General features: G+C 35.4%; 4 protein-coding genes across 6 annotated transcripts; 2 read left to right on the forward strand and 2 right to left on the reverse strand.

Moving 5' to 3' along the window:
* Positions 1-9,839: 9,839 nt before the first annotated feature.
* On the forward strand, positions 9,840-26,923 carry RpL39 (ribosomal protein L39). Of its 3 annotated transcripts, none has more exons than XM_089104891.1 (3): positions 9,840-9,888; positions 19,330-19,433; positions 26,820-26,923. In XM_089104891.1, exons 1-3 carry the CDS (start codon positions 9,886-9,888, stop codon positions 26,866-26,868), a joined length of 156 nt encoding a protein of 51 aa, XP_088961017.1. In that variant the 5' UTR covers positions 9,840-9,885; the 3' UTR covers positions 26,869-26,923. The 3 variants fall into 3 exon arrangements, 2 of the variants coding, with proteins under 2 accessions (XP_088961017.1, XP_088961016.1); XR_016143342.1 differs by lacking the exon at positions 9,840-9,888 and adding an exon at positions 9,975-10,161; XM_089104890.1 differs by lacking the exon at positions 9,840-9,888 and adding an exon at positions 10,867-10,920.
* Positions 26,924-37,003: 10,080 nt separating this feature from the next.
* LOC148941080 (RING-box protein 1A-like) lies at positions 37,004-66,330 on the forward strand. Its single transcript, XM_089104743.1, has 5 exons — positions 37,004-37,162; positions 45,142-45,169; positions 52,800-52,921; positions 59,222-59,307; positions 66,222-66,330. The coding sequence occupies exons 1-5, from the start codon at positions 37,061-37,063 to the stop codon at positions 66,232-66,234; spliced, it is 351 nt and encodes a 116-aa protein (XP_088960869.1). The 5' UTR covers positions 37,004-37,060; the 3' UTR covers positions 66,235-66,330.
* Positions 66,315-68,345, reverse strand: LOC148941081 (uncharacterized). Its single transcript, XM_089104742.1, has one exon. The coding sequence runs from the start codon at positions 68,343-68,345 to the stop codon at positions 66,315-66,317; it is 2,031 nt and encodes a 676-aa protein (XP_088960868.1).
* Positions 68,346-80,073: 11,728 nt separating this feature from the next.
* On the reverse strand, positions 80,074-243,328 carry GLS (glutaminase). Its single transcript, XM_089105393.1, has 15 exons — positions 243,254-243,328; positions 221,902-222,014; positions 200,287-200,408; positions 179,102-179,186; positions 154,183-154,328; positions 146,044-146,173; positions 130,597-130,724; positions 123,554-123,669; positions 118,525-118,646; positions 97,855-98,013; positions 92,351-92,527; positions 88,909-89,040; positions 86,000-86,154; positions 82,446-82,586; positions 80,074-80,333 (listed from the first exon to the last, which is right to left on the reverse strand). The coding sequence occupies exons 2-15, from the start codon at positions 222,010-222,012 to the stop codon at positions 80,186-80,188; spliced, it is 1,872 nt and encodes a 623-aa protein (XP_088961519.1). The 5' UTR covers positions 222,013-222,014; positions 243,254-243,328; the 3' UTR covers positions 80,074-80,185.
* Between the last annotated feature and the right edge of the window lie 5,620 nt (positions 243,329-248,948).

Consider the following 248,948-nt stretch of genomic DNA (forward strand, 5'->3'; position numbering starts at 1 on the left):
GTTTTTCAAAGAAAAGTAAAGAACTCCATTAAACAAAAAATGAGCAAAAATAAAATCAAATAATCTACCAAGCGTGAAACTACCACAAATCAGCATCGATAAATAAATGAAACCCAAAACGAACAGAAATTACAATAAATAACCGAGTTAAACTCAAAACGAGCAGACATTAACATAAGTTGGGCTCAAAACCCCTATGCCTTTCCAAGGCCATAACATGATTTGCTCTTTACTGAAAAAATATAAATGTCTTTACTTTTATAACTTTAATAAAGCCAATAATATTAACATTTTGATTACTAAATTTCAGTATATGTATATTAAACTGACAATGCACATTCATTTGTATTTTTTCAGTAAAGTGCAAATTATGTTCTGGCCTTGGGAAGTCATAGGGGTTATGAGCCCTACTTATGGTAATTTCTGCTTGTTTTGAGTTTGACTCGGTTATTTATTGTTATTTCTGTTCGTTTTGGGTTTCATTTATTTATCAATGCTGATTTGTGGTAGTTTCACGCTTGGTAGATTATTTGATTTTATTTTTGCTCATTTTTTGTTTAATGGAGTTCTTTACTTTTCTTTGAAAAACTTATTTTGTGGAAAAAGTTTTTTTTAATTAATAAGTGACATAGAGGGTTTAAACAAGTTCTTTAAAGCCAGTAAATGCCGTCCCGTAGTGACAGAAGATTTTTCAAAAGAATATACGTTAACTGTGTTAACACAAATCCTCTCAGAGGTAATATCATACCCTAATATCAGATTTGTATAAAACTTAAAGGGGGTGGTGGAAACTAATACAAATACAACAAAGAAAAACAAAGAATTGTTACAAGTTTTAAGAGAGCAGGCTGATTCAAAGAGACTTATAGAGGTGTTTCAAAAAAGCAAAGATCACACTCTCAAATCACTCCTCCGAAGTGATACACAGTCTAGTCCCTTTAATGAAAACAGTATACAAAGATAACGGGATAATAGTGACTAACGAATTATCAGGGTTACGAACTTATTTTCCAAATTATTGTTTAAAACTATTAATATACAGGAGAGCCCTATAACACACAAAAAAGAGAAGGAAGCATATTGCGGGGGGGGGGACAATACCTGACGGGAAAGGGGTGGACCCCAGTCATAATATCTATTTTGTTTTTTAGACAATGTGGAAGTTATACTGGTGGGCTGTTATATGGCTATGTTTTGGGGAAAGAGTGTTAAGATGACAAAAGCAAAATTAGAGGGTGCGAAGGTACAAGTGGGTGACGGAGGAATTATAAAGCACATACGTCAGTTGAGAATTGTAGAAAATTACTGGCAACTCTTATTTGAAATATACTTAGAGCACTTGCAAATGATTCTAGATACCATAAAGTTAAAAAAAAGGGTGAGTAGTTATACTACAGCTGTGACCACTATTACAACTATACCAAAGGGTATGAAAGAGAAATTTTCAGAGAATATTTCTGAAAAGTCCTGTTGTACTGATAACAACTTGCCATCCTTATACAAGTTGTCAAAAGAGCATATCAGCAATATCTTAGGAACGGTTTTATGTGTGAAATTAAAACTTACAACGCTTGTTTTGGGGGATGGTGAATTAACCAAAAGACAATATGTGCATCGAAATAATACTGCTTCTACTCCTACAACTACTGCTACTGCTATTATTATTATTACTGCAATTACTACTGTTACTAAGGCTAAGACTACTACTCCTAACTCTACTCCTACTGCTATTACTATAACAAATAGTGTTACTACTAATAATGATAAACTTCAGGGTATTAAGGCGAAAATTTTTGGAAATATTGAAACTATACTGAAATAAATCAAAACACACTATGCCCACAGAGGTTGTCAAGAGGAAGGATCAACAATGCTTCAGGACCAGTTGATGGTATTAAATTTCAAATTTTTTCGTAGGTTGGGGTTATCGACAAATAGGGTGCTATGTGCATACTGCTCTTAAAACTATTGCTACTGCACAAGCTAAGGGTATTAAGGTGGAGCTTTCAAGGAATATTTAGCCGAATGCTGAGCTAAATCAGAACAAACTGTGACAATGTAGATTGTCAATAGGGTGACAAAGCAATATCCTAATAACGGCTTACATTACTGAGTTAGACCTTTCAGGGCAAGTTGTGACAGATTTTGAACTAGCCTTAAGACACTATTATACTTATGCTACTGCTTCTACAGTTACTGTAATTAATGACACTAAGGGCATTAAGATGATTTATTTAGGGGGATTTTCAATTCAACGAGAAAAACTATACGCATGCCAGCACTGAAAGGGCATACAAAGAATTTCACAGGCAGCGCTGCTCTATCACGGCAAGTAATATAATTGACATTTTAACGGAGCTTATCTGATTAGAAATTAAAAATTCTAGTACCCTTTTCAAGAGTCATAAGTGATAGGAGGATAATCGGCCCTCCTCTTTAGCTCATAATTTTCTAAACACTTCCAATCAAAATTTAAGATAGCCATTTTGTTCAGCATAGCTGGCGGTCTTGTGACTTTATCTCTAGGGCTATTATGCAGGTCAAGCCCCCACAGTCATGCAATTTACGCATTATGTTTAAAATTAAATGCTGCCTTAAGATTTAATTAAAAAGTACTGTGTGTATGGTTCTTGCCGCTGATACATCTCAGTAGTATCCCAAAAACGACTAAGGGTACTATGTTCAAACTTTCGGGGCTATTTCTATTGCTAGTTCTGCTCTTAACATTTAACTAAATCAAAAGAGTGTAAGTGCATGCAAGCTGTCAAGGAGTATAAATAGATTTTTATTTGCGAAAAGTATCAAGTTTTATTTTTCAGGTCAACTAGAGAAGGTATAAAACTAAATTTAACACTACTATTTGTATCCAAATTTTTAAAACGGTGTGTGTTTTCAAAAATTGTTGGAAAATTTTCTCCAGCATACAATTACCAGGCCAAACTATAAATTCCAACAGAGAAACCAAGAAGATTTAAATTGTTATATTCTTTTTCCCTGAAAAGTTTGTGGCAAAACAAAGCAAACAGAAATTAAGTAAAAACAAATTCCACAAAATAAGTTTTTAAAGAAAAGTATAGATCTCCATTAAACCAAAAAAAGAGAAAAAATATCTACCAAGCGTAAACCTACCACAAATCAGCATCGATAAAGAAAGAAACCCAAAACGAACAGAAATTACAATAAATAACCAAGTAAAACTCAAAATGAGCAGAAACTAACTTGAGTGGGCTCAAAACCTTGATGCCCTCTCAAGGCCAGAGCATAACTGGCACTTTACTGAAAAAAATGAATTTTAAATATTATCACTTTTAGTAAACCAAATATTACTAACATTTTAAAGGAAAAAATCAGCATATGTATATAAAACTGACAATGCACATGTTTTTTTATTTTTCAGGAAAGTGCAAATTATACTTTGTCCTTAGAAAAGCATAAGGGTTTTGAGCCCACTTAATTTAATTTCTGCTCGTTTTGAGTGTGACTCGGTAATTTATTGTAAGTTCTGTTCCTTTTGAGTTTCATTTATTTATCGATGCTGATTTATGGCAGTACGCCAGGTAGATTATTTGATTTTATTTTTGTTTTAATCGAGTTCTTTACTATTTTTAGAAAAACTTATTTTGTGGAAAAATTTTTGTCAATTAATTAAAAGGAAGAATTCATTGGAAACGAACAACAGTGATGACAATGCCTATATACACAATTCAAATTCTGACATCCGAATTCTAAGCGTGCTTCACCAGCCACAACTAAAGAAATCGAAAAAACAGGGAAGGGCGAAACATACGTTTTGAAGAAAATACATACGCTTAAGACAGGCTTACCATTGACACAATCATAATCCCTGAGTGCGGATATATTTACAACGCTATTTAATTAAGAGATGATTTGAGATTCTTCACTGACACCATTCGTGCTCTGAAGACAAAAGAGAAATAAAAGCCTAAACAAAAGGTCACATTAAATTACGAGCTTGTAATTTGTTATCAAGTCTGTTAAGCCAAAATCCACACTTCAAAGGAAAATAGAGCATGCGAATAATTTACTAATAAGAATCAAATTCATAAGGTTTAGTTTGAATTCATAGCTATGTGAGTGATTGCATTTAATCATGTTCGAGAAGTATCTAAGGAATTTTCCCCGGATTTGGCGTATTTTCCAAAACGACAAGTGTAAACATTGCGTTCAGCAACTCTAGTTGCAAGATATTCGTTGAAGAACTAGCCTAATATATTTCGTAGAAAAAACAAATATGGTAGGTCAAATTATTATCCACTGTAATCTGCCTCAGTCTGTAATCTTCTGGATAGTTTGGGAACATCAGACCTTTCTCTAAAATTACTATATTCGAAATATTAACTTTCTTAATGGAAATCTGGATTTTCAAAAATCTGCCTCTACCTGTTACCAAAGGCCTAGGAGCCCCAAAGCCAAGTGTGGTGATTCTGCGATCTTGTTTGCCTCTTAAACTAGTTACAATAACAGCTCAAGGCACCGTTTGTCTTGTTCACATTAGTCGTCACAGAAGGTGACGACTAAGTACAAGCATCCTTGTTTGGGTAAGTAAAGCCCCCAATTAGCTATGGTTTCTTCCAGAGGAAGCACTAGTAAAATAAAGACAGTAGGTCTAGTGTACATTTATATTTCTTACTTTATGCTTATTCTAAATGTCATGATTGATTGTCCAAAAATTCACAACACAACCTCCCTTATTGTTCAATATGTATTGGTAAATAATGGGTAAAATTCTAGATCTTGTAAATAGCTATTATTTACTAGATCTTGTAAAAAGCATACCCGCCTTGTAAATTTAGTAAAATGGGGGTCAGATCTAGAAAAATCGAACAAATCTAGTAAATTAGTGCCAAAATCTAGTAAATTTTTTTGCCCTCTCGTCTGAAAGCATTTTGTTGGCAAAACGTACCGGAAGCGGTTGACTGTTGTCTCACTCTTCCTATGACATTTATTCTGTGGTCAAAACGTGACAAACTGCTCAAGTCCTTTGGCGGTAAATTCAACACTTTTGAAATCTGTTTTTTGAATCAAGATCTTGGCTTATCGGATCTGAATTTTTTATCTTATAACTACGGTAGTTAGGCGATAAGTCATAAAAGGTATGTTGAGCAAAGGCTTCATGTTTGCTGGCTGAATGCCTATTAAATGTTTTTGGAGTGATACCTTTGTGCTTATCCTTCTCTTAAGTCTCCTCTGGTTGTGTTTCCTTGTAATGCTCACTACTGCTGCATCTCACTTAGAGCTTGAACCTATGAGTTTTTGCCACTGCTAACACTGATGGGTATAGGTGCAGGTTAGCTTCCCCTGATAAAAATTGTAAGTTTGAAATGTAGGACCATAATGAGATAGCAAGGAAACAAACATACCATTCCATTTAGAATTCAATCCTCTGTCCAAATATAATAATCATTTCTGGTGGGAATTAATTCCAAAAATTTCAAAAAGTCTGGAATTTCCAGATGCTCGGATGGGAAACCCCTATTTTCGGTTTAGTTTTTGGCTTACTTGGAGTTAAGGGTCTAGGTCACCTCACCTACCACCCTGCAGCCCACCCTTGATTCCCTCTGTATCCCCAAAAAGCTTGATTTATAGAATCTAGATGATGTGTTTCCACTGGATATTATTGCTATATTTGGATACAGCATTAAACTCTGAGTCAAATGGTATGTTTATTCCTAAATATCTCATTATCATCCTATATTCGAAATTAACCAAAAACAACTCATTTCTCAATCTATGTTATTCAGTAGATTGTACTCAGGTATGTGACAAAGATTCTGCCCAGTAGATGCAGGATATGAACAACTCATTTTTTACTGTCTATTCTGTTCTATTAGGCACCCTATACTATAGGGGTAGCTAACCCTACTAATCTGCACCATGTACAAAACAACTGTATGTTATTCAGTCTATCATGCTGGGTAAACATGCAGAACTGCTACCCATGCAGTTAAGGTGAAGCGCTGCTGTGCAATGGACTAATTAATGCATAAGGTGTCTTACATCCTGCTTCTATTGAGCTGCACCACTGCATTTTTACTGCATGGGGAGCACCTCTGCACCTTTACCGTCATATCACAATACTGTTTCAAAGACTGGATATAACTGAGAATGCTCCGCCAAGACAAGGATTTTCCTGAAAAATGCTCTGATATCCTTCTGTTGGCTGATTCATGACCCCCATATCTCTTCTACTTTGAACTCGTTTTCTTATTTCTTTTTCTTATAATTTCTAATTTTTGACAATGATTCTTTCTATAGTTAATCTGTATTCTAATATTAAATACTAACCACTTCAACAGTATGTTGGCAAATAATAGTTATTTGCCTTTTTTCTTTTTTTTTGAGGTGAAAATGTCAAAATACCTCTACTACTCAAGGGAAATGCTAAGTTTCTATAATGATCACCATCTTCGTACTTTTGTTTCTTGGTGAAAGTATGTCTGTTTGCTATTTCATCTAACTTTTGTCATAAATATAGTCATTGTTTAGCTGATGAATGAGGAAAAACATTTTAATATTCTGGGCTTTCCATTCCAAGTCCAATACTAACATAGTTAAATACTATAGTTCAATACTAAATACTTTTTGGAGTCAAAGTTTGTAAATTCTGTGAAATTTGTTTATATACCCTATCAAATAAAGGAGTGTGTGGCTCCCTAAGGATGAAGTTATCAACAGGAAAATATAAATAGAAAAGAGAAACACAAGCACTAGACCAAAACAGAAGCCTTGACCCCTGATCTCAAGCAAGCCAAAAACTAAACCAAAACTAGGTTTTCTAAATTCTGAAACCTGGGAATTCCTAAATTTCCCATATTTAGGAAAGGAACTTCCAGTAGACATGTTTGCTACATTCAGATAATGGATTGAACTCTGAATCCAATGGTATGTTTATTTCTTAGCTACCTTGGTAAAGGTGCAGATTAGCAGGTCAATGTTTTGTCTGTCAAAAAATCAGAAAAAATTCAACTATTAAACTTGTCCACTTAGTCCATTTATTTTAATGCTAGAGTTTACCTTTAATCTAGTATGTCTAATTTGCGTCGTTACTTCGCTTGGAAACCCTGATTGACTGTTCACCGGGAACTAGTTCTGGAAGTGATAGATATTCGGTGATTAATTTTTGTTTCGGTTTTTCAGAATGTCTGGGAAGAGGAAAGCTCCACTAGTCAACCAGCAGCGAACATTAGACAGCTTCTTATCCACATTGAACAAACAGAAAACGCATGCACATCAGCAAACTTCGTACCATATAGCTTCTGCTAAAAAGACCGGTCCTGAAGACAGAATATAGATTGCTAACGGTGAGACGGACAATGCTGCCCCAAAAGATAGTGGGCTGGACTGTGTTCAAGAATCAATAAAAATTTTGGAAAGCAGCGTTTTACAGAAATCCGATGAAAGTGCATCTACATATGCCACAATCGATCTGGCTGAGGACTCAAAGACTCATGTGAAGTCTGTTGGTCACATCTCTAAGAGGACGCACTATGCACAGAAGTTTCGAGCAGAGTAGTTGACTGATACTGTGCTGAAACCTTTCCTTATTCAATCGCCAGACGGAAGCAAAAAGGCCTATTGCAGATACTGTCAGCGAAAGCTGACGGGAAGTTTGACTGTCATGAAGATTCACGCGACTAGTGAGCTTCATAAAAAGAATGTAAAAGCAGTATTGGGACAACTGACAGTTGAGGGAGCAGTCGGAAATCAGCAAGGGCAGGAAAAACAGAAGTGATAGGATGGTATCAGCTGCTCAATTACGCCTTGCAGCATGTGTTGCAACTTCTTTGAAAAAAACTGATACTCTCGTTCCCGTTTTGAAAAAGTCTTTTGGGGATTCAGCTACAGCACAGCATGTTGAAATGAAGCGAACTAAATTAACTGGCATTGTTAAAAATTTTATAGGATCTCTTAGCGAGGACACTTTAGTATCTGTTTTCAATAATTGTCAACGATAGCACGGACAGATCAAATACAAAGTCCTTAGTTGTTATTCTGAAGTATGTAGACAGTGAGAATACCGTGAGGGAAGAATTCCTGGCATTACTAGAGGTGGACGACGCAACTACAAGTGGGCAAAATAATCTTCTGACGAAGTACTTTAAGAAAGTTAATGTTCCATTAGAAAATATGACTGGACTCGGTCTTGATAATGCGTCGGTCAATATGGGGAGTGAAAACGGCCTCGCATCCCAGCTGCTGCGTGAAAATCCGCAGCTGTTTGTCCTTGGTTGCACTTGCCATACTGCTGCATTGTGTGCTTCGTCTGCAGCGACGTACTTACCTGTTTAAATCGAAACTCTCGTGAGGGAACTCATCAACTTCATAAGCGCAAACCCTAAGAAACACCTGGAACTGAAGGTTTTCCAGGAGTTTTGTCAAATTGCCAACCACAGACTTCTGCAGATTAGCGGCACACACTGGTTGTCTCTTGAAGCCAGAATTAACAGATTACTTGAACAGTAGCCAGCCTTGCATTTTGTCTGACGGACTTGTCCCTAGCATCATCGGACAGCTCTACGAGGGGTGAGGTCAAAAAGCCGCTAAGTGCGATGGATGTAGGCGTGAATAAGGCCTACTTGTACTTCCTCTCATATATACTGGCAAAGATTAACAAGTTCAAACTAGAGTTCCAGTCAGATGGAACAAGGATTCATTGCCTTCTGAGACGTTTCCACGAGCTTTACTTGTATACTCTGCAGTGTTTCCTTCGCTCTGAGAAGCTCAAAGGTAACTTTACTTTCCTGAACGTGAACAGTCCTGAAAACTTTTTGAAGCTTGAAAATGCTAAACTTGAGATGAATTCCGAGTTACACCTTGAAAGCCTGTCAGTGGAAGACCGACGTCACTGGTTGCAAGCCATTCGAAAAGCCTGCCTTGCTTATATTATTGAACTTGCTAAAAAGATCCGTTCTAGGATAAGACTGAATGACCATGTTCTTACATCTTTAGAACTCCTCGATCCGCTGAAAGCTATGAGCAACGAAACTATGTCGCTTTTCCCTCTTCTACAGAGGTTTAAACATGTTGCTGTTAGAGACTGCAGAACGGAAGGGGAGAGGATGAAGATGCTGGAGGACCTTAATACTGAGTATGAGGAAATTCAAATCCGAAGCGAATTTATTTCAGAAATAGTATGAGAATCAGATTTAGAGTATCCTCCTACATTCTGGAAGAGGCTTACCAAACTGAAAGATGGTAGCGGGAAAGCCATTTTCCGAGTGCTCCCCAAGTTTATGTTGACCCTCTGGGCTTTGCCCCATGTTTCAGCCGGTGCATAGGGGCAGTTTTCCAGTTTAAATATTATCAAGACGACTGTGCAAAACCAATTAAATATTGACACAGTTGGAGCTCTCATGCACTCCAAACAACGCTGCCTCAGAGACACAAGATGCGTTTCGGAGTTTGAGATTCCGCCCGCTCTGATTGCTAGATGCAGAAAATGGAAGACGAAGGCGAACAAACCTGGTTCCTGGGAAACAGAAGAGGGTGAAGGATCGGCGGTTAAGCTTTGAAAAAGTCAAATTTGGTCTGTCAGATCTGATTTGATTATTATTATTTTTTATTTTGAATTTCATTTTTCGTGGTCGTTTGTTTGGATTTTATGTGTACCTGAAATTTTTGTGAAGCCTAGTTGTAAGTATTAGCTTTCTCACCTCAATATGCGTGTTGCGCCGATAGCCGCGACACGCGCACTTTTTTGGCAACATCTAGTAAAACGGAAACCAATCTAGTAAATTTTTTCGCCCAAAACTAGCAAATGCTAAATCGCCAAAATGGCAGTGCTGCTTTCAGCTACTCTAGACACTCTAGTTCCAAAAATTTCGTTGAAGAACTAGCCTAATATATTTCGTAGAAAAAACAAATATGGTAGGTCAAATTATTATCCATTGTAATCTGCCTCAGTCTATAATCTTCTGGATAGTTTGGGAACATCAGACCTTTCTCTAAAATTACTATATTTGAAACATTAACTTCCTTAATGGAAATCAGGATTTCTAATAATCTGCCTCTACCTGTTACCGAAGGCCTAGGAGCCCAAAAGCCAAATGTGGTGATCCTGCGATCTTGTTTGCCTCTTAAACTATTTACAATAATAGCTCAAGGAACCGTTTGTCTTGTTCACATTAGTCGTCACAGAAGGTAACATGCTGCTAGAATAAAACTTGCCTTTTTCATTATTACAAACATCCTTGTTTGGGTAAGGAAAGCTGGTATAAATTTAGAGTTTGTACTGTTGACAAGGAGACATGTTAAGAAAGCAATTCTTACTTTAAAATATGCATAATGATCCTAGTTAACATATTATCCAAGGGGAGAACCTTTATCATCAAGTCATTCCTCTAGAAATACTTCTTTTTTCAGCTTAAAAGAAAAAAACCTCCATGCTGACAAAATGTATAAAACTTTTGAAATTGTTGCTATGAATTGCCAAATAAGTTGTATTATAGACAGCATTCATTCATTCTGGCCATAATTCCATTTTTTTAATGAGCAGTGGCAAAAATACAAAATATTATTACAACCTATACTAACTTCAACTCAAAATCAATGGACTTGACTGGAAACTTGTCCATTGAACTCAGCAGGAATGAACACTATCTATAAAAAAAATTTATTATAGTGGCAATTTCAAAAGATTTACACATTGCATTTTAGCATGGAGGTTTATTGTAAACTTTTTCTTTTAAGTTGAAAAAAGAAGGATTTTTAGAGGAAAGACTTGATGATAAAGGTTCTCCCCTTGGATAATATGTTAAATAGGATCATTACACATATTTTAAAGTAAAAACTGTTTTCTTAACATGTCTCCTTGTCAACAGTACAAACTCTAAATTTATACTGGAAAGCCCCCAATTAGTTATGGTTTCTTCCAGAGGAAGCACTAGTAAAATAAGGACAGTAGGTCTAGTCTACATTTATATTTCTTATTTTATGCTTATTCTAAATGTCATGATTGATTGTCCAAAAATTCAAAACACAACCACCCTTATTGTTCAATATGTATTGGTAAATAATGTGTAAAATCCTACTTTAGCTACTTTTGGTTATCTTGGAAAGGGGTTAGGTTAGCAAAATGAAAATATTAGGGATGTGTCTACAGGCTAAAGTAAGTCCAGGGATGGTATTTTGAAGTACATACCTCCACTATTTCTCCCTGTAGAGGGTCATGGTTTAAAAATCTGTATGTTTTAAAAGTGAAACATTGCAAAATAAATCTTCTGCTTATATGAAGCACAACAAAATTGTTTTCAGCTCCACAACTTTGCTCAATCCCAATTTATAAGGTTTTAAAGATATACAAATACATTTCCTAAGTTTTGAAAAAAAAAAACATTGATCTTGCTTAAAATTCTATTCAAATAACAGGAACTGTTGGTAAATTTTTCATTATTCATATTATTGACTTACAAATAAAGTAAACATACCACATAGTTCCTTTTTATGCTCTTTCCAAATATAATAATCATTTTTGTTGGAAATGAATTTTACCCCCCCCCCCATCCCTATATAGACCAGCTCAGGGTTCATATTTGGGATATTCCACTCTGACTATTAGAAAAAATTAGTTTACAAGCTTATATAAAATGGTACTATCCAATCTTCTTATAATTAAAAATATTTTGGCTATCTAGTTGGAAAATTTGGCCATCCCTATAGGAGAAATCTATATTTTCCAACCACTTGACTAACAAATTCTCCCCCCAGCAACACTTGATTTTGCCAACTAGCTGGAAACAAACATTGCCCCAGAAAACAATCCATTTTCCAACTAGTTGACTTTTAACTTCCCTCCAACAAAACTTTATTTTTTCAATAGGCTTTCACTCTGGCCTATTTATTATAGGCTGGGCCACTTGAAACTGTGAGTGCACACATCTCCAAGAATAGAAGGGTAAATCAGTCAAATTTTCAAATAATGGTAAAATTACAGTTTAGCAGCATTCTCAGAAAACATGGTAGGCTAATAAAATGAGAATAGCAATGTTCTTATTTCATGCTCTTTTTCAATAAAGTAGTTGTTATCCTACACCAAAGCAACCCTCCCTCCTTGATGATCCCATCAATATATGCAAAACTAAAAGAAAATTCCAAAAAGTGGATGACAATTTGCTAGATGTTTTCCATAGAAATTGCTCTAGGTACCCAGATGATTGACCATATTTCAAACAGTAGAGTGTACAAGAAATGTGGTTCAATCCTGCTTTCTAGGGCTATAATGAAAGAAAGGTTGAGATGGCTAGAGCACATTCTGTAGATTTTCCTTTTTGGCCAACTGTCTAGGGCTAAAAAGAAAGCAAGTTTTCCTTATCTGAGGTGAGAGGATGTCATAAAGAAAGATTTAAAGGAAATGGGAACTTCCTGGGAGGGGAGAAGTAAGTTTTGCTGGGGAGAAATTATTAGTCAACTAGTTGGAAAAGGAAAGTTTTGCTGGGGCAACATTTATTGTCAACTAGTTGACAAATTTAAGTGTTGCTGGGGAGAAGTTATTAGTCAACTAGTTGGAAAAGGAAAGTTTTGCTGGGGCAACATTTATTGTCAACTAGTTGGCAAATTTGTCCTATACAGATGGGCCAAATTTTCCAACTAGATGACTAAAATGTTTTAAGTATAAGGAGATTGGATAGTACCATTCTATATAAGCTTTTAAAGTATTTTTTTCCAATAGTCAAAGGGTGGAGTCCCATATATTTGCATGTTAGGGGGTGGGGGAAAGTTTAAACTTACCTCTTATTTACATCAGATATAAAATATACCCCCACTCCCCTAATGTGCAAATATCTACCCTGATATTGGTATATATAGATTGGGGGTAAAATTCATTTCTGACAAAAATGATTAATATATTTGGGAAGAGCATAAAAGGGGCATTGAGTGGTATGTTTACTTTATTTGTAAGTCAATAATATGAATAAAAAAAAATTGCCAAATTGCATTTTTAGAACCAAAGCCACAGAAAAGGAAACTGATAACTGAAAATTAAGGTAAAATGTTGTTTTGGCAAAATTTAATAGTTCATGTAGGCAAATTTCAGGACCCTCCAGAGAGAGAATGAGTGGAGGTAGGTATTTAAAAATACCTTCCTAGGACATGATTTAGCCAGTAGACCTATCCCAGAAAGTTTTATTTTAACTTAACCTCTTTCCAAGATAGCCAAAAGTAGCTAAGGTAGAATTTTACTGAGAAAAATAGTGAAAGCAAGAATCACAACAGCAAAAGAAAAAGGCATAGAACCAACAACAGCAAGAATCACATTGAATTGTAAACAAGATTTTTGAATAGTGGTCTGTGGCTGGAAACTGGAAGAGGTATTTGTAATTTATAACATCATCAGAAATTAAATGAGAGGATGCATGAATTTAAACTGCTAAATTGAAATATGTGAGAAAACTTTCTGAGGTAAAGATGAACAAAAATGGACAATGAAATCTAGAGTTGGAAAACAAGTAGCAATAATTATGTATTTATTTTGGTAAATATCTAGGTGGAACAATAACTTAGCTAGGATGAAAGTGAAAACATCATTTTAGACCTTTTTTATGCTCTATCATAATTCAAGAATTGCTTCTGGGTCTAATTTTATCTTGAGTCCTTAAAGGGGCCCCAACAATATTTTAAATGAATAATGAAAGAGCATAAAAAAAGCATCAAATGATGTTTTCACTTTCATCCTAGCTAAATTATATGGCCAACTCTAAATTTACAATGAAGTTTACCTACCCCCACTCCCCTATTGTGCAAATATATACCCTGAATTGGCAACAGTAAAGTTTTGAATCAAAAATTCAGTGCTATTTTTGTTGATGGTATTGAAAAAGCTTGAAACAATAGGAAAACAGTTTATATTTGAGTTGCCTAATAAATGAGGTTAGAATTGTTTTAAATAAGTAATTTTGGAATAAATTACTATTGAACAACTTATTTTTAAACTAGTGATATGTTTTTACACTTTTCAATAACTTAACTAGTGTGGATAACTTCTTTATGTGGTTACAAAAATAAAATACCTTTGGGGCCCCTTTTAGAGCTTGAGAGGTAACTAGCCACAGAAGTGATTCTTGAATTATGAAAGAGCATAAAAAGGCATCAAATGATGTTTTCACTTTCATCCTAACTAAGTTATTGTGCCACCCAGATATTTACCTTTATTTTTTTTGAAAACAGCTCTATATTTCTTGGATGAAATTTGTATCCTGAGATATTGTGGTCTAAAAAAGCAATCTAGATAGGTCAGAAGTTTGAGGAAACTTGTTAAGAGTTTTAACTTTTGGAAAAAATATTTATGCAAGTCATGTCCTTTTTTTTACTCAGTTTTGATACATTCCGATACTTGCTTTTGCATGTCTGCTAACCCAAAAAAATGTTGTTCTTCACTTTCATTTTTGAGATGTTCTGATTCCTGCTGTTGCTTGTGATTCTTGCTGCAGCTTATCTTCTAACTGCATTTTCTTTTTTTCTCGTTGTTGTATATCTTCTAACAACATATTTCTTTCTTTTTTTTTTCATTTCTTAATTTATTTTTTTTATGATACTAATTGTTACATGGCTTGTAACTCCACATTTGTCTGTTCTCTGCTTTTGTTTTTGAGATGTAATTCTTGCTGCTACTTATCTTTTAACCATTTTTTGTTCTACAATTTCATTTATGCCTTGTTGTAATTGTCATTTTCATAACTATTCTATATAAATATTTATTTGTTCTTCATTTTCATTTACCATTGCTTCAGACATTTCATCAATGCCCTTTGACTTAGCCACTTGGATGGGTCTTATCCTATTTGATGGTCTAGTTTGTTCATTTTGAGCTTATGTTTGGGTCCTTTTTTTATCTTCATTTTGAGCATATGCTAATTTACATTATTATCTCTCAAGTATTATGAAACTGCTGAAATGCCTTTTGAAATATACATCACTGAATATGAATACATGAATTTATATATTTCCAAGTTTTGGTTCTGTAAATTCTTCCAAAACTGTTTGAAAACCTAATTTCCTTGGGTCTTGACTTTCAATCAACATAATTGCTATTGAAAAAAAAACACTTTAATTTATATTATTCATTGTTGATATCAGATGTTTTTTTATTGGTTCTAGCCTAGAAAATGATCTCTCTCCAGTAGCAACGCTTACTGGAATTGTTAAGAATATTTCATAATTTCTAAAAAAAAAATTCATTTTGATGACAGCATGGGCCTGATTGGGCCCAATCATTCCAATTGCCCTTTTTCCAGCCCTGCCTACCCAATTACATAAGTTTAAATTACCATCTTTCACATATAGATGTAGCCAAGAAGTTGTAATAATGACATATAAGTTTGTATGGGACCAGAGTGTTGTCTCCAACCTGTTCCAGATAGTAAGTTTGCAGACTAATAGAGGCCACCCCTTGAAGCTTTACTAAAAAGATGCTAACACCAGGCTGCAAAATAAATTCTTTTCTAATTGCATAGTCAACCAATGAAGCTCCCTTAGCCAGAATGTTGTTATGTCTCCCAGTGTTGAAGCCTTCAAGTCTGCAGTTGACAAAGACTGGTAGAGGAAACTTTGGCTCGCCAATTGGGATGCACCTAATGAGTTAAGTCACTATCATCATTGACATGTGTTCACAGGACTTAACCTTATTGCTGGCAAGTGCAATTTGAGGTAAAATTAAGGCTCTAGCTTATGGTCAGCCAAAGGGTATATATCCTTTACATGACCCACCAAAATATTGTCATTCCCTACTGGTGGGGCCTGTGTCTAATTTTGAGAATCATGAGTTTAGATAGTCCAGATTGGTAGATAGCTGAGACTCTGCTAGTTAGGATTGGCTGTCAGTATTCTTGAAAGACTTGGTTTTTTACAAACTTTTTTTTACAAACTTGAAAGACTTGGTTTTTTGCTTCACAAAACTTGTCTTAGGTTAAATATGTCCAAGATTGTCTGTTTGTGATTAAAATTCTTTGTTCTAACTTTAAGGTCTTGTGTCTAGGATTTTGTAATTTTACAGATTAGCAGCTCTCCAGAATAAGACAAGCTAGAAAAAAGAGAGACATTTCTAGAGTGTCAATGTTATGCTCTTCTATGGTTAAAGTTACATTTGTGACAATTCACCTCCATCCAAATAATGGTTCCAAATATAGCCCTTGTCTATATGTTAAATGGAAATGGTATCATTGGATTTCTTTTTTTTTTACACTCCAGCATAAAAGTTCTTATCCTGACACTGCACACACACACACCCTTAATAAACACATACAAAGCCCTAATGATATATTTGTTGTTCTTTTGATTGACTGATGATTTTTAAAATTAGTCATGCTGTGTAGGCTTGAGATATCCAGTCTAGCCTTAATCATTTATCAAATTTTAATAGAGAGCCAAATGTTCAACAATTCAGATTGCTTAGTTTGTTATTTTCTGAAACTAAAGGCTTTTGACTTTAGATGAGTAACTATTAGTTGCCAAAAGTCTTTTTTTTATTATCAAAAATAGACTATAATATTGAAAAGATACAAAATAATTTTCTAATGCATATCTTAAATTCTTCTTCTTTTCTTCTTTTATCCAGTAGTATTTGGTCCTCCTTTCTGCGTTTCCTCTTCTTTTTCGTTTTCTCAATAATAAGTAGTGATACATCACGTAATGGATAGAATTAAACTGGTTATTGTTTCCTTTTTGTACTCCTGAAAGAAAAAAAAAATCCTGTTTTTTTCTTCTTCTTTTTTTATTTAAGACTCTGCTTATTTGCAATCTAATTGTCCCTATTTCTCTATTATTCCTTCTCTTTACTACCTATCTATCTTACCTCCTACTCAACATTTCATAGCTTTCCACTTTTATAATTCCTCACATACATAATTTTTTCCCTCCTAGTACATTTTATCTACCTTTTTTCTAAAACCTTTTTTTTCATTCATAGAATTATTCATCCATTAATTTACCATACAACAATTTCAAAATTCTCATTCTAGCTACCGACTGTGGCAAGGGGCTGCTCTCATTCATTTTGCCTATAACATATAACATTAAAATACAAATTTACAATGCATAGACGTTTTTGTACTTTAAAATGTATTCACCTTTCTTATAACACTTTAAAACACTTTTCACTATATTTACATAAATAAAAGAAAAAATTAAAAATATAACACCATTTTTTTTAATACATCACATTTCAACACTCTGTACTCTTGCTGGGCCTTGCATTGTTAGGTAGCTATAATAATCCTCAAAACAATTCACAAAAATTAAATACTTCACAATCCAGGTGAATTGTATCCCCCTCAACATATAAAATAAGTCAATTAGTTTAGAATAAATTCCAAACAAACATTAAAAAAAATGACCAAATCTAAAATCTAAAAATTCATAAAATCCTATGCTATAACTACTCAATTAGATTTAAATCTTACCTAATAAATAAACTTAAGAATACTGAACAAATCCTGAAGATAACTATTATAATCTAAAAATTCTAATTAAACTTTAAAATCTGCTCTTATTCCATATACCAAAATTAAAAACTCCATTTTCTAATCTTCTAGCTAGATCCTTACCACAAAATGAAAAAACAAAATCATACAAATGTAAAACCTTAAGTCTTTTTAAATAGAACAGAACAAATTGAAACAAAGTAAATGTGATCCTTCATGTTTATATAAAGCTTGTACCCTAAAAGCTGATGGTTAAGTGGCTGTGTATTGCTATGGTAGCTTGACTGCAAGAGTTTGCTTAACCAAAATTATCCACAGCAAATTTCCATTTGGATTCCCAAATTATTGTGTAGAACCCCAAAGCTTATTGATAAGAAAAAAAGTGTTGACTTGAAATAAAAAATTTATAATATCTATGCTTGAGATAAATTCTCTAATAGATAAAATGTTCTAAAATTTGACTGTCATTGACACATGCCATGAAAATTAATTAACACTTTCAATATTATTGCTCTTAGACAGATACTATTGCCCACTGAGGGCTTCAGTGCCTTGATTTTAAATAATACCTGAAACTGTAGCTTGGAGCAATCTAAGGATTTCTCCTTGTTGATGATTGAAGTTGTTTTTTTTATGTTATTTAGTGACTATGTGCAGTTGGATCATCAGTGGCTTCCTAGTCAAGTTTACACTCCCTCAAGGACTACTTAGCATCCAGCCTATATTTGAAAGTTGCAACAGGTTCAGCAGTAATTGTGTCTTCCAATTGTTGACAGTTCTTGAGGAAAAGAATTTATAGTACAGGCTCTGGTTAGGATAGACTGCCTAATGAGTTTCAGGTGATGGTGCATGGCTCTTGGATGAAGACCAGCAATTAGAAATAATGTTGGGAAAGTGTTTGCCTTCATTAACTTGTAGGTTAGAATGGCATCACCTCTATTTCTTCTGCATACAAGTGTTGGGAGTTTCAGCTTACAGTCTTGCAGGGTAAGAAAGCTCCTGTATGCCAGATATCACTTTGGAGGCATGTATCTGCATGTCTTTCAAGACTTATAAAAAAAAAAATTTAAATACAGGGATTTTAGAGACTTTCCAGCCTCAAGCTTGGTTTCAACTAGCCTCTTACACAGAAGACTAATGGTTTTTGGTGGATGAATGGAAAGGGTACAGTATGCTTAATCAGCCCCAGAGTTGAACTAGCACTAGCACCACACTTCTTGGCATGGATACTGAATTTTAATTCATTGTCAATGGTGACTTATAGGTCCTGCTCATCATTTAACAAGGAGATTGGTTGGCATGTAAAAAAATAAGAGTAGCAAGGATTCATTTTGCCAAAGTGAATAATATGGCACTTTGAAACATTGAATTCAATAAACCAAGCCTCAGCACATTCACCAAACAGCCCAAGATTGTTTTGTAGAAGGGGGTGGTCTTCACAAGACAAGGCTGGTCCAGGAAGCTTTGATTGTCAGCATAAAGTCTTAATGTTGAAGTTGATCTTTGAAAGTTAACTGCTTTTGGTCCATTGGTGACTGGTCTTTATATTTCCTTTGATATTTCTGTCAACTCTATCAAGCAACTGTTACTTCACCTTCTTTGCCATGTCTGTGGAGACCCTGATTTGAGTTAATTAACTGGGGTAAATGGCACAGGGCTGCTCATGTCTTTTCTTGGTTTGATCAATTGTTTATTTTTCTTCTTTCCCTTTTACAGCCATGGAACACTTTGGGGGAGGGGGTCTATTTTTATTTCAGTTTTTTGGCTTTATGTACATTGTTAATAAATTAACTTATACAATCACCATGTTCTTAATTGGAATTTATTGAATTTTTTCTAAATTTTCTTGAAAGTGTTTATGTATCTTATTTAACAATAATCACATGTATTTCAGGCTGCCCACAAGACCCTTAGAATAAAAAGGAAATTGGCCAAGAAGATGAAACAGAATCGTCCTATTCCTCAATGGATCAGAATGAAGACTGATAACACCATAAGGTTATAATTTTGTCTTACTAGCTTTTTTAATACCCCTCCCCCCTCAATAATACCAAAAACATTTAGGGGACTTATATGAAGAAAAGAAAGATGCTAGCAGTAATCTGATGGTCATCATAAAAGTAGGTGGATTTAGGGCCATTCCCTTGTTGGGGGAAGGATCAGAGTCTTTTGGGGAATGATTGACCACCAAAACCTGAAAAAAAAATAATTTTATTGCCAAAATAGGTTCTTTTGACTGATATTGGAGGAAATCCTCTTTCATTCAAAGTATTAAGAATGTCAAAATAAAACCATTGCTTGCCCCCCATGACCCACCTTATGCCTAGTATCTAAGGTTTTCTAAAAATGTTCCATTAGTTGATTCAAAATCATGAAGTTTTTGTGGCAGTGGCACATTTTTGTCAGTGTTGTCAGGAGAAACCATGGAAATAAATTAGAAAAAATAGTTACATTTGACAATGCCTTTTTCCATTGAAATTCAACAATTGACTATCCATTGATTTCCAAAGACAACTACATTTTCAAAGGAAAGTTATACTATCTAAAGTTGTTTGGTATTATATAGTTTTGGAGATTTTGTAAAAGATTCTGTTTGAGACATTCACTAAGGAAGCTCTAACCTGTTATTGATAGTTACACCATAGTTGGTTATCAAGATTGCTTGAATTGACAAAAATAGGCAGGCTTTATGAAGTTATGCAAGCCAAATAGAAACTGGCAGTGCTGGTTCTGGTGTATAACAATATAACAAAATACATTTCAAGGAGCTATTTATTTATTTTTTCTTAGTTGAAAAAAGTTTGGAAGAATAGGAAGATAGGTCTGCACACCAAGATTAGAATATTAGAAGATACAGTGAAGAGAGTGGTCATGGTCAGGTATGGTTCTGAAGCATAGACACTCCAAAAAACAGAGGAGGATATGCTGGATCTTTTCCAGAGAAATTGTCTACAGATTGTTCTGGGTACCCAACTAACTGAACATATCTCAAAAAGCAAGCTATACAAAAATGTGGGTCAATCCTACTTTCTAGGGCTATAATGAGAGAAAGGGTGAGATGGCTAGGACACATTCTAGGATGACAGATTGCTCAATTGCATCCTCGTCAGGCAACTGTCTAGGACCAAACAAAAAGCAGGTTGCCTCTGAATGGGTTGGGAGGATGTCACAAGGCAAGATTTAAGGGAAGCAGGAACTTTTGTGTGGCTGTCAAGAGGGATGATTTAAATGGATTTAGTTGGAGGAAGGGTGTGCATAGCTGTGTTGGCGTCAGGCAGCTTGGTACTGCAGTGAGTTGTTAGTAGGATTTATTTGGAAGAGGAAAGAATTTACTATCATTTGAGAATAACACTACTCCTCCAGTTTTTTTAGTCATTAATCTTCATGCGTCTGCACTTCTACAAATTTCACAAAAATTCCTGGTCTGACATGTTGTTGAGAACAAAAATAATTGAACAATATCAACATGGTAGCTCCCAAAAAAGTGTGGGACAACACACTGCAATGCAACTGTGGCCATGGCTGGAGGCTCATACAGAACTGATTTTAGACTGATTGGAAACTTCTCATCTGGATTGCCTCGTGGGCTGACCCCCACTGTACTTCAAGGCCATGGCCACAAAACAGGCATGCACAATTGGTTATCAATTCTAGTCTCAAAACAGTTGCCCTATGGACGCTGGACCTAATATGTTGTACTTTTTTTTTAACCTGATAAATTTATTTCAGCATCTAGAAACCATAGGCCTAATTTAGCCCTGCTGTAGCTCATAAGTTCTCCTAAAGTAATGAATTACCTTTTTATTTGTCAAAAGCCCAAGAAAAAAAAATGTTAATTGGATTTTTATTGTATTGTGTTATGTAGGCATAGATTTTGTAAACAACTTTGATGTTGCTAGTAATATGTTCAACAATCTGAATTTTCATCTGAATTTTCATCTGTTGCTTTTTGTTTAACGTGAGGCAGTTTAGAGACCTCTGTTTGTTCCATCATTGCATATAGACATGGGGGCCAATCTGGAGATCAAGATCAGAAGAATTATTTTTACCAATATTAAAATGGGTCTGGAAGTTATAGTTTACTAGAAGCTGTTCTATATTTTTTTTTCCAGCTTTATTTTCATGAGTTGTTGTTCACATAACATGCTGTCTGCATTGAAATCACATAGAAAGAGAGTATTGTCTGCAATTGTTTCTTTCTTAAGAATGTAAAAGATACTGGTTTCATCTTGTAGATTGTAAAAGGACTTAATATTGATCTGTTTTCTAGAACTTAATTTCACTGATACTTGAATCACATCTAGTTTTCAATCATAACTAGTCACAGGCAAAGGGAAATCAGTAATAGTGCTCTTACAAAATACCACACAAACACCTCACACACCTACCTCCCACCCTTCCTGTTAGTGTCCCAGACAAAAACATTTATAACCAAGGAGGTTATAACTTTTAATGGTTTTTAACCCAATCATTACTGCTATCATTTTCAATTTTGACACGTTTTGATTCTTGCTGTCCATGTTGATTTTCACTGACTCTCAAATGTTTGGTGTCGCATGTCTTCTAACCACATGTGCCTTTGCTCGTCATTTTCATCTTTGACACCCCACTGCTGTTCCTCAAACCACGTGTGAATTTGCTCTTGATTTTAATTTTTGACTCGCTCACATGCTTGGTATCGCATGTCTTCTAACTGTGTGTGTCTTTGCTCTTGATTTTCATTTCTGACATGGTTTTGGATTTTGATTACTTCAGACAATTTAACAATAACCTTTGCTTTAGCTGCCCGTATTAGTGTTGACGCGATTGATGGTCCAGGTTGTTAATTTTCCCCATCTTATCACGTTTGATTGTTCAGGTGTGGGTTCCAAAGAATCATCATTTATATTAACTGCAAATTTTCGTTTTTTTGTCTTCCACCAGACATTATATTATATAAATAACTGATAAGTTGGAAACTCAACAATCTTATTTATACTATGCATGACATCATATAAGCAAATTCTTATATGATGTCATAAGAAATGCTTATATGATGTACTTACATGGTGGGCAGCTTCACTTACCTTGGTAGTATTATTAGTAAAGATAGTGGGAGCAGTGAAGATGTTAAAAGTAGAATAGCCAAGGCTCAGGGTGTTTCTTCACAGTTAAAAACAGTATGGAAGAATAGGAAGATAAGTCTGAAAACCAAGATTAGAATATTAGAAGCTACTGTGATGACAGTGGTCAAATATGGCTCTGAAGCATTGACGCTCCGAAAAGCGGATGAAGATTTGCTAGATGTTTTCCAGAGAAATTGCTTAAGGATTGTTCTGGGTACCCGGCTGACTGACCGTATTTCAAACAATAGGCTATACGAAAAATGTGGTTCAATACCGCTTTCTAGGTCTATAATGAAAGAAAGGTTGAGGTGGTTAGGGCATGTTGTGCGGATTAAGGATGACAGATTGCCCAAGATTGTTCTTTTTGGCCAACCGTCTAGGGCTAAAACGAAAGCAGGCCGTCCCTGTCTGGGGTGGGAGGACGTCATAGAGAAAGATTTAAAGAAAATGGGAGCTTCGTGGGAGGGTGTAAAAAGGGAGGCTTTGAACAGATTGGGGTGGAGGAGGAGCGTGCGTAGCTGTGTTGGCCTCAGGCGGCTTGGTGCTGCGATGAGTTGTTAGTAGTAGTAGTAGTACATAGTGCTCGAAGTCATTTGCAAAAACCAAAATTAAGGCTCTTAGCGACTTTTCTCAGACCTCTGATCTGTCTAGATCGTTTTTTTTTTATGCGAAAATATCCAAAGATACCAATTTTCTCGAAAAAATATGGAGCCGTGTTTGAGAAAAATTGCATAAATAAATAAATAAAACATATATACAAATATTTATTGCTCATTTACAAAGATAATATGCATATGTATATATATATATATATTATGGTACCAGGAGCCTGGCGGCTTTACTGCTGGGCCCCAGCACTTGACAGGCTTCTATATAGAGATTCTTGCTGTCGCTTGTCTTCTAAACGCAGACAATTTGAGCCTTTTCTTGGTGTCATGACATCCAAATAGACCTTAAATTTAAAAGTGGTGCCTTTGTAAAATTACATTTAAAAAAAAAAAATTTTTACCTTTAACCTTTGCCTTGGCTTGTCTTTGGTGTTACAAAAAACTTCTTTTGTCTTGGCTTGTCTTTTGTCATTATGAAAGATATATTATCGAACCTTTGTTTCTTTTAATTGTTCTGGTGATGGGGCAAAAACTTTTTTTTTCAACAATTTATCTTGTCCATATTTTTGATTTTCAAATGTATGATAGGGATTGATTACCTTATCCATATCAAAATCCAATCATCATCGTTTGGTTCGTTTTACCTCGGCTTATCTTTCATCATTATGAAATACATATCGCCGAACCTTTGTTTTTTTAACAAAGGTAAGGTAGGCATTGGCGATTGGTGATCCATGTCAAAATCCCAAGCCTAATCATCATCGCTATCATTTTCAATTTTCATACGTTTTGATTCTCGCTGTCCAGGTTGATTTTCATTGACTCGCTCACATGTTCGGTTTTGCATGCTTAGTCTAACCGCATGTGTCTTTGCTCTTCATTTTCACATTTGACATTACCGGTGTTCTTCTAAGCGCGTGTGTATTTGCTCTTAATTTTTTACTTGCTCACATGCTTAGTGTTGCATGCCTTCTAAACATGTGTGTCTGCCCTGTATTGGTGTTGTCGCAATTGATGGTCCAGGATGTCGAATTTTACATCTTATCACGCTTGATAGTTCAGGTGTTGGTTCCAAAGAATCATCATTTATTATATAAATAGGGTAAAGGTACTGATGATTTGACAGTGCAATTTTGGAACCACTGTCAAAATTTTCCTTCGAAACCGGATAAATCTGCTTAGTCTTGAGTTGGAACACCATCTCTTAAAGAGGTCGTTATATTTTGACAATGTGAAATGTGGACACTATATCCAATACACCCAGATAAAAGAATATTCAATTCAATCAGTTTCCTGTTTTCAACACAAAATGAGCTCCCTACAATTTTTTAGCCATGTAATGTTCAAACTGTCATTACTTGGTTATTTTTATGTTTTTGCAAAAAAAAAGTTGGGATCAGCACCAATGCATCAAGATACATCAGATTTTCTCAAAATGTTGCCACATTTGCTTTTTCTTTATAAAATTAAGTTAAAATAGCAGCCAATATTAGGCCCGTTTTTTAGCACTAAGATCTTATATCTTTCTGCAAAGATTATCGTTTTTTAACTCATCTTTTTTCTAAGGTCTTACAGCTCAGTCAGCTCACTGATGTTAGCAAAAAGTGTGAAGACCGCCACTGTTTTGCCATATAGAACAATGATGAGAGAACTTTGATGCTCTACTCATCATTGTTCTCAGACCGCTGATCAGAGCAGAATGATGAAAGACGTTTGCACAAAAACTACCAAAGATTTAAGATCTTTGTTCAAAGATTTCACTTTTAAGCGTTTTCTGACAAAAGATGTAAGATCTTAGCACATTGATGAGTTAAAAAACGGCCCTATTATATTGACGAAACTATGTTCCAAGTGTCGAAAATTCTTGTCTGATGTAGTGGAATACTAGACCGACTAAAGATGTTCCTTCAGCTGAATTCAAATGTAGATATTGGCTTCTATTATGAGACTCATTTCTATTAAGAATATCTTGTAGCAACCTTGTTGAAATTTTCGACAGACAGCAACAGGCCCTGTTAAAGTATAGGTGACTGTCAAAACTTCACTGAAAATGTAAAACAGATAAGAAACAATTGGTTGCGAAATTCAAGGGTCCTCTGACGAAGACATAGTTGTCGAATTTACGGGTACTTTCTCAACAACGAGAGATATTGATGATGATTATTTGTAATAATATTTCACATGAAAAAAAAACTTTGAAAGTTGTTTTTTTTAATCGTAGTTTTACTGATGCAGCCAGGTGCTAGATTTTTCCATCATCTGTTGAACTCCGCTTGGCCTCATACTATGTTCGTATTTTTAAGCATTTGACTTGGTTGATCACAATGCCCTAATTCATTTATCATTGAATAAATTAGAAGTAGGCCCTCTCTTAGTAAATCTTATATGTTTTCTTTCATATAGATCTCAAGCTGTAAAATACAAAATATACTCTGTGAACCCCTCCCTAATTAGTGTGGAATTCCTCAAGGAACATTGTTAGGACCACTCTTATGTGTAGTATTGATTAAGGAAATTGGTAAAATTCCCTCAAATGTGTTAATGTTTAGATGACCTGGTGATCCTATTTAATATAATATATATATATATATATACTAAACCGAATGAATAAGGCAAGAAAAATACTTGACCAAAAAGGATATTAGTCAACTTCCTCCTCTATGAAACAGGATATCTCTTGTAAATTCGTATAATTCACATATGAGGCACTTTGCATAGTTAGGGGTTTAAAAGTATTTAAGAATTTACTTTCTCATAGAAAGGGTTCCAAAATCAGAAGTGCCTGCCATGTCTTCATCAAATTGCCGGAATATTTCCGTTCAGTAGATCATTTAGTTACAATTACAAAAGACAATGTCAAATTTGTTGTTGTTTTTTAATCCTTCTTTCTTGAGTTGTTTTGTTACTGGCATATTTTTGGGGGTTAATAATTGTCGAAAAAACAATCTCAGTGAATAGGATCTAGAGAATAGGTGTGGATTCTTTTTCTGACAAATTTAGAATTTTAGGTGAAATCCCGATTAAATGATTTGATGTGGATTGACCCAGGGATGGCTCTTTTCTGCTCCTCTCCATTTATGGGAATGTGACATTTCTGCGAGATTGGATTTTTTGCTCATAAATGTCCGGATGAGGGGGTAGTACTGATTGGACGGAAAAGGCCACATAAATAGGCTAATTTATATGAAAGTAGTAGGAAAAATAGTAAACTATTCTGGACAGGAGGTGTGGGTGAACAATGATACTGATATAATAGGTTACCCCTTACACATATGCCTGCCTCACTAAAATTGAGTTCCTCCACATAAGAAGGGAGTCTTATTTTAAATGCATGGTAAGCTCAGTTGGACTCCTGGAGCCCTTCCTAGTCATTAGAACTGCTATTCTTTAGCTACGATCCTTTTTGGTGCATTGTTTTATATTCATTACAGCTTAAGTTCGAGACTTCACATCTTTATTTTTTGGCTTGTGTGAAGGGTAATCACTAGATCAGTTAACCCTTGGGTAGCTACAGGTCCAAACTATAAAAGGGGAGGGGAATTGGTTCCCTCCCCTCTGGACAGGCTAGTAAAAAAGTATAGGACATCAATTTAGATTCTAATTAACTTGTACGTTTTATGTTCTAATCAATAGTGCTTGTATCTTTTATTGATTTTGTTTTTTTCTCTTAGGTACAATGCCAAGAGGCGCCACTGGAGAAGGAAGAAGCTCAGGTTGTAAACTGATGAACCAGTTGGTGTTTTATGATGTTTATGAATAAAGCACCTGCCTTGTATCTTTCAGTGTTGAACTCTTAGATTTATGCTTGGTGTTGGCTATTGGTATAAAAACGAGTATAAACAGCAATGTCATGGACATATATATATATATATATATTATTTTCCAATAAAATGGACAAAAAAGAATATCGTAGAGGAATAATATGTATTTTTGAATTTATAATTTTCGTTTTATGGATTCGCTCCCTAATTCAAAAAAAACATCGCCCAAACAAAAAAATCGAACAGTTCATGGTAATAAACTGTAAGTAAGGAGTAATGCGGTTCAATAGTAACCAAAACTAAAAAACAGAGTCTTAATAACCATGGATAGGTCAAAAGAATCAACTTTTGGTCCTTATTCAAAATGCAAGAAATTTATCAAGTTTAATGTTACCCACCAAAAGTTACGAGCATGTGAAAATTTGTATAATTTTTGAAAAAGGGGGAAACACCCCGAAAAATCAAGTGATCAAAGCGCAAATCACACCATCAGATTTAGCATATCAGAGAACCTTACTGTAGAGGTTTCAAGCTGCCACATGCAAAAATGTGGAATTCTCCCCTTTTTTACCAGAACCAAGATGACGTATCGAACCAGTGATCCTAGAAAAGTTGGGAGCGGAAATAAAAAGTTCTAGTGCCCTTTTTAAGCGACCAAAAATATTGAAGGTGAGCTAGCCCCCCTCACACGCCCATTTTTTTTCCCAAAGCCGCCCGATCAAAATTTTGGGATAGTGGTTTTGTTTAGTATAGTCTAAAGATCGAATAACTATGTCTTTGAAGACGACTTGAACCCCCACAGCCCCCGAGGGAAGGGCTGCAAGCTCTGAACTTGGCCCATTGGTTACATATAGTATTGGCTATTGAAAAGTTTACATATATTTTTTTTTGGGGGGGGGACTTACGTTAGAGGTTATTTTCACGGAGAAATTGTTTTGTGCGGCGAAAGGAATTTTCCATGGAGGGGGAGCTGTATTTTACGGGAGTACTTAAAGAACAATGAGAAATAGAATTTAAAAAAACATGGTTTTTCAACTGAAAGTTTGGAGCAACATTAAACTTGAAACGAACAGAAATTATTACGTATACAAGGGGGTTACCCTTCCTCAATACCTCACTCTTTAAGCCAAAGGTTTTTAGAACTTTTTAAGTATATTATTCTTATTAAACAGTCCTCGTTTTTTAGGAGTCATTTTTAAATAATTGGAGCAAAATGTCAAACTAGCGTAAAGAGCAAGGTATTGAGGAGGGGGTAACCCCCTCATATACACAATAATTTCATTTCCTTTCAAGTATAATGCTGCTTGTTACTTTCTAATGAGCGCTTATCTTGAATAATGGGTTGGTTGAAAAGGCTGGTCAAACTTGCTCTTTCTCTAAATAGGTTTACGCTTTTGCTGTGGCTAGGTAATGTCAATGAATCCTTGGTCTGAGATTAGGCTACTCTGTTGTGAGACTCTGGTCCAGGGCTTGGCTCTTTTTTTGTCAAATGAGAGACGCAAGCCCGGATCGCTTCCAACGTCATTGAAATGCTCGTAATGTCCTTTATTAGAAACTCACCCTCTACTATCAGATAATCTTGCCAATTGAAGAAAATTATAGCCAAGAAAAGAAATAAAATAAGTGAGGAGCGGGAGAAGATATAAAAAGTGATTGACAGTAGGAGAGAGAAAAGAAAAATATCAACAATTTGATTGGCAGTAACTTGTTTCGCATTTCAGCAAAAGCACACTTTTAGACCAAGGGTTGTATTGTTTGCATCTCTATTCCCAGAAAAATGGAAACGTAAAACACTAGCCTCCATAAAATATAACTTAGTCTTCATTACGTCCTCATTTGAAAACGAGAAAATTTCAAAAAAACCAGAGGTCCTATTATTACTTTGAGCTGGTTTGATTTTTACCTATAGACAATTCTGTATCATAGTAAATATCAGGTTAGTCTAGAAACACTAGTTAATCGAGAACAGTAAAGACAAACACTAACCTGGTGTTTCCATTTTGTAGTCTTCAGGAAACCATAATTTTCAAAAATCAAGCAAAAAATTAATGTCTGCAATGAGTCTTGATTTCTATAGACAGTAGAGGGGGACGTTTTACGGAACCCTATTCAGACAAATGAAGCTAAGGGCTAATGAAGATGCATAAATATATGTTTAAAAATTTTAGGGTGGGGGGGGGCAGTTGTTTTCTGTAGATTTATTTAATGAGAATGTAAAAGGTGTTTTTCAATAGGTAGAGGGGGTGATCGTCGCCCGCCCTCAATTGGCACGTCTGATAAGTTTAAGGTATGTTCCACCTGCAAAGAATGGATACCTATTGATTAGTATAGTTTTATTTGATGTCTATAGCTTCCAAGTAATAGGTTAAATTGCATCGTGATGCAGAACATCATCGTGATTGGATCCTCTGTCAGGGTTGCCACCGCAAGTAGGATTTTACTAGATATAGTAAAAAAAAATCTAGTAAATTTAGAGGATCTAGTAAATTTCCCGAAATCTAGTAAAAAGTCATGATTTATAGTAAACAAAACATTTTTTTATTTTCCATGAATTCAGGGAAAAAATTATCGTAAACATATGACAATCTACAATTTTTGCTTGACAGACACTTCACTTCCGGCGTCTAAAGGTCGACAAAATCATCTTTCTGTGTATCAAATCCTACCAACTAAAAATGAATCTATAATGACACTTGGATTTGTGACTATTGGGAATCTATTGGAATCAAAACAAAAGCCAACCACCCAAGGTGATTAGGTGAATCTCCTCAGTTTGAGAATTTTTATTGAGGAAAAAGGAGCCTGCTGAGAGAAATTAAAAGTAAGGAGAAATGTAACATCATATATATATAAATATATATATATATATCTATATATATATATATATATATATATATATATATATATATATATATATATATATATATATATATATATATATATATATCCAAAAAAAGGATTTTTGAACTTGTAGGTTTCCTGAATTAGTCATACTATGAAAACGAAAGAAAAGAGAAAAAAAGAAAAAAGATTGTGAAAATCGTATTGATTATCCTCCTATAGTAAAAATCGATGCTTGATGGTGCAAAAAAATTTTTTGAGCATTTAGTAAAAACTGATTCGATCTAGTAAATTTTTCCTCTCCGATTTAGTAAATTCTTCCAGGTCAGGGTGGCAACCCTGTCCTCTGTAAGAGGACTGTTGTAGCTGGGTGATCCAGATCTATGGACAAAAGTCTGTATCGACCCTGTTGGGGTACCCGCAATACTGGGGGCTTTGCGGTAAACTCTATTCCAGCTTGAGGAATAGCGCCGCTCGAAGAAATTATAGCCTTGTAAACGACACACCATTTTCGCGGGATTCTGGTTAATTGATACTTCTTCTGGGCTTGGTCTCTTTTGGTGGGCGTTTTCGGGCTGAAGAACCTCTTCCTAGTTAATTTTTCTACTATGGGTTGCCTTCCTGTAGAAGCATAATATTTGTAGGGATGAATTTATTTATGCTGATGATTTAAGTATCTTTAATGAAAGTGTGAGCAAAATGATAAGAAGACAAAGCCCTTAAGGCTAGGAATAAGTGAAGATTGAAAGATGGCGTTGGGTAACGAACAGATCAATCAAGTGGACGGTCTAAACGGAAACCGGGTTTAGTGGGAGGTTGCCGTAAGGAAAGATTTTAGAGAAATGGGAACTTTCTGGGAGGGTGTAACGAGGGAGGCTTTGCATAGATTTGGGATAGAGAAGCGTCCGTATCTGTGTTGGCTTCAGTTGGCTTGATGCTGTGGTGAGTTTTTAGACGTAGTTATATAGCTTTTGCCGTCCAAATATGTCTCGTTTTCTTTGGTTCTGCCGTGCTTCAAAATTAGCCCTTTCACATTGCCACTCCCTAATATGAGCTAATTGATTTTAAATGGGCAAAGGCTTATAACTACTTCTACCGCAAACAACTCACTATAGCACTAAGCCGCCTGGGGCAAACATGGCTGGGCATGCTGCTCCTCCATAATGATTGATCAGTTGAAAATAATCCACCAATTAAAATCAATATTACATTGGGACAAAAGCATAGATTTATTATTTGACTAGTTAGCCGATAATGTAAAAAAAAGCTTTGTAATACGTGAGCGTGCATACAACCACCGCAGATGTTACAAAAATAGTTGCAGCAATGGTAATAAGACAATTAGTTAAGCGAAGTTACCTAAACAGCCGGATTTTTTCAGTTTAAGCACCTTTGCTGCTATTATTGATAAAATTCACCAAGATGATACTAGAAGACATGCGGTCTGCATCCTATTTTAAATAAACCTTGTTAATTTCTGTAGCTTAAAGCTTATCACTTTTATTTCAAAACTGTTTCAACATGGAGTAGTGAACTAAATATGACTTATCGCAACTGGTGTAACTCGCAACTTAGAATGTTACAACGTTGAGAAACAACTATCGTATCGGCATATTGACTGACGAGTCCAGACGCTTCGGACTGGAATAAAGAGTTTCAGAAACTTCCCAAATGTAGGAAACATGAAATTAGGTGATATAGAATTTATTTACTCAGGCAGGAAGGATGGGATACATAGACAGGGAGTAGGGCTCATGATGAATAACGAAGCTTCTAAGTCCTTTAGGCTTGGAAGGAATTAATAATAGAATGTCAATCTCTCATTTTATGACTAGAAAGTGCAGGGTATCAGTAATAGTAATACGAGCATATACTAGTAGTTGGGGCATATACCCGTATATGCTCCTTTTGAAGCGAGTGACGGTGATAGTAGTTGCTATTCAGATGAATTTCACTTATAGTTACAGGAACGAATAGACAGGGTCCCAGGTACAAATTTGATGATTTATTAAGAAATTTTAACGCCCAGGTCAGTAAAAATGGGCATGGATGGTATCCTAGCCAACGTAAATTTGGTATAGGAAAAGAAAATAGTAATGGCTACAGACTGCTGCAATTTTTAGTTATAACCAATACAGTATTTGGTTATAAAATGGTCTATAAGTTAACATGGTATTCAAAAGATGGTAAGACAGCTACCCTTATTGATTATATTTTTGTAAAGTGAAGACTGGCTTGATCAATACAAGATACTAGGGCATATAGAAGTGGTGTTATTGATGTTAAAAGTAAAGATCACCATCTAGTAGTGTCTACGGTTAATTTAAAGACGAAATTTTGGAAGGGTAACCAACGTACCTTCCGGGAAGCTATGACGTTGGTAGGCTCCAGGATAAGAATTTGAGAGAAACTTTCTAAGAACAGTTGAATACTAAACTGGAAAGTTTAAAATTTGACAATGTAGAAGACGGATGGAAAAACTTTAGGAAAATAATTTATGAAGTTCCAGATGGTGTCTTAGGGAAGAAAGTTAGGAACCCAACTACAAATATTAGTAAAAATGCTTTATGTTTAATAGAGAGGAGAAGGGGCTTTTACAAGAAGTATCCGAGTGATAAATCATATGAAATAAGAGGAATGTAAAGAAAGTGGAGAAAGCATTTAAAATTTGAACAAAGGCTGAATGAAGTGAAGGCCATGGACAAGACTGTCGAGGATCTGGAAGATGCAGCTTGACGGTATAATATTAAAATATTGTATTGGCATGCTAATAAATTGAGAGGGTGTTATGAATATGGACTTGTCCCAGTTAAAGGTAGGAACGGGGCCACTATTTGTTATGAGGAAATAATTAAAGGGAGATAGGCAGAACATTTTGAGGATGTTCTAAAAAAGGATAGAGTTTCAGCCAACCTTTTAGGACTATGCGAAAAGCAGGTCATCCTCGGTTGGGGTGGGGGGGATCTCTTAAGGAAAGATCCAAAGGAAATTGGAATTTAATGGGAGGGTGTAAAGAGGAACGTTTTGAATAGATTCGGACAAAGGAGCAGTGTGCGTAGCTGTTTTAATCTCAGGCGGGTTAGTGCTGCAGTGAATTATTGTTAGTAGTAGTAGATCAAACATAAAAAAAAAATTGGATTATTATTCTGCCATTAGGCACGTATACTGGAGTAGATTCCATGGAGTGGTTGTTTGTTGAAACCCCCTTGATCAGGAAAATTATAGGGGAACATGGGTAAACTCGCACGGGCACCAGTTGGGGGTAGACTATGACCCTTTCCAGAAATTCTGAACTGCTTTTAGAATTTTGTGACAGCTATTCTTTACAAAATAAGTAATTTCTTTCAATAGCATTGCATTTAATCAAAATCCAGCATAAGTTGAATTGTCATAGTATTTTTTTAGCTCAATTTTATAGTGATTTACGATTTTCCTGGACTGCAGTCAAATTTTTAAGTTAGTTTGAGAAAACTAACATAAAGTTGAAATCATCTCGGGATTATGCTCCTTAGCGTTTGATTTTTCCTTTTCGTGCCAACATAGAATTTTATATTGTAGATTTTTTCCGTCGATTTGGTTTCAAGTCGTGAACATTGCTAAGCATAAATAAAAGATGTGTTGGTGGGGGAAGGGGTCTTGTAGCAGAAATATTTCATTTTCTACCTAATAAGTAAAAAATAATGACTATTTGCATTTTTTTTTTTTTTTTTTTTTTTTTTATTGTCTTCCAAAGAAAAACTGAGGAACTCAGACTTATAATGAAATCACTTACCCGTTATACTCTCTTCTAGGAAATACAAATACGGTTTGAAACCATGAAGAAGGCATTTAAATAAATTAAAGATACGTTTATTCCTATCCAGGCGCTTTTTTTTTTAAAATTATTAGAAATATCTTTAATTATTAGAAAATGTTTTTTTTAATTATTATAAATAATTTTAGACTCTTATGATTTATTTTTACTAACTGTTTTAATTGCTAATATTAGAATGGTTATAACTGAAATGGTTAGGGTGTAAATGTTTCTACAACGTTTTTTTTTTAGCTTGGATTTAATCATTTTGTTTTTCCAATTTTCAAACAGTTCATGATTACCAAGACCTTGTGATAGCAAAAATGTCGTATTTTAAAAATTTTGAGAAGAACGCAATTGGAAAAATTAATTTTTGTGCAGATGAATGTATGGTAGATAGAAAAACGAATGGAACGCCGGTTTAAAGCTGCTAGTAAGGAAGACATGTTGATAGAATTTTGGTCCTGGTGTATGATATTTACTAGATCAAACCAAAAACTAATACGATATTTTTGCCCGTCCTTTCTGTTGCTAAGATAGTTACGGCAAAAGTACAGGACAACGCTTGGGTTCCTTTTCTACTTGGTTACAATAATTTTTTTGCAAGTTTTTCTCAGGAATAGCCAAGGCTTATCTTAGAGCTCAAAGATTACGTTTCTACTTTTTTACACTACTTTGGCCATTTTAACTGAATTTTATTATTATAAACCAACTTCAGAATTTTCGACTATTTGGTAAAAACATTAAAAAAGCAAAGTAAATGATTAGGTGTTTACTGATTGCCTTTCCCTCTTCTCAGATTTTACGGTGGAGGAGGGGGGTTGCAGATTATTATTCTGGGTGTGCTGTACAGTGGGAGGATGGTTGCTGTCTCGACCCATTCTAGAAAAAACGCGCTTGTAGTACTCCACATTTAGAGGAGAAATAAACCTGTAGATTGACTGTCCAAGTTTGATTTGTTCAACAGGAATAACCGGTTTGAAATCCAATAGCTTTGGGACTACAAGAAACTCGACCACTTTTGTGGAAGAAGTGTCTTGCCTTGCCTTAAGTTTACCCTTCACAGCAATGTTTATTCCAGGTATTGATTCAATTGATTCATCAGAAAAATGACGGTTTCTAACCAATTCTTTTCGAGTAGCCTTGTGTAAATTAAAGTTGTTAAACTTTGGAAAATGGAACATTAGCGTACTTATAGATCTTGTAGGCCTGCTAAAAATCTAGCACTTCGCTCTTTGAATAAGGGTTCTTTCTGTTAACTTTTTTGAAATGCTTCACGAAGTCCAGCTTTGAGTGTAATTTGGAATGCTTCACGCTTCTTTCAGCACAATTATGACTGTGTCTGCTTCCTGTATCCTCAAGTGACCTGACCCATAGTATTTCATTGCTAATTTCAACAGTCTAGGGAGTTTACAAAGTATATCCTGCATAGCGAAGCTAATAATTGAATTTTGATACTGTGACACTCATAATTCCAACCAAGTGATAATCTCAGAAACATTAGGGTAGGTAGACAAAATTCTCTCAACCATCAGGACGGCACCATTTGCTATTTCGTTTACTCCACGACCTGCAACTGTTTCAGGCGACACTGTGCAGTACACTTCTTCTATGCGTTCCCCGAAAGCCTATCGATATGAAAATACACCCGTCAAGTTATAAGTTTTAATTTTTTCTTCTGTAGAAAAATTATGACGCATTATCACGAGGAAGTGCAAAAACATTTTCAAAATTGAAGCAAAGAACTGGTGCGGAACTATTAGTCAAATTCGATTTCTCTCCTCTTATGAACATGCACTTATGATAAAGTGTAATTGTTGATTTTATCAGCTGGGAAGCATCGTACACAAACAAACCACACCACTAGAAAGCTCGTTAAAAATAACGCTGATAAGCGCTAGTATCTCAATTTTGACAAAGGGTGTCAGTTATGACATTTTTGCTTTCACAGGGAAAATGTAACTTGACAGAAATTTCACCATCAAATTCAGCACCTACTAGAAACCTGTTTTAGAGTTTCCAAGCTCCCTTCTAGAAAATTTTTTTTTACATGGAACAGGAATGTGACTCTGTTTCTTGATGCTTTTTTTTTCAGGAGGTCATTGAATCGAACCAATGGTCGTCGAAAATCGGGAGACTCCTCATTTGAACAGAAATCGAATTTCTTAGTGTTTTCCAAGCAATTATAAAATTTTACTTTCTTCCATTTGTGGCACCAAAGTGTAATTTTGACCCAAAGAGGGCAATGTTATTATCGATTGGAATCTCTAAGATAGACAACCAATTTAAAACTATCGTAAATTACATATTGAGCTTCCGATATTCAGAAGCAGGAATGCCCCAGGTTGGTTCATTCATTTCTGAAGAGTCACGTGATCCATAAGAAAACAAACGATTATAGACACTTTTGCTAAATCATCATGAAACAAGTTGATTTATATGATGCTTGATAAAATTATGGGGAAATTGGTAATTGGTAATATTGAGGATAAAAACTGGAGGGTCATTGCGTATGTGTGGGTAATAGATGCCTCATGCCTCAAAACTGCGTTTTTATATGGAAATTTTCTAACTAATGGTGGCTATTCAGATAGATTTAGGAGAGTTTTCAGACTGGGCGAGCAATAACTTAATCTCTAATATCCCTTCAGTTAGATTAAGCTTGAATATAAACGATAGCCCCCTTAGTATTGTAGAAAAATGTTTTCGTTGTCATAAAAGATTGCCACCACACTAGGTTGAATGGTATCTTGAGTGTTGTCAAGGATTTTCTAGGAGAGAGCAGGCAAGCTAAGTCTTTCTTGTTTAATTTGAATTATTAGGTTGTGTTTATTTTCTAGACATTAAACTGTAATGTGGCAACGAGCCATAAACAGATTGCCACTCGTGCTTGTGGTAACCAGAATAAAAAAAGTTTTGATAACAGTATACGAAATATAAATTGACAGATTTGATTGTCATTGTAATTCCAAAATAAACATTTTTTAAGTTTAAAGTCAACAAAAGTTACAAACCCCAAAGAAATTCGCTATATTTATGGAAAAAAGGGGACCACTATCCCAACTGTGTTTTTTATTCGTATAATAATCTCATTTTCAATTTTATCCTAGCTAATCTTCCGCCATGCAATTTCAAGTTCAATCAGTCCCTTTAGTCACTTTTTCCTATACAAAAAGAAATTAAGCGCAAGAGTGTTCATTCCTGAGCAAATTTTACGCTACCAAATCAATACTGATCAATTTACATGACTAATCGGAACTACTAATTAATTTACAAGCCTAAGTGAATTGGAGTAGTTTTGACTTATAGAGGTAAAATGCTTGGAGTCAGTTGTAGGTCTACAGTAGACAACTAAAGCCTAAGGTCCATACACACTCTTGAGATATTCAATCCCGGCTCTACTATTGCTTCTATGATCTCAAGTTAGTACGCCATCTAATTATGAGTATCCAGCAAGCTTCAATGAATTCCTTTAATCAAGAAACAATTTAGCAAATAATTTAGAATATATTTAGAAATGGCAGAGGATGGAGCACATATGGAAGTTGACGAGGCTGAGGCTGAAGAACATCAAGGGACAGTAGCAAATAAAGAAAAGAAACGATTCGAAGTCAAGAAAGTAGGCTAAACATTGATTTGCCAACCGAGTTTTAAATTTTCGACAAGTGCCTATATATGGCCAATCATATTGACTGTAATGGGGTTATGATTCTATAGGGGGGGATCTGAAAGAAGGGCATTATCACGTTGAATACAGATATAAACAGACAGTAAATTTCTAGGAGGCACTATTATTTAGCTAGGATGAAAGTGAAAACATCATTTGATGCCTTTTTTTTCTTACACAATTCAATAATTGCTTCTGTTGCAAATTGCATCTTGAGCCCTTAAAGGAGCCCTGAAGGTATTTTAAATGAATTATAAAAGAGCATAAAAAAACATCAAATGATGTTTTCACTTTCATCCTAGCTAAATTATATGACCCACTGCAAATTTATCATGAACTTTACACCCCACCCCCCTAATGTGGAAATATGTACCCTGAATTGGGATATACAGTAAAATTCTACTTTAACTACTTTTGGCTATATTAGAAAGGGATTTGGTTAGGAAAGTGAAACTTTCAGGGATGGGTCTACAGGCTAAACCATGGGTACCCATAGGCTGAATTTTAGGGGGGGGCTTACCTGGTCTAACTGGCAGTTTGTTTTGAGTTTATAGGTATATCAAACTGACAATCCACAGTCATTTGTTTTTTTTTTTCAGTAAAACCTAAATTATATTCTGGTCTTCAGAGGACATTGGGTTTTCACCACTAGTCATTTTAATTTTTGCTCTTTTTGAGTTTGAATTGTCTATTTATTACAATTTCTGTTTGTTTTGAGTTTCATTTATTTGTTGATAGTGATTTTTGATAGTTTGATATTTGGAAGATTATTTGACTTTTTTTCTGCCCATTTTTGACTTAATAGACTTCTACTTTTCTTTGAAAACTTATTCTGTGAAAAAGTTTTTTTAATTAATTCAAATATATGACACCATCATTCAGCCAGAGGGGGGGGGGCTGCCCCCCCTCTTATGGGCAGCTATGGGCTAAACTATATCCCAGGAAGGTATTTTCAAGTACCTACCTCCACTCCTTCTCCCTCTAGAGGGTCCTGACCTTGAATGACCATTAAAAATCTGTGTGTTATAAAAGTGAAACCTTACAAAATAGATCTTCTGATTAAATAAAATACAACAAAATTATTTTCAGCTTCCCAACTTTGCTCAATCCCAATTTATAAGGTTTTAAAGATATGTAAATACATTTCCAAAATTAAAACAACAAGCAAAAAAACATTGATATGGGGCTTAAAATTCTATTTAAATAACAGGAATTGCATTCAGAACTAAAGCCACAGTAAAAGAAACTGATAACAGAAAACCTGACATGTCAGCAAATTTCAAGACCCTCTAGAGAGAGAGGGGTGGAGGTAGGTACTCCAAAATACCTTCCTGGGGCATAATTTAGCCTATAGACCCATCCCTGATAGTTAAATTTTCCTAACCTAACCCCTTTCCAAGATAGCCAAAAGTAGCTAAAGTAGAATTTTAATTGCATCCTGAATCCAAATTTAACATACATTTAGCCTACATCAGAAATGAACTTTACCCCCCCCCCCAGGTGCAGATCCAGGACTTTTTTTATAGGGGGGAGGGCATGGCACAAAATAGGTTGATCTGATAAACTTGCAATAGGAACAAGTTTAATTAATGCAATATAGTGTTAATTAAGTGAATTATACTACTTTAGACTACATTAGGAGGGCGCCCCCTCTCATCCCCCCTGGATCCACCATTGACTCCTCCCTAACACACACATATATACCCTGAATTGGTATATTTAGGGGTAGAGGTAAAGTTTATTTCCAATGCAAATGAATGTTTAATTTGGATTCAGGATGCAATTCTGACTGTATAGGTGAGTTTATTTCTTAGCTATCTAAATAACATGTTAATATAAACATTACTCTTGACTTGCTTGCTGCTGCTATAGTCTCCTCATGCCATTAGAAATAAATTTCTGACTTGATTTCCTGCAATTGTATATTTTGTGTGGTGATCTTTATTATGTGTATTCTGCTTATATGGTCTCCTATACCTTTTTCTTTTTAATTATTTGGTCATAAATGGTAGTTTTTTTTGTTTTTTCAAGTCCAACTTACTACAGTATCTGTCTGAGACCTGAAACTTTTATCTAGGCTATGTATATTCTATGAATTCAAACTTCTGTGTATCTTCTTCATCATGCTCTGTAATTTGTCAATGTCATTCTTGGTGATAAAGGGCCAATCATGTACTGCTAACTCTTACTTCATCACAGAGTAATCTCTATACACATGTTTGGTAAAAGTTGATTTTTCAGGGTATAGTCTAACTGAGCATTGTATGGCAACTGCCCTATAATCCCCCCCCCCAGCTGAAATTTACCATCTATAAAAATCTTGTCAGAACTAAAATAGGCATAATTCTAGCATCCACAGTAACAGATCAGTTTTCTTTAGTATACCTTTGCTTTATTGGTACTATAAGGCTCATTTTCACCAGTAAAATAATGGTACTATAATGCTCATCATCATTCTCATTTGACCTGAGAAATTCTCTCCAATCTTGCACCCCCCCCCAGATTTTGAAAAAAAAATCATGCCTCTAAAAAGCAAAGATAAGTGACATTGTGTGTCAATAAAAAAATCAGTCATATCCCTAATGGAAAAAAATATGAAGTTAGCCTGAGAATAGATAAGGGCAGTAATACTTAAAAGTGGCACACCTTTGATTAAAATTGTTTCTAAAATATTTTGTCTATCTGTAGTCATTACTGATTTTAATTGGTTCAAGTTTAAACAACCTTTTTTGGCTAATTACAGTAATTGACAATACAAGCAAAATTCTTAATGTAATTAGAGTATTTATGTTAGTAATGGGATGATGCTAGAATTTTTCTTGGTTTTGATTCTAATCCAGATTCCACCTCAATGACTTGATTCTAACACAATTCCTAATTCCAAATTTCTAACTCTTTTCATTGATAACAACTGTAAGAGTTTGGGTAACCACATTATGTAATTAAGTTTGGTAAATAGGAAAATGTCTGATGTAACAGTTGATTGCCATTAATTTGCTGTTTCCAAATTTAAGGCTTTAAAATAAAATCCCCAAAACCAAATCAGATGCCAGGAAGTTGAAGTTCGTTTTCATCAGTAGAACAGGGCCATTCCTAGGGTTAGCAGTGCCCAAAGGGAAAATTAATAAGTGCCCCTCCCCCCTCCTGACCCAAATATAAGAATTTGATCAAAGTGGCCAACCCCCCAGTCATGATGCCTGGGAGAGCATCCCTGGTCCCCTTTCAATAGCTCTAGCTTGGAAGACCACAAACAAAAAGCAATTCATTTTTTCTTTCAGGGAATTTACTTGCTTTAGGTGTAATAAATTCATTGTATTCCAAATGTAGTTAAAATGCCAGATGAGGAAGGTGACTCACCCCTTAATGATGAATAATTTGTAGAATGGTTCCTGATGTTGAATTACCTTTATGCCAGTTATGGCTAATCCCCAGCAACCTCCCATCAGGTTGATATGACTATGTAGATGTGATTTATGGTACATCTGCAACATTTGTACAAATTCTGAGAGTTCAGAAAGGTTTGTCCCAAGCCCCTCTCTTCCTTCTTCTTGTTCATGGTGAGTGTCACTTAGTGCTTTCCTTTTTAACAATTTAATAGACATTTTTTTTTGCTTTAGAAAAGCATAGTATCTGATTCATTTGATTTGATGAGTTGAAAATTTGTGCTCCAACAAGGGCCCTCTCAAGCAAGAAACTAAAAACATATTAAGTTCTAGTTGACAAGCACAGGGCTACAAAGATAGTTTCTGTGCTTCAGTATCTTTTTTGAAACTTTAAGGGAATGTCAAGGGAGATACTGAACTAAATCAAAAGACACACCATACAAATCTATGTTGTCAGAAGGGCATATTAGTGGTATCTAAAGAATGGTGTAGGGTTTTTAAATGGAACTTTCAGGGAATGTATAGGGAGATAAACCAAAAGGCACTATGTGCATCCAGCTTGTTGAAAGGGCACGTCAGCAACATGTTACAAACAGCTAAGGGTATTAAGTTGAAAATTTTGGGAATATTTTGAGTGGGGGGGGAAGTTAATCTAAAGACACTATGTGTATCCATGTTTTGAAAGGTATATTTACAATATCTTAGGAATAGACAAGGATATTAAGTTGAAACTTTCTAGGAATGTTGAGGGGGATTTTGACCTTTATCAAAAGACAGTATATGCTTCCAGGTTGTCAAAAGGACTTATCTGCAATATATCACAAACAGCTAATGGTATTAAGTCAAAACTCTTAGGGAATGTTTTAAGGGGGGGGTGAAGTAAATCTAAAGACATTATGTGTATCCAGGTTTTAAAAAGCATATCTGCAATATTTCAGGAATAGCTAAGGGCTTCAAGTTGGAAGTTCCTAAAAATATTGGGGGGGGGGGTTAATTAGATCAAAAGACACTATATGCATCTACAGGGTTAAAAGGGCATGTCTGCTATAATTTTGGAACAGCAAAGGGCATAAAATTGAAATTTTCATGGAAGGTTGAGGGGGATGTTGAACTAAATCAAAACTTATTATTTGTGTACAGGTTGTCAAAAGGGCATATCTGCAATGCCACAGGGACAGCTAAGGGTATTAAATGTAAACTTTCAAAGATTCTAAAAGGGAATGTGCATCTAGATTGTCAAAAGGGTAGATCTGCAGTATCTCAGGCACAAATGAGAGTATAAATTAACAGTTTAAGGGACCCAGCTGAAACTCCAAGGGAGTGTTGGACAGAAATAAACGTAGGTTTTAATTTTGACTTGAGAAAGAAATTATTATTAAAATTTGTTGCAAATTTTGTATGAAATATAAATTATATGCCAATGTATTGGTTCATATGGCAAAGCCAAAAACATTAAAAATATTCCTGTTAGTAACCAATGACAAAACAACAATGTGAATTAAAACAAAAAGAAAACATTTAAAAAACTTCTTCCAAAAAAATAAGTTTTTCAAAGAAATATAAAGAGCTTTATTTTTCCAAAATGACCAGGAATAACTCAAATCATAATTGAAACTTAAAACAAACAGAAATCACTAAATAAATAAAACCCAAAATATACAGAAATTACAGTGAATAGTCAAATCAAACAGAAATTACTATAAATATTAGTAGGGTGCTTGCCTCATAAACCTTCTAAAGGTCAAAGTATCATATGTGGTCTACTGAAAGCAAATATCTTTTAAAAGTTTATTTTTTCATTTAAAGTGTTTGTTAATCCAAAATGGCTGTCCATGAATAAGATCAGTATATATTAAACAGTCAGTCTAGTATAAAGAATTATTTTAAGTAATCTTGGCGGATTGAAAGATTTTCTTTCTCTTCTTTTATTGACATTATGACAAATAAAAAAAAAAAAAAATCATATGCAGATCAATGAAGTCCATGAAGCACAGGCGCCAATCTCCTGATGCTCTGCTTTTGTTGGGATTGCCTTTCATAGTTGGGGGAATATTCATGCAACAAAATAAAATACACTGCCTGGAATGTTAAAAGTTTTCAGTAAAGCTCAAATGATGCTTTGGTGTTTTGCTGGCTTATGGGACATTAACCCTGCTCCTGTTTATGATAGTTGGAGTTTGACTTAATTATTTGTTCTAATTTGTATTTGTTTTGGGTTTCATTTATTTCCTGATAGTGTTTCCTGTTTGTTTTTAAGTTTAAATTATGAATTGACTTTATTTCTGGCCATCTTTTGAAAAATATAACTCATTATTTTTTTTTATTGTTATTATTATTTTTTTTAATCAAATGTAATATAAATTAAGAAGGGTATTGATCATGAGCCTCTAAGAAATAGTTGTTTGAGAAATAAGGTGAGGAAAGTGTACTTTTATAAGCATCCTTTAAGACAGGTATAAGCTTTCTCCAAGGAGTGGGAGTTGTATTTTTATCTTGCAGAAGGTTCAACAAGATGAATACATACTCATGACTTTGCAAACAATATTCAGGTTCAAATCCATGCTTGCCAGTTTTAAGAATCAGATAAAAGAAGAAATTTATTTTGTAGTCAGTAAAAAATTTAAAGCCTCAGTTACTATTTGGAAACTTTCTAATCAGTCAATCAAAGTACTTATAGTAATGTTTGATATTTCATCAAAAAATTCCATTTTGTGCTTATGGATTGGGCTAAGATATTGTAATGGTACAATAGAATTGGGTAACTTTGAATGTTAGGGGTAACTTTAAATAAAATCAGTAACAAAAAATAAGGACTCACTTTTAGACAACAAAAGATTTACTCAATTGTACTTGTTACTAGATTATTGATAGATGACATCTTAATGTTGGTAATTCTTGCAGTCAGGTTAAGACAAAATCTTAGCTTTTTATTCACAAGAGAATTTGAGCTGTCCAAATGTGCCAAAGTAAGTTACTCTTTTTTATTTAGATAAACTAAACTTCACCTTTCAATCTGACATTTTTCTATAGCTGAAAAGCCAAATGGTTAGGTTTTCAGGTTAAACCATTTCCTTATTCCATAGATTTGAGATGGCAGCAGTGTTAGTAAGTCTGGGCTTGTGACAGTTAGAGGTAGGAACAGGGCCTCAATTAGCAGTAAGAAAAGTTTTGAAGAGAGATGAGCAGAACAATTTTGAGAATGTGGCACCCCATGATAAAAGTGTAGAAAATACTTAAAAAATTCTTTGGAAGTAAAGGGAGATCTGCTTTGTGAGGAGGAGTTAGAGACAGTACTAAAAGGATTGAAAAATAATAAAGCCTCAGGTGCTGATAGCATGGTAAATGAGTTTTGAAATATAGTGGATGCAAAATTAAAGGTAAATTACTTAAGCTCATGTATATAAATTTATGAAACCCATTTTTGCATCCTGAACTCTCAAAACCCGTAAATGCTTGTCCATTTTGCTAAAGTGTTTATCTAGGACACTCAAATTATCTGCACAACCTAAGTCTAGAGAGTTTTACCTTCCTATTTAATTCCGTACTCTCTTATAGCTTTTGCCGTGTTCATAAGGATGGAGTCATAGAAATTATCCACATAAATTGGAATAGGACATAACCCTAATCAACTCCTGATTCCATACTAAACCAACCGCACACCTCACTTCTTATCTCAACTCAGTGATATGATTTCTGTACATATCACTTTAATGAAATTATATGGTATATTAAACAGGATAGGACCTTCACTAAAGCTTTTCTATCAGCTGCATCAAATGCCTATTTGTAATCTATAAAACTGAGGACTAAAGAGGGCCAATGACTCAAACACTTTCCACCCAAGAGTGAAAGTTCAGTCAGTATATGCTCTTCCCTTTTTAAAGCAACATTGTTCTTCTCTAAAAACTTTAACTGTAGCCTCCCTTACTCTTATGAGTATCATTGTGTTAAGTATGATGTCCTTCCTGTACAGATCAAGGTAATGCATTATAACTTTTAGTGGCCATAACAAGCCAATTCTTATGACAGTGGTTAATCAAAGTTTTCTTAAAAACATTGTTTCTAGTATGTAGTCAAATATAGTTCTGAAATGTGGGCACTTTGTAAGGCTGAGAAGTTTTTCAAGGGGAATTGTTTGGAGATCTCAGCTCTTTTGACTGACATGATATCAACCATTAAGCTGTACAAGAATGCAGTTCAATCCCTCTTTTAAAGCTATAATGAAAAAAAAGGTTGAGATGGCTTGACTGCAGTTTAGGGATGAAGGCTGGCAGATTGTCAAAGGTTATATTTTTTGACCATCCATATGTTGCCAAACAAAAAGCAGGGTGTCTGTATTTGAGGTAGGAAGAGGTTATAAGAGAGGATTAGGAAGGAATTAGAACTTCATGGAAGGGGAAAAGGGTCAGGCTTTGAATGTATTGAACCCAGATAGCTTGGTGCTATAGTATTTATATATATATAATGTATATGTATTTTTCCCTCCTTGAAAGTGTTTATCATTCAGTTGTCTTGTATATATACATACATTTTTATTTAATTTTTCAGTGGAGTGCTGTTGCATTATGGGCTTGGGGTAAGTGATCTGTTTTTTTTTTTTTTTTTTTTTTTTTTTCAATTGAGAAATAAAAGGGCCAGATAGATATTTAAGAGCCTAGATGGGTAAACAGTAAGCTGAATTTTTCACAGAAATGATAATGTACATATTCTTGGCAAGTTATTTTAAATTAGTAAAACATGGTTAATCAATGAAAAAAATTTGCTTGACTGAGCCAGAGATTATATGAGCTTAAACCTCTATAGGAAGCAAGTCCATAAATTCTAGACTGAAACCTTTACAGCATACTAAGACAATCCCTCAAATTTCAATAAGTCAGCATAAAAACGCCAAAAATGAGCATTACTAAAAAAAAAGAAATCCTAGCTTGACAGCTGGTCTAAAATATGCCTGCATTGAATAAAAACGGCCTGTCTTACTTGAAAACTATATCTCCCCAGCCTTTTACAGCAAAATGTGTTTACTTCCCTTAAATAGGATAAATTATTTCTAATTGATAGAAAGATCACCTTTTTTCTATGTCGTCTAGTTTATTAGTTGTGAGACCAAATCTATCTGTTTTTACCAAGCAATAAATTGTTTCTATGAAATTCACTATTGGTCAATTGATTCACCATGAATCATTTTGTAGCTCATGAAAGGCTGCTTTATTATCAAATAGGCTAGTATTGACTGTAGTTATGGTGTCAAGCTCAAAGACGCTACTCTGTCTTTTACTATTAAACAATTTTTAACAGGAATTAAGTAAAATTCTCAGACATTTTTGCTCTACCCATAGCCAGTTTACCGTATCTGCATTGCTACTAATAAATAACTGTTACCTAGTTAGTTCACTCATTGGCGGGCTGACAGAATTATTAGCCTAAAAAACACTGATAAAGCTAAGATACAACATGGATTTGGGAAGGAGATTTTGTTGAGTTGTTTGATATTTCTTAGCAAAATGTGATGGATATGTCATTTAAAATAAAACAAACAAAATGCCTCCCCATGAATTTGGAAAATTGCCAAGGAAGAAATTCCCTCTACCTAAAGAAAAGCCTACAAAATAAGATAAAATGACTACAGCAGAAAAAGGTAGTGCAAATAGCTGGACTTTGCTACAAATAATAAAAAATGGAAGATAATATGAATTGGGTATGAAATATAAAAATGGGAATTTCAAGTGTAAAAAACAAAAAAAATCAAATTGTATTTCAACTTCAAAATCAGTATAAAGATGCAATAGAAACGAAACTTCTCTTTCAACAATAAAATTTCCCTTGGTCAATTCCTAAGCCAAGGAATTGGCAAGTTTTTTTTCAGAGAAAACTCCTATATTATTTGATTTGTTTTCATCTGTGATGTATTTTCATAAAGCAATCACATGATTCAATTGCTTTGTAACACAACTCTTTTTAACTCAATCTTCTAACCTGCCCATGAACTTGCAAAAGCAAAGGCAGTGGTGCAACTGTGATGGGTGCCGCCTGGAGTGGACTTAAAACTGCTGCCCCCTTCTTGAGTCTAATGAATACCCCCTCCATGCCTAAAAACAGACTACTTAAGAAAATTATTTGATGATATTAACTCTTTTCAACTGTATAGATTTATTTTTGTGAATATGATACTTATATTTTGTTCTCTGCATGGCACCCCCTGGAAAGTTCTGCCTGGTGTGGTCTGGACCCCTACTTACGTCACTGGTCTTGGTTGCATATCAGGTTAATAAAAATGTCCTCATTGCTGGATATTTGCATAAAATAATTATGTGCACAGTACAAAATGGATCCCATAGTCAAATGTCAGAAAGGGAGACTTCTGGAGAGACAAATAGCATTGCCTTTTTGAAACCTGATCATTTTCAAAATGACACAATCAAAAAGTTCCATTTGATTGGCTCTCTTAGGGGTGCAGCTTGGGTTTCAAGTTCTGGGAAGGGATATAAAGAATGTGCTGACAAATGTCTTGATCTAGAGCTTGTGGTGTAAAGAACTCTTTTTTGGATATTACCCTGTTTTACATTGTGAGTAATTTCTCAGTAGAATCCTAGTTGAAGACTTTCTATAATCAGCTTATAAATGACTTATTTATTTTGACCTCTGGGATTTGCCCTGGCAACAATTATTTTAGGTCAGTATTGCCGATTGTAAGTTGTCAATAGAACATTTTGTTACGCAAATCTTATTAACAATGTTCAACCTTTTCCTAAGGTTTGTCAACAGCACCACATTGTTTTCGTGATGTCGACGGATATGGAGGAAAAATTATTCTTGAATGCTGTGTTGACCTTCGTGAGCCGTAGTATAGAAAAAAAACAAAAACTAAAGGGAACAGTTGATGCAGGTGTCCAATTTTTCACACCAGAGAAAATTCTTAAAGCCAAAGAATCGTTCCATTAGCTAATTCAGTTAACTACACGCTGTAAAATTCGCGCAAAAGATGAAGGGAATCGTATGGAAATTTGCTAATTGATACACAAAGCTCAGGCCAAAAAAACCGAATTACCGATCTTAGTAACTAATTCTCCCTGCTCAGTCCCGGCTCCTATTGAAGATACTTCAGCAACTGTTGCCATTAAGATAAAGGAATTGTCTCAGATTATTAAGAACCATTTTGCTATTAATGCCAACAAACCCATCGAATGGCCAAGCGCGTCAAACCAGCCTGAAAAGCCTTCCTATGAAATCGTACTGAAAAATATGCCCCCTTCGCTTGATACCCCGAGTGCTAGAAAGAGATTCATAGATTCAGTATGTGCGGATACTAGTGACATATCTGAATTACGGAGAGTCAAATCAGACTAGAAACTAGTGGTTCGCTCGAAAAACACAGCTGAAACCATTGTTCAGTCAATCAAGACCAAGCAGCCGCAGATATCTGCTGCGTTAAAGAGCCCTAACTATATTGGTGTAGTGAAACGAGTCCCCTCTGACGTATCGGCGGATGAGCTAACTGCGCTGATGCCCAGAGCTACGAAGTCTGAACAGCTTGGCAGTTCCCGTACGTTCAAAGTATTTTTCAGCTGTCGATCGGATTTGGATAAATTTCTTAAGGACTCTGTGAAGATCTATTACGAAAAACTGCCCATTGAAGAATTCCTTTTCTTACCACGTCATTGCTATTCAAGCCGCAGACCAGGTTACTAAACTTCCGAGTGTCCCAATAGCCCTGTCAGCTCCAGATGTGGTGTGTCGGATCCTGTCTCCATAAGGAACGATGCAGAAAAGTGTACTTGTACTACGTTTTGTGTTCCCTGCAAGAAAGCGGGTCATACCTGCTATAGTGTAAAGTGTCCATAAAACCAGCAAAAGGCAACTCATTAATATGAGGATTAACGAAATCTCTAAAATTTCACAACTTTCTTGGAATATAAACGGAAACTTTTCCAAGCAGTCAGTTGTGGTTGACCAGTTTTTGAATAATTATAATGTAATATGCCTGTAGTAACATTTCACCACAGAAGCTGGCATAAGCCTGCTAAATTTCTTTCCGTCTTAATCTGTGTTCTCCGTGCCTGCAAAACGTTCATCTCCGCGGGACAGTCTGTTTGGCGGTATTGCCACGTTGTCAAGCAATCGTCTTACGTGACAAACAAACGACAACAGTGACAATTGTTTTGCAAATAGACTAGATAACCTGCTAGTTAGAAATTTTTACCTTCCCACTGATTACCATGACGACGAATCTGACAATGCTTTGGCCATAAGTGAGGCCAAACTAACCTGCTGCCTTAAGAAACCCGAGAGAGGGTCCCATTAGTGTATAATAGTGGGTGACTTCAACTATAATTCAGAATTTAATATTAGTGCCTAAAATAGTCATTGTCACATTCTCATAGGTATACAAGATAACCGTTTTACTATTCACCGAAGAACCAAAACTTTTCGTATATCCACCAATCTGGCTCTACGTCCAATCTAGACCATATTGTTAGCTCTAGTTCTTTGCCAGTACGTAATGCTTTTGTCCTTCCGAACAGTTTCACTTCGGATCATTTCCCAATTCTGTGTAGTATCAGTAGGCCTGCCTCGTATCCTACTGTGAATAATTCGTCAATATCACCTCAGAGATGGCATAACTTTCTAGTTTATCGTAAAATTGATAAAGAAAAGTTTCAAGATTCTTGTGATCTTGTTCTGTGTAAAATCCACTTACCGTTTGATCTACTTATGAAATTCTCTCACCGTGATGAAAGAGATGCGCGGCTACGTCTTAATATTTATTACGCCGAACTGACCCATGCTCTTCTGTTTGCCGAATCTCAAGGAATTCCCAAGTCTCGTGCCAGACAAAAAACTCAAGAAAAAGGATGTTCTTCTAACCCTTTCTTACAATTAGCATGGGACTCAGCTACCTTCTGGTACGGGATATGGAAAGAATGTGGTAGACCACACTCAGGAGTAGTTAAAGAGATTAGAATTGCATCTAAGCGTAGGTTTGGAAAGGAACTTGCTCGTCACCGTGTGCAGTTGAAATCTGAGCTTTCTGAAAAAGTAATTAAAAATCCTAATCTGTTATAGAAAAAGTTTGATAAGACAGAGTCACCGGATCTCAAGCCAGATATCCCATCTTTAGTATGGATAAACTATTACCTCGGTGAGTTTTCAGCCACAAAACATAATATTAAAATTTCTGTTCAAGAAAAGCTTTCATCCCTCCTCTCATCAATTCCAGATACAGATTTCATAGTTACCCAATCACAGGTTGCGTCCGCGGTCCGACGGTTGAAAAAGGAGAAGTCGGCTGACATTGACCGTGTATCCGCCCTTCACCTTAGCCATTGCAGCCCAACTTTCATGGGGCACCTAACTCTTCTCTTTCAGATGATCTTCACTACTGGACTCGTACCATCGGCATTCAGTACTGGGTCGCTTAGGCCAGTCCTGAAGAAAGGAAAAAGTACTTCGGAGTGTGCTCCGTTCAGACCGATCACAGTAGCACCAACGCTTTGCAAAATCTTTAAACTTTTGTTCATTGATGAATTCAAGGAAAAATGTTAAGCCCCCCCGTCCCAGTTTAGGTTTCAGAAGGGTCTAGGTTGTGGTCAAGACTTTTTTGCTTTGGTCTCAGTCTGGATTGACGCTAATGAATCAAAAGAGTCCATTGTTATAGGTATGAATGATATCGGTCATGCCTACGAATCACTTTTCTATGACCAACTCATTCTGGATATGGGAAAGAGAGGTGTAAAGAAGGTCATCCCACTACCCATTAAAGATATTTACGACCACCTACAGGCTGAACTCCTACTTCCTGGTCATGGTTGATCCCTCATTAAATATACACCAGACGAGATGCTGTCCTACCGTGGGAATCCTGTGGTCCCAGTAAAAAAGGGTTATTGACAAGGATCAGTCACATCTCCTTGTGCCTTTAATAGTTGTATAATTGAACCACAGTCTACTATCGAGACAACATGCATAGCTCATGGCACAGACGTTACAATGATAGCTTACGCCGATGAAATTCTGAACCCCATCCGCACAGTTGCAGGTACAGAAACCACCTTCTCCCCACTACAATCAAATTAAAATTATAATGGCCTTGAATTCAACTAGGATAAGTCGAATATTCGTCAGTTCAACTGATATAAAAGCAAGGCTGCATCTGTAAGGATGAAAAACCTATTTGTAACGCCAGCCTTGAAAAATATAGATCTTGGCTTACCCGCTGGACAGGATATAAAAACTAACTACTCCCTTCTTGTTCATCATCTTCGTAAACGCCTGGCTTTTGCTTACAGTAGAGTAGTCTCATCTAAAATCCGTTTCAACCGTTTAATTCTGGCTCGACTTTATAACGCAGTATCTCCTCCCCATTTCCTGTATATAAGCCCGTTTTGGAGAATTTTTCCCGAGCCAGAGAAAAGAAAGCTCAGATCCGCGTTTTTTAAGTATGGGAAGTTCTTGTTACGGCTCCCGCCGTGGACAAGAAATTCGCGCCTTGTTAAAAATTTTTAAATTGCGGACCCAACGGTAGCTATAATTGAACAAATTAAACGGTACAACAAGAAAGTCTCTTCCCACCCTTGGTGCCGTTTGCTAAGGCGGTAAATCCCTGTTCATTTAATTTTATTAGCACATCTCTTATCATATTTAGTCTTTTTACTGTCTCGTATCATATTTACACTAGTTGATTGAGTCTATTGATCATGAATTGAAGTTATAAATTATTTTGCTGTAAGTTAGGTTAGTTGAATTGAAGTTATCAATCATGTTGCTTATGTGTCTTCAGTACTCGGGAGTTTAAAATGTAAAATTTCTTGAGTACCTTCAGTGAAGTGTATAATTGAGTTTGGGTTTCTTGTTTTTGTAATTTGTTCGATTATGTGTAATGTCTTATAATTTATTTTTTGTGTGTGTTTTTTTTCTCTTTTGGTGATACTCCGTCTTTTGTACCATTTTTTTGACGGGTAATAAATAAATAAATAAATAAGATAAATTTCAACGTGTAGGCGCTCTGCACTGACACCTTGGAACTTTAGGAGGGGTGTTTCCCCCTTAACAGCGCCCCTGGAGAGGAGGAACCTCAATTTGAGGTCCTTCGTTTTGCTTTTGTAGATATTTAGATTAAAATATGCTCTATCTATTGCAGGCACTTGCACAGGAATGGTCTGTAATAATAAACAATAGTACAGTTTCTTTGATAATTTGAATAAGAAGTGTAAAGAAATCCAAGACAATTTAGGACTTTTGGAGGATGTGACACAGCCCCCCTCGATATCTCCTGCCCACATGCCTCATCTAATGGGGTTTCCTAAATTCCAGTAGCCTAGGAATTATGAAAGGTTTTAATCTGGTCATATGCTGTGAGGTTAGATGGGCTGAACTACTATATGGAAGATTTTTGATTGGAAAAAGATAGAGAATTTAAATTTTATCGAAAGCATGTTTTGCTGTGATAAAAACGTTTAAATTGACTGAAAAAATTCAATGGTGAATATTTGAATCATTGTCAGCATTCGTAAGAACGTTCTAACATTGTCAACATCCTAAGAACATTTTGAAAATATAACTGTAAAACTCTTCTCTTTGTGAAATGTTCTTTTTTTGCTGTACAAAGTATCTACAAAGTTTTGCCAAAACATGTATGTGTCTTTTGTGTAGAATTTTTATTAATACAGCTGAGGTTTTTATTAATCTTATTGGACATATAAAATATGCCCAATTTGTCAAGCATAATCTGATTTGTCAAGCATCTGTTAGGAATCTGGTTTTAAATCATCAAATATTTTAATGTAAAACTCAATATGAATATCGAAGTCTGTATTTTAACTGCACTTAAATTAAGGCCCCTTCCCCCATGAACATGTATAATCTATCATTAACTAGTATAATCCAAGAAAACTTATTTACCAACTTATTAAACTTGTTAGACTAATTAGAAAACTTATTAACCAAGAGGATCCACTTAAATTAAGGCCCCTTCCCCCATGAACAATAAGTCAAGTTACCTGAACAAAAAAATTCTCTAAGTATAGAAGTTGTTACAATGAATTTAGCCCCGGGATGAAGTAATGTTGAACCCTCTAGAAAGAGAACCTCCTCCCTGTCAATCAACAATGAGATTCCTGAGGGCATGTATTTCAGAATCAAGAGGATGCTAGGACTAAAGCTCTTTTAATGCCACGTGTTAATTTAGTCTTCATTGTTAACTGTTCTTGTAGATATTGTTGTTGACAACTGCGCCATCTGTCGAAACCACATCATGGATCTTTGTATAGAATGCCAGGCTAATCAAGCTTCAGCCACTAGTGAAGAATGCACTGTAGCTTGGGGTGTCTGCAATGTGAGTTTTTGAGGGCTATTTCCCCTTCTCTCTCTATCTTCTTTCTCTTTCTATCTCTCTCTTTAGCTGCAGCATTTCCCACAGATGATGAAGCCTCAGTATTAACATGGCTAATGGCTAATCTTCCGCATAATGGCTCAGCATTTGTATGACAAATGGTTTTATGGCTAATCCTCATTTATAGGATGAGCTTGGGTAAACCATGGAATATAAAATATCAGTATAAGTCTAGATAGCTACCAAGTAACAATGTTCAGAAAGCAATTCTTACTTAGAGAAAAAAAAACGAGCAAAAATGGGGTTTTTAAAGGCCAAATGAAAATACTAAAAAACACAAAAAAGTAGATATTTCGAGGGGACAAACGCCTCTCTTCTTCAGCAAAAAATGTAATCAATGCGAGTACCGAGAACAAACCAACAAATAAAACACGGAAAGTCAATGTGAATGTGAAAAACAAAAAAATGAAAAAAAACAAAAAATTAGAAGATGCATAAAAATCAATAAAATCCAAAAAAATTTAAGAATGAAAACCAAATACCTAACAACAATAAAAGTGAGTCATTCACCAATACTTACCAGTCTTACTTCAATATATTCAGAATAATCATAACAAATTTTGCATGAAGCTGACCTTTATCTACACCTATTTCATTGTCTTACACTATTTTCTTTACCAAATTTCTGAAAAAAAGCCTTTATTCCATAATTATTTTTTAGTTTTGAAAGTCGTGATGAAACAAATGCTATCTACAAAATTTGTTTATAGACTGCACCGTTTCTGGCCGTTTTTGTTAAACGAAACGCCATCTAAATTATTTCTAATAGCACGTGTTAAAAGAAAAACAGTGAGAAATTAGGTTAGGTTATGTAGATGGCGATGGGGCGTTTGTTTCAACACGTTTTTAAAAACTAAGCAAAGGCTTATTGAGTATATGCAAAAAATTCAGAAATTTGGTAGAAAAAATAAAACAATGAAAGAAGTGAAGATAAGGTTAGCTTCTTACAAATTGTGTTAACTATGATTATCCTGCATATTATGAAGTAAGAATTGTTTTCTTAACTTGTTTCCTTTTGCCCAGGTAGCTATCTAGACAAATACCAAATATTTATCATGAAACAATTTAGTGGCTTTTACTCTCTAGTTATTGATATCAATTCAGTAATTTATTTTTCACCTATCTTGAATTAATTAGTCAATTAATCTTTGAAATGTTAGGCTAATCTGCTGTTAATCTAGACTTAACCTATAAATTAGGATTATCCAATAAAAGGTATTAATGAGGAGGAAGGCATTATTTACGGTAACATTTAAACAACAGGGAGTAAGGAGCCGAAAAGAGAGTTCCTCAAATGTTTTTTCGTCACTTGGGGTAGTATAATCCAAGAAAACTTATTTACCAACTTATTAAACTTATTTGAAAACTTATTAACCAAGAAATTATTTTGTTCAGTTAAACCTGGATGCAACTCGTAATTTAGGAATCGAAGATTTAAATTGCCTGTTATTTTTTTAACAGAATGTTTTCTTGAAATACGCTACTAGTCTACCAACTTTTGCCCAGGCAATATAACTGTAGCCTATAAAAAATATCTCTTTTCTTAGACAATCAAAAATAAATTACAAGAGTCTTAATTTGAAAAAGAAAAAACATACTCACGACTTTTAGCAGCTTTCATGAAATCAACCTTTTAGCCAAAACCCAAAAAAAATTATTAAGGGGTCCAAATTTAGTTTTCAGGACCAACAGGGACTATTTGCTAATTTTTGGGTGGTTTGGGGACTTTGTTGCAGTCCTGCCACCCCCTTTGCCAAAAATATAAATATTAGTATCACTTAAGGAATTATTTTCAAAAAATCCTGTTTAACGAAATAGATAGATAGATAGATAATCTATTCAGCCGCTTGGCCATACACAAACAATACAATTATTATATAAGACAATAGCCAGCATACACCCAAATAACTGGTATAACTACTAACAACAAACAAAAACCTTAAGCCCATTATTTACATCTTTTCAAACCCTATTTTAAAAATGCAATCACTGCTAGAATCGTCTCCCGTGATAAAGACTTAAGGATCCCAAGAAAAAAACACTTCCCCATCTCCTAAATACTTCAATCTCAAATCTGAAAGCCCCTGGCACACCATCAAAAAATGGAACCAATTTTCTTCCTCCATATATCATAAAAAACAGGCATAATATAATCTTAAGCCCCGAGCATTTCTTTCGAAAATTTCAATTTACTTTCGAAAGATAAATCATTTTCTTAGGTTTGGAGTCATAGACACATGTTTTCCGAAGATAAACTCAGCTTAAGATAATATTCTAGTCCAAAAGACTTTTTTATCTTAGAATGATGGCATAAGGTTTCAGATTTTCGAATCTGTTCATGCCAGAGTTGGATCTCTTGATCCTCCTTAACATGCTTTAGCTTCTGATAAATTTCCTCTGGATCACCTGTTGAACCAAAACCTTCATTCCAAGCGTGTGAAAGTCCGGCTATATCAGGAAGGGCTTTAACATGGAACGGCCACGATATTATTCTACCTTGCTGCAATAATTCAAAACATGCGGCTTTCATAAGCCTCTCATCTGGTAGTTGGATAATTTTCAGCCAAAATTTTACTACTTGTAGTATCCTTTCTTTATGCAGCGAAAACAAACCTAGATCTCCCTTAAGAGCCTGTGTATGAGTTGTAGCATGTACCCTAGCCAATCTTTTATAATATTGCAATTGGACCATTTGTAATTGCGAGATCACCTCATATCCCCAAAGCTCCGCACCATAATGAATAGTAGGGCGAACTTTCGATTGAAATAAATACTTATGCATTTTAATATTTTTAATTTCATTTAAAGCTGAATTCCTTAAAACTGCTGAAGAAACCGCTTGACCTCTACCCACCGTTTCTTCCACATGATCCTTCCAATTTCCTTTAATATTTAATACAAACCCTAAATACTTAAAAGTTGTACTTTTTTTCAACTAAATACCCTTAAATAAAAATTTATCATTATTTTTATTTGTCCCAAAAACTACAATTTCAGTCTTTTGGACATTTAATCTCATTTGTTTTTTTTTCAAATAAACATCTAATATGTTCAACAATATTTGCAAATCTTCGGTGCTTCTAGCTATCAGCGCCGCATCATCCGCAAATAATAACAGAGACAAAGCTAAGTTTCCTAAACTCACTGTTGGCGCCCATTTTTCCTAAAAAAATTCAACAATATCATTAATATATAAACAAAATAGCCTCGGTGGCAAGGTGCTACCCTGTTTAACTCCTACCTCGCAACCAAATAAATTTGAAAACTCTTTCCCTGATCCCTTAACCATTCCTCTTGTTAGCCTATACATATCACACACTAGTCGAACAAAATACGGGGCAATCCTTTCCTCAACAATTCTACGCACAACAAAATCCTATCAACACTATCGAATACTCTCTCAAAATCTACGAAAGCTACCAATAAATTACTATTATCTCTACTATACTTTTCTATCAACGATTCCCTTTTTTAAATAATGGTAATATTAAAGACGTCTTCCATCCTGAAACCCAAATTCCTGATGAAAGCACACTATTGAACAGCAGCATAAAAATTTGCATAAATAAACTTGAAAACTTTTTATATAAACGAGTTGGAATTCCACCAATTCCAGGAGCTGTTCCTCCATCCAATTTCCTTGACACATGTAGAACCTCCTCAATATCTACCTCCTCTGTTAACGAATAATCTTCCTCCTTCATAGGGTAATTATATTCCTCCCAAGTATTCCCAAATTCTTCATCACACCACTTACTAAGATCTCCTTCTTCTTTACTTGCGAAATGTTCCGGCCAGCTATTTGGATCCAGGACTCCCTCTGGCGCTTTTCCTTGTCTTTGGTTTACTCTTCTCCAAAATTCCTTCACATTACTCTCCAAATAAAAACGGCTCATTTGCTCGATTTGACGTGTATTAAAATCTCTTTTCTTTACTTTTATTAATCTCTTCTGGCATCTCCTAACCTCGCGAAACCTTACCAATAGTGTTGCTTTCTCAACCTCATTTCTAGCTTGCTTTACCCGATTTAGGGTAACTTTCACTAACTGGTTTTGATGAACTCAATACTGGCGCTGATAGCTCCAGCAATAACGTATTAAAATTATCTTCTAATTCATCACTAGAATCACTACTTAACCTCAGCTGCTCTAGTCTCCGACAAACCTGCTCTTTATTAAATATAGCGCTTAATGCATTCTGTTCGCTCTCACTCCACTCTCTCTTTAGCTGTCTACTTGGTGAAGTATACTTAAACTGCAAAGAACTATATTCATGAACTCTACACTCAAGGCCTAAGCTTAACTTAATCGGTAGGTCAGACAACTGAATATTCAAAACTTCAACATTCAGTGATTCCACATCCAAACGAAGGTCAACCAAAACATAATCAATAATACTAGGCCTCAGCCGCGAAATGCAAGTATAATCACCCCTTGACATATCCACCCCAAACCACCCATTTCCAATTTAAACTCCAACCTCCGAATAAAGTGCCAGGAGTTTTCTACCCCAAAAATTAACTTTTATTTTATCATCCATGCTCTTTCTTGGGATTCTATACATATGAGGAACAACATCATAAACGGCCGGTATATCAACAGGCAGCTCAACCAAATCAGCTTTATAAGCATTAAAGTCTCCTACTAGCTATATTTTATGGGACATAAATTTACTACGAAAAACTGTAGCTTCTTTTCCTAATATAGACCATGTATCCTCTGCAGTATATGAGCTAAATTGCGGTGGGACATAAACTGCACAAACCAACAATTTTAGCCCTGAGTGACATACCAATCTAATCCAAACAAGGTTTTCTGATTCACTTTTCAGCTTATTAAAAGACAAAGTCTTTACGTGTGTTATATTTCGATCTTCCTATATTAACACGGTACGGACTACCACCACTAATATCACCTCTTCCCCTGCCACCACGAACATTTTTTGGAGGATTCCTCAGTAGATCATCAAATATGTATAAACGTGTCTTGTATGTCGTAAGCTAGCCTCTGAAAACGTGACAGATGAAAAAAAGAATGTCAAAAGAGGTTTCTAATGCCAGATGGAGTGCTTGACAATGAGGCAAAATGTTGATCCTGACTTCTCAGAGAACAGTGAATTGAAAAAATCAATCATTAACAACATGTACTTTTTAACTGTAGAAGTTTGTCATTGGCAAGATGGAATGTGGTTCGAGGCGTTTACCCCCCCCCCCTCCCTCCCCCCAGAAAATATCCAAAATTCCTTCCCCCTACGGAAAATAAAACTCAAATAAAATTCTCAAATTTGGAAAGTCTTATTTTCCATCGGGGGGTATTTTCCAGGGTTTTTTTCCGGGGGGTAACCGCCGGCAGTCATGGAATGTATCCCCTTCCGTATATAAGATGGAATACTAAATATTGATGTGGGATGTAAATCCTGACTTCTGAATGATGATGCCAAAAGAAGAATACCAAATTAGAAACACAGTCATTAAAGTCATATACTTGGTATTAACAGTGACATTGGTCACTGTTAGTGGTTTGCAAAATGCTAGTTATGGAATCAGTTGAAGCCTTAGCCATATACGATATAGGGCAAGCTAGCATCCAATGCTAGATCTAATGAAAACCAGATCTAATAAAGTTGAATTTATCGATATTTTCTAAGGCTGAACCTTAACAATATTCTACAGGAAGCTATGATTGCCAAATATAGGGCCTTTTCTACTGACACACTGCATTATGAATATGCTATGCCGCTGAAAATCTAGATCATGAAAATGCTGCTCTACCCACAATCTTGGGTTCAGGGTCTTGAAATTAAACTCGACAGTACCTCAGCACAGCCTTGTTGGAAATCTGGAAAGCAGGATTTTCGATTGAAGAATTTTTTGGTTCTTAGGTCTTGGATTGTGGACAAAGCCGTATCCAAGGGGAAGGTTATCGGGCTTGACCCCCCCCCCCACTAAAATTTTAAAGGTTGTAAGGTTTTTTGTAAACTCTCCCCCCTCAAACAAAAATCCTGTATATGTTTTTGATTGTAATCTGTAAATTTTCCTGTTTCAAGAATATGGGCGGTCAGATGAAAAGGCTTATAATTAATATTAGTACAACAAATTGTGCTATTTTTGGATTTGAAAGATTCAATAACCAATCCAACTTGATCTCTAGGATCTGCTAAGACTGAAGAAAATGTATGTGTTTATATAATCTTATTGTGAATTGACGTTTGTGGTATATATTGAATTATATTAATGTTTTTCAGCATGCTTTTCACTTTCATTGTATATCAAGATGGTTGAAAACACGTCAAGTTTGTCCTTTAGATAATCGTGAGTGGGAGTTCCAAAAGTAAGTTATTTTGTTATAACTCCCCCTCCCCCTCACTCTCAGAAAATTATAAAGGAGGTAATCATGTATATGACAGCTTTGACGAGCAAAGTTCATAGCTATGACTCAATATCAATGTAAAGATAACAAAATGTCTCAGAGTTGGGAGTTATATATATATATATATATATATATATATATATATATATATATATATATATATATATATATATATTATATATATATATATATATATATATATATATATATATATATATATATATATATATATATATATATATATATATATATATATATATATATATAGTGATAAGAAGCAAGTAGATTTCATTACCTGGGCAGGGTTATAGTTAAGGATGAAGGTAATAGAGCCATGGAAGGTAGAGGCAAAATCACTCAATTTACGAACTCAACTCAACTTTCCTTCAACTTAAGAAACTGAAGCAGAGCAGGAGGATCCGGCTAAGTTGAAAAGGGGTGAAACCTAATTGCCATTGGTCAAATGATTATTGCTATTGGGTCACTTGTGTAGGCCAGACGTAGAAAATAGGTAAAAAGCCTATAGGTGTTTGCTCAACTTTGGAACGTATGGGATTACAAAATTATCTGCTTTTCCAGTACAACGTAGAACTTTTCAAACTATGATCACTTAAGACCTTGTGCTATGTTATGTATTCTTACGGGGTAGATTTGTCCTGCCAATTAGACCTGAGCTTTACATAGATTTTTACGCTAGGTAAGTTTATGTTCTGTTATGATAAAGTAGGCAGAGTAGTAACAAAATAGAATTTATGTATGAGAAATTAATAAATTTTAAAAATATATTAATAAGCTTTTACTAGACAGCCTTTTATATACTAGAACCTGAATCTCCATCTCCATTGTACACTTTTAATTGCGGATAGTTTTCTTATGACTATTTAGACCAGTGGTTCCCAACCTTTTTCAAATCCCGTACCTCTTAAAAAATATTTTCATTGCAGAGTACCCCCCTGCAGAAATTAAAAGGACATGGAAAACAATACTAAACCTTACTTGGATATATTTTTCAACATAATTCCAAAGTAACAGAATATTTTGCATTTTTTTTAAGGCGAATTAACCGTTTCAAAACGAACGAGGCACTCAGATATTGAGTGCAAAATCTGTTTGATTTCTCAGCTTTGCAAATGATAATTCCATGAATGAAATTTTACCTTTACTTACTATGCAAGTGAGCAAAACGGGTGCTTTCTCATCCTAATAATTGAAAGATTGTGTGTTAATATTACCCAATTGCAGTGTGAAAGAATGCCCATGCTCATGACAGTGTAACTAAACCGGGAACAGTTGAATTTTTTCATGAGGAAAAATAGATTGCTCCTAAATTGAACAATCTATTTATTATTCAAAAACCTAACATATATTACATTTTTAGGGCCATAACATAGAAAGTAACTTTATATTTAAAATGGAACAAAAATGTTGCGAAAGTAACTTCTGTGGCAACCCAGCCAAGATATTGATTCCGCCATTGCTGTTTTTTTGCGTGCCTTCCCTCATAGGCTTCTATGTACCCCTGCGGGTATGCGTACCACAGGTTGGGAACCACTATTATAGACAATGACTATTATGGTTTTGTGAATTTTTACGTCAGCCTAGACCTAGAAAGAAAGGACTTGTTTAAGTCCAAAAAGCTATACTTAACGTGATGCAGCTTAAACACTTAGCATAGAAAATTAGGTATGTAGTGTGAAAGCCGCTTAAGGTCGAAGCTTAGTGTATTGGTATGTCTGCTGACCACGTGCCTCTGGATATAAGGTTTACCCTAACTAAACGCTCCATATTAATGGGCAGCCTCAACATGATGAGGTGGGTAAAGCCCACCCCAGGGACTCTCAGTATCTAGACAATCTAGGCAAGTCCTAGCTCTAATTAGATCCCAGGCCTAAGGTCGGTTGGACCTGCAACCCTCCACCCGAAAATTTTACCGCGACGAAAAACGCTGATACCCTGGACTGACTTTGATAGCAACCAGACCCTTCTGTCACGTACGACACAAACTCCTTTCTCGATGCAGCTCGCCCAGCGTACTGTTCGGTGGTACGGCCACTTCCTTCGAATGTCAAGCGACGCCCCAGCACGGATCATATTCGACTTCGACCCCACCTTAAACGGATTAAAGTGACCCAGAGGACGCCCCCCACTAGGTGGAAAAAAAGCCGATGAATTCCTCGCCCAAGCCCACATCCCGGTGGAAGAAGCTTCGAGCCTGGCAAGCGATAGGTCAGCCTGGAGGCGCCTGGTCTCATCGTTCTCTACGTCGAACCCTCGGTAGGAGCCTTAAGTCAAAGTAAGTAAGTCAAGTCAAGATTGGTATTGCTATAGTTTTTGGGCCAAGCGGGATGTGGAACGTAAGTTTGCAATAGCACAATGTATTTTTGTTCAGCTTTGGAACATTTGTCTGAACATAGAGATGCAAGTAAGATCAAATATTATGGTGTTTTAGGCATTTTGAATGTGGCAGAATCAAATTGTTATTAGCCTTATTATTTTTGCTAGGTTACTTGAGTAAAGAGGACGTAGAAATTAGGTGAGCAAACGCAGTATTTTTTGGTTTATTTTTTGCTTAGGACCGTATGAATATTCTCAGTCATGGAGAAAAGCTGACAAAAATAGCTTTTAACTAGAGTTTTCACTGTTTTTTTGCAACGGAATTGTAGAAAGTGTGATGAAAATATGTTTCTATAACTAAGAGAGAAAAAGGATCCGAGCAAAGTTGAACCTTAGGTTAATTTAGGCAACTGTGACGAGTAGCCAAGAATGAAGAGGAAGGTTTGATTGTCATTTTCTTAAGTGTCAACGCTGCCTGCAATTCTTACAATTTCTTCTTCAGAAATTGTTTTAAATTTGTAATTTCATAAATTATAAATTTATTTTGTATATCTCTGTTGATAAATCTTACAAAAACTTAAAGTATATTATCTTTGTTTTTATCTGCATTTATTTTTGTCTTTTTCTTTGATATATATAATTTTTTTTTTCGTTGTTCGTTTTTTGTCATGTGCCATGATTTTGTAAGATTTTTGTAAATCTTACAAAAACTTAAAGTATATTATCTTTGTTTTTATCTGCATTTGGTTTTGTCTTTTTCTTTGATATATATATATATATATATATATATATATATATATATATATATATATATATATATATATATATATATACACATATATATATATACACACACACACAAAAAAAAAAAAATATATATATATATATATATATAAAAATATATATATATATATATATATATATATATATATATATATATATATATATATATATATATATATATATATATATATATATATATATATATATATATATATATATATATATATATATATATATATATATATATATTGTTGTTCTTGTTTTGTCATGTGCCATGATGTTTCAGGTTTTCTATTGGAAACCAATAAATAAAATTTTCAAGCCCAAATTTTTCTAAGTTGAGGGGAATTATTTTCATTCCTTTTCTAGGGAGGGTTGCCAGCCACTCCAACAGAATTAATGGTAATCAAAAAAATCTTCAGAAAATACTACTTTGCAAAAAAGTACTACCTTTGAGTTTTTCAGCACGCTACTTTTATTGTAGTACTTTTTTGTCATAAAACTGCGCTTTAAAAAAATCACATTACTTTAAAGTATTTTGTGTTGTCGATTTTTTGCTTCATTTTGGATCATTTATGATCCTAATGGAAGATGTACCAGGCATGTATGAGGGTTGGGCGGGGTGATGTGAGGATGCAGTTTTATGATTGGCGACCAATGATGCCAATATTTGTTTATATTTTAGTTTATTCGATTTTCAAGGGGTTTTTGTTCCTCTCGCAGAGTTCAAGGCCGTAGTTCCTCGGAAGTCTTATTATTTTTTTTTCTTTATCATGCCTTATAAATTTTCAAACGAACCGGCTATTTTATATTATATTATTACTGATTCCTGTAAGTCTAAAATACTTAAAATGAAAAGTAAATAAAGGAAAATAAAAAATACTATTTTAGGACAAAATAGCACTGCTTTCGCAGAAAGTACTAAAAAAATACTAGAAACAACTAAAAGTAGTTCTTTCGTACAACCCTTGGCAACCCTGTTTACCAGTGAGATTAGGGGATGTTTGTACATGATATTGTACCAAATTTTCTAAATAGTGCGTTGATTATTATGATTCATGTACATCTAAGCGTGTTTTTTTCTAAAAATCACCTTTGAGAGTGGGTCCTCAAACGACCCTTAAGGGCATGCCTAGAGTAAACAACAGCGGTATCTATTCCTAACCCCCTCTTTCCCCCCTCAACTAATATTCGCGCAAATAACTTCTAGAAAACTGGATAATTTTATTCTTTTGGTGTTTGAGATCCCCTCTCCCCCTCCCAAAAACAAATCCATAAAAATACGTAGATCCGTAAAAATGCGAGAGGGTGCAATTATCTGTAAGCTATTCTTATGTCTGAGCCTTGCTGTTCACAAGAGTCTCACTTTAAATTAAGACTATGAATTTTTTTTCAAAGTAATTTGCACTTTATTATATGGTTGAGGGGGGAGGAAGATATATCTATACCACGGGAGTATAATTACAGGTGCCACCCCTCAACATATATTAAGAACTTGCCTGAAACCCTCTACCTTTTCCCTAACCGGGCTAGGAGATAACCAAACGCAGCTATAACGCAGGGATAACCAAAAGGAGATAACGCAGCTAAGAAGGTATAACTTAATTTTATTGACGGAAGTGTCAGACCAAAACAAACTTTGAACTCTTAACTAACTAACTTGAACTCAAACTTACATTTATTTTTGTATAAATCATATATAGAGGCACAAAGTAAAGTGGCCTCTTTAGCGGGCCAGTGGAGACACCAACCAACCAGAAGAATGGCCGTTTCAAACTCAATTTGAGACAGTTTAACACGCTTTTCCCAAAGTCTCACGCCAGGAACTGAAATTCCAGGATCTTGGGAAAAATCCCGAAGAGCGGGATCCTTGGTCTGGGTATAAAGTCCAACTCGATATATGTGTAAGTACTACTTTGGAGAATAGGACGCGAACTAGATTATGATGGTATACAAGTAGATGTATTTGTAATTGCTTATTCTGACAATTGCAAAAGCATTTGTTTTGTGGAATTAGAGCATGCTCACCCCTATAGACGGGCCAAAAGACACTAAAATACTGTTTGAGCTTTTCGACTGTTATTGACAGACAGCCGTTTTTACAAGGGAGGTTTTCGTTTTGCTTTCAAGACGAATACTATTTCGGTATTAGAAGAACCAAGCTCTTAACTATTTATGTATTTTAGAAATGATTATAACATATTTTAGAAATAACAGAAGTTTTTTGATTAATTTGAGAACGAATTAAGATTTAAAGGAACAAATTGGACATGTTGTAGACTTTTGAAAAGTGTCACCTAACTCGTTTTGAACTGGTGCAGCCCGATTGATTTACACTGTGATATTTAATATTGTTGATTAAACATATCATCAGCCAGTAGCATAATTTCTGTATAAACCCTGGCTTAAGCTTAGCCTAAATTAAATCAAAGATCAGCGCCACCCTCCAATCCAGTGCTTATAACCAAATAAGGAGAAGGTTCGTAGCAGTGTATGGAATTTAATACCCCCTTGATCAAGTTGTTACTTCTCGGTATGGGTTTTAATATAAAGTTTTTAATTTGTTACAGCAGTGATTATTCTCGTCGGAATTTCTTTATTTACCCACTAACGTTTCCAATGTCAAAGAATTTCACCTCGAGTAGAAGACACTAGTTGATTTGGAAACTGGTGAATAAATAAAGGATTTCTTAGAAAACCTATTTAAGCAGTAGGTTAGTCTATATAATGATATATAGTATTATACTTTATAATAATGGTCAAAAACTGTCGGACGTCAGGCATGAAAAAAGGAAAAAAAACGTTGTGTACACTCTTCTGTGAGGATTGAGGGAACATTGTCCCCCGATACAAATTCGAAGTCGCCTTATCCATCCCCGGTCCCGTCAAACACTGCTTTGAAAGTTTGAAATCGGTCCCCAAGCCATGAGACAAAGCAGAATCGACTTACCAAAATTGTAACTTTATAAATTCGCATCTGCGAATATTCTGAACGAGTTGTCGAATTCTTTATCCGATTGTGAACGTAAAATATTCTAAAATAAATGTTATGGTCCATAAATGTATTTTTCGTCCTGAGAAGAATATATGGTACTTGTTAATAATTCAGAACACACTCAAGCTCTTGATTTGAATGCAAGATCTGAGAAAACAGGTTTGATAGCCACAAAGGCAAGTAATGGGTGACAGAAAGCACTAGACTTATATAATTTGGGCTATATATTTGTCACATTAGGGGGGGGGGGCAAAGTATAGCAGATCTGCATGCAAAATGCATAAGCTACATTTATTCTGCATATTATGAAGTAAGAATTGTTTTCTAACTTCTTACGGTCCAAATACCCCCCCCCCCCCAACCCCCTAATGAGCAAATGTATAGCCACATTATATAAGTCTAGTGATTTCTGTCTCTTGTCTTTGTGGCTATGAAACCGGTTTTATCGGATCTTTCTGAATTATTAACAGCTACCAAGTATATTATAAAAAAAAACTAATGTTGGGATTGAAACCCTAATCCCGATAAGGAGATTTGAATGCTTTACCATCAGAACTTGTCATTCTTGATATTTTGTTTTACATTAAATATATTCTTATTAATAACTCAAATTATCTTTTGAAATATTTTTACTGAAAGAATTACATTATGCTAGATAGTTGCTAATAGTTGTAGGTCCTTGAAAGTTGATGACACTTTTATCTGGATGAAATGTGCTTAACTAAAAGAAGCAACGTTTTAATTTCCTGTATTTTACTTTTAGGTATGGTCACTAAGACATTAGAAGAAGAATAATGCTTGCTGTTCCTTGCGCCGATTCTTTTTTTTATTGTAAGTCTTCTAAAAATAAAATATATCAAGTGTCATACAAGTCCGCAATTTCAATTTTCTTTAGGGAGAATTTTTCTGAAGAGTTTCCACCTTGAAGCGCATCTAATTGCATTGCCTCTAACCATTCTTGGAAAATTTCCAGATCTGGCTCTGCACTGTTATATTTAATCCCTGGAAAATCGTTCACTGTAATTTTCTTATATTTCTTCTCAAAGTTGGACTGAGGTTCATATGTTTTCTTAACAGGTTGAAACCTTGTGTTCTCTAGAACATCGGGGTACTGATATTTGATTTTTTCGAAATTATCGGATGAATCGTCATCTTTAAATTGTATGCCACGAGCGCGGTCTGGCAAGTAAATGTCTGCACTACCGCGGCGGGTCACTAATCGATATCGGTCGACACCTCGTTTACGATACTCCTCGGTAATTAAAGAGTCTATACTTGTCTTTGAGAGGACGGATGCTTCACTAAACTCCGACGCGTTGCTTATGCGTCTTTTTAAAACACCGAGTTTTAAGGGTATACTTCTGTGATCACTCTCAGTCAATGATGACCGCATTTCTCTCAGGGTTGATTCAAAAGCTGTCTGCTTCTCCTCTGACTTAGTTTTGACATCGTCACTGTCTTTGTTTTCGGATGAATTCTGAGATGGACTTAATATAGAGGTGGTCACTTTTTCACTTTCATCAATAAAAATGAATTGTTTAGCCGCAGGTTGGGGCGCTTCAGCCTCCTCTTTCTGCTCATCATTTAATTTTTTACTTTCTCTCACTGAACAGATTCCACAGGATATTAAAGAAAGTAGTAATAAAATAGCTATGCAAATTAATATAAGACCACTCGTACCTCTAAAGGCAGAATAATTCAAAATGCTATCACGTGAGTCTATTGTAATCGTAACATTTGCTGAGGCTTTCCCCCCTCGATTAACTGCATAGCACGAATAAGTCCCAAGATCTTGAAATGTCACTTTTTTTATGAATAGTTCACTTGTTTTTTCATTAGTGCCAGCCTCAAAAATGGATATATGACTCATGTTAGTAATTTCTCTCTTATTCTTTCCACCTTTTTTCATCTTCTTTACTTCTTTTTTGTAAATAATTGGTGGTTCTGTTTCTCCTTCAACTGAGAACACCCTCCTCCGGGGGTTGATTAATATCTCCACCCCATTATGCATCCACATAATAGAAGCTGGTGGATTAGCCTCCGCTTGGCATTCTAACTTAATATCTTCACCTATAAACACTTCTGTCGAAGGAGATATTAATGACACAACAGGCTCGCATGCTAGCTCTTCTATGGGTGTTCTTTGCCAATAGCGTCCTTTAAGCCTAGATGGTGTAAAGCACTGGCTAGGGACTGGTGTAAAGATTTTATTTATTTCCACAAAAGTTTTTATAGCTCGTATTGCGCATGTGCACTGCCAAGGGTTGTGGTGCAGCTCCATTCTGCGTATGCTTCGTAGACTAGATAGTGCACTGGCGTGAATACCTTCTAATAAATTCCCATCTAATTTTAGCCATTCAAGTAATTCAAGTCCATAAAGTCCTCTCGGGCCAATGTATTTGATCTGTGCATCACTTAATTCCAATCTAATTAGTTGTGATACAGCCGCGAAAGCGTTATTTTCTACTATTAACATCGGATTTCCTGACAAAATTAATTCACGTAACTGCGGGGTTGTATCAAATACATTTGAGGGTATTGAGGCTAATAAATTGTGACTTAAATTTATTTCGTACAACCGGGGTAGTCCACTAAAAGCATGTGTGTCAATACTTCTAATACTACATCTTCTTAAAGTAATTGTCTCAACATTTGATAGGTTTCGGAGGCGAAATGTGTATGGCTCCAAATTTGCTAAAGGGTTGCCGCTTAAATCTAATGTCATTGTTAAGCTAGGTAATTCATCGGGGAATGAAATAAATCCAGCGTTAATGCACTGAACGTTGGCTCCACCCTTTAAGCCCTTTGTACATGAGCAACCCCAGTTGCAACTAACACCACTTCTTAGAAATATAAAAAACTTCGTTATTAATAAAATGTACTTCATTGTATCACTCCGCATAAGAAACTAAATTTCTGAAATGTATTTAAGAAGCCTTATATTTGTCTGCCAAAATCCAATTAAGTGTGTAAGGGTAAAATAATTGCAAGTTTATCCCAGAAAAAAGATAAGAGCTTTTTTCTTCTAATTTAATTATATAAAAATTACTCGTTTGTAGACTTTAATGTGCGAAAAAATCATTGAATTTGAATTATTGAGTGTTATTGTTACGTGGATAAAATAAACTGTAAGTTCATAAATGAAAATTAGTAAAAAAAAAGTCTAATCTAATTTTATTCAATTCACCAACAACATTTTAATTTAGCTTACGGTTGTAGGAATTGAATTATTCAGCGTTGTAAAATTAGGTCTAATTATTCTTAAATCCGCGGTTTTCTAGCAGAGGCGCCAATTTATAGAAATATTGGGGAACAAGAAGAGGACAAAATATGTTTTTAAAATATACGGGAGAGGAGATTCTTTTCTTTCCAATGAAAATACCAAAAAGAGTATTTTTTTGAAAATGTCAAAAAATGTTATTTTTTTAAATCTGAGGGGCTAATGCCCACTCTAAATTGTAGTCACTATTTTCTGATGTTTCTCCTTTAGTTGTTCAAAATTACGAATTTTCTAGCGCACGTTTATCCCATGAAAATAAGTAAGCAAAACTAATCCAAAATTTGAGAACATTTTTCGTCTGTAAAAACTCAAATTTTAACTATCTGTTAATTTCCACAGAGAACTACACCTTCGTAGGAAAGCTACAACTTCTTAAGTCATTTAGTGCCATATGTTTTTAGCCCTTTTTTGTTACTTTTTCATCCACGTTTCTTTTTATTTAAGTTTTGACACCCGCTAGAGGTTAAATAAAACTCCTTAACTGCATATAAAGGTCGTTTTTATTGAAAATTGAAGTCCCGATTACTTATCTGTAGGACATATAGTAGTTTGTGTTTTCACGAAATCAACTAAAAAAAGAAAACAATCAAACTTCACTTTCACTGTCCTTGGTAAGTCAAGGGTTTAGCGGCAATTAATAAAGAAGTTAATACGGCCGCATGTTTTGCCATAAGAAAAGTTGGTGTGAATATTGGAATTGTATGATGAAGGAACTAAAGTATCTGTCATTAACTATTTAAGAAAATATCTTCGTGTAGTCACGAGACTTTTCACGCTTAACAGAGACTGTTGACTGCCGAAATGAGATAATTTCGTCTTATTAAATATTTTCTTCATTCCCTAATGATAATAAGTTGCCGTGTGTTGTATTCAAATTAGTTAAGCCCCGTTCTGATTGACATCATTCACACTGTCAGCAGTAGGGCCAGCTTTGATTGGACAGCCATCATAGCCTTCGAAATATGAAAGCTGTCCAATCATAGCTGACTGTCCAAAAATGATCCATCTCCGAAAAATGCTGCTGGCTGGATGAATGATGTCAATCAAGACGATGCTTTAATAGAGTATATATCATTCGTACCGTAACCGCTAATATCGTAGGTACCTCGGCTAAAGGTTGTTTTTGATATTTACACTCTTCTGAGATAATTAAAAGAAAAGAAAACATTGGCGAATCTGTTCTCAAAGGGAAAATCATTACGGAAATGAGGAAGATCAAAGTGTGATAGAGTATACATTCTCTTGTCGATGTTGCCTTTGATAATAGATTAGCAAACAGCATTTAGCAATAAGCAATTTTGTAATTATTACAGTCCACTTTCAAGCATGTCACTTTTAAATAACTTACCTTGAGCCGCTGAAATTTAACCGAATTCACGCTGCAAGGGCCGCTGTCAAAATTTCTCTAGTTTGGCCCACATAAGAGGCTTTAAATAGATTGTGGCATAGGAGGAGTGTGCATAACAGATTTGGCCTCAGGCGACTCGGTGCTGCATTGACTTGTTGGTAATAGTAGGAGTAGCAAAGTGAAGCTAAGCTAGTGTGTCTTTCTGAGCCACATATATAAGCATAAAAAAACAAAAACTGCGAAAGGCTTACCAGATTACTTAGGCTCCATGGCAGAAATTGTTTTTCAAATAACTTGAAATAACAACTAAACAGAAGATATTTTTGTACGGCAAAATATTATATTAATAATGTGTTTCACGTATAATTTTATACGTACTGTATATTATTTAAATAATGTAGAGAGAGGTGTGCAACAACAAGCTAGAACATGATCACCTAGTGTGGAAGGAGTAAAGGTTAAGTGTCCATTACCAGCGCGCTGCCCATCACCCGAGCACAAATTCGTTTTCAGTGTTTCTTGGCGAACTTTTAAAACTTTTCGCGTTTCTTTTTGTGGGTGGCTTTAGATGGTTTACTGATGATATTTACTTTGGGAGAATTAGAAATCAGGTGGTAAGATTCTTCACATGAGATTGTACGTTTTCCGAATATCTTGTGTGTACTTTAGAATGATATTTAGTTCTTCAATATATGAAGATTGCAAGTCGAACTGCGTTAATTTTAAGTTAAGGTCGTGATAGTACCAGCCTGTCCTAGCATGTGTAATATTTCAGGCTTTCAAGCAGATCACAGGGCAGTGATGTTTTTATTTTTCGGGACAGGAGAGATAGATAAAGATGCACAATTTCGTCAATACGTTTCTCGAAGCTTTTTTCATCTCCATCTTTTGCCGTCTGTTTTCTGCTGGATGTAAATACAAGGTTTTGCAGTTCTAGAATGTCCGTGCTAGTTTTGAGCTGTGGAAAACCAGCGAAATCGCTTTTTACTCCCTGTAGTAACTAGGTTGTATTGTTGAAAGAAGGTTGTGCAGCAGAGGTGCCCGTATGGCTACTACTGCTAAAAACTTACTGCAGCACCAAGTCACCTGAAGCCAAGACAGCTGCACACATTCCTTTTATTAAGAGTCTCATTATTTCCCACCTCTCGTGTAGTTCTAAGTTCCTGTAAATCCTTCCTTCTTTTCACCCTATGATCCTTTTCTTCCCCCATTTGATTACGGCCAGCATTTTGTTTGGCCTCAGATAGATGGGCAAATGAAGGGCTGTTCTTATTTCAAATCATATTCGTATGTAGATTCTAGATTTTGGTAGGGAACGGCTAAGCTGCTGTATTATCTTGGTGTTTTTAATACTTGTACTAGTCGATAATGGCACTATTAGCTTACTATCAAAAATAAAAATGGAATATATTTACTGTAAACATTGAATGTTTCCTGTATTTTGATATGTCAGAATTTAAGCTGTCAATGTCGCATACATTTTCTCTAATAGTTTCTATTAAAACAGGCCATAAAAAAAAATGTAAAAGAAAATTTTATTGTTGAGACTTATCACGAAGCTTTTAAATACATCACCGAGCATACAGACATTATGAATTAATAAGATCTGTTCTAAAATAGCTAAAACTTAGAACAACTGTTCTAAAATAGCTAAAACTAAGAAAAAGATACCTCTAAAAGGAAGTGGAAGTACTTGGGACAGGGGGTCTAGAGCAGGAATTTTCTACCATGATCATTGACAACGTTCTGCAAAAGTGCGTGAGGATTTGAGTCAATACTTTGATTGCGATTCACGTAATTATTATTCTTTCTATAGTGCACGAGCACTGCAGGTAGAGGGAGGTGCAGGTAGAGGGATGCTTCACAAACAAATTAAAATTACGCTAAAGTAAGCATTTTTGGGGAGAAAAAGGGTAATCTTGATATTTTAAGGAGGGATGAAGAAAAAGCCTACCTGATAGACCCTGCGTATGTTCCTGCATATGGTCTATTAGGTTAGCTATTTTTAATATTTGTTTCGATAAAGTACTTCCTGGATGTGCTATTGTGAACCACACCCCATCCATTAGTGGGGGGGGGGGAAGAAAAGAGTATCTTCTAGTTTTGTATGTAAGAAATACAGGAATAGCTAATGGCATTAATTAGGTCCTGAACTGCTTAAATATCTTTGACGGTTTTATACTTTTTTTTTTCCCGAAGGGGATAAATACTGAACAATATGTGTTTTTTAGACCAGAGTATTGATCGGAAAACGTTTCGAGTGGGAGTGGATGTTGAGATACACCCTTGAATCTATTGTTTCATGAGTCGTTTGACGCCGGATTTTATGGCTTTCATTTTGCAAACATTACCCCCAGGTTTAAACAGCTGTACTTTCAAGGAGAAAAGAGCGTCTGTGTTTTTCATCCGATTTAAGTGGCCTTTGGTTGCAAGTTCATGTATTATCACGATTTAGGGACTGCTTTCGAACATTTAAACATCAGAAAACACAACCGCAAAAAGCAACAAAAGTGTTGATGCCCGATCTAGGCATGTATACTGATGGTGGGGCTATCAGTAGGTGCTTACGGGCTCGATGTTCTAGCTGTTTTCAAGCTTTGTCAGGTAACTTCCGCATAACTCGAATACTTTTACGTTTTCTCGTTGTTGCGACCTCCCGCCCCTCCCCCAACCGTTACAAAATTCACCATTCATGTCTGACACAATTTTATGTCCTGTCATTTGCCTCTCGAAAGATTTGATATGAATAGCGCGTGAAAGTGCATTTACTGTGCCAAATCCGTTTTACGTAAAAAAAAAGAAAAAGAAAAGGTTACTTTAACCCGGGTAATGACAGATTCTTCCCTTTCTTTAAAAAGGAAATTACATCCCGTTGTGTCATGTCTGCTTTGCAAAGTCGTAATATCATTTGATTTTTCTGTCCATTAAAGTGCATTCAGTAATAACATAAATTGGATTCCTTCTGCCTGAAGAGAAAGGATTAAATTCTTATGTTGTCCTGCACTATGCAGCATTGCGTAGGGTTTGTCAATTAAAATAAATCTCCCTCCGCGAAACACAACTTCGTCAAATTGTTTTCTGTACCTGACATAGTCTGTATCAATACTATTCCTGAACTAAAGTTAAAATAGAAATTCTTTGGCTTATGCTTATAGAGTGTATCGCAGAGGAATTTCTGATGCACAGTCGGTAAACTTATCCAAACCAATAGTAGGATTGACTATAGATCTGATCGTCATTATGAGGGGACCACTTTGGATCCTTTCCAACAACATGAGGAGTAGGAGGGGGTTTTCAGAAATCGTACCCATCAGGATAAGGCCTGTACTCTACTTATGCATGAGTGGTTTGACACACGAAGGGCTTTGTTTCAAGAGCCATCGTAACCTGTGTTCTTTTTCGTCAATAGATTTATTCAAGGTGTAGATTTGGACGAGGAAAAATAGTGCCTATATCGTGGCCTTCATCAATAATTATAAATTATTATGTACTTGTTACCAATAGGTTTTTCGCTGATGCCATTTTGTTGGGTATCTCATCAACAGTCATCTATGATTATCGTCAGGTTTTTGGGGTTATTTAGTGGTTGGTCACTGGCACCATATTTTGCAGCAATAAAAATTAAATGGCAGCATTGCTTTATTTTTCTTGAATTCTAGTAGGCAATACGACACAGCATCATGGTTGCACCGGTAGCTCCAACCTAGTAAATGATTAACCACGGCCCTTAGTAACCAAAATATTTATTTCAGATCAAACCAGGTTTCTAGATGCCAGTAATTTGTATATTAGTTTATAGGACAAAATCTTCCGTTTTCCAGCTAATGGTGAGAAGATGAAGCTTATTCATAATTTTTCACGGTCACGAGCACACTATTTGAGCCCAAAACATTCGTTTCAAAGGTCTATTTGGGGCTAATATTACCGAAAACCTAGAACAGGCACATACACAGGGGAACGGTGGGACTTAAATTCTGACATTCCGAAATCTTATTTTTCTCCCAAGCTTATTATTTAAGTTATCGGAGTTCTTTTAATACCCCCTTCCCCCCGGGAATATTTGTTATATTTGTTTGGGTAGAATATTTTATAGTGAGTAGAATATTTTTATCTCTTCCTCGCCATGGAGCATACACTTTTCGTTTATTTTTACATACTTTTTTGTAAAATTCTAGTTTAGCAACTATTCAATATCTTGGAAAGGGAATCGGTTAGGAAAATGAAACTTTCAGCGATGGGTTTTTAGACTAAAGTATGTCCTGGGGAGGTATTTTGAAGTATTTACCTCAACTCCTTCTCCCTCTAGAGGACAGTGACCTACGATGACCTCTAACATCTTTGTGTTATGAAAATCAAACCTAGCAAAACAGATCTTCTGCTTAAATGAAGGTCAAGAAAACTTTTCAGCTTCACAACTTTGCTCAATCCCAATTTACATACATTCCCAGGGTGTGTTTTCGGCCCTGAAGTCATTTCTGAAAGTTTTATTTTGCTAACATTACCCCCTTTCCAAGATAGCAAAAGTAGCTAAAGTAGAATTTTAACATACTTCTTTGTTTTTTACAACTTTCAGACGACAGGCTGACTTGTTAGTATATACAGTTGTCAGACGACATGCTCACTTGCTAGTATATATATAATTGACCTGAACTGTCGAATTCAAAACATGTTTAAAAATTAAATTTCCTTACCCTTATTCGCTGATTGACAGCAGAAAAAACTATATGGCTTGCATATTCTCTAAAATATCTAAGATTTGCGTTCCCTGTGAAAGATGTCATCCTTAGATTTAAATCCTTTCTCTTCAGGCAGAAGGAATCCAAAGTATGTTATTACTGAATGCACTTTAATGGACAGAAAAATCAAATGATATACCGACTTTGCAAAGCAGACATAACACAACGGGATGTAATTTCCTTTTTAAAGAAAGGGAAGAATCTGTCATTACCCGGGTTAAAGTAGCCGTTTTCTTTTTTCGTAAAACGGATTTGGCACAGTAAATGCACTTTCACGAGCTATTCATATCAAATCTTTTGAGAGGCAAATGACAGGACATAAAATTGTGTCAAACATGAACGGTGAATTTTGGACCGGTTGGGGGAGGGGCGGGGGGTCGCAACAACGGGACAACGTAAAAGTATTCGAGTTATGCGGAAGTTACCTGACAAAGCTTGAAAACAGCTAGAACATCGAGCCCGTAAGCACCTACTGATAGCCCCACCATCTGTATACATGCCTAGATCGGGCATCAACACTTTTGTTGTTGTTTTGCGGTTGTGTTTTCTGATGTTTAAATGTTCGAAAGCAGTCCCTAAATCGTGATAATACATGAACTTGCAACCAAAGGCCACTTAAATCGGATGAAAAACACAGACGCTCTTTTCTCCTTGAAAGTATAGCTGTTTAAACCTGGGGGTAAGGTTTGCAAAATGAAAGCCATAAAATCCGGCGTCAAACGACTCATGAAACAATAGATTCAAGGGTGTATCTCAACATCCACTCCCACTCGAAACGTTTTCCGATCAATACTCTGGTCTAAAAAACACATATTGTTCAGTATTTATCCCCTTCGGGAAAAAAAATAAAAAGTATAAAACCGCCAAAGATATTTAAGCAGTTCAGGACCTAATTAATGCCATTAGCTATTCCTGTATTTCTTACATAAAAAACTAGAAGATACTCTTTTCGTACCCCCCCCCCCCACTAATAGATGGGATGTGGTTCAGAATAACACATCCAGGAAATACTTTATCGAACAAATATTAAAAATAGATAGCCTAATGTACAGGATAGCCATATGCAGGAACATACGCAGGGTCTATCAGGTACGCTTTTTCTTCATCCCTCCTTAAAATATCAAGATTACCCTTTTTCTCCCCAAAAATGCTTACTTTAGCGTAATTTTAATTTGTTTGTGAAGCATCTTTGTCAGATATTTTTTTTACTACCATCTCCCTCTACTGACAAACCTGCAGTGCTCGTGCACTATAGAAAGAATAATAATTACGTGAATCGCAATCAAAGTATTGACTCAAATCCTCACGCACTTTTGCAGAACGTTGTCAATGATCATGGTAGAAAATTCTTGCTCTAGACCCCCTGCCCCAAGTACTTCCACTTCCTTTTAGAGGTATCTTTTTCTTAGTTTTAGCTATTTTAGAACAGTTGTTGATCTTTTTAATTCATAATGTCTGTATGCTCGGTGATGTATTTAAAAGCTTCGTGATAAGTCTCAACAATAAAATTTTCTTTTACATTTTTTTTTATGGCCTGTTTTAATAGAAACTATTAGAGAAAATGTATGCGACATTGACAGCTTAAATTCTGATATATCAAAATACAGGAAACATTCCATGTTTACAGTAAATGTATTCCAATTTGATAGTAAGCTAATAGTGCCATTATCGACTAGTACAAGTATTAAAAACACCAAGATAATACAGCAGCTTAGCCGTTCCCTACCAAAATCTAGAATCTACATACGAATATGATTTGAAATAAGAACAGCCCTTCATTTGCCCATCTATCTGAGGCCAAACAAAATGCAGGCCGTAACCAAATGGGGGAAGAAAAGGATCATAGGGTGAAAAGAAGGAAGGATTTACAGGAACTTAGAACTACACGAGAGGGGATAAATAATGAGACTCTCAATAAAAGGAATGTGTGCAGCTGTCTTGGCTTCAGGTGACTTGGTGCTGCAGTAAGTTTTTAGCAGTAGTAGCCATACCCCTCTGCTATACAACCTTCTTTCAACAATACAACCTAGTTGCTACAGGGAGTAAAAAGCGATTTCGCTGGTTTTCCATAGCTCAAAACTAGCACGGACATTCTAGAACTGCAAAACCTTGTATCTACGTCCAGCAGAAAACAGACGGCAAAAGATGGAGATGAAAAAAGCTTCGAGAAACGTATTGACGAAATTGTGCATCTTTATCTATCTCTCCTGTCCCGAAAAATAAAAACATCACTGCCCTGTGATCTGCTTGAAAGCCTGAAATATTACACATGCTAGGACAGGCTGGTACTATCACGACCTTAACTTAAAATAAACGCAGTTCGACTTGCAATCTTCATATATTGAAGAACTAAATATCATTCTAAAGTACACACAAGATATTCGAGAAACGTACAATCTCATGTGAAGAATCTTACCACCTGATTTCTAATTCTCTCAAAGTAAATATCATCAGTAAACCATCTAAAGCCACCCACAAAAAGAAACGCGAAAAGTTTTAAAATTTCGCCAAGAAACACTGAAAACGAATTTGTGCTCGGGTGATGGGCAGCGCGCTGGTAATGGACACTTAACCTTTACTCCTTCCACACTAGGTGATCATGTTCTAGCTTGTTGTTGCACACCTCTCTCTACATTATTTAAATAATATACAGTACGTATAAAATTATACGTGAAACACATTATTAATATAATATTTTGCCGTACAAAAATATCTTCTGTTTAGTTGTTATTTCAAGTTATTTGAAAAACAATTTCTGCCATGGAGCCTAAGTAATCTGGTAAGCCTTTCGCAGTTTTTGTTTTTTTATGCTTATATATGTGGCTCAGAAAGACACACTAGCTTAGCTTCACTTTGCTACTCCTACTATTACCAACAAGTCAATGCAGCACCGAGCCGCCTGAGGCCAAATCTGCTATGCACACTCCTCCTACGCCACAATCTATTTAAAGCCTCTTATGTGGGTCAAACTAGAGAAATTTTGACAGCGGCCCTTGCAGCGTGAATTCGGTTAAATTTCAGCGGCTCAAGGTTAGTTATTTAAAAGTGACATGCTTGAAAGTGGACTGTAATAATTACAAAATTGGTTATTGCTAAATGCTGTTTGCTAATCTATTATCAAAGGGAACATCGACAAGGGAATGTATACTCTATCACACTTTGATCTTCCTCATTTCCCTAATGATTTTCCCTTTGAGAACAGATTCGCCAATGTTTTCTTTTCTTTTAATTGTCTCAGAAGAGTGTAAATATCAAAAACAACCTTTAGCCGAGGTACCTACGATATTAGCGGTTACGGTACGAATGATATATACTCTATTAAAGCATCGTCTTGATTGACATCATTCATCCAGCCAGCAGCATTTTTCGGAGATGGATCATTTTTGGACAGTCAGCTATGATTGGACAGCTTTCATATTTCGAAGGCTATGATGGCTGTCCAATCAAAGCTGGCCCTACTGCTGACAGTGTGAATGATGTCAATCAGAACGGGGCTTAACTAATTTGAATACAACACACGGCAACTTATTATCATTAGGGAATGAAGAAAATATTTAATAAGACGAAATTATCTCATTTCGGCAGTCAACAGTCTCTGTTAAGCGTGAAAAGTCTCGTGACTACACGAAGATATTTTCTTAAATAGTTAATGACAGATACTTTAGTTCCTTCATCATACAATTCCAATATTCACACCAACTTTTCTTATGGCAAAACATGCGGCCGTATTAACTTCTTTATTAATTGCCGCTAAACCCTTGACTTACCAAGGACAGTGAAAGTGAAGTTTGATTGTTTTCTTTTTTTAGTTGATTTCGTGAAAACACAAACTACTATATGTCCTACAGATAAGTAATCGGGACTTCAATTTTCAATAAAAACGACCTTTATATGCAGTTAAGGAGTTTTATTTAACCTCTAGCGGGTGTCAAAACTTAAATAAAAAGAAACGTGGATGAAAAAGTAACAAAAAAGGGCTAAAAACATATGGCACTAAATGACTTAAGAAGTTGTAGCTTTCCTACGAAGGTGTAGTTCTCCTTGGAAATTAACAGATAGTTAAAATTTGAGTTTTTACAGACGAAAAATGTTCTCAAATTTCAGATTAGTTTTGCTTACTTATTTTCATGGGATAAACGTGCGCTAGAAACTTCGTAATTTTGAACAACTAAAGGAGAAACATCAGAAAATAGTGACTACAATTTAGAGTGGGCATTAGCCCCTCAGATTTAAAAAAATAACATTTTTTGACATTTTCAAAAAAATACTCTTTTTGGTATTTTCATTGGAAAGAAAAGAAAAGAAAAACAGATGTTCATTGACAGAAGCTACAAAACCCAAATTGTGTTTTTCAATTTTTTCCTTTAAAATATATGCATTGAAAAAAACTTTACAAAAAAAAACTTTAAGAAAGTTTGCATACAATACAAATTGTTGATGCTTTCTTAAAGTTTTTTTGTCCTCTAACATCTATTGAATCCCTACAGCCGTATACCCTTTAGTGACAAACGTTTTGTATAAAGCCTAAAACATGTGATAAAGAAAATCTTTTCAACTTGAGATGACAAACTTAGTTGATATTGAAGATATGAAAAAACAGTTATATATTAATGATTAATTAAGTAGTAATTAGTCTTAGCTGAAATAGCGTAAACTAAATCAAAGTAAAAAAGCTGTATGTGTTGGATTGTAACATACTTCGATTGGAATATATTCCTGTGATCTAAATCTATTCCCAAAACGAGATAGAGATTCTTAGTTACGTGTAAATTTAAAATTTTCGCGGAGGGGGAAGCTAGAAAAACAAAAACTAAAGTTTTCCGCATGCTGAACAATGGTCCGCTTAGCGCTGGTACATCTCTTGATTCTCTACCTTCGCCGTAGGAGGCTGGGGCCGGTCATATTCACATTAACCATATTTATAGATCTATCTGGCCTTCTCCAGCTTTTATAAGGGTACGAGCAATGATTTTTCACTGCAATATTCATTATTTAGTGAAATTGTCTTATTTTCACATTTTATCTAAAAAATATCGGGCTTTATAGATGCTGCTTTTTCGTACACACAAAACTACAGTTAACAGATCATATTTGGCAGACAAAGAATAGGGGCGTCCTTTCAGAATTCTTGCAAAAAAAAAAAAAAAATGGAATTTCTATCGACATTAATTGAGACATAACATGATTAATCTTTATACAGATTCTACATAGATTAATCTCTATATGGACAGCCAGATTAATTAAGACATAAAATGATTAATCTCTATATAGATAAAATGATTACATGATAAGACGGTACAATAAAACTACACCGGTATTCATAAAATAAGACTAGCTGTAAACAGTTATTTAAAAGATTAAAATTAAGCCGAGGCAGGTTCTTCGTTATCGTCGGCAGCAACGCCTTGGTTTTGTTGCTCCAATTTTTGTTGTGCAATAAATGCTTGAAGAAATTCGGCAACTGGTTGGTGCCCAAATTCGGTAGCATCCTCTAAAGGTGTACGATTCCACCTGGAAACAGGACAAATGGTAAGGGCTCCTTCAAAAAGGTAAGAGTTCGTTTTAGTCAATAACGGTTGATTAACACAGAGAGAGAGAGAGAGAGAGAGAGAGAGAGAGAGAGAGAGAGAGAGAGAGAGAGAGAGAGAGAGAGAGAGAGAGAGAGAGAGAGAGAGAGAGAGAGAGAGAGAGAGAGAGAGAGAGAGAGAGAGAGAGAGAGAGAGAGAGAGAGAGAGAGAGAGAGAGAGAGAGAGAGAGAGAGAGACAGAGAGAGAAAGAGAGAGAGAGAGAGAGAGAGAGAGAGAGAGAGAGAGAGAGAGAGAGAGAGAGAGAGAGAGAGAGAGAGAGAGAGAGAGACAAAGAAAGAGAGAAAGAGAGAGAGACAAGAGAGAGAGAGAGAGAGAGAGAGAGAGAGAGAGAGAGAGAGAGAGAGAGAGAGAGAGAGAGAGAGAGAGAGAGAGACGAAAACTGTTAAAATGGTCGGGATTTTTTTCATACACATTCTTACATACATTATGTGATGGTGCAGGCTGAAATGGTTCCTTTTATGAAACTTAGTGAGAAGAAAATTGTCAATGGAAAATGTCGCACTCCAAGACACAATCTTCACAATCTTAAAAAAAAATTAAATGATTCTTCAGCTGTGCTAAGCATTATTAAGAAGTGTTGAGCAGTAACAACAGTTTAATTTTGTCCTGCTTCTTGTTTTTCCTATGCTCCCAATTTCCGTGTATTGCGAATATGCTCCCAATTCAGTATATGCTCCCAATTTCAGTGTATTGTGAAAAGTGATAAGGGTGTTAGACCAACACACTTCATCAATCAATGCCATGACCAGTAACAAAACAATTGATAACCTTAAAAAGCTAAATGTTTAAATCTAACAACGTCAGCAGTACAGCATACGGCGATAAAGCCATATAAATGACTATACACACTTTGCCACTATTTCTATTTTTTGTAGCTAATGTATCATCTGATGTACTGAAAATGAACAGAAATCATTCCATATATGAGGTGGGTTGAGGGAGGGGGTAGCATTTCTCTTCTCTTCTCTTCTCTTCTCTTCTCTCTCTCTCTCTCTCTCTCTCTCTCTCTCTCTCTCTCTCTCTCTCTCTCTCTCTCTCTCTCTTTTTACACTAAAGTTCATCAAAAATAGTCCTCATTCAAATTCAACGGTCCTTCTGTTTCAGGAATTGATCTTAAAAAATAGGGGCAAAAAGTCAAGCTTTAAGGTAAAGAGTGAAGAATGAAGAAGGCACAACACATCTCACATACGGAATAATTTCTGTTCGTCTTAAGTTTTGATGGTGCTCTTTACTTTTTTTTCATTTAATTTACGACCATTTTCAAAATCATGTTAGGAAATCCCCCCTACCATGCTTTCCTCCTCACAAAAACTTCTCCCCGTCCCCCCCCTCCCCGAAGAAGATTATCCCCCCAAAAATCAAATGTATTTCCCAATAACAAATACTACATCTAAACAATGGGCAGATTGCATAACTTACAGCCCTTACTCCAGGGAATGCGGGGGTCAGGTCATCCCCAGTGGCATAATTATTGGATCTTACAACTATGTTGAATCAAATGGCTATCTCAAAATTTATATTGGATACTTTTCGAGAATAAGGACTGTGGGAGGGGGAATATTTACCCTCCAATCTTTTTGGTCACTTAAAAAGGGAACTAGAATTTCTAATTTCTGTTCAAATTAGCCCTCTTCCGATCTTTTAGGACGATGGGCTTGATATGATACGAGCTTGAACCCCACAGTAGGGTTCTCTGATATGCTGAATCTGATGGCGTAATTTTATTAAGATCGCTTGACTTTTTGGAGCGTTTCCCCCCTTTTTCAACAACCAGGCGGATTTTCTCAGCGTTGTAGCTTTGGTGAGTAATATTAAACTTAATGAATTTTGTATATTTAAAATCAGCATAAAAAGCCAAATCTTTTGACGTATTATCGTCAAAATCTAAAAAAAGTGTAACAAGAAAAAATTAGGAAATATACAAGGAAAATCTTGGAAATAAACAAGGAAATACTAGGAAATAAATAAGGAAATACTAGGAAATAAACAAGGAAAAACTAGGAAATAGACAAGGAAAAACAAGTTGTATAATTACCTATCTTTAGGTTCAGGAGATAGATTACAATGACGAAGCAAGAATTGGACACATTCCAAATGTCCCTCCGCAGCAGATACATGAAGAGCAGTTCTGCTATCATAATCAGATAATGACATATCTAAACCAGATAGAAGATACCTAGAAAATAGTGTTAATTTGTAAAATGATTCATCGCTATCCGGGTTGCAGCGGTAGCTAGCAACCTAGTAAGAGACGATCACGTTCCTTAGTAAAACTACTATAACCCATAACTCCTAAAAATAGAGTCGGATAGAGTCCTAAGAACCACGATATTCTGCATATACGCCATCTTTTTCCCCTTTCTCCTTAGATAGCTTGGCACTGGAACATAGTAGAGGGCTGTTTAATCTTAATGAAAAACTCTAATTAGATTCAAACACTCCCAGTTCTCCTAAACAAAAAGAACTCAAGAAAAAAAAACTCAACTCTTTTTAGTTAATTTGCATTTCAATATCTGTTGCTTTAGGTACACAATAGACGTTTCAACAAATTGTAATTTGTAGCTGAAATCAACCATAATATTAAAGAAGAAGCCAAAAATATTATCATTATATTATCTGACAATGTTTACTGGCAATGTTTGTCAAAAGTTTTGTGTCAGATCGGGGCAAGAGAATCGTAAACGGAAGAAATTTTTTTGCTGGGCAGAAAATTAGATTAAAAGCATGTAAAAACATAATTCGGCACAGCCTCTTTGTAGAAAATGACAACAGAATCTTCATTCTTTTTCACTGATTTGCAGCCCAACATCAGTGGCTTCAAGTATACAATTGACCTTTCAAGAAAAAATAAAATAAAAACTTGGAAAAAAATTCAGCAGAGCCTATTGGTCTGTCTATCTCTAAAAACATTTGTTGGAAACTAACAATGGAATCTAAAGACTACAGCAATTTTATGGTATGTGGAATTTTTATTAATGACTTTGGAGGGTTTTTACCTTTACCTTTTTATTTGTCCTAAAAAAGTAGAAAAAAAAGAAAGAAAAAAAGCTAAGCTCCTTTTCACTGATTTACATTCCAAATCTGTTGCTTAAAGTATGTAATAGACCTTACAACAAACAGTACCTTATAGCCGAAATCAACGATAAGCTTAAAGAAGAACCTTATACAATTTTTTCAACTTAAATTTAAAGGATCATAAGTGATAGAAAAGAGAAAGTTTAGTTTTAAGACAAGTTCTACAAAAGAGGGATCTTGCGAAAAAAGTGAACCTAGTAGAACTTCGGTTAGTTTCAAACAGAATATTAAAATATTGAATTTTCATTTCAAACTATTTTATGGAATGAAGTTAATGAAATATTGATTTTAGTGCTATCGAAAACAGTTTACAAATACCGAGTATTTTTATTTAATATTTCCAAGCTTCACTTGAAAACTTAAGAATCAAATTCTATTGAGGTTGTTATATATCATTTTATCGTTATATATATCAAATACAAATAGCGTATACCTACAGTGAATCGACTACACGGTTCAAGAGATAGTAGGAGTAAGGATGAAGATTAGAGTTGATTGCATAAAAAATGAGATGATCAATAAAACATAACACAAACAAAAAATATCAAAATATATATATATATATATATATATATATATATATATATATATATATATATATATATATATATATATATATATATATATATATATATATATATATATATATATAGGCAAATTATATAGGAAATTTAAGAAATGAAAAAAAAATGTCGAGACTACGGGAGGGGGAGGATAACCATGTTATACTTAGCATACTACTACTACTAACAACTCAGCGCAGCACCAAGCCGCCAGAGGCCAACACAGCTACGCAAGCTCTTCTTCCATCCCAATCTTTTCACTTTACACCCTCCCAGGAAGTTCCCATTTCCTTTAAGTCTTTCTTTATGACATCCTCCCACCCCAACCGCGGACAACTTGCTTTCCGTTTAGCCCTAGTCGGTTGGCCGAAAAGGACAATCTTCGACCATCTGTCATCTTTTATCCGCAAAACGTGGCCTAGCCATCTCAACCTTTCTCTCATTATAGCGCTAGAAAGCGGAATTGAACAACACTTTTGGTACAGCATACTGTTTAAAATACTGTGAGTCAGCCGAATACCCAGAACAATTCAGTAGGCATCCCAACTGTATCCAAACTATACTTAGTCTCCCCCCTCCATATACTTAGTTATCCCAATTATACTTAGCATCCCAACTGTATTTTTAATATTAGGGATATATATGGGCTTTTCGCAACAATTTTTTTTTAATTTTGCTTGATTTTTTAAATTCTACTTAAATTTTGCTTTAATATTTTTCAAGATACTTATTAATTTTTTTTTCAAAATTCAGATATAGGTTAAAATTTCAACACATTCGTCCTTTAAGTATATTCGTCGGTCAAAACAGAACATTGAAAGAGGAGAGCATGGAGGAGGAGCAAGGCCGTACCCAGGATTTTTTTTGGAGGGGATTTTACTCAAAGATTTTGCCGTAAAACAAAGGTTTTACTCAAAGACGGCCTTGAGGAGGAGTGTTCGTTATGGTGCCTTTCTCAGGCGGCTTAACACATAGGGATGAGTGGTCAATCACTCTGGCCAAAATTCATTTGCCAATAAGTTGTAATATATATATATATATATATATATATATATATATATATATATATATATATATATATATATATATATATATATATATATATATATATATATATATATATATATATATATATATATATATATATATATATATATATATATATATATATATATATATATATATATCATATATATATATATATATATATATATATATATATATATATATATATATATATATATATATGTATAACAAATGCAACCGAATGTTGCTAGACAACAGGCATATTCATATGAATCTTAATATACTAGGCATATTAAGGGCTGATCTACCAACCCTCGAATGCGTTACTTTACTTGTCTTGGGTTGTCGTCAACAGATAAGATACATATTTTTTTTTAATGGTTACACTACGATCATTCTGCAGGAAAATATTTCCTCTGTTATATCTTTAACATGCTATATAATTATGCATTATTAGCTACTAAAATGTATTTTTTACATACAAAAAATTGTCGACAAATTTTTGTTGGTTAACATTCACAGAAACATATCCATCCCTAAGATAAGAAGATAAATAATCCAAATGCTTAATTGAATTTCTGGCTTATTTTTGCGGATCCGATGTTTATGTTGGACTGGATGGTAAGGTCAGTGTGTCTCTATTCCTTCAACTGACTTGTCTTAAACGAGACAAACTTGACATTCTTTAACATAATGGATTTCTACGAATATAGGGTAAATTGATATTAGTAGGTAGGGTAGGCAGGGTTAATTGCATATAGTTGCTACTCAGGATGTTGAAACATATAATTTGCGCATCCTATTTTAAATTTTGATTTTCTAACCTTATTGAAATTACACTTCGACGCTTTGCTTTTACCCTGTAAGAGGAGCTAAGTTTACCCAGGAAGGCAAAGTCTTCGCTCCCTCCACTTAAAAAAGTTACCTTCTCATTGCAGTTATATCTCCAGAAGCAGCAGCAAATAATAATGTGGCAATACTTAGTCCTTTAGGCTCGTATTTATGCCTTCGAGGGTCCAATTTGTTGGGAGCATGCTTCAAATTGTCATAACGATGAAAATTGAAGATATTCACCAATTCCTATAAAAAAAAAGTAACAAATTAAATATATATAGTAGATGGCCTTAGATCAATGTAGAAAGAAGGCCTCTCTTCTTATTTTCCTCTCATTTGTACGCCCAACCCTCGAGTACTCTTATCCTGTTTTGCATCTTGCCATCTCTAATGAATTGTCAGACAGAATACCGACAAGACATTAGTAACAGACGAAGCTGTGACTAATGATATGAGAGTCAAACCCTTGAAGTCAACGGTTTTAACTATTAATCTCTTTAAAACTCCCCCTTCTTTCTTCTGCCCAATCACCCCTGAAATTTCTGTCACCACTATGAAAATACTGGGTGTTAACATCTCAAGCGACTTAAAATGGGATAACCATATTAATGATATTTTAAAACGTGCAAATACTGCATTTTCCCTTCTCAAACTCCTTAAACAATTTAAATGTCCTCAATCGCATTGTTTGAGGATTTTCCTCTCATTAGTACGCCCAACTCTCGAGCACGCCTATCTTGTTTGGTATCCTGGCATCTCTAATGAATTGTCGAACAGAATAGAGGCAGTCCAAAAAAGGTCTTCAATGAGGGTAAATTGCCTTGTATTTCCCTTCTTCGGAGAGCCAATCTAGTCACCCTTAAGGAAAGGGGAGCAAAAATTTCCTTACGTTTCACTAACAATGCCCTTCATAACTCTCGGACAACTAGGCTTTCCCTAGTCACCCCTGCGACCCCGCATCCCACATTATTCTTCAACAAAATCCCCCTCCTTACCCCAATAAAATTTTCAACTGAAATATATAGAAAAACTTTCGCCCCTTACATAACTGACATATTCAATCAGTGAATCTCCTCACATCCCCTCCCCCCCCCCTTACTGTTTTTACCTTATAATTTTAATGTTCACTTTGCAAATTTGAAGCTTTCTAGTTGTTGCTCGCATAACTAATTGTTTCTGTTTTAATTATTTTATTCTCTTTTTAGTTTTACAAGTTTTTTTTTATTTATTGATGCTAAATTGCACTAAAAAGCCGTTTTTCAGTAATAAATCTTGTCTTATCTTGTCCTTATCTTTTACCAGCCTATATTTTCCTACATTTGTCTTTTCATCCACCCGTGTTCTTTAGTTCTCTTTTCGGATTTGGCCCCCTCCCCTCGAGACAGTATGCATAATCTGAAATAAATTCATGAATATGTGCATGAAAGAAACACAAATATCCAACTTTTAAACTCCTGGTAAAGAAGCAACAAGTAAACATTAATAGTATGAGAGAGGGGGCTTCAGGGTCATACTTTTCTCGAAATGCTCGGATATCTATCCGATAGTATATTCCTATAGTACGTCACTGAGCATGCCGTACCTTTTCCGCTTGACAGAAGATTGCATATAGGAGTTAGTAGACTGATGAAAGAAGTGGCCCCAAAACGAGCTTCGAGGACAGATGGGACGAGTATTGTATAACAAAATTAAATTCGAAGTTCAATTTGGCCACGCGAAAACCACTTTTTTGTATCGACCGACTTGAAATCCGGCATGTGTCCTTGAATATGTCCAACAAGGCATTTTATTCGCATTTTTTGCTGTCTCACTAGGCCATAGAGTCAGTAAATAATCGAACTGGAACTTAGTTTAGTTTTTTTTTCTAAATACATTAAAAACAAATCCGAAGTTCAATTCGATCCTGTGAATTTTTTTTTGTCCGATGACTGGACATACGACTTGATAAATTTGTACTTCTTCTTTTCTGCCATCTTACTCGGCCACTAAACATTGTGGGTTATGATACTGTACGTACTTTGTATGCATTTGCTTTTGAAAAAAATTAAAATGAAATTCAATTCGACCAGGCGAAGACCCCTATTCGTATCAGACAACATGAAACCAGCTTACGAAATGAAATAAATATAACTAGACGAATTCGTAGTTGAAAAAAAAATCAACCTACCTAAAATCTACACTGCCACAGGAACAATCTTCGCTTGTCACAACAATTTAGTTTTCAATGATAATTTAGTAGCCACAATTTTAGCTGCTTTGCCAAAGACTTTTCTGAGTTGAAAAAAGTCAAATCATTGGGGAACAAGGCAATTTCACTCTGCACTAAAGTAACGGGGAAGAAAGTGGCAAACCTATAGAACATAATGGCAACCAAGATTACTCATCGTTGCAATTGATGAATATTGTCTATCCCAGCAAATTTTTTTGTGTGAACTAAGTGTATTTGATGCACCCTTTTTTGATATACCCCTTTTGATATTAAGTGTATTTGAAATGAAAATACAACATAAACTTCCTATCTGAATGAAAATAACATATACCTTTTTTTTTCACAAAATTAATTGTGGCCTAGAGACATTATGGTTTATTTCGAAACTTTTAACATCCAGGATTTGAAAATCTTACACTTCATATTCTTTTAGGATTTCATCACGATCATCAATTAAGCCAACATAAGAAAAGGCAAAAGAGAAAATAGCATCAAAGCTAATGTAAAATAATATTTCAGAAGCCTTTGTGAAATTGTGTGCGCCCTCAGTAACACTCCTTATTTATCAATTGTAAAGATGGCAGTAGTGCATGGATGATTTACAAAAAAAGAAAAAAGAGAGAGAGCACCTGGAAATATAACAAAAATATGCTTTGATTAATCTTAATTATTCTCCAACAATTCTATAATAAAAGTTTTCAAAATTTTTTATACTCTTGTATTTAAAAGCTTAAATATTCGGCCACGTAATAAATAGAAGGCCGATTGAAAAAAGAATCAACGCAACTTACTCTACAAAACTCGATTCCACGGACAGAATTACTAAGCGCATCGAGAGGTGGAGACCATAAGCATAATCCCATGACATTTGGAATTACAACTAGCATACCACCACATACACCAGATTTGGCGGGAAGTCCAACCTAAAAATTAATAAATATATAATATATTTATTTAAAAAATCAACCAGAATCATCCTAGGCTCGCCGAATTCCTATTTCAGTAAAAAAAAAAAAAAAAAAAAAAAAAATCCAGTAATAGCAAAATACTAATTTGTAATAGTTTATAATGATAATTTAAAAACGAAGATTCACAGAAAATTGATAAGATGAAACGTTAAATAGACAGGATGAATAATTGATTCATTAAGTACAGGGTAAAATCGTCAATTATATATACACGATAGTCATTAAAAAAAAAAAAAATTAAACTAGAAAATTTACAAAAATACCAAAAAGCTCAATACAAATAAATGAAAACGCGGTAACTTGTGCAGATAATAATAAGAAGGACAACATTGGAAAGTTCTGTTAATTTAAAATGTGAGGTTGGTGAAAAATCACCAAACAAAAAGGAAAAAACATATGACAACAAATAGCTTAGGAGGTATGGCTTTTGTTTGAAGGTGTAGTTGTCTCTGAGAACCAATATGTTGTATTTTAGCTTTTAAGGGCTTTTAAGAAGCCCTTAAGAAACAGCTTTTAAGAAACATTTATTGCGCAAAATTTTCAAAACAAAAATTCATGAACACAAACAGTCAACTAGAGTCTATTAATAGTTACTTCATTAATTCTAGATTAGTTCTTAGATGAATTATCAAGATCAGTGTAGTCGGGTCTTTCACCAGAGATAACTCTGATTGACTATTTGTTTGCATCCCTAATTTTTGGCGATGATCAAATTCAAAATCAGCGATGATTTTGAAAATCTGCTGAAAATTTTTCAACCTTAAATCGACGCCGATTTCCTTTAAAATCGGCGCTGATTTGGAAATCAGTTCCTGAAATCAGCTACGTGTGCCCAGCCCTTTACGGATGAAAAAGAGTTGCCAAATTTAATCAACCTATATTTGGTCGTTTTGACAGTTCTGCGTGGCAACACTGAAAAAAATACGGTACTGTTCCAAATCCTTTACAGTTTTGAAACAATCAAAAGAAAATCTTAAAAAATAGGGGTCTTCAGGTATGAATGGACCCAAGATTGGTCCAGAGAGCAAAAAATGGTTTCATTTTGATGTCCTTGGTACTTCAAATAAACTCTTGGTAAGCAAATAAACTGTTACAATATTTTCTTCTTTATTGGTATTTTCTACAAAAATGACAACAGTATCACGCCAGGAAAAACTTTCAGTTCATTTTCATTCAGATCTTTGTCCATATTTTTTTGTAAGAAACTTAAAGGAACAGTCTGACCGTAAAGTTTCACCATCTTGACGCTTTTTCTTATCACTTTTGGCCACAGGCGTAAGATTATAAAGAACACAATCAATTATGAAGATAATTTCTTAAACCACATTGGCTTGACATAACATAAAGAAAGAATATCGAGCAAAAATGGGGTTTTTAAAAGGCCAAATGAAGATACTGACAAAACACAGCAAAGCGAATATTTCGAAGGGAAAAACGCCTCTCTTCTTCAGCAGGAAACCCAAAAACATAATCAATGATAGTGCCGAAGAAAAAACCAACAAAATAAAAGGCGGAAAGTCAATGTGAATGTGAAAAAGCCAATGAAAAATACGAAAAATTAAAAGATGAATAAAATTCAATAAAAGCCAAAAACTACAAGAATTAAAACCAAATACCTAACAACAATAAAAGTGAGTCATTCACCAATATCCACGATTTGCAAAAAATCCAAAAATTGGAACCGCCATCGACGGATATTAGCGAATAAATTTTATTTAATCAAGCTAGCCTAATATCGCATGCCAAAGGCATTGTCCAGCACTACAGAGAAGCTGTTGAGATTTATAAATACCAACATTTAGGTCTAGCTTTGAACAGGGATTCAGGTGATTTAAGAATAAATGAGTCGTATTTCGGTTTTCTCATAAGAGAAGCCAATATTTTAGTAGTCTCAGATATAAATCTTTTACCACTTTCCCATAGCTCTCCAACTCATCCAATTGCTGGTTCGTTTGGTTTGAGTGAATGAATGTTTTTCTTTTATTTCTCAATTATTCGCTAGTATTCGTCGATAGCGGTTCAATTTTGATTTTTTTGCAAATCACGGATATTGGTGAAGGACTCACTTTTATTGTTGTTAGGTATTTGGTTTTAATTGTAAAATTGTAAAATTTTGGGCTTTTATTGAATTTTATTCATCTTTTAATATTTTTTTTTCATTATTTATTTCACATTCACATTGACTTTCCACGTTTTATTTTGTTAGTTTTTTCTTTGGCACTCAGATTGATTATATTTTCTCGTTTCGCGCTGAAGAAGAGAGGGGTTTGTCGTCCCCTCGAAATATTCACTTTGTTGTGTTTTGTCAGTATTTTCATTTGGCCTTTAAAAACCCCATTTTTGCTCGATATTCTTTCTTTATGACAATCAATTGTGGATGATTTATTACAAATTCACTACATTATAAACTGAATTAACAATGTTTTAATATGATAAAAATATAATGACAAATATCTAACATTTTTGCATCTTTTGATGTTTGTAAATTTTTATATAAATATTAATAGTAGTTGTTACATATGGAAAAGTATAATAATGCTATTTGGTTCAACTAATATGTTTATAAAACAGTTCTCATCAAGGGGCCTTGAAGGGCCTATATTGAACTTTTCGGTTTCTAAACCTTCGGTTTAGAAACCGGTATCAACGCCTCAGCGTTGATACCGTTGAGCGTAACAGCTCTTGACACTGTTCCTTCATACCTTCGGTGGGCCTAACATCGCTTAGTGCGCAACAGCTTAGTCAGCACAGACGATTCCATTAAGGGGGGGGTCATGAGGTTTATATAATTTTTTACATTCTGGGAGGCCATTAAGAGCCGAGATACCTCTATTTACTCAGCTTTTCCACTGTCAGCAAATTCCAAATAAGAGTAAAAGGAACACTAAATAAAAAATAAACAAAAGAAAAAGAACGAAAGAAAAAGATTATTATTAGTTTTAGATTATTAGTTTTTGTTTAAAAATAGCATTAAATATAGATTTAGCTTCGCGCCTCTCGTAAACTCTCCCTCCAAGGTGCGCAATTTTGTAACAAAAAGAGGTCAACTGGTATTATTTGAGGAGAAGCAGATAAGTTTTTTTCAAATGAAAGTAAGGAGTGACATTAAAACTTAAAGCAAACAGAAATTATTCCGCATATGGAAGGGACTGCCCCCTTTTTAGTACTCCGCTGTAATATACGAATGAGAACTAAACAAAAAAGAAACCGAAGAAAAATAAACTACAACTAAAAGAAAAGAGAATAAGAGAAAATAAAAACTTACAGAAAAGGCGAATTGGCCAGAGTAGTCATACATTCCGCAAGAGTGCATTAACGATAAGACATCTCTAACTGCGTCAGGTTTTAGCACTTGATCACCAGTAATAGGGCATATTCCACCATTAGCTAACGTGGATGCCATCACAGACATTGATTCACAATCGGCTTCCATACTACAACACTAGAAAAAACAATTAGATTTCAATTTTTCCTTTATCAACTTCAGTTTCTCTTCGGATTTGACTTAGAATCTCAAAAAGCTACTTTTTAAAATTTCTACAAAATTAATAAGCTGGGTACTTTTAAATGAGTTTCAAAAAGAGGCTTTTTTCTGCGGGAACACTTTCTCAAATCAGAACAGGGTACTTGTATGATAAGCCCCCTTCCGCTGAAGTTGTTCATTCATTGACGCATTGCAAAGTCGTTTTTTTTGTTAGTTTCGCGTAAAGACAAGACAAAGCTTAGCGTGAGACAAGACAAAGAGCAGTGACAGAGTAGATAGTAAATATATAATTTGGGCTATATATTTGCACATTAGGGTTGGGTTAGGGTTTGGGGGGCGTGGGGGGTAAAATATTGGACAGTGCGAAGGTAGAAAACAATTCTTTTACTACATAAAATCAGAATAAATGTACTTAACACATTAGGCAGGCAGATCCGCTATACTTTACCCTCCCCCCCTAATGTTCAAACATATAGCCCAAATTTGTTTCTAAAGCATTATATTTTAATTATACTTAGGTATATTTCATTAAGACTGAGAGTCAGAAAAACACATTAGAAGAATATTAGGTCAGTGGTATATCATGCAAGTACCCACAATAGAAAGACCTGCAACTGCTATTGCTAACAACTCACTGCGACACCACGTAACTTGAGGTCAACAAAGCAGCGTACGCTCTTCCTCCATCCCTACCCATTCAAAGATTCTCTATTTATTCCCTCAAATGAAGTTTAAATTTCCTTTAAATTCTTTCTCATGACCTCTTCTGACATCATTCGGGGACGAAATATATTTTGTTTGGCCCAAAGTAGATGGCATTAAAGCACAACTTATGGCAACATCATCATCTCTCATTCATAAAAAATAACCTTGCCATGTTGAAAAAAAATGATAAAAAAACGTTGCGTAGCTGAATATTTGGGCCTAATTTGAAGCAATGTATTACTTTCAATTGTGTCTTTTAGTTCAAGCAATCATGGAGGAGAGGCATTTCGGAGGCTCCTCCTCCGAAGGTAAAAAAAACATTGTATGAACCTTGCTCTTTGGTAGTTAAGACTCCCTGGATATTTTTAATTTTGTATGTGCCTTTTTTTTTAAGAAGTAAATAAAAAACATTAAAAATTACTTCAAAATCAACATAACAATTTTACGGTGGAATTCCTTTACAAACCTGTGGGCTTAAAAGGAACAAATGACAATAAAACCATGCTTTTATAGGTTCCTGTTTTTTTGGTTTCTTTTCTCAATAATCTAGCGATTCCTTTAGGCCTATTAAGGGCAATGTAATGGCGTAATAAGGGACGTTATGGGGAGTCAGGCATCCCACAAGGTGGTTGGAGTAATTCAAATGTCACCACGTGACAGTTTACAAAAAAATTGAATTTGTTTCCCCTACCCCAAACAAAGCAGGCTATGTCTATTCGCTCCATCGTCTTTCTCCGATCATACTTTGTTTCCACTTTTCCCTAATGCGTTACTTCCCTTTAATGGGAGGCGGTATTTCTTATATTCTATTAAGAAGATGTACCTTTGAAAACACAACGAGTAGGTATAAACCCTAGAAATCTTACTTGACTACCGTCATTACCATTACCAAGAATGAAGCTCTGATCAGTATGGGTTGTGCAGCCTCAGGACGCTTGATATTGAATTCTAACATGTTTAAAAGTTCAAATTTTTTCTAATACACAATATGTGAAGATCAAAAGACTTTGAGATCTTGTCATATGAAGATTCCCGTAAAGGTAATTAGCAGTTCGGATAGAAGTTTTTCGGTTTTTAAGACTAAAAATTTGTAGTTTGATTTCTTTTTACTCCCTACCCCTTTTGGCCAATAAGTCTAATGGATCAACTTTTAATATTTTCTCCTTGATTTCCAACGTTTTCTATGTAGAAATATCATTTTATAACAATTCATACTTTTTCTAATTTAGTATTTACAGTCAGTCACTTTTAAGACATATTCTTATCTCTTAAATGAATACTTTATCTTGTCAATGAAAATACACCGTATGTTTGCGTAAGTACAGTATGCAACTGAAATTCCACTAGAAAAGCTAAATTTCAATGAAAAGTAATGGCACAAAAATTGAGTTCATTTTCAGCAGGCCTAATCAAAAGAATTTACTTCCTACTTAAAACCTAAGAAAGAAAAGGATTTGATTTCACACCAAGAAAGGTAATTTGAATGTTTATTATGAAATGTAGGCTATTGCGATTATAGGCATCTATGATATGATAAACAACAATAAAAACCTTTAATTTCAAACGCTTTTTATGAAACAGAAAAGAGGACATAGCCACGACGTATTTTCGACGTAACACCTTTAATTAGGTATTGTTTTCTTAGACCTCACTGCCGTTCTATAACGAAGAAATAAACGTTCAAATTGGGATAAATTCATTTATTTAGACAGTGAAAAAAAAGGTACAAAAGTCCAGATATTTCTATCACATACACAGCGACCGTCTTCAGTAGAAATACGGTCAAAATATTATATTTTGAAAAGTTATTTATTTTGTTGTATATAAATATGCTAGTTTCAATTTTATTATTTTAGTATTTCTACTGAAAACAGTCACTGTATATGTGATTGAAATATCCTGTTTTTTTTTCACCGTCTAAATAAATGGATTTATCCCCATTTGAAAGTTTATTTGTCTGAGGACATAGCCGTTTCGGAAAAAAGAGAAACTACTTAAAAACCTAACAAGAATGGACAAAAGTAATATAATTATGACTACAACTGCCAACTCATACCGAAATCAAACTACCAGAGGCCAATGCAGATGCGCCAGGTCCGTTGCAATTTTTTTGGACCTTCATTATTTGCTCCCTTTATTAACGCTCATAATTCCTCCAAATCCTTCATATGACCTCTTTCTCACAACCTTAAAATCAATACAGAAAAACGACTGTCTAAGAAACTGACGCAAGCAGCTTGCAAATTAAAGATTGGCAGAGCTCCAGACAGAGGCGGTTTAAGGGGATGGACACAGGGGGGAGGGGGACTTGCTACGGGTGCAGAAATTTTAGGGGCTCAAAATATAAACAAGTAATCTAAGGAGTTATAATCATTTTCCAATTTTTGAAATCTTATTAATAAAGTATAGGGCGCTGTTAATAAATGAAAATAGTTAATAAATTATTAATTAATTAATAAAACAAAAAGAAAAATAGTTATATAATAGTAAAAAAATAGTTAAATTAAAAGGGCTAATGATAATTAAATAAATTAAACAATAAATTAAAAAACAAGTTACTAATTCACTGATAAATTGAAAATAATTTGGTTAATAAATGAATTTTTTTTTTAAATTTGGCCTGAATATTTTGTGTGAGACAGGGTGGAGGAGGGGGGGGGGGGGGAATCGAGATTTTGCCACGGGCACAATAGAAGCCAGAACCATCGCTGGCTTCAGGCAGTTTTAGGATATCAGCGAAAACAATGAAAACCTCATTAGGTGCCTGCATCACTGTGTAGATTGCATTCTTTGCTCGTATTTGGAATTTAGAGAAAATTCCAGAAGAATGGAGAAAAAACATACACATCAAACTTTTTAAGGAAGGAGACACATCGAAGTGTGATAACTTGGCTTTAGTCTCTTTTCCGATTCGAGTAAAGTCCTCTCACACATAAATCCTCAACCGCACCCAGACAGCCTAGGATAAGCAAATGGGAGACAACTGACATAAAAGTTTTTGAGACAATTTTCCGAGTCACTGGGGAGAATTCTCCATCATCGCAGAATTTTCTGGGAACTTCTGCTTGATCATTTCTACTTCTACAAAACAGTGAATGATCTAAAAGTTTCCAGGAAATGTTTCCTGGAAACACTGTCTCTACAAAAACAGTGAGTGATCCGTTGGGACTAAATAGAAAAATTTTCAGATCTAAAAGTTCTGCCGCCTACTTTAACACGACATTTCTGTTCGTGATTTCGGTTAAGTTTGTGATCTCATTTTCTGTTTTCCCTTTGTTCCTATCTTAGTAGTGTTATTATAAAGTTGGTTCACGACAAGAAAATCCCCTCTTGACCCCAACACGGTAGGTATTCTTTCTGACGCTGTTCAACACTTCTTGAAGAGTTGACGAATGTAAGCTGCATCGGTTCATTTTGTAAAAAGCTCCTTCATGAGATAAACCAGTTTCAAAATTTCAAACGGCTGAAAACTTTTTTGCTGTGGCACGCATAGAAAAAAAATGGATAGCGACTCTTCTTAAACCCTTCTGTCTGCATACTCCCTTCCTGGCTTTTGGCAAAATTATCGGTATGTAGTATTTTGTTTAGCCAAAATCGCGCAATGATTTTCCATTTGTATGGTTGAAAATCCCCAGTGACCCTAGGACCCAAAAACTAGTTCTTACTTAGATAATAAGCATTTAACTAAGAGAAAGTTTTGCAGTAGGCATATACGTAAGGGAAGGCTTTGAGACCTTCAAAAGTCAATACTTACCTTGTCAAAACAACGACAACAATAGGAGTGGCACACTAAAAAAAAAAAAAAAAAAAAAAAAAAAAAAAAAAAAAAAAAAAAAAAATATCGATTATAATTTGAACATGAATACTAAACTACAAATGAACTCCTGTTTGCAAAAAGAACGGAGCTACAAGAAAAGAAAACAAATATTAATATTGCCAAAAAACAACGACAGCAACAATTAAGTGTGGCTTAATATAAAAAAAAAATAAAAAGAAATCGCAACTTAATTATAATCCTAACAACAAAACTAAAGCACAAATGAACTACTTTTCTTTTTATGTTTTTCAAAAATTTTTGAACTCCAGTTCCAGAAACTGCAATGCTGCATAGAGTATATTAACCAATTTTAAATTTCAAATCAATAGTGGAACATGGGGAAAATATTTGAAGAAACAGATGGCAAACAAAAAAAATTTCAGATTCTTCCTGTCAGCGTTTTCTCTTTCTGAGAGGAAAACAGCGTTATTGAATCCTATATATTCATTACCATACATATTTTGTGTACGTAAGGTTAGTTTAAAAAAATTTTTTTTTTGCTTTTCATAACAGCTTCCGGACATGAAACCGAAACATTCGGACTTGTGCTATTGTTAGTGAATTAGATATACAAATGACATCGACATCGACATCGACCTTCATCATTATTGTGCTATCGATGAATGACAAGTACTTTTCTATATTTTCAGTTCGTTTTAGCTGTAAATGGAAAGGCAACTTGGCCTAAGAAATTGTTTAATTTTTTACCGGGTTTTTAAGTAAAAAAAGAAGATAACAGAATAACAATTACAGGAAAACGTACCTGGAAATAGAAATCTAGGCAGTCTCTTAAGTTGATTTTCTCTGGGAAGCATTTATTTTCCCTCATATAATAAGCGAGAGCATTATTCCTGTCAGCATTTTCTCTTTCTGAGAGGAAAACAGCATTATTGAATCCTATATATTCATTGCCAGAGAGACGCTGCAAAAGTTGAAAAAAAATAAAATAATAATCTAAATAACAGATCTATGCTTGACACTAACAAGTCACAGAATATTGATGAAGTTACACCTAAAAATGGCAAGTTGTAGCTTGGAAGCATTTTGGGAGGGGTTAAAATTACTCCAAAAGGGGTGACAGGTACACATAAAACAAGTTTTTTTTCATTTATTAAATTTTTCACATTTGGAAAGAGGGCTATTCATAAGCCACGAATCTTTCTTTTGGGCGAGCCAATGCTTTGAAAGATAAGTATTGAAACAAACAAAATCATACTCCGTTATTTTGGAAGGGCCAGTACCATTGCAAACATATAATCCAAAAGTTACTAGCATATTAATAGATGGATGTTACCAGACTGCCCTTTGATATACCCTGTTAATAGCCTAAATACACATAGTGGATAGGCCAAAAGTTCCAGTCTCCGACGGAGGTAGTCCAAGTCACAAGTATTCACATTTGAAGCAGCCCCAAGTAATCATAGTCGCAGTCACAAGTAGTCTCAGTCTCAGTTGCAGCCAAAGTAGTAGTAATAGTAGTAGTAATAGTGGTCCTGGAAGTATAAAGTTAATACCCTTAGCCACTCCTAAGATATTGCAGATATTACCTTTTGATAAACTGGATGCATGCACATAGTGTCTTTTGAGGGGATATAGTGTACCCTCAGCATTCCCTGAAGTTTTGTCTTAATACCCTTAGCCTTTTCTGACAAACTCATGATCAAACATTCCCCCTATTTCTCAATGATAAATCCTGTATGTAAAAAATAAGCACTTTGCATCATTTACAAACTTTTCTCCAGGGTCTGTGGAGGGTATGACATGTAGTAGTAGTAGCGGCCCTGAAAGTTTCAATTTAATACCCTTATCCTTTCCTAGGATATTGCCGATGTCTTTTTTGATAGCTTGGTTGCAGATAGTTTCTTTAGATTTAGCTCAACATACCCCTCACCATTCCCCAAAATTTCACCTGAATACCCTTAGCCTTTTCGAACAGACCCAGGATTAAACATTCCCCTCTCCCAATGATAAATCCTGCACATAAAAATGGACGAATTGCATAATTTATATTCCTTGCCCTGGGGACTGTGAATCCCCGGAGGCATAGCTATTATACATTGCGATTATTTTGAATAAAATGGCTTTTCAAGATTCCTATCAGTGTTAAGGGGGCAAAGAATAGAAAAGATTGTCAAGGAGGGCCCTTTCAGTCTTAAAAGGGGCACTAGAACTTTCAATTTATGATCAAATGACCCCTCCGAAGTTTATACGATTGCTCCTTCCATATGAAGTGCCTCTGGAAAAGAAATATATTGAAGCCTTATGGTCCCTTACTAGAGGCAACGCTATAGTGTTACCTACTGACTTGTCAGATTAAATTTTTGCCCTGAAATTTTTTTCTCTCTCTTACAGATGAGCTTAAGTGTAGCTTTTGGCAAATCATAACCTATTACAAGCAACACATGTCCAAACTAACTATTGTTTCAACGACTATTATTTTACTGAGTAAATTCGAACCACATTAGTTACCCTTATCTTTGTTATTCACTCTTAGAACGACTTAGAAAATGATTCTTTTGGGAAAAATATAACCTATATTCCACATTTTTCTTGAGAGCTCACGCATCAATACCATAAAAATTAAGGTTTCAATGCTGAGCACGGACACCTCAAATACTGAGAATTTGAACATACTATATATGCTTCTCTAACCTTTTATGACTATAATGGTTTGTTGGCAACGCCCATTTCCAAGCTAATAGCTGGCAATGTCAGATATCCTAAGATTAATATCCTTTTGAGTTTTCTCCTCAAGAGATTCGGTCTGGAAGAGACAAGGAAGGATCCGAACAATATTGAAATCAATACGACGATCCTCCGAAAAGGGATATTACGGTAAATGATTGTTGGAAACAAACATTATTCAACAAACAGCCTTTATTACGATCTGCCAGAAACATTTTCTATAACACATCTTTAACCATTTAACAATGAATATTTAGGGATATTTGTTCCATATACTGTTAAATAAAAGATAACGATTGGAAAGGAAACATTTAATTGTATAGCATGCATTTGCATAGATATACAGTCATGAGGAGAGAAAAAAGCGCCCAACTTGAGAAGCGTGCTGCGGGATATAGGCCATGGAAGCCTAACTTGAAAATCAGAAAGAAAAAAGAAATTAATTTTTATAGTGCCAACATTACTTGCTTGTATACCTTTTCAAGGTAAACAATAGACATTAAAAAATATACTTAAGGTTACAAGAATCGTGAAATTACTCCAGTTAAACTATTAGGGCCAACATTTGAAGATTTTGGTTAATTGACTTGACTTGACTTATGTCCCGGACGTCCTCAAGGGTCGCGTTGGGGCCATCTCCTTCACACGTTCCTGGATCAGTTTCCTGTACAAAGCCCGGTCGTCAGCTTGTCTCAGAAGGCATAAGAGGTCACTTCCGAAGTTGCCACGCCATCTCTTCCTAGGTCTTCCAGGTGAGCGTCTACCGTGTACCCTTCCTTCGAAGGCAACTTTTGGCAGGCGCGAGTTCTCCATTCGCTGTATGAGGCCCAGCCACCTAAGTTGCTGCAGGCGCACTTATTGGAGAATAGTAGTTTCCAGCTTCAGCTGCTTCCGAAGGTCTTCGTTCGAGACTCTGTCTTGGTATGTGATTCTGGCAATGCGTCGGAGGCATTTTATTTCGAAAGCCGAAATTCTGCGTTCATCTTCGACTTTCAGTGTCCACGTTTCGTAGGCGTACATGGCAACAGGTATGATTAGAGTAAAAAAGTTGAAGTTTCAGTTGCAGAGATAGGTGTTTATTTTTAAACAGGGGGAGTAGTCTCTTGAAGCTTGCACTGCCTAGAGCAAGTCTTCGTTTTATGTCGTCGGATCAGTTGTTGTCTGAAGATATTAGGCTCCCTAGGTACACGAACTTGGTCACTGATTCAACTTTTTCGCCACTTACTACGACATGAACAGGGGATGGGTTTGGGTCTTTTGTGGTGCGCATCACATTGGTCTTCTTTGGGTTTATGAACATACCAAAGCTATTTGCGGTTGTTTCAAGTTCGAAGGCCTGGGCGTGTATACTGGACTCAGTTTCTGCTAGCTTGTCGAGGTCGTCAGCATAAGCTAGGGTATCAATGTCTGTACCGTTAACCGTCACTCCTAGATTGTTCTCAAGCAGGAAGAGTATGGCATGTAAAAAGAAGTTGAAAAGTTGCGGTGAAAGTCTGCAGCCTTGTAGCACGCCCGAAGTTGTAGCAAACTCTTCTGTTTGGCCTTCTGGGGTTTGAACACAGCTACGGTAATTGTCGTACTTATTTTTGACTATGTTGACTATATTTTCTGGAACGCCATAGCGGGCTAGTATATGCCAAAGTCCATTTCACCATGCTAGATCGAAGGCCTGCTTAAAATCAATGAATAGTTGGAGGATTTCTTTGCCAGATTCAAGGCACCTTTCTGCGAGTTGCCTCACTACAAACATCTGGTCGGTGGTAGACCGTCCAGGGCAAAAACCAGCCTAATAGTCGCTGATGATATGGTCTGTTACGTCTCTGATTCGGTTTAGAAGGATCCTTGTTACGACATTAGCTGGATGACTTGTAAGGCTTATGGGCCGGTAATTCTCACAGTCGTTTTTAGGGACTTTCTTGTGGAGCGGTACAATGACTGCCTTCGCCCATGCTTTTGGGAAATGGCCTGTTGACCAGACGGCAAAAGCCACTTTATGTAGTAGGCCTTTAGCAGAGGAGACCCAACTTTAAGTAGCTCGGCAGGGATACCATCAGGGCCTGGGGCTTTATTGTTCTTGTGACTGTGAATGGCCTCTTTTACTTCACTAAGTAAAGGTGGGGGGCTAAGGTCGCATTCCATCTTGGGAAATCCCGATAGCACAGTAGAGTTGCAGGTAAGGAACGGATTCAGTTTCTCTTCGAAGTGGCTTTTCATCTGTCTTTAATAACCTCGCTGTCACTGAGGAGCTTACCGCCCTTGTCCAGGACGCTAGCAGCGACGGTGGGCTTTTTCGTCGATAGTTCTTTGACTGTTTTGTACATTCTGTGGCTATTTCCTGATTTGAAATCCTTTTCACAGGAGTCGCACTTATACCTGTCTCTACTTTCTCGGTCCTGCTTGTTGCAAACCTGTCGCTTTTGGTCACAAAGATCTAGGATCTCATCTGTGATCCAGGACTTCTCTGTTTTAGGTTTGTGGCCTAAGATTTCGTTAGCTGTATCTATGAGTGCTTTGTTCAGTTTTTCAACTAGGACATCTAAGATGTCAGGAATATGGTCGACGGGAGTGACTCAAGTGCAGGACCAAGACTTTCTTCTAGCGATTGCAGGAAAGTGGTGCGTGTGGTGGGTTCTTTCAGTTTATTGGTGCGGAATCTTGGGATCTTATTTTTCTTTACAAAAAGGGTTTTTAGTGAGAATTTTTCCAATGTGCTAATTACAAGGACGTGATCAGAATCGAAGCCTCCTCCAGGCAAGGTGGTGGTATTTATGACAGACGACTTCTACCGTTTTTAGATGAGGACATAATCGGTCAGATTTATCGTGTTTACATCTGATGATATCCAAGTTGCCTTTCTTCTCTTTCTATGTTTGAACATTGAGTTCGCAACAAAGAGATCATTATCCCTGCAGAACTCAAGTAGACGCTCGCCACGTGCGTTTTGCCTTCGAAGACCAAATCTGCCTAAGACATCACTGTCAGGCTGTGTGGCTTCTCCGGCGATAGCATTTATGTCACCCATTACTTCGAGGAGATCTTTCTTTGGGACTTCATCAGTTAGAGACTGAAGTTGCTGATAGAAGGTGTTAGATTCTTCATCAGGTCTTGAGGAGTCGGGGGAATACACTCTGATGACCGTGATGTTTTGTACATTCGCTCGCAGCCGAATCATCCTAAGGCGCTCTGAGACTAACTTTGTGGCTATGAGTGCGCGCTTCGCTTTTTTGTGTCAGGAGGAAGCCAACGCCTTGTCGGTGTTAGCCATCAGATCTACCAAAGTACGAAAGTATGACGTCACCGCATCGTTGTTCAACTGAACCAGGCAAGTGAGTTCGCATCATCTGCCGAGTTCACATATCTTTGTCTGAAGTCGTCAGATCGTCGGCTACCCCGTAGGCAGTAACATTATCATTATCATTCTCATTATCATTCGCTATTATATCTTGCCTTCCGTCGGGTACCCCGGACGCGGTAGCACGGTTTTGTCTCTTTGTTTTTAACTGATCCATAACATTTGAAAGAAGAGAGTAAAAGGGAAAAATGACAGAAGAATATCTATAATCCTTATCCGATCTATGTGAAATTATTATGTTGTACATCGGTGATAGTGGCCAAGTACAGTGTACAGTTCTGAGACGTAGGCACTCCGAAAGAAGGAGGAGAATTTGTTAGATGTTTCCACAGAAATTGTCCACGGATTCTTTCTCGTACCGGTCAGACTTAAATTATTTCAAACAGTAAGCTCTACAAAAATAGTGTTACTTTCACGCTTTCTAGGGCTATAGTGAAAGAAAGTTTGAGATGGCTAGGACACGTTCTGCGGATGAATTATGATAGATTGCCAAAGATCGACCTTGTTGGTCAACCCACTAGGGCCAAACGAAAAAAAAGGTCGTCCCCGTATGGCATGGGAGGAGGTTGTAAGGAAATTGTAAAGACGTAGGCTTTGAATTGATCGGGGTTGTGAAGGAGCGTGCGTAGCTGTGCTGGCCTCAGGGGGGTTGGTGTTGTAGTGAGTTCTTAGTATTAGCAGTAGTAGTAGTAATTTAAGCTAAGTTCTTGAAGTAATAAAGTAGTACTTAAGGCATTTTCACCATATTCAGACTTTTACGAGTCGGAGTTGATAATAATTGTTGTTCTTCGATTTTTTTTTAATATATATTTTCGATGCTTGCTAAGCGCCCGGGCTTGTTCTTGTAAGAAGGTCAAACTCATTCAGCTTCAGTAATTTAACAGGCCCTAAGCAAAAATAAAGAAATTTTACAATTCACCGAAAAAAAAGCACATTTTTGCTCTTTTTCTTTTGCTGTAAACGGTTCCACATTGTCAATCCATAACACGAGCTACTTAACGCAAGTGTACAAGATGGTCAAACTTAGTTAGTCAGCTTAGCACAATTCACTAATCATAAATATGGTTCACACTCTTATGGGTCGTTTACAAATCATCGTGACTCCGCCAATGTGAAACCAATATTGAAAAGGCCAATCGTTTAGGCTTTGAACAGACTTCTGGAGACACACATTTGATAAGTATTCTTTTCTAATTTGGGCTGCAGACGAAATTCTTGCCCTTACATCCCCAGCCAGTATTGTTTTTTTTCCGCTGTGGAGACCCATCAGCTGCCAACAGTAAAGTTCGTCTTGACCAAATTTGGAGGGCAAAAAATAGGGGACAAATGTTCCTTGCGCTTACCCCTAATTGATAACTTTGCATAGATATACCTTGGTCATACCCTAGGGCTGGAGGGGGAGTCAAAGATACAAAAAGGTAGATTGTAAACATATTTTATAGTAATTTTTTCTCGAAGAGGTGGCCTTTAAAAACCAGAGAGGTGTTACCACCGGAGAGGTGGTATTTACTCTTGTAAATACCAAAGCCACTATCTACATAAACCAGTTCGGTCAAATGTCGATCGATGAGAAAAGGCGATAATTGACTGAACCGAGGAAAATATTACTGTGCGTCTATTGCTACTATTACCGTCCTCGACTAGGAGTTGTAATTTGTATTTCACATCACATAGCTATATATCATAGTCCTTTATTTCATTAGCATTTGACCTCGGTTTGGATCAGTAAATATTAAGCCTCTGGAAGGGACACCTGACAAGGGATTAAACATAATTTGTCGTTCTCTCTTCCTACGAATATAAGACTAATCTCTAGTTTGTTTTTTACTGGTTCCGTAAATCCTTATTTGCCGTTTTTTTTCCTGAAGAAGGACAAGCAACGTAGAAACATATGACCAAACTAAGCCCCACCCACCACAGCCAGGTATACTAGATTCATTACCAGCGTTGCCAACGCGGTACAATTTTACCATTTTCGGTACAATTTAGACGACCTGGCACAGTGCCGTACAATTGGAAATTTTTTGGTACAATCAGATTTCCCGATACACTTAGTTTTTACTCGCTCCTTTTTGACTCAAATATCTGTCCCAAGTTTTAGTTCATTGAAATTTTTTTTATTGTAATGGCAAATTTTTAACCTGCTGTCCCCATGATACAAATTACTTTCTTGCGGTATAATTTTAATCGGAAAACTGGTACAGTTTATTTCAAAGCGTTGGCAACACTGTTCATTACCCGTTTCCCTTTCATTTGGCAAACTTTGCCGAAAGAAGGTATGACAGAGATGGCTTAATTTAAAGAGAATTAGAGCCAAACAAAAAATTTCCCCGAAAAATACTACAGCAAATAAATTTCCGAATCTCCCATTAGAAATGTTCTATCCAACGCATGGTCACGTCACAAAACTAAGCCTTTAATTTTTCCCTTTTAGAGTTAGTTCAGACGTTTGGGAGTTCCCATTCTCCCTATGGGAACTTCAATATGGAGTTTCGTAATTCCCGTTCGGAGTATGGTTTGTTTTTTTTCTAGCTTTTCCGTACCGAGAGCTGAAGTGATTGGGAATTTGTGGCGGTATTTTTGAAATTTGAAAAACATGTCGAATGTAAGGCATCATAAAATACCCAATTTGATTGGCTTTGTACAGAATTATTAACTTTTGCATGATAGCACCCCATAGGCCATGGAGCCTTTGGGGGGATTTGTAGATTGTTATGTAATTGTTTTACTGATATATGGAAAATAGATCTATCTAAAAATCTATACGAAGATAAGCAATAGACAAGCTAAAAAAGCAACTTCCAAGTCTGTATCTTCAGTCATGACTTCTGATGTTTGAATGTTTTGCCAGTATTTGCAGTTCGGATACGTGTGTACATTCTCCCTATAGGAAATCCCATGCGTTGTTCCCAAAACTCTGAACTAACTCTTAAGTTTTACGCTCATCAAGGTTGAAGTACTACTGCAATCTAGTAAAGAACAAACCACAGCACATTGTAAACGAAAGTTCAAAAAGATTGGAAACCTGTCTAGAGAACAAAGTATTCGCTTCAGGAGTGATATATAGGTTTATTATCATTTCTACCAATACTACTACTAATACGTCAATGCAACATGAAGCCACCTGGGGCCAACACTGCTGCAAAACTTCCTCCTCCGTCCGTACCTATTCATGGTTTCCTTCTTTAAACCCTCCAAGAAGTTCCAATTTAAGATAGTTTCTTAAACCACATTGACCTGCCATAATATAAAGAAGAAAAAAAATTATCAAAAATGGCGTTTTTAAAGCCAAACGAAAATACTACAAAAAACACACAAAGTAAATATTTCGAAAGGACAACCGCCTCTCTTCTTCAGCGCGAACAAAAATTTTTGGCTTTTATTGAATTTTATTTATCTTTTAATTTTGTTTTTTTCATTGTTTTTTTCCCATTGACGTTCCGTGTTTGCTTTTGTTTTTTTTGTCTTTTTTTGGCATTTTCTTTAAATAATTTTTTTTTTCACGCTGAAGAAGAGAGGCCGCTGTCCTTTCGAAATATTCATTTTGTGTTTTTTTTTTTCAGTATTGTCGTTTGGCCTTAAAAACCTGCATTTTTGATTGTTTTTTTCTTCTTTAAATTAATTTTCAATTTTCTTTTAGTCCTTTCTAAAAAGGTACCCAAGACCATTACTTTTGAAAATATCTAAAAAGTCCCCCTCTGTATTCTGAAGCGCCCATGTTTAAGACCCATTCTTGACCACTGTCATCAGTGTAGCTTCCATTATTCTATTCTTGGTTAGGAGACTTATCTTCCTATTCTTCCCACTCCACTTGGCAACAGCCTGCGTTTCGTTTGGTCCTAGATGCATGACCGAAAAGAAAAGTTTTTGGCGATCTCGCATCCTTCATCTAGAGAACGCGTCTGAGCCATTTCAACCCTTCCCTCATTATATCCTTAGAAGGCGGGATAGAAAACCAACGTTCGAACAGCTTACTATTTGAAATGCGGTCATTCGAAAAGGTACCCAAAACCATTACTTTTGAAAATATCTAAAAAGTCCCCCTCTGTATTCTGAAGCGCCCATATTCAAGACCCATTCTTGACCACTGTCATCAGTGTAGCTTCCATTATTCTATTCTTGGTTAGGAGACTTATCTTCCTATTCTTCCGAGCTTTTTTCAACTGTGAAAAAACACCCTGGTCCTAGGCTATTCTACTTTTAGCATCTTCACTGTATCCACCATCTTTACTCATAATAAAAATTCCACGTGAGTGAAGCTATCCACCTGATCGTTCTTCTCGTTACTTACCTCTTCACCTTCACTCATTTATAGTCTAAGCAACTTATTTTTCTCAGTGTTAATTTTCAAACTTATACTTGTACCCTGAACCCTCAAAATTTTGCTAAAATTTTCATCTAGGCCACTCAAATCATCAGTTCTTTTACAAGTTTAAGAGAGTTTTACCTTCTCGTTTGATGTCATTCTCTCCCATAGCCTTTGCCGTTTTCCCTAGGACCAAGTCAATCAAAATGATTTAATTAAATGAGCATAGGAGCTCCTGATTTAATACGAAACCAGCTACTAACCTCATTCCCAACCTTAACCAAAGCAATGTTTTTCTCGTACATATCATAATCACTTTAATGTATTTACCTGATGTACCATACAAGGATAGGATCACAGTTTATATAATATACCAGTAAGTTTACCGTAGATGATTTCTGGCTCTTGATTCTCGGTGCGAACAAAAAGCTCCTCCCACTTATTTCTGCACTTATTGTCCACTTATTGGTTGAGCCGGCCAAGTGGTTTTGTCAGTACTTGTTCCGTAGGTGATTATTCTTTGTCTACCCGTGAAAAAATCTAATGCCGCTTATGTTTATATCTGCAAAAACGTTCTCTGGAGCACTCGCACCTCGGTCCAGGTTTTTATAATGGGTGAGATAGGGAAAGATCATACTGGATAATTATATAAACTGTGGATAGGATCTTTGCTAAAGCTCTTCTATCGGCTGGATCAAACGTCAGATCATAATTTATAAAACTGAGGACTAAAGGGGTCTTATGAATCAGGGGCATCTAAATTATTAATCTAAGAGTGAAAATTTGGTCGACGTATCCTCTGCCTCTGTCATTGGAATTGCCATGTAACTTCAACGTATTATGAAATTCTCCAGTTAATTGATAATGTGAATAGTAAATTTGATGTAATTGGCCTTTGTGAAACTTTTTTAACTTCTGAGCATGTTCTTTCGTTATATAATTTTTCAGGATACAGGCTTATTGTAAGGAATAGTGAGAGAATGGGACTTGGAGGTTTGGCATTTTGGGTTATGGACCATTTTGTTGCTAAAACAAGGCAAGACCTATCAGTTTGGATAGAAGGTAAGGTGGAATCTCCTACTCTTGAGCTGGAAGTTGGTGGAAAGAATATATTGATTACTGAGGTTTATAAGCCGCCGAGTACAGTTTGGGAGGAGTTTGAAAATGGTTTTAGTAGTTTAATGGATGCAGTAGAATTGAGTAATCTGGAGTTCATTTGCATGGGGGATTTTAATTTTGATCTTCTAAGTTTATGTAATAATAATTTAGATTTTTGAAATCTTTTCTCCAGTTATGATTTTTATCTCGTGATTCCGACTCGTGTTACATAACAGTCAGCTACACTTATTGACAATATTTTCGTGCAATCCCGGGTATTACATGGCTGTTCTGCTGACGTTATAGTAAGTGAGGCTTCCGATCACTTTCCTATAGTAGCTGTGACTTCATATCAATATGCGATAAAGCAGAACAGGACAAAGGTTAAAAGAAGGCAACTAAAAAAAGAGAACCTACAGAAGTTTAGAGAGGAACTAAGTATCGTGTCATGGAAACCAGTTTATGAAGAATCTGAAAGTGCTTCTGCGGCATTCGATAAGTTCATGGACATATCGCAGCCAATATTTGAGAGAACTTGCCCAGTAAAGAGCATAAAGGTGAGGAAAAAGGAACCCCGAAAACCTTGGGTAACTATGGAGCTACTTGACTTAATTAGAAGGAGAAATGCATTGTATTTGAGTTACTTAAATAGTAACCATAGTCAAGATCTAACTGAATTTAGACAAATCCGTAATAAAGTAAATCGGATAAGGCGGTCATGCATCCGCTAATATTATGGAGATAAATTTAAGTAAAACAAAGGAAATACTAACACGACTTGGAATATTATAAACGAAATCGTAAATAAGAAGAAAGAGACCGAGATTCCTGCTAGTCTGATCTTTGATGGTAAATTTGTTAAGGGAAATGAAGAGGTGGCTAATTTCTTTAGTGAATATTTTTCTAAGATTGGTGAATCAACAAGTGAGAATCCATACGATGAAAATAGTGAAATTAATGAGATGTTTAGTGATGAAAGGGGAGTTGGATTGGAAATGTCTGCAGGTGAAACGAACGTTGAAGAACTAAAACAGATAATAGGATTGGTAAAATCAAGTTCTCCAGGGAATGATGGAATTAATCTGAAAGCGTTCAAGCATGTTATGGTATATTTGTTGCCTTGTATTGTTTATTTGATTAACCTTTCTTTGAAGAAAGGTGAATTTCCTACTCGTCTGAAAGAGGCTAAAGTTATTCCGCTTCACAAAGGGTGTTCAAAGACTGATCCGTATAATTGGAGGCCGATTTCAATTTTGCCACTATTTGCTAAGCTTCATGAAAAAGTTATGATTTGGAAGCTTTATAACCATATTACTGATTACGTTTTTCAGCTAAATACTCTTTTTTTATTAAGGAGAAAACCCTCTGCAGTACATGCAGCCCAAGACCTAATAGATTTCATTAATTGTGATCTCGAAAAAGTATACTGTTACTTACAATATTTATAGACTTTAGAAATGCTTTTGACACTGTGGTTCATAAAATTTTATTAAATAGGCTAAGCCGTTTAGGGATCCAAGGGGTTATTGTGAAATGGTTTGAATCTTATCTTAAACAGCTTATTATTCGAGTCTCTATTAAAAATTTTATTTCAAAAAATTTTATCGTTAATTCTCGTGTGTCTCAGGGTTCAGTGCTTGGCCCACTTCTTTATCTAATTTACGTTGATACCATGCGTTTTTATATATCAGATGCACTTATAACGTCTTTTGCTGATGACACGGTGTTTACGATTACAGCTACTTGTCTGAACCAGTTAATTGAGAAGACAAATAAGGCCCTCGCTGAATTGATAAATTTTACAAATTCTAGTTATTTGGTAGTGAATATTTCAAAAACAAATTTCGTGACATTTTGTAGAAATCGAGTTTCATGTGTTTTAGATAATAAATTTGTTTTTAACGGTGAATTTTTAAAGCATGTAAATAGTGTTAAATACTTGGGCTTTAGTCTTGATTTTAATTTAAATTGGAATTCACATTGAGATCTTGTGGCAGTTAAGATTTCAAGAGGGTTGGGTGTGATAAGAAGACTGAAAAATCAACTACAGTCCAATATTTTACTTTTACTTTATCATTCTATTGTTAGCCCTTATTTATCATATGGTTGCATGCTATGGACTAGTAGTTTTATTTCAAGTTTTAGAAAAGTCCAAATTTTACAGAATAAAATAGTTCGTATTTTAGGTAATTACATTCAGTTTGAAAATAGCACGTTGAATTGCTTTACAAGTTTGAAAATTTTAAATATTTATCAGTTACGGGATTACCAGTTAGCAATTTTTATTTATCAATGTTTGAATAAGTGTTCACCGGAGGTATTTTGGGAAATTTTTTAAAGCTAACTCATCTTATCACTGTTATGAGACTAGAAATGCGAATGACCTTGCATCGGAGCTCCGGAATACTCAACGTGCTGCGTTTCTGCCTCGTTTTGCGGGACTGGGGGTGTGGAATTCCCTCCCGGATGTTATTAGACATGCTGATAATGTAAGCCAGCTCAAGAGTAGATTGAAGCGTTACCTTTTGGGTTATAATCTGAATGATTAGATTTTTGAATTTGATTAATGTTTGATATGAAAATTCTTTGGACAGATAATGGTCGCATTTTCGTGAAATTACTCAGCCAAAGCGCATAGAGTCGGCTCTATAGCCTAGTTGATACTTATTGATTTTGTTAGATGTATCTCTTTTCTTCTTTTTTTTCTCTTTTTTTTTGTGTGTATGTTTTAAGGATGATATGTGATATTTCTCACTTGCGATTTCTAGAGTGTAATCCTTTTAGAGTAGGATATGTTCTTTATGTTGATTTAGTTCAAGTGCTGATTTTTCCCCGTAAAGAGATAGTTTTTATGTGGATGTAGAGCTTTATAATAATGGATTTGCAGCCATCGTAAACAAACCTTCGGGTTTTTGTAGATGGCTGCTGTAAATTTGTTTGTATTTTTTTATGCTAAATAAATTAATTTGAAATTTTGAAATTATCCACAACATCTGTAAGTCCGAAAAGTATCATCATAATAAGTAATTTGCTTTCTACAGAAACCAATCTAATGCTCTACAATTACCACACTCACTCTTATCACCTTTCTTATAGAAGGGTTTAATTAGAATTTTCCTAAAACCGCTAGCTGCTTCCCCTTTTCCGAAAATCACATTCATAATCCTCAGTAATTTACGTCTAATTTCACAGCCACCATACTTACAAAAACTTTACACACACAATCAAAAACATTTACCACACAATCAGTACCCGAGGCCTTATTATTTTCTTATCCTTTTGTCACGATTTCTAACCCTTCCTTGCAAAATAAACCTTCCTTCACTTCCAACTTGTCAAAAAACTTGTTCATTCTTTTCTATATAATTTCCTGTAACTTTATCTCTGTTTACAACATTCTAAAAATATTCTTCATAGTAAAAGTTTATCGCGGAAACAAGTTTTAGGAATTTTTAAAGGGAGCTTTAGTCCCTGGAAAAGGATGGCAGATGGAAAAGGAAAGCCGTTAGCATCACCAAGGTCAAAATGATCGTGAACCGAAAGTTTTGAGCCCCAGCCTCCATCTTGAGAAATAAGAATAATGTCTTTTTCGCATGGGTAACAGTGATGTCTCCCTTTCACCTGAAAGGAACCTATAATTTTGGCCCCCTTACTTTTTGAAAGCTTGCTGTCTAGTGCTGTCAAACATTAGAACGTAAAAGTGAATATAACTAAAATCCTTTCTAAAGGTTTATGTTATGAATATAATTGAAACACTTAAACGAGCAGAAAGGCCGATTATCCTGAGATTGAATTCCCTTGTAACTAAAATAGCAAAATTCTTTCTTCCTTACATTCACCGTAGCTTCATTAATAAATTTTGATGGCTTTTAAGGATTTTTTTGAGAGCTTTCAATTTCATCAAAGTTTTATCCAATTTGACCCTTTACACAAGACAGGCAAACTTAAGCAAAATTGTGCAAAAATTGTTTAAGAATAAAAAAAAAATTCTTTCAATTTCGCTTGGCTCAGCTTTTCTAGTACTAGCGGTTTCTAAACCAAATTCTGATGAGCAGGATTTTAAGCAGGATTTTGAGCATTGATGAGCAGCAATTCTGATATGAGCAGGATTTTAAGCCATGCTTAGTGAAAGGAGTGATAAAAAGAAAATAAAAGAAAAAAAGCACATGAATTGAATTGAAAGCCCATGCAAAAATCCACTAGACAGAGTAATGATGAATGTAATCAAATAATTTTTTTTAAAATTAAAATAGTAAGGTAACAGGGAGAATCTAGCATGACGATAACCGAAAGGATGTCTCTCAAGTAATTAAAAAAAAAAGAAGTTTTTTGCAACTGAAAGTAAGGAGCGACATTAAAACTCGAAACGAACATAAATAATTCTGTATTCAGAAGAGTTTGCCCCCCTCCTGAATACCTTGTTCTTCACGATGAAGTTTTTAGCACTTTTGAAAAAGCTTCCTATTCTAATTAAACAGGCCTTGTGTTTCAGGGGTCGTTATTGAAAAATTGAGACAGACCGTCAAAGTTATAAAAAAGTTATTCAATTTCTGATCGTTTTTCAAATAATATCGGTGAATCTGGCCCACACTCTGTGACAAATTCCCTCCCCTCATGTGAAACTCCTCCATGGAAAGTTCCCTAAGTAAAATGCACACCCCTCCCCCTAGTAATTTCCTACCGGAGAATCCCCCCTCCATAAATTTCTTACAGAAGATTAAGCCGAAAAATTTTCCTTTGCATACTTTCATTTGAAAAAGACTTCCAGTTCTTATCGTTCTTCTAATCACTCAGGTAATCCCCCCATTCCGCAGAAACTAGTTCGCGGAAATCCAAACAAGCTAGAAATTCCCCCCGGACAATGCTCCCTGAACATGTCCACATGAAAAATTGAGTAGGCGAAGAGAAAGTGAGACAAATGAAAAGAATTGCGCATAGGAATTCTGTCAAATCCCCCCCCCCAGTGTAAAATTTTCACTGTACAGTTAACCCCCAAAAATTTTCCTCCACATGGAAATTTATTCCCATGGAAACCCACCCCAAGCACAAAATCTTCCCTCCCCGAAATATGTGTGTATACATTCCACGTCTTTGCAGATAGGAGCTTGAAACCTCGACATTTAGACTCTCTGATAAGTCGAATCTGATGGTGCGATTTTCATTAAGGTTCTTAGACTTTTAGGGGGTGTTTTAACCCTTTTTCTAAAATCAGGCTAATTTTCTCAGGTTCGTAGCGTTTCATGGGTAACAATAGAAAATTCACCCCTCAGAAGATACCCCCCCCCAAAAAAAAATCAATAAATTTCCAAATAACAAATACTACATGTGAACAAAGGGCAGATTACACAGCTTACAGCCCTTTCCCCTGGGACTGTAGGGAGTCATGTCATCCCCATAGTTATTGGACCTTTCAACTATGTTGTTTCAAAAAGCAATCTTAAAATTTTGATCAGATGACTTTGGAGAAAAAGGCGCATGGGAGGGGGTATCTGCCCTCTAATATTTTTGGTCACTGAAAAAGGGTACTACAACTTTTGATTTCCAATCAAATTAGCACCCCCCCCCCCAAAAAAAAAAACACGCATCCGTGATCGGTTTTCTGGCCAAAAAAACAGAAAACTCCTATATCTTTCTATATAGGAGCTTGAAACCTTTACAGTAGGGTTCTCAGATAAACTGAACCTGATGGTGTTATTTTTATTAAGATTGCTGGCCATCTTGGGGGGGGGGGTGCTCCTTTTTGAAAAATTGGGCAAATTTTCTCAGGCTCGTAGCTTTTGACGGGCAACATTAAACTTAATGAAAATATATATTGAATCAGAATACAATTTCTATTCTTGTGAAGTATCTATTGTTATTAAAGTTCCGGTTATTATTGAGCCGTGTAGCTCCTTACTTACAGTTCGTTACCACGAACTGGCATTTTTACGCAAGAGCAGAAATTTCCTTTCCAATTCATAGGCATTTCTATTTTCCAACCAGGGACATTAATTCCCAAAAATATACGGGAGGGGCTAACAATTTTTTTTTTCATTCTGTGAAGATATAATTTGTTTTTAATCTAGGATAATTTAAGCTAATTTTTGTTAATAAAATATAAAATGTATATACGGGGGGGGGGGGGGTTGGCACTTCTTTCTTCTCTACTTACAACAATTCTACTTTGTAGTGAGTAAAAAAAAAACGTATAAGAAACGTAATCAATAAAAAACGTAAGATATTATAGGAGCAATTGTATACAAGTCACTTACCATTCTCAACTTACCATTTTTTTTACCTTCTTTTTTTACCATAGCCTAGCTGTGTAGTGAAGCTTCTACAGTGACCCTACAATCAGACAGATAGGCATCGGCTTGTTTCGGAGAGAGGGGGACACAACTCAAAAAAAAATAAAAAAATGCAAATTTCATTGAAGACTGGGAGATTATAGGATGCAATATTGTGTAAAAATCAAAATATTTTGAAGGGAGGGGGTACAGATTTGAAGTAGTTTACTAATCTGTTTGATTCCGTACTACTGACCAACTACATTATCGGGTAACTACAATTTATACCCATGGAGCATTCTATTTAAAAATCAAAGGTTGTTAGGGTTAAAAAAGCAAAGCAGAAATTGTTAGTAATACCGTCAATAATACGTTTCCTAATTTTTGCACTGCTATCCATTTAATTACGCTGTTTAATTAATGTCAGGGGAAAATTGATCTTTATTGGGTATAATAAAGACCTGTTTCCTAGTGTTAATTTTCCTAGATAATTATCGCAGTAGTTATATTATTTTAGTTATTTGGCACATCTGAGCTTAGTTATTACCAGCAGCCTGGTAATAAATATATCCGCTATTTTTCTTTATTCACCAGAGCATCACTATACTGCATGGTTAAAGCAGTTTTCGGGAGATGTAGGCCATTTTAAGACATCTTCTATCCGGAATTTTATCCGGGGTATGGAAAAACCTGAAAAAAGGGACATGGAAAAACCTGGAAAAGGGGTATGGAAAAACCTGGAAAAGGGGTATAGAAAAACCTGGAAAAAACTATCAAGTAAATATAAATTTGCAAATTTTGAATAACAGTAAACGATTAATATCGAACAAAATTTACACACCAAATTAAAAAGGGTTAATTTTTAATTAACCCCTGACGGATGGGCAACCCCAAAGGATCAGCCGTTCTAGCCGAGTGGTCAGTGCCCTAGACTTGAAATCCTAGACGACAGGGGTTCGAGTCCTGGTGTTGCTAATTATTTGGATTGAAACGGGTATCAGTGGTATTACTCTGTAAGCTCAGAAAGAGTCGACCCAACTCTAAATGGGTACCTGAAGAATTCTGGGGGAAAACACAGGAGCCGTCAGATGATTTGCCCTTAACCATGCATTGCACTCCTGGCCAAAGATAGAAAATCTGGAGATCGGTATCTGCGCTACGCAGACCATTGGTCAGCATAAACAAGTTTTTTTTTAAGTTTTCAGGCTAAAAGAGATACAAAAATTAAAAGGAGAGAAATAATTGACACCCGGTTTAAAAGGAAAAATCCAATGGAGAATGATTCCATACTTGGAAATTTATTTTAATTATTTTAATGATTTCATTAATAAAATAATTAAAATATACGCATTCAAAACTGCGAGATCGTGGGGCAGGTTAATTATTAATGCCACCTGAGACTCCAAGAACCCCGGATGTATCAGCTCCACTTCCTTTAATTTCTGAGGAAATAAGGCCTCCCTCAATTCTGACACCTACTTTCGTCTATCAAGCTCATAAGCTTAGCAGCCGGAAAGGTAAAAGGTAATCGAGAGGTATATTTGCGGACCAAACTCATATTCTTAGCACTAAGAATCTTTATCAAAGGGATATTTCATCTTCTGATTTCATTTATTTATACCAACTCGAATCTGCGACTACCGGACGCAGCATACAAACTGTAAGATATTCTTCTTTTATTACTGCCCCCCCCCCCAAAAAAAAAAAATCGTGCGTGCGTGCCTCCCCCTAGTTTCAAACCGTTTCTTCATTGTTATTAAAAGTATTCTCAGCCTGGAGCTCCAAATTAGCTCCACCTTAGATTCATTAGCTCCACTCCAGTGTCAAATGCTTTTTGATAATCTAGGAGATAGTTCTAGGCATTAGGTAAACGGTATCACAGTAGACAGAATATACAGTATCGACAAAGGGTATACTCTTCTTTATAAATATTTGACACAGATTTAAAACCACACAAGATTCATACTCCGCCTTCACGCACGCGCAATGGCAATTGTTTCCGATCTACAAATCACGATGAGCTTATGGAAACTGAATTAAGGTTATGACGTATATTGCCAGGAATGATTCGTACGTGCGGTATCAAATGTGTGACATGTTTGGAAAAAGAAGACACTAAAGTCTACACTAGAGTGAACAGTATGGTGAAATAATGAGGGAGAAAGTAGCTAGAAAGGATTGTGAGAAAATGATTGAATTAAAAGTTTAATAAATGGAAGAAAATGTTTGTCAAACTGTTAAGTGTATTGTGGTGTAAAATGATATAAAGCTAAAGTCTTCGAATGGGAGGGCATTAGTGAGTAATTTGAAGGAAGAGGATTTAAGATTAAACCCAAGGATATTGGAGCAAAAGAACAGTATATATTTTTGGTTAATATCCTAATTTTGGCACACACCGTGGAAGAGATACCATAAACGGAAGGGTACCACGGAAAAGGGCTGGGCAGATGCTTGGTAATCGTTTATTGGTTGTAGAATTTCCAGAATCAAATCTGTTTAAACAACTGCTGAAGTTTAAGGAATAATTGACATGATGAAGGTTTTAAATTTAAGTGCTACTGAGAGGAGAGGAGACGAGATCAAAAAAAAAAAAAAAAAAAAAAAAATTGAATGATGTGTTTTCATATTTAAAACCTTAATGTTTATGTAGAAGCAATTTAATTTTGCCAAAGCTTTACACATAAACGCTCAGCAGTACGGCGGCGCAAAAATCGTAATGGGATAGGGCTAATGATTTATTGTAAAAAGACTGTGTTGACGAAACCTTAAAACTTATGGATAACAGTGCAATAATTGCAGCTTTAAAAGCAAACATTCTTAAATATTTTGATTTTTTTATACCTGAAGGAAGTCGTTGATAAATTGATATTTATCCGCCAAAGACGGATATTCTTCTAATAAGCTTAGTATCAAACTTGTAGTAACCAGAGCTCCAGAATTAATCAGCGGATTATGAGGGCGTTCTGCGAATTAAGGAATAAATTAGAAATAAAATTAGGCGTGTACCTATTAAAACGGGAGCTAAGTTTTCACAGAAATGCAAGTTTGTCATTATTTGAGGAAAAATTTGCACGACCAGAACTATCTTCTAGGAAATGTTTTCTTGCGTTGATACGATTTTGTCTTAGAAAAGTCAGAAAATTCATTTTAACTCTGTTTTGAGACTAGAATAAAAGTTTGCACACGGTTGACAAAATTTGAAAAGAAAAATCCGAAACCTGTCGGGAATTTTTAGGATATGATAAAATGGAAGTTTTTATTCAATAAACAGAATATGCGATAATGTATTCAGAGGTTCTCTATGACTTGAGAGGCTGGTTAAGATGGAATATTTTCTTCAGCAAACGTTCTGCTGGATGAAAACATCTGACATTTTGTAGAGCCAATGGTTATTTTAATAAAATTTTAAAATAAAATTCGATAATGAAATAAATTCTTCTAGAAGCAATTTCCATTTCCGACTGATTTTTATCAAAAAATAGCATAGATGTTCGGCAAAAGGCTAGCTAAAAAGGTGGAGTCTAAAAAAAAAAAAAAAAAAAAATCGATTTGGTGAATTATTTTACGACAAAAAAGAAGGCTTTCTGTGAGAACGTAGCTAAAGGAAATACACTATAAGCAACTCAAAAAATAAAACGAAAAAGGTAAGAAAAATGAAGGAAACCGAAAAGGAAACGAAAAAGACAAGAAGTAGAGAAGAGCAATTTGAGAGATATCTAAACTGACCTTAAAGTAGGCGTTTACGTAATCGAATTTTTCTGCTAATGACATTTCCTTTTCGATAAGTTCCATCAGTAAACTGCAAACAATTATAGCTCCAGCATTGACCATTGGGTTATGCGGTCTTTCTACAAAATATTATATAAAATATTTTCATAATATTCTCATCCGCTATGTGAATAAAATAAAATTTATTTTTAAATTTACACTTTATAAATTTATATTTGATTTTATAAAACTCCGTAGAAATGAGTTCCACTGAGACGGTTACGCTAATTGTAACAGTAACAACGCTATCCAAAGGGAAAACACATTAATTTCAAATTTTTTTTCTAGCAATAACTTTAAATTGATTTTCTCCTTTTGATAATGGAAATTAAGAGTAATTTTTTTCAATCCCCCCCCCCCTTACCAGTACAAAATAAACAAATTATTATAAGCATTATTAATGATGCTACGAATCTTGTATTAAGGTTTTTGTTCCGTATGCAAGTTTTTAATACATCTATTTTTTGTTAGTCTTGTGATTTGAATGTTTCAGTGTTAAATGACAATTTTGCTATTACTCAATAACTGATATTCAGCTTTACTTATCCATCGAATCAGACTTTTAAATTTGCTTACCATTTTATTATACTGAATATAAATTTTATAATAAAAATTTTTAAATTATATTTTATATTATAATTTTATATTGCAAATTTTTTTATTATTATTTTATTACATTTTATTATTTTATCATACCAATACTCAAAACCTGAGATTCAGCTTTACCCATTCACCGAATCACATTTTTAAATTTGCTTACCATTTTTAAGAACAAAATATACGTAGAAAATACGTCAGAAGCACATGAAAATATGAAAGTTTTCTGAAATTTTCGAAACATTCGTTCAATAAGAAAAGGTCTTGGCAATTCTGACTCGGTGACTGAATAGATATAACACTACTGAGAACAATGATATGACTATTATGTCCTATCGTATTAAGCTGCAGCTGTAGCCTTGTCGCAAAACATCGTGTTTCAGAAGGAACATAAACCTTAAGTACACAAACACGTATATATATATATATATATATATATATATATATATATATATATATATATATATATATATATATATAGATATATATATATATATATATATATATATATATATATATATATATATATATATATATATATATATATATATATATATATATATATATATATATATATATATATATATATATATATATCCTTATATAAGTAGGTTTTGATGTGCAGACATGCATTTCCGTATCAAATAGTACAATATGATAAAATGTAAATAATATCCGTAACTCTAAGCCAATGAATGATCTTCAACTCTGACAGCTACTGTGGGACTTTACACAGCGAATAAATAAGGCCTGAATCTAAGCGAATACTTTTCATCATTATACATTCAGCAGGTTTAATCGAATAGCGATGAAATTCATGCGTAATTAGGGTAAGTTTACCCTGTTTTGTTTCACGGCTGGGGGGGGGGGCGAGTGAGTTGCAAATTTCAGTACCTTTTATTCGGGGGGGGGGGTGGAGATGATTTTTACAGTAAGGTATAAAAAACAATGTTCTAAAATGAAACTGAACATAATTAGTAAAGAGCTCAACAATTATAACCGTTATAAGCAATTATAATATATGCAACTAAATATTTGTCCGTAAGCGACAATTTTATAATAGCCAACCCCAGTCGTAATCATGGAGTTAGAAATCATACAATTATAGAAATATCATAAGAACAAATGTGCTTTAGCTAACAGCGTTTCAAGTGTACGTTTACGGCTTCACAGGGCGAAGCCGTAACACTTTGACTCATAGAGGCTTCACTTTGATTCAGCTTGAACCAAATTCTTTTGACAATTCAAAAACCAGTTTTCCAACTTCTTGAAATTGCCCCCAGTCCCCCATTGCACTTCCTGGCTGAAGGACCATGAAACAAAGATGAGCACCAATGGTTTGGACTGTAAAGTCTAGTGCCGTTTTTTCTCAATAAATGAGCCCCTCTGTTACAATTTCAAGCGTTTTAGGCTTTTATAAAATATTCTATGAACTTGCTTTCTTTTCTACTCTTCATGTATACTTCTTCACATCATTAAAAATAAGCTGTTTTGAATATACCAAAGATCATCTTCTAAGAGAATTTAAAGAAACACATCAAAAGATATAGAAAAACAGTGGCAAACAGAAGGATAATTCCGTAAGGTTACATTAAAAAATCATATATTTACAGTTTCTAGATTCATATCGTTCCCCCAAAAAAGCTGTCTGATGCCAAAAAAGCTGGCTGTCTGATTAAACCAGATAGAATTCCCCAATAATGCATGCTTTAAGTGCATGTTAGTAGCCCACCCTTGACAGCAAACGAATACTTAAAAGGAAGATAAATAACAAAGAACCTTTTAATTCTTCCAAAATAAAACATATTTTCTTTTGAAAATAAAATATCGCCTAGATACATTAGTATTAATCAAAATAATATGAAAAATTTAAAGGTAGACTTCGGATTTTTTTTCTAAAAAATTATTACTTTAGTCAACAAAATAAAACACAGCACATATAAGGTAAAACACTGGTCGTCAAGCCAGTAAAATAAGACCTTTTTCCGCCGTTCAAACAAAAACTGTTAACTAAAATTGTTAGAAAATTTATTTAAAAAATCAAATCATAGTTGGAAAAAAACTGAAGAATAATAAAGCGCAATATTTAAAAACTTTTTTAAATAGAGAATTCAGGACTGTTAATATTTCTTGACAAAACATTTGAAGAATTTGGAGACAAAACTTTATCCAACAATTTGCAGACAAAAAGTTTTGGCTATTCTCACTTGACCAACTTATTCACCAATTTTTTTTAGTTTTTCTTGGGACATCTTAGACTTAAAAAGTCACTAAAACTTTCAAGCCTTTGCCTTTCCATGCTTGTTTTTTTTGAATATCATACCCAATTATAACATTTTTGCAAAATGAAAAAAAGGTTCTCCGGGAAAAAAGTCTTATAGGAAAAAGTCCTCAATTCACGCCTTTGGGAAGGAGCACTGAGTTTCATCCTCCTCACCACCAGGGTCAAACATTACTTCGGAAATGCCTTTACTATTCCTTTACATTTAACAACCCATCTCAAATCACCCTCTCTCCCCCCAAAAAACAATTCTGATTTCCAACTGCTACTTCTATCTAAATATTATTTTCTGCCGAATTTTGCACGCTATGGGTCCCCGTCTCTATCGATTCCCAGAATTCCCAGAGATAGATCCCGATATCCTAGGAGGATATGAAATAGGAAATGCTCTTACGGGACTATATGTAAACACAGAGAGGAATGAGATGTCTCACATAATTTTGATAGCGAAATAAGTAGACAACTGTTTAGCATTATAAGATGATTTATTTATGAATTTACTCCAAGGTTTTACTATGCAAGTCAATTTTTTTTTTTTTTTGCCATAGAAAGCAAACAGATTCCTGCATTATACTGAACTTTAACGAGAGAAAAACAAGGGGAGGGGGGGGGCTAAAATTTCTAGATACATAGAGAATGTTCCCCTATTATAAGATTTAAGCTTGACACAAAGGTATGCTAAATGCCTTTAAAAGAATAAAAAATCGAAGTTTTAAAAATATTTAAATTTGGGAGCTAGTATTTCAACGATTATTTTTTCATATGGTTCGCTTATACGAAATTACTGTCAATTTCGAAAGGTCGAACTAATATGCTGAATATGTGATACTGACAATTTGTCACACTGACATTTTGTCAGTTTGATACATCAATGAAATTTGTCACATAGACAAATTGCATGTAAAGTATTTTCTCGTTTTTAAAGTGTTTTATACTTTATAAAGTATTTTCTCGTTGTAAAGTATTTTCTCGACATCCGAATCTAAATCCCAATGTTGCTCAGGTTATATTTTTGTCAAGTGAAATAAAAGTTATAATTACTTTAAATTCGGGAATAAGAACAAAAAGGGATAAGTGCAGGTCGATTGCATTCGATCTTGCTATTGGATGCACTATTGTTTCTTATAAATCCATACGTCAGTTTGTGATTAAAAAAAACTACTTTTTTTGGTATTTCATCACAAAAAGGATCTCCACCTACAGAATTTGAAATACCATTTATTGCGTCTTCGTGAAAAAGAAAATACCTGCTCTTTCCCCTACATTTTGGCGAATGGGTGACACTGAACTAACCCAATACTAGAATTTATATCACATATTCATCATCTATATCACATCTACATCGCATGTTGGTGAAAAATAAATAAATAGTGTTTGTGTTATCTACTGAAAAAAAAGGAAGAGTTGGTGTATGAAATTTGCAAGAGAGAGAGAGTGAGTCTTAGTCCTAAATATGTGAGTGTTTTTGTCTGTCTGTTTTTAGTATATTTATGGTAGGTAACTGGATGAGTCACCTGTGACGTGGCTAGAAGCGTCAGAGTGTAGAGTTGCTGGCTTATATCTTGGCCGGAGAACTTGTGCGTCTGAAAAATTTTGGGTCGCAGAATTGCCGGCTGAAAAATTTCGGCCGGAGAACTTGCGCGTCAAAAAAAAAGAAGAAAGAATAGGTAAACTGTGGGTTGGAAAGTTTTTTAAAGTGTGCGAGTGTGAGTGTAGAATAAAGGGTGTTTTTCTGATAGTATTGATTTGTTGTGTGTGTTTGTGATTATTTAAAGTGTGAAAAAAGTTGTAATAGTGTTTATTAATAGTATATTGAAATGTAATCTACATCACATATTCTACATATTCAAACATATGAACTCAACCAATTTAGCCTATAAACGATTCAATTAAACACTTTACCGCAGCTAGAATAGAAACAGGGCTGAGGTAAGATACTACCCTAACTAATCTCATAGAATGTCTCATAGTCTCATATAGTGATGAGGAAGGGTAAAAAAAAGAGAAAGAGAAAGAGAGAGAGAAAGAGAGAGAGAGAGAGAGAGAGAGAGAGAGAGAGAGAGAGAGAGAGAGAGAGAGAGAGAGAGAGAGAGGGAGAGAGAGACTTACTATTGAAGTCCAAAACTAGCTCGTTAAACATCCGTCCAGAAGGTTCCTGTCCCACATATCTATGGACAACTTCTGACCCTAGTTCATTCAAGGCTATTGCATAGGTCAACGGCTTACTGAAGGAAAAAAGAAAAAATCTAAAAAGGATTTAATAAGTTTCTAGTCAAAGAATAGATAGCTTTAGCTCCATTGCTCTTCTGATACAAAGACAACTTCCAGTAAAAACTAGTGCCAAAGCCTATTCAGTTTGGAATCTAAATTTATACAATTTACGATACTATCGTTCAAAGGACAAAACATATAGATCAAGCAACCATCACTTCAGTTAATTGGAATTCTAAATAAGCAATTCGCAATACCTGCTTGCTAATTAAAATGCTGTTATTAGTGGTACCAACACCCCCCTCCCCTTTCCATAAGAAGATCTTCAGACCTTTAGCTCACACTGGTGAAAAATATTCTGGAATAAGTTGCTCCCTAAATATTCATTATTTTGTATACTCACTCGTACTCATAGCGCAACTTTATGGAGGAGATCAGAGGATTTCCCCGAGAGTATAAAGTTTTTTCTTTCATCCAAGTCTGATTTACTGATTCTCATGATATCTAAGTGAATCCCTTCACAGTACTTTAAGTTCTAAATGGTTAAAGAAAATGAGAATGACCAGAATTTGATTTTGGAATCACCATTTGTCGAATTTCGTGATTGTTCATGTTTTGGAATCAATTTTGGCAATTTGTCAAATTCCAGAATCACCAAAATCAATATAGTTGGCAGCAGAGTAGCAAATGAATCTTAATGGTCTCAAGAACTAGTTCTATCGGTCTAAATTCTAGAAAATAGACTTTTAACGAGTTTTACATCTTTGACCCAATTTCAAAGTGTTTCCAACTCAAGAAGTCCATTCTCACCTGGTTTTTAACTCCATTTTTTTTTCTATTTATCCATCTATTATTCTAGGCATACATTATTACACAAAAAGGTCTAAGAGCTGGAATCCCTTTCTATTTTATGATCAAAAACAATTATTGGAAAACTTCAGCTTTGTATCATAACAGGCAATGCGAGAAAATCACACACATGGTAAAGTACCAGTTAAACATCATGCTTTCTTTTCTCGGCACTCTTATCACTAAAGCGCACATTTTGTTTTGCATACCTTGGCGTAACTAAGGGGGGACGTCTACTGTTAGACGACTCACTAACAATATTTAATTTAGGGCAAGTTAATAACAATACTGTTTATAAAGTAGCTGTAAATTTTTAAAATTTTCACTGGGAGCTCCTTATACTGATGCATTACGTCTAATTCGAAGATTAAACGAAAAAATAGGCTTCAAGTGAAAATAAAGACTGATATTAAAAATTAGAACGAAGAAAATTAATCGTCATATGAGGGAATCTGCCCCCCCCCCCGCTATTTACACTAAAATTGTACACTATTATGCCGAGAGCATTTAGAAATGCAACAATTATGGCTAACGTGCATTCCGATTGTTTTGATTACCGATTGCCTTTTCAAACACTTGAAATAAAGATTTGGTTGTTAAAGCAAATGCACATCAACAAGCTCTCCTTTCTTAGAGTGTCCTGGTTTATCCCATTCCATTAACTATTGTGCCTGAACAGCCGTTCTTAAAGCATTGGGGAAGAAAAGTCAGGCTTTTGACGGAAAGAAAACATATTATTACCATCATTATTAAGGTGATTTCTTCTAATAAGTCTTTTTAATGGCAATGTTCCCATTGACAGGGACAGGGTGGCAATCCCACCAGGAAACAAGAAAACATTTAAAAAGTGTATAAAGAGGAACACGAGAAATGGTCCCATTTAAATATTAGTAGAAAAAAGCTCCTGCTAGTACTTATCTCCCCCATCCATCCTGAGAATATCCCAATCAGCACTTGTCTCCCATCTGTACAAATTTTGCACCGCTGAACATACACAGGAATATGAGCTTTTATTTTACACAGAAAAACACCATCTCTAACAACAGAAAGAAAGCTATCATCACGGGGCACGCACATTATATGCTAAATCTAAAAATATTCCTAGAAATGAAATGAAAATAGAGATTAATCTCTACCCTCTCCCCATGCCTCCTTCTACATTTATGAGAGGTCAGAAGAGAAGTTAGAAAATTTGGACATAAAATGCACTTCCTGAGGCAGCAGGCCACCTAATTCCCCACCAACACAAAGATCAACTGGCCCTCTTCCAATCATACATCGCTGCACATAGTTTTATCAAGCCTCAAATGAAAAATCTAGTTAAATGAAGCTTTAATGTCTATATTAACTGTTAATTCAGTATGGACTACGCCCATGTTTAACACCTTTATGACAGACAACCTATTTTGTTCTGCAATGGGGTATTGTTACCTTATTGCAAGGTAAATATTATTGTGTTCGGACTTTATTAAGATTTAAGCTTGTATCGTTTATATTTTCTTCCTTTTTCCCTTTTCTTTATATACAATTTTTGTATAGTTGTTTTTTAGTATAGTTTTTTTCCCGCTGATAAAGGCTTCCGGATTTGAAGCCTAAATGTTAAGTTTAGGAAGAAGTTAAAATGTTAAGAAAAAAGAAGACTTTCGTTATTTTCCACTGTGCTATTAAAATGTTACACCCGTTTTTCTAGATTTTTCATTTCGTTTTAATCCAGATAAAAGTAAATAATAATCTATAGAGGTAAACTAAAAATTTTATCAAGATAGTTCTGGGACGAAAAATGGTCGATGTCTAAACTAAGCATTTTTTCATTGAGGGCTTTAAATATTTTCTTAGTCATGAATACACTTGAGCTACATTAATAGGGCATAAAACGAATTATAAAGCCAGAACAAGAGAAAAAACAAAAAAGTAAAGATGAACCAACATGTTCAAAAGTAAAGGAGGTATAGTAAAAGGAAGTAAAAGGAGGTCCAGTTTAGAACGATACGGTGGCTAAAAAATGAAAAACAAATGCTAATTCATTGATTCAAATCTAATACCCCCCCCCCCCGACTTATCGATCCTGGGTACGCCTGTGGTGATTTCTCGTGAAAAGACTTAAAATTTGAATCAAAAATTGCAAAATTTGAACAAAAAAATTGGAAATGATGGAAAATTTCGTTCAAAAGTTTTGAGCAAAAAAAGGAAGAATAAAACAAAAATACAAGTAAAATTGATTTAACATGAATATAAAGAAATAAAGTAAAAACTATAAACTATGAATTTTAAATTCAACTGCATGAAAGTGCATCCCAGTCTAGAATGACGCGCTCGATAAAGGAAAAAAAAATGACTAGAATACTGATACAATGCTAATAAGCCCCCCCCCCATTCTCTCTCTATTAGTCTATCTTGGGAGCGCCATTGATGATCAATAGTCCGAAAGAAACTCGTAATTGAAAAAAAGGCAAATTACATAAGGAATATTGGAGTTTTGAGAAACCAATTTCGGACAAAAGATAAATAATGAAAAGAAAAAACCTGAGTAAAAAAAAACCATCTAGCGTGAACATAAATTAAGGAAAATAAAATCAAGACATTCTAAGGTAATTGAATACGATTAATTAACAAACACTAAAACACTTATGCAAGGTTAATGAGCCTTTCCCTGACATTTGTCAATCCTGGTCATTTCTATGATGACCCAAAATACACGTATTTATGGAGAAAGATCGTACTATTTTCCTTTTAAAAAGAGCCCTTTTTGCAAAACATTTTCAGCAAAAAGAAGCAATACAGTAGAGAAATATAAATAAAAAGAACCATTGTGAATATTAAGTAGGAAAACTAAAAATGAGAAAGTTTTATTTATTCTATCACCGTAGGTATTTTGGGAAATTTTTAAAGCTAATTCATCCTACCACGCTTATGATACTATACACGCAAGTGAATCTGCATCTGAGCTCCGGAGCTCAAACTGAACGTACTGCACTTTTGGCTTGTTTTTCGGGACCGGGGGTGTGCAATTCCCTCCTAGATGCTATTGGACAAGCTGATAATGTAAGCCAGCTCAAGAGTAGATTGAAGCGTTACCTTTTGGGTGATAATTTGAATGATTAGAAATTTGAATGTGAATAATATTTGGTATGAAAAATGCTTGGGCAGTAACAGGTTGCATTTTCGCGAAATTACCCAGCCAAAGCGCACCGCGTCGGCTCTATAGCCTAGCTGATACTAATTGATTTTTTCATAGTTGATTTAGTTAGAAGTATCTCATTTTTTTTTGAGTCGATGATGTAAGGATGATGGGTGATATTTCTCGCTTCCGATTTCTAGAGAGTAATCCCCCTAGAGTAGGAGATGTTCTTTATGTTGATTTATTTCAAATGTTGATTTTTCCCCGCAACAAGATAGTTGTGATGTGGATGTAGAGCTTTATAATAATGGATTTGCAGCCATCGTAAACAAACCTTCGGGTTTTTGTAGATGGCCACTGTAAATTTGTTTGTATTTGTTATGTTAAATACATTAATTTGTTGATTATTACATCATTATACTCTATTTATTATAGATTTGTCGGGAAATTAATAGACCAGCCTTCGGTCAGTAAAAACATTATTCTGAATTTAAACAAGCCTAGTTGGACTTGAAATCTATTAAAATTCAAGAAAAGTCTCCCAATGTAGAGTGGTCACACTGGATACTTTGACAGTTTACAATTGCCGTATAAACAAAATTGGTGTCTCAGTTTTGGCCCGACTTAGACATCATTAGAGAACCATCTAACGTTACCCCCCAAAACACCTGCTGAAATTTTAGCTTCGAGTTTTGCTAAAAGAAACAAAAAGCGTTCTGGTAATGAAAGCGCGGGAAAAGATAAGTTGGCTCTTAACAGGTGTACGTGTATACTTTGTGGAAATATTTCTGGGCATTATGTGCAGTAATGGCTGAGCCACAAATCTGAGGCACGCAATAACTGTTTTTAAACACAAAACTAAGGAGTGACTGGTGCTAACACTAGCCAAGACACTAAAAAAGGAGTTTTTATGACAAAATACACAACGAAAGAATCATCTTTTTATGGTGAGTATAAATATGTAAAATTCTGTAGGCATAAAGATACCCCTAAAAGTTACGAGCTTAAGCATATTTGCCTGATTTTCGATAAAACAGCAGGAGATCCTATAAGGGCTAGTGACATTGATGCAAATTCTACCATCAAATCTAGCATATCAGACGATCTTATTGCAGATATTGTAAGCCCCTAACGACGAAAATACAGAATTTGGAATTTTTTTTTTTTTTGAGAAGGGTGATCACAGGTACATGAATGTCTGTTAGTTTTTTTTTCAGGCGTGATCTTATTACACTAGTAGTTCTAGAACATAAGGACAGAGTTCATTATAACTAAAATTAGAAGTTATGGTGTAGTTCTTGTACAGAAAAAAGGTTGTGCCATAACAAAGTGACGCTTTATGCCATCTTGTAACGTAAAAGAAGAATTTTAAACCAAAGTGGGCCAAAGAGCTATCAAGCGAAAATTCTGAGACAGCCAATCAATTTAAAATTGCCGAAATACTATATATTGAGCTTATCTGTTTCAGAGGCAGTAATGCCTTGTGAAATTTCATCTATTGTCGGTCCAAGGGATTGAAATAAATTTATCACATTCTGCTACGTCAAATAGTTAAGTCCGAAATTCCTAAATATCCTATTTGTCCCACTTCAGAACTCAATCTACCGTAATAGCTAAGACTGTAATTACGCAAGGGAGCTGAAAGTGGCGAGAGAGGGGACACATACCTGAAAGCAAGGCCGTACCAAGGGGGGGGAGGAATAGGGGGATTGAGCCCCTCTCCTCCCCGAAATGTTTGTTTGACTCGTAAAAACGTAACAAAAATGGATATAAACAAATTTTGTATGAATTTTTTGAGGTTTTTTAGTGTAGACCCCCCCCAAAAAAAAATCTTTGAGTGAAATACCCTCCGAAAAAAATCCTGGGTAAAAATTCTTGCCTGAAAGTCCCCTCCTCCATATGTCCATAGCCAAAGTGTAAATTTTAAAGTTTTACATTATTAACGTATTTACATTAGAGTATTTACATTACATTAAAGTCTTTAATGTATTTACATTAAATTAAAATCATCTTTAAAGTTTTAACTTGAAGTACCAATTGCAGTGCAAATGAAATATGATTGTTTGAATTAGTTAAGGGAAAACTTTACAAAAATTAAATATGATTATATTTAAATATATTTAAAAAATATCGGTAAACATCTTCATGAAAAAAAAAAACCTTCATATGGTGTTAGGCATTTTTTGAAAGTAGCTGGCGCAAAATGCAAAAAATGGAAAGGAAGGTAGTTGATAAATTAACAAGAATTAAACTAAAAACATATGGTATCAAATGTTTTATATGGTATCAACATATATGGTATCAACAATATAGTATCAACATATGGTATCAAACTAAAATCATATGGTATCAAATAACTTAAGAAGTGTTGCTTTTCTTGAAGGGGTAGTTGTCTTTGGAAATCTAAAGTTTGTAATGTTAGCATTTTCCGAATAAAAAGTGTCGCTAACTTTAACAAAATCAGGTTTGTTATCTACTTTCATAGTTCAAGATGACAACACTGACAAAATGTGGCCCTGCGTTGGAAATTTTTCGAAACATCTTAGAAAACCGTAAGTTTCTATTCATGAATAGGCCTAAGTGTAGGGTTAAACGGAAAGCAGGTCGTCCGCGGTTGGTGCGGGAGGATGTCGTAAAGAAAGATTTAAGGGAAATTGAAAATTGCTTGGAGGGTGTAAAGAGGGAGGCTTTGAATAGATTGGGATTGAGGAGGTGCGTGTGTGGCTGTGTTGGCCTCAGGCGGCTTGGTGTTGCGGTGAGTTGTTAACAGTAGAAGTAATAAACCTAAGATAGCTCCAGAAGACAGAAATATTTTTGTTTTGACGTCTTTGGTACTTTAAACAATTTCGGCTATCACTAATTGAAAGCCTTGCTGACAGATAAAAAAAATCATTGGCCCGGCCTCCGGCCTTAAAAGCCTTGCCGACAGAAAAAGAAATTCATTGGCCCGGCCTTAAAAAACGGAAAAACTTACCTGCAGGACTGCATCGTGAACGGTATTTTAGTATCACCAATAGAAAATCGTTGGCCATCTATCGTACACAAGCTTACCCCCCAGTAGTCGGGGCTCATGCGCTCCAGTTGTGGTATATAAGACGCAACCTGAAATTGGAAAACGAAAATTAGTAAACAATATCAAATTATCAAATATATTAGCAATAAATCAGACAGTTCATGGTGACGAAGCGTAAGTTAGGAGCATTTTGGGCTAATAGTAATCGAAACTCTGCAAAATAGGAATTTTTATAACAATTAATCAAACAGTTCGTGGTAACGAACTGTAAGTAAGGAGCGACCCGGCTGAATAGTAACCGAAACTGTAAAAATCGAAATTTTGATACCAATACATATATCAAAGAATCAAACTTTTATGCTAATTTCAAATATATAAGTTTCCTCAAACTTAGTCTTACCCGTCAATAGTTACGAGCCTGAGAAAATTTGCCTTATTTTTGAAAAAAGGGGGAAACACACCATTAAAAATCATAGAATCTTAAGGAAAATCACACCATCAGATTCAGCATATGAGAGAACCCTACTGTAGAGGTTACAAGCTCATATGTGCAAAAATGTGGAATTTTGTATTTTTTGCCAGAACAAAGATCACGAATGCGTGTTTATTTTATTATTTTGTTTTAGGGGTGATCGTATCAACCCAGTGGTCCTAGAGTATCACGTGAAGGCTCATTCGAACGGAAATTAAAAGTTCTAGTGTCCTTTTCATGTGACCAAAAATTTGGAGGGCAACTAGGCCCATTCCCGCGCTCTTTTTTTCCGTAAGTCACCAGATAAAATTTTTTAGATAGCCATTTTATTAAACATAGTAGAAAAATCTAATAACTATGTCTTTGAGGATGATTTAATTTCTCACAGTTCCTGGGGGAAGGGCTGAAAATTATGAACTTTGCTCATTGTTTACACATAGTATTGGTCATTGGGAAGTATACAGACATTTTCGGGGGGATTTCTTTCTGGTGGGAGGGTGTTGGGGGAGGGGGTTACGTGGTAGTATCTTTCAATGGAGGAATTTTTCATGGGGGAACGGAATTTTACGCGAAGGAGGCGCCGGATTTCCCAGCATTAATTAAAAAACGATCAGTAATTAAATAAAAAAACAAGTTTTTTCAAGTGAAAGTAAGGAGCAACATTAAAACTTAAAATGAACAGAAATTATTACGTATTTGAGGGGGGTTCTCCACCTCATCAATACCATCGTCTTTACGCTAAAGTTTTTTTTAGTACTTCCAAAAGAGCTATTTACTATAATTAAACGGCCTTTGTGATTCAGGGGTCATCCTTAAAGAATTGAAACAAAATTCGAGGTATTGACGAGGGGGAGAACCCCCTCATACACGTAAAAATTTCTGTTCATTTTAAGTTTTAATGTCGCTCCTTACTTCCAGTTGAAAAAAACTTTTTTTTTATTTAATACATCAAAGAATTGGCTTTTTATGCTGATTCCAAATATGTTAAATTCAATAAGTTTTATGTTATCAAAAACTACGAGCCTGAAAAAATTTGCCTAATTTTCAAAAAAAAAGAGGAAACACCCCCAAAAGTCAATGTGATCTTAATGAAATCACAACATGAGATTCAGCATATCAGAGAACCCAACTGCAGAGGTTTCAAGGTTCTATCTACAAAGATGTAGACTGAACATTCGAAAATTTGACTGAACAACTTACTTATAAAATAAGAACATCTTGAAGTAAATGTTGTACAATAAAGAGTAAAGTTTTGTTTCTTTGTATTTAAACATATTTAATTTTCTGGTTGCCTAAAAGGTTAAGTTTCGGATATGTTGTCCAACATTCTTTATTTTTTTATTTTATTTTTTGTTTTCGATAAGATGGTATAAAAGTCATTGCTCTTGCAATTTTTGGCGGCCAATCCATAGCTTGCCTTCAGTATCGTAGAAAAAAGTATCGCTAAAAATGCGATACAATAATTCCTTTTTCAGTGGGGTTGAATCTCTCTCAAGTAGCAATCAGCTAACTTTGCTGTTTTGTTTGTAAAAGGTGGTATAAATTTTCAGTGACATCTTGTTTTTTTTTTAAGTTTATTTGCTTTCAAATAAAGATATCTCTCTAATGGCAGAAAAAATTCCTCTTTCTAAAAATGTATTTCTTCTCTCGAGATCTGACGCTAAATAACATCTAAATCCATAGTTACGGGAAACACTTGAATTAACTCCGGAAATAGAAACAATCGTGATAACGGAATGATTAAGCAAGATCAGTGAGGTAAATAGACTCTGGACGACATAATCTATTCTTGGTAGTTGAAGAAATACAAATTGATTAGAAATCTATCGATAATTTAAGACCGGAATATGCGCAAGCGATTTGACTTTGACTTAAGCGGCGTTCCCAGTACTTACTAAGGCAAGGAAGTCCAGACAGACATACATATGAACGTCACTTTTTAGTGCAGATAATATAGTCACAAAAACTGTCTGATTGATATATCTCGAAATTCTAGACGCAGAGTTCTAGACTCTAAAAATATATGCTTGGCTGTAACTTTTTGCGGTCAAGTACCAATTTTCCATGTGAACAGAAACTGCCTTGATATTAATGACTGGACCAACAAATGTCTGACTAGGCACGAATATCAACGCCACTTTACGGCTCTTGGTGTCTTATGTCCAGCAAAGAGGGCTTGCGATCCTAGGACTTGTTTCCGCTAAAAATTACAACTGGTCCTGGAGACGAAAGAAGAGCATACTTTCGCCAGTAATGGAACCAAAACAAAAAGATCCTTCAATTTTGGAGAACGTGTTTTGTCTTACAAGAATCTTGGTTGCAAAATCCATTGGCCACATTTCTGCTGCGTAGAGCAGAACTGAACCAATAAACATTTCAGCCTGGTTTTCCGAGTAATATAAGTTCGTCTAGTCAACTTTACATAAAAACTAAGAAACCTACGACTGCGGGGCCTAATCGGTATCCATCTAGATTATAGGAGCCATCTAGCTTATTTATTAGACGCTTCCTAGGTTATGCACCAAAGCTACGGGTTCTGCTTAGTTTTCCAGCTTCCATCACCGATAGCTTTTGTGATCGCATCATTTACTTTTGTAAAAACGTTTGGAGTATGAAGGGACTTATAAATTTATACATTTGATTTTTTCACACTTCTATAAAAAAAAGCTCTTATTCTGTTTGAAAGACCATAAAAGACCTTTTAACTCTAAGTGTGCAACAGATATCCAACATTTTCAGAAGGATTTTTGGGTCTAAGCTGATTACCAGAGGTAATGTACTTTCGCGGACTTAACTTCTGCCCTATTTTACATGCATATAGGCTACTTGCACCGCCCAATCATGATAATTGCTCCTTGTTGATACTGACCATATTAAACGACAACACTGAAGAGTGAACCTGGCTGAGACCTGTGCTGATGCAGGCTCATGTGAGGTTGCTTGAGCCATAAGCAGATTCACAAATTGTTTTCGTCTATATTCTCCAGACTGCACAGCAAAAACTCTAATAAAAACTACATAAATTATACATCTAAAACGCTGCGCACTTTTTATGTTTACAACGTTTTATCTTTATTTTTGTGTTGTTTTGCTAAAAATTCACTCCCATGTTTAAACATGGGAATGATTATCTTTTATAGTTTTGCTTGAATACTTGAAAAGGAAAAATTAGAGCAGCTATCTGTCTTAACTATTTTCTTGCTTATTGAAGAATTAGCTTCGAAAAACAAGATATCAAGATGTGGGTTTAAAAGTTAACCACTTACTCTTATCGCCTTCCTAATAAACATATTTAATCAAAATTCTCCTGAAATTCACTTGGTGCTTTCCTCTATCCAAAAATCATATTCGTAACTTTCGGTAATTTATCTCTGACTTAGCAACTACCATATTAAAAAAAACTTACCACACTATCAGCACCTGGGGCGTTTCTTATTTTTCATTTCTTTTATTGCTATTTCTAATTTCTTCTAGCTCGAAGCCTATACAAAGCGCTTAAGCTGGCTTAGAACCAGACAGCAAGAAGTCCCAGGGATCTCTAACTGAAGGAGAGGTTTTGCGCAAGTCTGGGCCCATTTTGGTCACTACATGATTTTCCCGCTTGTTAATATTCTCATATCAACCAGAGTCAAGGTCCAAAAGAAGCAATCTCAAGTCTAATACCCACGCTTATTATATGTCCAAGACTGTAAATATTATGCTACAATGAGAGGCAGTTCATTACAAATACCATAGCTAGAATGAATCATTTCTTAATAAAATTCTACTATGATGCTCTGCCGTTTACTAGGCTACGTAATTTCCTCAAGGGCATCAACTCTTCAAGATCACCTTACAGCACTGTTTGCAGTCGCTGGGGTTCTGGTTAGGCAAACTCGTGAAAGGTGTTCCCCGACGCCACTATGAGGCCACATAAGAAGGGTTTCTCTTCCAAGGATATGTTACTGCTGTATGCCCCAAAAACGGACATTTCTCATGAAATCACACTGGTGCAACAATAGGGTTCACATTCATTCTCATTTAACCTATTTAACCTCATTGAACCATTTAATATCTCATTTAAACTTTTCTCTCTGATTCAAACAAAGATCTTATAATATCTTAAACCCCGAACAGCAATTTCAATTTCAAGCTTCTTCTGTTTGTGGGCAGATTATATTCCATATGACGTTATAAGACAGAAAAGTAACAGAATAATCATATAGCAGGTGAGATATTAAGAAGATTTGATACTTTAAACAACATGCTATGAACCTCAATGTCGGCTGACTGTCTCAAAGGCAGGGGCCCATTAGCGAATTCTCACAGGGGACTACTTATCATTGAAACCTATAGAGAACTGGTGATATGATTATGAAATTTGATTGAAAAGACAATGGAATTCTGTCGGCAAGGTTTTCAATCAAAGCAGGTTGCACCAGAGGAAACTTGAAGGGCTTTCAAATTGATCAAATGACATTTCTTTTGAGGTGATTTTGGGCATTTTCGTAGCAGATAGATATACTAGAACGTTTTTAGCGACAACCCTTTCCTGACTTCTAAAATAAAAATTCTGTTCCGCTTGATCGAAAAAACAAAACTTAGACTTTCTAATGGTATAAGCTTCTCTAAAACTAAATATATCTATTTCCAGCACAAAACAAGAGATGTTACAAGCTTTTTCTAAGATTTCAGGGAAAGTACAAGTCGGCTTTTAGTTTTCTGCCGCTTATTCAGATCACCTGTCCAGGCTCTACAAGGTATGGCAAGACCACCCAATCAATTCTGAATAGTTTGGCCACATAAACTAAAAAAGTTTCTAATGGACATGATAGGCTGATTCTTTTTTTATATGGAATACCCTTAAATAACAATTCCAAACTTCTCAGTGTAATTTTACCTTCAGAGAGACTTTAGTGGCATAGCGTCTTTGGATTTAGGCCTACACAATAGTTTTAATTTGTTTGTTTTACATCCAACGATAGTTTCTCCTACCCAGCGGTTGGGTCTACATTAAAAACCAGATATATTATCTGGTTGGGGAGGTAATGGTGTTCGTCCGGAGTTAGTTCCCATGCAAATTGGCGCATGAAGAACGACCTCCACGTGCCTCTGGATATCTGGCTAGCCACCAAAGAACCAAATGCACCTAGGGACGGAGGGGTTGGCAGCCCTCCTCCTGAAACTTTTATTGCTACAAATGGAACCAGAAATTCAGCCTCCGATACATCATCGCAAAAACTTTCTCGACCCCCGACCGCCCCAGGATGATTCCTTCTGAATATCGTTGACCAAGCTGGCATCAATGTGTCCACCTGGAATGTTCTGACACTGAACCAACCCGGTTCAAAGCTTCTATTAACCAAAGAATTACACTTTCTCGACCCCGGACCGCCCAAGGATGATTCCTTCTGAATATCGTTGACCAAGCTGGCATTAATGTGGCCACCTGGAATGTTCTGACACAGAACCAACCCGGTTCAAGCTTCTATTACCCAAGAAATAAAAGAAATAAAAAGTTACAATTGCTGGAATCACTGAAACACATCTACCTGGTGATGGTGAGGAGTACACTGGCGAAGGGCGCACACTGCTCTGGTCTGGTGGTCACAAGAAACGAGGAGACATTGACCTAGTGTTGAACAGTGCCGCAGGCAAGGCACTCCTGTCATTTACACCAGTAACACCCAGGCTCCTGTGAGCAAGGCTCGATGATAAACATGGAAAAATAACCATCATCACCTATTACGGCCCCACAAATAAAGCCGAAAAAGAAGATAAGGATGACTTCTGTACCCTTTTAAGTTCTGAGCTATCGTCAGTACCTCCCCATGACTACCTCGTCCCTCTAGGAGATATGAATGCTAGCATTTCAAATGAGTCTGGCCTGTGGGACGAAATTTCGCTGTTGGACCCGTAACAGTAGAAAACCTAAACTACAACGCAGAGAGAATGCTGAACTGCTGCCTCGCCCACAATCTTACCATTGCAAACACGTAGTTTCCGAGACTCAACATAGCCAAGTATACTTGGTATAGATATGATGGATCAACGAAGAAGATGCTCGACTATATCATCACACGCCGGCGATGGCTGTCGTCTGTACAAAATTGTCACACCAACCGAGACGCCGAACTTGGGAATACCGAACATCATCTTGTTGCAGCCAAAATCAGGCTTCGCCTAAAAGCTACAAAAACTATCCAGACATCTCGGAAAATTGATACCTACCATATCCAGCAAGACCCCGCTTTGGCTAAGTAGTATCAGTTCAAAATATCCAACAGATTTGATGTCTTAAGTAGTGCGATGATAGTGAAGGTACAAGGAAAGTCTTCAAAGAGAATGCTCTTGTAGCTGCAACTAGCGTTGCTGGAATGAAGAAGCGTAAGAAAAAAGACTGGATCAGCGGCGAGTCCCTCACCATTATTGATCGCAGACGGGAAGCCCGCCTTCGCGAGGACATGATAGCGAATAGGTAATTAAATAAAGAGCGTAACATCATGCTGCACAAAGACCGCAAGACCTTTATTTACAAAAAAGCACACGAGTTTCAAGAGGCCGACAAAAAAAAGGACATTGGAGCCACATATAAGATCCTCCGTTAGCTCTCAGGTCAATACACTCAAACTACATCATATCTCCGTAACACCAGTTGCGAGAATATTTACGACCAATCTCAGTGCCTCTGCCAGTGGGAACACCACTTCGAGAAGCTACTAAACTCAGACCCACCCGACCAAATTGACGACCAGATTAGTGCTGCTGCTGATAATGCTACACCTGCCCCCGATAGCACTGAATTTACAGCAAAAGAAATTAAAGGTGCAGTATGAAATCTGAAGAACAACAAAGCCCCGAGAGCATGCGGCCTGACATCAGGACTCCATGGCGATCCATCCATAACCCTCTGGCTACGAGTACTGTTTAATACTGTGTGGTGCTCTGAAATGATCCCATCAAAAACCAGTTGCGAGAATATTTACGACCAATCTCAGTGCCTCTGCCAGTGGTAACTCCACTTCGAGAAGCTACTAAACTCAGACCCACCCGACTAATTTGACAACCAGATTACTGCTGCTGCTGACAATGCTACACCTGCCCCCGATGACACTGAATTTACGGCAAAAGAAATTAAAGCTGCAGTATGAAATCTGAAGAACAGCAAAGCCCCGAGAGTATGCGGCCTGACATCAGGACTCCATGGAGATCCATCTATAACCATCTGGCTACAAGTGCGGTTTAATACTGTGTGGTGCTCTGAAATGATCCCATCAAACTGGGAGACAGGCTTACTTGTGCCAGTCTGCAAGAGGAAAGGAAGTAAAGTAGAATGCAATATCTATCGTGGCATAGCTTTGCTCTCGATACCCGGCAAACTCTTCGCCATGCTGCTCGTCAAGCGAGCAACAAAGTACCTCCATCCCTTTCGTCGCCACAAGCAAGTTGGGTTTATGCCGAGTAGGTCCACTACTGAGCAAATCCATGCAATTAGACAGCTGATAGAGAAAACTCTAGAATATAAAAGGATGGATGGATGATGTCAGTGGTATTTGGCGAAATAAGAACTATTCACCATAAAAAGAGAAGTTTGCTATAAAGCTGATACCTGGAGAGAGGAAAAAAAAAAAAAAAAATAAAAACTACGGCGTCGCATGTTGTGAAAAAGCATGTATTTTGTCTGAACCAATTTTCGGTGATAATAATTACTACATTTTGCATCTTGTATGTATTTTGGTGGTTTATGGGGGGGGGGGGGATTTGTATCCTTGTGTGAACCTAAACAAAGAAGTTAAGCTAAAAAAAAAAGTATGGTTTGAAGTAACGTTCAGTACGCAATGGCTCCAAAAATACACTTAAATATCAGGGACAAATTACAGTAGCAGGAAAAAAAGGAGCAGGAATAGATAAAATAGGATAATAGAATTTCAAACCTTAAAAATGTACCCATTTACATTATTTTATAAATATAATTAGAACAACAATGGTAGAAACACAAGAATTGTGTGGAAAATATGAGTTATTATGAGGGAAATCCTAAGAATAACTATCGTATCGACATTTTGACTGACGAATTCAGACGATTCGAACTGGATTTATTAGGAATTTCAGAAACTCATATCCCAGGGGTAGGAAGCATGAAATTAGGTGATATAGAATTTGTTTACTCAGGCAGGAAGGATGGGGCACATAGACAGGGAGTAGGGCTCATGATGAATAAGGAAGCTGCTAAGTCTTGTTTAGGCTGGGAAGGTATTAATAATAGAATACTAATTGCTCATTTTATGACTATAAAGTTCAGGGTATCAGTTATAGTAGTATATGCCCCTGTAGAACCAACAGACAGAGATACTAGGGACTCAGATGAATTTTACTTACAGTTACAGGAGCAAATAGACAAGGTCCCAGGTAGAAATATGATGTTATTACTGGGAGATTTTAATGCCCAGGTTGGTAGAAATAGGGATAGATGGTATCCCAGCCTAGGTAAATTTGATGTAGGAAAAGAAAACAGCAATGGATACAGACTGTTAATAGGTATAATTAATAGGTATAACAATCTAGTTATAACAAATACGGTGTTTGGTCATAAAATGGTTCATAAGTTAACATGGCATACAGATGATGGCAAAACAGCAAACCTTTTTGATTATGCTATAGCAAACCGAAGACTAGCAGTATAAATACAGAATAATTTGATATATATGATTGGCGTCGTTGATGCTTAAAGTGAAAATTATTATCTAGTAGCGTATAGGGTTAATTTAAAACTGAAATTTAGGGAGGGTAACTACCTCCCAGGAAGTTATGATGTTGGTAGACTCCAGGATGAGAATTTGAGAGAAACTTTCCAGGAACAGTTGAATACGAAACTTGAGAGTTTAAAATTTGATAATGTGGAAGATGGTTGGAATAATTTTAAAAAAATAATTTGTGAAGTTGCTGAAAGTGTTTTAGGGAAGAAAGCTAGAACTGCAGCTAAGAATATTAGTGAAAAAGCTTTATGTTTAATAGAAAGGAGAAAGGACTTATACAAGAATTATCTGAGTGATAGATCATATGAAAACAAAAGAAATGCAAAGAGAGTGGAGAAAGCATTAAAATATGAAGTAAGGAGGTGTGAAGTGGAGGCCGTGGATAAAATTGCCGAGGATCTGGAAGATGCAGCTAGACGGCATAATAGTAAAATATTGTACTGGCACGTTAACAAACTGAGAGGGAGTAGTCAATCCGGACTTGTCCCAGTTAAAGATAGGAATGGGGTCGCAATTAGCGATAAGGAAAAAACTAAAGAGGGATGGGCCGAACACTTTGAGAACTTGCTTAACCGAGATAGAGATGCAGGAAAAAATATAGATGAAAATGAAAAAGTTCGTGATACTTTGGATGTGAAGGAAGATTTATTTTGTGAGGAGGAATTAGCAACAGTACTAAAAGGATTAGAGAATAATAAGGCTAAATGTACTGATAGGCTGGTATATGAGTTTCTCAAATATGGTGGCTCTGAGGTTAGAAATAAGTTATTGAAGATTATGAATATGATTTTTGAAAAACTGGAAGTACCTAACGATTTTAGTAAAACCTTAATTAAGCTACTTTACAAGAAAGGTGATAAAAGTGAGTGTGATAATTATCGAGGCATTAGTCTGGTCTCTGTAGGTAGCAAATTACTTACTAATATGATACTTTTTATATTGTGCGATGCCTTAGACAAAGTTTGAAGAGAAGTACAGTGTGGTTTTAGAAAAGGTAGAGGTTGTGGTGACAAAATTTTCACTCTTAGGCTGATAATTGAGAAGTGCCAGAGTTTTCAAACACCTTTGGCCCTCAGTTTTATAGATTATGAGCAAGCGTTCGATTCTGTTGATAGAAGAGCTTTAGTAAAGGTTTTATCCTTGTATGGTATACCAGACAAATACATTAAAGTGATTAGTGCTATGTACGAGAATAACACTGCTGCGGTTATGGTAGGAAATGAGGTTAGCACCTGGTTCTGTATTAAATCAGGAGTTAAGCAGGGCTGTGTTCTATCCCCCTTTATATGGATTATTTTGATGGACTTTGTTTTAAGGAGCACAGGAAAGGCAATGGGAGACCACTAAATCAAACGGGGAGGAAAAATTATCCTGGATTTAGATTATACTGATGATCTAGGCATTCTAGATGAAAGTTTGAGTAAAATGAATGAAGTTTTAGAAGTTTTGCGACTTCAGGGCGCTAGAATTGGCTTGAAAATCAATGTTAGGAGTACTAAGTCACTATGGCTAAGAATAAGTGAAGATGAAAACGTGACGTTGAGTAATGAAAAGATTGATCAGGTGGGCAGCTTCACTTATCTTGATAGGATTATTAGTAAAGATGGTGAGAGCAGTAAAGATGTTAAAAATAGAATAGCCAAGGCTCAGGGTGTTTTTTCACAGTTAAAACAAGTCTGGAAGAATAGGAAGATAAGTCTGCAAACCAAGATTAGAATATTAGAGCTACAGTGATGACAGTGGTCAAATAGGGCTCTGGAGCATGGACGCTCCGAAAAGCGAATGAAGATTTGCTAGATGTTTTCCAGAGAAATTGCTTAAGGATTGTTCTGGGTACCCGGCTGACTGACCGTATTTCAAACAATAGGCTATACGAAAAGTGTGGTTCAATACCGCTCTCTAGGGCTATAATAAAAAATAGGCTGAGGTGGCTAGGGCACGTTGTGTGGAAGAAAAATGGCAGATTGCCGAAAATTGTTCTTTTTTGACGACCATCTATACATAAACAGAAACCAGATCGCCTTCCTCTGTGATGGGAGGACGCCATAAAGGAAGATTTAAAGGAAATGGGAACTTCGGGGGCGGGCGTAAAAAGAGAGGCTTTGAATAGATTGGGGTGGAGGAGGATCGTGCGTAGCTGTGTTGGCCTCAGTCGGCTTGGTGCTGCGGTGAGTTATTAGTAATAGTAGTAGTAAATCCTAAGAATCACGAAAATTAGAGGGAGACTTTCCCCTACAATAGTTTTTCCAAATGATGTTAATGGGTAATACAAAACTTCCAATTGAATAACAATAAAAAGATAAAATGCATGGAAGCACCAATGATTGCGTGGCTTCGCTAAAATACATTACTAGAAAAGCAAAATCTCTTCACAACAGATTTGAAGCTGTAAGCCTTTACATTTCTTTCAAAGTGCAATTAGAGATACAATTTTCTGCAATTAGAGTGCAATTATAGAAGCAAAATCTCTTTACAAAAAATTTGAAGCTGTAACCCTTGACATGTCTTTCTAAGAGCAATTAGAGATGCAATACATTGCAATTAGAGTGCAATTAGAGAAGCAAAATCTCTTTACAACAGATTTGAAGCTGTAAGCCTTTACATTTCTTTCAAAGTGCAATTAGAGATACAATTTTCTGCAATTACAGTGCAATTATAGAAGCAAAATCTTTTTACAACAAACATGAAGCTGTGACCCTTTACATTTCTTTCAAAGTGCAATTAGAGATACAATTTTCTGCAATTAGAGTGCAATTATAAACGCAAAATCTCTTTACAACAAATTTGAAGCTGTACCCCTTTACATGTCTTTCTAAGTGCAATTAGAAATGCAATAAACTGCAATTAGAGTGCAATTAGAGAAGCAAAATCTCTTTACAACAGATTTGAAGCTGTAAGCCTTTACATTTCTTTCAAAGTGCAATTAGAGATACAATTTTCTGCAATTAGAGTGCAATTATAGAAGCAAAATCTCTTTACAACAAATTTGAAGCTGTAACCCTTTACATGTCTTTCTAAGTGCAATTAGAAATGCAATACATTGCAATTAGAGTGCAATTAGAGAAGCAAAATCTCTTTACAACAGATTTGAAGCTGTAAGCCTTTACATTTCTTTCAAAGTGCAATTAGAGATACAATTTTCTGCAATTACAGTGCAATTATAGAAGCAAAATCTTTTTACAACAAACATGAAGCTGTGACCCTTTACATTTCTTTCAAAGTGCAATTAGAGATACAATTTTCTGCAATTAGAGTGCAATTATAGACGCAAAATCTCTTTACAACAAATTTGAAGCTGTAACCCTTTACATGTCTTTCTAAGTGCAATTAGAGATGCAATACACTGCAATTAGAGAAGCAAAATCTCTTTACAACAGATTTGAAGCTGTAAGCCTTTACATTTCTTTCAAAGTGCAATTAGAGATACAATTTTCTGCAATTAGAGTGCAATTATAGAAGCAAAATCTTTCTACAACAGACATGAAGCTGTGACCCTTTACATTTCTTTCAAAGTGCAATTAGAGATACAATTTTCTGCAATTAGAGTGCAACTATAGAAGCAAAATCTCTTTACAACAAATTTGAAGCTGTAACCCTTTACATGTCTTTCTAAGTGCAATTAGAAATGCAATACATTGCAATTAGAGTGCAATTAGAGAAGCAAAATCTCTTTACAACAGATTTGAAGCTGTAAGCCTTTACATTTCTTTCAAAGTGCAATTAGAGATACAATTTTCTGCAATTAGAGTGCAATTATAGAAGCAAAATCTTTTTACAACAAACATGAAGCTGTGACCCTTTACATTTCTTTCAAAGTGCAATTAGAGATACAATTTTCTGCAATTAGAGTGCAATTATAGACGCAAAATCTCTTTACAACAAATTTGAAGCTGTAACCCTTCACATGTCTTTCTAAGTGCAATTAGAGATGCAATACACTGCAATTAGAGTGCAATTAGAGAAGCAAAATCTCTTTACAACAGATTTGAAGCTGTAAGCCTTTACATTTCTTTCAAAGTGCAATTAGATATACAATTTTCTGCAATTAGAGTGCAATTATAGAAGCAAAATCTTTTTACAACAAACATGAAGCTGTGACCCTTTACATTTCTTTCAAAGTGCAATTAGAGATACAATTTTCTGCAATTAGAGTGTAATTATAGACGCAAAATCTCTTTACAACAAATTTGAAGCTGTAACCCTTTACATGTCTTTCTAAGTGCAATTAGAGATGCAATAAACTGCAATTAGAGTGCAATTAGAGAAGCAAAATCTCTTTACAACAAATTTGAAGCTGGAACCCTTTACATGTCTTTCTTTCAAAGTGCAATTAGAGATGCAATAAACTGCAATTAGAGTGCAATTAGAGAAGCAAAATCTCTTTACAACAAATTTGAAGCTGGAACCCTTTACATGTCTTTCTTTCAAAGTGCAATTAGAGATACAATTCTCTGCAATTAGAGTGCAATTGGAGAAGCAAAATCTCTTTAAAACAAATCTGAAGCTGTAACCCTTTACATTTCTTTCTAAAAGCAATTAGAAATGCAATACACTGCAATTAGAGTGCAATTAGAAAAGCAAAATCTCTTTACAATAGATTTGAAGTTGTAAGCCTTTACATTTCTTTCAAAGTGCAATTAGAGATACATTTTTCTGCAATTAGAGTGCAATTATAGAAGCAAAATCTCTTTACAACGGGTTTGAAGCTGTAAGCCTTTATATGTCTTTCTAAGTGCAATTAGAGATGCAATACACTGCAATCAGAGTGCAATTAGAGAAGCAAAATCTCTTCACAACAGATTTGAAGCTGTAAGCCTTTACATTTCTTTCAATGTGCAATTAGAGATACAATTTTCTGCAATTAGAGTGCAATTATAGAAGCAAAATCTCTTTACAACAAATTTGAAGCTGTAACCCTTTACATGTCTTTCTAAGTGCAATTAGAGATGCAATACATTGCAATTAGAGTGCAATTAGAGAAGTAAAATCTCTTTACAACAGATTCGAAGCTGTAAGCCTTTATATTTCTTTCAAAGTACAATTAGAGATACAATTTTCTGCAATTAGAGTGCAATTATAGACGCAAAATTTCCTTACAATAAATTTGAAGCTGTAACCCTTTACATGTCTTTCTAAGTGTAATTAGAGATGCAATACACTGCAATTAGAGAAGCAAAATCTCTTTACAACAGATTTGAAGCTTTAACCCTTTATATTTCTTTCAAAGTGCAATTAGAGATAAAATTTTCTGCAATTAGAGTGCAATTATAGAAGCAAAATCTCTTTACAACAAATTTGAAGCTGTAACCCTTTACATGTCTTTCTAAGTGCAATTAGAGATGCAATACACTGCAATTAGAGTGCAATTAGAGAAGCAAAATCGCTTTACAACAGATTTGAAGCTGTTAAGCCTTTATATTTCATTCAAAGTGCAATTAGAGATACAATTTTCTGCAATTAGAGTGCAATTATAGAAGCAAAATCTTTTTACAACAAACATGAAGCTGTGACCCTTTACATTTCTTTCAAAGTGCAATTAGAGATACAATTCTCTGCAATTAGAGTGCAATTGGAGAAGCAAAATCTCTTTACAACAAATTTGAAGCTGTAACCCTTTACATTTCTTTCAAAGTGCAATTAGAGATACAGTTTTCTGCAATTAGAGAAACAAAATCTCTTTACAACAAATTTGAAGCTGTAACCCTTTACATTTCTTTCAAAGTGCAATTAGAGATACAATTCTCTGCAATTAGAGAAGCAAAATATCTTTACAAAAAAATTGGAGGTGTAACCATTTATATTTCTTTCTAAGTGCAATTAGAGATGCAATTCTCTGCAATTAGAGTACAATTAGAGAACCAAAATCTCTTTACAACAAATTTGAAGCTGTAACCCTTTACATTTCTTTCTAAGTGCAATTAGAGATGCAATTCTCTGCAGTTAAAGTTCAATTAGAGAAGCAAAATCTCTTTACAACAAATTTGAAGCTGTAACCCTTTACATTTCTTTCTAAGTGCAATTAGAGATTAGAAAATTAAAAGATGTGTTCTTACTGTGTGAACCAAGTTAATGCACGTTAGGCTAAAAGCAACACTCCCTAGATATTTCCTGTAAAATTACATTATAAAAAGAATAATATAATATAATAATGCAAAAAACGAAAAAGAGAAACAGATAAACAGAGGTATGAATTTTTCAAACCTTTCCTAAATGTATCCCCTTGCACTTGTTGTAGATCTTCTCGATGCGAGAACAAAACTCTTCAAATTCAGGAATCACAAATTGCCTCAGAAATGCACGAGAGATCAGAACGATGTTATCAGCAATCACACTAAAAGATGGGCAGTTTCAAAAATTATTGACCAGCCACAGGGACTACTAGCGCAGAAAATCCAGTAACTCAAACACTTTTAGAGGCTTACATTCACAGAGACGAACCAATCAGGTTTTAAAAAGGCCGAACCAAAACAGGAACGAGGCCGAACAAAAAGGATGAACCAATCAGGTTTTAAAAAGGCCGAACCAAAACAGGAACAAGGCCGAACAAAAAGAAGAACCAATCAGGTTTTAAAAAGGCCGAACCAAAACAGGAACAAGGCCGAACAAAAAGGACGAACCAATCAGGTTTTAAAAAGGCTGGGTATTTGTCTGTCAAGCGCAAATGAATACCGTGACTCCTACTACTACTTACAGCTCACTGCAGCACCAAGCCGCCTGAGGCCAACACAACTACGTACGCTCCTCCTCCATCCCAATTTATTCAAAGCCTCCCTCTTTACACCCTCCCAAGAAGTTCCCATTTCCTTCAAATCTTTCTTTATGACATCCTCCCAACCCAACCGCGGAAAACCTGCTTTCAGTTTAGCCCTAGACGGTTGGTCAAAAAGGACAATCTTAGGCAATCTGTCATCCTTCATCCGCATTCCCTTCATCCTTCATCTGCAATAATATGACTGGCTTACGAAAATAAGCCATGGATGAAAACCAACGACATTAAAGCCCACTAATTACGATGGAATTATGGGAAAGTGATCTGTCTTATTAGGACAGCAATCTATTGATTAAGACAAAAAAAAAAAATATCAAAGTAATATTAAGCCCAGTAGACTGTACTAACATCGCTATTTCGAAGAAAAAAAATATGCATACTTGTTCAAACCGATGTATACTGGAATCCATACTACAAAAACATAAAGAAAGAACAATAAATACACAAGTTAGCATAAATAAACAACAAAAATAAACAAAATTTTTCTTTGGCCACACAATGTTCGCCCATACTTTATACAAAGAATTAAATAGCTTTTAAATGCATATATTCAACGTTAATTTTTGTCATTAGAAAGTGAGTATCAAGATTTGACAAAAAGTATCTAAGAGTAATATTGTATATATATATATATATATATATATATATATATATATATATATATATATATATATATATATATATATATATATATATATATATATATATATATATTTGCCGTTTTTAAAAATTTGCCGTTGTCTAATTTGCCGTTTTTAAAAATTGGTGCGTATAATAAGAAGGCGAGATGGACTAATTATTTTAATAGTACAACTAGCTCAAGATGTTATAGCCTAGATATGATTTTTGATCTACTAGAATTTGTTCTATTTAATACTTATATAAAATTTAATGGCAATCTATATTATCAATGTAATGGAATTCCTATTGGGGGTAATACCAGTCCAGTTATAGCGGACCTATTTCTAAATTATTTATAATATGATTATACGACGGATAAAAAGAATCCAAGTAATATAAAGTATTTGCTCTCAAATAATAAAAGATATTTAGATGACCTTCTGGTGATAAATTGTTCAAATTTTTAGAGATTGCAAGTAAAATATATCCACCAGTTAAATATATCCACGGTAACTTGTTGACGGAATTGGTTTATCTTCCCGGTTGTTGAGGGTTGGATTGCGACACTTGTGGTAAAGATTATGGTGGAATACTCGGAGTTTAATTCTTAGAATGTTAATGAAAGGGAAACTGTTCCGGTTGGAGGACTAGTGTTATTTATTTGTTTGTATTTGAATTGGTTGAAGTTCGGCTGTCAGTTTTATTTCAAGGTTGGTCAAGAACGTTTGAAATTATTTTTTTGGGGTTTATATTTTTAATTTTTGGATGTTTTGTATTTTGTTTATGTTTATTCCATTGGTGGCATTATATTGGGGTATGCCAGATTATGGAATGGCGCGCTCACATTGCCTGGGTAACGAAATTTAAGCGCAAAAACCCAAACAGGCAATGCGTTTTCTTCTGACGAGCCCCGATATATGGTGATCACCTTGGGAATATAATGTTTTTTTATATTTAAGGTGCTATAGCTTGGTGTTGGAACATTGACGTATGCTTATTGATGCTGATTTTGCTCTATTTTGGACTTGATTTTCGGACTGTCGGATTGGTTATACTGTTTTGTCCTGGGGAACTGGATGGATGAGTAGGGTCTAGACCTTGTTCAAGTGCTCATTTATTTCAGTTACTAAAGTAGCAAGTTTTTTTTTTTTTTTTTTTTTTTTTTTTTTTTTTTTTTTTGCCAGATGATTACCGTAATACACTATATATATATATATATATATATATATATATATATATATATATATATATATATATATATATATATATATATATATATATATTCTGATATAAAAAAAAACTCGTACCTATACTAATACTAAAATAGACATGCGCTTGAATGCTTTTAAGACCAAGAACAAATAGGATATTCAAACTTAAAGTAGACTAGAACTTCATGGGAAAGGGTGAAAAGCGAAGCTTTGAATAAATTTGGATAGAGGGGGTGTGTACATAGCCATTTTGCCCTCAGGCAGCTTGGTGCTGCAACTATTTGTTAGTAGTGGTTGTTGTAAGAAGAAACAAGCAAAAAAAAAGATAGCCACTGGACAGCCAAAGAAGAGAAAGGTCGCCATCTAAAAGTGCAAATTTGAGATAAGCAAAAATGTAAACAAGACATATTAGTAATAAATAAATAGGTAAAGATGCAGATTACCTACCCTGGTTGTTTATTTTGTAGAGTACTGTCCGAAGGAAGATGCACATGTTGCGATTTGCGCAACACGCGCTAAAACTTTTGGTGTCTGGTACATTTTTCCCAGAAAAGTACATTTTTAGAGCTTTGTTAGGAACAAATTTAAATTTTGACATTGCAACACTGTACGAATGAAGGGCGACAGTTTGCCAAAGACTGTGCTTTCTGGGCAAAGAAAAGCAAGTTGTCCCCAAACGGGTTGAAAGAGGTTGTAAGGAATGATCTAACAGAAATTGAAACTTAACGGGAAGGGGAGGGGTAATTGATTGGAGCGGAGGAGGAACAAGCGCAATTGTGTTGGCTTCAAGCAAGTCGGTACTGTAGAGAGTTCTTAGTAATAGTAATAATAATCATACTATAGCCTGACTAATTCATGTTGGAACTTTAGGCAGAAGGGGGCAGAAGTAATAACTGCAAAGTTAAACAGACGTATGATGAAATTTCGAATCAAAAACTACTATTTATAGGCGCATAAAACATGGTTTTGTCTTAAATTACAGTCTACTGAAGTTCAAACAAGACATATCATTGTAGAGCGCAGTAACTAAAATTTTAAAACTTACAATTCTTATATAAGTGTTGTTGCCAAATAAGTTTTAATTCCCCAAAAACAAATAATTGTAGTGAACCATCGGGCAGAAACTACTAAAACACCGAAAACAGCGGATATTGGATGATGGTTTTTCAAAAACTGATGGCAAAGCTGCGAATGAGATAGTGGCGGCAAAACGGGAGTTCGCAAGTAAAAGGTACATGAATTTGTTGTATTCTGTAGCCCTTTTTCCGTATCTCATTCATTTAAAAAGGTAAAGGGGCAAGCAAATTGGGAAGTATTCGAAATAATTCTGAACAATTAAGGATATTAAAAGCTAAGCATATTATTAAACAGTAACCTTTTATTAAATTTTTGAAGAGTAAGTAAAAAACAAGTATGACGGCACTAGACACTTTAGATCCAAACCGGCGGTGCTGATCTCCGTTTCGTGGCCCTTCAGCCAGGAAGTGCAATGGGAGGTTGGGGACCAGCTTTTGAAGAGTTCGGATAATTGAAGTGGCACAATTTTGCCAGGCAAAGAAACATATGATTATATAAAAATTTATATAAAGAAATATTAGATAAGTATAAAAATAGGAGTTATAAAGAATAAGGAACATAAAGAAATATTATTTACATAAGTAAATCTCATAGAAATAAAATACGATCCAAAATAGAAATGAGCCAAATATTCACCCGACGTATTTGGTACATAGAGCGTCGTGAAATATTGCTCCCAAACCAATTTCAAATCCACTTAGAAAGTAGCTTCAGAGTACATATTGCAAGTCCGGTTCTACGTAAGCTTTCTTATGGAAAATTTTCTCACAAAATCTTTATATTGCATTTTAATAGCAAAAATGTACGAACATATTTGATCATTTTAGTCTCAAATAAAAAACCAAAAAACCAAAATACATTTTTCTTTTTCTCTTCAATATCTTATCTTCGGAATTCGTCTGAATCAAACCTAGTTTTGAGAAGAAAAGTAACAAAGGAAATCTGATAAATAATTCGTTTTATATATAACTTTTGAAGCAATAAAACAAAACAAAACAGGGCAATCTCACATTCAGTCCTATTTATGTTTCACTTTTAAAGTTTTCCTTATTTTGATTTCTTTACTTAGTAGTGACCGCTCTTTACTTACCAACTATTACCGTTAATGGCTTAACTCCTCAATGCAATAACAGACTTTCCAAAAAAAGGAACAACGACACAATTTCAGGTCTATTTCTCACCTGTTGAAACTGATCACGGTCTATTCAAGATCGTGCACTGAGCATTATAAGCACCAATAACAATCCTTGGTCAGGACAGTCTTGCCTGCCTGAATGCACAGTGGTGGGCTGGATTTCAGACCCAAGGTTACAGTATGCTGCAGGTGCTGTCTGTTCACGTTGATAAAGCTTCGATATAATTCGAGTCTGGTATAAGGGCCTATTGAAAGCTCCAAGAACATGGGATTTGTGGTTTCTATTTGGTATGCTTAGGGTTCAGGATTCATTCTCGCTGTGTAGTTCTATATAGGTTTACTTCCAGTAAGCGACTAGAATAACGGTCTAGAAACGGAAATAGAAAAACGGCCTGATGCCTAGATGGTCAATTTCAAAGCACCCAAGAATAAGGAGCTACTCATGCCCCGATCAGAGATCTCACGTTGACATCCCGGTTGTTTTCTCCAAGGGCGAAGCAGTCAAGAGAATTGACTAACTTTGCCTCTCCGAAATTCATTTCTACTTGGGAATTCATTTCTTTCTTGGGGTACATATCTTGTTTGGGTTCGATTCTCATGCGCGTGAACGTGATTTTTCATTCGAAGTAGCAGCTGAATCAAGCTCGACTATCCCTCTGTATAGGTCATACATTAAGCCATTTGGCAAATATGGATGCCGGCTTTTTGCAACGGCTCTTCAAATCCTACTGCCACCCCTCCAGCGGATCCAAATAAGTCCTCAAGGACAATTTGTAGCTACTACTTCTGCTACTACTAACAACTCACCGCAGCACCAAGCCACCTGAGGCCAACACAGCTACACACGCTCCTCCTCCATCCCAATCCATTCAAAGCCTCCATCTTTACACCCTCCCAGGAAGTTTCCATTTCCTTTAAACCTTTCTTTATGACATCCTCCCACCCCAGACAAGGACGAACTGCCTTCCGTTTAGCCCTAGACGGTTGAATGAAAAGGACAATCTTCGGCAATCTGTCATCCTTCATTCGCAGAACGTGTCCTAGCCATCTCAACCTTTCTTTCATTATAGCCCTAGAAAGCGGGAATGAACCATATTTTTCGTACAGCCTACTGTTTGAAATACGGTCAGTCAGCCGGGTACCCAGAACAGTCCGTAGGCAATTTCTCTGGGAAACATCTTGTAAATCTTCATCCGCTTTTTTCATCCGCTCTTCGGAGCGCCCATGCTTCAGGACCATATTGGACCACTGTCATCACTGTACCTTCCAATATTCTAATCTTGGTTCGCAGACTTATCTTCCTATTCTTCCCAATTTTTTTTTAACTGTGAAAAAGCACCCTGAGCCCTGGCTATTCTACTTTTAACATCTTCACTGCACTCACCATCTTTACAAATAATACTACCAAGGTAAGTGAAGCTGCCCACCTGATCAATCTTTCCGTTACCCCACGTCATCTTTTCACCTTCATTCATTTCACACCTTTTCACAAGTAATTTGCTACCTACAGAGACCAGACTAATGCCTCGATAATTACGACACTCACTCTTATGATCGTTCTTATACAGTGGTTTAATTAAGATTTTCCTAAAATCGTTAGGCACTTCCCCTTTCCCAAAAATCCTATTCCTAATCTTCAACAACTTATTTCTAACCTCAGAGCCACCATATTTAAGAAACCTATTTACAACACTATCAGCACATGGAGCCTTGTATTTTTTAACCCTTTTAGTACTGCCACTAATTCATCCTCACAAAATAAATCTTTCTTCACATCCAAGGTGTCACAAACTTTTTCATTCTCCTCTATATCTTTTCCTGTAACTCTATCTTGGTTTAGCACATTCTCAAAATGTTCTGTCCATCGCTCTTTAACTCTTTCCTTATCACTAATTGTGGCACTGGGACACTGGGACTAAATCTTTCACTGGGACAAGTCCAGATTGACTACTCCCTCTCAATTTATTAACATCCTAGTACAATATTTTACTACATACCGTCTAGCTACATCTTCCATATTTTCGGCAATTTTATCCATGGCCTCCACTTCACACCTCCTTAGTTCATATTTTAATTGTTCCTCCACTTTCTTTACAAAGTTGTAGCACTTCTTAGGTAACTTTGAAACCTCTTTGTGAAAGATTTGATGTGGCGTCAAAGGTCATTTTCTACAAGTACAGCTACCTCAGTTCCTCTGACGACTTATTACTTATTGTACTGCCGTTTGCCAAGCCAACACAACAAACACACAGAAACACAGTACGGTGGTCGGATTGCCTACCAGAGGAGACACCCCGCGCTGAGTGCTTGAAAACCAGCTTTGCCAGACAATGCACCTCCATTTGGGATAATCTCCCGATGGATATTATTCCTGAAAGCCCATCGGTTCGATTTTAAAATTCCTCCTCCTCAGAAGGAAACACTATAAAATTCTGAAAACATCTTTTAAAATTCTAAAATATTAACTTCTAAAAATATTATTTCTAAAAGTGCTTCCCTTTGCTTTACCCCCACCTCCCTAAGTTGCAAATATATAGCCCAAATGATATGTTTTCCTGCATTTTCCCCCACGTCACTCTTCTTTAAATAGATTTAACGGCAAAAAGACAACGTCGACGAAATCAAGACACCAAAAAATACAGTTTAAAATAAAACGAAGCACTTTTAGAAATAATATAGTTCAGGTTTTGGAATTTCAAAGTTGTTTTCAGAATTTTATAGCCTTTCCTTCTGAGAAGGAGTAGTTGTAAACTAGAACCAATCCATCTATTGGTTCCCTTAAAAAAAAGTTCGACAGTTCTAGGGAAAAAACCAAGGTTGTTGACTATTGGCATATCAACAGCCTGGTATGAATTTTGTCATAAAAAATCTATTGACATAATACCTATAAGCTTTCCTTCTTTTTTAATATCTCACCATTTCGAACTATCTCTCTGTCCGATCTCATATTAAAAGAGGCCCTAGACAGTCAATCATTTTGACCAAAGTTTCCGTCAATCGATTGACGTTTGCTTCAATCAACCTTCAAGCAACCCTTCAATCTCGACCAAAGCTAATCCAACACACTGCCTTTGGTCAAAATGATTGAGTCATTCGAACTTTCTATCAACCACCATCAACGCTCATCATCAAACAGGTTGCTAGACGGTCAATCATGCTTGAGTCAAACGATTGACGGAAGCTTTTGATAAAAATGATTGACCGTCCAGGACCTCCTTAAGGAATAAATACAAAATGTAGTTTCATCTTTGTTTCTCAACTTCCAAACTGATCTCAATCTATTCTTACAATAAAAAAAGAAAAAAAAGAGAAAAAAGTCTCAGGCTTAGTTTTCACCCTTTAAAACTGATCAAATGTCTCCTATTTTTCCTATCAGACAAAATAGGAAAAAATTCATTTATTCCGATTTTTGGCCCATTACTATCCCTTTGAACAAAACCATAATCTATCCTTGTCTACCTCTATCCAATCACGAGCTCCATAAAATTAGTGGCAATCTCACATTTATTTCTTAATTTATAGCTCACCTTTTGAATTGATCTCGATCTAATTTCACACTTTCGACAGAAGTAACAGAATTCTCACGCTCCTGTTTATCAAAAATGGCTCTGATATTTTTATGGAGCTCAGAAAGTCGGACATCCGTTGGCCTTACACCACTTTCTTTCAAAGCCTGCAAAAATAAAGTCATTATCAAACCAAATTAATCATTTCAGCAAGAAAGGATTCCCACAGTTTTATGCATAGATTTCTCTCAAGCCCTGTCTTAATTGGTGCATTAAGGTGTAATAAGGATTACATGGTCTTAATTGGTGTTTTAAGGTGTAATAAGGATTACATGGTCTTAATTGGTGCATTAAGGTGTAATTAGGATTGCATGATCTTAATTGGTGCATTAAGGTGTAATTAGGATTGCATGATCTTAATTGGTGCATTAAGGTGTAATAAAGATTACATGGTCTTAATTGGTGCATTAAGGTGTAATAAGGATTACATAGTCTTAATTGGTGCATTAAGGTGTAATAAGGATTACATGGTCTTAAGTGGTGCATTAAGGTGTAATAAGGATTACATGGTCTTAATTGGTGCATTAAGGTGTAATTATCAATAATTCCCCTTAGAAACAACAAATTAATTCCCCTTTCTTGACAGATCAATCAACCAATGACATCATCTGTCAGACTTTAAAAATTTTCGCCTAGAAACGATTCTCCAGGAATAGATCCAAGTCATTAATGTCTTTGCCTCGGAAACAACTCTACTGGTTAAACTCCAAAAGATATTAATAACCAAACGCCATGAAAACAATTCTCAAAGAAACATCTTAGAGATGAATTGTTTTAGCGCGGGAATCAGGTTTCTTAGTAATTTGAAATGTGTCAGCGCAGAGATGCCAAACAAAAGGAACACGCTGAAATTACGTTTACGGATTATTTGGGCGAAGCCGTTTTAGCCATGTTATGGAATTATTTCGGCGAAACAGTTAGAGACATTTTAAAAGATGATTTAAAAGATGATTTTAGAAGAGAATTTAAGGGTGAAACTCTGTGCTCGTTATAATACACAAGTTGTATTTTAACAGTGTCGTGAGGTCCCCTACCCCAACCCCAAAGGGTTCCGATGCCCCAACCCCAACCCCCAACGGTTCCAAACCCCCGACCCCCACCCCCAAGGAAGCCCCCGGTACTCAAAGGTCCCCCAAGCTCCTAAAGGGCCCCCGGATCCCCAAACGCCCTCCCCGGGCCCCCAAAGGTCCTCCCCCGGTCCTCAAAGGTCCCCCAGGCTCCCAAAGAGCCCCCGGGCCCCCAAAGGCCCTCCCCGGGTCCTCAAAGGTCCCCCAGGCTCCCAATGGGCCCCCGGACCCCCAAAGGCTCACACCCGGTCCCCAAAGGTCCACAGGACCCCCAAAGGCCCACCCCCCGTCCTCAAAGGTCCCCCAGGCACCCAACGGGCCCCCGGACGCCCAAAGGCCCACCCACCGTCCCCAAAGGTCCACAGGGCTCCCAAAGGGCCACCAAGCCGGAAAGGGCCCCCCCCGCCCCCCCAAGGCCCTCCCCCCGGCCCCCCAGGTCCACCGAGCGCCCAAAGGACCAATCGGCCCTCAAGTGCCCCCCGGACCCCCAAAGGCCCTCCCACAGTCCCCAAAGGTCCACAGGACTCCCAAAGGGCCACCCGGCCCTAAAGGGCCCCCCAGACCCCCAAAGGACCCTTGGCGCCCCAAAGGCCCCTGAGCCCCCATTTTTTAATACTTTTTTATGGGTTTATTATATCTTTTCAGAACAAGTTATTTTATTAATGTCCATCCTAAACCCATTTTACAAGTTGAAGTACCCATCCTTTTCACCCACAACTTTACTATACTGATTTTTGAATGCTCCAACACCAAGCAATACTTTTCAATGGCATTTCAGAACAAGATCTTTTCTTAATGTCCCTCCTAAACCCATTTTAAAAATTGAAGTACCCATCCTTTACACCCACAACTTTACTTTACAGCTTTTTGAATGCTCAAACACAAAGCAATACTTTTAAAAGGGCATTTCAGAACACGTTATTTTCATAATGTCCATCCTATACCAATTTTACAAGTTGAAGTCCCCATCCTTTTCACCCACAACTTTACTTTACAGCTTTTTGAATGCCCAACACCAAGCAATACTTTTCAAAAGGCATTTCAGAACAAGTTCATTTCTTAGTGACCGTTCTAAACCCATTTTACAAATTGAAGTACCCATCCTTTTCACCCACAACTTAGTTATAGGTAAGAGTTTGAAGTATTGCCTTAGAGACTTAGCTTAGAGTTTTAGTTTGGTTTAGTTTTAGTTAAAAGTTTAGAGGTTTTTTTTAGCTTAGACTCTTAGCTTAGAGTTTTTGATAGAGTTCTAGTTTAGTTTAGTTTTAGTTAAGAGTTTAGAGTTTTTAGCTTAGAGGTAAGCTTAAAGTTTTAGTTTGGTTTAGTTTTAGTTAAAAGTTTAGAGTTTTTTTTATCTTAGAGTCTTAGCTTAGAGTTTTTGTTAGAGTTCTAGTTTAGTTTAGTTTTAGTTAAAAGTTTAGAGTTTTTAGCCTAGAGTCTTAGCTTAAAGTTTTATTCAGAGTTCTAGTTTAGTTTAATTATAGTTCAGAATTTAGAGTTTTAGCCTGGATTCATAGCTTATAATTCTACTTAAGTTGTCGTTTGGTAAAGTTTTATTAAAGAGTTTCGAGTTTTAGCTTAGAGTCTTAGCTTAGAGTTTTTGTTAGAGTTCTAGTTTAGTTTAGTTTTAGTTAAGAGTTTAGAGTTTTACCTTAGAGTCTTAGCTTAGAGTTTTAGTTAGAGTTGAAGTTTAGTTAGTTACAGTTAAGAGTTTAGAGTTTTAGCTTAGAGTCATAGCTTATAGTTTTACTTAAAGTTTTATTTTGGCTAAGTTTTAGTTAAGAGTTTTGAGTTTTAGCTTAGAGTCTTATCTAAGAGTTCTAGTATAGTTTAATTTTAATTAAGAGTTTGATGTTTTATCTTTTAGTTTCAGTTAGAGTTCTAGTTTAGTTTAGTTTTAGTTAAGAGTTTGGTGTTTTACCATAGAGTTTTAGCTTAGAGTTATAGTTTAGTTTAGTTTTACTTAAGAGCTTAGAGTTTTAGCTTAGAGTCTCAGCTTAGAGTTTTTGTTAGAGTTCTAGTTCATTTTAGTTTTAGTTAAGAGTTTAGTGTTTTTAGCTTAGAGTCTTAGCTTAGAGTTTATGTTGAAGTTCTAGTATAGTTTAGTTTTAGTTTAGAGTTTTAGCTTAGAGTCTTAGCTTAGAGTTTTTGTTAGAGTTGAAGTTTAGTTTAGTTTTAGTTAAGAGTTTAGAGTTTTTTTTGTTAGAGTTTTAGTTTAGAGTTAACAAAACTAAACGAAACTTCAACCCTAACTAAAACTCTAATCTAAGACTTTAAGGTAAAACTCAAAACTCTTAACTAAAACTAAACTAAACTAAAACTCTAACAACAACTCTAAGCTAAGACTCTAAGCTAAAACTATAAACTCTTTACTAAAACTAAACTAAACTAGAGCTTCAACAAAAACTCTAAGCTAAGACTCTAAGCTAAAAACTGTAAACTCTTAACTAAAACTAATCTAAACTAGAACTCTGACAAAAACTCTATGCTAAGACTCTAAGCTAAAATTCTAAACTCTTAACTAAAACTAAACTAGAACTCTAACTAAAACTCTAAGCTATGACTCTAAGGTAAAACACCAAACTCTTAACTAAAACTAAACTAAACTACAACTCTAACAAAACTCTAAGCTAGGACTCTAAGCTAAAAAACTATAAACTATTAACTAAAACTAAACTAAACTAAAACTTCAACAACAACTATGAGATATTATTCTCTGATAAAACTCTAAACTCTGAAGTAAACTAAACTATAACTCTAACAAAGACTCTAAACTATTACTCTAAGCTAAAAACTCTAAACTCTTAACTATAACTAAACTAAACTTCAACTCCAACTATAACTCTAAGCTAAGACTCTAAGCTAAAACTCTAAACTCTTAACTAAAACTAAACTAAACTAAAACTCTAAGCTAAGTCTCGAAGTTAAAACTCCAGACGCTTAACTATATCTAAACTAAACTGGAACTCTAACAAAAACTCTAAGCTATGACTCTAAGCTAAAACTTTAAACTATTAACTAAACCTAAACTTAACTAGAACTTCAACAAAAACTCTAAGAAAAGTACTCTTAGCAAAACAATCTAAACTATTAACTCAAACTAAAATAAACTATAACTCTAACAAAAACTCTAAGCTAAGATTCTAAGCTAAAATAATAAACTCTTAACAAAAACTAAACTAAAATAGACCTCTAACTAAAACTATAAGATAAGACTCTAAGTTAAAACACTAAACTCTTAACTAAAAGTAAACTAAACTAGAACTCTAACTGAAACTCAAAGGTAAAACATCAAATTCTTAACTAAAATTAAACTAAACTAGAACTCTAACAAAAACTTTAATCTAAGACTCTAATATAAAATTCTTAACTCTTAACTAAAAATAAAATAAACGATAACTCTAACTAAAACTATAAGCTAAGACTCTAAGTTAAAACACTAAACTCTTAACTAAAACTAAAGTAAACGAGAACTCTAACAAAACCTGTAAGCTAGGACTCAGCTAAAACTAGAAACTATTAACTAAAACTAAACTAGAACTATAAATAAAACTATATTATAATACTATAATTTAAAACAATAAACTATTATATAAAATTAAACTAAACTATAACTCTAACTTAAACTCAATTGTTAAACATAAAATTCTTAACTAAAATTAAACTAAACTAGAACTCTAACAAAAACTCTAAGCTAAGACTCTAAGGTAAAACTCCAAACTCTTAAGTAAAACTAATCTAAACTAGAACTCTAACAAAAACTGTAAGCTAAGACTCAGATAAAACTCGAAACTCTTAAATAAATCTTAACCAATCTATATCTTTAAGTAAAACTCTAAGCTATGACTCTAAGCTAAAAATCTAAATTCTTAACTGTAACTAAACTAAACTTTAACTCTAACTAAAACTCTAAGCTAAGACTCTATGGTAAAACTCTAAACTCTTAACTAAAACTAAATTAGACTAGAACTATAAATAAAAATAATCTAAGACTATAATCTAAAAAATCTAAAATATTAAATAAAACTAAACTAAACTAGAACTATAATTAAAACTCTAAGTATAAGATAAAACTCTAAACTAAAACTAAACTAAACTAGAACTTCAACAAAAACTCTAAACTAAGACTCTAAGCTAAAAACACTAAACTCTTAACTAAAACTAAACTAAACTAGAACTCTAAAAAAACTCCAAGCTGAGACTCTAAGCTAAAATTCTATACTCTTAAGTAAAACTAAACTTAACTAAAACTCTAAGCTAAGTCTCTAAGGTAAAACTTCAAACTCTTAACTATAACTAAACTTAACTAGGACTCTAACAAAAACTCTAAGCTAAGACTCTAAGCTAAAACTCTAAACTCTTAACTAAACTAAACTAGAACTCTAACAAAAACTCTAAGCTAAGACTATAAGCTAAAACTCTAAACACTTAACTAAAACTAAACTAGAACTCTAATTAAAACTACAAGTCTAAGATAAAACTCTAAACTAAACTAGAACTGCAACAAAAAACTCTAAACTAAGACTCTAATCTAAAAAACTCTTAACTAAAACTATACTAAACTAGAACTCTAAAAAAACCCTAAGATAAGACTCTATGGTAAAACTCTAAACTCTTAAACAAGATTAAACTAAACTAAAACTCTAAGCTAAGAATCTAAGCTAAAAACTCTAATATCTTAACTAAAACTAAACTAAACTATAATTATAAGAAACACTCTAAGCTTATACTATATGCTAAAAAAAACTCTAAACTCTTAACTAAAACTAAACTAAACTAAAACTCTAAGTTAAGAATCTAAGGTAAAACTATAAACTCTTAACTATTACTAAACTAAACTACAACTCTAACAAAAACTCTAAGCTAAGACTCTAAGCTAAAACACTAAACTCTTAACTATAACTAAACTAAACTTCAACTTTAACAAAAACTCTAAGCTAAGGCTCTAAGATAAAACTCTAAACTCTTAACTATTACTAAACTAGACTAAAACTTCAACGAAACTATGCTAAGACTCTAAGCTAAAAACTCTAAACTCTTAACTAAAACTAAAACAAACTAGAACTCTAACAAAAACTCTAAGCTAAGACTCTAAGAAAAAATTCTAAACTCATAACTAAAACTAAACTAAACTAGAACTCTAACTAAATGTATAAGCTATGACTCTAAGATAAAACACCAAATTCTTAACTAAAACTAAACTAAACTAGAACTCCAACAAAAACTCTAAGCTAAGACTCTAAGCTAAAACTCTAAACTCTTAAGTAAAACTAAACTAAACTAGAACTCTAAGCTAAGTCTCTAAGGTAAAACTCCAAACTCTTAACTATATGTAAACTAAACTAGAGCTCTAACTAAAACTCTAAGCTAAGACTCTAAGCTAAAAACTCTAAACTCCTAACTATTACTAAAATAAACTATAGACTCTAACAAAAACTATAATCTAAGACTCTAATATAAAACTCTAAACTATTAACTAAAACTAAACTAGACTAAAACTTCAACAAAAACTCTAAGCTAAGACTCTAAGCTAGAAACTCTAAACTCTTAAATAAAAATAAAATAAACTACAACTCTAACAAAAACTATAAACTAAGACTCTAATCTAAAAACTCTTAACTAAAACTAAACTAAACTAGAACTCTAAAAAAAACCCTAAGATAATACTATACGTTAAAACTCTAAACCCTTAACTAAGATTATAATAACCTAAAACTTTAATCCAAGAATCTAATCTAAAAACTCAAAAATCTTAAATAAAAATAAAATAAACTAGAACTCTAACAAAAAATCTAAGATAAGACTATAGGCTAAAATTCTAAACTCTTAACTAAAACTAAACTAAACTAGAACTCTAACTAAAACTCTATGCTAAGACTCTAAGTTAAAACACTAAACTCTTAACTAAAAGTAAACTAAACTAGAACTCTTAACTGAAACTCAAAGGTGAAACATCAAATTCTTAACTAAAATTAAACTAAACTTGAACTCTAACAAAAAATCTAAGCCGAGACTCTAAGGTGAAAATATAAAATCTTGATTGAAACTATGCTAAATCATAACTCTAACAAAAACCGTAAGCTAAAAACCAGCTAAAACTCGAAATTTTTGACTAAATATGAAACAGGACATAAATTTAATTAAAACTTTGACATAAGACTATAAGCTAAAACTCTAAACTCTTTACTGCAACTAAAATAAACTTTAACTCTAACTAAAACTCTAAGCTAAGACTCTATGGTAAAACTCTAAACTCTTAACTAAAACTAAATTAGACTAGAACTCTAAATAAAACTAAGCTAAGACTCTAAGCTAAAAACTCTAAACTCTTAAATAAAACTAAACTCAACTAGAACTCTAATTAAAACTCTAAGTCTAAGCTAAAACTCTAAACTAAAATTGAACTACAACAAAAACTATAAACTAAGAATCTAAGCTAAAAACGCTAAACTCTTAACTAAAACTAAACTAAACTATAACTCAAACAAAAAATCTAAGCTGAGACTCTAAGCTAAAACTCTATCCTCTTAAGTAAAACTAAACTTAACTAAAACTTTAAGCTAAGTCTCTAAGGTAAAACTCCAAACTCTTAACTATAACTAAATTTAACTAGGACTCTAAATAAAACTCTAAGCTAAGACTCTAAGCTAAAACTCTAAACTATTAACTAAAACTAAACTAAAGTAGAACTCTAACAAAAACTCTAAGCTAAGACTATAAGCTAAAACTCTAAACTCTTAACTAAAACTAAACTAGAACTCTAATTAAAATTCCAAGTCTAAGCTAAAACTCTAAACTAAACTAGAACTGCAACAAAAAACTCTAAACTAAGACTCTAAGCTAAAAACTCTTAACTAAAAGTATACTAAACTAGAACTCTAAAAAAAACCCTAATATAAGACTCTATGGTAAAACTCTAAACTCTTAACCAAAATTAAACTAAACTAAAACTCTAAGCTAATAATCTAAGCTAAAAACTATAAACACTTAATCATAACTAAAATAAAATAGATTTCTAACAAACACTCTAATATAAGAGTATATGCTAAAAAAAACTCTAAACTCTTAACTAAAACTAAAATAAACTAAAACTATAAGCTAAGACTCTAAGATAAAACTATAAACTCTTAAATATTACTAAACTAAACTTCAACTTTAACAAAAACTCTAAGCGAAGACTCTAAGCTAAAACTCTAAACTCTTAACTATTACTAAACTATACTTCAACTTTAACAAAAACTCTAAGCTAAGTCTCTAAGCTAAAACTCTAAACTCTTAACTATTACTAAACTAGACTAAAACTTCAACGAAACTATGCTAAGACTCTAAGCTGAAAACTCTAAACTCTTAACTAAAACTAAAACAAACTAGAACTCTAACAAAAACTCTAAGCTAAGACTCTAAGCTAAAATTCTAAACTCATAACTAAAACTAAACTAAACTAGAACTCTAACTAAATGTCTAAGCTATGACTCTAAGATAAAACACCAAATTCTTAACTAAAACTAAACTAAACTAGAACTCCAACTAACACTCTAAGCTATGACTCTAAGGTAAAACTCTAAACTCTTAAGTAAAACTAAACTAAACTAGAATTCTAAGCTAAGTCTCTAAGGTAAAACTATAAACTCTTAACTATATGTAAACTAAACTAGAGCTCTAACAAAAACTCTAAGCTAAGACTCTAAGCTAAAACTCTAAACTCCTAACTATTACTAAACTAAACTTCAACTCTAGCAAAAACTATAAGCTAAGACTCTAAGCTAAAACTCTAAACTATTAACTAAAACTAAACTAGACTAAAACTTCAACAAAAACTCTAAGCTAAGACTCTAAGCTAAAAACTCTAAACTCTTAAATAAAAATAAAATAAACTAGAACTCTAACAAAAACTCTAAACTAAGACTCTAAGCTAAAAAATCTTAACTAAAAGTAAACTAAACTAGAACTCTAAAAAAAACCCTAAGATAAGACTCTATGGTAAAACTCTAAACTCTTAACTAAAATTAAACTAAACTAAAACTCTAAGCTAAGAATATAACCTAAAAACTCTAAACTCTTAACTATAAATAAACTAAACTAGAACTCTGACAAAAACTCTAAGATAAGACTATAAGCTAAAAAACACAAAAATAAGAAATAAAACTAAACTAAAAATCAAATATAATACTCTAATATAAAAATATAAACTCTTAAATATAAATAAACTAAACTTCAACTTTAACAAAAACTCTAAGCTTAGACTCTAAGCTAAAACTCTAAACTCTTAACTATTACTAAACTATACTTCAACTTTAACAAAAACTCTAAGCTAAGGCTCTAAGCTAAAACTCTAAACTCTTAACTATTACTAAACTAGACTAAAAATTCAACGAAACTATTCTAATACTCTAATCTGAAAACTCTAAACTCTTAACTAAAACTAAAAAAAACTAGAACTCTAACAAAAACTCTAAGCTAAGACTCTAAGCAAAAATTCTAAACTCATAACTAAAACTAAACTAAACTAGAACTCTAACTAAATGTCTAAGCTATGACTCTAAGGTAAAACACCAAATTCTTAACTAAAACTAAACTAAACTAGAACTCTAACTAAAACTCTAAGCTATGACTCTAAGCTAAAACTCTAAACTCTTAACTAAAACTAAACTAAACTAGAACTCTAAGCTAAGACTATAAGTTAAAACTCCAAATTCTTAACTATATCTAAACTAAACTAGAACTCTAACAAAAACCCTAAGCTAAGACTCTAAGCTAAAACTCTAAACTCCTAACTATTACTAAACTAAACTATCAACTAAACTAAACAAAAACTATAAGCTAAGACTCTAAGCTAAAACTCTAAACTATTAACTAAAACTAAACTAAACTAAAACTTCAACAAAAAATCTAAGCTAAGACTCTAAGCTAGAAACTCTAAACTCTTAACTAAAACTAAAACAAACTATAACTCTTACAAAAACTCTAAGCTAAGACTCTAAGCTAAAAAACTCTAAACTCTTAAATAAAACTAAACTAAACTAGAACTCTAACTAAAACTCTAAACTAAGACTCTAAGGTAAAACACCAAACTCTTAACTAAAACTAAACTAAACTAGAACTCTAACAAAAACTCTAAGCTAAAACTCTAAGCTAAAAAACTCTAAACTCTTAACTAAAACTAAACTAAACTAAAACTCTATGCTAAGTCTCTAAGGTAAAACTCCAAACTCTTAACTGTATGTAAACTAAACTAGAACTCAAAACTAAAATAAGCTAGAATTCTAACAAAAACTCTAAGCTAATACTCTAAGCTAAAATTCTAAACTCTTAACTATAACTAAACTAAACTAGAACTCTAACTAAAACTCTAAGCTAAGACTCTAAGCTAAAAAACTCTAAACTCTAAACTAAAAGTAAACTATACTAGAACTCTAAATGAAACTCAAAGGTAAAACATCAAATTCTTAACTAAAATTAAACTAAACTTCAACTCTAACAAAAACTCTAAGCTAAGACTCTAAGCTAAAACTCTATACTATTAACTAAAACTAAACTAAACTAGAACTTCAACAGAAACTCTAAGCTAAAAACTCTAAACTCTTAACTAAAACTTAACCAAACTATAACTTTAAGTAAAACTCTAAGATATGACTCTAAGCTAAAACTATAAATTCTGAACTGTAACTAAAACTAAACTAAACTAGAACTCTAACAAAGACTCTAATCTAAGACTCTAAGCTAAAAAACTCTAAACTATTAAATAAAACTAAACTAAACTATAACTCTAACTTAAACTCAAAGTTAAAAAATCAAACTCTTAACTAAAATTAAACTAAACTAGAACTCTAACAAAAAAAACTCTAAACTCTTAACTAAAACTAAACTAAACTTCAACTCTAACAAAAACTCTAAGATAAGACTCTAAGCTAAAACTCTTAACTAAAACTAAACTATACTAGAACTTCAACATAAACTCTAAGCTAAGACTCTAAGCTAAAAACACTAAACTCTTAACTAAAACTAGAATAAACTAGAACTCCAACAAAACTCTAAGCTAAGACTCTAAGCTAAAACTCTAAACTCTTAAGTAAAACTAAACTAAACTATAAATATAAGATAAGAATCTAAGTTAAAACACCAAACTATTAAATAAAACTAAACTAAAATAGAAATCTAACTGAAACTCAAAGGTAAAAAATCAAACTCTTAACTAAAATTAAACTAAACTAGAACTCTAACAAAAAACTCTAAGCTAAGACTCTAAGCTAAAACTCTAAACTCTTAACTAAAACTAAATCAAACTACAACATTAATTAAAACTACAGTATATAATTACAATATAAAACTCTAAATTCTTAACTGTAACTAAACTTCAACTCTAACTAGAACTCTAAGATAAGACTCTATTCCAAAAAATTAAAATCTTAACTAAAACTAAACTAAAATATAACGCTAACAAAAACTTTAAGATAACACTGTAAGCTATAAATCTAAACTCTTAACTATAACTAAACCAAACTACAACTTTAAGTAAAATTATAAGCTATGACTCCAAGCTAAAACTCTAAATTCTGAACTGTAACTAAACTAAACTAGAACTCTGAATAAAACTATAATATAAGACTCTAAGCTAAAAATTCTAAACTCTTAACTAAAACTTAACTAAACTAGAACTCTAACAAAAACTCTAAGCTACGACTCTAAGCTAAAAAAAACTCTAAAATTTTAACTAAAACTAAAACAAACTAAAACTTTAAGCTAAGACTCTAGGCTAAAAACTCTAAACTCTTAACTAAAAGTAAACTAAACTAGAACTCTAACTGAAACTCAAAGGTAAAACATCAAATTCTTAACTAAAATTAAACTAAACCTCAACTCTAAGAAAAACTCTAAGCTAAGACTAAGCTAAAAAAACAACTCATAACTAAAACTAAACCAAACTAAAACTTTAAGTAAAATTATAAGCTATGACTCTAAGCTAAAACTCTAAATTCTGAACTGTAACTAAACTAAACTAAATTAGAACTCTGAATAAAACTCTAAGTTGTGACTCTAAGCTAAAAACTCTAAACTCTTAACTAAAACTAAACCAAACTAGAACTCTAACAAAAACTTTAAGCTAACACTCTAAGCTAAAAAAACTCTAAACTTTTAACTAAAACTAAACCAAACTAAAAATTTAAGCTTAAATATAAGATAAAAAATAAAAAATATTAAATAAAACTAAACTATACTAGAAATCTAACAAAAAATCTAAGCTAAGAGTCTGAGCTAAAAAAAAAACATCTAGACTTTTAACTAAAAATAAACAAGACTGAAAATTCAGGCGATTTTTCTAAGGTAAAACTTCAAACTCTTACATATAACTAAGTTGTGGGTGAAAAGGATGGGTACTTCAATTTGTAAAATGGGTTTAGAACGGTCACTAAGAAAAGAACTTGTTCTGAAATGCCTTTTGAAAAGTATTGCTTGGTGTTGGGCATTCAAAAAGCTGTAAAGTAAAGTTGTGGGTGAGAAGGATGCGAACTTCAACTTGTAAAATGGGTTTAGGATGAACATTATGAAAAGAACTTGTTCTGAAATGCCTTTTCAAAAGTATTGCTTGGTGTTGGAGCATTCAAAAAGCTGTAAACTAAAGTTGTGGGTGTAAAGGATGGGTACTTCAATTTGTAAAATGGGTTTAGGAGGGAGATTAAGAAAAGAACTTGTTCTGAAATGCCATTGAAAAGTATTGCTTGGTGTTGGAGCATTCAAAAATCAGTATAGTAAAGTTGTGGGTGAAAAGGAAGGATGCTTCAACTTGTAAAATGGGTTTAGGAGGGACATTAAGAAAATAACTTGTTCTGAAAAGATATAATAAAGCCTTAAAAAAGTATTAATAAATGGGGGCTCCGGGGCCTTTGGGGCGCCGGGGGGTCCTTTGGGGGTCTGGGGGGGCCCTTTAGGGCCGGGTGGCCCTTTGGGAGCCCTGTGGACCTTTGGGGACGGTGGCAGGGCCTTTGGCGGTCCGGGGAGGGCCTTGGGGGGTCGGGTGTGGGCCTTTGGGGGCCGGGGGGGCACTTGAGGGCCGATTGGTCCTTTGGGAACTCGGTGGACCTTTGGGGCCCGGGTGAGGGCCGTGGGGGGGCGGGGGGGGCCTTTACGGCTAGGTGGTCCTTGGGGCGCCCTGTGGACCTTTGGGGACGGTGGGCGGGCCTTTTGGAGTCCGGGGGCCCGTTGGGAGCCTGGTGGGCCTGTAAGGACTGGGGGCGGGCCTTTGGGGGTCCGGTGGACCTTTGGGGACCTGGTGAGGGCCTTTGGGGGTCCGGGGGCCCATTGGGAGCCTAGGGGACCTTTGAGGACCCGGGGAGGGCCTTTGGGGGCCCGGGGGCCCTTTGAGAGCCTGGGGGACCTTTGAGGACCGGGGGAGGACCTTTGGGGGCCCGGGGAGGGCGTTTGGGGATCCGGGGCCCTTTGGGAGCTTGGGGGACCTTTGAGTACCGGGGGCTTCCTTCGGGGTTGGGGTAGGGGGATTGGAACCCTTTGGGGTTGGGGTAGGGGGATCGGAACCCTTTGGGGTTGGGGTAGGGGACCTCACGACACTGTTAAAATACAACTTGTGTATTATAACGAGCACAGAGTTTCACCCTTAAATTCTCTTCTAAAATCATCTTTTAAATCATCTTTTAAAATGTCTCTAACTGTTTCGCCGAAATAATTCCATAAAATGGCTAAAACGCCTTCGCCCAAGTAATCCCTAAACGTAATTTCAGCGTGTTCCTTTTGTTTGGCATCTCTGCGCTGACACATTTCAAATTACTAAGAAACCTGATTCCCGCGCTAAAACAATTCATCGCTAAGATGTTTCTTGGAGAATTGTTTCCATGGCGTTTGGTTATTAATATCTTTTGGAGTTCGACGAGTAGAGTTGTTTCCGAGGCAAAGACATTAATGACTTGGATCTATTCCTGGAGAATCGTTTCTAGGCGAAAATGTTTAAAGTCTGACAGATGATGTCATTGGTTGATTGATCTGTCAAGAAAGGGGAATTAATTTGTTGTTTCTAAGGGGAATTATTGATTCACGATAGGTGAATTGAGGTCGACAGCACAGGTGTTCCAAATTCCTGGACGGCATAACATTCGCCTCGAGCATGCACTTACAACAACAACAACATCGACCTTGACATTTGCCTCGAGCAACAACAACAACAACATCAAATGCTGTTTCCTGACATCATAACATTTACCTCGAGCATGTACATGTCCAAAACAACAACAAATGCTGTTTTCTATTTCTGGAAACTCATAACATTCGCTGAGAGCGTGCCAAAAACACACCTGGAGAAAGAGGTCATTGACCCTGTCCTTATTAAACTATGTAAAAAAGTTGTAGGTGGCAGCAGGGGTGTCGCGTGGGGTCAATAGGGGCATCTCTACTCCCTTTTTAAGTGACCAAAAAAATGAGTGGGTAATTAGATTCCCACCTATACTCATTTTTTCCCGAAGTAACCCGCTTAAAATTCTGAGGCGGTTATTTTATTCAACATATTCGAAAATTTGGTAAATATGTCCTCGAGGATACTTTAGTCCCCCACAATTCTTGAGAGACGGGCTGACTTATATTACATTGGTTACATATAGTATTGGTTAACGGGAAGTATAAAGACGTTTCAGGAGGGTTTTTTTTTATGATGGGGGGGGGGTCAGAGGAGGGGGTTACAGGGGAGGATCCTTCCATGGAGGATGTTTCCTTGGGGAAAGGGACATTTTCTTTGGGGGAAGGGATGTTTCCTTGGGGGAAGGGACTAAAAAACGATCAGAAATTAAATAAAAAAACAAGTTTTTTTCGACTGAAAGTAAGGAACAAAATTAAAACTTAAAACAAACTAAAATTATTGAGCATATGAGGTGGTGCGTTTACTATTAAACACCTCACTCTTAACACTAAAGTTTTTTTAGTAGTGTAGAAAGAGCTGTCCATTCTAATTAACCGACCTCTGTGATTCAGGGGCTTGTGATTCGAACAAAATTCGAACTATAGCGTAAAGAGCAAGGTATCTACTAGGGGACAAACTCCCTAATATACGTAATAAAACATACGAATATAGAAGTTTGTTACGAAAGTTAATTCGTAAGTTACGTCAGAACAAAATTTCGAGAAGGCCATTTAGCCAAAAAAAGGAAAATTAATATGCGAATTTCGTTTTAATTATTCATGTACGGTGAGCCAAAATCAAAGCTGCATTAATTCAAAAACATTCAGAAACTAAACAAAAAAAAACAAGTTTTTTTTAACTGAAAGCAAGAAGCGACATTAAAACTTAAAACGAACAGAAATTATTCCGTATATGAAAGGGGCTGTCCCCTCCTCAATACCTCACTCTTTACACTAAAGTTTGAATCTATCACACAACTTTATTTTTTAAAACAATAAAAAACTTTCACATGGAGAAGCTATCACATACATTTGTTTAATTTTTTTTCTTTTTATTCTGTTCAGATTTTACATCCTTCTTTTTTAAATTATTACGGTTTAAGGTTTTTTTCTTTTCAACGCAGAGGACACATTGTGGCGATACAGGCGATATAAGCGTTTGATTGGTATTCTCTTTTTTGTCCTAGTGGTCACTTTAAATATATGTTACAAATAGCTTAGGTTTAGACAATACGATTAAACGGTCCCATTCTCGAACATCTCTTTGTAGAAAAAGAAATCTTTAGCGGAAACTTAGCGAAACCCTGTCAAGGAATATGAAACGGGGGGAGGGAAGAACATGCAAACAATAAAGAGGATAACGCAATGTGGAAACTTTAAAGACAGCTAATTGTAGAAGAAAGATAACTGAATATTTCGGCTACATATCTAATACCCGTCCTCAGCAAAACAAAATTAGAATAAAGACAGAAACTAAGGGTAAAAAATGAGAAAATTCAAGTTCAAAGAATCAGGAAAACAATCCCAACATCATTACTTTTGACAAATTCAGGTAGGACTAACAGACCAGGTAATTCATTTAAAAAAAATATGTATATTTGGTGCAAATTTTTGAAACGATACTTGTTTTTTTTTGCAGCTACCCAAGATGGTCTTTTAGATGCAGGTCTATTGTGACTGGTTATTTTTTATTTTTTTTTGTATAATATGTTAGGTCATTTTTAGTGTATACTATATTAAACGTGTATTCAGCAAAGTCTCTATTTAAAAGGCATTATTAATTATATAATTTAAATTATTTAATGATCATTTAATTTATTTCTTAATTAATTTAATTAAGTGTTCATTATTTAATTTATGTTTAATTTCTTACCTCCCGAACACTTTGCTTACCCCCTAGATCATTATTAGTAAGAGTGGTGTCTTCAAATAATACTGAATGACTAAGGTTTTCAAAAATGTGGTTGATCCGAGCTGAATAAAAAAAAAGAACAAAAATAACTAAAACAGAATCAATTATTTCAAAAGAAACATTTGATTTAGAGCCTTTCTTAAGCTATTCTTTTGCAGTTTTAGACTTTTTTCCAAATCTTGCCAGGTTTAACTAACATTAATTTAAAAAAAAACTTTTTACACAAGAAGTTTTTCAAAAAAAAATTTAAGAGAAAAATGAGCCAAGCCAAAAGCAAAAAATGAGCAGAAATAAAGTCAAATAATCTTCCAAGCGTGAAACTATCACTATCAGTAAATAAATGAAACCCAAAACGAACAGAAATTACAATAAATAGCCGAGTCAAACTCAAAACGAGCAGAAATTAACATGAGTAGGGCTAATAACCCCCATGCTTTCTTATGCTATTCTTTTGCTGTTGAAGACTCTTTTCCAAATATTTCCAGGTTTTACTGAAATAATAGCTACAGTAGTCACATGAAATTTGATATACCCCGAATTCTGCAAAAGCAGAATTCGTAGTTAACTAAAAAAAAAAAAATTTTGGCTAATAGTACTCCGAATTGGATAAAATATAATTTTTTGTGCGTGGTAGCCAGGAATTCACATTCAAGCATGAGTCACATTCACATTTGGGCAAGGAACTAACACAGATAAGATTTCAACATTTAAATCTGAGTTAGATTTCAACATTAACTTCAGCATTGAGTTAGTGATACAAATAACTTTTAACTTAGTTGCAAAATTAACAGAGTTACTATTTGGTGAACATTTTGTAAATTATATTTGATGGCAATTAGCCTAGTTGGTCTTTTTACAGCAATTACTACAATTTTGTCTGTAATAATAATATTTATTATATTTACTATATTATATAATATTATGTAATACGATATTTTGTATTGCACAATATGTCTCATATGTTTGTGTAATATGTTATAATATGCACAATTCTGTATAATATAACGAGTTAAAAGAAACAGATAAAATTGAACAGAAAATAAAAATAGTACAAAAAATATAAAACAAAAAATAGTACGAAACAAAATACAAATAAAATAGTACAAAAGAAAATAAAAATAGTAGGTTTTATATGCCCTTTGGGATAAAACTATTTATCTAATATGTTATGCCATGATTAATTAAATTTGGGTATAAAGTATTAAGCGTGTATTATACAATGATGTAACTCTTGTAATATGAAACCTGTTGAACAATATTACTCCATAATATAAAATTGTTGTTTTCAAGACTACTAATAAAAAAAAACGTGTGACTTCGAAATCGTCATTTCTTTTACCGGCTTAAATTTCAGCACGGGGGTTTTCAAACCAAATAAGTTCAAAAGATAGAGAGAGAGAGGGGGGGGGGGCTTTACAGAAACAAGGAATAACATGGTTGGCTTGTGTTTTTATAACCAGATTAAAGCAGTGATTGGTGTGGAGTTTTACCTTAAACTGAACCTACTTTGGAGACCCAACTGGGTGTCACTGCGTAAGGGACATTGGGAGTCATATGACGAGGATGGCTCGGAAGGTGGGTGTGATTGCTCTTTTAGTGCGGAGTAACGGGATGGACTGGAGCATTTTCTGAATAGTTGACAAAGTTTGGTGAATCAAGGAAAATTTGTTTGAAGGGGAGCTTCAAAAAATTGCTCCCAAGTATATTAGAACTACTTTTAGAGACCTTATTATTGTTGCATGAAATCTAATAGAGAAAGATGTGGAGCCACAGAAGACAGTGATTAAATTTGTTGAATTTTATTGTTTGTTTTGTTCATTCTCGTGTTTTTTTTTGTGAATATATATATATATATATATATATATATATATATATATATATATATATATATATATATATATATATATATATATATATATATATATATATATATATATATATATATATATATATGTATATATATGTATATATATGTATATATATATATATATATATATATATATATATATATATATATATATATATATATATATATATATATATATATATATATATATATATATATAAAAAAAAAAAAAAATATATATATATATATATATATATATATATATATATATATGTATATATATGTATATATATATATATATATATATATATATATATATATATATATATATATATATATATATATATGTGTGTGTGTGTGTGTGTGTGTGTGTATATATATATTATTTTAAAAAAACTACGTTTTCTAAAGAGTTAAAGAGGCTGAGTTACAATGTCGAACCTTAAAACGTACAGGGATTAGGAGGCACAGTTGGGGGCTGCCGTCCCCCAAACCCCCCGCTTTCGCAGCCTTTAAATAAAAAAAAAAAATTTTAAACTGAAAGTAAGGAGCGACATTAAATCTTAAAACGAACAGAAATTATTCCGTATATGAAAGAGGCTGTGCCCTCCTCAACGCCTCGCTCTTTACGCTAAAGTTTGACTTTCTCACAAATCTTTTTTTAAACAATAAAAACTTTAGCGTAAAGAGCGAGGCGTTGAGGAGGGCACAGCCTCTTTCATATACGGAATAATTTCTGTTCGTTTTAAGATTTAATGTCGCTCCTTACTTTCAGTTTAAATTTTTTTTTTTATTTAAAGGCTGCGAAAGCGGGGGTTTGGGGGCGGCAGCCCCCAACTGTGCCTCCTAATCCCTGTACGTTTTAAGGTTCGACCTTGTAACTCAGCCTCTTTAACTCTTTAGAAAACGTAGTTTTTTTCAAATAATTTCTGCACGTTTTTGTACAGTTTATTACTTATTATTGCTTGACTAACTGTTAGCTGATCGTGTCAGGAGTTGAAGTTGGGGGGCTGCCGCCCCCCAAACCCCCGCTCTTGAACATTCTTGTGTTAAGGCTTTTAATTCCTGAATACTCAAATCACGTCGTACAGGGTGCCTCCTAATCCCTGTACGTTTTAAGGTTCGAACTTGTGACTCAGCCTCTTTAACAGCCCCCCCAACTGTGCCTCCTAATCCCTGTACGTTTTAAGGGTTGACCTTGTAACTCAGCCTCTTTAACTCTTTAGAAAACGTAGTTTTTTTAAAATAAAAAAAAAAAAAATGTTAGACAAGCTTTTTTATTTAAATTTTAGCGCAGATATTTTGATAAAAAAGCATGTCTAACCTGTTTATCTGTATTATTTGAAAAAAAACTAAGGTTTTTCGTAAATGTAAATTCGGGGGATAATTTTTTCGGTCTGAAAATATCAAAAGGCCCTAACAGGTTGAATTCTGCTTCGAATGAGTCCTCATTCAACCGGATCCGTTGCCAACTGTGGCCTATAGGCGTGGCTAAGAAAAAAAAAGAAATGATGAATTTTAAGTGGCTATATTTGGTTTTTTGAAAACAGGGAAGGATTTATCGGATTGAGCTGAAATTTCGAGGATAAGCTCCCAGACCCTAGGAAAGCTTAACCTCTAAATTTCAGCCCAATCGGACAACGTTAAAGGGGGCTGTGGTGGGAGGGTCCAAACTTCCGGCCCAGTTTACCCCATGAAGATAAAGTCGGAGGAGGATGAAATTTTGCAAGTTTCTTAGTTTGAGCTTGGGCTACAAAATGAGATTGCAGCCTTCTCTCTGCGACCTCTAGTACCTGAAATCGCTTAACATTGTGGTGGGTCGCCTCTTTATAGAGTCACAAGTGTGCCTCCTTGATTTAAAAAAGAAACTGAATTTTTTTTAAAATTTAAATTCAGTATATACAAAATTTGATCTAACGGTGAATCGAACTCGGGTTTTCCGCCTGACAGCCAGAAGTCTCACCGCTACACTAAAGAGACATAATTGAAATTGTTTTTTAGTGAGGTGATGAATCTTTTTGACGCAAGCAAAACTTGATATTTGGTTTTTGAAAAACAGGGAAGGAGTGATCAGATTGAGCTGAAATTTCGAGGATAAGCTCCTAGGCCCCAGGAAAGCTTAGCCTCTAAATTTCAGCTCGATCAGACAACATGAAAGGGGGGTTGTGGTGGGAAAAATTAACATGGGCTAATATAGGAAAACAAGTTTTTTCGTAAATGTAAATTCGGGGGATAATTTTTTCGGTCTGAAAATATCAAAAGGCCCTTACAGGTCGAATTCTGCTTCGAATGAGTCTTCATTCACCCGGATCCGGTGCCAACTGTGGCCTTTAGGCGTGGCTAAGAAAAAAAAGAAATGATGAATTTTAAGTGGCTATATTTGGTTTTTTGAAAACAGGGAAGGAGTGATCGGATTGAGCTGAAATTTCGAGGATAAGCTCCCGGGCCCTAGGAAAGCTTTACTTCTAAATTTCAGCCCAATCGGACAACGTTAAAGGGGGGGGGGCTGTGGTGGGAGGGTCCAAACTTCCGGCCCAGTTTACCCCATGAAGATAAAGTCGGAGGAGGATGAAATTTTGCAAGTTTCTTAGTTTGAGCTTGGGCTACAAAATGCGATTACCGCCGTCTCTCTGCGACCTCTAGGACCTGAAATCGCTTAACATTGTGGTGGGTCGCCTCTTTATAGAGGCACAAATGTGCCTCCTTGATACGTCACGGATATAACCCATGAAATTAAAATATACATTTTACCATGGATTCATAGGAAAGTAATCTCTCTTCTTTTGCTTATTAAATAAAAAAAACAAAAAAGTTTTTTAAACTGAAAGTAAGGAGCGACATTAAAACTTAAAACGAACAGAAATTATTCTGTATATGAAAGGGGCTGTCCCCTCCTCAGCGCCTCGCTCTTTACGCTAAAGTTTTTTATTGTTTTAAAAAATAAAGTTGTGAGACAGAGTCAAACTTTTGCGTAAAGAGCGAGGCGTTGAGGAAAGGACAGCCCCTTTCATATACGTAATAATTTCTGTTCGTTTTAAGTTTTAATATCGCTCCTTACTTTCAGTTTAAAAAACTTGTTTTTTTTTTAATTTCTGATCGTTTTTTAGTTAATGCAGCTTTTATTTTGGCTCATCGTCATTGAATAAGTAAACAAAATTTGCATAAAATTTTAAATTTTCTTTTGCTAAATGGCTGTCTCTAAATTTGGTTCTGACGTAATTTTCAAATTAACTTACGTAACCCTAGTCAATACCTTGCTCTTAAGCTAAAGTTCGAATTTTGTTCCAATTCTTTAAAAATGACCCCTTAATCACAAAGGCCGTTAATTAGAATAAATAGCTCTTATGAAAGTACAACAAAATCTTTGGCTTAAAGAGCGAGGCATTGACTAGAAGGTGAACCCAATCATATAACTAATATTCTTTGTTCGTTTTAAGTTTTGATGTTGCTCCTTATTGACAGTTGAAAAACTTGTTTTTTTATATTTAATTTCTGATTTTTTTTTAAATAATGATGGGAAATCCGGCATAGCCTTCATAGCCATGCCCCTTCCCCCATGAAAACTTCCTTCATGAAAAGATCCTCCCATATAACCCCCGACCCATCCCCACCCCCCACTACCAGAAAAAATTCCCCCTGAAAAACGTCTGTATACTTCCCAATAACCAATACTATCAATCAATCAATTCAATCATTTATTACCCACAACTACAAGACAACAAGTAGTACAAGTGGAGTATAAACATAATAATAAAAAACAAAACAAAAAAGAACATCAACAAAACACTAGCAATTAAATTAAACTAAGAAAAGAACTGTAAAAGACCGTGGTCAGGGCCAATATTACAAAATGCATCTGCAGAAAGCTTTTTGTGTAGGTCACCGAGCTTTTGAGTTCCATCCGTAAAAAATTTTTTTTTAACTAGATACTGATTTCTAGTCCATGGCGGCAGAGAAAGAAGAAATTTGCAAAATTTGAAATATGTAACTTTAATCTTTTTTAAATCCTTTAGCTTAAGAATAGAATGAACACCCGAAAAATAAAGCACAGAATGATCAGAAAAAGTCGAGAATAAGCAGCCAAGAGCTCTTTTGTTATATTTTCCACGGTTTGCTACAATTTTTGAATAGCTGAACTGAATTTTTCTTACTGAATCAGCAACAATCTGTTTACGAAAGAGAGCTAGAGAATTAGAAACAGTAATACCAAGCCACCGAAAGGAAGAGACAGAAAGTACAGAAAATTCATTACATACCAATTGAGTAGACGAAGACAAATTATAAGATAAGAATTCAGACTTGTCAAGATTCAGGGATAGACCTGTATTTAGGAAAGACTGAGAAACTAAGGAAACCATCGCAGAAAGAGCAGACTTAGTACGACTAATCAGCAGAATGTCATCAGCATAGGCAATGTAAGAAATATCAGTAGAACCAGAAAAATAAGTGCCTGAGATCTTTTCCAGAACAGTAGAAATACAAATTTTGAAAAGTCTTGGTGATAAAACACCTCCCTGCCTAACACCACGAAGCACTTTAATAGTTGTTTCTGGAGAAGATTTCAGGCGGAGGTAAGAATTAGAATACCCACACCGTAGAAGGTAAATAACCGAAAAATTAACACCAGAAGAAGCCAAAGAAAAGAAAAGCTGGTTATGAACAACAGAATCAAAAGCCTTTGAAAGATCAAGTGTACAGAGATATACGCCTTTACCCTTAGAAGAATTAGAAAGAAGAATAGAAGAAAGGGCATGATGAGCATGTTGGCACCCCACACCAGACCTGGAACCAAGTTGATTTTCGCCAAAGAAAGAAATATTTTGAGCTATATTAGGTAAAAGAATATACTCGAAGACCTTGCTAATATTGCAAGAAACAGAAACTGGACGGTAAGAAGAACAATCTGTTGGCGGTTTACCTCTTTTTAAAATTGAAGTCACGCTGCCACACAAAAAGCTTCCCGGGACGACAGAAGATGCCAAGCACATCTGAAACAAAAGCGCAAGATGTGACACAAGTTTAGCACATTGGGGAGTTAGATGCATTTTAGAGATACACTCAGCATCAATAGAATTCGACTTAAGATGATTCAAAGAAATCAAAACTTCACAACGCGATATAGGCAAAACAAAGCGCTGACTTAGAAATCTAGGGACAATTTTAACAAACGCTTCACCAAACTTTCTATGAACAGAATAATTCAAAACGGAGAAAATCTTCGAATGCCAAGAACTTGGTGGAATAGCATTACTACTTACATCAGAATCGTCTGTTTTACTTGAATTAATTACTTTCCTCCAATCTTTAGGCGAAGATGGAAAATCAAGCCCTCGGTATCGGACACTTTTTAGATATTTCTTAAATTCTAATTTAGTTTTCTGTTTAATAAGAAAACATTACCAAAGCTAGGCCGACCACAATCTGTCCAAATATTTAGCCAAAATTTTGCTTTATTTTTACAGGCCTTAAGGTTAGGATCAAGTGACCAAAGAGGCTTTTGAGTATTCTTTCGGATTCGCTTTACTGGGACAGAAATTTTTTCAGCTTCTTTCATAGCAGAGAGGATAGAATGATAATTTCGGTCTATTTCATATTTAGCATAAATAAAATTCTGACTACACTGCAAAAGAACTATATGTTAACATGGGGTAAAGTTCATAACTTTCAGCCCTCCCCCTGGGGGAGTCATACTAAAAGACATAGTTATAATATTCTCGACCATGCTGAACAAAATGGCTATCTCAAAATTTTGATCGGGTGACTTTGGGAAAAAAGAGCGTTGGAGGGGGCCTAGTTGCCCTCCATTTTTTTTGGTCACTTAAAAGGGCACTAGAACTTTTAATTTCCGCTCCAATGAGCCCTCCCACGGTATTCTAGGACCACTAGGTCGATACGATCACTCCTGGGAAAAATAAAAAAAAACAAAAAAAAACAAAAAAACAAAAAATAAACACACATCCGTGATCTTTCTTCTGGCAAAAAATGGAAAATTCCACATTTTTGTAGATACGAGCTTGAAACCTCTACAGTAGGGTTCTTTGATACGCTGAATATGATGGTGTGATTTTCATTAAGGTTCTATAACTTTTAGGAAGCCTATCCCCCTTTTTTCGAAAATCAGCCAAATTTTCTCAGGCGCGTAACTTTTGATGGATACAATTAAACTTGCTGAAACTTATATATTTGAAATCATCATAGAAATCTGATTCTTTTGATGCGTCTATTGCTACTAAAATTCTGTTTTTTAGAGTTTCAGTTACTATTGAGCAGGGTCGCTGCTTACTTAACGGTCGTTAACACTAAATGTTTGAAAACGCTAAGCTGGTTGCATATGTACGTCTTAGACAAGAGGTATCATAGTTACCCGTTTTAACTACAAAAGTACATAATAATATTTTATTCTTGTATTCTTCTTTTTTTTATACTCCGCTATACCATTTTTTGTGGGTAATAATTAAGTGGTAATTGTAGCTATTAAACTGTTGCGAACCTGTAAACTAGAATAAGCCGAACGAAAGCTAATTAGCGAATTAAAAATTAACCAGACATTTAAAAAAAATAGTATGATAAATCTTAAATTTACTTTGGTATTATATTGTTGAGCAAACATTCCAATTCATTTAATAATCAAATAGATTTAAAAGAAATACAGCTTACCGCTAAGAATCGGCCGACATGGACCTTACCATCTTCAGCAGCAGAAAGGTCGAACAAAATATCTTCTGCAGATTTGGTAGTCCCACTGGAATAGAAAAAAAAGTTAAACTAAGTTCAACATAAATATTAGGTTTCCCACAATGGCGCACTACGGAAAGGGATTTCAAGGATATATTTTATTTTACAAAGGGCGCAAGATACTGTTTTACAACTCAAAGGACGCTCGTTATCCAGAATCCAATCTAGCAGATTTTGTAGATTCTAATTTTGCACCATAAAATCTCACTGAAGCCATCGGGTCTTATGACACATTATCCCATCATGTAAGTATTTGATGCTGCAATCTGACGGCTGGCACTAATAAATCAGATCCCCACTTCTTGTCAGCTCGCCACCCGAACCTCATGGTGGTTTGGTTGTTTAGTCTGCACACCACCGGAAACACCCACCAAAAAACTATTTAAACTAGACCCCACGGCGGGGGGCGTCTCCACGGATGGACCCGGTTCATTTAGAGGGACAGCCTTACCAAGACACCTCTCCATGATCGGTACTGACCTCCAAGAAGCAGTTCCGCTTGCACAGGACTGTTCGGACTAGATACGAAAGAGTTGCATCTCTCTACGCTGGATTACTAGCAGGAGCCATAAGTCAAAGTAAGTCAACCCACAGTCCCTCTATCGTGCTATTTACTCCTTACAATCTACAAACTAGAGATAACATGCAGAAAAGCAGGTTCATCATAATTAACCCACATAAAAAAAGACTAGCATTATGACGGAAGAGGGGGGGGGGCAATAACTCTAAGTAAAAACTCAAACATCAAAGACCTAAAAAAACATCCCCACCTAAAAACAAATAATCTATTTTAACCTCCAAATTAGTCAAGCACCATTTTTTTGGAAATACTGAAGTTATAATAGTTCGCGACCTTTTAACATAAAACAGATCATCTGGTACAAAGGCGTAGTCTGGGGAGAGGGTCTCCCTCCTGAAAGAATCCAAAGTCTCCCTCCTAGAAGCCATTCATTGTGTGAATTTTAAATCAACGCCTGGATATGGTGAAATCCATGGACTGTGGATTGCTGCATGTCCCACTTCTTCCAAAAATACTCTCATAAATATTTAAAGCCGATTCCGGCATGATTATAGCTTTCAAAGTGTAAGGAACAAATAAAGTACGATCCTCTTTCGTATAGACCGATATCATTTCTCTAAAGCATTAGTTAATTTAAGACTTAGTTCCTGAAGTTCATAGGGGTTACAGCTCTCAGAATAGCCTAGCTAGGCTAGACCCATATTCATTATCATTGGCAGCACGCTAGCGCTGCCTAAGTAAAGAACGATGTGGGCACAATGTGTTTTTTTTTTTGGTTTTTCTCCATACCCGGGCACTTCGTATCGAAGGATTTGTCGTAGAAACTTCGAAATTGGTTCATTCGAATGGAAATTAGAGTGGCTAGTGCCCTTTGTAATAGTCAAAAGTGATTGGAGAGCAACTAGCCCTCCCCCCACGCCCATCATTCCCCCAAACACATCAAATCAAAATTTTGAGATAACCATTTTGTTCAGCGTAGTTTATTTCCAGATAGAAAATAAGTTTTTGAGGAGGACACTCCCCCAACCCTCAGGGCAAGGGTTCAAAGTTATGCCCTGGGGGCATATAAGGTTTTTATAGAAGGCGTTGTCGTAGAAACTTCAAAAAATGCTTATTCGATTGGACATTAAAACGAACAGAAATTATTCCGTATATGAAAGGGGCTGTGCCCTCCTCAACGCCTCGCTCTTTACGCTAAAGTTTGACATTCACACAACTCTTTTTTTAAACAATGAAAACTTTAGCGTAAAGAGCGAGGCGTTGAGGAGGGGACAGCACCTTCATATACAGAATAATTTCTGTTCGTTTTAAGTTTTAATGTCTCTCCTTACTTTCAGTTTAAAAAACTTTTTTTTTATTTAAAGGCTGCGAAAGCGGGGGGTTTGGGAGGCGGCAGCCCCCCAACTGTATCTCCTAATCCCTATACGTTTTAAGGTTCAAACTTTTGACTCAGCCTCTTCAAATCTTTAAAAAATGTAGTTTTTTTCAAATAATTTCTACACATTTTTGTACAGTTTATTACTTATTATTGCTTGACTAACTGTTAGCTGATCGTGTCAGGAGTTAAAGTTGGGGGGGGGGGCTGCCACCCCCCAAACCCCCTGCTCTTTAAGATTAAGGAGGCACACTTGTGCCTCTTTAAAGAGTTCTTCTGGAGACGCCTGTTGAGCCGAAGGATTTAATAGATTGGATTTAAAAAAGAAACTGAGTTTCTTTTTTAAACTTTAAATTCAATATGTAAAAAAACTTTCTCTGAAGGGGAATCGAACCCGGGTCTTCCGTCTGACAGTAAGGAGTTGTGACCACTGCACCAAAGAAACGTTACATTAGTTTTATTCTGTGCGATGTATTTTGGACGCAAGTAAATCCCCACAAAACTTGATATTTGGTTTTTTGAAAACAGGGGAGAAGTGATCGGATTGAGCGGAAATTCCGAGGATAAGCTTTCAGATCCCAGGAAAGGTTGTCCACTAATTTTTAGTCAGATCGGACAACCTTAAAGGGGGGCTGTGGTCGGAAAATTTTACGTGGGCTCTTATAGGAAAACGAGGTTTTTCGTAAATGTAAATTCGGGAGATGATTTTTTCGGTCTGAAAATATCAAGGCCCTAACAGGTCGAATTCTGCTTCGAATGAGTCCTCATTCACCCGGATCCGTTGCCAACTGTGGCCTGTAGGCGTGGCTGATAAAAAAAGAGAAATGAACTTTAAGTGGCTATATTTGTTTTTTGGAAAACAGAGAAGGAGTGATCGGATTGACCTGAAATTTCGAGGATAAGCTCTCGGGTCCTAGTAAAGCTTAACCTCTAAATTTCAGCCCAATCGGACAACGTTAAAGGGGGGCTGTGGTCGGAGGGTCGAAACTTCCGGCCCACTTTTACCCATGAAGATAAAGTCGGAGGGGGGTAAAATTTTGCAAGTTTCTTAGTTGGAGCTTGGGCTACAAAATGCGATCACCGCTGTCTCTCTGCGACCGTTAGGACCGAAAATCGCTTAACATTGTGGTGGGTCGCCTCTTTATAGAGGCACAAGTGTGCCTCCTTGATATTCAATTTGATTTTGTTTATACTTTCCAAGACTGTTCAAGACTCATATAGTTTTCAGTAAGGCGGCAGTAAGCTATACGACAGCATTGTCGTAGAAACTACAAAAAGGGATCATTCGATTGGAAATTGAAATGGCTAGTGCCCTTTTTAATAGTCGAAAGTGATTGGAGGGCAAATAACCCCCTCTCACGCCCACCATTTATCCAAACACATCCAATCAAAATTTTGAGATAGCCATTTTGTTCAACTTAGTTGAAAGTTCTGGAAACAACGTCTTTGAGGATGACAACCCAACCACAGCCCTCAGGGGAAGGGTTATAAGTTATGCCCTGGAGGCAAATAATGTTTTCATAGCAAGCGTTGTACCAGTTTTCCGACCAAAGTTGTACTGCAAGAGATTAATTTGTACCATCTGAACAGTAGGTTAAAAATTCACCGCTCGCGTCGCCAAAGCAGCAACCTCATAGTTTGAAATATGAAGAATGCTTCTATACACTTTCTCAGCTTAACAAAATAGCAGCCCCAAACCGCTAAAAGCAATTTAGAAGAAGGTTTCAGTAAAATTTTCTGAAAGTTTTCTCGAAGATGATTGTTGGTATTAATCCTTTTTATCCGATTGTTGGACGCCAGAGGCTACAAAAAAAAAACATATCAGCAATCACGCCATGAAAATGGCTAGCACCACATATTCGTATATGTTCATGGACTAGGCTACCCACCAGCAAGTTACGCGTCATATAATTCACTGGTCATTCGACATAAGCTCTTGGTCGATTCTACTAATTAGAACTAAATTAATTTAATTTAGCGTGTGGGAGAACAAGTAGGTTTAAAGTGAAACGGCCGAGCATAAGAAAACGCTTTGAACCGTTAACATATTTTTGCCTGTAAACCCGAGACCAAAACACGGCTGGATCTGAGCCAAGTACCAAGCTCAGAGGAAAAGGGTAATCTCATCCACTCTTGGACGGTATCTTCCAGGTCGTTGTCGCTCAGTAAATTCAGAAACTGAGCCAGAAGCGGTTTCAGGTTTTACTGATTTTACTCAACTCCCATAGCATAGCGGGGATGAAGCCTATCGAAGTTCCTTACCGATGAATACCTTGAGTTGAAACAAAAACGATATCTCATCACAGAGCACGATCAAACATTTCCTACACTCTTTTTTAAACTCAATTGCAGCAGATAGAGATACCTTTTATTTGGAAAAAATAACTTCCACTCGGCCCCCATATTCCACGTCCTTGACATCGATATACTAGTTTGCATCATGTGGATTTATGAGGTGGGAATCACTTTCTTTGGTACAACTAGGCAACCAAAAGAGGGACGCTATTGTCTTGTACACTTCACAAAAACGATTATAGACAAGTTGAAATTGGGCGTCTTCTGCATGAAATTGCTTATTTAGGTCTTCGATATACTTCAAATATACACCAGGAAGGCAAAGTAAGCCTTGAAAACCGCTGACAGTAGCTAATTTAGTATGGCAGTTGTCTTCCCCGGCTTGTTGGCCTCTTTAAGACTTTTTGCACGGAAGAATAAAGTGAAGCAATCCCACTGCTCCAAATATCGAGCTACAACGGCTTGTCTAGACAACCATCGAGTTGCTATATGTCTAAAAATTCAACGTTCTTTCTATTCCATTTACTTTTGCAATTCTACAATCTCACTGGCCGTTTTGGGCTGCGACAAATAAAATCGTATACATCCTGGTAAAAATTTTCAATTTCTTTTGGCAATTGTTTGCCGGCAGCACTGGCACATATGTGAATGGAATGGCATGAACAACCAAGTACAAAAAAACTTGAAAGGTCTTCTGACAGCTTCGCCTAAACACCACCTTGCTCCCTCATCATAACCGACGTATTGTCTGCGGCAAATCCTATTAGGTTTACCTTTGGAGCTCCAATCATAGGCAGCGCAATAGCGCTGCCTAAGTAAAGAACGATGTTGGCACAATGTAAAAACTTCGAAAAGAGCTCATTTAATTTGAAATTGGAGGGCAACTAACCCTCCTCTCACGCTCACCTTTTCCCCAAACACATCCAATCAAAATTTTCAGATAGCACTTTTTATGCAACGTAGTTTTAAGTTCTGGAAATTAGGTCTTTGAGGATGACAACCCCCCCCACAGCCCTCAGGGAAAGGGTCGTAAATTATACCCTGAGGGCATATAAGGTTTTTATAGAACGCGTTGTCGTAGAAACTTAAAAAGGGCTCATTCGATTGGAGATTGAAACGACTAGAGCCCTTTTTAATAGTCGAAAGTGATTGGAAAACAACTAACACCTCTTCCACACCCACCATTTCCCCAAACACATCCAAAAAGAATTTTTAGATAGCCATTTTGTTCAACGTAGTTGAAAGTTCTGGAAACTAGGTCCTTTGAGGATGACAACCCAACTACAGCCCTCAGGGCAAGGGTTATAAGTTATGCCCTGGGGGCAAATAAGGTTTTCATAGAAAGCGTTGTCGTAGAAACTTCAAAAAGAGCTCATTCGATTGGAAATAGAAATGGCTACCCGTTTTAATAGTCCAAAGGGATTGGAGGGCAAATAATCCCCCTCTCATGCCCACCATTTATCCAAACACATCCAATCAAAATTTTGGGATAACCATTTTGTTCAACGTAGTTGAAAGTTCTGGAAACTAAGTCTTTGAGGATGATAACCTCCTCAGAGCCCTCAGGGCAAGTGTTACAAGTTATGCCCTGGGAGCAAATGAGGTTTTTTTGAAGGCTTTGTCGTAGAAACTTGAAAAAGGGTGCATTCGATTGGAAATTCAAAGGGATGGTGCCCTTTTTAATAGTCGAAAGTGATTGGAGGGCAACTAACCCCCCCCCCCTCTCATGCCCATCATTTCCCCAAAAACATACAATCAAAATTTTTAGATAGCCATTTTTTTCAACGCAGTTGAAAGTTCTGGAAATTAGGTCTTAGTAGATGACAACCCCCCACAGCCCTCAGGACAAGGGTTGTAAGTTATGCCCTGGGGGCATATGAAGTTTTTACATAAAGATTTGTCGTAGAAACTTCAAAAAGGTCTCTTTTGTTTTGAAATTGAAAGGAGCCCTTTTTAATAGTCGAAAGTGATTGGAAGGCTTGATGTTTTTATAGTAAAGATCGAAGTGGGTATAATGTATTATTTTGTTGTTGTTGTTGTTGTTTAGACCAGGGCACTTCGTATCGAAGGAGTTGTCGAAGGAACTTCAAATAGGGCTCATTCGATTGAAAATAGAAAGGGTTGATGCCCTTTTTAATAGTCGAAAGTGATTGGAGGGCAACTAATAATCCTCCCATGCCCACCCTCCCATTTGCCCATTATGTTTTAAAAACTAAATGTTGCCTTAAGATTAAATCAAAATGCACTGTGTTAATGCTAATTCCCAATAATGTATCTCAGCAACAGTGTTGCCGACGAACAGTGAATTCAGCAACAGTGAATTCCCAATAATATATCTCAGCAACAGTGTTGCCAGTGTTGCTTCGGGATAAATTGTACCAGTTTTCCGACCGGAGTTGTACCACAAGAGATTAATTTGTACCATCTGAACAGTAGGTTAAAAATTCGCCGCTCGCGTCGCAAAAGTAGCAACCTCATATTTTAAATATGAAGAATGTTTCTATAGACTAAATGCTTCTATAGACCCAAACTGCTAAAAGCATATTAGAAGAAGGCCACAGTAAAATTTTCTGAAAGCGTTCTCGAAGCTGATTGTTGGGATTAATCCTCCTTCTCAAAATTTTGAGCATTAAGTCAAATAATGGATAAAGTAAGAAAGCCAATAACCTAGTGTAAAAAACTTATAATCCACCTATAGGATGAGTAACGGGCGCAAGAAGCTACAAAAAAAATTTCAGCAATCACGCCATGAAAGTGGCTAACACCACATATTCCCATATGTCCACGGAAAAGGCTACCTACCAGCGAGTTACGGGTCGACCACATAGTTCACTGGTCATTCGACATAAGCTCTTGGTCGATTCTACTAATTTGAACTAAATTAATTTAACAGAAGTATTTTGACTACATTGCACAAGAAATTGGGTTAAACCGTACAAAGGTAATCAAACTGTAACATTAAAACGAACAAAAAAGAGGAAAATTTGTGCCAGTTGGTCATTTTTTCCTCTGTTTCTTTTTGTAGCCCAACTATTTCATATCCCCTTCCACAGTTTTCGACATTGGATGCAGAACCATTTTCAAGGGTGGTTTCCAATTCTTTGAGACGATCCGTTTTGCACTGAGAAGCCCGTTCAAGGTGGCGAAACCGAGACGATTTCTAATGCTGGGATTGTTCAGATTTACAGCTGAGAAAGTTCGCTCAGCAGCAGCGGAAGCGAGTGGGAGAACAAGCAGGTTTAAAGTGAAACGCCCGAGCAGAAGAAAACGCTGTGACCCATTAACATCTTTTTGAGACCAAAACACGGCTGGATCTGAGCCAATCAAAGTATCAAGCTCAGAGGAAAAGGGTAATCTCTTCCAGTCTTGGAAGATATCTTCCTGGTCATTGCCACTCAGTAAATTCAGAAGCTAAGCCAGAAGAGGTTCCAGGTTTTGCTGATTTTACTCTACTCCCAAAGCGTAGCGTGGATGAAGCCTATTGAAGTTTCTTACCGATGAATACATTGAGTTGAAAAGAAAACGCCATCTCATCTCATCACAGAGCACGATCAAACACTTCCTACACTCTTTTTTAAACTCAATTGCAGCAGATAGAGATACCTTTTCTTTGGCAAAAATCCCTTCCACTCGGCCCCCATATTCCATGTCCTTGACATCGACATACTAGTTTGTATCATGTGGATTGATGAGGTGGGAATCACTTTCTTTGGTACAACTAGGCAACAAAAAGTGGGATGCTATTGTCTTGTACACATCAGAACAACGATTATAGAGAAGATAAAACTGGGTGTCTTCTGCATCAAATTACTTGTTTGGGTCTTCAATATACTTCAAAATATACACCAGGAAGGAAAAGTAAGCCTTGAAAACCGCTGACAGCAAATTTTTTAGTATGGCAGTTGCCTTCCCCGGCTTGTTGGCCTTTTTAAGACTTTTCGCACGGAAAAATAAAATCAAGCAATCCCACTGCTCCAAATATCAAGCTAAAACGGCTTGTCTAGACAACCATCGAGTTGCTATATGTCTCAAAATTCGACGTTCTTTCAATTCAATTTACTTTTGCAATTCTACAATCTCACTGGCCGTTTTGGGCTGCGACAAATAAAATCGTATACATCCTGACAAAAATTTTCAATTTCTTTTGGCAATTGCTTGCCGGCAGCACTAGCACATATGTGAATGGAATGGAATGTGAATAGAACAACCAAGTACAAAAAAACTTGAAAGGTCTTCTGACAGCTTCGCCTAAACACCACCTTGCTCCCCCATCATAACCGATGTATTGTCTGCGGCAAATCCTATTAGGTTTACCTTTGGAGCTCCAATCATAGGCATCGCGCTGCCTAAGTAAAGAACGATGTTGGCACAATGTATTATTTGTTTTTTTCGTTTTTTTTTCCATACCAGGGCACTTCGTATCGAAGGAGTTGTCGTAGAAACTTCGAAAAGGGCTCATTCGATTGGAAATTGGAGTGGCTAGTGCTCTTTTTAATAGTCGAAAGTTACTGGAGGATAACTCGCCCCCCCCCCCACGTCCATCATTCCCCCAAACGCATCCAATCAAAATTTTGAGATAGCCATTTTGTTCAGCGTAGTTGATTTCCACATAGAAAATATGCGTTTGAGGAGGAAACTCCCCCCCAACCCTCAAAGCAAGGGTTTTAAGTTATGCCCTGGGGGCATATAAGAACGATGTTGGCACAATGTATTATTTATTACTTTTTTGCTTTAGAGCAGGGCACTTCGTATCGAAGAAGTTGTCGTAGAAACTTCAAAAAGGGCTCATTCAATTGGAAATTGGAGTGGCTTGTGCCCTTCTTAATTGTCGAAAGTGATTGGAAGGCTAACACCCCTCCAACGCCCACCATTTCCCCAAATGCATCCATTCAAAATTTTGAGATAGCCATTTTGTTCGAGATAGAATTTTTTTTTGACGAAGACACTCCCCCAAAACCCTCAGGGCAAGGGTTTTAAGTTATGACCTTGGGGCATACAAGGTTTTTATAGAAGGCGTTGTCGTAGAAATTTCAAAAAAGACTCATTCGATTAGAAATTCAAAGGGCTAGGGCCCTTTTTATAGTTGACTTCCAGATAGAAATTATTTTTTTTAGGAGGACACTCCCCCACAACCCTCAGGGCAAGGGTTGTAAGTTATGACCTAGGGGCATATAAGGTTTTTATAGAGGGCGTCAAAATTTTCAACATCCAATCAAAATTTTGAGATAGCCATTTTATTTAACGTAGTTTTTAGTTCTGAAAATCAGGTCTTTGAGGATGACAGCCCCCCCACCCACAGCGCTCAGGGCAAGGGTTGTAAGTTATGCCCTAGGGGCATATAATGTCTTTATAGAAAGCGTTGTCGTTTCAAAAAGGGCTCATTCAATTGGAAATCGAAAGGGCTAGTGCCCTTTTTAATAGCCGAAAGGCTTGACATTTTTTCAAACAGTTCGTGTAACGAACTTTAAGTAAGGAGCGACCCGACTCAATCGTAACCAAAACTCTAGAAAACGAGTTTTTGATACCAATAGATACATCAAAACAATCAAATTTCAGTGCTGACTTCAAATATATAACTTTCAGCAAGTTTAGTGCTATTCATCAAAAGTTCCGCGCCTGAGAAAATTTGGCTGATTTTCAAACAAAGGGGGAAAGACCCTCTAAAAGTTATAGAACTTTAATGAAAATAACACCATCGTATTCAGCGTATCAGAAAACCCTACTGTAGAGGTTTCAAGCTCCTATCTACAAAAATATGGAATTTTGCAATTTTTTTGCCAGAAGAAAGATCACGGATGCGTGTTTATTTGTTTTTTTGTTTGTTTTTTTTTTTCTCAGGGGTGATCGTATTGACCCAGTGTTCCTAGAATATCGTGGGAAAGCTCATTGAAACGGAAATTAAAACTTCTAGTGCCCTTTTTAAGTGACCAAAAAAAATGGAGGGCAACTAGGTCCCCTCCCATCCAAAGTAACCCGATCAAAATTTTGAGACGGCCATTTTGTTCAGCATGGTCGAAAATATTTCGCATATGTCTTTTATAATTACTTAGTCTGCCGACGTCTTCAAAGAGAGGGCTTAAAGTTATGAACTTTAACCACAGTTATCATATAGTAATTGGTATTAGAACCCATACATAAGTTTTCTGGACTTTTTGTTTATGTTATTGTAAGGGGGCAGGGGGTCGGGGGTTATGTTGGAGGATCTGTCCATGAAGGAAGTTTTCATGGGGGAATGGAAATTGCCATGAAGGGGGCACCGGATTTGCCAGCATTATTTATTGGTTATTGGGAAGTATACAGACATTTTCAGGAAGGAATTTTTTCTGGAGGGGGGGCTAAAGGAGGGGGTTACTCTGGAGAATCTTTCCGTGGAGGATGTTTCTTTGGGGTAAGAGACATTTTTATGAAGGGGGCGCCGGATTTCCAAACATTATTTAAAAAACGATCAGAAATTAAATAAAAGAAATTAAATTATTTGTTATGCTGATGACATCCTGAATCTCAGCCGTACGATCCAGCGGATTGAGCAGAATCTAAAAATCCTCAAAGATGAATATTCAAAAATCGGTCTGTCTTTTAATCCTGAGAAATCCGAAGTAATCCTTTTCAATTGGCGAAATCCCTCTACTTCTCTTATAAATCTGGACGGCTCTCTTGTTAAACCCGCAGACCATATTACATACCTGGGCCTTCCAATTGGCACATCTATCGGCCACAAACGTCGTTTGCTGATTTCTCACGTTGAGCGTAAAATTAGCATTTCTTACGCTGGAATCGTAAAAAGCAAACTAAGTTTCAACCGTTATATTTTAGCATCCATTTACAACACCACAGCCCTTCCACATCTGCTTTACATTGCTCCTTTCTGGAGATTCTTTACAGTTACAGATAAAAAGCACCTACGATCAATCTTCTTCAGATTTGCTAAATATCTTCTACATTTGCCCCCTTGGACAAGAAACCGTAAAATTATTCATTTGTATAAGCTATCTGACCCTAATATTAGCATTAATAAATCTCTATCCCGTTTTCAAAGTAAGTTTAGTCATCCATGGTCAACAATTTGTTCACAATAGTTTTTTTATATTAATGTAATGCATATAGTCACTGTTCGTATTAATGTAATGAAGAGTTTTTTTTGTCAGGTATTTGAATTTTCAATGTGTGTTTGTGTCCTCCTTTTTCTTCCTTTTTTCTTTCTTTTTCTTTTGTGATTACTCCGGCTAATGTACTTTTTTTGTACCTTTTTTTGATGGGCAATACATGAATAATAATAATAATAATAATAATATATATATATATATATATATATATATATATATATATATATATATATATATATATATATATATATATATATATATATATATATATATATATATATATATATATATATATATATATATATATATATATATATATATATATATATATATATATATATATATATATATATATATATATATATATATATATATACTTGACTTGACTGACTCCCAGTCGACTGGATCTATTCGGGTCCAATCCATTTTTTCCACCCTGATTTACATCTAGAGGGAGTTCGTAAACTATTATGCGAGCCAAGATGAAATGAGCTCAAGGTCCAGAATATCCCTAGCCATGAAAATGACATTACAGATCTATAAGCAAATAATGCAGAGGATACCCCCATTTGTATCCCCCTTTAAAGTGGAATGTTATGAATGCTTTGATGTACCATGGACAAACCCATCATTCCCAAACGCTGTCTTCTCCATTCTAGTCAAGGGATCCATAATTCATTACCCGCTAAAATCTAGATATCTTCTTTTATACTATGTTTTTTTAGTTGAGGGCTACATCACTTTTCACTCTGCCTGCACTGCAATCACTAGGATAAAAATATTCAGCATACTTTGTTTGAGCTTATTTTTTTAGTTTGGGGCTACATCACTTTTCACTCTGCCTGCACTGCAATCAATAGGATAAAAATATTCAGCATACTTTGTTTGAGCTTTTTTTTAGTTGAGGGCTACATCACTCTTCACTCTGCCTGCACTGCAATCAATAGGATAAAAATATTTAGCATACTTTGTTTGAGTTTTTTTTAGTTTGGGGCTACGTCACTTTTCACTCTGCCTGCAGGGCAATCAATAGGATAAAAATCTTTAGCATACTTTGTTTGAGTTTTTTTTTTAGTTGGGGGCTACGCCACTCTTCTCTCTGCCTGGACTGCAATCAATAGGATAAAAAATTCAGCATACTTTTTTTGAGGGCCCATCTTCTGCAGGTGATTCCAGAACTTTAAAGCATTATTATTGGAGTGCAAAAATCCAAGAAAACCTTCGGGCTATTATTAACCACCATTTCCCTCATCAAAGAGAATCAATTATCTTAAATATATCATTAATATCTTAAAAAATATTATCTATCAGTCTATCTATTTATGAGTCCATCATCTATCCATCTATCAATCAGATTATCTATCAGTATCAAACAGTTCGTGGTAACGAACTGTAAGTAAGGAGCGGCCCGGCTCAATGGCAACCGAAACTCTAGAAAACGGGTTTTTGATACCAATAGATATATCAAAAGAATCAGATTTCAATGCTGATTTCAAATATATAACTTTCATCAAGTTTAGTGCTACCCATCAAAAGTTGCGTGCCTGAGAAAATTTGGCTGATTTTCAAAAATAGAAGGGAAGACACCCTAAAAATTAAAGAAGCTTAATGGAAATCATACCATCGTATTCATCGTATCAGAGGACCCTAAAATAGAAGTTTCAAGCTCCTATCTACAAAAATGTGGAATTTTACATTTTTTGCCAGAAGAAAGATCACGGATGCGTGTTTATTTGTTTGTTTGTTTGTTTTTTTTTCCCAGGGGTGATCGTATCGACCCAGTGGTCCTAGAATATCGTGGGAGGGCTCATTGGAACGGAAATTAAAAGTTCTAGTGCCCTTTTCAAGTGACCAAAAAAAATGGAGGGCAACTAGGCCCCCTCCCACGCTTATTTTTTTCCCAAAGTCACCCGATCAAAATTTTGAGATAGCCATTTTGTTCAGCATGGTCGAAAATATGATAAATATGTCTTTTAGGATGACTTAATCCCCCGAAGTTCCCAGAGGGAGGGCTAAAAGTTATGAACTTTACCCAATGTTAACATATAGTATTGGTTATTGGGAAGTATACAGATGTTTTCAGGAGGTTTTTTTTCTGGTAGTGGGAGGGAAGGGTGGGTCGGTGGCAATGTTGGAGGATCTGTTCATGAAGGAAGTTTTCATGAGGGAAGGTAAATTGCCATGAAGGGGGCGCCGGACTTGCCAGCATTATTTATTGGTTATTGGGAAGTATACAACCATTTTCAGGAAGGATTTTTTCTGGAGGGGGGGGCTAGAGGAGGGGAATACTATGGAGAAGAGGGCTAGAGGAGGGGATTACTCTGGAGAATATTTCCGTGGAGGATGTTTCTTTGGGGTAAGGGACATTTCTATGAAGGGGGCGCCGGATTTCCAAGCATTATTCAAAAAACGATCAGAAATTAAATAAAAAACAAGTTTTTTCAACTGAAATGTAAGAAGGAATATTAGAACTTAAAACGAACAGAAATTATAAAGTATGTGAGGGGGTTCTCCCCCAAGTCAAAAACTCGCACTTTACGCGACAGTTTTTTTTATTGGTTTAAAAAGAGATATATATTATAATTAAACGGCCTTTTTGATTAAGGGGTTTGTGAATCAACATTTTTTTTAACTTTTAACGTAAAGAGCGTGGTATTGACTAAGGGAGAACCCCTCATATACGTAATAACATATACGTAATAAAAAAAAACAATAAAAAAACAAGCGATACGGCTCAATAGTAATCCAAACTTTTAAAAACGGAATTTTGATGTCAATAAATGTATCAAAAGAATGAGTTTATAATACTGATTCTAAATATATGAATTTTATTAAGTTTAGTATTACACATCAAAGGCTACGAGCCTGAGAAAATTTACTCGATTTTTTAAAAAGGGGCCCCTACAAGTGAAAGAATTTTAATGAAAATCACACCGTCAGATTCAGCGTATCAGAAAACCCTATTACATAGGTTTCAAGCTCATATCTGCAAAAATCTGCAACTTTGTATTTTTTGCCAGAAGAAAAATATACGAATCTAGAAGTTAGTTACGTAAGTTAATTTGTAAAGACATCCATTTAGCAAAAGAAAAGTAAAATTTTTATGCAAATAAAAGCTGCATTAACTAAAAAATGATCAGAAATTAAATAAAAAAAACAAGTTTTTTAAACTGACAGTAAGGAGCGACATTAAAACTTAAAACGAACAGAAATTATTCCGTATATGAAAGGGCTGTCCCCTCCTCAACGTCTCGCTCTTTACGCTAAAGTTTGACTCTGTCTCACAACTTTATTTTTTAAAACAATAAAAAAATTTAGCGTAAAGAGTGAGGCGTTGAGGAGGGGACAGCCCCTTACATATACGGAATAATTTCTGTTCGTTTTAAGTTTTAATGTCGCTCCTTACTTTCAGTTTAAAAAACTTGTTTTTTTTTTTATTTAATGGCTGGTCTAAACCAGCCATGATAGTTATTATACAGACAGCCCCTAAAAGGCGAAAAAACTTTCATGGTAGTCCATATACCTCACTACATAGATGAAGAAGATATCTAAAGCAAACTGACCAGTTTAAAGTATTTTAATCACTCGCGCCATATTTAAATCAAGATTTGTTATTACTGTCTTAAAAGCATTCTACTTGTTTGTACAAAGAGGGAAACAGTAGGGTGTGTATCAAGACTCCAACCAATTCAAACCAAGTTGAGTCAAAAGCTGACTCCATTTTCCAGTTGAGTCACGTAAAACTGAAGCACTCCAACTGAAGTACTAGCTTTACACCAGTTCTTTCATTTACGAACGTTTATTAAAAAAAAAAATGCCAGTAGCTATGAAATTTTATATATATAACTTCATCAAAACGACTCAATTCCGTGTAATGGTAAACAAACTAATCACATTCCAAATGCTGTAGTGGGTTTACCAGTATCCATTCAGTAGCATAATCAGCTGATAAGATATTTCTGCAAGGAATTATGCAGATTTTTTAGCTGCAACAACTTTATTTTGGCGAGTAAAATAAACAACAATGATATCATTTTCTTGAGTGTTTTGGTGTCAAGAATTTACTTGATTCACTTTTAAACTAAGCCCTTTTTTCAGAGTTTATCTAAATAAGTAGCAATTTACTGTCAATTCCTCAATTATTGAAATTCATTCATATAGCGCTCTTAGTTAGGCAGGTAGAGATAAGGTTGTCTGACAGATGTTTTCTAATGACAGGGGGTTGTACCAAAATGTGCCAAGGGAAGACAAAAAAAAAATTTTTTCTTTCCTTTTTTTTTTTAGTTAGAAAAGTGTCACGTCGATATTCTTCAGAAAAAAAATTGTTGCTTTTAGTTTGGGGAACGAGAAAAATTCAAGCAAAGTGCAGTATTTTACCCGGGTTTTTCAAAATTACAGTTTATACGTCTTTAGTTTTCTAAGAAGCCAAATACCTCCCTAAAGTCACGTGTGTGTGCCCTTTTGAATAAAAATTAAATCAAAGAATGATATTGAAAAACTCACTACATATCAACATAGCACAGATTTAGTAGTAGAGAGGTGCTCTGTCTGGGTAGCATTCTATCTCTTCCTGCAAAGAACAGAAAGTAAAAACTGAAAATACAAGCTGTCTTTTTCTAAGGTCAGTGCTACTCAATTGCTTTTTATTTAGTATTCGTCCCACGCAATACTTCAATACTGCTTGGCTCTCATAACTCGTCATACCAGATTTATTTTTCCAATATGGCATCTAATATACTCCTTGTATACAGTACAAACAGGCACGTACGCAAGAATGTTTCTGAGGGTTGGGCATATGCTAAAAACCTCAGTTTATATGGAAAGCAAAAACAGATTGCAAAGCTATCCCGACTCTTTTTTTGGGCCAGGGGGTGGCTCAGTCCTAACACCTCCGTAAATACCCGAATATAACAATGGTCAATACTTACTCTATATCTATGTAGGAGAGATTAAGTAATAAAGAGGTGCTCTGTCTTGGAAGCATTCTATCCCCACAAAACAGAAAGTAAATACTGAATGAGAGCTTCCTTTTTTCCAGGGAAAGGACTCGAGATCTGCGCTACTCAATCACTTTCTCTAATAGTCATCAGAGGATGGATATAAGCATTTTATCTTGGTTCTAACTGAATTCAATGTAACTGAATACGTGTCTCTAATTTATTATATGCTAACTTCATGAAAGGAACCAACAATATAAATTTCACGGGACGAGGGGGTGGGAAGAAATGAAGTTTTGCATAGGTTGAGGAAGAAGACGTGCGTGCGTAGCTGTGTTGGCCTCAGGTACCTTGATGCTGAAGTGAGCTGTAAGGTTATTAGTACTTAGTTAGCTGTTAGTGAGTAACGAGAGTAGTAGTAGTAGTGAGAAGCAAGTAGTAAATTTGTTTCCTATTCTTCAAATTCAATTGGCCGTTTTCAAAGCATCAGAGTCTACTATCCATTGCTTGCAATTTTCTTCTTCTTCTTTTGCAAGGAAATTATGGCTGTCAAACGAATCGGGTTGACTTTTGCGAAAAAGTGGTGGAAGTAATTCAAAAAGCGCGATGTGATATTTTTTGTAAAATTAGGTTTACAGACCGCTTCCTTAACAGAAGTAAGATATTTTGATTGGTTTAACCTATCTTGTATGGTTATCAAGAAATTTACAAGTTCAGCTTCCTTTCCGAAATGTAACGTGTGCTCTTTTCCTACTAACAGAAGTAGTTAAAAAAAAGCTTTATTATGTCAACTATTATATCATTTTTTTAATATATCAGTCACTAGCATACCCGTCATGCCTTGCTGCGACCTCAAAAGAAAGGAAATTCAAAGACAAAAAAATAAATTTATGACTAAACAACATAGAAAATTATATTTTGGCAACGTGAAGTGTTGTTATCAGCCTTTGGTTGGTTTCGTCGAAAAAAAAGTGTTTCCGGTGAAAGTCTTATTTCAACTGATCAGTCTCATTTCGTTTCTTCGCCATTGATTAAACTCTGTTGTGTTTGGGGTCCGGCGTATCTTCCTGGAAAATCCTCCCAAAGAAAAATTTCTTCTGGAAATTTTCACCACATGTAGAATAACGATCGTAATTTTAAATTTATCAAGAAAATGCGAATAACGGGAAGGAAAGGAACTGTCAAGTATTTGTGTTCAGGGGTCTCTAATTTCACTCAGCTCGAGAGGTATTTCAATGATCAAGACGGTCTTTAGGGGGGAGGTGGAGGGATATTCTCTACCTAAACCTTTGCAACAGTATACTCAATAACTTATCAAAATTTTTCGGCGATCAGATGCACAGTGTAGTAATGTCCATAGGACACATAAACATACATACACTTAGGCAGCCTAAAGCAGTACTTTGCTAAAGCAGAGACAGACTAGTGCAACAGCGAAAAATTGTCCTATTTAAAGAGTATGCTGCGTCTATTTTTGAGTTGTGTTCTGAGTTAATTAAAAAAAAAAAAAACTTTTTTTTAACTGAAAGTAAGGAGAGACATTAAAACTTAAAACGAACAGAAATTATTCCGTATATGAAAGGGGTTATCACCCCTCAACGCTTCGGTCTTTATGCAAAAGTTTTTCATTGTTTAATAAAAAAATAAAGTTGTGAGAAAGTCAGACTTTAGCGTAAAGAGTGAGGTGTTGAGGAGGTGACAGCCCCTTTCATATACAGAATAATTTCTGTTCGTTTTAAGTTTTAACGTCGTTCCTTACTTTCAGTTAAAAAAAAATTGTTTTTTTTTTATTTAATTTTTGAACGTTTTGATCTTGGCTCACCGTACAGGAATAATTAAAACAAAATTTTCATATCAATTTACTTTTATTTGGTTAAATGGCTTTCTCGAAACTTGTTTAATTTTATTTTCGAACGTTTTTATTAGTAATAAATATACGCAGCTTAAGAATTAACTTACGTAACGAACTTCTATATTCATATATTTTTAATACGTATATTAGAGGGTTCGCCCCCTAGTCAGTACCTTGCTCTTTAAGCGAAAGTTCGAATTTTGTTCCAATTCTTTAAAAATGACCCCTTAATCACAAAGGCCGTTAATTAGAATAAATAGCTCTTATGAAAGTACTAACAAATCTTTGGCTTAAAGAGCGGGGTATTGACTAGGGGGTAAACCCAATCATATATGTAATACTTTCTGTTCGTATACAGTTTTGATGTTGCTGCTGTTGCAGTAGAAAAACTTTTTTTTTTATATTTAATTTCTGATCTTTTTTTGAATAATGCTGGGAAGTCCGGCGTCCCCTTCATAGCAATGCCCCTTTCCCCATGAAAACTTCCTTCGTGGAGAGATCCTCCCACGTAACCCCCGACCCGCCCCCCCACTACCAGGAAAAATCTCCCCTGAAAACGTCTGTATACTTCCCGATAACCAATACTATATGTTAACATAGGGTAAAGTTCATAACTTTCAGCCCTCCCCCCGGGAACTTCGGGGGTTTAAGTCATCCTAAAAGACATACTTATAATATTTTCGAACATGCTGAACAAAATGGCTATCTCAAAATTTTGATCAGGTGACTTTGGGAAAAATATGAGCGTGGGAGGGGACTAGTTGCCCTCCATTTTTTTTGCTCACTTAAAAAGGGCACTAGAACTTTAAATTTCCATTCCAATGAGCCCTGCCACGATATTCTAGGACCACTGGGTCAATACGATCACCCCTGGAAAAAAAAACAAAAACAAGTAAACACGCACCCGTGATCTTTCTTCTGGCAAAAAATGCAAAATTCCACATTTTTGTAGATAGGAGCTTGAAACCTCTACAGTAGGGTTTTCTGATACGCGGAATATGATGGTGTGATTTTCATTAAGGTTCTATAGCTTTTATGGGGTCTTTCCCCCTTTTTTCGAAAATCAGCCAAATTTTTTTAGGCGCTTAACTTTTGATGGGTAGGATTAAACTTGATGAATTTTATATATTTGAAATCAGCATTAAAATCTGATTCTTTTGATGTATCTATTTGTATCAAAATACCGTTTTCTAGAGTTTCGGTTACCACTGAGCCGGGTCGCTCCTTACTTACAGTTCGTTACCACGAACTGTTTGATCAAAAGCTTACATGCGTACGACATCTTTTAAGTCAATTGGGCTATATGATCAAGCTCAATCACTTCACCTTGTTACAAATATTCTATGGCCACCAGGCAGATGAGAATGGGAAACATATAAGAGCTGAATCTTCATTGATTTAACATGGAAAGATAGGGACTAAAAATTACTAGCACCACAAACAGTGTTAAACTATAGGAATCTATTACAAAATAAAAGTAAAAAAAAAATGGGAAATTGACATAATTGATCTGCATTTTTGGTTTTTCAAGAGTTATTCTAAGCTAGTTCATAAGTTTATAAGTTTATTAATCCACATTCACAAATAAATAAATAAATTAAACAGCACTTTCACGCTGGAGAAAACCTATGAAGGTTTGCGATCGCGCAAAACTCCACGTAACTACTTACCTATTAACTCAGCTATTTAATTAAAACTATTATAAATAAACCAAAAATAGATATAACCTATACCTATATATAACCTATACCTAACTATAATAGATATAACCTATATCTAACTATAACCTTTATATAAAAAAATATATAGATAAATAAATAAATAACTGAATTAAAAATAATAATAGATAAACAAAATATAAAAGAAAAATAATAATAACAAATCCAATCTCCATCACTCATAATACTCAACTCCCTCTCCCCTTCTCCACCCTGCCCTTCCAACCTTACCTTAGCCTCTACCCGCCCTTACCTTCCCAGCCTAACCTTACCTCTCCAGCTACTCTTCCTCCCCTAACCAACCTACCAGCCATAATAAAATATAACAAATTCCCCCCCCCCCCCCAAAAAAAAAAATCTTTTATATTCTTTTTAAATTGAGGTACGTGTTCCGCCGCTCTAATGCTCAATGGTAGCTTATTCCATACTGATGGACCCAGGCGTTTCATTGAAAATGAAGACCTGGTAGGACGTAAATCAACGACTATATTATCACTCTGCCTAGTTCCATAATTATGCAGGTCACTTTTAATTTGGTAAAAATTCTTAAAAACATCAGGGGTTAAACCATTCTTACACTGAAACACAAGTACTGCAGCTTGGTAATCTCTTATCTGACCTACATTAAGGAGCTTCAAAGACCAAAAACAAGCACATATGTCGTGTACATCCTGGACATACCTACCGATTGTTATTACAGCTTTATTTTGTAGAACTTGCACTCTCCTACAGTTGCATAAGAAGTTACTGCTCCATAGGAGGCAACCGTAGGAGATATATGGATAAGCCAACGAATAATAAATAGTGCTAATAAATAGAGGGGGAAAGTGCTGCAGACGTCGAAGTATTCCTACCCCCACGGGCAAGAGCTAAATCCAATCAGTGCAAAGAATGTCTAACTTAGCTCGAGAAGCTCTAGAAGGCTAACTAGGCTACTTGATATTAAGCTGATAAGTCAGATGGCAAAAAAAAAATTGTTTCATTCATCATCCTTTACATTTTAGAGTGCCTAAGAAGACATGCGTGCATTAGTTTACAGTAAACTAACAAAAGATTAAAACTGCAAAATTCTAGATGGCGATGGTGATTTTTCTTTTCAAAACTAGGAACAGTTGTCACATTGTCTCTTCAAAACAAAGTCATGAAGGTTGGAGAAGAAGTCATGAAGATTGCTCTTGTTTATTTCGCTTCTTTTTTTTAGTTCAGTATTTTTGCTCCCTATGATACATCATTACTTTGCCAAGCTGAGGGAATTTACTATCATATTAAGACATAACAAAATAAAACAAGTACATAAATATCCTTGCCTTGTTTCTCTAGTAGGAGCTTCAGCTTGCGTTTCTTCACTACGCGGAAGTTCTTCACCTTGTCTATCCAAAATATTACCAGAAGCATTGTTACCAGGAGGCATTGTTGTCAGAAAGCGGAACTGCAAAACGAAAATGGTTACGATAATGATCTTTACCAGACGGCAATTCGAGCTTGACCCCCCTCACTCTACCAGGTTAAAATCAACAATCCATGATATGTTTGATTCGACTGTTTTATGACTAAAAAGAACGTGATACAACTGTTCCTATAATTGAATCTTCCTTAGTGGTTAGATTTCAATATTAGGTACAATAGTAGTTAGATACAATAGTAAAAAATCGTGTTCCCCCCAAATGTCCAGGTATCTAGAAGTTCTTTCTACATTCTCCTAATAATTCACCTCTGTAGAGGCTTTTTAAAAAGACGTAGCCCCCCCCTAATCGCATACAAACACCAAAATAGTGCATTGTAGTGGAATGGTGGCCTATAATTGTAGAACATATTACTATAAGAAAAACGGAGATTGAACTATGATAATATTCCTTACAGAATTTTGTTATGTTTTTTCGTAAAATACTTTTTGAAAAGTACTGGTTAAATTATAGCAAAGACAGAAGGTCGAGTTGCCATATAGATAGGATAATTCATGATTATCATGGTTAGAGATATTAGAACACTTTTTCCTTTCATTTGAATAAATTTTTTATTTCTTTACAACAAACAAATGGTTATAATCTTTGATTGTCAATATTCAGTCTTTGAACTTGACCCCAGATTCACTCCCCCTACACCTAGGAAACCCACTCCATCCTGTATTGTTTTTCCATGAATAACTATCAATCTCAAAACGCATATGCAAGAGGTAGGGGAGGGTGGAGGGCAAATACTTTCGTGTTAAAAATTTTCATTGGCCTGTTTTGTGACCCGTTTTTATGAGCCGATCGCATTATTGCTTATTTCTGGAAAGACAAATAACCCCATTATTAAAACCATACCTGTAAGCATGAATGGTGTGATGACCAAGGCTGGCACAAATCCACGCCATTGAAAACAATAAAAAACCTGATTAGTCTTTAGGATATTTAAAAAAAATTGCTTTTACCATAAAAGAAGCTTTTCAGAGAAAAGTAAAGAGCTACATAAACGAACAATGAGCAGAAACAAAGTGAAGTAATTTATCAAGCGTAAACCTCTTTTTAATTTTTAAGTAATTTTTAAGCATAAAAACACTTTTCACTTTCACTTGAATATTTTTTTTATTTCTTTACAACAAATAAATGGTTATGATACCTGATTGCCAATATTCAGTCATTGAACTTCACCTTTACCACAGCTTTGCTCCCTCTACCCCTATGCAAACCCACCCAATCCTGTATTGATTGTCCATGAATGTCTATTATTCTTAAAACGCATATACAAGAAGAATGGGAAGGAGGGGGGGGTGGGTGGGTATGTATGTGTTAAAAGATTTCATTGGCCTTTTTTGGTGAGTCGATCACATTATTCCTTATTTCTGGACAAATAATTCCAAGATTAAAATTATACGTGCATGCATGAACGGTATGATGGTCAAGTCTGCACACAATTTATGCCAGTGAAAACAACGAAAAACCTTACTCTTTAGTGCATTTATAAAAAAAAAACATTTTTGCCACAAAAAAGTTTTTAAGAAAAAAGTAAAGACCTACATAAACAAAAGATGAGCAGAAATAAAATTCAAGTAATTTGTCAAGCGTAAGCGTACCATAAATCAACGAAAAGCAAAAACGAAAATCAACTTAACGAAACAACAGAACAAATCAAAGAAGAAAACGACAAATCTTATTGGCTCTTCAATGTAAAGTTCTAAACTAATAAACGGAAAGAAAAGTTTAGAGTCACGACATTATTTAATAGCGAACTCTCTTTTGTTCTGCGGTACAGGGATTTACAACTTTAAAACCTAGAGATGTCAACTTTTTTGCAAACTTTTAAAACAAACCAGTACCAATTGAAAACACCCCAACAACCCAATACCATCGTATAGGTTCCAAGGCCCCCCCCTAATTATGTTTTAATTCTAAAATATGAACTTTGTCCTCTACCTGGTCTTTTCTCTGAGGCCAATTTATAAGTTTGTCACATAGAGTATGATATTCAACAGTTCGTATGATTTCCATGGTTGTACAGCAATAGACTGAGAGGAAAGGACACATACAAGCACTAACGACATGATGCCAAGATGATAAGATAAGATTGCTTACCTAAGACAGAGCTTAGGTAAGGTTTAGGTAAGAAAAGACAAGCAGGATCGACTCTTTGTAAACCAAATGTGGCTATAGCACGTAAGCACCAAATTAAAGCGAGCTTCGCACTTCCAATATTGCATTGTTTACATTCCAAAAAAAGATATTATTACAAACAAAGAGCGAAGGTGAGGCTTCGGTAAGACTAGATAGATGGGCTATTAATTTTGCAAATGAAAAACATTCTGTGGTCCTTTTAAGTACCAAATTAAAAAGAACCTCTAATTTAAAACCTTACCCTACAATTTAGAAAAACGATGGCACCCATATGAAGAAGCGAGGTGTATAGCCCCATTCCCCTTGCTTCCCAAGGAGGCCCAAAACTGTATAGAAAGCGCTAATTATTATTAAGAAAAATGAAAGAAAAACTGTCTCCTTCTGTGTAAAAAGAGCCTTTATTTTAGACCTTTGCACCTCCACCCCCTAGAAATGCATACAGAGTTGCAAGTCCCAGATTAATGTATGCAGCTATCCACTTTATTATTTGACATTTTCTAAAAGAGAGAAGTTACAAAAATTCACTTTAATATAAAAAATAAATCATCAGAAAAGATAAAAATGATCAAATAAAAATAGCTTAGTAACTTAAATGGAATATCTTGTGCACTTTCAGTAAGTACCAGTGAAGGAGGTATTATGCAGCCACCTTATCGTGGTACCTCTCATTTTAGCGTCTTTTTTTGTGGTTGCTGGGAGGAAAAAAGGTGCGGGGAGTTGATGTTTGAGCCCGTAACCTTTCTGGTGAACTGTGCTGACAGCCTTGGAAAACTCCTAGTTAGGAATGGCAAAGAGAACGATGGAAGGTAAAACAGAAGAATTCTTGATGAACTCTTAAGCCCAGAGGGATTTACAGGGATTTACAATTTAAAACCTAGAGATGTCAACATTTTTGCAAACCTTGAAAACAACCCAGTACCAATTGAAAACACCCCAACAACCCAATACCATCGTATAGGTTCCAAGACCCCCCCCCCCCCCAATTATGTTTTAGTTCTAAAATATGAACTTTGTCCTCTACCTGGTCTTTTCTCTGAGGCCAATTTATAAGTTCATCACATATAGTATGATATTCAACAGTTCGTATGATTTCCATGGTTGTACAGCAATAGACTGAGAGGAAAGGACACATACAAGCACTAACGACATGATGCCAAGATGATAAGATAAGATTGCTTACCTAAGACAGAGCTTAGGTAAGGTTTAGGTAAGAAAAGACAAGCAGGATCGACTCTTTGTAAACCAAATGTGGCTATAGCACTTAAGCACCAAATTAAAGCGAGATTCGCACTTCTAATATTGCATTGTTTACATTCCAAAAAAAGATATTATTACAAACAAAGAGCGAAGGTGAGGCTTCGGTAAGACTAGATAGATGGGCTATTAATTTTGCAAATGAAAAACATTCTGTGGTCCTTTTAAGTACCAAATTAAAAAGAACCTCTAATTTAAAACCTTACCCTACAATTTAGAAAAACGATGGCACCCATATGAAGAAGCGAGGTGTATAGCCCCATTCCCCTTGCTTCCCAAGGAGGCCCAAAACTGTATAGAAAGCGCTAATTATTATTAAGAAAAATGAAAGAAAAACTGTCTCCTTCTGTGTAAAAAGAGCCTTTATTTTAGACCTTTGCACCTCCACCCCCTAGAAATGCATACAGAGTTGCAAGTCCCAGATTAATGTATGCAGCTATCCACTTTATTATTTGACACTTTCTAAAAGAGAGAAGTTACAAAAATTCACTTTAATATAAAAAATAAATCATCAGACAAGATAAAAATGATCAAATAAAAATAGCTTAGTAACTTAAATGGAATATCTTGTGCACTTTCAGTAAGTACCAGTGAAGGAGGTATTATGCAGCCACCTTATCGTGGTACCTCTCATTTTAGCGTCTTTTTTGTGGTTGCTGGGAGGAAAAAAGGTGCGGGGAGTTGATGTTTGAGCTCGTAACCTTTCTGGTGAACTGTGCTGACAGCCTTGGAAAACTCCCAGTCACAATTGGCAAAGAGAACGATGGAAGGTAAAACAGAAGAATTCTTGATGAACTCTTAAGCCCAGAGCTAGAAATGGCAGAGGACGAGTGGGCTAAACCAGAACGCGAAGAGGGGAGAAGTTCAGGGGGTTCCAAATTAGTCGCCTATGTCGGTTCTTGGGTTTGTCTAGTCCCTCTGTTTGAGTCCACCCTGATGCCCTTACATGAGGACCGAGTACATTTAAGGCAAGCCACCCCCTAGGATTTGGGCTTTTATCGATCTTATCCAGACAAATGAATGGGTGAGCGAGAAACAATGCTGAAGGTGAAGTTACTGCAGTAGATTTGTGCCATGAAGAGACCTTTTGCAACGATGAAGGTCTGGAGGAGCAATGAAAAATGAACAAAGGGAATAAAACGCTTTTTTTTGTGTCTGAGGCCACCATAAAAGAGGAGCCCAAACCGGAGTTCACCACTCGGAGGCTGCCGGGTCAAATGGTGAATAATCTCGCATGCATCCAATAAGAACTGGGAGGCAAGCCTGAGGAGATGGCTGGAGGCGTACGTGGAGGTTCCTCCGAGGCCGCGCTCTAATGCAAATCTGGTAGTAGCTTTGCCGTATGATGAGGTCCTGAGTTGGTGGACAGAAACCTAAGTTAAGGGAAACTTTTTATTTGTTATGATGAATGAAAAAACTATTATTGATTTTCAAACCACGGGCCATGGATCCACATCTGACGAGGTTATGACCGTGGAAGAGGAAACGCTGCTGCAAAGCGACAATGAATTTCAGGAAACGGTCATAAAACAAGAATTCTTTAGCCAGGAGCCATTCAAAGGAGGAGAGACGATATGCTTCCTTTCTGCTACAGCAAGGTTATTAGAGAAACTTACAAACATTAGAGTATCTCAGTTTTTTGGAGAATAGGTTTTTTTTTTATCCTAATCAATTTGGTTTTCGTAAAGGGATGTCTACGGAAGAGGTAGTTTTAATGTTGACTACATTTGTAAATGATGCTCTAGACCAGGGTTTTAAAGTCGCGTCCATTTTCTTAGACATTGTAAAAGCGTTCGACACTGTTGACCATTTAATTTTATTGTGGAACCTAGAAAATTGTGGAATAAGAGAAAAGGCATTGAAGTTAATTGAATCCTTTTTGAGTGATAGGACACAGTATGTAGAAATGTCTGGAGCTAAGTCGAGTGAAAGAGTAGTTGAATTTGGTGTACCCCAGGGTTCTATTTTAGGCCCTATTTTATTCCTAGTTTATATCAATGACTTGAGCTTTCCTGTAATGAGTTTGATAAATAATTCTTAAGGTTTATATAATAGTTCTAAGGTGATCCTTCCCAGTTTTGATAATGATATCCATTTTACTGTGGCAGCAAATACTTCAGCTCATTTAATATAAATAATGATAAAGGGTAAACTATGTATGGATAAGTGGATGAGAGTAAATAAACTTTTATTTAATCATAATAAATCAGGGTTTCTTATGTATGGTAGGTCTTCCAATTGCTACCCTTTGATCACTGATATGGAAATAGAAATTATGTAGTCAAGCATATCAATAATACCAAATATTTTGGTATTATTGTTGATGAATCCCTTAGTTTCAAAAATGATATACCTTTTAAGAGTAGTAAAATTTCAAGAAATGTTGGAATGATGAAAAAGTTAAATAATATATTCCCGAATTATGTCATGATTAATTTATTTCTCTTTACTCCACCCGTATTGGTTTATTGTGTGAGTATTTGGTCTAGTACGTTTTCAGTTCACTTGAAGCAACTACGTATGATGCAGAACACGCACTCCGAGTGTTGACCGGACATAGCAAAGAAACATCAGTTAGACCTCAATATTTACAGTTAAATATTATCCCTCTGTCGGGCCTAGGAAAATTTTATCATGCTTTATTCATGTATAAGTATTATTCCAAATTAGTTCCTAAGTGTTTCCTAAATTTACTTATTTCTGGTGATGAAATACACAATTATCCTACGCGATATGCTAATAAAGTGAGGATACCTCAAGTCGTTAGAACTAGATCTCTATTTTCAATACGTCATATTGGGCCAGATGCTTGGAATAATTTGCCCGAATTTTTGAAAAAGTCGGCATATGTGTGGGATTTCCGTAGAGATCTTAAAACATTTTGTCTCTAGTTGTATGATTTTTGAAGAATCTTTAAATTGAATTTCTTTCACTCTCAAGTTCTCCCCCGCCCCCCCCTCCCAAAAAAAATACAAATAAACTGTTAATTTTTTTGTTGGATGAAAACAGGTTTTTTTTTTATTGTATTGGTAGGTAGATTGTGCTGTTGTTTCGAAGGGTTGTTGCAACCAGGAGTAGGGCAAACGCAGATTTTTTCCAAATTTTTTCTTTCTTTGTTCTTCTTCCCTTTTTTAAATTACATTCCTATGTTTAAGGGGTTACTCCAAGCAAGCAAAAGCTCAAGGAGGGTTAATTCTTTTGTTGTTTTGCTTTTTTGCGTTTTCGTTATGTATTTCTTTGTGTATTTTCTTGAATAAACCCTGCCATCAAATCAAAAAACTGTATTTCTACAACTAGGAGAATTTCCTACAACTAGGAAAAATAATTTTTTTAGAGGAAGAAGCAGTAAAAAGTGCTGTCAGATTGCAGACTATTTCTGCATCATGTCTTGTTTGTAAGGAGAAATTCGTTCAAAACAAGACATCAGATTTAGTTAGACACTTTAAAAGAAAACACGCGTCAATTAGCACTAAATATTCGGTCAAGCAAGGAAGAAAGCAGCTGAGGAACTTCAGAGTTAAGAGTTAAGAGTTAAGAGTCATCAACTTCTTCTTTTAACAGCTGGATGCAATATTAGATCCTGTGTCAATAGATTTCTTCTTTGATTTTTTTTTTCAGCCAAACATTTTCCTCGTCCCCATAAGATAATTAAAAGATAGGAAAGTTAAAAGCAACGTCATACCAAAGGATAATAGCATACAAGTAATAAAACCCGAGAGGCAATTCCAGATTCCCGAAAAGGATAAGAGAGAAACGGAACAGGAGTTAGGGTTTCTCCACAAAAGTAACACGATAATTTACTTTACGGATGGTTCGCGATTTGAAGAGAATCAGGAACTAGAATTTTAATATACCAGAATACACGATGTTTACCAGTTTTGCTACGATGTTCAAAGCCGATTTGTTTGGAATTGAACGGGCAGCGAGAACACAGATGAAAAAGGATTCGACGGGTAGAAACATATAAATTCTAACAGAAACCAAGCGTATCCTAAGGCTCCTTAGAATATAAGAAGTCGGCAAAGAAGTGAAGTTAATTGCTATGAAGCACTGAAAATCTACCAACCAAAGGAAATTAAACTACTCTGATGTGGGTCTAAATATATTCTGGGATTGAGTGTAATTAAATGGCTGATGAAGTAGCCATTGTTGGGGCAAAATGAGAGAATATGGACCAAATCCTTTCATCACCATTTCTCAGGCCTGCTGTAAAGCAGAAGTGAAGAGATGAAGCAATGGAGAAGTGGAGCCGAACAGGAAAAGGAAGGTAAGATACAATGAAACAAATGAAGTGCTCCCAAAGTTTAATCCCAAGCTGACGAGATAAGTACTGAAACTAAAAAGATCTGAGACATGAGTGGTAACTGAAGCCATAACAGGAATCAGGAATGTTGAGAAGCACCTTACTCAAATTGGTAGGGCTGATCTGTCTTTATGACAAAAATGCAAGATGACCATTGAAACAAGGAGGCAATAGATTGAAGATTGCCAGGGCGGGCGTAGATACCTGATGGAGTTTTCCATCTTTTGGATGTTAAGCTGGATGATATTTTTGGGGGATGAAAGGGCCCAAGAGCTGGCAAAGTATACAGTAAGGTTGGGGGAATAAAATTTTTTATTTAGGCTCTCCTACCAATAATAATTAGTATCCTTTTTAGGGGTGTTGAGACAATTGGTCTTTGATACCTTAGCCTCGGCCCCAGAGGGGTCCATCCTATAACAAATTACAAATCAAAAGCACCAACGAGGGCTTAAGGACTGAGTTCGTTATTCGCAGAAACGGAAGGTCCATGCTACCGACCGTAGCGAGTGGAGAGACAACAAATTGCCAACAGAAAGGACATTTTGTAAGAAGACGATACAACTTTACTGGCTCCATGATACATATGTTTATAACATTAATCTTCTAACTATTGGAACTTACATTATTGTTCCAGAAAAAAATCTTTTTGTGAGTTTTTCTATTTTAAAGATTTGTCCCGGCGAATTCCCTACATTTTGTAAGATAAGATTTATTTCTGAAAGATTTCTATTGCAAGCCCAGATGGACCGAAATCGTATTTTTGAGCCAATAAAGACACGTACACACCCACGCACACACAAAAAAAAACAAGCCAATATAATAGGGCTAGTCAGGAAAAAAAGAACAAATTTTCAAAATGTCAAATACAACAGCTACTATTGTAGTAGCTCGCTTTTGATAAAGCGTTTACATGAGCTGCCATCTTTTCTCCATTCAATTTGGATTTAAGTAGAGTCTGTAAACTTACAAGGTCATTACTCAAATTCCTCCGACAGATGAGGATCGCTCACTCATACTTATGTGGGAAAGTGCTCGTTATTCATAGAAGAGTTTGCAAAAATGGAAGGATACAAGAATTGTTAATTTGGCCTGATTTATGATTTACAAGAATCGTTTTTAGTGAGCCTTTTTATATTCACCATGAGGGTTGAAGACTGTTTCTCTGAGAGGTAATCCTCTGCTTCGTTTACTTATTCAATAAACATTTGATGTAAAAAGAATTTCTTTTTTTTCTTATTGCACAAATATGAATTGCCCCTTGTTTGCAATTCCATAAAAAAATAAGTTTTTCAACTAAAAGTAAGGAGCAACATTAAAACCTAAAACGAACAGAAATTATTACGTATATTCCCCAGAAACTACCCGTGGGAAGTCCTTCCCCAGAAACTACCCCCCACCATCTAAGAAAAATCTTATATTTCCTAATAACAGATACTTTATGTAAACAATGAAAATTTGTACCCCTTTCTTATCCCTTCTTCTTTCTCCAGGGATGTGAAGGCTGTCAGACCCACTGTTAGTGAATCGAGGCTCAGGCCTTCAAGGCCCATTGCCTCTACACCCCAAAAACTATGCTCTATCAGGAGTATTCTGATATATTTTTTCTCATGTACCCAATTTTTCATCTAATCATAAACTATCAATATAACATATTATTACGTTACTTTTATTGAGCAGCTCTATCTCCTGCTCCACTTCCTTTCTGTCCTTGATAACTATCTGGAATTGCCTCTCCGGTTTTATTGTTGTAATAGTATTATCTTTAGGCACCTGCAGCTCCTTGCACTGAAGCAATGAGTAACAGATGCCAACATGGTCTTTACTTTTCAGATTCGTATCTGTTGTCTTTGGGCCCTTTGACCGTTTATCTGTAGCCTGACAGCACTTTTTACTGATTTGTCCTCTAGAAGATTTTCTACGGGTACAAGTCCCAAGCACCAAGGATGCCGTAGCGGTTCCGTGATATGCTGATGTAATCATTAGGCACGTTAGCCTCTGCACCTTTATTAAGGAGGTTATGTGGCTCGCAGTTCGACTTGAATTTACCCAAACCACTTTTCCATAAGATAAAATCGGTCTAATTATATATTCCATAAGATAAAACCTCATATGAATAAATGATCTTATTGGGAGTCAAGCCCCAGTTCTTTCACACATTTCGTTGACAGTGAATTAGGGAAGCTGTGACTTTCCGTGCCTTTTCAAGACAATGAGCATTCCAGCTCAGTAGGTGATTGATTATGGCCCCTATTTATTTCACCTACTTTTTCAGGGATAATGGGTGATCATATATTTTTAGGGCAAAGGGAGCTTGCCATTTCCTCTTTTTTTTTCTTTTTAATACTAATACTTCACTCTTTTCAGGGGCTAAGCGTAGTTTATGATTCTGTGACCGTAATTGGATTTGGTTCAGCATGTGCTGTCCCAATTCAAAAAGTGTCCTTAGGTATTTTCCTCTGATAGGATAGTAAGTCATCCGCATATACGCTGGCTATATCCGGATTGCTGTTTTAATAAATTAATTAAAAAAAAACTTTTTCCACAGAATAAGTTTTTCAAAGAAAAGTAAACAACTCTATTAAACAAAAAATGAGCAAATCAAATAATCTACCAAGCTCGAAACTACCACAAATCAGCATCGTTAAATAAATGAAACCCAAAACTAACAAAATTTACAATAAATAACCGAGTCAAACTCAAAAGTAGCAGAAATTAACGTAAGTTGGGCGCAAAACTCCTATGCCTTCCCAAGGCCAGAACAAAATTTGCACTTTACTGAAAAAAATATAAATGTTTCTACTTTTATAATTTTAATAAACCAAATAATTTTAACGTTTTGATTACTAAATATCAGTACAAATTTTGTTCCGGCCTTGGGAAGGCATAGGGGTTTTGCGCCCAGTTTATGTTAATTTCTGCTCGTTTTGAGTTTCACTCGGTTATTTATTGTAATTTCTGTTCGTTTTGGGTTTCATTTATTTATCGATGCTGATTTGTGGCAGTTTCGAGCTTGAAATTCAAAGGGCCTTCTATATGAAGTGCCCTGCTTTAAAGAAAAAAAATAATAAACTGTACATTGTCAACATTAATCTTATATGCCCTAACGGCATAACTTAAATCCCTTGCCCCGAGGGTTGTGGGGGAGTGTCCTCCTCAAAAAGATAATTTCTATCTGAAAATCAACTACGCTGAACAAAATGGCTATCCCAAAATTTTGATTGGATGTGTTTACCCTCCAATATCCTCCAATATTACCCTCCAATATCTTTCGACTGTTAAAGAGGGTACCAGCCACTCTTATTTCAAATCGAATGAGCCCTTTTCGAAGTTTCTACGAAATTTCCTTCGATACCAAGTACCCGGGTATGGAGAAAAAACCGAAAAAAACACATTGTGCCCACATCGTTCTTTACTTAGGCAGTGCTGGCGCGCTGCCTCATGATTTAACAAGCTCTTCATTACCGGGTTCCATATATACAGGGATATTACCCCCCCTCCTTGTGGGCATCCTTTCTGAACAATCTTCGATTTTTTTTATTCCCTTTAGCTCAAAGACTATCTGTCGATTCCTGAGCATATAGAAATTCCATTTATGAATAGGTCTATTTAATCTTGCTTCCTCATGGCCATTTCTATGGATTCAAAAGTAAAATTATCAAATGCTCCTTCTATGTCAAGTAATATCCCTAAGGCGTATTCTTTACATTCTAAGGCTTGCTCTACCCACCATACCATTTGGTGAACCACAGTGTCTATAGAGTCCGCTATCTTAAATTCCATTTGCTGTTCGGACACTGGGTTCTTGGTCTCCGGATTACTTATCAGAAACCCATGAATCAATCATTCCATCAATTTCAAATGAAAGGAGGTTAACGTAAACATTCTGTAAGACCAGGGGTTTGAGTAGTCCTCTTTTCCTGGTTTAGGTATAAAAACGTTCCGAGCATTGAGCTGTGTATGGAGGACATAGCCGAAGCAAAGCTTCTCTTTGCAATACCAATATAATAGGTTTGTATTTTCTCCCGTCCTTTCTGAAGCACTATAGGATATATCCTATCAGACCCAGGCCCTTTATAAGGTTGAAAAACATCCATAGCTTTTTTTGACCAAGTCTTCCCTTACAATTCGGGACGCCAGCTCCTCCTCCATTTTTGGATTGATAAAGTAAGCTGGCGCGGGACTATTTTCTTCAGGGTCTTTTGCATGTATTTCGAGCATGCGATTCAAGGTTTCTTCCGGGTCCGCTGAGAGAGTACCATCTACTCTCGCCACACTTACGAAGTGTGCCCGGTAATCTTTCTTTAGAGTATTTAGTTAGTCTATTACTAGCTTCATTTGACTTTATTCTTTAACGAATTAAATAAAAAAAATCAAGTTTTTTAAACTGAAAGTAAGGAGCGACATTAAAACTTAATACGAGCAGAAATTATTCCGTATATGAAAGGGGCTGTCCCCTCCTTAACGCCTCGCTCTTTGCGCTAAAGTTTGACTCTTTCTCACAACTTTATTTTTTAAAACAATAGAAAACTTTAGCGTAAAGAGCGAGGCATTGAGGAGGGGACAGCTCCTTTCATATACGGAATAATTTCTGTTCGTTTTATGTTTTAATCTCGCTCCTTACTTTCAGTATAAAAAACTTGATTTTTTTTATTTAATTTCTGATCATTTTTTAAATAATAATTGGAAATCCGGCGCCCCCTTCATAGAAATGTCCCTTACCCCAAAGAAACATCCTCCACGGAACTATTCTTCAGAGTAACCCCCTCCTCTAGCCCCCCTCCAGAAAAAATCCTTCCTGAAAATGGTTGTATACTTCCCAATAACCAATAAATAATGCTGGCAAGTCTGGCGCCCCCTTCATGGCAATTTCCCTTCCCCCATGAAAACTTCCTTCTTGAACAGATCCTCCAATATAATCCCCGACCCACCCTTCCCTCCCACTACCAGAAAAAAACTCCTGAAAACTTCTGTATACTTCCCAATAACCAATACTATATGTTAACATTGGGTAAAGTTCATAACTTTTAGCCCTCCCTCTGGGAACTTCGGGGAATTAAGTCATCCTAAAAGACATACTTATCATATTTTCGACCATGATTAACAAAATGGCTATCTCAAAATTTTGATTGGGTGACTTTGGGAAAAAAATAAGCGTGGGAGGGGGCCTAGTTGCCCTCCTTTTTTTTGGTTACTTAAAAAGGGCACTATAACTTTTAATTTCCGTTCCAATGAGCCCTTCTAAGATATTTTAGGACCACTGGGTCAATGCGATTACCCCTGGGAAAAAACAAAAAAAAAAAAAACACGAATAAATAAACACGCACCTGTGATCTTTCTTCTGGCCAAAAATGTAAAATTCCACATTTTTGTAGATAGGAGCTTGTAACCTGTAAAGTAGGGTTCTCTTATACACTGAATATGATGCTGTGATTTCCATTAAGGTTCTATAACTTTTAGGGGTTCTTTCCCCCTTTTTTTGAAAATCAGCCAAATTTTCTAAGGCGTGTAACTTTTGATGGGTAGAACTAAACTTGATGAAACTTGATGAGTTATATATTTGAAATCAGCATTGAAATCTGATTCTTTTGATATATCTATTGGTATCAAAAACCCGTTTTCTAGAGTTTCGGTTACCATTGAGCCGGGTCGCTCCTTACTTACAGTTCGTTACCACGAACTGTTTGAAAGTCCTTCATAAGGTTCTCTTTGCTCTCCTTATCTCACTTTTCAGGAGTTTTAAACTTTCCGAGTTAGCGTCCTAGTCTTTGGGGTTATTCGTTCGGATAGCAATTCTTAGCAGCCTTTGGGTCAGTTTTCTTCTTTGACTTAATTTTTAAGTCCATCTGTTATTGGCTTGGTCCCCAATAACTCTTCGACAATTGTTGGAGGGGTTGCTAGTTTAAACGCACTATTCATGCTTTCTGTGAGTCTTTCTGCCTTCTGGTCTAGATCCTTTTGGGTTCTTCTAGGGTTGGGAGGCAGATTGGCAAGTTTTTTGGCTAAAACTTGGTTACGTCTTTATATCCCTAATAAGGTTCCTTTGACGTTGGGATATATCTATCTTAAACATATTTTTCGATGGTCAGAGAATGACGGAAGATGGCCTACATGTTGTGAAGAGATTAGATCCAAATAGAAGAGTAAGATCCAAAACCTCTCTTCTTACTCTTGATATGAAAGTAGGGCTCGAGCCCCGATGTCACCCAGCAAAGCCTCCCCCCACCAGGTAATCCAGAAGCTCAAGTCCCCTTCCATCGTATAGGTGCTTCCCCATAATGTGTGATGCGCATTTGCATCACATGACGTTCATGACAAATCAGATTTTTCACCGTAACAGCTACTACATCCCTAGAATAATATTTAGACAACTTCCAAATATTCAATTTTTTTTAATGATAAATACATGCTTTAGGAGCAGTGTTCACCTCATTGTGTACATAATGTTTAGCTCCTTTGACCCTCCCCATGATCTTTCCTCCAACGGCCCATGGCTCCGGGACTGTAACTAAAAATGTGCGCATTTTGCCAGCTCCCCCCCTAAGATTATAGGAGGCAGCTTGGCAATGGTGCAGATTGATCTGCCCGCACTCTAGTCCCCACAGCTCATATGTTGGCACCGTTTCAATTTAGCTGCAAGGTCCCGCTTTATCCTTTGCTGGAGTGGACTCCACGGACTTCTTGTAGAGGGGCTTGAGGAGAAAATTGGGGGATGGCATAAGTTGGCTGTATCAGGCCTTCATATGAGGTTATGAGGGTGGAACTGACTCCAGGAGATGACAGCAGTCTAAAGATACACGTGGCCGAGATACTGGACGTAGCGTCCGACTTTCGTCTAAAACGCGTAAAACCTCCCACATTGCTGATATCTCCGCCCTAAGTCCGGTTTTCTGTCACCCTCCACCATTTCAGGCTCCAGACTTAGGATTCTCTACGTTGCCCTCCGGTGTTTCTGGCCCTAGGAATAGGATCTTCTCCGTTACCCTTCTCCATCCTTGGCTCCGGGCTTAAGATTTCAACTAAAAGGCTACAGAGCTCCATCCCCTGTCCCAACAGACGCAAACCCCGAGACCAGGACACCCTTCCCCCAGCACCCACTAAAAGCCTGGTACACTCAGGGGAACCACAAGAAGGTGGCCACCACTACCCCAAAGCTGAACAAAATGGTAATCTCAAAATTTTGATCGGATGTTGTTGGTTTGATAATAGGTTTCATGGTCTGTGTCATCTTATAGTTGTGTGCAATGACTAATTACGGTTTTACATAAACTGCCCTCGTAGTGCTCCTAAGTAAAACTTCACAGCAATAACTGTAGTGATAACTGATGTAACTGAAATGAGGATTGTCAACTTTGGTACAAGGCTTATACCCCTCCCCCCCCCCCGGAAAATTTCTCCCATGGAAAATTCCCCCAAATACAAAATTGGACAGCCAAAGAGAAAGTATGACAAATATTAATTATGAAGAAAAGAAGGAATTTTGGAATATTCTATCTATATTGCAATATATAGGCAGAAGGAATGGTGCAGAATATCCTGTAGTCTTTATTTTAACATTTTATTTCTTTTAATTGATTTTTCGTGTTTCGGTAGTTGATTTACCACAGCAGATTAAAATAAAGAAAAAAAAAATTGGAAACATAGAATAAATGACAACTATAGAAGAGTTGCCTGATGACGAAAGTTCACAGAGGTGAGAGGCTGGGACTGTGAACTACGAGTAATTACTTCCCGTGGGCTGGGTCTGGTACCGACCAGAGGCATCACTCACACCGACTGATTGGTCATTTCTAACGCCTGATTTGCATGATTACTATCAAAATTACTTCATTTATGTCCTTTACCGACTGCGACTGACTTTCATATATTTTACGTCACATATATCAATCAGCCCAATTGCCCAAATAAAAAAAATCTGAGCCAGTAAAGTAAGCGCTTCTCAGTTCTCACTGCCATTTTACTAACTCATTTTTTTTATTTAACTGGTTGATAACATTGGAGGAGGGGCTTACTTTTTCCCCCATACGTGACGCCCCTGTCAACAACTATAGTCCATGATACCAGTTCCCCCATTGCAATCGAGAGTGCGTCTGCTACACGTACATTAGAAGATTTCCTGTCTGAAGTACCTCAACTCGTACAGACTATGTGACTTTTCAGAAACGAGTGCGCAAACAAGCGGCATTACTTCCTCCACAACTGGGAAAGTCATACTTAGTGTTTTGATACTCAAAATTCTTAATCGATAGCAACTTTTCGGTTACTATAGGCACGGGTAGCTTGATACTTACGTTAACACGAACTGTTTGATTCAACACCATAAAACTACATATATTATGGAATATAGGTAGAATATTCGAGAATCCCTTCTTTTATTCATTCTTTTTATTTGTCTTAATTTCCCTTTGGCTACTCAATTTTACACGCGAAGAGAATTTTCAAGGGGGTACTTTCCAGGGAAGGATTTTCAGAGTGAAGGGTTTCTGGGCCGGAATTTTCCACGAGAAGGGGAGAACTCTCCAGGGAGAATTTCCCTTCGGGTGGATTTTCCGGGAGATTTTCCAAGGAAGGGAGGATTTTCTGGGGGGAATAAGGCGGACCTCCTCAACATCAACTATGATATTCTAACGTAAACGTCAATGATAGTTGCAGACCCACTTGTGCTATGAAAATCGGACTTGGAATGAAGACTAAAGTTTTGTACCAGTACCTTAACTATACTTTTCTGGGTTTCAATATAATTTTAATTGAGCAAAATCATACAATCTTAAAAGCCCATCTAAAAGTAGCATAAGGCGTTTAAAGTACATGAAAGGTGAATCTGACTCCAATATATGCGAGTACATACACTCAAATTAACTGTTATCTTACGTACGTCCTCAGCGTGCTACGTGCTTAAATATAAATATTGCACAATAAAACGTAAAAACAGTTTTAAATTTAAAGTATATTCGTTGGACATTTTTTTATGGGGACAGGGCCTACAACAATCTTACTTACGACCATCTTTGTAAACTCGCTTGTAGGCCAGGAACACGAATTCATTCTAGCTTCAAATAAACTAATTTGGTCTTAATCTTTTGCGACTCAAACGGTTGCATTATCGGAAAATGATTAATAAATTACCTAATTCTAAAGTAAACTTCGAACAAAAATTGATATGCAATTAATACAGAGCCATATTACCTAAAAATGGATGATAATGAACACCAGGGTTTCAAGCTGAGCCGATAAAATTTCCTTGGGCTAGAAAGATCACAGGCAGCGTTATAGCGCGATGTGTAAAGAGCGATATGGACTCTATGTATTATTTATTAGTTTGTTTACTTTTTTCACTAAGGCACTTCGTAAGGAAGGTGTTATCGTAGAAAAAAACGAGGTGGCTCATTCGACTGAAAATTAAAAGTTCTAGTGTCTTTTTAAGAGCTAAATGATTTGAAGGGAAGCACCCCCCCCCGCCCCTTACTTTCCCAAAGAGATAAAAAAATAAGATAGCAATTTTGTTCTGTTCAATATAGTTGAAAGGATCAGTAACTATGCTTCCGGGGTGACAAGACCCCACAAAATTGCTATGCAATTTGCCCATTGTTTACGTATAGTATTTGGTATTGGAAAAGAGGGTGTGTTCGATCCTGAATGTCTGAAACGGCTAAGGGTATTAAGGTGCAGCCTTCAGGCAATGTTGGGGGAAGTGTTGAACTAAACCAAAATGTGGTAACCTGACCAATTAAGCAGAAATTAATTTAATAGGAAATAAAATATTTATGACGTAAAATAGAATTGTGAGGTTTTTGGAAAATACCATTTTACTAAGAAAAGAGTTCAAAATAAATCATAAAAGAACCACAGCGGATATGCAGGTACCCAAGGATATTGAGAAATAGCCACTTCCTTGTATATGTACGTTTGTGGCCCGGAAAGGCACGGTTGACCTAAGGTATAAAAGATACATCTTATTGTATCTAGCAACTTTTTATAGGCCTATTATTATTCTCGCGTGACCTCTGGTCCTTCTTACTTAGGAGGACTTTAGAATATCATAAGTGTCCTTAATGTCTTATAGTTTATAATCATATTATTGTGTTCGTTATATTTTGTGGGACAAATAGTCCCCGTGGCATATATATATAGTCAGACCCTTGTATCGTTGTTATTGAGTCCAATAAAAGTAATCTTATTTATATTCAGCCTCTCTATAACGTTATTTATGTTTCTTATATTCAGTAGGTACGCCCCGCATATTAGTCAGGCCATCCCTAAGGAAATGCTACCCTAGTTTTAATCACCCTTAGGACCGTACTCCATACCCCTTCCAAGGGCCAGATTAACAGCGACTTCACTACAACCAATTTACGTTACTACAAAAACACGTTATGTGTATGCAGGTTTTCAAAAAGGCGTACCTCAGGAACGGCTTAGGGTATTAAGTTAGGACTTTCAGGGAATGATGAGGGGGATGATCAATTAACGAAAAGACAATGTGTGCACTACTACAACAGCCACTGCAGCAAATAATTCTACAGTGACTACTTCTTAAGCTAAGGCTATTAAGGTGAAAATTTCAAGAATGTTGAGGGGGAGTTGAACTAAATCAAAAAACACTATGCACACGTAGGTTTTCAAAAGGGCGTACGGTATCAGCAATATCTTAGGAATAGCTTAGAGTATTAAGTTAAAACTTTCAGTACATTTTGAGGGTGATATTGAACTAACCAAAGGCCCTAAGTGCATGCTACTACTTCAACTACTATTCTACGACTCCTAATAACAGTAAGGGTATTAAGGTAAAAATTTTCGGAAAAGTTCAGAGGGATTCTGAATTAAATTAAAACACACTATGTGTTTGCAGGTTGTCAAAAGGGTGCCACAGTATTATCTCAGAAATGCCTTAGAGTGTCATGTTGAAACTTTCAGGGCATTTTGAGGGGAATGTGCAAAAACTCAAAACACACTATATACAAGGCGGTTATCGAAAGGACGTGTTAGCAATACGTCAGCAACGACTGCAACTGCGACAACGTAAGACCGTGACTACTTGCGTTTGCGACTACTTGCCGATGCGACTACTTTTAACTGTGACAAATTGCGACTCCGACTCAAACTACTTATGGTTACTTGGAATTGCGGTTGTTGTTACATGCGACTGCGACTGCAACAACTACTTGCGTCTGTTGCAACTTACGATTATGACTGCGAGTACTTGATATAGTGACTGTTACTACTTGCAAATACTTGTGACATTTACTAATGCTCTACTGCTGCAACTACTACTACCACTACTACAAAATTCAACAAAAAGAGTTTAAGTACACCCATGTTTTCAGAATGGCACAGATGCAATATCTCAAGAATGGAACAGGGTATTAAGTTGAAACTTTCAGGTAAAGCTGAGGGGGGATGTAAAACTAAATTAAAATAAATTATGCGTATCCAAGTTGTCAAAAGGTTGTATGTGCAATATCCCAGAAAAGACTCAGGGTATTATGTTGGAACTTCAGGGCATGTTTTGGAAATATTAGATTAAGTCAAAAGACGCTTTGCGCATCGAATTTTGTTTAAAGAGCAGATCTATAATATCTCATGACCGGCCAAGTGTATTAAGTTAAAATTGTCAGGGCATGTTGAATGGTAGAACTAAATCAAAATGCACGACATGCATCCAAGGTTGTCAACATAGTGTATCGGTGATATCCTAGGATAGGTTGAAGGAATTAAGTTTAAATTTTCAGGGCATGTGGAACAAATGGTTGATCATTATTTGTCTATACTCAAGGTTGTAATATGATGAGAATTATAATTCCGTCAGCCCTACAGAACCCCAAATGCAGGTTATGCATATTTTCCACCCATATGTTTGGATATTATTTATCGTGCCCATTCATCCAAAGCAATATAGTTCAACTAATACTAAAAATTGTTGTAAAACGTTGTCAGAAATATAAACAGTAAGCCAAATCTGGATTCTTAAGGATAAAAACCGAAAAGATTTAAAATATTATTTTCTTGACGAATGAAAAAGACTATGTCAATGATTTACTTAAGTTTAATGCGCCTCTTTACTTTTAGATGAAAAACTTTTAGTTGAAATATTGCATATAGTTTTCAATTAAACGCAACTAACGCAATGGCCATGAGACTTTTGCGATTTGGAGAGGGGGAATAGGACAGTAGCCAAACTCCTGTTTGTAGTAATTTTCGTTCGTTTTAAACTTGATTTGAATATTCAATTTAATTTTTACTCGTTTTAAGATTGACTTATCCATCTGTATTTGTGCCTTTTATCTTTGTGTTTCCTATGATCTTTTATTTTAATTTCTGTTCGTTTTGAATTTCATTTATTCTTTAACAGTAATTTTCGGTTGCTTGGAATTTGAGTTACTGTACGAATTTATTTCTGCTGGTTTTAAGTTTAATGCGCCTCTTCACTTTTAGCTGAAAAACTTTTAGTTGAAATATTGCATATAGTTTTCAATTAAACGCAACTAACGCAATGGCCATGAGACTTTTGCGATTTGGAGAGGGGGAATAGGACAGTAGCCAAACTCCTGTTTGTAGTAATTTTCGTTCGTTTTAAGTTTGATTTGAATATTCAATTTAATTTTTACTCGTTTTAAGATTGACTTATCCATCTGTATTTGTGCCTTTTATCTTTGTGTTTCCTATGATCTTTTATTTTAATTTCTGTTCGTTTTGGGTTTCATTTATTCTTTAATAGTAATTTTCGGTTGCTTGGAATTTGAGTTATTGCATGAATTTATTTCTGCTGGTTTTAAGTTTAATGCACCTCTTTACTTTTAGTTGAAAAACTTCTCTTTCGGAAATTTGTTCTTAATTAATTACAATAAATAATCATTTCAGACTCAAAACGAGCAGAAATTACCACAAAGAGGTGTAGTTCTAACGCCTCTTTTGCTTTCTAAAGGCCAGAATGCAATTTATACTTTACTGAAAACAAAATACATTTTAAACATTTTCTCCCTTTTATAGCTTTAATAAACCAAAAATTATTAAGACTCTCAGAAATATATATCAGCATTTATCAAATTTTCAATCCACATTCATTTGTTCTTTTGAGTACAGCCAATTTTGGTTATGAAGGTATATTTTTTTTATGTTATGATAAATAAAACACGTATATTTCAAAATAAAGATTGCTTTCAGTAAAGTGAAAATTACGTTTATGGTCTTTAGAAGGTGAAATACATAACGGAGAAGGCCAAAGAACACATTTTTTTTTTTTTTTTTTTTTTTTTTTTTTTTTTTTTTTTTAACGTTAATAAAATCAAAATTGCTGAAACTTCCAGGAATGAATATTATTATTTGTTAAACTCTCAGTCTACTTTCATTAGTTCTTTTCGGTAATCATGGTCAACATGATAATTTTCTTTCTCTTTCCGTCAATGTTATGACAAATAAACACTTTTCTCGAACAAAAACTGTTTTCAGCAAAGCGCAAAGGATGTTCTGGCCTTTACAAGGCTTAGGGTGTGTTACCCCTTCCCCTGTTTGTTGTATTTTCTATTCGTTTCAACTTTGACTTGGTTATTCATTGTTATTTCTGGTCGTTTCGGATGTCATTTACTCAATGAGATTGATTTTTATTCGTTTCGAGTTTCAATTTTTATTTTACTTTATTTCTGTTTGTCTGGTTTAATAGAGCTCCTCAATTTTCTTTGATTTTTTTTTTTAAATTAATCTTTTTTGAAGGGATAATCCTATATACCGAGTAGATAAGAAATTGAAGAAGTACTGACAACCTTGTTGCTTTGTCTTACCTGGAGGCATCGAACATTCTTTCTGAGAACTTTCTTTGGACTCATCTGCGACACCCCTCTGATAAGTTTAACACATCTGGAAATTCTTTCTAGAGTACATCTTGTTGCCATGCCTAAGAAAGAAAAGAATCAGCCGATTAGGCTTGCTTTTCCCCATCCAAATATCAGCTGTTCACTGACCACATTGATTAACTCTGTCTTTCAGACTTAACGTCTCTGAGCTTTTGTGGCTCTTTGATTTGTACAGAACAACGAAATATCTAAAAATATCCACTAAATACCAAAAAAATTTTCAACAAAAACTTTAAAACTACTCTGACTAGCTCAAACCTGCAATACTAACAATATACTGAAACAAATTTGTGGCATTAATCGCTCAAGAAAATGCAAAAAAAACTGTATTTATTAGATAATCGGTTGAGGGATTGCCCGCTCTCAGTCCCCATACTCGCACCCCTAAGCGCCGATTTCCAACCACGTCTGCCAAGCCACGTACGTTTCCTCGTGCTAAACAGCAATCCATAACGCAGTGCCAGGTTTCTCCATGAAGCGCTCCGCACAAACTGAGGGGGATTTTATTGCCCATTCTGAGATGTAGTGCCCTCTTCAAGGAAATAAATGGATCAGAAGACCTTGCTCCCTTTCACCCAACACGCCTTGGTGACCTCACAAGTCATACGACTGTCACTTCAAGAGATCCATTTTAACTAGGACTGTAGAACAGCCTCAAAATACGCCTTTGGAAATAATACGACTCCTCCAACCCCACTGGCTAGGGTAGCAAATTATGCAATATGTCATTAAAAAGAAAGAAAGAAAAAGAGGCTTCATAGGTATGTACCTCATCTAATTGAATTAATTTAGCATCTGACACTAGGGAAACCATTTTCCTAAGATATTTAGGGGTGTTTTATGAGCATTATGTGCACAACATAAACATTAAAAAAAAATGGGAATAAAAGTCCAAATTAAACAAAACAGTACAAAAGATTTGATATTTTTTCTTAACCTATAATTTTCTCCAGAAATTATTCACAAGAAATGGATAAGTTTCCTGAAAAATATGGGAAATTACAGGAAAATTTATATTAATATTTTGAGACACCTGGTATAATAGCCCCTAGCCTGTGTACACACCTAGTCGAAGTTAATAGACCAGCATCATGGGTTCATATGGATCTGACCTTTTAAGAATAGGGGGCCAGACCATTTTTTTCTACGCGTAGGGGGGGGGGGATAGGAAAAAAGCGCATTTTAGGCCTTTATTACCAAAGTTTCCCAAGGGGAATCTCCCCGACTCTCAGCCTGTGTATGGGTGTTTACATGCAAAGGAAATTGACATCCAAGTTGAGATCAAGGTCACACCTAGGTTAATTAGAAAACTTAGGCCCAATAGTGCTTTAACTTATGTCAATGGTCTTTTATTAAAGTTTGATGTTTGTTTCATTAACTTAAAAGTCTATTTGATGGAGTCAACGTCCTGGATCCCCATCGCCAAAGTGTTAAATTTTAAAGCAAAATAATGAAACTCTGTTATTGATGGGGTACCACTTGTGAGGAGGGTAGGTCCAGGATGGGCTGCACCCCATGCAGACTGGTGCATCACAATAGATAAAAGGCTTACCTATTCACAATAGATAAATCACATCACATCACAATAGATAAATCACATCACATCACAATATTACATCACAATAGATAAAAAGGCTTGGTAAAATAAATTTTCTATAATGACAACGAATATATAAATAATGTAATAAAACAAACAACGATACAAACCAACAATTGATGTGCTGAGTGAGCCATGCTTTTAAGACGGTGCAAGATTAAAATACCCTTTTTTTGCTTATTCACAGTAAAATGTTGTTTATTTACATATTCGTAGCAAATGTCCCCTTCAGTTAACATCCGCATCAACATTCGCCGAAACTTTCAACCTAACACACTTGGCCATTCCTACAATATAGTATATATGCCCTTTTAACAACCTTGATAGGTATAGTGTATTTTGATTTAGCTCAACAGCCTCCTCAACATTCCCTGGAACTTTCAATTTATTCCCAGCCGATATAAATCCTGAGACACAGCAGATACAAAATGTTGACAGCATGGATGCATGTAGTCTCTTTTGGTTTAGTTCAATATCCCCCTCAATATTAGCTGAAAGTTCCAACTTAATAACTTTAGTCATTCCTGAGATATTGCAAATGTACCTTTTTTGACAAACTGGATGCATTTAATGTCTTTTGATTCAGCTTAGGAACCCCTTAGCATTCCATTAAAGTTTTTCAGGGAACAATTTTTTGACAATTTGTATAGTAATTTTGTTTTTTGATTTAGTTCAACACCCCCCTTGTTATTCTATGACAGTTTCAACTTAATACAATAAGCCCTCCCTGTGATATTACAGATAGCCTATGCCATTTTGAAAACTTAGATGCAGATATTTTTTTTGCTTTAGTTGAACATCACCTCAACATTCCCTGAAAGTTTCAAATTAATACCCTAAGCTGTTCGTGAAATATTGCAGATATGCTCTTTGACAGCATGGATGTACATGTTATAATGTGATTAACTAAAAAAACAAGTTTTTTTTAACTGAAAGTAAGGAGCGACATTAAAACTTAAAACAAACAGAAATTATTGCGTATATTAAAGGGGATGTCCCCTCCTCAACGCCTCACTCTTTACGCTAAAGTTTTTTATTGTTTTAAAAAATAAAGTTGTCAGACAGAGTCAAACTTTAACGTAAAGAGCGAGACGTTGAGGAGGGGACAGCCTTTTCATATACGGAATCATTTCTGTTCGTTTTAAGTTTTAATGACGCTCCTTACTTTCAGTTAAAATAACTTGTTTTTTTAGTTTATTTCTGAAAATTTTTGAATTAATGCAACTTTGACTTTGGCTCACCATACATGAATAATTAAAACGAAATTCGCATATTAATTTTCTTTTTTTGGCTAATTGGCTTTCTCGAAATTTTGTTCTGAAGTAACTTACGAATTAACTTATGTAACGAATTTCTATATTCGTATGTTTTTATATTCGTATCCGTATGTATTACGTATATTAGGGAGTTCGCTCCCTAGTCAATACCTCGCTCTTTGCGTTAAAGTTCGAATTTTGTTCGAATCATAAACCCCTGAATTACAAAGGCCGTTTAATTAGAATAGATAGCTCTTTTGAAAGCACTAAAAAAATTTAGCGTAAAGAGCGAGGTATTGACTGGGGGGCGAATCCCCTCATATACGTAATAATTTCTGTTCGTTTTAAGTTTTAATGTTGCTTCTTACTTTCAGTTGAAAAAAACTACTTTCAGTTGTTTTTTTATTTCATTTCTGATCGTTTTTTAAATAATGCTTGGAAATCTGGCGCCCCCTTCATAGAAATGTCCGAGGAAATATCCTCCAGGGAAAGATCCTCCCCGTAACCCCTACTCTGACCCTGACCCCCCACTAGAAAACATTCCTCCTGAAATGGCCTGTATACTTCCCAATAACCAAGACTATTATTGGTAACATTGGGCAAATACAATAATTTGCCATACAATAATATTTGCAATACAATAATATGTAAACAATGGGCAAAGTTTATAACGCAGCCCTTTCCCCGGGACAAGTGGGGTATTAAGTCACCATCAAAGACCTATTAAGTAGATTTTCGACTATGCTGAACAAAATTGCTATCTCAAAATTTTGATTGGGTGACTTCGGAAAAAAAATGAGCGTGGGAGGGGGGCAAGTTCGCCCTCCAATTTTTTTGGTCACTTAAAAATGTAACTAGAACTTTTAATTTTCGTTCGAATGAGACCTCTCACGATACTCTAGGACTACTGGATCGATACGATCACACCCCTAAAAAAAAAAAAAAAAAAAAAAAAAAAAAAAAAACACGCATCCGTGATCTTTCTTCTGGCAAAAAATACAAAATTCCACATGTTTTCAGATAGGAGTTAGGAACCTCTACAATACGGTTCTCTGATACACTGAAACTAAAGATGTGATCTTCATTAAAGTTTTATTACAGATAGGGGTTGTTTCCCTCTTTTTTCTAAAGAAGTACATGTTTTCTAAGGCGCGTTATTTTTTATGGGTAAAATAAAACTTGTTGAAACTGATAGGCCCTATATTTGAAATCAGGATAAAAATCTGATTCTTTTTATGTATCTATTGGTATCAAAATTCAGTTTTTTAGACTTTCGGCTACTATTGAGCCGGGTTGCTCCTTACTTACAGTTCATTACCACGAACTGTTTGATTTAGTTAACACCCTTTTCACAACCTGGATGAAGAGTGTCTTTTTTATTTAGTTCAACATCCTCCTCAACATTCCTTGAAAGTTTCAATTTAATATCCTTAGCCACTCCTGAGATATTGCAAACACACCCTTTTAACAACCTGCATGCACACGGAGTTTCTTGACTTAGGTCAAAATCCGCAGCAACATTCCCTATAACTTTCAATTTAATATTCACAGCCAATCCTGAGATATTACAGTTACACCATTTTGAAAATCCGGATGCATATATTGGCTTTTGATTTAGTTCAGCATTCCCCTCAACACTCCCCAAAAGTTTCGAATTAATGCCCTTAGCCTTTCTTGTGATAGGGCAGATATGTCCCTTTAACAAACTGGATGTGCAGCGTCTTTTGATAAAGTTCTAAGTCCCCCCCCCTCTACTACTACTAACAACTCACCACAGCACCAAGTCGCCTGAGGTCAATATATCTATGTATACTCCTCCTCCAAGCTAGTCTATTTAATGCCTAAATCTTTACACCCTCCCAGGAAGTTCCCATTTCCCTTAAACCTTTCTTTATGACATCCTCCCACCCCCACTGCAGACGACCTGCTTTCCGTTTAGCCCTAGATGGTTGGCCAGAAAGGACAATTTGTAGCAATCTGTCATCCAAAGAGCATGCCCTAGCCAGATCAAACTTTCTCTTATTATAGCCCTAGAAAGCACGATTGAACCACACTTTTTACACAACCTACTGCTTGAGATATGGCCAGTCAGCTAGTTACCCAAAACAACCTGTAGGCAATTTCCCTAGAAAAAATATAGCAAATCTTCCTCTGTTTCTCAGAGCACACATGCCTCAGAACCATGTTTGACTACTACCATCACTTCCTATATTCTAATCTTGGTTCACAGACTTATATTCCTATTCATCAAAACTTTTTTCAACTGTGAAAAACACCCTGCGCTTTGGCTATTCTACTTTTTACATCTTCACTGCTCCCACTGTCTTTACTAATATTACTACCAAGGTAAGTGAAGCAGTTCACTTGATCAATCTTTTCATTACCCGATATCACCTTTTCATCTTCGCTCATTCCTAGCGTTAGCAACTTAGTCTTCTGAACATTAATTTTCAAACATATTCTAACACCCTGAACTTGCAAAAACCTCTAAAAGTTCATTCATTTTGCTCATTCTTTTATGCGAGATGCTTAAATCATCAGATAATCTAAATCCAGGAGTCTTTATTCCCTATTTGATTCTGTGTTCTCTCATTGCCTTTCCTGTGCTTCTTAAGACAAAGTCCATTAAAATGATCCATATAAAAGGGAATAGAATAAAATCCTGCTTAACTCCTGATTTAGTACAAAACCAGCTGCTAACCTGATTTCCTACCTAAACTGCAGCAGTGTTATTCTTGGAAATAGCATTAATCACTTTAATGTATTTTTCTGGTACCCTACAAGGATAATACTTCTACCAAAACTCTTCTATTAGCTGAATTAAATGCTTTCTCATAATCTATAAAACCAAGGACTAAAGGTGTTTGATGACTCAGGCTTTGAGTTACTTGACTTAAGTCTCCTGCCGGGCACTGCTCGGTGTGTTGAGTGACGTCTGACTCCTCCATCTGCTTCAGTTCAGTGCGAGCATTTGTGCTTCGCTTGATCTGATGTTTGCCATCACCAGAAACTCAGACAGACTGTCAAACCATCACTCCTTCGGTCGGCCGCAGGGTCGCTTCCAACCGGTTTCCATAGGGTCAAAGTCAAAGATCGTCTTTGCAGGTAATTGCAGAGGCATTCGCAGTAGGTGTCTGAACCATCGTAAGGTACGCTCAGATGCTTGGATAGAAAACCAAGACTGCTTGGTGAGCTGAAGTAACCTCTCATTACTCATGAAATCAAACCACCCTAGACCTTTGATCCTTCTCATGCTCTTTGACTTGAATACGTTGATGGCCTGTAGTGTTGTGGTTGATGCATGCCATGTTTCAGCTCCATAAAGCTCCTTGATTATTCATTTCTCAATTATTAACCTAAGATTGAAATTTGGTTGACACATCCTCAACCCTTCGTATAATTGCAATGTTCTTCTCCTAAATCTTTGTCCACAGCATTTCTCAGTCTGAAAAGTATCATCATACTAAGTAATTTCCTACCTACAGAGACCAGGCTAATGCTTCTGTAATTACCACACTCACTTTTGTCACCTTTCTTATACAGGGGTTTTCCTAAAATGGCTAGGTGCTTCCCCTTTTTAAAAATCATATTCATATTCTTCAGTCTAACATCATAGGCACCATATTTAAGACAGAGGTGGATCTAGAGCAAAATCTTGGGGGAGGCCCAATGTGATAAGGGCTACAATGAGCAAAATCTTGAGCCAAAATTCAGCAATAAAAAACAGGTTTCAATTTTAATAAAGTAGTGAAAAAAAAATAATTAAAAACAAATCAACATTTTGATTCAAAAATATTCTGAATATATCAGCCCCACGTCCAGGAGCCTTACTCAATGGGAAAAAAAAACGAAAAAAAAAATGTTCCTTAAAAAACAACAAACACAAAAATAAATACGACAACTAAACACACGAAAAAGAAAAAATAAATAAATACATAAGAAAGAAACTCATATTATAAACGAACTTCAAGCACTGAGGTTGTAACACATAAACAAAAGCAAATGTCTATAATGGAACCATCAGTCACTCTTCTCTTAACAATCATTGTATTAATGGGAATCTATTAAGAGTGAAGACTATATTTACTTGAAACAAACAAAATAAGTCACCTAACCCTACCTCCTTCTGACCTTTGTTTGCAAGGTTATCATTTGTTTCAGGACAATTATGCAAATCACTACTGGTTGAATATTTTACCTGCTTTTTAATTAAACTATCATAAATTGAATTTATCCTAAGATCCCCTTTATCTCTATTGATACTAATGCCCCCAAATATAATCTTTTTTATTTCTATAATTTCTCTGAAACTTTGTAAGTCCTACAGAGGTATCTAGAATTTTCGTCTGATCAAATAAAATACTGCGATGAGGAAAATTAAATTCGTGATCTGCAACAGCTCACTCAAATGTTTCCGGTTTTTGATTATGTTTTAGCAAGCAATCTATGGTATTTTTGTGTTGCTGTAGCCTATTTTCTAAATCATGCTGTGTTCTTCTCACATAAAATTTACCACATGAGCATGAAATTTTATGTACTCCGATTTGTATGTTTCTTGGTACCTTGTCTTTTCCATTATAAGCAAAGAGCTAATAGTTTGTCCTGATTTAAATGTTGTTTTTATATTATGTTTTTTTAATTATCTTCTTAATTTTTGTGACAGCATTGGGATATGATATAAAATTAATTAATATGTATATACCTTTTGATAAATCTTTTAGTGTTTTATCCAAAAAACTTGATTAACATAAAAATGAGATGGAAGAATTATCTGCGGGAATTGAAATAGAAAGAATATTAAATTTAGTTAAAATAACTAGCAGGTATACTAATTATTTCACGTTTAGAGATAGTTTTTACCATCAAATTAGTTGATTAGCAATGGGAGGGCCCTTAAGTTTGTTGTTAGCAAATATTTATGTAGAGTATGTGAAAACTTTAGCTATAGAACCATATCTTTTTAAACCTAAATTTTGGGGCAGATATATGGATGATGTTTTAGTTATTTGGACTTATGGAAAATCACAAATTGAAGGTTTTCTGGAACATTTAAATAATTTAGGAGGGGGAATTAGTTTTCACAATTGAAAAAGAAAGAGAGAATAAGTTACCGTTTCTGGATATTTGATCCATAGAAATAATAATGAACTAGCATTTTCAATTTACTGTAAACCAACTAACAACGAATGTTATTTGTCTTTCGCATCAAATCATCAGATCCATGTAGAAAGGGGTGTAGTTATTTCTTTAGTTGATAGGGTATTAAAATTACCATCACCAGAATACATGAATAATGAAATATTTTTATTAATAATATTCTAGTGGGTAATCTATATCCCGAAAATATGATTTCTCGAATAATTGAAAAAAGGACAAAAAAAAAGTTAATGGAACCTGTAATATTAGAAGAAGATGGGTCAACTCAAGAAACAAATTACATAACTTTGCCTTATATCCCAATGTCGTCACAGATATTAAGAAGAGAATTAAAAAACATAATATAAAAACAGGATTTATAGGACAAAGTATAAGCTCTTTGCTAAACAACTGAAAAGACAAGGTACCAAGAAACATATAACTGGAAGAATACAGAATTCCATGCTCTTATGGTAAATTTTATGTGGGAAGAACACAGTAGAATTTAGAAAATAGGCTACAGCAACACAAAAATGTCATAGATTGCTTGCTAAAACATAGTCAAAACCAGAAACGTTTGAATCAGCTGTAGCAGAACATGTACATAATTTTCCTCGTTACATTATTTTATTTGGTCAGACAAAAATTGTAGATACGTCTGTAATACTTTTACACAGTTTCAGAGAAATTATAGAAATAAAAAAGATTATCTATGGGGGTATTAGTATCAATAGAGATGAAGGGGATTTTAGAGATGAATTCAATTTATAATACTTTAATTAAAAAGCAGGTAAAATATTCAACCTGTAGTGATTTATATAATTGTCCTGAAACAAACAGTAACCTTGTAAACAAAGGTCAGAACTGAGGTAAAAGCTGGGAAAAGTCATTGGACTGCAGCTAAACTAGCAAACAAAAAAATTCATTAAATCTATAATTCATGAATTGGTTGATTAACCTGTGAGATTTAGTTAGAGGTGATGGACCTGGGGTTAGGTGACCTTTTTTGTTTGTTTCAAGTAAATATAGTCTTCACTTTTATTAGATTCCCATTTATACACAGATTGTTAAGAGGAGAGTGGCCCAAGGGTTCACTATAGACATTTGCTTTGTTCATGTGTTATAACATTAGTACTTGAAGCTTGTTTATAATGTGAGTTTGTTTCTTATTTATTCATTTATATTTTTTTTTCTTTTTTCGTGTGTTTAGCTGTTGTATTTTTTTGTGTGTGTTATTTAAAAAAAAACATTTTTATTTGTTGTTTTTTTTTCTCTTTTTTTTCCTGTTAAGAAAGGCTCCCAGACATGGGGCCGAAATATTCGGAATATTTTTTAATTAGAGTGTTGATTTGTCTTTATTTATTTTTGTTTCACTGCTTTATTAAAATTAAAACCCGTTTTTTATTGCTTAATTTTTTTGTAAATGGAAAAGCAGTGTGGTCTAAGAAATTGTTCAAAATCTTGACAGGGGGGAGGGATATGACAAAGGTGTTAATAACTGACCAAATTGACAAATTTATTCTAAAAAGGAAAAAAAGAATGAGGGTGCCAAAAGAATCATGGGGGCCTAGGGTCCCCCAGGATCTGCCACTGACTTAAGAAACTCATTTACCGCACTATCAGCGTCTGTAGCCTTATTATTTTTTAATTCTTTTAGTACTGTTGCTAATTCTTCCTCACAAAATACATCTTCCTTCACATACAAGTTGTCACAAACCTTTTCATTGTCCTCTATATTTTTTCCTGTGACTCTTTCCAAGATAAGCATATTCCTAAAGTGTTCAGCACATCTCTCTTTAATTTTTTCTTTATCACTCATTGTGATCCTGTTCCTATCTTTAACTGGGCAAGTCTAGATTGACTACTCCCTCTCAATTTATTAGCATTCCAGTACAATATTTTATTATTATGCCATCTAGCTGCATCTTCCAGGTCCTCAGCAATTTTATCTAAGGTTTCCACTTCACACATCCTTAGTTCATACTTTAAAGCTTTCTCCCCTTCCTTTACATTCCACTTATTTTCATTTGATCTATCACTCAATTGATTCAAGTACAAGCCCCTTCTCCCTTTTTTTAAACATAAAGCCTTTTCACTAACATTCCTAGCTGGAATCCTAACTTTCCTCCATAAGACACCATCAGCAACTTCACAAATTATTTTCATAAAATTATTCTAGACATCTCCTACATTCTCAAATTTCCTACATTCTTAAATAAACTCTCAATTTTAGTATTCAGCATTCTCCACCCCCCCCCCCAGGGGTTTTGAAAAATGCATTATGACCCACTAAATTTTGTAAATTGGTATGTTTGAAATAGTGTGCTATATTTTTCTCCATTTTTTTTGGGGGGGGGGGAGGGTGGATTAAAGCAAAGCAATGCACTTTCAGGAATGACAATAGTAAGTGTTTCTGGTTGTTTTAAATGAGTTTTAAGAACATTTAAGGTTTGCTTCAAGTGTGCCCCTCACCTTAACCTTTACCAAAGTGCCTTCAGAAAGGAATCCGGGTACAAAATTACCAGTATATCTTTGCTATTCTTTTTTTGGGGCTTGCTAGGCTAGGGCTGCATGAATATGAGAAATTTGAAAGGAAATTTTGTCTAAGACGCAATTAGGGCCATTAAAAAATCAGTTCAAACAGTAAATCTATTACTGACATAAGAACAAGGTGAATATGCTACTTTATGCCTTTTTTATCTTTATAATTACAATAATCATTTCAGTTACAAATGCACTCAATTATAGACAAAGATAAATTCTAAACTACAAGAATAACTGGTTTAACAAAGGACCATCAACATTGGACTAGATTGAATTAATGTAGAAATGCATTGTTAGGGCTGGGTAAAACGGCAAGGGGGGAGAGGCAGGGTTGGCCATGGCCCCCCTGGAAATTTGGGACTATAAAGTTATTATAAAGAAACCAAAGGAAAGAGAGCAGAATTGTGGAAAACCATGGAAAAAATGTTTGTTGCCCCATTGTTAACTTCCTGCCAATAGATTTTGACCAAAAATAAGGAAAATTTAAGTTCTAATTTGTAACTGAGTAACCCCTAACCAGTTTTCCACAAACATTTTTTCTATAAGATTTGGTTAGGTAAAAAAAAAATCAAATTCTTCATAGTAATGAATGGTATGTAAATAATGATCCTTGTCAATGACGAAAGTATAAGAGCCTAACTATTCATAACATTCAGTCAAAGAATCAGATTTTTATGGTGATCCACAATATGTATTTGGTTATTAGTAATTAGAGCAGTTATTAGAACACAAGAATGTTTGTTTCTTTTGTGAAAGTTTGACTACTTTGATAATTCGTTACTTTTTATGAACACAGAGTCTAAAGACAATAAATATTTTGGTGTTTGATAACCAAGTTCAAAACTGTCAATATTGTTAAAGAATATCCATCCAACGCGTCAGCATTGTTCAACACAACTGAATGCTGGGAGTTTATATCCTAGTTTTTATAAGTAGGCTATTGTTGTGTATTTTTTGTAATTACTTACTTTTTTCATTTTTCTATACTTTTACTTTAATTGACATACTTTTTCCATTGCCTTTAGAAAATTGTTTTTTTCAACCGAAAGTAAGGAGCAACACTAAAACTTTAGAACAAGTTTTTTCAACTGAAAGTAAGGAGCAACACAAAAACTTAAAATGAACAGAAATGATTATGTATATGAGGGGGGTTGCCCCCTCCTCAACACCTCGCTCTTGACGCTATAGTTTTTTGGCACTTAAAAAAAAGTTACTTGTTGTTCTAATTAAATGACCCTTGTGTTTCAGGAGTCGTTTTTAAAGAATTGGGATGAAATTTAAACTTTATCATAAAGAGCAAGTTGTTGAAGAGGGGACAAACCCCCTCACATACGTAAGGACAATAATAATAATAATAATTTATTTATTACCCACTATAAAAAAGAAGCGGAGTACATAAAAAAAAAAAACAAAAAAAAAAAAAACAAACAAAAAAAAAAGCAAACTCGCACACTTAACAATTATTTAATAAGACGACGTAAATTATGGTGCGCAGTAAGACCTGCAGACAACGACAGCTTTCCCGCAAGCACAGTCACTTTTTCCCGTCAATCAGGGAGACCGAATCGCGATATTAGATGCCGGTTCCGGAACTACGGAGGGAGGCACAAAAGGTACCGAGAAAATTTAAAATAATAAGTCCGTATAGAATTCAGATCTTTAGGCTTCAGAATTGGAAGAAAACCAGATAAAAAAAAGAATAGAATGATCGCAAAATGAAGAATATAATTTCCCAAGCGCTTGTCTATTATGACTCCCTCTATTTGCAACAATTTTTGTATACTCAATCTGAATTTGTTTTTTGCATCAGATACTGTCAGAACCCGAAGTGTTTTGAGATTATTATTAATGTAAAGACAAGGCCACCGAAAAGAAGAGACACAGGGAATAGAGAAAATATCACAATTAAGAGGGAGACTTGCACTTGACTTAAATGAAGTATATTCGCACTCATCAACGTTCAACATAAACCCAGTCCGTCTTAACTGCTCTGAGATCCAGCTGACAGAATGTGAGAGTGCAGCCCTAGAACGACTGACAAGGAGAACATAGTCCGCATAAGCAAGATACAAGACATCAATTCCATCAGAAATGAAAGTCGAAGGCAAGGATGAAAGAATAGGAGCAATACATAACTTAAAATAGTTGGAGAAAGTACACCACCTTGACGGACCCCACGCCGAAGAAACACCTTTGAATCAGAAACTACTCCATTACATTTTACCCGAATAAAAGAGTTCGAATACCAGTACCGTAACAAAACAACAATAGAAAGGTTAATATTGTTGGAAAAAAAGGGAATAAATTGCATGTGAGTGGACTATACTATCGAAAGCTTTCAAAAGATCAAGAGCACAGATATGAAGAGGAGATTTATCATTAACAGATTGCAACAGGAGGGAAGCTAGAACACTATGGACGTGCTGACATCCCAGCCTTTTTGAAAGCCAAATTGGTTTTCACCAAAATTAATATTTTCTGAAATGAAAGGGAGAAGAATATATTCAAAAATTTTGCTAAGAGTACACGAAACAGTAATTGGTCGGTAAGAACTACACTCTGACGAAGTTTTTCCACGCTTCAAAACCGAGGTGACTGTACCACTAAGAAAGCGGTCAGGAACCATAGAAGTAGATAAACACATCTGAAACAGTAGCTGAAGATGATCTATCAAAGTTGGGCAACCTACTTTTAGATGATAAGACGAAATTTCGTCTTGATCAACAGAGCTAGATTGCATGTTCTTAATAGCTTGACTAATATCAACAGTAGAAACTGGTAATACATTACTCTGAGAAATATGATTAGGCAAACGCGACTCAAGAAGGTTACTAAAAAACTTTTCAACTTCCCGGTTCACCTTGCCGAAAATATCATTATAATAGGACACCCAAGCATAAACTGCTATAGGACTTTCAGAAAAATCACTACTAAGCTTATCCGAATTCATAACATGAGACCACTCCTTTCTCGACGCAGGAAAATCAAAACCAGATACCCTAGACTGCCGTAAACATTTTTGATAAGCACGCTTGGTACTTTGCTTCAGATCGAAGACAACTCCTCGATTTGGCCGACCGAAAGACACCCATATTCGTAGCCAAAACCTAGCTTTATTCTTGACAACTTTTAATTCTGGGTCCAAAACCCCTTCTGGTTTTCTAGTTTTAACTTTAATCTTTTCTAGAGGAACAGCAGTGACCTCTGCTTGTTTTAAGCACCAAATTATTTTATCACAATATTTATTTAGAGACTGCTTATCATTTGAGAAACGGTTAGTAACTTGAAGCAAATGGTAAGGCACTTTTATAGAACCCAATAACGCGGACAACGTTGTAATATAAAGTGCAAAATTAGCTCTACTCCAGTTATTCCTGTAAAACCACTTAGAACTTTGTGTAAATGGTCTAGTAGAACAGGAAGCGACTACTGAAGCAGAGAACGAAATCGAGAGGTGGTCAATATCACGATAGTCTTCATGAACGAGAACAGTCGATACATTAATATATGGCGAGGAAACTACATGGTCAATATTAGAAAAACTTCCAGATTGGTGAATATATGAATAATCAACACTTTTCTCGACTATTTTATAAGCAGAAACAGCATCAAGGACTATATCGGATCGAACTGACTGACTTGTAATATCTGTGTTGAAGTCACCAACCACTATGAAATCATAACCAGGCGATACAACAGACGCAAGAATAGCCTTAAGATTAGCCGAGGCTTTCATATACGCGTTTAAAGCAGAAATAGTTTTTTTGTTACATGGGAGATACACATTTATCGTACAGTATTACTAAACCAAACCGCAAGGATGAATTTGTCTTAGTGAAAATACACTGGAGAGAGAAAACTCGGGTTATTCTTAGCAATGAACGCTAAGCCTTCAGAAGGTCTAGCAAAAGTGACCTCAGCATTAGTTGTAAAAACGGAATGATTACGACTTCTTTTTAACACGTTAATACTAGTAGAAGTCAGGAGGTGTTCTTGAAGGCATACTATGTCAAATTGGTCACACAATTCATCAATCAAATGCTCCTTTAAACGAGTACCATTTATATTAAGTGAAACAATAGAAACAGGCACAATCATTTCTTCTTGGCAATGATATCTCTCAGCGCTTTGCATCTAACACTAAAGGAGGCATGATTTTCACCACAATTGGCACATCTTGCATCAAGCTGGCAGGGAGAATCCTTGGTGGAGATATGAGGGCCCGCACAGCGTGCACACTTCGCAACCAAACTTGTCCGATCAGCTACTTTATGGTCTGGCGAACGGCATTTTAGACAGCACCGAGGTGCCGACAGATATTCTTTCACAGATAAATATTCATATCCAAGTTTAACACCGTTTTGCATAGCCTTGGCTTTTGACATGGAGTCACAAAACTCAAGCTTAACCGTGCCAATGTCACCGAGCCGCATAGCTTCCACCACACCTGGATATCCTTGAAAGAATGAGAGGTCTAATTCCTTCGATATTCCTCTGACTATCCCGAAAAACCGTTTAGTGACCACCTTGGATGGAGATTCTGCTAAAATCACTGAAATAGAGTCTTTGAATCCTTCAGCAGCAAATTTTTTAACATTTATTAGCCATTTGTCACCTCGCAAACTCAGCTTGGTAACTGCATAATGACAGCTCATTTTATCGAGTACTTCTTTGCGTTTTACCGGGTCATTTAGTGTTTGTGGCACTTTAGAGACAACAACAGTGGTGTGAGAGTCAGTTGGTGGCGTTGCACAGGCAGGCAGTGGTGGAAAGTGATTATCATATGAATCAAACTTACTTGAAACAGTCTTTAGGAAGTGTTCCATTCTATTCAATTTCGCATTCAAACTCGAATAAACCAAAGCAGGAATGATAGGTACATCATTTGGAGAACGAATTACAAACATCGGTAGGTCTATCTCTTCATCGTCACATTTCTCGAATATACTTAACATATCCTTCAGATGGCTTTCCAAAGCCTTCGGCCCCTGTCTTCTCGGAAGCTCAGTCCCAGGTACAGCCGCATCGTAGAGGAGTTTTTTTTAGCTTTGGTCACATTCGGAAAGTCCAAAAAAACTCATTTTCAAATTTCAGTATTTTGTTTTCATTCACTCCATTATCATGGTTAAATTGCAAAAAATTTAAAACCGGTGAAAAAATAAGTCCATTATTCGTTATTCACTGTACGTATCATCAAGAACCAGATGCCAATAAGGAAAGGGAGCTTAGTTTCCTGCTACCAGATCCCTATAGTTTTAGGAAGCAACACTCCCAACAGGTAATGTAGCCCTTGCAACCAAAAACTCCCCTCTTCTGCTCGCTATTTTGCACATTCAAATTATAATCAGATTATCAGTCCAAATAGAAAAGATAGTAAGATAATATATGATCTTATATGAGTGAGTAAATATATCCAACAAACACAACTTAAAAACAATAGGGAAATTTTTTCCAAGACAGTGCAATTTAAATCGGTGAATATTTCGGCCCTATTTCCAAGGGCCGTCTTCAGCACAACATTAAAGAAAAAATATATATAAAAACAAACTTACATTAAAATACGAAGTTTGAAACTGAAAATGCTTTTAAAAAAACGCCTGTAAAAAGCCTTTAGAACAGCCCCAGTATCCTTACTTCAACAAAGTTCAACCAGGAATGACAAATAAAATGACGAGAGAAGATTAATTCATTCAAACGAAATAAAATGAAATTATTAACTGCAAGTATTCAAAGCTAATTTTGCTTTTTTATCAGCTATTCTTAAAGGCCTTTTTGTAATGGGTTCAATACTATTGTCAATTGGTTTAATAAAATATTTTGTTAGATCATTTTTAATTAAATTTGAGTATAAAGAATTCAGTGAATATTCTCCTAAGTCCCTATTTAAGGAAATATTTTTTTTAGGGCCGAAATATTCACCGATTTAAATTGCACTGTCTTGGAAAAAATTTCCCTATTGTTTTTAAGTTGTATTTGTTTGATATGGAAAGGCAGTGTGGTCTTCGTCAATATTTGAGTAAATATATCCAAATGGTAAAATAGTCCGTAAACATAAATTTATTATTTCACTTATTGCGAAACTGACGGTCACTACAATCCACTGTAATTTATTCCAAATTTAATCCGGCTTAAATATCAATAGATGTTCACAGGCCAATCCTTGCGAAAATTTAGCCTGGACAATTACCCTTAACATCTCCACACATAAAATTGGATTGGTAAAGAGAAAGTAAGACAAATAAAGAAATTTTTCACCCCCTGGAAACTATCCTCTCTATTGAAAACTCTCCCAGCAGAAAGTTTGTCCTCCCCTCCCCACCGAAAAAATGTATGCATAATTCCTAATAACAAATAAAACAAAGTGCAAATTTTATAACTTAAAAACCTTTCCCCAGGAACTGTAGAAGGTCATATTATCTCTAAAGACATAGTTATTGGGCCCTTCAACTATGCTGAACAAAAAAGCTATCTCAAAATTTTGAACTGATGATTTTGGGAAAAGAGTGGCACGGGAGGGGGCCTAGTTGCCCTCCAATTTTTTTTTTTGGTCACTTAAAAAGGGCAATAAAACTTCATTTCCATTAGAATGAGCCTCTCCTGACGTTCTATGCCCAATGGGTCAATACAATTAACTCCAGGAAAAAAAAAACAAAAAACAAATAAACATGCATTCATGATTTTTCTTCTGGTATAAATTACAAAATTCCACATTTTTGCATGTATGAGCTTGAAACATCTACAATAGGGTTCTTTGATATGTCAAATCTGATGGTGTAATTTTCATTAAAATTATACGACTTCAAGGGGGTCTCCCCCTTTTTCTGAAAATCAGGCAAAGTTTCTCAGGTTTGTAACTTTTGATGAGTAACATTAAACTTAATGAATTTTACATATTTGGAATCAGCATAACAAGCCAAGTCTTTTGATGTATCTATTATTATCGAAATTCTCTTTTTTATAGTTTTGGTTACTGTTGAGCCAGGTCACTCCTTACTAACAGTTTGTTACCATGAACTGCTTAATTACCCATCAGAATCCAAACAGAGATCATTGAAATATTGATTGATTTTCTGCATTACCAAAAGTATTGTATTCATAAAACTTACAGTTTCATGAAATGTAATTAAAAAAATAGAAAAGGTTTTCCAACTAAAATAAGGAACAAGTTTCAAACTTAAAACAAATATAAATTACTTTGTATATAATTCTTGACACCTTGCTCATTAAAAAGTTTTTTGGGAAAAAGTCAAATTTCACAGTGAGAAGTAAGGAGTTAAGGAGGAGACAGCCCCCTTCATACAAAGAATAATCTGTTTGAATAGGTTTCAAATCTTTTCCTTGCTTTCATTTGAATAGCTATTTCTTTATTTAATTTCTGATTGTTTTCCAAATCATACCCAGGCTTAACCAAAATATAATTTGAGATACTGGTCCCATAGACCATTGGTTAATTGCTTATAAAATATGTCAATCAATAATTGTACATTGATTAGTACCATCCTATGTTTCCATTTCAACTTTGGATATAATCGGAATATATTTAAATAATTGGTGATGAATAGTAATTTTGGTGAAAAGTCCTTATTAATATTACTATTAAAGAATTTCGGTTGGATAATAAGGAGTGTTATTGTTTGTATGGATAGAAATTCTGTGAGACTTTGGATCTTCTACATAACTGAGGCCACAACCTCTACAATAGGATTTTCTTATGGATAAATTTATTGCATATTTTTTTTTTAAATACATTGAAGTACTTGATATAAACAAGAAAAGAAAAATATTACCATTTAAAATTGCTGAAAACTAAGTTCCTAGCAGCATTTGCCACCCAAAGAAATTTCATGGCAGGACTGATGTTGACCTGCCTTGCCTTTTCCACCTCTGTGCTGGTAAATATGGGAATGTAACATATTATCTGTATAGAGAAACATTTCAATTGATTCCTACTCCCCCTTCTGCTTTCAACTTTTATCTGAAGCTTCATGAAGATGTTGTAAAGTTGTTGTGAAGTGTATTTTATGGTATTTGGGGGTTGTAGTCGTAGATGCCTTTATTTTCCCTTTATAGGGGAGATAAACTCTGGCCCTAAGGTAATTAAACTTTGGTAGTGTGCCTTAGGCTATGACCGAACTAATGAGGCGTACCGACTGGGTATGTTCGAGGGGCTAAAGGTAGATTGTGGAGAGGTTGTCTAAAATACAATACTTTTATTCATTTTACACATAATAATAACAGATATAGATATTCTACTGGGACTGGCTGTCCCAAGTAGACCACAAGTCTCAGAAACTACAATAATATAAAATAAGATACTTAGACACTTACAATGATAAGACAAGATTCCGAGATATTTCTAAAAACAACGGACCAGAGGTCAGTCCGGCATAAAGTTAGTATCAGTCTAAATCTTCCGATAAAATGTATCTTTTATACATTTTTGTCAACCACACCTTCCTTTAACCAGCCCACGTAAATGCTAGGAAGTGGTAATTTCTAAATTTCCTGTTAAACAGAAACTTGGCAGGATGTTCCTTATCTTAATAAAAAGTGGTATTTTGAAACTTTGTATTTGCATCTTAATATATTTTTACTAAATTAATAATTAACTAAATTAGAAAGCTTTACCACAAAGAGTAAGCAGTTTGTCCATTAAAATTTACTTTTGTAGGAATCTAACCTACCCCCACCTAAAAAATGACCCCCCCCCCCCATATAGATGATATGCAATTACAGATCACCAAACATAGCCTGATTTTGTTACAAATAAAGCAATTCAACTTGGTTGAATCTAGTGCTACCACCATGTGACATTACTTCTTTTGCAACTGGGAAGCCTAAAATATAGTTATTGATACTTTTAAATCAATTAGCTTCTCAGGATTTTAAATTGACTGCAAATTCGTCCTCTTTGGGGCAAAGTTGTAGTTTAGTGCCCTAAACCACCTAAACTGTCACCAAACCACCACTGCTATTTGGTGTCTGGCTCCCCCCAGAAGATTTTTTGCTGGTGCCCTTAGTGTAGGATGTAATACACAAGTGCCATATTTTTTTATTTAATATTCAATCACTCACAGGCTAAATTGGATATTTTTGAATCTACACAAGAGGTAGGTCTATGTATTAGGGTAAAAGACCTCTTTTTGGAAAGACCACTTTTCTTTGGCATTCTGGAAAAATAGAGACAGGTTTTTGGACCACCTATATATTACTACAGCATGATGCAATGACTGGTTATTAACAGAAGTTGCACCTTTTAGGTAAAATTTTCACCAAGATCTTGTCAGCATAAATTAAAAATGTGGCCTTTGTTTTGACAAGCAATTAAAAAGAAAACAATATATATAATATTTTTGATTTATAGAATAAATATCAAGCTATAAAAGTTACATTTTTAGAATCAGAAGAAAATCAGCTTTCTGTTAATATGTGAATGAAACTGAAACACTGAAAGGATATATATCTCAAAATAGGATGATTGGTTTTTCCAAAAAGAAGTCATTGTAGATAAATCAATAAACTAATAATTTCAAGTGTTTGATCTTAAATAACTTTAATAATAGCCATATTGATGCATAGCTTAGATTTCTAGCTATTCATTGATATATACAATTTTTCTCAATTTGTCTCTGGTAACAAGGTGTAAGGATTTTAGTTTTACATAATTTTGCTCAATTTGATACTGTTTTCTTACCATATACAACAAATCAAAACTTGGAAAAAACAACAAAGAAATGCATTATCAGGGTTATGTATGGGTTTATCAGAGGAGGGGATGGGGTGCATTGTCAGGGTAAAGACTAGGACTATTACAGTGAAAAGGAGGATAATATAAGAAATTCAATGGTAGGCCTACTGTATTTATTTTATTAAGATGTATCCTTCAGAAGAGCCATAATTGTCTAGTATCACCCTAAAGTAGTTTTAAAAATTGTATGGTGCTTCCTTCTGGAGAGCCAAACAACCAAAGTTAGGCCAACACCTTAGGGTTGTAGCCTGTGTGAAATCACTGGGGTAGTAGCTATCATTCATTCTCAGAGTAACAAGTATTATATTGAAAAGAAGTATAAAATAAGGGATCTAATGGTGCTACATATGGTAAATTTTTGGCAGGTCACATTATTGACTTAAGGGCTGGGCACATAGCTGATTTCAGGAACTGATTTTCAAACCAGCACCAATTTTCAAAGAAATCAGCATTGATTTGAGCTTGAAAAATTTCCTTGTTTTTGGCACCAATTTACAAAATCAGTGCTGATTTCATCATGATCATCATAAAAAAAATAGCCTAGGGATACAAATAAATGGTCAGCCAGAAGTATCTGTGGTGAAAGACCCCCCAACTGAGCTGAGAACAGCTGAGACTAGCTGAGATCAATCAAGCAACTATTAATAAACTCCAGTTGACTATTTGTGTCCATGATTTTTTGTTTTGAAAATTTTGTGCAATAGATATAAAGTAAGAACATTTTTGTTTAAGTGGTTGTTTTTTGTTTGGTACACACCTATATGTTGTGGCAATATTTAGAGCAATCAAGGGGAGAAGCATGCGTTTTGTGAATGAAACAGTTATTATATTTGGAAAGAGTATAAAAACAAATCAATCAAGTAGGCTATTATTGTGTGTTCACCTTGTACCTAAATTAGTAACAGAATGTTGTGTATTTTTATCGTTCAAGTATATAAATCATTGAAGTAATTGTAAATAATTTCAAGTATGAAAATGAAGAGCCGACTGAAAACATACCAAAGAGTTCCTGTAAGTGAAAATATTGTATGTAGATTGGTTGCTTTTTATTTGACTGCACGTTTTTAGGTTTCAAACTTTTTTTTCCACTTCTAGGTTGATTAGATGTCTCTTGCAGTCTTAACATAGAAAAAAGATGGTAGCTAAATTTTTTCCGTTGAGTTGTCAACACAGTATAAATATTGAACAGTTGCAAAAATTTGGTTAAGAAATGGGACACATCACAGCGCGCGCGAGGCTAAGTTACCAATACATCAAAGCAATAAGTTCAGAGCAATAGGTCTCCCATAATCTCATCGTTATGTGCTAAAAATTTGTAATTGTCCGTGCGTGAAGGCGGAAAATGAAGAAAGGTCTACGACTAGCGTGTCCCAAAAGCTTTGACGGAGAGTTTAGGAATTTTTGCTACTGTATAATATTTATGCTGCAATTTTCAAAGAGTCTCGATAACGAATAAAGTGGTAATATAATAGAATCTAGATATTATGGACAAAGGCCTAAGGACCGTGGTCACAAAAACAAAGATCCTTCCATATAAAAATAAATGAACACTAAGGTATAACATAACCTAATTTATAACCTAATATATATATATATATATATATATATATATATATATATATATATATATATATATATATATATATATATATATATATATATATATATAGTTACCAATACATCAAAGCAAGTTACCAATACATCAAAGCAATAAGTTCAGAGCAATAGGTCTCCATAATCTCATCGTTATGTGCTAAAAATTTGTAATTGTCCGTGCGTGAAGGCAGAAAATGAAGAAAGGTCTACGACCAGCGTGTCCCAAAAGCTTTGACGGAGAGTTTAGGAATTTTTGCTACTGTATAATATTTATGCTGCAGTTTTCAAAGAGTCTCGATAACGAATAAAGTGGTAATATAATAGAATCTAGCTATTATGGACAAAGGCCTAAGGACCGTGGTCACAAAAACAAAGATCCTTCCATATAAAAATAAATGAACACTAAGGTATAACATAACCTTATTAATATGGGATTTTATCTTTAATATTTTAAAAGCCTTTCTCTATGTTCCGCATCCATCGTCAAGGCCTTTTCGATGCTTTTTTGTACCTACTGTATCTTGCGTTGATAAAAGATTTATCATTCCCAATTCTCAAAAAAATTGTGAGAAAAAAAACTTCTTCTTAGATATATTTATTTGCTACATTTCCTCATAAAATCTTCCTTATTCCCAAACATTGAGCAGAAGTAAAAATCAGCAGGTGGCCTAGATATGTTTTTCTTTCATCGGGTGGTAACTCGTCAGATGTAATACAAATAATAAAATTTAATTCCTTCGTATGCAGCCCGCCTTAAAATATAGTTCTTCTTTTCACTGATCTTTTACCTTAGCATGCAACTCGAGATACCAGGGTCTTTTTCATTCTCGCGTGCCATGTCTTTATCTCTTGGTCACTTAACATTTTTCTATACCTACTTACAATTTTTGCCTCCCTTGAACTATTCCCAGCCTACAATTCTATAGTTCTGAAAGTTCACAACCATCCAATAACTTCTTAATTTGTCCAGACCGCTTATCACTCTTTGAGATCCTCAACACTTATGAGTGTGCTGTTTTTGTTACCCTTATTCTAGGCGTACGAGTTTTTTAATTAAGATAAGTTTAAATATGTCTTCAATACTTCACTATTCATTTCAAGCATTCGGAGCAAATCTCTACTTAAATACTTTGGTTAAAGCCGGGAACATGGTATTTCCACACTTTAGATCCATGATGCATAGCTAATGTTCATATTAAATTTCTGCTTATGCACGTTTGAACTTTGTTATGTTTGCTAGTTGGCTTAAAGTCAGGGCAAAGGAGCTGGGTTTTACTTTTAACCCTTCTTAGCTCCAGCTGCTTTCCCAAACTCACCATTGATGAATCATTACATCCTAAATGAATAGACTCATCTCTATTTTTAGATTGTATACCCCCCTCCCAATTTCACTTTATTTCTACTTGTAATTTTACCTCCTTTCCAAGAGCCGTTCATACGGAAATTTTCAAATTCCGGCTTAGTTGTTTGTTATAAACGATTTCTTAATTCTATTCAGCCAATCCTGTGGCAACAGATCTTTAGATTTCATAAATAATGCCAAAATATCTGGAAGTAAACCAATTAAGGACTAAACAGAAATACCATTGTTTGAAAACTTCCAGAAGCATTAAAGAGACGACCACAAATTTCATGGTTAAGAATGTACTGGACAACAGGGCCTTAAGGGCCGTAAAGCAGTCATTAATGCCACATTCTTAGAGGTTATAAACGTGCACCCTTGGTGGCAGAACTTACCCTTGAGGCTTCATTTTGAGTTCTCTGGAAGGATACCGTTAGGGCTTTAGAGCCTACAAAAGTGACAACAGATCTTTTTGGCAGTTTGTTATTTTTTGCCATACACGTAATACATGACTTGTAAAGAGGGAAAATCGAGCTGGATACTTACAGGTTCCAAAAACTAATGCTCACATCTGGTTTTGCTCGCTCAGGAGGATCAAATCTGATGGAGATGTGAGGGATTCGAAAGATCTGATCTCGAGAGAGATCCATGAGAAGATCTGAGGACAAATGAAATACCTATAAATCGAGGTTAGTCAATTCTAGTGATAGCTTGACCCGTGAAGGTGAATTCAAGATGTCGACGTGATTTCTTCAATGGCATGATTAGCAGCCCGTAGTCTTAGACGTACTGAAGTTGACTATACAATCACCAGACCAATTTTTTAACTCCTGGGCATGCAATTGTAGGAACAAGGAAACTAGTGCATGATCATAAAGTTTATGGACATCTGCATGGACTCTGGTATTGTTGACAAAATAGGGTAGAAGGTCAATCTTGTTACACTCATCTTGTTCAAACTGCTATATATTTCGTATATTGTACTTATTAATATACAAACTCTAAAGAAAACAGGTTCAGCATATCAAAATTTCCCATCTGAGTCTGAATGATGTACAGAAGAAAGTTTAAAGCTATAGAAGAAGAAGAATCAATTTTCATTATGTATAAAATAAAGTGTTTACAGCTTACATAAAAACATAATACTCTTCTGGGCTATCCAAGAGCCTGAGAAAAGGCTGTCCAAAGAGGCAGTCCAGTAAACATGGAAAACAAATATACCCTCATCCGAAATTTAATTCAATCCAAGTTTCACCGATCAACATATCAGCTAACAATAGGGTCGCACAATTTCTTACGACATAAACAACCAAATACACATCCGTCATCATACCTCCCAATCGATGAAAAAAAAAGAAACTGTATTTATAGCCTTTTATACATTTGATTTTCTTTTACAATTTAAAACTATATTTATGATATGATTTATCCTTTGTGCTAGAAAAATTTAAAATTATTTTAATCCTCATTATTCTTAACTTTATTATTTAATTATAGGACATAGAAGAATAATTCAAACATTTCCCAACACAGCCAAAAAGGAAATCACAAGTTCTATTTCTTTATTCCGACAGATGAAAAATTTTTTCTACAGGGCCACACCATCTCGGAGCACCTAACCAATTGACTTAACCTCACCATTCTGAAATGTGACCATTCTAAAGCTGTATGTAATATAGAATCTGCTGTTTTGATTGGTTCAATTGTAAAAAAAAATGTTCAGCTGGAGGCAAACAATCTTAGCATGACATCGTCAGATAAGGATAAATAATAAAAATTTTCTAGCCACTACTGGCACATAGGGCGTCAAATCGACGTTTCACTTACTAGGTTTTTTGTTTTACAGTGACAAGTAGTAAGCTTGTGGCCCAATATTACTGTGGGGGGAGAGTGAGATGGTGGCAAATATTTGGCTCTCATTTTTTAGGGTATAAATGTTCTGGCAAACCGTCAAGAGAAATAAAGAAGTAGGGATCTTTACCCTATGTGGTAACAATGGCTTTCCTGCAAATAAAAGGAAAGTTTTCTTTCAAGGAAGGATCGAGCTTTGGCCACCCTGTCTCTTTCAGAAGCGAGGTAATTATTTCCTACAGCCCCTATTTCTCTACAGTCTTAACCAATACTTTTTTTCCTTCATAGAATATAAAATCCTATGTTTTAAGGCCCGAAAGCGTACGAAGAAGGCATATTGAAAGAACTAGATCTTTTGGTAAATGCCTGCAAAGTTGATATACAGGCACTGAGCATACTCGTGTCTATTAATGGAATCGGGCAAAAACTTTCTTCTTTTCGCAATATGAGGAGCATCCAAGTGATAGATTACAACAATACAGCAAAAGGACGACATTGTCTGTGTTAATCACAACAAGTTTTACAATATTCTTCTTCAGACAGTCCAACGTTGTCAACACAACCCTAGTATCCATTTCATAATTGGTACAACCAAAGCAAGTTCATAATCTGTATCAATGCTTCTTCCTCAGCTGAATACCATTATTTTCATCTTAAGAGCCTCCAGGAAGTAGACAGTCGAAACTTTTTAGCACAAGGGTGAATTTTTTTAATTTGTCAAATACAAGATCAATCTGTTTTGCCTTTGTCTTGGAATTTGAGATTATACCGTTCCAATCATCTAGCTTTCAGTATTTGCCTAGAGATTCCACAAATTTGTGTGAAGATTCTTGCTGCTCGTAAGCAACCGCAACAGTTCTTCCAGTATATCATATTGTTTTTTATTCCATCCAAATATTCCATATTGTGTCACCATATCCAAATTTTCCATCATATCTATTTGCAAAGACATGCAGTTCTTTAACTTCACCACTAAAAGACACAAGAGTAGAGAATATTCGTTTTCCGTAATTCTAAATGGTTGTCACTCCAGTTGGCAGATGGCGTCTAAGATACGGCATAAAGTGGCGTCTAAGATACGGCATCAAGTCTACCACAATTGAGTGAATTGACTCTCTGCTAATCTCGACATTAACGGGTCACTCATTCAAGCTGCTTTTTGTTTTCAAATACTTCAGAAGAGCTGAATTGGTTCCTAACCGAAATACAACCGTAGCAGAAATGGTACATCTCTCGAACACAGAAGGGTATACAAGAGAAATTCATGAGATAGCAAATTCTTTAGATGGTAAAGTCCTGTGTCTTAAGCAATTTAAACACTCATTAATGCCCTTGCAACAGTTTGAAGTCCAACATTGATGACACTATTTACTGTATGAAGAAGTCGGGTTTTTTTCCCTTTTGTCTGGTTATTGTTCATGACCTTCATTTTTCTAAAGCAGCTTTATCTCCGTCCAAGTAGCATTCAAGCGTTTTATTTTCAATAGTTTGCACATCAAAAAGATTGTCAGGAATTTCATTATTGACTGTCAAAGAGTACGAACATTGAACAGATAGTCATCACTTCACCGGAAAAGGATTGAGCGTTTATTCCACGTAAGATTTCCCTTTATCAGCAGCTTTTGCTACCGCAGGACGGAAAGGAAGGGTGATCTTCATGGTTAGCGGTGTCTAACTCACATTGATGTGCATCGGACTGCGTGTAACTGAGACTGAGGCACAAGAACCAAGTTAAAAAGCCGCTTCACGAGTGCCAAGTGATTCATAGTAATCGTGGTCATTCCAATCTCCATCTTTAAATCTAAATTTATAGTGAATTCAGGGTAGGGGAGAAGAGGGGGAGTTGAGCATTGAAGGGTGATGGAGACTGGATTTGTTTTTGTTATTTTACTTTTTTTGTTTATC

The sequence above is a fragment of the Artemia sp. Qi Xiang Cuo genome, chromosome 19 (assembly GCF_049724085.1).
Source record: "Artemia sp. Qi Xiang Cuo chromosome 19, ASM4972408v1, whole genome shotgun sequence".
NCBI lineage: Eukaryota > Metazoa > Arthropoda > Branchiopoda > Anostraca > Artemiidae > Artemia > Artemia sp. Qi Xiang Cuo.

Coding starts and splice junctions, on each gene's coding strand:
- LOC148941081 (XM_089104742.1), bottom strand. CDS start 68,345: ATGAAGTACATTTTATTAATAACGAAGTTTTTTATATTTCTAAGAAGT.
- LOC148941080 (XM_089104743.1), top strand. CDS start 37,061: ATGGCAGAGGATGGAGCACATATGGAAGTTGACGAGGCTGAGGCTGAA. Junction 37,163..45,141: donor AACGATTCGAAGTCAAGAAA/GTAGGCTAAACA, acceptor TTAATTTTTCAG/TGGAGTGCTGTTGCATTATG. Junction 52,922..59,221: donor TAGCTTGGGGTGTCTGCAAT/GTGAGTTTTTGA, acceptor AATGTTTTTCAG/CATGCTTTTCACTTTCATTG.
- RpL39 (XM_089104890.1), top strand. CDS start 10,882: ATGGTTTCTTCCAGAGGAAGCACTAGTAAAATAAGGACA. Junction 10,921..19,329: donor GCACTAGTAAAATAAGGACA/GTAGGTCTAGTC, acceptor CATGTATTTCAG/GCTGCCCACAAGACCCTTAG. Junction 19,434..26,819: donor AAGACTGATAACACCATAAG/GTTATAATTTTG, acceptor TTTTTCTCTTAG/GTACAATGCCAAGAGGCGCC.
- GLS (XM_089105393.1), bottom strand. CDS start 222,012: ATGGCAACAAGATGTACTCTAGAAAGAATTTCCAGATGTGTTAAACTT. Junction 200,409..221,901: donor AGAATGTTCGATGCCTCCAG/GTAAGACAAAGC, acceptor TTCGTTTTGCAG/TTCCGCTTTCTGACAACAAT. Junction 80,334..82,445: donor TCTCCTGAACCTAAAGATAG/GTAATTATACAA, acceptor TCCTGTTTCCAG/GTGGAATCGTACACCTTTAG.